Source organism: Athene noctua, chromosome 6 (genome assembly GCF_965140245.1).
Source record: "Athene noctua chromosome 6, bAthNoc1.hap1.1, whole genome shotgun sequence".
Lineage (NCBI taxonomy): Eukaryota > Metazoa > Chordata > Aves > Strigiformes > Strigidae > Athene > Athene noctua.
Window position 1 is genome coordinate 50,143,772 of NC_134042.1, and position 216,426 is coordinate 50,360,197.

General features: G+C 45.0%; 7 protein-coding genes across 17 annotated transcripts; 5 read left to right on the forward strand and 2 right to left on the reverse strand.

Annotated features, from left to right (window-relative positions):
- The first annotated feature begins 3,571 nt into the window (after positions 1–3,571).
- Positions 3,572–75,708, forward strand: MAP4K5 (mitogen-activated protein kinase kinase kinase kinase 5). The gene is made up of 33 exons (XM_074909013.1): positions 3,572–3,643; positions 4,015–4,215; positions 26,874–26,931; positions 40,794–40,884; positions 42,041–42,105; positions 43,215–43,270; positions 44,488–44,535; positions 44,630–44,672; positions 46,409–46,481; positions 47,418–47,549; positions 48,072–48,134; positions 49,445–49,526; positions 50,167–50,283; positions 50,619–50,697; positions 51,710–51,768; positions 52,814–52,878; positions 56,206–56,248; positions 56,725–56,878; positions 57,437–57,534; positions 57,628–57,669; positions 58,304–58,388; positions 58,479–58,558; positions 62,165–62,225; positions 63,181–63,183; positions 63,272–63,386; positions 63,537–63,595; positions 64,931–65,034; positions 65,417–65,594; positions 66,567–66,635; positions 67,340–67,432; positions 69,255–69,325; positions 70,038–70,093; positions 72,352–75,708. The coding sequence occupies exons 2-33, from the start codon at positions 4,108–4,110 to the stop codon at positions 72,437–72,439; spliced, it is 2,538 nt and encodes an 845-aa protein (XP_074765114.1). The 5' UTR covers positions 3,572–3,643; positions 4,015–4,107; the 3' UTR covers positions 72,440–75,708.
- Positions 75,709–77,778: 2,070 nt separating this feature from the next.
- Positions 77,779–96,920, forward strand: CDKL1 (cyclin dependent kinase like 1). Of its 7 annotated transcripts, none has more exons than XM_074909015.1 (9): positions 77,779–78,047; positions 84,011–84,132; positions 87,200–87,272; positions 89,516–89,606; positions 90,333–90,533; positions 93,449–93,531; positions 94,063–94,119; positions 94,720–94,875; positions 95,719–96,920. In XM_074909015.1, exons 1-9 carry the CDS (start codon positions 77,880–77,882, stop codon positions 95,818–95,820), a joined length of 1,053 nt encoding a protein of 350 aa, XP_074765116.1. In that variant the 5' UTR covers positions 77,779–77,879; the 3' UTR covers positions 95,821–96,920. The 7 variants fall into 7 exon arrangements, with proteins under 7 accessions (XP_074765116.1, XP_074765117.1, XP_074765115.1 ...); XM_074909016.1 differs by having other exon boundaries at positions 94,720–94,867; positions 95,705–96,920; XM_074909014.1 differs by having other exon boundaries at positions 94,720–94,866; positions 95,689–96,920.
- Positions 96,921–97,527: 607 nt separating this feature from the next.
- On the reverse strand, positions 97,528–102,321 carry DMAC2L (distal membrane arm assembly component 2 like). Of its 2 annotated transcripts, XR_012633830.1 has the most exons (5): positions 102,186–102,321; positions 100,957–101,165; positions 99,940–100,111; positions 97,887–98,073; positions 97,528–97,732 (listed from the first exon to the last, which is right to left on the reverse strand). XR_012633830.1 is itself a non-coding variant. In XM_074909024.1 (4 exons), the coding sequence occupies exons 1-4, from the start codon at positions 102,287–102,289 to the stop codon at positions 97,959–97,961; spliced, it is 600 nt and encodes a 199-aa protein (XP_074765125.1). In that variant the 5' UTR covers positions 102,290–102,321; the 3' UTR covers positions 97,528–97,958. The 2 variants fall into 2 exon arrangements, 1 of the variants encoding a protein (XP_074765125.1); XM_074909024.1 differs by having other exon boundaries at positions 97,528–98,073.
- Positions 102,322–102,576: 255 nt separating this feature from the next.
- On the forward strand, positions 102,577–119,461 carry L2HGDH (L-2-hydroxyglutarate dehydrogenase). 2 transcript variants are annotated; one of them, XM_074909023.1, is made up of 11 exons: positions 102,577–102,677; positions 102,862–102,977; positions 104,783–104,934; positions 107,901–108,032; positions 110,274–110,436; positions 110,989–111,023; positions 112,570–112,737; positions 114,611–114,768; positions 115,999–116,130; positions 117,111–117,317; positions 118,886–119,461. In XM_074909023.1, the coding sequence occupies exons 1-10, from the start codon at positions 102,595–102,597 to the stop codon at positions 117,304–117,306; spliced, it is 1,335 nt and encodes a 444-aa protein (XP_074765124.1). In that variant the 5' UTR covers positions 102,577–102,594; the 3' UTR covers positions 117,307–117,317; positions 118,886–119,461. The 2 variants fall into 2 exon arrangements, with proteins under 2 accessions (XP_074765124.1, XP_074765123.1); XM_074909022.1 differs by having other exon boundaries at positions 117,111–119,461.
- A 1,657-nt stretch (positions 119,462–121,118) lies between these two features.
- SOS2 (SOS Ras/Rho guanine nucleotide exchange factor 2) lies at positions 121,119–177,139 on the forward strand. 2 transcript variants are annotated; one of them, XM_074909025.1, is made up of 23 exons: positions 121,119–121,509; positions 134,408–134,533; positions 137,561–137,692; positions 139,518–139,682; positions 140,416–140,619; positions 142,066–142,209; positions 146,515–146,625; positions 148,722–148,820; positions 154,964–155,091; positions 155,434–156,089; positions 158,906–158,987; positions 159,687–159,809; positions 163,252–163,355; positions 164,572–164,791; positions 165,737–165,856; positions 166,562–166,724; positions 167,824–167,941; positions 168,571–168,743; positions 170,801–170,917; positions 172,427–172,688; positions 173,653–173,694; positions 174,881–174,990; positions 175,363–177,139. In XM_074909025.1, the coding sequence occupies exons 1-23, from the start codon at positions 121,423–121,425 to the stop codon at positions 175,870–175,872; spliced, it is 3,996 nt and encodes a 1,331-aa protein (XP_074765126.1). In that variant the 5' UTR covers positions 121,119–121,422; the 3' UTR covers positions 175,873–177,139. The 2 variants fall into 2 exon arrangements, with proteins under 2 accessions (XP_074765126.1, XP_074765127.1); XM_074909026.1 differs by lacking the exon at positions 148,722–148,820.
- A 3,363-nt stretch (positions 177,140–180,502) lies between these two features.
- Positions 180,503–185,186, forward strand: VCPKMT (valosin containing protein lysine methyltransferase). 2 transcript variants are annotated; one of them, XM_074909377.1, is made up of 6 exons: positions 180,503–180,714; positions 180,897–181,007; positions 181,215–181,287; positions 182,242–182,361; positions 183,768–183,872; positions 184,432–185,186. In XM_074909377.1, the coding sequence occupies exons 1-6, from the start codon at positions 180,503–180,505 to the stop codon at positions 184,453–184,455; spliced, it is 645 nt and encodes a 214-aa protein (XP_074765478.1). In that variant the 3' UTR covers positions 184,456–185,186. The 2 variants fall into 2 exon arrangements, with proteins under 2 accessions (XP_074765478.1, XP_074765477.1); XM_074909376.1 differs by having other exon boundaries at positions 184,479–185,186.
- A 19,277-nt stretch (positions 185,187–204,463) lies between these two features.
- Positions 204,464–209,702, reverse strand: ARF6 (ARF GTPase 6). The gene is made up of 2 exons (XM_074909028.1): positions 209,570–209,702; positions 204,464–209,492 (listed from the first exon to the last, which is right to left on the reverse strand). The coding sequence occupies exon 2, from the start codon at positions 209,085–209,087 to the stop codon at positions 208,560–208,562; it is 528 nt and encodes a 175-aa protein (XP_074765129.1). The 5' UTR covers positions 209,088–209,492; positions 209,570–209,702; the 3' UTR covers positions 204,464–208,559.
- Between the last annotated feature and the right edge of the window lie 6,724 nt (positions 209,703–216,426).

The window sequence follows — 216,426 nt, forward strand, 5'->3', positions numbered from 1 at the left end:
CGTCGGGGAAGAAAACCAGCCTGAAAAACCCGAACCACAAACTTAGGAAAAAAAAAAAGCTACATCTCAAATCATAGGGAAGACGCTGCAGCATTTTTCAGGAGCCTACTCGCTCTCCACAACAATGAAGTTTGACGTAAAATATAGTGTATTGCAGGAATCAATGAGTGGGAAAGGCTGCAGGCCCTCGTGTTGATTCATGAGTCTTCAGCCTCGGCATTGCTGTGCGGCTGATCTGTTTTACTATTCCAACACACCACAAACATGAAGCAATCTCACAGAATAGTTTTGAATACCTTCCGTGTGAGACTGTTAGACTGTGTGAAATTAAAGACATTTTAGCAGTCTGATAAAAACTAGGGCTGAAGTATTTTTTATTCATGCTGCTGTTTCATAGCTCAGAGTTTCTAATTTGACAGTGAACGTGCATTCACATGCACGGCACATTCTGCTGCTTTTAAAACCACCTTTATTACATTATTCAGTTAGAAATTTCTACAGTTTTGCATCTACCGTTACCAGATGAATCTTGATGTCTCACTAAAATAACCTTGGCTCTTCTTCCTCTTAAGACTACAATGCAAACAGATCACATTCTCTAATCCTACGTAATGCCTTATGTAAAACCACTTAACATTCCTTTTAAGGCTGGGACCCATCCAGACGAAAGATGCTGCATAAAAGCACATTCCTTAACAAGCTTGACCAGAAAAACAACATGGTCTAGAGTGGAAAATACAGAGTGGGAATCGGCGTGTGTTCAAAAGTACCTGCCTGGCAGTGTATAGCGACATGTCTTGCACAAAACACTTTGTACAACTCATTTATCTCCACTTTTCTAATCGTGAAACAGCAGTAGTAACACAGTCCTGGTGCTGCTATTATTTACGTACACTTCCCAGTAGTGCTTCCAGCAGGGACCAAGACCCAGCTGGGGAACGTGGACTGAAGCTCAGATCATCTTCACCAGCAGCACTATAGGATGGGAAACTACACCTCCAGGTGGGAAGTGAAATTTAACCCAACAAGGACAAAAAAAGTGGTCAGTGCAGGAGCCTTTGCGTTAAATTGCAGTCATCGGACAGCCCTTGGATCTGTAAGATGTTCTAGGAGGCCAAGTCTCAATGCACCATGGAAATGCTACTGGAAAATGAAATGGCCTCTTTCCTGTGCTGTCATCTGATGGATTGTCAAGAGCAACAAATCAGTAGAGTGAAAAGCAGCGTTTGAACCCTCAGCTGAGGAAGAGAAAATTAAAAGGATGCAAACAGCTCGCTATCAGGAGAGCAGGAAGCTAATTTATGGGGGGAGAGGTAATTGTTTTGTTAAAAATCGCTTGAGGAAATACAGCTCCCTAAATGGTAAATAGTTTCTTCTTTATTTTCTGGGTGTTCAGGAAAACTTGCGTATTTATGTTGGAGAGAATATACAGGATGTAGAAGGCTTTCAGAGTACGAGGGGAAATTAAATGCGAATCTCTTTAAGTTAGCAGTCCTGTGCTCCCCTGTCTCTCTGGAAGCAGGAGAGTTTACATTTTGGAGCCTGCTTCTGACAAACACGGTTTCAAATGAGCCCATAAATAAAACCCCAATAAAATCAAATGTCACTATGCAATTCCTGAGAGTCTGCATACGCTGTGTTTGAGTTTAACCTAAAGCAACACACCGATCCTAATGAGTTATGCTACAGAGCCAGTGTTTTGAAGCTTACGCAATCAGCACCGCTGCTTCAGGTACTTGCATGTGGGATTTCTAAATGTGCTGGAGTAAGCTTAAAACCCAGACTCCATTTTAAACTGAGAATCAGTACCCAGCCACTTTGTCGATAGACTATATTGGGTCTGCGTGGGCTGTCTGACTGCCAAAGAGGCAGAATCTGTTCTTAAAGAACCAATCCAGACTCCTGAACACCAAAGAGACTTGTACATCTGGCATCAATTTAATTTTTTTCTACCTAACTTTTGCCAATGTATTTCCTGCGTTGCGTATGTGGTATTTTTTGCGTCTAGAAAAATCACACCTCCTTTTAGGCCTTAATGATTTTACGTGCAGCAAATATTACTGCTAATTCCAGCATTCCTCGACTCTGTATCCCTGCCTTCGGGTTTCTTACATTGTTTAGCACTCATTTCAGAGACCAGAGGTTGGGTTTGCTCAGAATTTCATCTGTCTCGCTGAAAATAATCGTTCTCCAAAGAGGTAAAGGCAGATGCAGAATGCTTTCCATCTCACAGTTTCAAAGAAGCTTTTTTGACTTTAGGAGCCTGAGGAGACAAGTCCCAACAAGCCCGAGTTAATTCTTGTGTGACTATCATTACACTGGCTGCCCACAAAGCTAAATACCGTGGTGCTTGATTAGCCCACGAAAAGGATTATGTGATGCAGCTGTGAGGTTGCAATCCAGATTGCAAAGGATGAGACTCACTGACCCAGGGAGTCCTACCCAGTCTGCATCCCCATACCCCCCAGCTTCTCCTCCTTCTTGTAGCTCAGAGCCTCTCTGGAAGCAGGTCAGCCTTCGGTGCTCAGCTCAGTGGGGGGGTTTGTCATGGCAGCTGTGATAATCCCTGTCAGGATGTGCACAAAGGAACAGCTCTGGTGTCAGAAATGGAAATTTGGCATTTGGCACAAGCATAAATATAGATATAAATTATAATATATATGTGGTGTAGGCAAACTGGGGGCTTTCCTCCTGCCTCAAACCAAGGCCAAAAGCCATGCCTGCTCCCACAGCGAAGACACGGACCTGCTCGAGCGGGGCCAGAGGAGGCCACGAAGCTGCTTGGGGGGCTGGAGCACCCCCTGTGAGGACAGGCTGGGAGAGTTGGGGGGTTCAGCTGGAGAGGGCCTTAGAGTGGCTTTTCAATACTTAAAGGGGGGTTATAAGAAAGCTGGGGACAGGCAGGGGCCTGTTGTGATAGGACAGGGATAATGGTTTTACACTAAAAGAGGGTAGATTCAGGTTAGGTATAAGGCAAATATTTCCAGTGAGGGTGGTGAAACACTGGAGAGGTGGTAGATGCCCCCTCCCTGGAAGGGTTCAAGGCCAGGTTGGACGGGGCTTTGGGCAACCTGGGCTGGTGGAAGGTGGCCCTGCCCGTGGTGGTGGTGGTGGTGGTGGTGGGTGGAACTGGATGATCTTGCAGGTCCCTTCCAACCCAAACCCTTCCGTGATTCTACGAGCTCTGCGAAGTGACAGCCCTAAGCTCGCCCCTGTTAGCCACGGTGGCCACCGTGACCCTTCACGGTGATCCGCCCCGGGGCGAGCAGTCGGGCCTTCATCCCCCCCTCCGGCTCTGCCTCCCCCGGGGCACAGGCACCCGCAGCGCGGCGGGCCCGGCGGGGCAGAGCGGACCCGGCAGCAGCCTGGTGACAGACGCTCTCCTGAGGCCGAGGGGCGGCCCGGGGCGGGGAGGGAAGGAGAAGGAGGAGAAGGAGGAGAAGGAGGAGGAGGGAAGGGCCGGGCCGGGCCGCGGCGGTACCGGCGGCCGCGCCGTGGCGCTGCGGCCTCGCGGAGGCCCGTTGCCGTTTCGACCCGACCCGACCCGGCTAGGCTCGGCTCGGCCGGAGGAGGAGGAGGAGGAGGAGGAGGAGGCGGCGGCAGCGCTCCCTCTCCGCGGGACAAAGGGGCTGTGGGCGCGCAGGTAGGAGCCGGCCCGGCCTGGCGGCGGGGCCTGGCGGCGGGCGGTTGCCTCGGGCGGGCGGTTGTCCCGGGCGGCCGGGGGCGGGCGGGCCGCGGCTCCTCCTCAGAGCCGACGGGACGGGATCTCCTTCCCCACAGCGGCCGGGCTTCCTCGTTGTTCCTCCGGCCGGGCTTCCTCGTTGACCTCTGGGGGGCCGCCGCGGGCTCTGCCCCCACGGCCGGGCCGCCAACGGCCGCGGCAGCCGCCGGCTGCCTGCCTTTGTCTCGGCAGCCGCGGCCCAGAGCCCGCCCCGGGAGCCCCCCCCTCGCCCTCCTCCTCCTCCTCCTCCTCCCTCCCTCCCTCCCTCCCTCAGCAAGCGCTTTCCGCCGCAGGAGCCATGGGCCGGCTGCCGCGTTAAGGAGCATCCCCGGCCGGAGGGGCGAGGAGGAAAGCGGCCGCTGCCCTCCCTTCCCCGGGGGCTGGAGATGGAGCCGGCGGCGCGGCCGAGCGGGGATATCCTGAGGCGGAACCCGCAGCAGGACTACGAGCTGATCCAGCGGGTGGGGAGCGGCACCTACGGCGATGTCTATAAGGTGAGAGGACCGGGGGAAGGGGGGCCCGGCGGGGTCCCCTCCGGGGGTCCCGTCATGGCGGGGCCGGGCTGAGGGGCTGGAACCGAGCGGGTCCCGAAAAACCCGCGCACAAGGGGCATCCCTGACAAAGCGTGAGGTTTCTTTCCCCGCCTAACACTTATTTAAAAGGATTGACTTCTGCTTGGAGCACTGGAGAAGGGTCCGGGCTTACCCGTCGCCTCACTGATTTCTTAAGAGGTTTGAATTGGTGAATATTTCATCTGATGCTTTCCACGTTACTGCTGAAGAAGGTAGAGGGTATCTATTTCCCGTACCCATTTCCAGAACGCATCAGTTAAAGTACCCGATTAAAAGTGTGGAAGTTTATCCCTGGGGTTAATAATAACAGGCAAAAGGCAGAAGCAGCTTAAAGCTGCTCAGAAGCTGCAGCAGAGTTACGTGGAAGAGTTAGCGCCACAAATCCCAGCAGATGCTCTTGAAACAGTGAGTGTTCATCGCCGGAACCTTGGGAAACGAAGGTGTAGGCATGGCGTGTTCCTCTGGGAGCTACGAGCCCCTTACCCCAAACGGCAGGGATGCTCAGCAGCTTTAAGGGCTTGGGTTGCGTATAAAGAAAACCTTAAAATTCCCAGCCTGCATTTTCTCCTACATGGGAAGAGCGGCTGTGATGTTTTACTTTGTAACGCCGTTGAGTGTGTTTAAAATAGACCTGACACAACCAACCGTACAAGAAAAGGTGTGTTCCCTGCCACATAAAAGGCAGCCGTAATTGCTCATGCTGGGGGAGGGCTCTTCCCTAATGTTCAAATTGAACTTTTATAGATGGATCTTGTTCCCACCACCCCTTTGAAATGGTTACTTATGGCCTCGGGGAGTTAATTTTAAAAGTTTTCATGGTGCATATTTACCTTCCTTTTTACTTTTTTTTTTTTTCTTTCCTTCTAGAGTGCTGTGCACAGATCAGGCAATGTCTTTGCTAGGGAATCTAGCACTAAATCCTTTAAAAGGATATTTCAGGTTCATAAATCCAAAACTCAGCATATGTTGAGCGACTTTGGGTATGCCTGCATGGTACAGGGCAGCACGGTGACAAAAAACTAGTTGCATTGCAGAGAAGTCATCTCTTCATGGAAAAAGAAATATTCTGCTTCTCATTATCCTGGTAATTAGTGGAGAGCTGTGCTGACATGTCATACAGCTTCCGGTTCCGGAGCTGGTTTGAATGCATGGCTCTGCTCTGTGCCATGTAGACATATCCCCTTTAAAAAAAAAAAAAAAAACAACAAACAAACCCACAACCCTCCCCCCTGCCTTCATTCTTTGAGTTATGAAAAATGTGCCTTCTGTTCCTGAAGCAGTTTCAGATAGGAATAAACCCAAACCTTCTCATAGTGCAACCTGGCAAATTTAAACCAAATTCTTTGGCAGTCTTTTTAGATGTTGTTATGAGTCTAAAACAAGTATAAAGTTAATGAGTTTAAAGTAGTTTGAGAGCCTACATTTGTTTCTAGGTCATTGGTTTGCTCTTTGTTTTTATAAAGCCCTGCAAACAGGGAGGAACTGTATCAAGGGAATGCCGAGTTGGATGGCACTGGCTGTTATGACAAATATGCAAAGCAAACTTATTTTTAAAAGTCACTGATGTTATGTTAATTTTAAAAGTAACTAAGGTAAATCTCCTTTCCTGAAAGGACTTAATGTATAAACATTGCACTTTTATTTTTCTTAGTTCATGGTAAGTCTCTTAGCACAGATGGCACATCTTGTGCTTGCAGAGGGCTGTCAGTAGTGTTTCTAAAATGCATTTCTTGGTGAATATTGATTGTTGTTATGTTGCAGAGCTCGGTCAAGGTTTGCTAGAGAGCGCTCTTAAATTAAAATGGAATTTTCCTCTCACCTCTTCAAGTGGTTTCTCTGCTCCATCACAACTAATGAGTCACCAGCGTCTCCAGCACAGTTGTTTTTAGGATGTCTAAATGAGGCAGCCTTTCTGATTATGGGAGATCAGCCTCTTCCGAGGTTTTTTGGTGATGGTGGTTCATGCTTCAAATTCTTCTTGGGGCATTTGGTAGCTTTTAGAGTAATTGGTTCTTTTTTGGATGTTGGAGGCAGAGGTTAAGCAAATATTTGTGTTCACTATTAGGTTACAGAAGAATATTTAAGGCCTTTCTAAAAATCTCCTACCCACTTTGCTTTTCATTACTACTGTGGAAGCTTAAAACTGAAATGTGTTTTCTTAGTGTTTGTGGTTTTTTTTTTTCTCTTGTATGTCACATGGCACACAATAGTTGATTGTAGAGTTGCTTGTAAGTACTGGATTGTTGATCTTGTTTTAATGTTGTTTTTTTCCCCAAAATGCATTTCAGGGTGAGATAGAAACCATGAATAAATAAACTATTTTCTTATCTATTCACAGAGTGTGTGTCTACCAGTTTGGGTCTACCAGTCTTGGAAGTAAAATTTTCATTACAATTCTAATGTGTTAGTTATCTCATCTGGGTTGGGAAAGCTCTTTTTTTCTTTCTAGTAGAGGATGTTACTGTTAAACCCATTCTAATCCATTGGAATAATTTATCTCTCAAAGCATTGTATCAAACTATCTTGAATTGCTGACTTCTGAAAGAGGCTGTAATAACGAAGATTGGGTACTCACTGGAACTTATTAATATGCTGACAGTATTTTTTTTCTTTGTGCCCACTCTCTGTCAAATGGTTCACATCCTCAGTATCGTATCCCTTAACATTGCAAAGGTGAGGTTTTAATTTGGCTTTCCTGGCCAGATTTCTGTTTGCCCTCCTTGGTCATATACATGAAAGTCTCAAAGCAGTATTTAAAGATGATATAAGTCAGTTCATGCATCTGCATGGTCGTGCTGAATGAAACAGACTTTGTGTGTGTGTGGTTAATGCAGAAGCATCCAGTTGACTAGAGTGTTAGAGCAGAAGATTAAAAAAGCCACTAGAAACCATAAATGGAATTTAGACTCCAGCAGTAGGAAGTGGCCTGTCGGATCCCATCCCAGGTAAACTCCCCTAGCGTGGTTAGATGTTTCCCAGGATGGGTTTTCAGGCCAGCATGACCTGTCAGTGAACCTGCAGCTTTTCAGCAGGGCCTTGGAGTCTAATTTGTGTAAGGCTGGTTTTGATAACAAGTTCACATCAGCAGCTCTATAAGCATGTGTTTCTGCAGTCCATGATCCTTTCTTTAAGTACTTGGAATAAGGTAAGAGTGACCTGTTTTGGTTACCTTGTGGGATTTGGTTGCATCGGAACATCAAGTCATTATACATTGTACATGATGGTGTCCTGAAGGGACTTAGAAAACAAGCACTGTATTAGGGCAATAATTTACTTTAGCTGTATTTTACTGGGATTTCCTGCATGGAGTTTTTATTTGACTGTTTTTTAATTTTTATATCTGTTTTTATTTGACAGGGAACTGGGGTCTTTAGTCTGGAGAAGAGGAGGCTGAGGGGAGACCTCCTGGCCCTCTGCAACTCCCTGCCAGGAGGGTGCAGAGAGGGGGGATGAGTCTCTGGAGCCAAGGAGCCAGCGCCAGGCCCCGAGGGAATGGCCTCAAGCTGCCCAGGGCAGGGTCAGGCTGGCTCTGAGGAAGGATTTCTGTGCAGAAGGGGCTGTTGGGCGTTGGAATGGGCTGCCCAGGGCAGGGGGGAGTCCCCGGGATCCCTGGAGGGGTTGAAGAGTCGGGCTGAGCCAGCGCTGAGGGATCTGGGGGAGTTGGGAACGGTCAGGGTGAGGGTCATGGTTGGACTGGAGGAGCTTCAAGGGCTTTTCCAACTGAGATGATTCTGGGATTCTGTTTATGAATGACTTAGAATAGGTTTGGTGGAGGGTTTAGGGGAAAGAATATCCTGTGTCGTGGTGAGAGGTGCAGGGTCACCACCCCTTGTGTGTAAAAAGGAATTTAAAGTCTCCTATATGTGTGTGTGCCTTCACCAACAGCCTGTTGACTCTGCTGGGGAACAAAAGACTTCCACTCATTACTACCTCCTCTGTCTCCTCCTTCCCCAACTACACAGGGCTTGGCTTTTTGTCCTTTTTAATGCAAGTGCCCCAAACAAGAGTTTTAACTAATCTTTGATTTTGGAGAAGGGGAACAAAAGGATGGTTCATGCAGACTGTCTCTTTGAATGCTCTTGTTTGGCAGCTGAGCTGAAAGATCATGTATTTGCTCAGCCCAGCACCCTTTGCAGGCTGCTGTTGTGGGATGAATAGCTGGATATCTGTCCTCATGGAGCGGCGATGATCAAATATGATCTTATGGAGCACTTCTAAAGCTGTCTTGTTTTGATTTTTCCAAGCAGGATTGTGAACAGTGGTACGGTAGCTTTCTGTTAAAGTAAGCATGGGGGATGAGAAATATACCAAATTAATAGCACAAACTACCTGTAAACAAAAGATGCATTTTTATTGAATATCTCAGAAATTTCATTCCTTCTTGAGTCACCTGCTTGGCCTCCCTTCTTCTCCTGGGATTTTTTTTTTAAATCTCCTGCACCAGATAAAGGCATTAACTTAGAAGAAACTTTGTTGATTCTTCTAAGAAGAATCAGTGGTTTGCCACTGATCACTGCTGCAGGAAAATAGTGAGCAGTGAAATTGGATCAGGGCAGACAGAGACTCTTTTGCTCAAATAGAGTTTAAAAAAGATATTTTTTTTTTTTAAAGGTTGCTGTAAAAGTGGGACTCTGTCCAGTTTGAGTCAGGTTTCCGCCCTGCTTGTGTGGTCAGTGCCTTATTCTTAGAGCTCTGCAGTATGATTCCTGGTCATAGGAAAGTTTCAGGGCTGTTGAGAACCTATATTTGATATTTTGAAAATTATTCTTAATGTCAAGTAGTTTCACAGATCATGAGAACTTACTAGTTAAAGCATTCCGCTACTTAAAGTCAACAGGTTAAGAATGGAGTGTTAAGGCTTTGTTAATACCAGAGTACAGTTATGGCTGTGAGAGTTTTTAGTCACATATTCCCAACTTTACACTTTTTGGCAGCTGCAGACCAATTGGATTGGCCATCCCTGATTCAGCACTTCTGTCCCTGGTGAATATACATTGCTTACACATAGAAATTACCATAAAACATCTGTCACATCGGGGGATTCCACTCTTCTTCTCCAGATCAAAGCCTTCTGGTTAGCAGCGTTTGTGGTAACCATGCCTGAACTCTGCATACTCTTGTTTTTCCATATGAAGGGTGTTTAGAATGGCATCGAACCAGCGCTGTTGAGTTTCTTCTTGTTGCGGTGGAGTTTCTCTTCTGGGAAATTGCACGCTTTTCTTTCAGGGTGCAGTCAGTAGGATATAGATATATATTTCTAAGAACTAAGATGCTCAGTGGTGTATGTAGACACCCTCTGTTAGGTTATTCAGGAATTAGAGGGAAGCCCTTGCTTTTCCATTTATTATCTTTGTACGGTTTTTGTCTTATTAAGCATTTCATCTTTGTTGTGGAACATTCAAAGCTGTTTGGCTTTAAATATTACATCCTATTGCTAATGTTTTCTGTTGATGGTAGGTTATGTGGTGGGAATAGAGTATTTCTCCCTATGTCTGTTTCTCCCCATCTCTTACTTTCAGAAGCAGGTAGTCTCTGAAATCTTAAAAATAAGGTCTGATTTTTTTTCCAGCTCTTCTGAAGAGAGTTGTCCTCCCGGGTTAGGTCCTCAGAGGAACCAAAGGAGTGGAGGCAACTTTTTGGTGTGCTTCCATCAGCTCGTACCAAGGCTGTACCCAGCGTCTCTTAAGCCAAGGAGGAACTGAGAGTCTGTTCTGTTGAGTTTAATGCCCTGTTGGTACCAGCCTTGTCTCTGATGTAGTCTGCAGTTGCACTATTACTCAGTCTAGTACTCATCCTTCAGGAGACATTCTGCTGGGTAGATGATTTTGTTATTCCTCATTTATTCATGGTACAGTGAAGGAGACTGAGGCGTCCTGCAGACTTGCAGAGGAAGGAGTTAACCGGAGCAGGTTCTTTTGTTCCCTGCATGTTTTACACATCTTTGGAGACCAGTCTCAAACACCAGAGGTGTGCCTTTTCTGCCTTCCACCCCAGAGCTCTGTTTCAACGTGAGATATCCATACAGAGGAAGTGAATAGCATAGTTCATGCATCCCCTTTGAAACACACACACTACCCGCCCCCCCCAACAGCAGAGGAAATCTATGAGAAGGAAAAACATTTCAAAGATCAGAACATTTGCACACTAGTATCTGCTTCATCTTTGTTTCCGGAAGATGCAGCGGTCATTTTCATTACCAGTGCGTTTGGGTAACTTTGAACGTGTCTGAGTGATTCCCAATTCCATCAGCAGAGGTGTGTGGTAGAAGTACACGGATGATCCATGTCAGAGAAAATAGCTCTTCCTGTCAGCAAGGCCGAAATGGAGTTTGCCAACATATTTCGCTGACACCAGCAACTGTCTGTCCGCTCTGCAGCTGGGAAAACAAATATGCTTGCTACCTTTATTCATATTTGGCACCTGGCTTCTTGGTTACGGCTGTGAATGTAAAGAAGAGGCAGCATCAACCCAAGGTGATGCCGTTTGAGAACAATGCAAAATGAGTATATCTTCATAAAAGATGTTCTTCAACTCGAGGCAACCTCGATGCGTCGCATTTTAGATTGCCAAGGCTTTCTCGCACTTTGCCATTTTGTTAGGATTTCAGATTTTATATCTTAAAGAAGTTAGAATAGTTCTTTCCCAATTTCTGAGGATTCTTAGTAATAAAAGCACTTGGGAAGGTTTAGTGAATGCAGCAGCCTTTGATTTGTGGTTTATGGCAATTTTGGTGGTCCTGAGTGTGTTCTGGGATTCCAGTGAAAAGTCAATGAGAAGGGCAGGGTTTTTTGTTCAAGATTTTGCATTTGGATCTACATGCTACCTTGCTTTTAATGGGAGTAGGTAAGTAAGGCAGACCTGGCTCTGACAGTAGTTGAAAAATAGCAAAAGGCAATTTACTCCACCAGGCCTTCCCCAAACCTCCTCGCAGAGTGTACATATGGAAGAGGTTTTCAGAGATCATTTATCTGAACTTCCCATTTGGCCTCACCAAGTAGCATGATCTTTCTGACAGATTAACTCAGTCTGTCTAATTCTACAGAAGGGGTCTCTATATTATGTACCACCATGTTCTTCTCCACGCTGTTTTGCTAGGCTGGAGAGCATGTTTTACAGGCATCATACAGCGCTACTTGTACATCTCCCATCTCCTTTCCCTTTCCTTGTTTAGGGAATCTGTGCAAGAGTGGCTTGTCTGAAAAATTGCAGTCCTTTCTGTTTATCAAAATAGCAGAGTGGCTCCACTGAGAGTGAAACATCTTTTAACTCTGTTCCCACCTAACCAGCTCTGCAAAATCTGTATCTTCATCAGCTGGATAATATTTAGCCTGTTGGCATCGTTCTGAGATCCAAATCTGCCTGTTCATGCGTTCCCCTGGCCTGCGGGAAATGTCTCCATCACGTGAAGGTCTGAGCTGTCAGGAGCTCCTCACATACAGAGGCTGGATAAACTGCTTTTCCTTCCTAGATTGTTTAGGGGAAAATTTCAGCATTTGATACAGAGAGGTTTCCATTCTGCTCTTCAGCTTTCTAGATTCCTTCATTAGAGTGATTAATTTTCTCCAGCACGGTGGATAGTGTCTGCAAGGACTATCTCAGCTGCTCAAAGAGCCAAAGCTTAACCTTCCTCCGTGGTGGATGGAAAACGCTGTGCCGAGAAGCCGCAGCTTGACCACGTCTCTGGAGCTCTCCCACTCTTTTGGTGAAAAGAGCACATGGGAGGGTGAGCAAAGGAATCGCTTCTCAGCTTCTCCTTCAGTTGGGACCAGAGCTCAGGAGCAAATTTGTTTTGTGGGTGCCGTTTTCATCCTGCCCCTGTCAAATGCCAAGGAAAGGGTTTCAAGAGGGCACTGACTTACATGGAAACATTAGGAGGGAGTGGACGGAGGGCATTAGGGAAAGGGCTAACATCTCAGAGTCAGTGGCCACTGACAGAGCCGTCGGACACAGGACAGCAGAGGTATCGGATTATGGGACTAGTGCATCTAGCATCACAGATCTCTCAAAGTTGCTCACTTTTTAGGCTGTGGGATGCTGTGGTATGGTTTGAGCAGACACTGGTCAGTACACCATGAGCAGGCAGTTAAAAAATCTGAAATTTGTTGCAACAGAGAGAGAATAAGAAGTGCCAAGTCTATTGTTCCAAAGCCTTAGCCTCTTCCAGTACTTTTCCCTAGTCTATTATCCTTTGTGTTGCTATATGTGTTTCCACTGACTTCTCTACTCCTGAAGATACTAAAAAGATCATGCAAAATATAGTCAGGGATACCCCTCAGAGCTTTGAGCTCATCCACAGGCCTGGTGGCCAGAACTGCTGCATTTACTGAACTGATCCATCAAAACAGCATCTTTAATGCCATATTTGATATTTTGATGTGTTGGAATTACTCTTCTCAAAGTGTATTTTTGTGTCTTCCACATGAGTATAATGTATAGAAGGTTCATGTTTTCATAGAGATGAGGAAGATTTTGCTAGACGTTTCCAGAAAGCTGAATGAAACATGTTTTCAGGTTAGTGTGAACAGATGGATTTGTAGCCTGTTGAAATGTGAATTTTGAGACTATTTTAGAAAGGCAGGTGCTGTTTCTCTTCACAGAGCTAAGAGGTCATTGCAGGGGGACACTGTTGGCTTATTGGTAAGAAATTGTTCTTGAGCTTTCTTTATGTAGCTCATTGCTGTGCAGCATTGCAGGCATCATTTAATCTCATTTAATGTGATGATCCACCCCAAGAAGCTGTATTTTTGTTCTCTTCTGTGCTCCAAGTACAGCTGTTTGCTGATCATTGCTATTGAAGCAATACAGAGTTGTGTTACGTTTGTCTTAACTTGCTGTTTAAGGTACAGACATGCAAGTTAATCGTTGAATTATAATCATTAGACTCACAAAGATGTTTGGGAGATTTAGTCATTAATCTTAAGGGAAGATAAGTGGTAAAGTCTCTTGTACTGGCACAGAAATGTAAACATGGTAGGTAGAAAGAATAAAGGTGGGGCCATACCTTCTTTTATAGATGTACTTTATCTTGATAAAACTTAAAAGAATTAAAAAGGAAGCAATGCCTAGTGAGTGTTCGTTGCTCTCCAGTGATTAACAGCCTCAGGTATTTGTGTCGTATTTATAAGGGATTTGAAAACAACAGCAGCTGAAATTTTTCTTTCAATGCACTTGGTCTACAGAGGGGGTAAGGGAGAGTATGTGATGCATCACTTGCAGGTATTCACAGTTTTATTGTCTGTCAGAACAGGGTTAATTTAAATATAATGATAAATTCTCTTAAGCAGCTGAGATCTCTTTTCATTTAAAACTGTTTTTTTCTGAAAGAAGCGTTGCCATTTTCAATGCCCACTGCCTTGAGAGGACAATTCTGCTGTAGGGGAGGATAATGGGAAGATAGATGGAGGGAGGGAGGGAGGGAGGGATCTGAGCTGGCTCAGCTATGTGGGCATCGCTTTTGTAGCGTTTAGCAGCTCACGAGGGGTGAGGGTTTCTGAGGCTGGATGGCGTGTATCTGCATAGTCAAAATACCTTCACCAGCATGATATTTAGGAGGAGTTTGGGTCAGTAATTGGCTGGGATAAGCAGTTTCTGATAATGCTGTTTCATTTTGTCAGGCATGTCTGCGTTTAAATTTAGTTAAGTGTTTGAGTTCTGATCCTCTGCTTCTTGGTTAATTATGAGAGACATGACTAACTTTTTGATTAACATAGTGCCTTTAAAACTTCACCAAACAGTTCCCATCTAGAGAGTGTTTTAAAATTTGGCTGACAATATCAAACTGGTGATGAAGGGACTTACAAGGGTGGGTAGGTAGATCTTGAGAACCTTTTATGATTTGCCATCGCTTCAGCAGTCACAACTGACTGCCTGTTTAGGGTACAGGAACATAAAATTTTTGGTTTTTTCTCATTCCGTGGGTGTTGAGGTTTGTCTAAATCCTGCAGTAGGATGTCTTGAGTACGGACTGACTGTGCTGGCTCGAGCAGCGAAGTTAGCTCCTGTAGGGGTGGAGGAGGAGGACAGGCAGATTGTGGCTTTTCTCCATAAAAGCATGGTGCGATGAAATTCTCAAAGAGGTGAAGCAGTCGTTGCCTCTATTTCTCAGAGCCTCGGTGCTTCAGGCAGCATGTGGAAAGCGTGTGTGAGACACTGCCTGCCAACCAGGCTGGTTGTGCTTGGTTTGCCCTAGCAGAGGTGTGGTACCAGGCTGTTTCCTTATCAGCTTTATCTTCCCCGGGGATGCAGTCTCACTGGATGTCGAGTTCCTCTTGACGTTATGGCTTTGACCCTCCTACTCTCTCATGGTTTCTGCTTTCAATGCTTCATCCATGTGTATCACTTTATTTAGTTACAGGAAGCTTTCCGAAGCTTGAAGGGGAATTTGCATGTGATCCCTGTTGCCCTTTGATTACGTGAGTTCAGTCTCTGCTGTTTGTGTGCAGGGAAGGGCAGTAACAATAGCTTAAGCTTCCTGCAGGTGGAATATACTTGCAGGATGTATCATGTCTTGCAGAGACCTTATTGTACATGTTATATTACGTGTGACCAGCTTAGGGTTTCTACTTAAAGATGTGGCTATAATCTATTTTGATTTACAGGACTGCTTTTTCATTCATTCTCTGCATTTTGACTGCTGTCTTACTTAAGGAAAAAAAAAAACCCCACAGGTCAGTGTTTTATTTCTCAAAGGTCCCGTGGCTTGCTCCGTTCTGCTAAGCTGGTGTCTGGGTCATCAGACCTCCAATACAGCAGTTCTTAGGACAACAGGGATGCTGAGGACTGAATGCATGGGGCAGCTGAACTAGCCCTTAGGTTTTATAGCTTCACACCAAGAGGAAATCTTGTATATGTAAAAAATTAACCTTCCCAGTGCGCTGTGTCGTGTTTTCTAGAGCAGAGGGTGCTTGCAAGCTGAGGGGTAGTTTTGGGAGCAGGGAAGCAGCCAGACTGCACAGTCCCTATCGTGATTTCCTCCAGCTTTCTCAAACACATTCCTTAGTGGTGTCTGGCTCAGGGAGGCTGGTCCATGGAAAATCCACACAGCTGCTGAAGGGAGAGGATTACATTTATGGGGGGAGGGAACTGCAGGCTTTTGCAGAGTTGGAGAGCAGACGGTCAGGCTGAGCAGCTTCCTGGGATGAAGGGGCATTGCCTAAATAGCCTCTGGGACCCACTGGGGATCAAGCAAAGGCCAGTTCAAAAACATTTAGAAACAAAGAGGGATAAGGCAAGATGGAAGATGTTCTCTAGTATATTAAAATAGAAAAGAAAAAAATATTTCTTTAAAATTCCAGTTAAATCATCAAGCCTAATTTAATAATACAGTTTCTGTAGTATGCATATTATTTGAGCAGCATGCTTCTGGTCTATGTTTTAAAGAAAGTTGAACCAGTGAAGTGAGGAAGTCACTGGCCAAGTGCTTGAAACGAGGCTACTGAAGTGAAACCAATGCTTGACAACTATAGATTAAAAAAAAAAAGGTTTCTTATTTTCAAGTTACACCATTTAAATGAGTGCATCAGTCAAAATTTAAAAACCAAGGAAAATCAAAACAGTTTCTTTTCTCTCCTCCATTCTGGCTAAAAATAAGCTGTGAGAGGTTAAGATACCTGGAAAATAGTGAAAGGTATCATCTGTAATGAAATGGCAGCATATTTCCTCTCTTAATCAGCAAAACATACTTTATACTTAACCTTTTTCATATTTCTAGCACATTTTAAAGCTCTAATTTTCCTCCTTACAAAATTTACTAAAATGTCATTTCTGTTTATTTCAACAGAATCTCAGGCTGTGATTTTTGAATTGCCTGCTGAATTAGAAATATTGCTGATCCTTATTTCATCATCATAAGATATAAAGTTAAGAATGTAAAATAAATGTTGGGTTTTATTCTAGTAGAAACAGCTGAATAGTGGTACCGTCCCAGTAGTCAGAAAGGAGGAGGTACCTGTAGGAAGTATACACATGTACACAAATGAAATTGAGAGGAAATCATTATGTTTTACCCATTTTCCACCTCAAGAAGGTGGCAATTGATATGGTACAGGTGCAAACCAAAGCTTAATCTTGAGACAGAAAAATAATCTCCCTACTCCTAATTTTAGTTAATTTTCTTTAAACTTCTTTGATTTACACAGCTGCTTTTTTTAAAATTAATTTTTTCTGTTCTGGTCACTGTTTTATTTAACAATAATAACAACAAAGAACAAAACACCCAGACCTACTTTCTTCATAAAGACAACTTTATGGCTTGTTCCTTTTAGTTTTCTAACTGTGAGTTCATATCTGAGGAATTGAAATTTTAAGGAGGCAATTACTGAACAGCGTTGTTGGAGTTTGATTTTTTTTTTTCCTACTTAAATCTACATTTTTTTACCTGCACCTCTCTAGATTCTATCAAATAAATTACATTAAGGAAAGGGAGACGATGTAGATTTGTACCCTGGGTTTGGAAGGCTTGGTATTGCCAAAGAGCCTGTGTGTGACGTGAAAAGCTAGAGGGGTTTGTTTGCCCAAACACTCTGGAGTTCAAAACGAGCTCAATTACAGCATGGAGTACTGCAATTCTAGGCAAAATAGCTTCAATAAAACAAACAAAAAAACCCAGTAAAATGCATACACTTGGATATTTTATTCTGACTAATCTGAAAGTATTCCCAGAAGGGTTTCTGGTGTTTTAGGAAGTTGCATGCAGATAGTGATGGTATAAGAGCTGCCATCTCGGAATTGCAGTTTCTTCTCCTCTTTAAGATACCAGCAGTGGTTCCTCAGTTCTGCCTTTCTGAAGAAACACATCTTATTGTATGTTAGCTCATGGTTACAAAACAAGGCATTAAAAAATTTCTTTTTTTTTTTTTTTTTGTATCAAAAAAGTAAAACGATGGTCTTAAATTCTTTAATGCAACACAGGTGACTTCACTTTTTTTTTTTTTTTTTTTTTTTAAATAAGGCAATCCATTGCCTTTTCCTTCAGAAACTTGTTTTCTCCCTGCCTAGAAAGTGAGATTCTTTGTTGTGATGAGAAAGCACAGTCCTGTGCTTTGGATTTCCTGTAAGACTGTGACATGTTGCTTAGAGGTTCTATCCTTGTTATGTACAAATTATTGTAAGTTCTTCATAGCTTCCCTGAAATGAAAAATGTTAGTGTCTTCCTTTGCATGGAGTGGGGTTAGTAGTGCTGTCCTGATTTGGTGAGGATGTTTGGAGACTGTTATATCTGATCAATTCACTGATGGTTTGTTTTTTTTTTAGTGAAGAGATGTAGATACTTTTCTTCAAATACTCAGTTGACACATCTCTTAGTTCTTTCCTCTCTAAGGAATAAATAAATTCCCCTACAGCTGATAAAACAAGTAAACTTTCGATGTTACTTGAAATTTTTACTCCAAGATAGTGTGAGGATTTTTCCTGTGTCGTGGCCTATGCATTCAACATAGGAATAAAATAAAACTTTTGTACCTTTGTTTTTCCTAACTTCTGGTGAATAAATGCTTTTAAAATCCATCTTGGTTTGTAGTTTGATGGTATCTCTCTTTAATTTTTTTTTTTCTTTCCCTATTTTATATCCTGGCCAGTAAAGCTGTTAGACATCTGCACAGTTTTAGGTATATTAGAAGCTTCATGGGCCTTCTTTGATTTGTATGATCTCATGTTCAAAAAAAAAAAAATATATATTATCTGGAAAGTGAGCTATTTCTATCAACATTTCAAAACAATCTAATTCACATAGTTGTAACTTGAACAGATTCTTTTCTATTTTGGTTTTTGCCAGTGGTCTGCTCCAAGTGAGTTAAAATTGGGCCAAAATTTTTTTTTTTTTCTCTTTTTCCTTTTCCCCTCATGTGGTATTTGTTTGTATCTTTTGTGCTGCATTAGTTGCTAAATAGTACTTTTGTGGTCAGGGTCTGTTTCTAGCTTTAGCTTTTCAGTTTTGGAAGGGTCATGCCAAGTATTTTTCAAAGGCTGATCTGCCAAGAGAATTTCATAGGAGAATAACCAACCTCTACTTGGAAGCATATAGCTGACTTCTTTTGTTATTTTTTTTTTTTCCCCTAAATAAATGTTGTTAAGATGTGTACTGACCTTCGTTGTTGTTAGCCTTATTGCCATAGGTCTTTGTCCTTCAGTAGTTATTGCTAGGAATGAGAATTAAATGTTTTAGTGGCTGCTGAGATCTGTAAAGCCACTTTGCTTATACAAATCCTTGTCTGGTTTTCTGTGCTGGAATAAAAGCAGTTTGCCTAGCATCATTAATGAGCTTTTAATCCCTTATTACTTGAGTTAATTGGCCTTGAGTGAGAAAGTGTCTGAAGTCTGTGAGTGAAAGGTAGATTCCCCTCCTCCCAATTTTCTCTGCAAGAGATACACTATCTAAATTTCACCAACTGCCAGTAAAAGTAAATACATTTAAGCCTTATTTGCATTATAGCTGTGCTTTGGAGTGCCCGTTGCAGATCTTACTGCATTGGATTTCACGTTTTAATGTGGAATATATTTAAACCCTGGTACTTCTGTGTGTTCTGGGTTCTGCTCCTTCAATGAGGGAAACTGCAAGTGCTGTAAATGTGGAAATAGGGAGTGACAGCTGTAAAGTTTGCCTCCTGCCTTGTACTGATGCATGTTCCTTGTCTGAAGGACGAGGAGTGGCAGCGCCCATGTGGAGAGCACCCCCAGAATCAATATTTGTCTTCGTACGATATTTGGCTCTGATATCCAAAGTGGTGGCTCTTTTAGTAGTGCCACTGCAGTATATACTAGCTGACAGAAGAAATTCAAGAATACATATAAAAAGCAAAATTAGCACGTGAATCTTTATTTTTGGTTTATCCTGAAAAGTAGTTGGTTGTAAGAGTCTGTTCTCTTTTAGTGTATTGAATCCATAAAGTCTCTGTTAGAGAAATGGCTTCTGAAAGCTTCTGTGCCCTTCGCTATAAAGGAGCCTGGTACTGCTCTCCATCTCGGAAATCCAGCTGGAAGATTACGGGGTGAACAATCGCCTCTGTGGGTCTTTCTGCTTCCTAAAAGAGAAACAGCCCTGAAAATTAGAAATTGTTGTTAGCTATCTTTTTTTCAGCAGGAAAGACTAGCGAGACATCTGCTTCACATGTGAGCTGCCCTGGCACACTTCAGGTGATGAACTCAGAATGGGAGGGACAGTGGTTTCTGTCTTGCACAAACCTCAGCCCATTCAGATTTACATTAATATTTAACAGAGTCATCCAGTCATTCCACTTTTTTTTTTTTTTTTGTTAAGCTACCCTCTTTTGTTGTTTCTTCTACATTTTTAATCTGTCCCTAGACATTCTCGCATGAAGAAGAGTGTGTTCAGCATCTGTTATGGAGATGCTTTCAGCACCAAGCAAGGGGGCCTTTGTTCAGTCCAGTACTCTTGTTTAAATTTTCTTAGAATGAGGCTGTGGGGAATTTTGGCTTGGTTTTGCTTATTTTGTCTTATATTTAAAAAAAAAAAAAAGAGGCGGAGGGAAAACCCCACAGAACTGCAGTAACTGCACCTGTATGGGTTTGGTACATGGATCCATCTAGGTGGTAAGATACAGGGAAATGCGGGAAAAAAATTTCTGAGTTGTATATTGCTTCTGTGAGTCTTCTGAGGGTGCTTGTAGTGTGTGCTGCCTGGGTCAGGGACAGGAACCACAATGCTCTCTACTCAGTCTAAAACTGGAAAGCAGTAGTGGGAGCTACTGGTTTTGGCTGGAGCCCAGGCAGAGGAGCTCTGCAGCCACTCTGTGGCCTGGACAGGCAGTTGTGGTGCTTGTGCACCATCCTGGCACCAAGGTCTGGATCTGCTCTGAGCAAATGGCAGCCTTTTCCTCTCTTCCTCTGAGCAGGGGACTGATGAGATGAACGTTTCAGGAGGTCATGTTCAGCGATGAGCCGTCAGAACCGGCCTCTCTGCTTGGGTTAACCTGCAAATTTTCAAGGAATTTTTTTTCTCAGCTTTCAGAGAGTTTGGTTTCTTTTACAAAAGTGCTTTCCTAATGTACATGACTGCAAAAGGTTTGCAGTATCCTTCTCTTGTGAAGGATAGCACACCACAATTCTAGACTCACACAGTAGGGATTAACTCTTGCTGCTTTTAAGCTGGGTTGCCTGAGAAGCTGTCTGGCGACATACTAACTTATTATGAATCCCCAGCTCTACAGTGTTAAACTCGGCTTGGTAAAGAGAGACTGTTTTTTAAGAGTAAGTCCAGCATTGCTGTTCTTTGCTTTAGCTGCCTGATAGTCTTCCAGCTCTGTTTACAAAACATTTTTTAAAACTGACAGACTGATTTATGTAAATCCTAAGAGTAAGCAAAATTACATAGTTAATTATGATAAACACTAGGAACACTTATTTGAACTTTTATATTAGGACATAATTGAAATTCTGGTACAGACCAGCATCCACCAAGGTCAAATTCTTCTCTAACACGTTGCTTGCTGCTGGGATAAATGGTAAACTGGTCAGATGAGAAACCTAATCCAGTCTGGCAGTTTCTGTCAGAATTCTCAATTGCCTCTTGGGTACTGATTTTTAGGGATGTTTGTTTGCATGTTCACAAAAAACCCCAAGCAAAGGATGAAACCCACCAAACGTACTGTTCTGTTAGAGTCACCAAGGCCCCCTGAGGACTTGCTGTCCTTCATGGCAGGTCTCTGTCAAGGCTGTAGTGTAGCAGGAGACCTCAGGACCCCAGAGTTTGTCTTGAGGGTTTCTCCTTGTGTGCTGGGAACAACAGCGAGGAATTGGGGGCCTCATCTTGAGAAGTAAGTCCTTCCTTTGCAGAAATGTTTCATCTCTTATCTGTGACTAGTTCAAGCATAGGATAAAAAAAAAGAAGCGGGGTTACATGCAAGAATATGTCACATTCATTGGAGCCTTTGTATCATATGGGAGAGGGATACTACACCAGGAAGTGAAAAACCTGAATCCTCATGTATAAAAGTTCACAGCTGAAGTGCTGCTGAAGGGTCTGGTGGTTGTGCCAAGCTGTGGCAGCTGCTTGATGAAGTTTTACTCCACAGGTGGGCTGGTTGTGGTGGCATCTTCAAGAGCCATCAGCTGTTTCAAGGTCTCTGTGCCCCTGCCTTCTGGTACATATATGCAGTAGTGTTTGTTTGGGTGTCCCGTATCAGATCTTTTTTTATTCCTTTGATGCCTGTAATATTTTGGATTCTCTTTTCTAATCACAACTGAAATACCTCCTGTGCTTCCTGTGTGTAAGGAAGGAATCTGTTTTCATGGATTTAGAGACATTTCTTTGGATCCCCTTGGCTGTCAGTGGTAGATGTGAATTCAGAGATGTAGGTGAGGTCAAGGGTCTGTTTGATGATGCTGTGAGATACGGAAAGAACAACACGGCATAATGGGAATTGCAAAACTACAGAGAGCAGGTTAAGAGTTACAAAGTGTAAGAGGTCAGAAGTTTCTCATCTGCTTTCTAGTTTCTATTTCAGTCGCTGGGCAAGAGGTCAGGGCACCTTTTGAAGGTATACACAGTAACTGAGGAGAAGCAGGCAGCACTTGAGACAGCAAAACATCACGGTCACTGGTGAGTGGAGCTTGGCAAGGAATGAATAAGATGGGGATGCATGGGAGGGTTGCCACAGAAGCTGCAATTATGATTAGATTAAATGAAGACATGGTCGAACAAACGGCTCTTCTGGTGAATTGGGCTGTTGATCCAAGGCTAGAGATCAGATGACGACATTTGGGCGAGGAGGGGATTTCAATGGAATTTGAAAATACTAATTTGGAGTCTGTGAGAGTGATATTGCGGTCTGAATCTTCCCTTCTCTTCCTCAGTGCTGAAGGAGAAAGTGGCTGGACAAGGAGACTGAGCACAAAAGCTTGCATTCAGATGTCCAAATGAAATGATTCTCCAAATTTTGACCATCTCACATGGCTTAGTACTGTGGACTCCCTAGGGTGGAATTGTTTGGCTCGCACTCTTAAAAATAAATGAAACAAAACTGAAAAGTGCATAACTGGTTCTGAAACCGGTTTTCTGTGTTATTTCTGGTCATTAACTGCAGAAAGTGTCCTACCCAAAATGCGTTTTCTCCTGTGCAGTGTTTAGGTGTGAAGTGGGAAGCGTCATACACTGGCATTGCCACGGGTGACACACTGGGTTCCACTGCCCCCCCAACAGCTTTTTGATGCAGTTCTGAGAAGAAAATTAAGTCTTGGTGGGAAAACCCAGTGATTTTTTTACGTGTGTAATGTCATAAAACTCTCCCAACTCCCCCAAATCCTAGTTCTACTATTAGCACACCTCTCATTTTTGAGCCTGGCGTTGGGACACGCCACCGACGTTGTGCCTAGGTTGGAAGAACACGTGTTGCTCCTGGACCAAGAACCTAACACAGGTTCTCTCTGCAGCAAGTCCTGGTTGCAGCAGGCACCGTGCAGATCCCAATTCAGTTGCTGGGAGAGTGCCTCAGGAAAGTGCCACCATTTGCTTGTTCAGCTCTTAAGCACTTTCTGAAGCTGTTTGAGACAGGACTATGGGTTTAAAGGAAGCTTTACTCTGTGTGTAGGCTTGAGGGAATCTGGGCTGCGTTGGCTGGTGCTGACATATGCTGGGGAAAAAAGTGTAATGATTATTGTACTGTCACATTGAACTAGTGACATGTAGTCTCCTAGGTTGCTACAACTATGCAATGGGATGTTCAGAAAAAGAGGAATACTTGTGTTTTGTTTCATTTTGAATACAGACTGTGTGATGTTCTGTAGTATTAGTACTTAGCTGTTAAAATATTTTGGAAGAGCTGTGCTCAGTGGGATGCTGTCACTCACCCTAAATCAGGCTGTAGGACAGCTTAAGAAGAGGTGACCAAAAGACTACTACCTAGCTCTTCTTTCTCAGTAAATACACTCTGTATATGACATTGAGCAAAATAAATCTGACTGTGTGGCTCACCTCATTCAAATACACCCTTGTTCTGGTCCCATTCTTGTGTAGGTCAGGTTTTCTGTTGGAGCTTTGCAATCCTTCTACCAAAGTCCTATAGTTTTAATTTTCATTCTGAGTAATGTGGAACATAATTTTCAGTTTTGAGTCTCATTAAATAAAATTAAGATCAATACTAACAGATAGGAAAAGCTCTGTCTTCCTCTCGGGGAAAGTTGCAGCAGGTCCCCAGATCTGTCCGGGAAGTTGAGCTCCACTTCTGTCACGTGGGGACCAGACCACCTTGCTGGTGGGGTTGTGGGCTCCAGCACAGGGGGGAGCTGTGCAAATGCTGAGCTTTAGTCTTTTAGCCTTTAGTGTCAAGATGAGTTTTTAGGAGACTTCCTTATATACTGAAGGAGCAAAGGCCAGCAGAATTAAAGACAACAAGAAATCTATCAGGTTTCATCTTCCATTAGACTGAAATATTAGAAATGTCAGAATTCAGAAGAGATCATCAAAGTTCATGACATGTCATCTTTATGTGATAAATACGTATAAATGATAACTTGCTATGTCAATAATAGCTCATGAGATGCTGAACAGCAGCTACACTTGTTAATTGGCAGGTCTGGGTTACTTGGCGTGCAGGAGAGAACAGCTCCCCTGGCCTCTGGGTGGTTTCAGCTAATTCTGAATTAAGACTTGAAATACTGAGAAAATTTCAGGGGACAGGAAGGAGGCAGATATTTTGCTGGTGGGCTTTAAAAATGTAAATAAGATGACTAGCAGAACTATAATTCTTTATCTTTACTTCAATTTCCCCCTCTCCACTGAAGAAGTATATCAATAAGACAAACTGATAGATCATTAACTAATCCTTCACATCAGGGAAATTATGGAGAACTTACTTTTTTGTCAAATATAATTTGTAGTAAAGTTTCAGGTTTGAGTTACAAAGCCAACGGTGTTGTAGTGCATTCCTGCCTGTGACTTCCTTGATGCTGTGTAATCCTTTTTTAAAAAGTAGAATAGTGCAAACTGTAGTCACCCATGGGAAATTAGTTGAGAATTTCTTTAACTAACAGGTCTCAAAATGATTTGAAGAATCCTTATTTGACAGTTTTTATATCTAGGTGTGTACCATGGAGAACCAGACTTTAGCCCTCGCCTTCTTACATTTTTAATGATTTGCAAGATAACAGTAATTCATTATTGATCAAGTTTTCAGCTGACAGGTGTGGAAGAGAAAAGATTAAAAACCAAGAGTGACAGCAGAGAGATGTGTGTACCAGCGTAAAGCTGGTGCAATCCAAGATGAAGGAACAAAAGCCATCAGTCGCCTTTGTGGACAGGTGACGTCTCTTGGGAAGCAGTTTGGGTAATTTGCTACGTGCTTGCAGTACAACTGTCTAGACTGAAGATCTAATACAGTTCCTGTATCCGTGAGCATCCAAACAAGGCTACTGAGGATCAGGGAATACTCAGTGTTTTTGCCTTTGATGCTGGCACAATAGGAGATAAGTAGCATGTGTGGTCCTGGTGTCATCAGCTCAAGAATGTGTCTGGTTAGAAGATTAAACTGTAGGACCAGAAACTGGTCTTAGGGTGAGTGGCTCAGATAACTCGATGTGTTTAGTTCATAAATACCAACCCAGTGAAGAGCTTTCCATTCCAGCAGACAAAGTTTGATGGTTGAAACCCAAAATAGTCTATGTCCAGGCTATAGATTATATGGAAAAATTTAATGGTCATATTGGACAGCAGCAGGGCACAATTTGGTGAAGCTCTGTGGCCTGTCGTGTGTGAGAGCTGAGAGCCAGTAATTGCAGTGATCTCCTCTGGCCTGAACCTTTGCGTCCCTGCCAAGCAGTCTGCGTACCAAAGACCTTTGGCAGACTACATCCATTCCTTCAGGCTTCAGCACAACAGTAGCAGTGGCAGTTATGGCTTATATGGAAAAGCAATATCTGTAAGGAATACAATCTTTTTTGTACTTCAGAAACAAAGCTGATCTTCTGAAAACCGTGCAATCTCCTTTATCGGAGCAGCTTTTGCCGCTTGTGGGTACAAGCGCGGATATGGAGGTTCCCTGGCTTCACCAGGATGGAGTATGTGCGTGGTCTCTTATGGGAACATCTGTGTTTCATATTGTTAGGTGTCACAGTACCAGGGAGGTCCTAATCCTTTGCCCATGCTTGGATGTGTGCTCCTTCTGGATGTTGAAGGATAGCAATGATTTTGCTGTCGTCTTAAAAACACCTCTAGTAGGAAGGTACTTTAAGAAGTGGTAAAGGTTTCCTTTGTGGTTAACAGATCGCTATCTGTTTCTGTGTTCACTGATTTGGTCTGTTGGCTTCAGATGTTTGGTTCTGTTGTCCAGATTTACTTTGACTTCACTTGAGCCATATTTGTGTCCTTGGCATGCATTTTGACACCGAGCAGCACTACAGGACTTTGAAAGGCCAGTTACTACTATGCGTCCTTTTAGGTTTTTTCCTGGCTGGAAAGCCTTTCCTGCTTTGGAAGCTTGACTAAGTGTTGACAAAACTGAGGGGTTCATCTTTCAAGTTCTTGCTTTACACGTTGTTAAATTAAGATGACTTCTTGTCCACAGGCAAGAGAAGAGTGTTTTGTTCTGTAGTGGCTTCCTTCAGTTCAGTCCACAGAGGCAAATTTGCTTTGCATCCTCATCTTAAGTAACTGCCCAAATTGATTTCACCTAACCAAATTTTCTTTCAATTTTCTATAATTTACCTCTTAACCAGATTTCCTGTGTTCAGAAGACTCTGCATGTTTGTTAGCATAATGCAACACTTGGATTTAGACTCCTGTAACTTTTGGATGATCAGGAAAAGGGGAATGCCACAGTGCCTAACTGGATCAGGTTGTTTGTCAAAAAGAATATAGTTTAGCTCTGGTGGTGGTACCTGAGTGATTTAGAGCTCATTTTACTAGACTTAAAAGTGTTAATGAAATCTCCTCTTAAAACTTTCTACATCTGAGGTTCCTGTACCATTTTCCTCCAGCACTGAATTCTCATGTGTGAGGTTTACGATGTACCAGAGAGGACAGTTCTGTAAAGGCTTAACTGGAGCTCCCTACCCTTTCTTCTTCTCCAGGGTCATGGGGACCACTCGCCTCTGTCAGGGTCTGCAGGAGGGAGTTTGTTTTCAGTTAAGTTGTTCGAAGGGAGCTGTGACTCATCCGTGCTGCATCTGCAGTGCTTCTCCCTGCCCCTCCACCTCTCAGTTCCACTTTCCGAGCACACCGAGGTTTAGCACCAGGAGGGGGGTGGTTGAGCACTGCGAGCTCCATGCTCTGACAGTCCGCGCTGCAGCACAGTGCTTTTGTACCACCCCGGCAAGCACGGATGGCAGAAACTTCTCAGCTTCAACAACCCTTAAAAATGGTGTTTGAGAGGCACGAACTCTCATTTGCTGGCAGATAGCTGGGGGTTTTTTAAAGTCTTCGAAAGGAACTGCCAGTAATGCTTCACAGCTCCAACTAGGTTGATGCTGTGCTGATACCAAAACCAGATAATCCTCACCCAGGTTACTCTCAGCTAACTGCATTGTGCCATATCTGTAAGACAAGACAACATCACATATCTTTTCACAGTTTGCAAGACTGCGTGAGGTGCCTTTGCTGTATAATTAAATATGTCTTAACTCTCTTATTTCAGGCTAGAAATCTTCATACAGGAGAACTGGCTGCTGTAAAAATAATCAAGTTAGAGCCTGGTAAGTTTTACATTCTTTTCTGTATTTTTGAATTGCATTTTCATTTCTTCCATATGTTTATTTTCACACGGCTCTGAAGCTCAAGACAAAAGAAGTGTTGGGGGTTGTTGTAGTTAGAGTGGTTAGATGACAGGAAGCACTGCAGGATGTACCATTACTTTTGGCTATGTCCTGCTCGCTGTTTCCTTGTTTGTGCTTATCTGCCTTATTGATTGTTGCATAAAAAGGTGTTGCAGTTACAGTTCATTGTTAGTACAAAGATAAGATTAAGGACAGATAGTAAACTGTGAGCTCTGAGACAGTAGGGAGCTGGTAGGCAGTGTGAGTTGAAAGGGGGAAGGAACCAGGCAATGATGCTAATGCCCAACAAAGGTGAACTGGGAAAAACCAGATCCAGCTTTTTTAATGTGTTGTCTTCTTTCTAACCTGTGCTGAGGGAGGAGGATGGCTCCTACTATAATTTCTCCATGCATTTTCCACCACTCCTCCTTTTAAAAACAAGAAATGCAGGAGAAACTCACTTGTTCCCTGAGAGATTTGCTGAGCTGAAGCCTAATCTGAGTCCTGCATAGAGAGCTGAAATCAGAAGTTGTGTCCTGAGTGGAAATGAGGAGCTTTTTATCTCCTCAGGAATAACTCAGTCCCACCTGAGATTCTTGTATTTGTTTGAAGAAGGAATCTCTCATTACTTGGCGTACCTTTCAGGTCTCTCCTTAGCACAGTCCTCTTCTCATCTCTGCTGTGTTAGTCTCCCTGGGGTTGTGCCTGAACTGCTGTGCTGTGTCTGTTCAGAGCCCTGGCTCTCTGGGACAGGGGCTGAGGGAGGCTCCTCCTCTGAATGTGTGTTTGCCCAGTGCTCGTGGACTGACACCTGTAGCCTGTGGAACAATTAAGGGACGATTAAGGAAGCAGTAGGGTTTATGGAGGAGACATGGTGAGACAGGGTCCATGACTGGAGTGCTGCAGGGAATAAATACAGACTCCTCAGGCAGGAAAAATGGAGGAAAGACTGGAAATATATATGATATATATGTGGATTTTAGTCTGGGAACAAGAAGGCCGAAGAGAGATCTAACCACTGTCCTCCACGGCGGACTGGCAGCGGCGCTGGAGCCAGGCTCTCGTCAGGAGTGCCCCGCGAAGGGGTGAGAACCAGCTGGCACAGTCTGCACCAAGGGAGGGTCCAGCTGGATGTGGGGAAGAGTCTTCACAGGATGGTGTTTGTGCTCTGGGGCAGGGCCCAGGGAGGTGGTGGGATCTCCGTCCTTGAAGATTTTCTGAAGTTGGCTGGGCAAGTCCTTGAGCAGCGTGACCTGAGTGCAGTTAGCCCTGCTTGGAGCAGAAGGCTGGACCAGAGGCCTCTGGAGGTCCCTGCCAACCTGTCTTCTGGGATTCAAGGTTTTGATGACCAGCACTGAAATGTCTTCAGTCCCTCAACACCAGCACCAGTTCATGACTGTATGTGTTAAAAGACTGTAATTTTGATGGGAGCTCACAGTGTCAGTACATTGCTAGCAAGTGAGGTGGATGTGCTATCTTCTTCTTTCTGGTTTAGGAAAATACAACGTCTCATTTGCTTATTGTTGCTTCGTTCTGTTCAGGCACTTGGCTTGAGAGACATCATGGATTCTAAAACATAAAGGGCTTGCTAATGTCTGTAGGTCTTTGATGAGCAGAAAGGCTGCTCGCTCTCCTCCTGGTCTCTCCAGATGTACATCTTCGAGGAGCTGAGCCCTGAGAGATGGCTCTGCCCATCCTGCTGTTGTATTTTGTAGATCCTCCAGCTTTCTATTAAATCCGGCCTAGCAGAACTTTTCAAATTCTACGGTGCTTACACAAGACATCTGACCAGCTCCTCTGCCGCTGAGGACTCTGTGATCAGTGGTATATATAGTGATTGGAGAGCTGGTCTTAGAAACTGAATGTTTTAAAATTTTTATTTGAGTTCTATGAATAAAGATTCAGAGAAGAAAAATAACAGTAAGTATGTTCCTTTTTCATAATACTAGTGTCCACCTGACTTCTAGGACAGCTAAATTTTTCCACCATGTCTATTACCCTTGAATAATAATTTTCAACCTTTCGACAGGAGGATCAATGCTTAATGTCATGTGCTTCATCCCATATTTCTTGGTTGCGAAATCCCAGAGGAAAACTGAGGAAGGAGTGATAGTGTCTGTACAGTTGGGTATTTTGTCTTCCAAAAAATTCTTAATATTTGTTAAGATAATGATCTTGCATGGAATCTCTCGATTTTATTTTTTCTTATTTCAACCATTTTGAAATGGTCAAGCAACTATGCATGGTTTTGGGTTAACTCACCAAAGTAGTTTTTACCAAAATAAAAATGGGGTGCAGGGGAAAATGGTTGGGAACATTTCTAAAATTGAGTGCTTTGGTAGCTTCACCCCACCACTTGTTTTCTTCCTCTCCAGACAGATTATCAGGGAGACTGAAGTGCTGGTTATAAAGTGGGAGAGGAAGTCAGTGGGAGTCCCCACCTATCACATGGTTAGAGAATGGAGAGAAAGAGGAGTTCGGACCCATCTTTGTCTTATTTCCAGTGAAGACCAGGAGTTGCGTCTCCCTCCTCATGGGATGTTGGTTTTCATACTGACTTGTAAAGCATTGCAAAGTGGTTTCAAGGATTTCTGCTGAAACTGTTCATATACTTTTTGCATTTAGTATAAATGAAACATGAATTGATTTGGACAGCACACGAGAGTGACTCTGTTGCCTGGTGTTCAGGGTGATGGCTAGTCACTTTTGTAAAGTAATCACAGAAAAATTGGGGTTTCCCACGTGCAAGAAAAGTATGCTACCCTCCAGATTGCTTGATGGACGATTTCCCATGAGACTAACTGTTCATTTCCAAGTGTTTTTTTAATTTATTTTTTTTTTAACAGTTAAAGTTCCTGAAATCTAAACATCTTTTTCAGCTGAAAAAAATTCCAGTGAATAAATTAAAAGAAAGGCTCAGCTTGATTCTTTAGCTTTTCTTTTCCTTCTTTCCTGAAGTGTTCAGTGAAGTGTACCAGTGCAGATAAACAATCGAAGAGCTGCCAGGCCATGCTGGTGGTGCCACTGCTTCTCTTGCAGCTCTCATCTTCCAGAGTCAGCAAGGTCTTCTGCAAATCCAGCTTCATGCACACCACACAGTTCAGATGTCATTGGCTGTGGTTCAGTCCCTATTAGATAAATGTCTTGAATTTCTGAACCTGCCTACTCGCATCAGAATTAATGATTGTATGACCTACAGAGTGGTGGTTAGTGGGCAAAACCTCGGGCATGGCCTTAACTCCCACCAATGTGACCTCTGCAAGCCATTTTGACTCCTTCAGTGGTCCTTTCAGTCCTCAGCCCTTTGATCTCGTTAGGTGGTAATCTCTTTGGAGCAGAACTGCCTGTTGGCCTGTGATTATTTGATGCGGTGCACAGCATGGGTTTTCCTCTTGTTTGGGGACTGCTTTTCTGAACACAGAATGAACAGTACACAGCAATGGGCAGGATAGTTCTCTTGGCCCTGGGTGCTTCATCCCATCCCTGTGCTACTGCATCCCTCGCACCAGGGTGTGTATTTAGGTGAAAGCAGAGGAGGGGACTGAGCTGGCAGTGGGTGCAGCGAGTGGATGGCAGGCTCTGAGCAACAAGGAAATGTGGTTTTTTCTGCATGATCTGTGAAACTCCTCATTGTATTAAGTTGTGTTTACATAGGTGCGAAAAGTAACTGTACAGATTTATGTGAGAAAAAAAAGACATGAAGGACTGTTAGATACAAAGATCCTATCTATGACTGAGAGGTTTTTCTGAGCCATAAATTTCTCTGGAGGTGGGGAGGGTGTTTGGGGGAAGCTTCCCTGTGTGGTCTGTGTTAAATACTTCCTTGACATCCTCTGTTGGAGATGGGATGCAGGACTGAAGGGCCTCAAACCTGACTTGGTGCAGGGTTGATTTTTAATTCAGGTTGGTTCTGCGATCCACTCACTTCACTGTGCAGCCAAAGAGATGGTTTTAAAGGCTGAAGGTAGAAGAAGCACGGGGAGGCTCAGAGGAGAAGCTAAAACCACTGCCCTTGGGTGACTGTGACTATTAACCTTTCCCTAACAAACCAGGGCTGCTCTTACGTACATGAATTGCAGTGATCAGGCTAATTAGGCAATGTTAAACGCAGTGGAAACCACAGTGGGGATCCCTCAGCCCCCGCTCGGCAGCATGTGAAACTCTGTGAGCAGTGTTCTGGGCAGTGGTGCTGGGGAGAGCAAACCACCACTGGGTTTATCTTCCAGCAGGTCTACAACAGGGCAGAGCAATGCTTTAATGACAGAAAAAGAAGAATATTAAGTTATTGCTAATGTAGCGAGAGCCTTCCTCGAGCGCTCATGTCGCTGCACCTGATCCAGATGGAGTAGGTCTGTTTTAATTATGAATTTGAAGAATTCCTTTGAAAACTGAACTGAAGCAGAGGCCGAATCCTTTGCCTTTATAGCTGAGGGAAGAGTGGGAACCACCGGAGGCCGAGCAGCCCCTGCCCTTGCTTCGTGCTGCTTAAGCACTACAGTGAAAAGTGCAAGGCTCTGGCCCAAAGTCACCACTGCTGAGAACCCCATTTTAATGATGTCTTTTATATTTCATTATGTCGTTGGTCTGACTTGCCACAGGGAAGTGATTTCTTCTAGTCTGTTGTTTGTTGGTTGTCTTTTTTTTATGTATCTTCTTTTAAATGTTGCCAACGCGATCTCCATCCGTAACATGTACACCCACAGCCTCTTGACAGAGATCTTGTTGGGGGGTTGTTTTGTTTTAAAAGAGGGTTCAGCATTTGTTTACTTATTTATTTATTTTTAGTTCTCTGGGATGTCTGCTGCCTCTGCAGGGTGGCTGGACTGTGCAGCAGCTTACTGACTTTGCAGGAAGACACGACTGTTCAAAATCTTCCAGATCTAAAAAAAAAAAACCAAACCAAAAAAACACCAAAAAAATCAGCTGCTTCCTGCTTCAGTGTTCTGACTAATTTTAAAGGATTTTGAATAGCTTTGTAGGACTGTACTTGCAGAACACCATCAATTCCAGGACTGAGCCAGTGTCAGAAGCTGTTGCAGCTGGCTGTGGTGATCCCCTGAGGAGGACAGCCCCTCCGAGCACCAGTACGAGCTCCTGTCAGACCATAGGGCACACCTAGGAGACTGAGGATAAATTTTGTAAGTTAGTCACCAGAGAAATAGGCTTGCGAGTTATATACAACATCTTCTGGAGAGGGGGAGGAGGTGGCTTATAGGTGGGAGTTAATTAGCAGATGGAAAAATAAGAGCTCCAAACTCAGAACTTGATTATACATAGACAGGGGAATTGGAAGTGAGAGACAAAAGATGCTGAAGCAAAGAGTGCCCCAGAGAAGGTGAAGAATGTGTTGAGTTAAAGCTGCAAGAAGCTGCACAGAATAAGATGGCAGTGTTTTAGGAGATCTAGCAAAACTGCTGACATGGCGGGCAGGGGGGAATTGTGGTTTGCTCGTGTTACTCCCTCATCTACTGCAGGTAGCGAGTGAGTTGGTGGGCAAAGAGACTCCAACTTACAGCCGAGACCCCAGCATGAATATGTATTTTATTTTATTTCATCCACTATTACCTTCCTCTGTCTCTTCTCCAGACAAAGGAAATAAACTCTCTGCTTAGAAGGTTACTGTCATTAATTTCTTTGAATTTTTGGGCAGTATGCTAGATCTGCTACCACAGCTACTTAAGCTGTGCTGCTAGAATCAAAATAGACAGTGTTTTTCACTTTTTTTGGCATAGACTTTGGAGAGCATTAGGCAAAAGTATTATGGCACGCTAATGATATTTCCCAGCATTCACCGAGTACAAATGCTTCAAATAATTTGGGAGCCAATTCTATTTCAGAAACTAATCCAACTGTACTCAGCAGCATAGAAGCCAAAACCATCTGAAACACTAAAGCCACTTCCTTCTATGGGTTTAGCAGATGAATCGAGAGGGGACTCAATACAAAGAGGTAACTATTTGCCAGTGTAGTTTTCTGCCACAGAACTTTCTCCCTGGGAAGATGTAATAAACAAAATATTTTCAAATATAGTAATGTCCATTTTAAATACTGCTGTAATGATAAATAGTGCCCTTGGAGACCTTTGATGCTTGGAGGGCTGGCAGTAATCTGTCATGCTCTGTACCTTTTGCAAGGTTACAGAAGAATTTCATTGCTTGTTTTAGTTTGATCCAATGTTTGTGGTCTCCATCTGAGGTACTTCTGAAGGCCAGAAGTAGCCAGTTCCCTATTTCAGGTTGGATCTTGAACTTGAGGTGGAACTGTTCAAAGGGGTTTGGACGAAGACAAATAGTCATCCAAAGGTATATTGTGCTCAGTACGTTCAAAGCTGGGTCTGGTTCGTTACGTTTGGTTTGTGTCTCATGGTTTGGATGCAGAGGTTCATATTCCACACGGGAACACAGCTGCAGGGCTGAGCTGGGCTGCCGTGGAGGTCTGTCCCCTCTGGACTGGGGCTGCGCAGCCTGGCCAGGACGTTCTGGGGACTGAAGAAGGGTACTGCAGCAATGCAGCCTTATTCTCTTATAATGGATTCCCTGAGATGATATGAGCTGCGGAAAAGAACAAGCCTCAGGCTTATTTAAACTAAGCCTGCAGGGGTTCAACAGTTGTTGGCAGCATCTGGGGTTGAAGAAATATGAAAATAGCTTTTCAGTATTGCTTGTAACTTCACTGCCTTGTGGTGGGTATACTGGTCAGGTTTGGGATCCTGTCTGTTGTGCATGACAGTTTAAAGAGACACAGGCTTTATCCACTGAGCAGTGGCGGGTCAGGCACTACCAGAAGCCCTCACTTCTGATTCCTGGGCTCCTTTGCTGGCTGTCACCTCCTGCAGCACTGGACTGGCATCACTGTAAGCCCAGGGGACACCGACACCTTTTTTGTGGGAGAGGCAGGTGTGTAGCTCATTACACCACTGCTGCATCTGTCTCAGTGTTACCTAGGGCTGAAGGTCTGAGTTTCCAAGTGTGCCAAAGCTGTTGAAGCCTGGACATGGCCATCTCATGCTGTGCCATGTCCTGAGTGGTACTGCTACAGACTCACACAGCTGCTCAGCCCACCTCTGGAGCGTACACAAAGCAAAACACAGGCAGCGTGGTCTTCTAATGTAGAGTGCCCAGCATTTTAATTATATTTAACTTCTTGAAAGCTGATCTAATTTTACTTTGTGTACTTATAATGCATTTATAATCTGCTGTTCTTTCAGAAGTGTATGTATCCAGAACGGGTGAGCTCATGTTTCCGTGTAGCGTAAGTTTTCACTTACAACACAGAGTTTCTTGGATGAAGAAGGTCAGCAGAAGAGGTTGTGGTGGGGGAAGAAGGAGGAAAGAAGGTGAAACATCATACATTTTAGTTGGAAGGCAATGCAGAGTGTGACACTTGGGGTGAAAGCAGGTTGTGAATTAGGAGGATACATCACCAGACAAAATACACGACAAAAAATAGCAATAGTGAGATGGCAGTGGTGAGAAGGGAGAGTAAAGATGGGATCACGAAAGGCTGAGATGTACAACAGTAAGTAGATAAGGCAAGAAGGGAGGAAAAGAGATAAAAGTGTTAAGGAATAGGAATATAGATTATATGTTGACATGGCTGCTCATAAATAGGATCCAAGCGGGACAGAAGAGAACATACAGAGGGAAATTGTTTCTGGTGTTGGAGCAGTCACTTGTGTGCTACTTACTGCAGAGCTCGTGCTGCTGTGGCAGCGCGTCGCCATCAGTAATATTTTATATCGGTGGGGAGATAATCAGTACCATCGGTGGTTAGCAGTTTGCAGCTAGATGCCTGGCAGTAAAATTTGCTGGTGGAAACGTCATTGTTTCCAAATAGCTGTTTCCTGCTTGGAATCAAGTTTCTGAGCTTCAAGTTTGGGAAATTTAAATTCTTTCTGTCAGACTGCAGGTTTCCTTGAATCCTAAGAAAAGAGGTATGGATAAAACAGTTCAGATGCTTGAACGCGGTTTAAATTATTCCCCTTCTTAAAGATGCGAAGATTTAAAAGGATTGTTTTCAGTTTTCAAAGTGGTTGGTAAAGAGCAATGCAGGTCTGCAGGGTGGGGAAGAGAGCAGGAGTTTTGTATGGGACAGAGCTACAGGACAGGATGCTACAGTAACGCTTTGCCTCCTGTCAGTCATACCGTGTGTCCAGCTGTCTAAGGGGGGATTGGAAAATATCTTGGGAATTAAACTTAATGAGGGTAATGGGGAAAGACTGGCAGCAAAACTCCCAGTCTTAGCAAAGCCTGCATATTGGGAAAGCCATCCCTTTCATCAGCAGAGGTTGAACCCTCAGGAGGTTCAGGAAAGTGGTTTGGAGTGAGTGACTTTAACTTGGCCCTGGTGAGGCCGCCCCTTGGTGAGTGGGTTCAGTTTTGGGCCCCTCACCCCAAAAAGGCCATTGAATGACTCGAGCGTGGCCAGAGAAGGGCAACAGAGCTGGGGCAGGGTCTGGAGCACAGGTCTGCTGGGGAGCGGCTGGGGGCACTGGGGGGGTTCAGTCTGGAGAAGAGGAGGCTGAGGGGAGACCTCCTGGCCCTCTGCAACTCCCTGCCAGGAGGGGGCAGAGAGGGGGGATGAGTCTCTGGAGCCAAGGCCCCAGCGCCAGGCCCCGAGGGAATGGCCTCAAGCTGCCCAGGGCAGGGTCAGGCTGGCTCTGAGGAAGGATTTCTGTGCAGAAGGGGCTGTTGGGCGTTGGAATGGGCTGCCCAGGGCAGGGGGGAGTCCCTGGGATCCCTGGAGGGGTTGAAGAGTCGGGCTGAGCCAGCGCTGAGGGATCTGGGGGAGTTGGGAACGGTCAGGGTGAGGGTCATGGTTGGACTGGAGGAGCTTCAGGGGCTTTTCCAACTGAGATGATTCTGGGATTCTGTTCTGTGATTCTGTGACTGAGCACTGGTGAGCATGGGGATGGCTGGAAGTCAATGCAGAGGAGCTGATCACCTGTGGATATTGCTTGGCTGGGGAGTTTGCATGCTGAGGTGAATAGTTTCTGTAAGTTTGTCACTCCCATGGGCCTTTCTCTCCTTGTTCAGGTTGTTGAAATAAAAAGCATTTGAGGAATGGTTCCAGGAGAGGTAATAGTTGCTTCTGCTAACTCAGGAGGCGAGCGTCTTTCGGGCGAGTTGTAGGAATACAGTGAGAGCGTTTGGGCTCATCAGTGATGGTGTGACCCTGCTCTTCGTCCTTCGCTGTCCCGTACAGCAGCATCCACCTGGTCCTGTTGCTAATCAGCATCTTGCTTCTAAATAACAGATATTAATTGTAGTGTTAAAAATTCCAGGCCTGCAAATTATCTGCAGTCAGCAAGGCTTGGAGGATCAGCTTGGGAGTGCAGGTCACACCTCCTGCCAGGCAGCCTGACGTGCCCATCTAGCATGTTGGGGCCCGTGAGGACTGCGTGTTGAGGGCGCTAGCTCGGGGCAGGAGGGCTGGCAAGCTGGCTGGCACCTTGAAAATCTGGCCTCTTAGTAAGTGCTTCTGTCCCACCCTTTGGTGACACCGTTCATGTCTCCGAATGCCGTCAGTTCCCTCCTCCCAGTTGCGTGCAAGGCCTGGACGCTGCCTGCCCATCCCTCCCTCTGTTCCCACACCGCATCAACCCTGTGATGCAGCACTGAAGTAATGCAGAGTAAACCAGTTTAAAACAGGAACTATGAATTTCTTTCCTGAGAAGGGTTATAAAGGGATTCGCAGCTGACCCAGGAGGAGTTGTGAGAAGTGACCCTGCATCTTTTTACAGGATGGGACCACTCGAAGCAGTCAGCAGAGCACATGAAAATATGACCCGGGGTAAACTTGCTTAAAAACCATCAAGGTCAGGCATGCTCAGAAGACCTAACAGCACCATGGGATAGGCACTAGAGCCATCAGCTCCTTCCCACACTGCGAAGTGGGATATGTGAATCCAGCATCCACATCTAGGACAACTTGGCAGGACATCTATACGTGCCAGTTCCACGTAGGTGCGAAGCAGCGTCTGCAAATAGAATAATTCACTAGTGTTAATGGGCTGTCAGTTTTCTCGACGATATCCTGTTTAAATATAGATTTATTTTGAATTTACCAGGCCTTACTTTGCTTAGCTTCTGAAATCTGATCCGATCGCATCACACGATGATATGGCCGCAAGTTTCAGCAGTCTTGTCCCTGCCAGCTGTGCTGGAGAACAAGCAGCTGGTTGTGCCAACGAGAGCAGCCTCGACTGCGGGCTGTGATCGGAGGAGAATATTCCATTGTAACGCTCTGTTGTGTCCTGTGTGTCTCACTGCAGAGGTAAAATTACATAATAGTAGCAAGCTGCAGTGACTCACCACACTGCTCGTGTGATTTACAGCAGCTCCCTAAATGATGTTTTTGCTCAGCATGCCACATAACCCATAATTGCAAACATGTGAGTAGACAAAAAGTACATTTTTCCAATTCCGTGTTATTTAGTATCAAGCAATCTCTGATGACTAAAACAGATGGAAATCTCTTGGTATGGATATATTGTCACCTTTGATCTAATTCTTTTTATCTTGCTGTCTCCCTCTTGATGAAGTATTTTTCTACAAATTCTTTGTCTTAACAGTCTTCATTTTTCTTCATGCTATCCAAGGATATTTAATTTTTGCCCTATTCCAGCGTCTCTTGCCAAGATTAATACTCCAGCTGCCTGGAAACTCTGAATTCCTTTGTTTTGAATTCATTCCTGTCGTCTTTGAATGACTATACATCTCTCCTATCTCTGTATCTGATCTTTCAGAATCATTTTCTACATGTTTTAGCCAAACTTTTCTCATGGATACTTCTCCTTTCCATTTGTTTGCTGCTTTTCTATCAGCTCCCTGTCTGTATTCAGCCTACACCCCTCTTTACAAATCCTTTTATTTTTTTCACCTCTTTTTCTATAGGTGACCCTATTTCATGCATGGATTCTTCATTTATTAATTGCAGATCAAGAGGTCACCTCTTCTGTCTTCTTCTGCTACACGCAGGATCAGCCTAAGTCACTCCTGAGGGTATTTCAGTGTTTTTTTCATTTTCTTTCCCTGGAGGGAAATGTCACAGCTTCCCATCCCTCCGAGTTCAGGGCCGCAATGTTCCCCCTGTAGGAGAAGAACCAAAAAAGCTTTTCATTTGCACAGGGGATGTAGGTTAAGGCAATTTAAGACCATTGCTAATTGTCCTATCATAAAACTGGAGAACAGATTATCCCTTCCCCCGCCTTCCCTGATAGCTTTTATGTGAATGAAGGTAGTTACCTTTTCTACTGTCAGTCTTTTTCTAGCCCAAATCACCGTATTTCCTTCAATTTTCCCCCTGTTAGTCACGGTTCCTAGAACTGACATTGCTGTTGCTCCACTCCACGTGCTAGCGACGGGCAATTCTGGCTGCTGCCTGCAAGTTTTTGCTGTTACTGGGCTGCTTCTTGATCGTTATTTTCACACGTGAGAGTATTCAGCTGTTCTGAAATGCTGCTTCTTTGATTTGAAGATGTCAGTTTAAGAAGAGGACATGACTACTTGGCATTTGATGCTCTGAACTCATCGACAGCTCGTAAGATTAGAGACAGACAGTACCTTGTCTGGTGTGGGCTGGGAGGCTTTTGCCTTTAAACTTGCTTAGATCTGACTTTTAAAAAAAATTTTCTGTAGTTTTAAAATGCTCTAGTTCGTTATCACTGAGCATTCACCAATTTCCCTTTGGAAGTTTGTCAGAGAAGCGAATCCATCTGATTCAAACTCAAAAATACTTTGTTCATAGTAATCATTTATAGGCAGGGTGCATGAATTCAAGCAAAGTTGTAGTTGAAAGGTAACCCAAAGCAAGCACAGTGTGAAACTTGTGGTAAATTTATGGAAATCGTGTTGCCTTTTCTTTTTTTACATTATTAAAAAAAAAAAAATACTACTTGTGTTTAAAAAAAGACTCTTGACATTTGAAACTCTTCTACTAATGTTTTCCTGCCCCGGTGAAGTGTTTCTCTGTACAATTCAACTTCAGGAAGCCCTTGAGTATCTACTGAAATCAGTCAGGGATGTGTTCATAAAAGTGTGTTCCCTCCTACCTTTGTATTGCCTAGTTATTAAGTAAAAGTCAGGTAATCATCGAGATGTAAAGGTTGTGATCGTATGGAAATCGTTATACCAAATTGGCACTTCTTTTGCTTTATCTTTAAACATCTATGTACTGGTGTGTGTATGGAGAGCTGGGATTTCCAGTGTGTCCCGTGGGCACCAGTGACACCATCGCTCAGGGAAGTTGCTCCAAAGCACTGCAAGTGAAAACATCTATTTTTTAAGAGTTTATTAAAAATATTAGCTACACTGTGACTTTTTAAATTAACACGTGAAGAATCCAAAAAAAATTTACAGCAGTGCTTGAGACCTCTTGGACTTGTCAAAATCCTATGAATTAAGGAGAGCGGTACAAAGCAGTATGTTTTCTGGATTGCACATCCATGACTTTGATAGCAGGAGATAACTTTTGCTAGCAATAATTTAAACAAAAATAAACATACACGGCATTTTTTTTCTTTGAGAGAACATGGCAGCTACCATACTGTCTGGAGCAGCATTTTATCTAAAACCTTTATCTAAATTCTAGTCTTTCATGTCTTGGAAGCTGTTCCATTTCTGTTCATGCCAAAGAAAGAGTAAAGGTAGTAACATATAAAATATATCTGTGTGTGATCACAAAGCAGACACGTGTCTAGGATGGTCTAACAGGCTGATTTTTGCAGTGTTGCTCTTCAGAGGGAGGCTGTCCAGCCGTGCTGATGTTATATGATGTGTCACTGCTGGTGTTCCGGCTGATCCTCCGGAGCTGGCTGATCCCTGGGCTGGGTGTAAGGAGCTGCAGGGAGACAGAGCGGCCGTGTTTGAGCTCTAGATTCTGGGGAGAACATCCTCTGTTTGGAAATTCCCTTAGTGGGATTTAATACAAGTCTACCAGTTCTTTTCCTAGCTCTCAGATATTTCAGTTTGCTTCATTGCGTCTATACAGTTGTGATTTTTTTTTAAACTTATGACAGCTTTTAGCCTTTAAAGTGGCAGAAACACAGGCTATTGCTCTGGTCATAATATATTTGATATATATTTTCCAGCAGAATTTTTTTCTTTTTTGCAAAGGGTATTTAGGATGTGCAAATGTGCTTATGTAGCTGTCTTCATCCAAAAACGTACTTATGACAAGGCAGTCAGTCTGTGTTGAGGACTTTTGCTTCTCTTCTGAGTCAGCGGTGGCTGAGTGGGCGTGCAGGCCATATGCTCTACCAGAGTCGTTTTGAAATTAAATACTTCTAATAAAGAGCCTATGGTATGTGATCTCTTCTGGTCGCAGGCAAGGGACTCTGGAATTAGCTTGCAGCAATCTTTCCTTCGTTGCTGGGACCCTCGTGCTGTGAGCACCATGTCCCGGTAAAGCGACCTCAGCTCCAGGGGGGCTGCTCCCGAGTTCCCTCCTGCGCTCCCGTCCCTCCGTGGGATCCCTTGGCCGCTTTTTCAGAGCGCTCTGGGTGCACACTGAGCTGTCTTAACTGATGGATTGTGTTCAGGCCACCAGGTCAGCCCTTCTCTGTTGGCCTTTTAAGAAATATTTGTGTCTCATGCAAAGGATGTAATAAAGAATGCAAACTGAAAGGGTGATGTGTGTAGATAACTCCTGCTGAACAGGCTGGTGTGCTGGAAAGCCCTCATGGAGGGCTTAGCGATTACCCGGGCCTGTGGCTTGTTTTTATGAGTTACGTGCACACTTTCAGATCTCTTTGAATTGTTTAGTTTCGTGTGATGTAACTGTGGCTGCTTACTGTTTTTCAGGAGACGACTTTTCATTGATACAGCAAGAAATATATATGGTTAAAGAGTGCAAACATTGCAACATAGTCGCCTATTTTGGGAGCTATCTCAGGTAAACCCCACTCTTAGACCTGCATTTCTGCTGATTCTTTCCTAAGACAACGCCAAGTCTTGTTCAGTACTTATATCCTCTCAGTGTTCTTCTCTAGCTTGAATTCCCTTTGGTTCCCAGTTGGCTTTAAAAAAAAAAAAGGTGACTAATACTTTGTTTTCTCTGCTGGCCAAAAGGCTGGAATATTTTTATCACTAGGAACAGAAAGAAATTTTTCCCCTAGAGACTCTTGCAACATATCCAATCCTACTCACTTTTGGGGCAGATTTTAAAGGTTTACCACTTCTAACATAAAACAAGCTCGTTATTTATCTAAAAGCAATTCTGCTCAAGATACTTTATTTAATGGTAGTCTTGTGTGCTGTGGAAGTATAGCCAGCGAGTTGTAAGAGCAAAACACTAAAAGTGAGCTGCTGGTAATAATATTTTTCATAATTCTGGTGTAACAGATGCGACATACTGAGAGGCAGAAACAAGGTGATGCCAGCTGGCTGCATCTTCAGGTGCACACATTAAATGTTATACAGAAAGCTGGGGAATATTTTCCATTTCTGTGGAGCGCTGCCATTTATCAGTTGACTCTGTGGGAATATATATCACCACTTTGCCTGTTTGGTCTTTTTCTATGAGGCTTCATCTTTAGATTTCTTGGAGGGCTGCTTTTTTTAAGTAATCTGTCCAGCCCAAATGGACTTCAACTGGGACAAACTGGCTACATTTTTAAATCCCCAGTACCCCTTTTGGAGGCCATGAAGAGTTTTTTAGATATAATTAGGTAATTTCAATTTAAGATTGAACCTGTGAGTTTAGTGTGTTATCTAATCTTGCTGATAGCAGATAAACTGCATTGCTTCTGCACCTTCTTTATTGCAGTTAGGAGGGCAGAGTTAAAGTGAAACCTTTTAGGTCTGATAACATTTAAAGACTTCTCAGTGACTTTGGCATAAAATTTTCGTTTTGATAGGTGAGAATTTATACCGACGTTATTAATAAATAACATGTAAAATGGGTAACTGCTTGTCATGTGTCAAAATGTATATTTTTAACAACAAATGATCAAGACCAATAGACACTACTTTAAATAATCATTATTAACTCTGTTCTGTATACAGATCAATCAGCTTCTGATGCCTGTGTTTTAACTTTCTTTTGATAGCCGTGAGAAGCTGTGGATATGCATGGAATACTGCGGTGGGGGATCCCTCCAAGATATTTACCATGGTACTTTGAAACTTATTTTTTAACATTTGTACCTTTTGGAAGCTTTCTGCAAAGAAGAAAAATAAACAATAACAGGGAACGGTTGGTACTGGCCAGGCACCCACATGGGGTTTTTTTCTTAGGGCATGAACAGTGGTTTTTAGCTACAGTCAACCCATTTTGTTGAGAGCACTTTTCAAATATGGTGATTGTCACTTTGGGCTAATACCCTGTCATTCTAGGGCAGAACATGCTTTATTTTTTAAACATCACACTTTATTTTTCTCCACAATGCTTCAGGGGCTGACCCGACTAATTTGAGCTACTCCAGAGCTCTTCAGTAACTACAGTTGCTCTGCATCGGGAGCTCGCCTGCCTCTTGGCTTCTCCCAGCTCATGTCTCTGAGTACCATATGCAGAAGCAGGTTATCTGTTTTCTGGAAAAAGGGCCTCTAAAAAGTTCACAACCAGAAATCACTCTTAACTGGATACGGAGACTGTACATGGTGTGGGAAATCTCAAAATTTGATCTTTAAAGGGTAAAAATTACTCATTCCCACTCCTGTGCAAAACCGTACACTCTTTTATTATTATTTTCCTCTCTGAGGTTTCATCTAGAGTTGCTGATTCTGTAGAAGAATTTATTGGAAAACCAGTCTGGGGACTTGCTCTGCCTTTAAATGATAACATGGAGTTTTTGAATACTTTCTGCTTTATTTTTCAGCCAGTTAGAATTCTTTTAAAGCTATTTGTACTAAGCCCCATAGGCCTCTAGTATAGAACATTGCCATTCCTAATATTAAAAAATTAGCAGAAGACACTGTTTTTTATCTTCCTCAGAATACAACGTACTACATTACTACAAAGACACTTGTGAAATGATAATTAGGTTTCTGTCAAAGCAGGTTTTCTAGCTGCGGGTATTGTCTTCTGTTATTGTGCTGCTGCTTTTACAGAAAGCCTTTCTGTAAAACAAGCAAACAAACCCCTCTTCTCAGCTCAATGTAAAATACAGTTCATGTAAAATCAGTCTTTACGTTTTGCATGGAGATACTACTTTTTGGTGCTTCACAATGTTCTTTATGTGTCTTATATTGTAGACTTACATACTTTTTAATCTTTATTTTCAGTAACAGGACCTCTGTCAGAGTTACAAATTGCATATGTATGCAGAGAAACTTTACAGGTACTGTACTTCTGCAGGTATACAATAAAGTGTTTGCTGCATGTACAGAAAGTAGATACAGAAGATGATTTTACAAAGTGCTGCAGTATCATCACTTACATTTGTAAGCACTGGGAATCCAGCTGAAACCAATTAACCAGTGTTAATCTATTAGTTGCCATATTGTAAATAAAAATCAGCGAGAAACTCCAGTAATGCACTGCAAATATTTGCTTAAAATCATTGTCAGAGCAGTGCTGCTTTCGCAAAGGGGTTTACACAAGAGCAGGCATCGCTGTAGCTCTCACTACAGGACCAAAATGCTAAAACTCAGTCCTGCTCCTGTTTCTTTGGTGACCCTCTTGGTTTCAGGGAGACATGGAGGAAAAGTCTTTGCAGGCTGTGACCACAATGTTGTCTGGGCTATTTTCATCCATGTTCTAGCACAGTGATTCGGAGCAGCAGTTGTTTGGGACAAATTTTTGAATCTTGTTGCAGAAAACAGCTAATACCTAGTAAGTGAGGGTAAGTAGCTTAGTAATGAAAAAAAATTGCACATTTAAAACTGCCTGCTTGATCCGTGTCAGTAAATTCTAATAATTTGTAGAGGAAAAAGACTGCAACCACATGAGAAAAATTCTGTTTTGTGATTGCTAATAACTGTAGAAATGCAAGATAAGGGGATGCTGGCAGCTTGTTTTTTAAAAGAACTTTTCTTTCCCCCACTTTTTGTATCCACGAATAATTACGTGAGAGGATCAGGGGGATGCACACCTTTCCCTGAAGCGGTGGCTGAACGGGTCACTGCCAGAGGCAGGGGTGTAGACCCGAGAACTAATAATCTGCTTGGCAGTTCTGCTCCTCAGCTCTTCTTAGTGCAGGGACTTGTCTTGCTGGAAGCACAGCTTAAAGGGTAGACACCTGCTTGTTGAAACCTTCAAGACTTCAAAAATGTAGTAAATTTTAATAAAGGGAAAAGGTGATCTATCTTGAGGTTTGTTTTGAAAATACACGCAGATATATGTAAAACGTTACACCGTGACTGGTTTAAACAAGACTTCACATGTATTGGCTGGAGCTGGGAGAGATGAGGAACAGAATCCAGCATACCTCTTAAGTGCAAATCTCAAATTTCTCCACTCTCAAATAAAATACATTGAGTAATTTAAATGTATTAAATGGGACTGGCTTTGCAGCGTTAACAGCAAAATGATGCGTTGTGTCTCTCTTATTTCCAGGGTCTTGCTTATTTGCATATGAAGGGAAAAATGCATAGAGATATAAAGGTAACTTGGAACTTCGAAAAACTTATCTTAAACTTTCTAGTGCAGAAAAATATTGATGATAAAGATTTGTAACTTCCTCTTTATTACGTTTTAGGGTGCAAATATTCTACTAACAGACCACGGAGATGTTAAATTAGGTAAGTTGCCTGATTTTAATAATAAGACAGAAGGCAAATGGGAATAGTTTCATTTGATCAGCCAAAAGCTACAGTACCAGCTGGGATACTTGTGACTTCGCAAGTTGCTTTTTACTTTTATCATTCCATTAAGACAAAAATATAACTACAACGTAGAGACCATGCCTCCAAAGAAGAATATTCAGCTTCTGTAAGGCTTTGTTTTGTGTTGAACAGCACATGCACACCAAAGATTGAGCTTACTAGAGATGATAAAGCATAATACAGCAGATCTCCTGTATAGTTGCAGTCAGGTTTTTTGGATATAGTTCTTGGTGGCATCAACATTTTGGTGTTCCACTGTAGGATGTTCTTATTCTTATTTGGGGCAATAGTTGACGATAGAACGTGTGTATCCATGGGCTGGTGTACGTATGAGATGAGAAGTTTTGCATTCTATCAGGAAGTTGCAGATACTTTCTTTTTTCCAACCGCCAAGTCTTGAAGCCTCCCATTTGCCTGGAATTTGCCAGGTTGGGGTTACCTGGGTATCAACATGTTTGTTCCTAACCAGAATGGCAGTTGTCCCTCAGAGCCTCCAAGCATCCACGGTGTGAGGCAGCGTCTCCTGAGCCTGGCAGCCTGTGGGGTCTGATCCTGGCTGTGCCTCTAGCCCAGTGTTTGACGTTGGGCATTTCCACGCAGGTGTGGAAGTGGAAGCTCTCCTCCTCTGCAAGCACTGAGGTCTACAGATGAAAACTCAGAAGAGATCTGTCTGACTGGCTTCCTCCAGTGACACGTTGCACTGAGTGCAGCACAAACAGGCTGAATCTCTTGTGATCTGAGTGTGCTGCCTTCAAAACCCTTATCTGCTTGTCTGACACTTCACAGGAGTTTATGTGTGGTTAGAGCTCTGCAGGAAGCAGGGAGCTGACATCCCGGGCGAAGAAATGGGATGCTCATCATCTCACTGTGTCCAGTGTCAGAATCAGGGCGGTTATGCATTAGCTGCACTGCTGCTCTTCAGAAAATTTGTGTAGTTCAACATGTTTACTCCCCTGTGGTGAATCAGGAGTGCTGTGCTAGGAAAGTACAGCTTTTTAAAGAAGGGAAAAATTTAAGGAAAAAAAAAAAAAAGTCTTGAAACTGCTAGGAGATTCCACTAACTACATTAAACTCGGGTCATGCACTGATGCTTTCCTCTAGCCTGCTAAGCTAGTTAGATTTGCCCACAATTATCCTCCGGCTATCATACTACAAATGCAATAAAAATAAAAAGAACTTAAATGATTTTTGGCTCCGCAAGACCACCTGATTATCTGCAGCTCTGAGAGCAAAGGATTATTGTCCCCTAGACAGTCTCCAGAAATGAAAACAGATGGCCCCCCGCAGCTCCTCCATAAGTAACACAGAAATAGTACCGTTTCCAAAGCGTGATGCTTTTTTTCCTCTTGGATATTAAATTGAATATCCACTAAATTTTCTGAGGTTGCTTGGTTGCTGTATTGTGAGATGGAAAAATAGCTAGGAAAGGAACGGGCTCGTGAGTGAGCTGTGTGTAAAAACTGAACTTTGCAATTTGAAGTCATGTCTGAAGACATAAGCTGATCTCATTATTACTCTTTTAACTGTTGAAGCTTAATGAATTTTTAATTTGGATGACAGACATGATTGTTCTTTCATAATGTGCTACTTCCTAGAGTAGAATTGGGGTCTTAAAATGAGATTTCTAAGTCTATGATAATTTTATTTTCCAGCTGACTTCGGTGTAGCAGCAAAAATAACAGCCACCATTGCGAAGAGGAAATCGTTTATTGGTACCCCTTACTGGTAATAAACTGGTTTGATTGCTATGATTGTATGCAAAGATAAGTCTGTATTTATGCCAGGAATTCCAAAATACACACACTGAAGCATACACACACATTTTTAAATGTACATAACAATTGCATAAATTCCCTTTCTTCAAAGTAAAATGCCCAAAGGGTAAAAACCTGGGAAGCACTGATTGTAGCTGATGTGTTGCTGTAAGACAAGCTACCTGATACTTGAGGCAGGATTGCTGTTTCTCACAGTTTTATTAATGCAGAATATTCTGCCCTTTTTCTGGATGCCTAATGGTCATTTAGTTTCTCAGTAACTCCTTACACTTTTAGTGAATAAACTAAACAATGTCTTTTTGATTTCTGTGCAGAAAGAGTTGTGAAGGAAAATAGATGTGAAACTATTTTGTGAACATCTCTACTGGTTAATGTCTGTACAAGACAGCATTGAATATGCAAATATATCATTGTAAATCTTGAGCTGGATTATATATGCAAATGGAACTGCTGTTGGTTTCTGGCATTACTGTGATGCAGTTGAGATGCCCAGGGCAGTATTCTTGGTATAGGCTGAACACTTATGTACAGCTTAATCCAGACAATGGCTTTTAATTATTTGCTGCTCTCTTTATCCTGTTGGAGAAGGAGGACTGAGGGCAGGAAGATTATCGGGTCGTTAAAGCATTTCACCAGGAATCATGACACTGGTTCTATTCCTAGCACTGCTGTCCAGCCTGTGACCTTGGGTGAAACCCATCACCCCTGTGCTTCTGTGCTCCCCTACCGTCGGCCGAGGGAGGGGGGACATCAGGCTTTTCCCTGACTCACGCTCTTTGGGGGGGTTTCTGCTCTAGGGTTATATGAAGAGCTGTGTGCTCCCGCGTGCGGGCGCTGATTCGGAAACGGCTGGTGCTCTCATTGAACGATGCCTTTGCTTTTAAAGGATGGCTCCAGAAGTTGCAGCGGTGGAAAAGAACGGTGGATACAACCAGCTCTGCGATATCTGGGCGGTTGGCATCACAGCGATTGAACTTGCAGAGCTTCAGCCACCCATGTTTGATCTTCACCCGATGAGGTCTGCTGGCTGGGGAGCTTGCTCATCTCCAGGGTCCTCTTCAGTGCCAGTAGACACAGTTTAACCTTCTCCATAGCTCAGACCTAAGAAAATCACACTTGGATTCCTTCCTCAAACGTCAGCTTTCTGCATGAGCTGTGTCAGCTTTTAAGACATTAGTTTGAAGCTACAGGCTTAAATTTAGAATTGAAATGGTCATTGAAATTTTTAATTTAAAAAAAAAAAACACCCCAAACTTTGTAGTGTCAACAACAATGTGATAAAGAACAGGTGCAGTAGATCACTGGAGAAGCTGTAGCCTTGTATTTAACAGGATTATGCATGACGATAAGAAGATCTTATTTAAAGATAAGAAAATCAACAGCTTTACTGTGTCTGTCCTCTAACACAGTATAGACTATAATCCAGTTTCACCAGTATGACTCTTACCATACAGTAATAATTCAAAGTGTTTAGATATTAGAATGAAATTAATTTTTTTTTTTTTACCATATAAGAACATTATTCTTCCTTTACTTCTAGGGCCTTGTTTTTAATGTCGAAAAGTAATTTTCAACCACCAAAGCTAAAGGAAAAAGCAAAATGGTACGTTAAACTCCTTTCTTTGTTCAATATTTTGTAGATAAATAGGTGAAAAAACTATTTGTCATTATTGAAGAAGGGAGGCACTGAAAAGTAGTGTGTGCTAGTTTTAAACTTGGGAACCTGAGAGGTGATTTCACTTACAGGAAGTTCCACTGAGAAACTAGTTGTTTTCTGTAGGTGTCTGAAAGCAAACGAGAGGGTTCAGGTCCAGCAGCAGATGTTTTCTGACATGACAGAAAAGCAGGAGTATGGGACAGGATGAGCCCTACTTACATAAATTGATCCCTGCCAGTGATCCAGAGGGAAATGAGACCTCCCTTCTTCAGTCCTTGTATGTTCTAGGAAGAAAAATTACTTTATCCCTTTCCCTTAATTCCTATTATAGGGTATTTGCCACTCTTAAGGGGACAGGTAATTGTTCAATCCTTTCATGATTTCTTTAACCTGTGATACCATCCTAGTGCCTCCAGGATTTTGTACCACACTTACTAACATTTTATTTATGAGACTCAAAACAATTCTGGTATGCGGGATTTTTTGCTCATCATGCTGCTGTACAGTCTTTTTACCTTGAGGTGTTTGGGTGGCCAGATGGAGAGGAAGGGAGAAAACATTTCTAAGTGCATGTTTCCTGTATTGAAACTGCTCAGTGTAACCCCAGCCAATGCACTTTACTCCTCCAGTGCTGCCTTCTCAGATGTTGAGACTAGAAGAGGAAATGTCTTTTGTAACATGACTTGAAAGCGAGCAGACTTGGGCTAATATTGTCCCCAGAGAGGCATAGTAACACAAATGCAATTGTGAGAAAAATGCTTGAAAAAATTGTAGGTCTGGTCATAACTCAGATCTAAAAAGAGGTGATATGACACAGACGCCTAAGTTGTTCTGGAAATAGCAACAAAGCATTTTAAAGAGTAAGTTGAATCTCTGTCTAGAATTTTGTATTTTATTTTCCTACCTGTAGCCAAGAACAGTGACATTTGTAGGTTTGCCTAGATTTTGAGGGTTTACTGGGTATATCATTCATCATTTTTATTTCTGATACCTAATTCTGTAACAGCTGAAACTGGAAAAAGTTGAAATAACACCATTCAGGTTTGGTTTATTTTCTGTACCAAAATTTTTCCCTGCAAGTGCCATGAGTTGAATGGGATTTTTCCTACTTTGTTAACTTGGAACTGTAATTATTCAGTGAGGTACCTGGATGACATTCTAATTTAGCACATCCTTTTGTAATTTGTTGAGTAACTGTGTTAAAATAAAAAATATCTTCTTGGAAAATTAAACGTAAAACCTCATTTTTCTTTAAGGTCATCAACATTCCATAATTTTGTCAAAATAGCACTTACAAAAAATCCAAAGAAGAGACCGACAGCAGACAGACTCCTTTCTGTAAGTAACTTGGAACATTTAATGACATCAGTAAGAAATCTCTTGCTTCAAAGTAATCAACAGATCGATAGGAAAGCAAACTGGAACAATTTTCTTTCTCTGATTGTACAACACGGGTGGTGAAATCTGAAGGAAAGGCATTGGTCAATTGTAGGAAGTATCAAGAATTTGTGGAGTATCAAGATTTTTATACAATTTATGGTAGGAAGAATTACAGAAATTTGCTTCGTGTTCTGTCTTCAGCCTTGTCCTTTCTGCAGGTGGGGGTGTCAGCCTCTTAGATATAGCTGCATAGATGTTGACCCTTCCTATCACCCAAATAGAAAAAAAATGCCTTTAGCAGTTGTTTATGTATCTATTTCTGCCTTCTTAAACTTGACTGAACTACTACTGTAAAAAAAATGGAAGTTAATGTGTAATTGTTTGACTCAGTGTTTAATTTCCATTTTACAAGTGGCCAAAATGATAGTGTTTCCATGCTTATGGAGGGCTTAGAAAGTCTAGCCATTAGGGAGTCATTAAACAAATACCCAAGCCCCTAGTAAGCAGGCAAAATTCAGTGGCATTCTATATTGGATGTTTATTAATGGAAGTTACACATCAGTTCCATATTATAACTTGTTCTTTTCTGCGGTTCTAGCATAGCTTTGTAGGACAGCCTGGTCTTTCAAGATCTTTAGCAGTTGAGCTGTTGGACAAAGTTAATAATCCTGACAACCATACACACTACAGTGAAGTTGATGATGATGATTTTGAGGTGAGGACATCTTTTATTTTTTGTCTTTAGGTAAAACTAGGCTTTAAATATCCTGCTTTGCTTTGGAAATATTACAGCTTGACAATTTTAGAGCTCTGTTTGTAGAGTTACCATGCAGGAGAAGCCAGGAAATACTGCCACAGCACTTGTCACACTTACTTGTGGGTGCATAGAAGGATCCTGTGCGGGGCTGTGTGGGGCTTGGCCAAAGGCAGGGCGTGTTGCAGTACGTGACTGCAGCAGCCATTCTTTCTCCTTGTTGGTCTGTTTGTTGATTGAGATCCAACAGAAGGCCACGTGACTTTCCTCAGCTTTTCTGTTTCTAACCCTTGCAGCCTCACTCCGTTATCCGCCATACGATTCGTTCTACGAACAGGAACATTAGAGCAGAAAGAACAGCATCAGAGATAAACTGTAAGTTCCTGGTGTGCTTTGCCCATTTTGTGGTGGTGGTTCCATCCTCTCACCGATGGAGGATGTTGGTGTCATTCTTCTGTTGTGTTCCTTGGAAAGTCTCTTACGGTGTTAGTACATTTGAGAAACAAAACTAGAAGAAAAGAGCACATATGTGTGAATCTTCAGTCATACTTTTTCCAAAACCAAAGTGAAAACTTGCATATTTTTCTGTAGTTTCGTTCTGTCTCATTGCTGCATCATAATGTTTATGTGGAAACCTTGCATGACCAGCATGGCCTTTCAGCTCTGACTTCTGTCAGACCCTACAGTTTTAAACTAATAACACACAAACATCAGGAAACGAGAGCGAGTTGATAATTAGGAAGGCATCTTTTCACACGAGTACGTTGAATGTCATGGTGTGATGAGAAAATACAGAAAAAACATAGCATTTTGTGTTTCTCTGCACATTGTTTTAAGTTCCTAAATGAAACCTTTTCTTGACCCCGATGGAGCATTTGTGATTGCAATTGTCCTCACCAGGGTGCATGTTAACATAATGCCTTTGCTTTTATTCTAACCTTTTCTTTTAAAAACAATATTAATACACTACTCAGATCTAAGTTGAAATTTTGAGGGTAGAAATGATCCTTCTCCAGGTTTGGATCTTTTGTCGTGTAAACGCTCTCTGCTCCTCTGCATCATGTACATCACACTTTTAGGAAGCTTGCTCTTAAAAAGCCTCTTTCTTCTCTTTCACATGTATTGAAAGTAACATGTGGTTATGTAGTTACGTTTTAGTGTACTTTCATATAATGACTTGGTATTTATTTTTGGTCTGTTTCTTTCTTGTGGGTTTTATATTTGCAAATTTAAGCATTTACACAATAACACTGATACTTAAGTGATGGTCATATTTTATAGGCAAATAAGGGTTGTGTACATAATATTTAGATCTGTTACAACATGTGTTTCACTGTAGTAAGTATTGAAATGTATGTATTAAATTTGAAAATGTAATTTTTTGTAGTTGATAAGCTGCAGTTTGAGCCCCCTCTACGGAAAGAAACAGAAGCTCGGGATGAAATAGTAAGGACAGATTTATTTATTTTTTTCCTTCATTTATTAAAATCATAGTGTCTTCACTGTGTTGTGGTTCAACTCTTAAGTATTATGTCTCTGAAGTACAAAGTAATGGGAAGACAACTCTTTGTCCCCAGACAATTGCCACATTTTAAAGAAAATTAATTGCCCTCTGTGTGTTGTGTGGAGAGTCATGCTCAGATGAAAAAGAAAAAATGACATGTGCCAATTAATTTGATAAAGTGAAGAGGCCCTTCTGCATTTCAGTCCCTGATCTTCCCATCATCAGGGTTTATTTGCTGCTTGTTTCTTGGAAAGCTGCCAGCTTGCCTGCAGCCGGTTTTGCCCCCTGTGAGCTGCTGCTGTTTGTTCCAGCCCTCTGCAGTTTACTGCAGATCAGCTAATTAATGTTCTTTGGGCTTGCTGTGTGCCTGTGCACACAAGGGCTTCATTTTTTAATAAGTGTTGTGAATAGCAACAGCTGCTGTTAATTTGGATTTGGAGACGTTAGTGCTCAGCACTCTAGAGAAACCCCATTCCTATTTTTTACAGCTGTACTCCAGTTCACCAGGTAGGTACGAGTTCATCTTTTTTTGAATGTGACTGATTCAATTTATACGTGTTGTTACGGTGAGGTCCCCTCAGTGCCATGTCTAGTGACAGGAATGATCCCAGCCTCTGCTGGTGGCGTCTCAGATGAGTTTGGAGGTGGCTGCAGCATGTTCTCTTGCTGGAAGAGTGTCTTGGAAGTGCCTTCTGTGAAAAATCCTTACAGAGTTTTTACCATAAAACTTTCATTTTACTTATTGCCACTTGATACTGGCATTATATCATTTCCAGATGCTGCTTTCAAGTCTGAGTCTTAAGAAGACAGCTTTTCAATAGATGCTTTATAATTAGATTGGAAAGCATCATTCCACTTCGGAATTTTATTTTACTGCTTACGGGTCATTGTGCAGGGCTTGAGAATCTCTCAGGCCTCTTCACGTGCTGTGGATAAGGTACTTCAGTTTGACAGGGGGAAAAAAAATGAAAATTTCTGCATCTTCAGGTTGTGGCAGCTGGCGCTGACTTTGCTTCGCATTGGAATCCTTTTGTTGATGGTGGGAGCAGCAAGTAAGTACCAAGTTTAAAAACATATTTTATTTCTGTGATTTAATATGAAAATACACTCTGAAAGAAAAATTGAGCTATGGTGGAAAAAAATCAAACCATAAGCCTTAATCCACTTTAATATTCACAAAGTTAAAGGAGATTTTGCCCAGTATACAGTTCTTCTGCAGTTGGTTCATCATTCTCTTGTGGAATAGGTTTTAATCTCTTTTAACAGCAAACAGTAGTTTGTTTTAAATCTGTTGTAGCTCCCCAGCTGTAGATGGGGAGTGAAGTGTAAATGTATGGCCAGCACACTGAAATAACACAGCCAAAGTCAAATTTTCTGAAACAAAGCTGGTAACCTTGCAAGGGCTGAGCTCAGGATCCCGCGCTGGCCTTGCACTTCTCTTCTGAGCCGTGGCTGTGGTTGTGACATCCTGTGGCAAAGCATGTTTGCAGCCCTGAAGTCTGGTCCTTGCAAGAAAGGGAAGGAGAAACCAGTTCTGAAGATTTGGTTTTACCAAGTTCAGTACGACGGCGTGACTGCTTCTGCTGTGGGTGTGATGAGTGTGTTCTGTAATACAGTCAGGTAGTGCTCTGGGGCGAAATGTTTTAGGTAAAGAAATGCTTTAACTGATTTCTCCTGGGATAAAGCAGATACTGGATTCTGCCTTAAAAAGCAATCTTTGAATTTGCAGTGAAAAATATGGAAGTTCAGTAACACTGACTGATGCACATACGTAGTAGGGAAAGGTGGTATTGTGGTTAAAATAATTGCTCAGCTAAAAGAGCCTGTTTCCCATCTTTATTTGGAACTGAGTAGCAGACAGTGAATTTCTTTGGCTTTTTTGCAGATAAAGTCTTGCATAAGCTGTCAGGTGACCTTACAGCCCCCTGGAAAGCTGGCCATGTCACGGAGATTGCCAGTGGTTGGGTCTTTTTAAGTTTTCTGTCCTCACTCTCACCATAGTAAAACTTCGGGGTGGCTCTCTGGGCCCTGCCTCTCCTTGTCCAGTAATGACAGCTACTGCTTTCCTTCCTCTCTCGGTTTGTTTGTGTGACCCCGATGAGCTGCAGATTGAAAGCCTTTCTGTGAGTGCTGGTTTTTCTGCAGACAGCTGGAATCTGCAGGGTCGAGGAGCAGGGAGGGAGGGGACCTCCTCCAGGCAAAACAACTTATTGATTTGCCTCTGGTTCTGGAGCGTTATTGTTTGTAGCTGTAGCAAACGTGGCTAGGGCTATCAATTGGTAAATAGATAGAGATTTAGTATTGCAAGGAGGTCAGGCAGAAAGTTTCTGGATAGTGAATCTGTGCTGCTTACTTGGAAACCACTTCCAGTTTGAAAAGATAAACAGGAAATGCATAGCTCCTCTGTCCCAGCAATTCTGAGTAATACCAGGGATGTACAGAGAGGATGTGTGCTGGGGGGTCCTTGCTTTTCATGCCCTCTGGCTTTGGTCAGAGTGAGTGCTGATTGGTATCTTCAATTCAGGAATTACTTGACTGGAAAGATGAATACCACAATGTATACCTAGTGATTTGAACTTATTTCTTGTTTTTTCTCATCCTTATTGTAGCTTTTTTTTTTTTTTTTTAATTTTCTATAATGTGAAGGTGGTTTTTGTTGATGGTTAGACTTTTAAAAATTTTTCGTTAGTTCCAAATAGTTCAAGTTGGCAACTGTCCTGCTGCTTTCCCTTCAGAAGTAACTTGTGGGAAATTTCACATTCATCCAAATTTACTTTTTCTGTAATATGCTTTTGCTTTCCTGTTCGTTACCCCTGTGGCCATCCCTCAGTGGATGGAGTGTTGGGGAATGTGGAAGGAGGTGTGAGTTGCTGGGGTACGGGGGTGTCTGCTCTGCATGCAGAGACTTGGACTGCCCCAGGCTGCTGCAGCCTGAAGAAGCCTGAGACAGCAGCTTCTCTTCCACCTCACAATTCCTAAATGCAGAAGCCTAGACTTCACAACATCACAACAGCATACTAAGGAATGCTCTTTATTGGGTTTAGATTTATGGTTTAGATTTCTTTAGATTTAATGCAGTTTACGAGCTTTTTGAAGACAGAACTTGACAATTGCCATTTTGCAAAATTTTATCAGTTTTTGTTTGGATCCTCTAGTCACAATTTCTTTTTTGACCCCAGGGTAGCTTTGAAACAAAAAATCTCACTGTAATGGGAAAGTCTGTGTCTGTAGTTACAATACTAAAGGAGGAAACCTGCCTTTGCAAAGACTTTTCTCCGTTTGTCTCTCAGTAACTTCCTCTGTTCTCATCTTTTTCTTTTTTTTTTTTTTTTTCTTTTATACTGTTATTAGGCATTTCAACAATACTTAAAATACCAGGCAGGGAAGTGAAAGATGGTGATATCTGGTATGGAAGAGAGCTTCAATGATTACTGGGGGGGTGAGGGAAAGGAAGGGATCATACTAAATGAAAAAGGGCTTAATGCAGTGAATAAGAGAAATACTGTTTTGAAAAGGACTGGGAGAAGCTTGTTATGAAACTAAATGACGTCACCCATCGGTTTAATTGCATGTGTCGACCTTAGAGCAGAGCTCTTAATTTTATAAACATTTTACCTAGGGGACTGCTTACAAAATATGGCGATGGGAGTGAAGATGTTGAAGAGTGAGTGGACCTCCTTCACGTACAGTTGTGTTCACGCCGTGCGGCTCTCGCTAAAGCAGGCAGCGTTCTGGCAAAACCTCTTTCCTTTAAAATGCAACAGGCAGCTTTGCCCCTCACAAATAAGTGAGGGCTGGTTGCACTCAAAGGTCTAACCCACGCTTGACTGTTTATCTGATCGTCAGGAGAATGTCTGCAAAGCAATGCTTTCTTCCCTCGCTCTCCTTCCTCAGGTTACCTTAAGAGTGCCTATGGAAGTGCCTAATACTTTAAAGGAGATCTTGTGTTGATGAATCCGTCAATTGTGAGCCAGGCCTGGTAGTGACAGGACGTGCAGATATTCCTGCAGAGCTCTGGTGGGGTATGTGCAGCTCCTCTGGTGCCCACACATTTGTCTGATCCAGAGCAAAAGCTGCAAACTTCACCAAACTAGTCCCCGAATGAATATTTATTTGCTAATTTCAAATACCCTTCAGTGCAGAACGCTCTATAACATTGGCATTTATGAAAGAATGTGAGTTTATCAAAAAACAACACTTCTAACAAGATTAACGTGCTTTTTTCGCTCTCTTGGACTTCTAGTTTAACCTCGTTCATGCAGTGCTGTGATCCATCTTTTCTATGCATCTAGCTGGTCTGATTTCCAGTCTGTGTTCTCAAGTGATTCTGTTTATGTTGTTGGTTTAACTAAGACAACTACTGCACCTTTTCGTTGTAGATCAACACTAAAGCGAGCAGGGCCACCTCCGCTACCTCCTAAGGTAAGAGATGATGGTTTTTAAGAGTTTTAGGTGGCAAATGCCACTTGTGCAGCCTCTGCAGTGCTTCTGTCTGATGCTCTCAGGAGGTTATAAAGTCGTATCAAATACCATCTGCTAGCAGACTTCATGCAGCCTCCTATTTTATGCTGACTTGTAGTCTGTACGGTCTCGACCTCTGGCAACTCCTGGCCTTGATTGCTGCCCTAGGCAAAGTGACTTGTAGGTATTTTCCCTCCAAAGACAGCACGCTGCGTGGGATGTGTTCTTGTTCAGCACTCTGCTTGCTGCTGTGGTTCTTCCATCAGAGAAAGAATACCTCTTAGATTATTCTGCTGTCAAACACCTTTTTTGTTGTTGTTGTTTTTGTTTGTTTTTTTTTTTGTGTACAAGCTGTCTAACTTGAATTAAACTTGTCTGAAGTTTGTGCTTCCAGGTACCATTTCCCAGGTAACCTTCACCTCTTTGGTTCATTGCAGCCAAGAATAAACAGTTATCCTGAGGAAAACCTCCCAGATGATGAGAAATGTCAGACAATAAAACATTTCCCAGACTCGCAGAACAGAGCCCCACCAGCTCACAGGAGACAAAGTATCCCTGTGTGTGGGTCTCAGAATGATTCTTCCCCCGTTGGTATGACCAGCAGCATCAGCAGCCCTGGATTGCTCACGGCCAGATACAGCGACGTAGGTAAATGTGTTACATTTCCTAAAGGTGACTTGCATCCTGTAAAAAGAAATCAGTTCTAGAATCAGCTATTTAATTTTTTTAATACGAGGTGCAGCTTTCCTTTTTACAGCTGTGCTGGTTCTCATTAGACCCATGGTGGAAACGTTCTTCCCAAAACAAGGACACTCAGTCGGGCAGTACCATTCCTGTGGTGCCTGCAGGAATAACAAAAAAACCCATGAATGTGCAGGGAGGATCATCTGTGAGGACCTTCCCACAGCTTTATTCTCAACTGTGGCCCAGAAACTGTTTGGATAATGGGAAGCCTTTATGACTGTGTAGCTCAGCACGCAGAAGAGTGGCCAGCTGTCCTTGGAAGGGTTCAGCTACCTGAGATGTATATATGGGAGTTTCAGAGCTCACTTCTCCACTAGACACAAGGGAGAGGAGAGAATAAGGCACCAAAATATTCTCTATTTCACTCTCAAGTGAGATACAAAATGTGTCTGGGCTTCTTTTCAGGAAATGGGGATGGCATGCTGAAACTCATTGAAGAAAACGTGGAAGGGCCTGGACATATCCCTCAACTGCCACGTAAAAAAGAGAAAAGAGATTTTCCTGTAAGTATGGTGACTCTTTGATTTCACTATCATATTAGCTAGCCTTACATCAGTGCGTGGGAGGTATTTTATGGTCTTTCTTTCTTCCCACAGAAGCCAGCAATCAATGGTTTACCACCAACACCGAAGGTGCTGGTAAGAAATCTCATTTGCAGTAGGACTTATTGGAAGCCTGATGTCCTGGCATCTTTCTAGTTTCAGAGAGTTTATGCTAGAATAAGCCACCAGCTCCTCTGGGGTGATTTTCTGTATCTCATAGCCAGTTACTTTTCATGTACTGAATCCACAATATTTGTCTCCTTCCTTAAAAACTTCCTTTCACCATTCAATGTGGATGTGAAGAGTTGGAGATTTCACTGGCTCTGTGAGTTGTGATCCCTGCTGGCAGTTCCTGCTTAGTGAAAAGGGGAGAGGTGGTAGTGATGTGAGGAGGTGTTACTTCAACATTTCTGCTTGTTTTCCCCTCATTATGGCATTTATATAAGCACTCAATCTTGTTCTTACCCAGTAGGTACTTAAAATTGTTCATATCATTCTGATCCCACTTGGTGTTTCTTAATGTATACAAAGTCTATGCAAAGGTTTGGAAGGTAGCATTGTAGCTTTGGGGAAGATAGAAATGCTTTGCATCAAGGCATATTAGAGTAAGTTTGTGTCTGAAAAAAGAGAGCAGCAGTGTGCACAGGTGTGTACGAAGTGGCCAAATGCCAGAAGATAAACCACTTTCTGCTGTAAACTTGTTTCAGGTTTCAGTTTTGGTGTTTTTCAGATGGGAGCATGTTTTTCCAAAGTCTTTGATGGTTGTCCTTTGAAGATTAATTGTGCAACATCATGGATACATCCAGATACTAAAGGTAAAATTATTTTAGGTTTGTATTTTAAACCCACCTGTTGCCAAAGTGGTAATGAGTGTCTGAAATAATCAATTTGTCTTCAATTTTTAGATCAGTACATTATCTTTGGCACGGAAGAAGGTATCTATACTTTGAATTTGAATGAACTTCACGAAGCAACAATGGAACAGGTGATTTGGGGGGATATTATGAAGCAAGCAAGTTTGGTATTAGAGGGGATAGATGGGATAGCAGGCTTTGTGGCATAAACTGGTTCACATCAAAGCCAGCAATGGAAAAATTCATAGTTCCACTACCTCCCTGAATTTTCTGTTGCTGCTTATGTAACACTGCTTTCAAAGGAGTGCTCTACTAAAGCATTTCTTCTTCTTCGTGGAGACAACTGGTTACCTGCCCTTTCTCTCTCCATTTCATCTCCACTAGATGGCATATTGCTTCTCCACTACCAAAGCCCTCAGCCATTGAATTTAACTGACGTTGTTACCACCAACAAATAGGCATTTGCTTCTGTTTTCTTGGGCTCTCTAACCTTTTCAAAAGCCTCTTCATTTATGCAATCATGGTACTGTTGCATTTTCTTTTTAGAGTCAGGAGTAGCAGAGTATTCTGGAAGGGATTGATACTGATAGTAAGATTTATACCTGTAGGTTTCTAAAGCTGTTCACAAAGGCACCTCAGGCCTCTAAAGAGTGTTAAATTCAGTGAAAACATGGCACAGGTCAGCAAGCAGAGCTGGCAGAGTGGGTGTATCTATGAGTAATGGTGAGAGAAGGGTGATTTCACGGAAAGGGCACTGCATAGAGATCTGTGCTTAAGAGGAGAAAGTCTGCTGCTTCTGGGAACATCGTGCTAGAGGACAAAACTCGAGAGGGACAGAAGAAAAGGGGAGGAGGTTCAGCAGGTTCAGGGAGGGGGGTAGTTTCGCACAGACAAAAGCAAGAGAAGATTATAAAGGGCTTGATGGTGAGAATTAGAAATTTGAATTCAATACGATGAGAAAATCCTTTCAAGAGAACAGAGGGTGCACCTGAATGCAGTAGAACAGCACTGAATATGAAGTTGTTTATCTCTTTGTAGCCTCAGTAGACATGGGGAACAACTACTTACTTTTATAATAAATGTCTAAAAATTGTGGTGGCAGCAGTTGGAGACCCCCTGGCCTTTTTACCTCAATTTTCTCTTTACTCTGTTAGTCAAAGCAATCTCTTTCCTTGTACATTTTCTTCCACATGCTTTTTTATCCTATTGAAAGGTTAGATATGCCAGTGGTAGGTAGAGAGAACATTCAATGCACCCCGAAGCAAAAGTTTCCTTTTCTGTGAGAGCATTCTCTGTTGGCACAAGTTGGGTGGGATCCACTTCAAACCCCAGAGGCTTTCCTGCAACACTTCTGCTGTGCTGCTTGTTTCCTTATTCGCTTTTATTCATTTTATGATTTCTCCCCACCAAATGCACATTTTTAAATGTTTCTCCAACTTCTAATTCTGATCACATCTTCCAAAGTGCTCACTGCCTCCCCAAGGTTAATATGTCACAATTCAGAGCATACTTTTATTCCCTTGTTAGTTTTTCAGTAAAAACACTGAATAGAATCAGACCAGAGAAGACACTGTGTATCTACAGGCTGTTTTTCCCTTCTATTAAATAACAAATTACTGATAGATATTCTGCTTTTATGTCCAACCAGTTGTATTTTTTTTTTTTTTCAATTTCTTCTGCCCCGTATTTTCTTATTTTGCACATGGAAATGGCACACGGGGCAAGATCCTTCACCTATGTTTCACGTTGTACTGTTTCACTGCCCCCAGCAGGGCAGTTACTCTGTTAAAGAAGGAAATTCAGATGTTCAGATACAGCCTGTTCTGCACAAGTCTGCACTAGCTGCTCTTGTTATCCTTTGGTAATTAAAAAGTATGTGGCTTGTTCCAATGCTACTCTGGCTAGCCAGTCGGTCAGACTATTTTGCAATTCCCACCGCCCTTCTTATTTGGCATAGGTAGTGTGTTTGTCCTTCTTGAGGTCCTTGTTCATCTTCCATCAGATCTTGACGATAATCATTACTGAGACCTTGGGGTTTGAGCCAGTTCTTAAGTACTGTAAAGTAAACTTGATTGGGAGCTACCGACATGAGTGTATCTAGTTGAAATAAAATGTAATGTATTCTTTTTCTGCTTCTACCCCAAGTCTCTACCCTGTTGCTGTTAACTGTAAATCATGTAGTCTTTCTTTCCTGTCAAGCAGTGGGCTTAGCCTTTTTGTTTTCCCAGTCACCACGTTTATCAACTTCTCTTATATGGGTAATTTGATTTGGATCTTAACCTTTCTTATGTTTCTTCCTTCAGGCTTATCTTGTGATTGTCTCTTCATCCTTAGCATTGCATCCTTGCTTCCACTTTCTGTATGATGTACTTGGGACTCTTCAGGCATGGGGGGGAAATGAGAAATATTGACCCATCTTGAGGTGGCTTGGAGATAGTTCATAGGGAACAACTATTTCCTTTCTCTTCCGGTGGAGACATTAAGCGAATTAAAAATAAACAGTGAGTAACTGGCTTGGAACTTTTTGCTATGGGGAGCTGCAATCGCAAGGAGTTAATTGTGAGTTCAGAGGGGAGACTGGACAAATTTATGGAGGATTAAACCATTGAAGCTCACTAAATATGTAAAGCCCATATCTGATTAAGCAGGTTTATGAGATGAAGAACTTGGTACCTGGCAGAGTTTTAGGTGAAGTATTATATACATTTTTTTTCTATGTTTTCACCATTTTTAGGAGAATTTACATCACTTTATGGTGTCTGTTGGAAATAAATATTAGGTTAGATGGGCATTTACATGAACCAGTACAATCATTCTTTTGTAGAGCCTGGATTCAAGCATCTTCTGCTGTGTTTTGCAGCAGCTTCCCTCAGTGGACCTCAGTCTGCTGTTGTCTTTTTTTAATATTCTCCTTTAGAAACAGCTTAATACTTTGAACTCCTTTTTTTCTTATTGGAAATTTTTCCTTGAGGACGACCTTACCTATGAATACTGTTCAAGAAATATAGTCTTTTTTTAAAAAAAAAAAAAAGTCCCTGTCCTTATTCTGTTGTATTTATCCATAACTTCTTTTGTTGAGACTCCCGAATGCTGTCATTTGTCATCACTTTTACCAAATTACCCTTCAGGTTGTCAAAAGGTTCTTAACTTTAAAATCTTCTCAAATCTAGACTAGCTGCTCCACAAATAACTTCTTCCCTCTGAAACAAAAGTAAGTCCCAATGCCTTCCATGAACTGTCTCTTTACAAAACATCATGCTAACGCCAATAGCCAGGCAGGTATGTCCCACAAAATACAGGATTTTGTGGTAATTCAAGATGGTCATAAAATAATAATGCCTTTTTTCCCCCTCTATTCTGACTTTTGTGGGGTTTAGCAGGTTTCTGTAGTAATGTTATCTTTCTTTCTCTGGCTCATTCCTGAGCAAGTTGTATCTTTATACCTATGGTATTCCAGTCTTGCCAGTTGTCTCACTTTGGTTCTGTGCTGCTAATTAAAAAAGAAAGAAAAAATGAATTTTGAAAACTTCAAGAGGGAAGGAATGAAAACTTTCAGACAGAGAAAAGGGCTAAGCAAGGGTCCAGAAGAGCAAATTAAAGGGGAAACTGTAGTTGCAGCTGGGACCTTTTCCAGTGTCGATCCCTGCAGGAATAGTGGTGGAGGTGGAGCAGACAGAGGAGACCACGGTTGGAAATTCCTGTTTGTTTTTATTAATGGAAATATTTTCTTTCTTCAGTTATTTCCCCGAAAGTGCACCTGGCTGTATGTTATCAATAACACCTTAATGTCCTTGTCAGGTATGTATAAGTAGAGGGGAAAATTAATAAAATTATAAATAAAGAGAAACATTTAAAGTCATAATTCAGTAAAATGTATTTTGACTGTACTGAAGTAGAAAACTGCACGTTGTTTCTTGTGTTTGTACAGGAAGTTTTGCTTCAAGAGTCTTTTAATGTGAAAGACTTCCAGTGATAAAAGTGGATGTATACAAGTAGTGGAGCCAGTTGTCTGCAGTGTCCCACCGTATTCTTTTACTTATTTATTTATTTTTAGTTAGCTTGGAAAAACTCAGCACTTGGTATTTATTTGTCAAAAAAGAGTTGCCTCTGCCAAGGCTGCAATTTGACTGAAAGTGCAAGAGTGTCCTCTTCTTTGGTCCCTGAGCTAGGAGAGTCAGAATAAGGATGGCTTTCATGTGTCAGAACAAAATCAGGAGAGGATTAACATAGGCTCATTATCAAAACGTAGCTGATATCACTCTGTGTATTGTAGGCCTGGCAGCATCTTTGGTATGAACCAGATTCAGAAGATCAGTCTACCCTAAAACAACACCAGTTTCAATCTGAAGGAGATGGAGGTGGCTGTGAAATAATGCTAATCCAGGAGATTGGTTCTTGAAAAAATAATTATTGGGTTTTTTTAATCAGTTGTCCTGGAATAGGACATTCAAGATAGGAAACCAGAGGCAGTGTGCCATGCAGACAAATTGTAGGAATGTGCCTTTAAACACGCAGGGGTTTGTGTAACACCACTTCTAGAAAACATCCTGGTACAATTAATTGTTGTTGTATAATTACAGCCTTCTAAAAATGTTTACATAAAAGTAACTTTCAGAGCGCTGCTTTAGCATTACTGAAAGGAACTTTGAGTTGAATGCCATGTCTTTTTTATATGCATTATTATTGTTGTCTTCTTTTATTTTTCTTCATAACCGGACTTGAAATATCTGACACGCGTGGTCCATTTTTCTAGAAGGTAATTTTCTATGCATACAATTTCTAAAACGTGCAGTTCTCTGCTGGAGGCATGAGTGCGATGTCAATTGTGCTTTTCTCTCTCGCAGGGAAAACGTTCCAGCTCTACTCCCATAATTTAATAGCTTTGTTTGAACAAGCCAAAAAAACAGGATTAGCTGCTCATATTCAAACCCATAGGTTTCCTGACAAAATATTACCAAGGTACAAATCTTTCACTTATAGACAATTCTTAACAAGTGAAAATTCCCATAAAAACTGATTGTAAATTGGCACCGATATTAAATTGGTAGCATGAAGAGCCTTCAACATCTCTTGTTGATGCGTATTTTTTTTTCATAATTGTTATTCCAGGAAGTTTGCCTTAACGACAAAGATCCCTGATACGAAAGGATGCCACAAATGCTGTATAGGTGAGTAGCCATTCAGTTCTGCAGGTTTTTTTTCCTGGCCTTTGTCATTGGGCATGGCATGACTTAAACTCATTTCTTTGCCATAAACTTATAGTTAATTAATTGTTCAGAAAGCCGCATGACTGCATTATTTCTTAAGGCTGTGCCTAAGTGGTGTGTAGCTTTCCTTTTAACTAACATGGGGGTCTTTTCAGCGGAAAAACGTTTTTCATATCAGCTCTTCACTTAGAAATTAGACCTTGCTGTCTAGAGCAAGGTCCAAAAGGAAACTCAGGGGATTGCCAGCAGCATGCAGCTGAGGGGTGTTGCACACTCTGTGAGAGCTGCTGAAGCTCTCGGTGACAAAGTTGATGTTTGGGGTCACTGGCTCCAGGCTGCCACCTGAGCCAACTAGTCACTGTGCCATGCAGCCTGCCTGCGAGTGCAAGGCTGCTTACAGAATCCCAGACTTGTTGCATGTACACAAAGACCCTTTCTGCTTTGTTGACCTAGATCCAACTTTTAGCAAGGCTAACTTGAAAAGAATATTTTCCACAAAAAAAGGGCTGGGCGTGAATAAAAATGATGTCAGCCTGGGGAGGAGTGAAGCCATGGCTCAAGTTCTAAGTGCACGCAAAAGTCTTAAAGCTTGTGAAGTTACAGATTTCTCTTTGGCTTCACTGACTTCCAAAAAGGCTTGGGCTTTCTGCAGAATGCATGTCCTTTTGAGAACTGGCCCTAGTACTGTGTGAACTTGTACCTTTACACTTGTAAAAATGCTTAAGCAGAGCATAAAGTGCCTAGCTGCAAGCTTGGATATCCTGTTTGGCTCATATAAAGTGCCTACACCAGGCATATTTACAGATGATTCCTGAAGTCAGGCTGGTCTTGTATCCAACAGACCTTAAAAAACCACAAACCCTTTATCGTATTATTCCATTAGTTGTCAAAGCTCACAAGAAGTTATGGACCATCTTCGCTGCTTGGGATTTTTTTTTTTTAATTTAAATCACAACTTGACCCAGACCTTTCACTCCCCCTGCTCATACAGCCCCAGGAAAAAAGTGTTACAGCTTTTCTGGCCAGTCAGCATGTGGCCTCTTTACTGGGACTCAAAGAACACTAGTGGTTATTAATTAGAAGTATAATTTAATTTTTCTGGAATGTAGCACAATATTAATCACTGTGGGTATTTGACTGGCAAGCCAGAAGGCAATTAGTGTGAAACTGATGCTATTTCTTAAATTATTTGCAAAGATAGCTGTAGGGTTGTTTTTTTTTAAAGTATGCATTGAACTTGTAGAATTTTTAAAAAGGGTTTTTTTCTGAGTTGTTTTGTTTGTTTATTTTATACAGTACGAAATCCCTACACAGGACATAAATACCTGTGTGGTGCATTGCAGTCTGGAATTGTTCTACTACAGTGGTATGAGCCAATGCAGAAATTCATGTTAATAAAGGTAAGTATTTCATTTTCATTTAGAACATTTAATCTTTATCATTATACAGTTGTTGAAATAGCCTTTCCAGAATTTGTAATGGAAAGTACATCCCAGTCTAGTGCCGTTTGTGGGTTCTGAGCACTTGAAAATCTGTCTTGACACATTTTGACTAAGAAAGTCTTGTGGCTGAAGTCAGTCAAGCGTTGGCTCAAGCTCAGTCCTAGCAATAACAGAGTAGCCTGTACCTCTGCACGACATAATATTGCTCGCAGCTCATGCTGTCTTAAAAAAGCACTCTTAGTAGCAGTGAAAAATTCTTTCATACTTTGTGCATGTTATTTTAGGCTTCTTACTTCCAAAAGGGAACTTTACAAATGCCTAACTCTTGGTTTTTTTCCAGCACTTTGATTTTCCTTTGCCAAGCCCCTTGAATGTGTTTGAAATGCTAGTGATCCCAGAGCAGGAGTACCCCATGGTCTGCGTAGCTATCAGCAAGGGCACTGAACCCAATCAGGTAGTTCAGTTTGAGACAATCAACTTGAACTCTGCTTCTTCGTGGTTTACAGAAATCGGTGCAGGTAAGACTGTTGGTCCATCTCGTGACCTTTTTATTGTCTGGTAACATTTGGATATTTCTTCCTCAGAAGTCATTTGGAAACCCTTTAGGCTAGACAGAGTGATGCAGCTTCTTTCCCTAAAGCATAATTGAAGCTGATCCCAGGTTATTCTCCTGCCAACTGCAGTATAAACAATTTTTCTTAAACGACTTCAGTTTTAGACACATCTTTTATTTTATAAATTTCCTTAAGTACTAACGCAGCCCCTGCTGATTGGGTTCTCATTTGTGGTTGCATACTTCTTCCTGGGATCAGTCTTACTCCTCTTTCCCCTTCTTTCCCATGTAAAGACTCCCATAATTGCATTCTTGTCTGTCCTCCAGCCCTTGGGGGAGGCTTGTCATCTTCAGCTGGCTATTAATAACTAGAAGGTTTTGTTCTATCTTCAAAAGCAAGCTGATACCTTGCAGATGCTTTTCTCTGCTGCCTGCTTTGGATATCCTTCTTTGCATTTAAATACTGCTTTTTAGCAGCTTTACCAAGAACTTCATTAATAAAAACTAGAAAAACTATTAAATCTAGTTTTATATTGGCACAATAAACTTTCCAGATGTGGATTTATGGGAAAAGAGCAATTTTTTTAGGAGCGAAGATTCCCTTGATGATTCCTTTTGATCATTATCGTGCCTTTTCATGAAGGAAGCTGACTTGCTGTGCTGAACTGTAGCATAAAATGTATTTTCTGCCAATAAACAGTGGTGCTTTCAGATTAAATACCTGCTTTGAACTGATGGGTTTGTCCTGAGGCCCTGTACTCCCCCAGAACATTCTGGGATCATATAGCCTTAAAAATATATAAGACTAACAAATACTGTAAGTTGCAAAAGATTTGTAGCATACTGAAAATGCCGTAGCAAATTGTTAAGAGGTTGAGGGGAGACTGAAATCAGTCTTATGATGCGATATAAAATAATCTGTTTTCTTTTTCACAAGGCAATCAGCAGTTAGATGCCATTCATGTAACACAGCTGGAAAGAGACACTGTCCTAGTCTGCCTGGACAGTAAGTAACACATCTCTGTTGGGCAACTTCCTACATCTTGTGCAAAACTCGTTTTGCCACAGTTGTTGATTTTAACTCTACCACAAGTCAATATTTCTCCCTTTGTTACTCATTTGGCTTGTAATATTTCGGAAAAGATGCAGTTCAGATAAGCGGGTTTTCATTTTGACTCTTGTGATTCCACTTCTCATGTGTGAAGCATTCTTCTTTCTTTTGAAATGAAATGTCATGCAGCCTTACAGGGCAGAATTCAAATATATGCCAATCAGGAATTTTCAAAATTTACGTGGAAAAAGTGACATTTGCCTGTTGCATATCTAGCAGGACAGATAGCTGCCACTCCATCATACACAGTGATTATAGCCATATCTTTCATGCATTAGAGGTTAATACCTCAGTGGGAAGTTTGCAATGACTTAGTCTGCCTAAATTTCCTAAATTATGTTGAATCCACATTTCTGCACTGTGTGTTATTTGCAGGAAGGCTGTCAGCAGAGTCTGAACACATACGAAGTGACTAAGAAGGTTTTCTGTATTTATTTTGAGAGAAGGATGCTCCTGAATTCATTTCAGGCAAACACTGTAGATGTTAGGTTTGGGCATTTCTTTGTGCCTGAAAGATGAAATTAATACTTCATACTGAAAGGCATCAGTAATCCTTTTCAGCAGTGGGTTTTAATACTTGTTTTTCTGTTTTCCTTGAGAATTTGTGAAAATTGTGAATTTACAAGGGAAATTGAAGTCAAGCAAGAAATTGGCCTCCGAGCTGAGCTTTGATTTCTGCATTGAGTCAGTGGGTGAGTGATTTGCTTCTCTGTTGTCTCTCAAGGACTTAAGAACTTAGAGGGATGAGTGTTGAAGGGTTTTTAATAATCTAGACTGGTCTAGTGCACCCAGTGGAGCCTAACACTAAAAACTGCCTGTGTCAGGGTACTCTGTGCTGTCTCTTTGTCTCCACTGATGTGCTGAGGAAAGTAAAGCAGTTGCCAGATCGTGTGCTTGATTCCATCTGGTGTCATTTCTGTTTTATAAGATGTATCCTGATTTAGTTAAAAATAAGGCTGAATAATTTCTGGTCATTTCCCTGATACTGAGAAAAACCTTTGGGGAGGCAAAAATATTTTAGTAATACAAAAAGTTCTGTTGGTCTTCTAAAAGCTAGGATTTGATTTAAAGTGATAGCACATCCATTTTTTAACAGTCAGGGTAGTAGCAGTTTAGTCTAATTCTTAGAGGACAGGCTGCTGTCTTGAAACTACTAGAGCACAGTGGCCTTGCTTCTAAAATTTGAACTGCAATTGTCAAACAAGTATTTCTGATGTAATAAGCTCTCAGAAGTATCTAATTACCGTAAGTTTAAGAATTTTGTATCTTAGAAACTGAACTTGTTTCTGGAATCAAAAGCAGTAGAGACACAACTTGTTTTTGTGAGCAGTTCTGTCCAAGTTGCATTTCTGGGTTCTTCAGACATCTTCCCTTTAGAAGGAGATTCTTGACAAAGCTATTGTGTATTTTAATAGCGATGAGTAAAGCAGTGCACATTCTTTTATACGGCATCTCTATTTAGATACACCAGACCCGTCCTGAAGGAAGATATTTTTAATTAAGCCTGTGATTCTTCCCTGAATTCTGACACATTCTAATTAACTGCTGTACTTGTATCATACAATACCTCCTGCTGACACATGCGTAATGTGACTCGAGCATTGCCTTTTCCTTGAACTCTGGAGGTATTCAGAGACAGAAACATTTATCCTGAAGTCTTGCACTTACTAGCTGACATTGGGTAATGTGAGCAGTTCTCTACACTCCAAGCAGTCTCTTGGGAATTCAGGGTATTAACTCTTCATTCTCTGATTGCAGGGTGGAGTGAGGAGTAGCAGGTGAAGGTTAGTCTAAGGCTGTTGTGACAAAGATTGCTCTTAGGATTCTGCTGACTGCCTTTGTTCTGTGTGTTTAGGGCATGGCTAATACTGAGCAGATACAAACTGCAACCTGAAGGAACAGTAAAGGAAAACAAGTAGAATTTAGGAAATTAAAACTCAGTGTAAAATATATTGCGCCTAAAGAACACCAAGCTCTTCAGCCATTATTTTCAGCAGTCTGGTAATTAAATCACAGAGCTGGTAGCTTTCTGTGTTCTCTCTTTGTCCCTGGATGGAAGACTCCTCCTATTTTTCATGCTTGCATCTATTTTGAAGTAAATATAATAAGTCAAATGATCTGTAATTTCCAGCAACCCACAGTGTTTTGGTTGGCAGCATGTTTATACACTTCCTGGTGTTTTCTGCAGAATCATTAGGAAAACAAAGATCTAGAGAGTAGAATTGAAAAGGAGAAAAGGAAAAAACAGAGATGCCTAGCTTGGCTTGGCAAACAGGGAATGTCTGAGTGGTATCTTTTGAACTGCACTTTAAAAAGTTACGTGCGTCTCGGATCCAAACAGTCATTTCAGTCCAGTTTTTCTCCAATGATTTTGGAGTTTGGCTCTACCAGGAGTCCAAGTCTCACCACGTACTTTCTCCACCTGCTGCTTCTTATCACTGCTGGTGAGAAACCCAGGTTTCTGTGGTTCAGGTAAGCCATGCCCAGCTCTAATTTTGTGTTTCACCTTTGCAGTGTGCCTTCAAGACAGTGTGCTGGCCTTCTGGAAACACGGCATGCAGGGCAAAAGCTTTAAGTCAGATGAAGTAAGTCTCGGATCCAGGTTTAATTTCTTCCTGTTTCTTACTTACCACTTGATCCTTAGGCCCCTCTAGCTGCTTCCCTAGTGATAATGCTTGTGCTCCGCGTTGTCATTGCTTCAGCTTGCTGGTTGCTTGTTCTGACCTGCCTGCTTATGTTGCTCTTGGTAAAGCTCATGCACACTCTTTAGCCAATTCTGTTTCCAAGAATATCAGTCAGAGACTCCTGAACTGCTTCTGCACAGAGCCAATACAGATCTGGCATAAGCAGCATTTGGGTTTCTTGGATTAAAAGCTCAAGTTGGCAGCATCCTTTTTAAAAAAAAAAAAAAACAACACTTTTTTTTAAAGTCTCCCTTAAAAAAAAGTGTCCTTTTTTCAAAAAGAACACTGTCCTTTTTGATGGCATCCTCTGAATATACAGGCAAAACTAGTCAGTCTCTGCTGACAAAGATTGGATCAACATACTCCATCTGTGCCACCAAGTCATCTAGGCTGATAACAGTCTACAATACAAGTTATTTAAAATAAGTTTCATTTTATTAAATTTAAAACTCTTTTTTGCTTGGCGTTATCTGATTCAGTCCTGTAATTTTCACTAAATTGTATTTGAATTTTTGAAGAGACTGATATTATTTTTTTTTTCCCCCCCCAACTCAGCCCAATAAATTTAATTTTGCCACTGAAATGGACTTGAATGTCTCTTATTTTTCTACAGGTTACCCAAGAGATATCAGATGAAACCAGGGTTTTCCGCTTACTGGGATCAGACAGGTAATCACCTTGAAGAAACATAAACCTTTTATTTTATTTCAACCAGCTTTCTAGCTTCCAGCTGGAATCGTCTTCCAGCCCACCAGAGATCTATCTGTAGGCAGTCCTGGGGGAGGCACTTGACACTGTTTCTGCCTGTAATAGCCAGAAATTTAATTAGTGATTGAATCTGTATCCAAAATTATTGCTAAGAGCCCCTGTGACATCCCCCACTTTCCACTGCAGAGACAGAAATTTGAACACAAACATAAGTGCAAAGGTACAGTGTGAGGGAGAGATGAGAAGCTGCTTTTGGCCTGTGCTAAGCAGGGTGCCCAGTGAACTTCTGGCTTGGATTTTCCTGGTGAACTATTTTGGCAGATAGTTACTTAAAAATAATCTTTGCTGCTCTGGGCCTCGAGGTCTGGAAATAGCAGAGCAAAGTAGATCACGTACAGGTTTTAATGCACAGTGGTCTGAATTCAGCCATTACCCACGACATCTGGATGATTCCTTTCAGCTACAGAGGTTGGGGAGAGGTGCAGGTTTGAAACCTCAGCAGAAATGGCCCCGGTCTCTGGATTTGGACGTGTGTACTTGTGGCTTCTCAGATAGCCAGAGCACTAAATGTAGAAGGAGATAGTAAAGAGTCAAGAAACCAGTTCTAATCCCTGATCTTCTGCTCCCTCATTTGGCCTTTGGGAAACTCTTGACTCCCTCCCTGTAAGTAATCCATAATTTTGTGTACTTACGCTCTCGGATCCCCAGTCCAGAGAGCGACTGAGAGCGTGCTAGCTCGTTTGAAGAGGGGCAGCTCATCCAAGAGACAGCTGAAGTCTTTGCTTTGCACCTCACTCACCGAGGACCCACTGTATTTGATCACGGCAGTTGGAACTGAGGATCCCTGCCACTGCAGACCCTGAACTCTCAAAAACACAAACACCGTGTGAGCTCTGACAATGCCTACTCTGCCTGTTCTGTCTGTTATCCCCCTTGTGCGGACAGGCAGTGGTAATTCCCTTCCCTGCAACTCCCAGCAGAGCGAGGGGCATTTTATTGCAAGAAGGAGCTTGCGGGAATTTTTCTTGCTTGCTGGAATTGGTACCTTTCAGTGGCTCATATTTCTGTGTTGGGCTGGTGAACACAGGAGCATCCTAAACGCACAGAGGGATGGGGAGCAGCGTCTCATCTGGTTCAGCTTGCGCTTTTATAGAAGACGTGCATGTCTGAATAACAACTTGGTGCAAAGCTCTTTTGGGGGTTGGAGATAAGGTTGAAGTCCTGCTGCGTCCAGTTTTGCAGAGAAACCATTTTTCTTCCATTCTGATTTCACTGAACTGCCAAATCCTTTGTTTTGTATTTTGCCGTCTCTGTACAAATGGAGCAGGAATCTTTTCTACCACTCAGGTGAATGAGTTGTGGTAGCACCTGTTTGGTTTGGATCGCTTAAGAACTACCGAGTTGCAGAAGTGAAGAGCAGGGACAGAGGCTGTGAAGAGTGAGACTTCATTTGAAAACTTTGTGGAATGTGACATGGGAGGGGAGTGTGTGTGCAATGCCAACCCTGAGACAGACTCCCTTTGAGAAATCTAACTCGGAGTTGAAGCGACACATTTGGCTTATTTGATACTCAGGTAGAAAACAAGAAGCAGAGAAAAAAGTTTAATCTTAAAAATGACAGGAGAGGGACATGAAAAATGGCAGGGAGGGGCAGGTTTTCCAGAGGAGCCTACAGGAACATGATCCAGCAGGACAAAGGCTGAGATGGGGTTGAGTGTTCCCAATGAACCCATCGGCTGATAAATATTTAGAAGGGAGAAGAACTGTTTAGGTTAGTGGCTGATGCTTATCGCAAGATGTAGGAGGTACAAACGTAATTGGGGTGCAGATGCCGGGAGGGTTGTGTCTCCTCACAACCCTCTGGCTCTGAAATAACTTCCCGATAGAAGCAGAGGACATGGCTTATTTCAAGGTGGAGGATGTCTGTTTGGAAGAGGTTTGTAACACACTGCACGTGCCTTGTGGTTGAGAGGGGGCAGATTCGGGTTCAAGAAGCTGCTTCTAGTTCTCTGTTCCTTCTATATTCCACTTCAGTGTCTTTATCAGAAGTGATGCTGGAAAATGAGGGAACTGATGTAAAGAATAAAACACCCAAAGTATTTAAGAGAACCTAAATCCCTCCAATCTGTAGAAACCTGGGAGTTCCTTCTCGGCAGTTACACCGTGCGCTTCGTATTTTGCCACTAACCGTTTTGGATTGTGTTTGTGTTTGATTGCAGGGTGGTAGTGTTAGAAAGCAGGCCAACAGAAAACCCGACTGCACACAGCAATCTCTACATCTTGGCTGGACATGAAAATAGTTACTAAGCAACAGTAACCTAACGCAAATAACAGAGTGAATTTGCCACACGAGGAATAAAGAAGCATTATTAGGAAACTCAGCAAAAGCGGGACTGTGACTTACTGTTTCTTTTCTGGATGCCTAAATGATGTTTTAGGGTGGAAATCAATACATTTTTGCAGCTGGGAACAGCTGGTTCTGTCTCTTGCCACTGTGTGGTTGGTTGTATCGAGTTTGCTTAATAAAAGCTATGAGATAAATAGCCCTTTACTCATTAGTTAGAGGGAAACAGAGCCTTTAAAAAATGTTATGCAGTAAAGGTGCCATAAACTGTTAAATATTTTACTTCCCTTGGATTTTCCTTACATTCTGTAGATATATAGTGCTGGCTGTTTCCCTGTTTTATACTGAATCTTATTCTTAATAAAAAAGATTTGTGTAGGAAGTGGAAGTATCTGCAAAGCTTTTTGGTTTTAAATCTGCCATTCAGTATGGCTTTGTATAATAGACTATTTAATCCTTATTTATTAATCTGCTGCTAGAATGGTGTAATGTATCTAACTTTTAGCAAAGGAAGGTTGCAGAGCAGCTTACTTTTTTTTTTTTTTTACGATTGTATAAAGATTTGATTATTCTTTTTTTCTTGTAGGGATGTAGTGCGTTATTGAGGGGTATGTTACAATGTTGGTTGATCTTGTAAAAATGCAGTTTTGTACAACAAAGTATTTTGTATTGATTTTTTTTTTTTTTGCCTGCAGAATTGCTCTAAAAGGGATTTTCTTATTTACTACTAGATGTAGGGTGTGTACACAAAATATAATATTGATATCGGACATGTTGCTCCTGGGTGGGTGTGTACAATATACGTGTGTGTGAGTGCATGTGTGCATGTGTGTTAAGTTGACCGGCAGTGTGTATTTTTTATATATATATATATATATTTATATATATATAAAAATGTACAAAATATATATGCTTTATTTTCATAAATTAGGGATAAGCCTCATGACGTGAAATGGAAATTGTACCCGGTCATCATCCTTAATGAATGAAAGTATCATGTATCAAACTGCCCATGACGTATAGTTTATTTATACTATTCCAGAGGGGAGCTGAAAGGGACAACCCAGCTTAGGAGCTTTTTTGTTTGTACAGCCATCCAGCTGCTGCCATCAGACAGTCCTCTGGAAATGGTTATTTCCCCGGCTGTGTAGTATAAATAAATATGATAAGAACCAGTATTCTATGTTAAAGCTTTTGATCACTTTTTCCCTTCCCCTGTTTTGTCACCTGTGTTTTTCTTTCTCTTTTTATTTCTGCATTAAAGAGTCACATCGGTTCCTTTTGTCTTCCTCATTAATTAAAATTCTTGAGGTACATTAAATATAAATATAGACTGACTACAGGACAGCATCTGGTTTTACTACCTCACATTAACCTGCTAGCTTTGATGTAAGTAAACACAGTCCCTAGGCAGATACAGTAGCAGTTCATAAACATTTGAATTGAGGGTTTTTTTAATTAATTCCTGCAGCACACTGCAGTATTGTGTTTCTGTGATCTGCTACCGCAGGAAAAGCAGGTTAGAAGCTTCACACATCGTTTTAATAAAGCAGTAAAGGTAAGTGTGTTACGCTGACGGCTCGGCTGACGGCTCTGCTGACGCCACGGAGCCGAGGGGTTTGATCTTTTTAAGTCACCACCTGAGGAATGGGGCGCTGGGTTGTCTGCTTAGGCAGATTTATAATTTAGGTGACTTAGGTGATTCATAATTTAACGCTGATGGAATTAACTCAGCGCATGTGATGACTCAGTAATGGCTGTTTGTTACTAGGTAGAGCTGGAGCTTTATGTCGTTCTGAAGGTCTGGAAGGAAAAATAGACCCGTACACAATTTAGCATTTTATCCACTTAGCATTGTCATTCAAAACTAATTCTTGTTGTTGACTTGATAGTTAAGTCAAGCTTTTCAGTTCTGAAACTCTGTCAAAGTTTAATAAATAGTAAGTGTACAGCTAAAACTTAAAAATCCACGGACAAAGTATTGAAAATGTGGTCAGCTGTAATTGGAACAGCGGTATTGAAAGTAGGACATGTAATTCTTGTGTTTTAAAGAAATCGAGTTCTCTAGTGCTGAAATTACTTCTCCATAGGTAACCATGATTGGTGATTAACCCTCAAACAGCATAACTCCTGTCTACAAAGACTTTAAAATGAAAATTAAGACAAAGTGAAGCCACCAGCTGTAGATATAGTAGAGCAAATGCTTTCACTTAATTTACCTCATTCACTGCAAACATAATTTTGGCATCATCTTTGAAAACGCTTAAAGAAGATCTCTAAAAGACTAGAGAAATCTGTAAATAAAGTATGAATATTTATGGGGAGTAACTGGAGTAAATAACTATTAGGTCATGACACTGTCATGCGAAAGTAATCAACTGAAAGTGTTTGGATGACATGAATGGTGATTTGCTGAATCAAAAAATGAATCTAGAAAAGTCCTCATTTAATCAAACCTCCTTTTTTTAGCTGTTAAAGCATTTCTCATGGCATATTCTGAAATGCTTGGTCTGTTTTTATAGACAGTGGCATTTTTGGCATGATCTGCAAGATACTGTTCCCTAGTGTAAAACCTCACTCGTTACTCTTAGCGGAGTATAGCACAGCAGATTTGCATGTTTTATAGCTGAACCAGCCAGTCTCAGTGACTCCGACTGGTGTAATTTGTGTTTGTTAGACTGTTTAAGTTGTCTGTTATCTTTGTATGTTTTTGTGACATTTCAACCAGGGTTGAGAAAGCCTAGTGTGTGGTTTTGGAGTTTATAAAGCAAAAGCTTGCTCACCCCCTCGTTACTCTTTTTGACAGCTATCAAAGTATTAGTTATTTGATGCACAAGGTTCATGTATTCAACTTGAAAGCCTTAAAACAGGCTCCCAGTGCTCTTTGAAGTACAAACAGTATTTGAAGAGCAGCCTGTAGATTAGCCTCTTTTGATTTCCTAACCAAATTCTTTGTAACTGAAAAATGTAACTGAAAAATGCAACTGTAATGGTGATGACATCTCTCTAAAGGATGAAAGGTACAACGTATCAGCGAGCCACTCTCTCTCTCTCTGAAGGAAAAGGAGAAGACTGGGAGACTTTGAGATGTACTTTTTACCTTTAGTCATTAGATTGTAACTGAGACTCTAACTGCACTCGTTCCAGTTGGTGTAACTAGGCTTTGTTCCACATAAATTTCTGTTGCAGTCATTTCAGTCTATGCCAAATAAACTGCTTTATTGGATACCTACATGTGGTGTGGTAGACTTGCTGGCAACCTTATTGGATGTATCTGGAAAGAAGCTGGTCTCTGGGTTTCATGGCAGTCAGTGGGAAGGGCCTTGTCCAGGGCTGGCCACTCTTTGTCCTACAGACTGTCTGGGAACCCCACAACTATCTCCCACCTACGGCAGATCGACTGGAGGAGAGGGAGGGCTGGGGATGGCACAGAAATGAGAAATCAGAGCAGCAGTGGCAAACTCTCCCCAGCTTCGTACTAGCCAGCCCTCTGCTCCGGCAGAGCCCTGAGCACATGTAGGTTCACAGAATCATCTTGGTTGGAAAAGATCTTGAAGATCCTCCAGTCCAACTGCTGACCTAACACTGATAGTTCCCAACTACACCATATCCCTTAGCTCTAAGTCAACCTTACTCTTCAACCCCTCCAGGGATGGGGACTCCACCAACTCCCTGGGCAGCCCATTCCAACACCCAACAACCCCTTCTGTAAAGAAATCCTTCCTGAGTTGTTTGGCTTGAAAACCAGAGACTGGCTACCTTGTGCCCAGCTCATCGGGAAGAGAGCGGGGTGGCTGCTGGGCTCTGGAGCGTTGCTTAGAATAAGAAAACTGGAACATGAGCATTTGACAGTCTGCCCTGGACACGGCAGGATCTAGGGTGGTTTATAGAAGCCTCGCACGTTGGCCACCAGTGTAATGTGAGTGGTTCAGCCCTTGTCCATCTGTACCCCAGATCCTCAGGGACGTGCTGAAGTAGACAGAAAAGGGGGTTTGTGAATGTGCCTTTGGACAACACAGCCACCAGTTACTGGTAAATAAATAAATACAGATAAATACTCCTTGCTCTGCAGAAGATTGTTCCCACTGTGGGTGAATCTCAGCATCAGGCTCTGAGCGATCTGGGAAAGCAGTTTGGATTGTGGACTGACCTGCCTTTTGACTTCTCATCTGAGGACCTTCCTCAGTGGTGCAGTCCTTGGACCTCTCTGAGGCAGCTCTGCGGGTCGCGGGGTCAGACGCTGCAGCGGAAACTTCCTCAGAAACACTTCAGCGTGGAGCTGGCTCACGGTGTTGGTCAGGTACTTTCATTGCAAGTCTTGATAGAGATGGGAAAAATCTCAATGGCAAGATAGATCTGCCAAAAAACACATTAGTCGTAAGAATATTATTCAGCTTCTCGTTTTTAAAGTGTGCAGAGAAAGAGCCAAAAAGAGAGGGCATGTGTGGCAGCTGGGGCAGGAGGAAACTGCTCATCCCCACGGGTTGTGGCTTAGGAAGAAAAAGAACCGGTGGATCTTCGGTGCTGAGTAGAATTGGGAAGCACCCCAGGAAAGGATGGGGGAGGGAGGAGGCATGAGGTGGAGTAGAGTGTTCTACACAGATCTCCAAATCTACTACTGGGAGTAACTGCCACCATAAAAAGCCGTCTTTGTTAGGGTGTGAGGCGATGGCTACGGAGCCCAGGACCTAAACGGATGCACGAGGAAAGACACTGTGAGGGTAGGAAATGGAAACACTCACTGAAAGGGTCCAGCTCCTGGTGGAAGCTCATCAGGCGGCAGACAGACACTTGAGGTGCTTCAAGTGTAGGACGGGGAGATGTTTGAGGGAAACGCGCCACGCAGGAGGGGCTGGCTGTGGGTCAGCACCCCAGGCCCTGCCCGGGGTTCCCAAATCCGCCCCCCCTGGGGAACGGCCTCCCGTCTGCTGTGGGCCCCGGTTGGAGCTCGCAGGCTCTGGGGGAAATGTTCCCTCTTCCTCCCAGACCCCTGCAAGGAAATTTGAGTTTAAAAAAAAAGAACAGGAGCCCCCCCCCTGAGAAAAAGCAGAGCGCTGGGGGTAAAGACGAAACGGTGCCGTGGGACACAAAGCCCTGAGGCAGAGGCCATGCCCCCCCCTTCCCGCCCCGGCTGGTTCTGGGGTCCCCCGGGAACCCCTCGGGGAAGGCTCCCCTCGGCCTGGCTACGGCCCTGCCCCGCCGGGAGACCGCCCCGAGGGCCGGCCCCGGCCCCAGCCCCGGCCCCGGCCCCAGCCCCGGCCCCGGCCCCGGCCCCGGCCCCGGCGGACCTGCGGGGGGCGGGCGCGGTCGCTCCGCCGCCGCGGGGTAACGGCGGGCGCGGGGGGGCCGGGGCGCTGCGGCGGCGCTCGGAGGCGAGGGAGCTGCGCCGGGCGGCCCCGCGCCATGGAGCGGTACGAGAAGCTGGGAAAGGTCGGGGAGGGCTCCTATGGCGTCGTCTTCAAGTGCCGCAAGAAGGACACGGGGCAGATCGTGGCCGTTAAGAAGTTCCTGGAGTCCGAGGAGGACCCGGTGATCAGGAAGATCGCCCTGCGGGAGATCCGCATGCTGAAGGTGGGCGGCGGGCGGCGCCCGGCCCCGCTGGATCCTCGTCCGCCGCCTCCGGGGCGCCCGGGCCGGGGGGGCTCCGCCGCTCCCGGGACCGCTCCGGCGCGGCGGCTCTGGCGCCTGCGGGCTGTGGCCGCCATTGCGGTCCCGGCGCCGCGGGCAGAGAGCCCGGGGAGAGCTGCCGGGGGAGAGGGTGCGAGGGAAGGAATAAGGCGTCGTGAGGAGACGGGGCGTGAGGGCAGCCATGAGGGGATGGGTGACATGAGGAGATGGGGCCTGAGGGCAGCCATGAGGGGATGGGTGACATGAGGGGATGGGGCCTGAGGGCAGCCATGAGGAGATGGGTGACATGAGGAGATGGGTGACATGAGGAGATGGGTGTCATGAGGAGATGGGGCCTGAGGGCAGCCATGAGGAGATGCACTGTGGGAGCAGTGAAGAGAAGGGGCCTGAGGGAGCGGTGCATAAAATGCCCAAATGAGTCAGCTTCTGTGAGAGAAAGCCGGTGCCAGTGGCAGTCAGACTCGTTTGGCCAGGGATGGACATGCCGCGGGACGGAGGCGATCCTCCGCAGCCCAGGCTGTCGTGCATCAGAGGGCTGGTGCAGGTGGGAGCTGGGACCTCGCAAAGAGCAAGCTGCTGGGTGCCTGTAGACTCCTGCGTGGGTACTGCAGTAGCATCAACATCCTCACTGTGCCCTTTAGAGAGGGATTGACCCAGACTCTGTCCCCCATGGCGTCAGCGACGTCCTGGCCAGTACAGGCACAGCTCTGCCCTTAACCAGCACTGCCTGTAACAAGCCAGCTGGCAGCAGCCCTGTCTGTGTCCAGGAGATTCCCCCAGAGACAAGGGGTTTTGGAGCTGGTGTAAAGCTCATGAGCAGAAAGTGATCCCAGGTAACATGAGGTGGGGGACAGCTGTGGAGCGCAGCTCTCGTAGCTCTCTGCTTTATAAATCTGCCCCAGATCCTCCTTAAAACGCCCTTTCTGAGCCCCTGGTTGTGGGGGATCCCAGGGTCGGTGTGAGATGCAGGCAGGATTCAGCCATGTACTGGATGCTGGGGGCTGTGTAGGCTCAGAGGGATTCACGTGAAGCATCTGCATGGCACCTGTGACCATGGCAGCACCTTGGTTTTGCTGGTCCTTTCTGGACTACTGTGTGAGGGCTTATCCTCACATAGAAATGGGTCAGTCATTCAGCTTCTGTGTTTATTTTCCTGGTGAAATAAAAGCACGGGAACTTTTGAGGTGAGTCACACCCTGGGTCCATCAAGCATGCAGAAATGAGGAGAAAGCCAGCAGAAAGAGGGAGATGGGGTAAGGTTTTCTTTCACACACCCAACTTCTGGGCAAAATTTCTGGAGCCAGAGGTTGTACCCTTTGCTTCATGCTTAACAGATGTTCATAGACTGTTGGGAGTTTGTCCCATCTCTTTTTGAACTGGTGTATTCATCTGGTCTCCATAGTTTCCTGAGGCAGTGGGTGCCACGACTTTAGGAATGTGTTGTGTGAAAAAGTATTTCCCTTCATTTGTTATGAACTTGCTGCTGGGTGGTGGCATACCGTACCCTCAGGTGTGTGCTCTGAGAAGTGGAAGGCGTTGTTCCCTTTTCACTTTCTCTGAGGTACTCACGATCTCAGACACCTCCATCATCTCCCCATCTCCAGCTTTCTCTTTTCTGTGCAGAAGAGCCGTAGCTTTAAAACACTGAACTGATTAAAGAACCATGTGAACAGCATGTTTGTTGATTTATGATAAATTTTTAAATAATGACTTCCAATAGGACTCCTTTTTACAAGAAACATGCCGTTCAGATCAGACACAATGCATTCTTGTAGACAGTAAATGATTTGGGATTTGGGACAAAACCCTACAGAAATCCACAGAGAAAGATGTTCTGCTTTATTTAAAACTTCTTTCCCAAAACTCATAGCCCCTTGGTCTCTGATTTCTTCATGACGTTCCCAGACTTCACTGCCTGTGGGTATTTGCATAGCAGCAGTTGGTACTCATTGCACTCAATGTTCCCTTCCATTGAGTTAGCTTAATTTGCTTGCTGGGAATCAATTAACTTTCAGATTTGCAAATAAATGCAAAATTTCAGCAGGTTACAGTATTTCTGTTATTTCTTTTCCCCAAATCTCTTTGTGCTATTGACTTGTCTTCTATTGAGCATTTATATGTAAAGAAGTGGGTGCGTGTTGTCAAAGGAATATGAAGGCCTGATTCTCTACCTGCTGCAAAAAGAGGCAAGATAAGCCTGGATGCCATCCTGGAAGAGCCATCTTCTAGGAAAAAAGCATATTTATTTTTCAGTTAGATTTTTGGGAGAAGCAGCTTAAGTTCTTCACCTGTCTGAAGCGAATAGATGACATGTAGCTGTATCATTTTAGTAAACAATGCTGGAGATGCATTAAGATTTAAATGATATTAAAAATCTGAAAGGAAAATTACCATTGCAGAAGTCACTTGTAATGGAGATGGTAACTGCATTGTGTTTAAGGCTCCAAAGCTGACAGCACTGCAGCGAGCCATGGCAGGATCTGTGTCTGGGCACTGTTGATTTTAACAAGTGCAGACCTGCTTGGCTATCTTTTCAACTTTTTCTCTGTAAATAGCAACAGTTTGCTTGTTTGTTTGTTTGTTGAGGTATTTCCTGGCTTAGGCAACAACTACGTGTTTGTCAAAGATATAGTGCGATTGTGTTTCATCAGTGAAAAAATGTAGGGCCTGATAAATTATTATTCTGCACAGCAAATACCTTGTAGACAAAGGGCTTTTGATGGCCAGGAGCCATGGGAGGTGAGGTGGGAGAGCGGGGCGGTATGCAGAGCCTTCAAACACCCTGCATGATCCCGATTCTGTAGGGAAGGCTGGTAAGAGGTGAAAACAGAGTGAGTCTGGGCGTCAGCCCATCAGAGCCTGCTGTTTCCAGAAGGGTGCTGTCTCCCCAGCCTTCGCATGGAGGCTGAGACAGTTTTTAGCTCCGACATTGCAAAGAGGATGAGAGAAAATACAATGCAAATTTGGGTTCATATATGAAACAGAAAATAATCCCTCTCATTTTGGCACAGGAGCGTTTATAACTTTGGGGGAAGGCCCGTGCAGGACATCTGGCTTGTGCATAGAAGGCGACACACGGCCTTGTCACCCAAGCAGGGTGCAGGGAGGGGGAAGCCCATCCTGGTGCTGCCAGCAACCGGCCAGCTGGCAGCATTGGCAGCCTTAGAAACTGCTCTCTGAAATGCCGGACGGGGATGTTGTTAGGGACACTGGCAGATTTATGGTGACTTTGTGTGCATGTCTGCCTGCACAAGAGATGTTTCAAGTCAGCCCGGTGTCGCTGGCTGCCTGGAGAGGCCCAGGCATGGAGCAGGGCACGGGGAGATGCTCCCTGGTTAATCCTGTGCGTGCAAGAGCTTGTTCTTACAGCTGTGTCCCCTCACAGCATCCCCAGCTCAGCCAGAGCTCATCCTTCCAAGCCCAAGCTCTCCCCAGAAACCCCAACTCCACATGCACGTGAGGATGGTCAGGACAGAGTGTCCCCAGGCACAGCCTGCTCCTGTGAAAGGCTGACCCCTACAACCAGCCTGTAACTGCCGGAGGTTTTCCAAACAGTCTGTTATCATCGATTTAACTTTCTTCTTGCTGTACAATCCGTTGGCCATTATTTTGTCCTGAGCTGTCTCTAAAAGTGGAGTCTAAGCGCTGCAGAGATTGTTTCACCTGCCTCCTTCCCGCTGACAGGCTTGGCCCTGCCCAGCAGTTTGTCCATGCTGGTGGGCAGATCCTAGAGCAACAGAGGAATTGGGCATCCATTACCCAGCGTCGTTGTTGGAGGCCCAGCTTATCTCTGATATCTCAGATATCTCAGATACCTCTGTTATCACTGATCTCTGGGCAGATAACATGCCAACACACGGAGCGCATGCAAAGGGAGGGACCCACTTCAAACAGTCTGTCGGGAGCTGCTTGACTGGTGAAGGAAGGGGCGGTACCAGAGCCATGGCAGCTGCCTGACTTTTGTTCTGGGGTCTGAACTGGTAGACTGGGCTTTGTCTAATGTGCACGCGGCAAGCAGGTACTTTGCGCAATGTGGATATGCTTAACAGGATGGGTGGCACAGCACGCAGGCAGTTCCCGGGAGAATCGCGATCCCTGCTGGGATTGTCAGCAGCCTTGCAGGGCGTGCTCTGTATCTGATCATCTTTTACAGAGTGGATAAGGAAACGAGGAGAATGGAGATACCACTAGATAAATACCAAGCTCGAGAGGAGTTACAGGCCTCCTCCCTTGTGGTTTAATGCTTTCACTAGCAGCCCTGCCAGGAGGAACGTGAGGGTGTGCAGAGGTCAGGAGGCATGGCCAGGGCAGAGAAGGTTATGCTCACAGTCAGGCCCTGCTGACACTGTTGGGTACCTTGTGCTGGACAGGGATGGTGCTTGATGCACAAATACTTGCCATGGAGGACTGAGGAAGTGGGTCAATCTTGGTTTGACCCAGATGGGCGCACAGGTCTTTGATGCTGGCAGATGGCTTACACGGTGTGGGCAGGAGTGAAGGAACAGGCCCTGTGTGCAGTAAGAGATGCTGTTTAGAAACATCGGCTCCTTGCTGCCAGTTTGCAGGAGGGGAATAGGCACCTGCTGCACACTGACAGGGACCCTGTGCGTTGGCGTATGGGCTCAGTACAGTCTGGGTTCCGTACGATGTCCCCCAGAGGCAGTGAGCTCCCTGGAAGGTCTCTCCTTACAAGGAGCTTTTGCAGTGACACACCTGAATAAAATTAGGTTTTCACTGTGTGCTCATCAGAGCACTGAAACGGCCCCCGCCAGGTCCCTGCTGCTCGTGAGGTGTGGTGGGGGTCTTCTGCTGACCTGCTCTTTCACTCAATTCAAGTCATGGATTTTGGTGATCCTTCACCTCGGGGCTAAGTGGACACTTCCCCAAACAGCTGCATTCCTCAGTTGAGGCCCCTCACAGTTTTCTCTAGTCTTGACTCTGCTGCCTTCTCCTTTACAGGCTTTCCCAGACAACTCAGAGGCAGGTCAGGAGCTGGATTTGGCATAACTCCTTGGCAATGCCCTTTCCAGCCTGCTTGCTTAGAAATGTGTTTGCTGTAAAGCCTTGGCCAGGCAAAGCCTTGTGGCTACAGGTCCCTGCGAGCAGAAGGGATGGTGCCATGAGTCATCTGAAAAGAAATTACATTCCTGAGTTGGGGTTGGCTTTTCTTTGTTGCCATTTCCAAAGGCTGTGTTGTGCCCCATGGTTCAAGCCCTCTCCCCAGCCCTCCCCCAAAATGCTGGCAAAGGAATAGGAAGTGAAGAGCTCCAGTGGAGTCCACCCTCACCTCTTGAGGTGCATTTGAATAACCCTGCTGTGCTCAGGCTTTACGTGCGGTAAGAAGCTGAGCTCCCCAGGAGAGGACATTCCCCTTTGAGCACATGAAGTGAATTGAGAGGAAGAAGCAGCAATAAAAACGCTGCTAATTATCCTCTCCGCATTCTGACAAGAAATTGGTGAAGCTGAGACCACGTGCTTATCCGAGGAGCTCTTGGTTTCTCCTGAATGTGTGTTTGCCTGGTGCAGGCTCGTACCGTGTGGTAATTCCCAAGCTGTTCTCCAGGGCCAGCTGCTTTTCACTGTGGGGCAGTCAAAGACTGGATATCTACAGTGAAAAGTGCCACTGGGATAGCTGTGGGCACCGTGATGAATTCTTTATCTATGAGCATCTTTTCTAAGAGGCACTTGCTGAAGCCAAGCTGACTTGTTGCCCACAGTCAGTTCCTAAAATAACTACACCCTGGGCTGAGCTGTAGCTGAGCTGCTTCTTCGCGTCGTGCTGCGCTTGTGTAAAAGGTTTCAGCTCGAGGAATTGAGACCCTTGTGGGTAAAAGCACTGTGTGTCCCCCCCCTTTACCCTGCTCCCCCGTGCAGTAACTAACCAGCCCATCCACTGTGTGTTACAGCAACTCAAACACCCCAACCTGGTGAACCTGCTGGAAGTGTTCAGGAGGAAGCGGAGGCTGCATCTGGTCTTCGAATACTGCGACCACACAGTTCTCCATGAGCTGGACAAGCACCCCCGGGGGTGAGTGGCCTGTCTCTCATGGGGGAGCTTTTAGCAAAGGACTCGGGGGGTGTCTATGTTGTTGTTGCTCTGCAGAGTTTTCAGAGGAATTTAGTTACCAGAGAGGTTTCTCAGTCCAGTGCCCAGGACTTGCTCCGTTCCTGTGGTTTAGCAATGACATCCAAAGAATTGTCTCTGAGCCTGTGTGCGCTGCTGCCCGGCGCTGCTCACCAAGGAGACCGGGGCGCTGACCCTGCGTGGTTGGGTGACCTTGGGCTGGCTCGGCACCAGCAAACCCCAAGCCGGGGGGTTGGGGGGAGTCTCGTGTCTTGCTGCGAAGAGGTCAGGGCTGCTGGAGGAGTCAGGCTGGGGGCACACAGCCCTCCTTCCTCCTGCTCCCCAGATGCGGGTGCACGTCGCTGGGGGAGGCTGTGCACACCCGGGCTGTGAGCACCCAAACCATACACAGTCTGTTGTGATGCCTCTGATGACCCGTATGACAGAGTAGTGACTTTCAGCCCTCTGGCATGCTGTGGTGCTGAGGAGTAGGTGTTGGCTGGCAGGAGTTACCAGGAGCTCTGCCTGCACCTCTCTGCACACCCTCAGGTCAGATACCCTCTTCTTTAAACGGGCACTTCCAGAAGGAACATTCTCCAGGACAGGGTTTGTTCTTTTGACACATTCTAAATGCCACTCCCACTAAATACATTGTCCCTAATTATTCACAGTGACTTGGTGCTGTGGAAATGCTAAGCAGAAGTGCATAAATCATTTTACAGGCCTGGAGCTAAATGAATTGCCTGCAGGAGACTAATTGGGGGTTGAGTAAACAAGCCTGTTATTCTCTTTCTCCCTGATGTGGAACTCTAGAAGGGGAATGGAGCATGCTGATAGCAGATCACTTGGTGAGCAGCTTTCACCCCAGTTTGAACCTATTCCCCTAGAATCTGAAGAGAGGCTGGATAACCCTCTTTGAAAAAAACCCTTCACATTTGCCTTCTGCTCATCAGAACAGCTCCAGTGTGAACGAATGTGTAACGCCTGGTTGCATACGTCGCTTTTGATCTTTGCTACAGCAGATGGTCAAGTCCTTTGTGGTCAGGATGGAGATGGGTGGACACACGCCTCTTTGCACCATCTTTCCAGGTCATTTGACCAAGTTGATCCCCTTGTCGGGCTGCCAGTGCAGCACTCCCATGATCTAGGATGCTTCTGGGTCCCTTAAAGAAAAAGCCAGGCTTTCTGTGTGGGTTTTTTTTCTTTATGATGAATCAGAAGCTTTTCAGCACTAAAGACGTGAAATAAAATTGGATTTGAGCTTGAAAGTGTCAAGACTGTCACCTCTGCTTTCTCTGGGGTTGTTGAAGACTGTTAGACAGCCAAGGAGGTTTAAGAACTGTTGCACAGGAGAGGAGGCACAGAGCTTTTCTTTCTCTGAAGTGTTAGCCACTGGAGGGAAGGAGAGGAGATGCACACCCAAGCAGAGTTTTATGCTCTTGTAGGAACATCCTGCCCCATCCCATTTTGGTCACCTCTCTGCTCCAGACAGTCAGTGACCTGACAGCATTGGAACTCAGAGCGTTCCTGCGGGTACCCCACTACCTCCAGCACCCCCAGCAGTTGCAGAGTGTTTTGCTGATTAAGGATATCAATTAAACTCAGACACCAGAGTGAAAAGAATAGGTGTATTTTACTGGGGATAACTAAATAACGTAACAGAGTAATACAGAAACATGCAGTAAGACAGAATGATGCCCTTAAAGCAAACAAATAGGAAAATACAGGGCAATGCATCAAATCATTATACACGAGAGAGAGAGAATAGTGATTAAGAAAGATCCATCCCCACTTGCACCCATTCCCACCCCCCAGCCCCGCAGGCGCTGGGCAGCCCCGGGTGCAGCGAGGGTTTGTTGAGCCTTTCCCGGCGAGCGGGAAGTCCCACGCGGTGTGTCCACCCGTAGCCGAGGCATCCAGAGTCGCTGCAAGATGGTCCGGCCTTATAGACCAAGAATCAGCAAGGCAGAGTAACTGGCACCTTTGTTTTGAGTGGAAACATCTGGTTTCATCCTCCTGCTGGATTCCACCCAAAGCCTGGCCAGGGCTTGGCGGGGAGAACCAAGGGAGTTTCTAACAAGGCCAAACGCTTGGGTTCTCAGCCTTGAACAAGGCTGAGCAAGGGAAGTGGGATACATTCTCTCAGTATTTCACCCTCACTGCTGATTATATTCTGTCTAAGCTACATCTTTCATTAATGAGCATACATATTTCACTAATGACTACATACTAAGTTAGCAGCTTCAGCTCAGGGCCTGTTGTTCAGGCTTCAGTACTTCAACGCTTTAACACTCTGTACATCAGCACAGGTGGTTTGTTATAACCTGGCACAATACCTACTAGCACAGTGGTTATCAGGTATAAAATACACAGGATTCATCTATAGGTCAACTCTGGCTTGAGCCTGTTGTCCAAGCCTTAGCACTTCCCAGAGGCAGAAGTGCCTGCTGGAATTTCAGGAGTGTTGCCAGGAAGCCTGGATGCTAGGCACAGCCACGAGACGGGATCCAGCCCGGACTTGCAGACACTGAGGAGTAGTCACCAGTTGGCAGGCCTCGTGCTGGCTGTGACAGTGGTGCCACTCTGCTGTGCTCTTAGCTGCCATAAATCCTCAGAGATCCTTGCACCGACTGGATTTGGAAGCGGATTTGACGTTCCCTTTGATGCTTCTGCCACGCTTGGAGGATAACAAAGCATTGTTCCGTGCAGGGAGGTGCAGGCAGAGCTCAGCCTCAGCTCTGAAACTTGGGAGGAGGGACAAGAGCCTCCGCCATCAGCAGCCCAGCGTGGCTGGTTTCCTGCATTGATCGTCTGATCAATGCACTGAAGGTTATAATGTGTTTCTTGTAACTTATTTATAGCAAGAAAATGAGCTAGTGGGGGTTTTTTTCTGAGTTTTTTGGCTTGTCCCTGACCAGTTTTGCTCAGAGATCCCTGTACAATGTCAGCATTCAAAGGCCTCCCCTCCCTTTTCCTGTGATAGTGAAGTTATTTTTAATAGCCAATATAAAAATGTGCTTTTTTAAAACAGGGTGCCGGAGCATCTAGTGAAGAGCATAACCTGGCAGACCCTCCAAGCTGTGAACTTCTGCCATAAACACAATGTAAGTCCCCTAAACAGCACTAACGATAGCTGTAACATGGCTTTGGAGGGAAAGGAGATTCTGTTGCCATTTTCCTGATTACAGAATTTTCATGGGATGAAGTCAGGTGAAATTTGATGTTTTCAGCAGGAAACATTTATCTGAAATATTACTGAATACCCACAAGAGTTGCATTTACTATCACACAGGTCCCTTGGGTTTGCTCTCGAGGAATGATTTGCACTAATGACCCCTAAGGTCATTAGACAAGCTTTCAGGCTGAACATTAGAATTGATGTTTAGAAATCCGGCTTAACATCTCAGCAGCTGAGACCTGAGCAAGCTGCTACCGATTCCCCACAAAGTCCTTCTGTTGATAGTTGTAGGCATTGATTCATGTTACCAGTTAAAAGGTTTCAAAAATTAGATACAGTAAACCAGTTTTACACCTCCTCCTCTGCTTTCTGGAGGGCAATGTGCACGGCAAATATTTTGTAGAAAGCAGTGGGGATGCTTTCAAAAGCCAGGAAGGAAAGGGGCCTTTTGGAGAAGTTCTTTAGGCAAACTTAGCTGTAATTGTCTTTGGTTTTGTTTATCTGCCAATACTTGAGATTTAAGAGTCGGGCAGGAGATCACTGTGGAATGGATGCTTTGTCTTTGCTAGGAGAATTATGTCCAGTTGAGCCCCAGGAACTTGGCCATAGGTCTGTACTGCTTCCAGGATTTGTTGTTTTTCTTCTTTTTTCTGTCCCCCCCCTCAGTCTGAAAGATTTCATGGAGTTTTAAAGCCAGGGGAACAATGAGATGCGGCAGGCTGACCTGCTGTTGATCACAGGTAATGAGGTTTTATGCAGCTGCCCTTTTTGGAACTCTGTGACACTGGTTTAACAAGCAGCATTTCAGTCTGCAGGAGGAGACATGATAATTTACCACCAGCTTAGCTAGGAAAAGTCTGAGGTGTTTGTGCTGAGGTGATGGTAGGGGAGGGACAACATGAGCCAGACCCTGGTGATTACAGTAGAGCAGACCTTCCACATGTAGGCAGAAGAAATGAAGGGCTCTGCTAGTTTGTTCCACCCAAACTCTTTCCCAAGCCCAAATCCAATTGTTGTGGGCCTTCAGCAGGCAGGGTGACTTCTCAAGACTCGCAGAATTGCTGATGTTGGAAGGGACCTCTGGAGATCATTTGAGTCCAGCCCTCCCACTCAGGCTGGGTCAGCTAGACCAGGCCACTCAGAAACTTTGCCAGTCAGAGTTTGAATATCCCTAAGGATGGGAGGCTCCATAGGCTCTCTGGACAACCCGTTTGGGTGTTTGTCCACCCTTACAGTAAAAAAAAAACCTAAAAAATGCTTACATTTAAATGGAATGAAACGGAATGTATTCCATTTGTGCTCACTGCCTCTCGTCCTTTCTCTGGACACCACCGAGGAGAACCTGGCTCGGTCTTCTTCACCTCTTCCCACATTGATAAGATCCCCCTGAGCTTTCTCTTCTCCAGGTTGAATGATGGTCCCAGCTCCCTCATCCTCTCCTCAGATGTCAGATACCCCAATCCCATAATCATTTTATTGGCCCTTCACTGGGCTCACTCCAGTACGCCCACATCTTCCTTCTGCTGAGGATCCCAGGGCTGGACACAGAGCTCCGGGTGTGTCTCAGCTGCGCTGCACAGAGGGAATACCAGGCACTCTCTGGCATCTGCAGGGATAGATAAAGTCCCACAGCTAAACCAGAGCTTTTATCTCATCTGTGAGCTTTGCCAGCAAAATCATTTGCTTGTCTATCACTAAATACAGCTCACAGACTTCATCCAAGAACTGAGCCCAGAGGACCTACGCACCTCTCGTTAGGATCTCCCCACATAGCTGTGGATGGAGTCCCTGATTAGGAGTGTGTTACACAGAGCTGCCTCAGGTGAGCTGTGCTTGCAGAGAGCCAGGCTGACCACAACCCTCGCTCCTCCCACTAGCAGATTCCCAGCTGGTTCTGGGGAGCTGACGCGCTGTTGTCCAAGTGATACGGAGCTACACAGCTGACACAGGGAGCCTGCACGGTGTCTTATCCCGGAGGTGGGGTGTCGGCAAGGTAATTGTCCTGCTTAGCAGGATGTGGCTTTAGCTGCTGCAAAGAAATCCTTCCATCTTCTCTTGCAACAGGAAGCCTGGCACAATGTGCAAGGGGTATGTGGCCAAATTAAGAGGTTCTTTATCCGAGGGCCAGGTTAAATACTTGCTTCTAACCTTGTTTTTTTCTGTTTCCAGTGCATCCACCGAGATGTAAAGCCAGAAAACATCCTGATAACGAAACACTCGGTTATCAAACTTTGTGACTTTGGATTTGCTCGCATACTGAGTGAGTGCCCACTTGCTACTTACCCGGATTGTTAACATGTGAAAGCTCAAATTAAGTGTAGGATCAGGCTTTCAAAAACCAGCAAATACTGGTCTCTGACGCACATGTAAATCATCCTATATAAAGGCTGGCGTGTTTTCACAGAAAAAGGCTGGGTAGAGATCCCCAAAGCAGCTCAAAAGGAGCTAGGTCAGACACGGCAGTGCCAAGTGCCTCCGTAAACAAACTCTTTCTGAGCTCCCCGCTGCTGCTGCTGAACTGCTGGTGGTGCTGGCGCTGGTGGATAGAAGTTGGCCTTGGGCATCTCATTGCTGCCCAGCCCTTATGCAATGCTGGAGACACAGCTGGAGTTCCCTGGCAGGAGGAGCCCCTCTGGCAGAAGGCGCTGTCTCTGCAAACAATAGCTTCACATTTTCCATTGTAAATAAACCCCCTAATCTGTTTTTTTTTTTTTAGTTCTTGTTCGGACAAATCACGTGAGCTTTGAGAACTGGCCACTGGCTGGTGTGGGGCCCTGCTGTGGAGCTCTGCGTATTCGCCTTTGGAGAAAAACATGGTCTTGATTTTTGCCAAATCTGAAGCATTTCCAAAGTTGAGTTCTGCTAGTGGCCAGTGACTCACCCTGTTCCTGTAGCTATTGCCTGCCCAGGAGGTGCCCCAACAACTGATGGTGGCTCGTCTGCATCATCCTGATCCCCCATTCCTGTTTGTTTCTCTCCTTCCTAGCTGGTCCCAGTGATTATTACACTGACTACGTGGCTACCAGGTGGTACCGCTCTCCGGAGTTACTTGTGGGGGACACCCAGTACGGCCCTCCCGTGGACGTGTGGGCGATAGGCTGCGTCTTTGCGGAGCTGCTCTCCGGGGTCCCTCTCTGGCCTGGCAAGTCTGATGTCGACCAGCTGTACCTCATCCGGAGAACCCTGGGTAAGTGTCCTCACTGCTCTGGCCAGAGCCTGCGTCTTCCCGATGCCTCAGGCAGGACTGGAGCTTGCCCGCGAGGATTTGCCTCTGTGGTGGGATTTGGGATTAGCTGGCAGGTGAATTTACCCAGTGGATCTCTCCCTTTAGTAGGTGCTGGCTTATTTGAGGTGCTGTTTGAGGTTTTCCTAGCGTGACAAACACACGTCTCGTTAGGAGGTTGTTTAGTTGGAGGAACAGATGCTGCTCCAGGGCCTGGCAGGATCCTGGGAAGCAAAGTTGGCATCCACGTGGGTGGTGACTGTTCTCCAGAACAAGATCTGTGGGTTGGAATTGCTTTTGGCTTGTCCGAGCGTGCGGTGTCGGGCCAAGGGCTCGCCGTGGACAGGGCTGCGTAAGCAGCAAAACTGCCTGAAACCCTCCTTCCACTCTCTGCAGCACTCATGGCCTCTGGGAAGCTGGGTCTGGTGTTGGGCAGTTTCAGAAAGATGTGGGATGTGTTAGGTGGCCACCAGATGCCCCTCCTGGTCCTTTGGGCTGGCTCAGTGACTACCGGGGTGTTTGGGGAGCACAGGGCCAGCCCTGCAGGAGGCACAGAAACACCTGCCTCTGCTGCTGGCCCTTCCACATCCTCGGCTGTCTCCACACAGACAGAAAAAGGAGGTGCCTGTAGCAGACAGAACCTGGAATGTTCTGCATAAAGGTTTGAAAGATCCAGGTACTTTTTAGGGTTTGGTACCAAGCAAAGGGGTCCCTGCCTCTAGATAACAAGTTCATCAGTTTAGTTCATCACAGCTCTGGAGGCCCTGCAAACATTGCCAGTGCCTGGTGATGGCTTGGGAAAGGGTGTGAACGTTAAAGTTGTTTGTATGTTCCATTTCTTTGTCTTTATTCACCAAAGAATTGCAGGACCCGCTTCGGATTTGGAACAGAGGTTAAATCAAAGAGCCATTATCCCTGTAACACTTAAATTAATCCAGTCTCGTTGGTCCTGTTTGATCTTGGTGTGTAGCATCTGATTTCTGGGGTGGAAAGGAGCAATTCCCCACTTTTAATTGCAATTTGTTGGAATGAACTGAGAATTGGAATTTTTACTGAGCAGCTTATAAAACTGTAAAGGTGACTAATGGTTTTAAACAGATACACTCCTTAGCTAGAGAAATAGTTCAACGTCAACTGCATCATCCTCCAGAATACATTTATGCCAGTGTTAGGTGAGCTAGAATTTATTTTTAATGATAGGGTTTCGGCCAGAAGAAATTCCCTTTTGATGCAGGTGCTGGACTGAGGCAGCGTTTGCAGAGAAAAGCTCCTTGGTCGAAGCTGTGTAATTCTGGCAGTTTGGCTGCTGTCCTGGCTCTTCTGTTACGGGTTTGATTTTAACCTTTGTCTTGCTCTGAGCTGCTCTAAGTGTCAAAAAAGGGCCGTGAAGCTGCACTGGGGAAAAGCTACAGCACCTTCCTGTTGGTGCTGCATCTCAGCTCTTTTCTACACAGCATCCACAGGCGTGTACGAAAAGAATTTCACCCAATATGAGTTACATTTTAATAAAGCTGGAACGCTTGTGGTTTAGCCTGACCCAGCGGTCAGAGAAGACACGACTGTTTATGCAGACAGGCTGCCTCTTGGGAAGCCTTTTCCTTTGAAAATGCTGAAACATTCTGCAGCAGTGCGGAGGGCAGGCCAGGAGAGCCCACAAAGCCAACAAAGCGGGCCCATGCTGCCGTGCGGCCCCCTCCGAAACAGAGCGGCTCTGGCCGGTCACTCCTCAGAGCCCAGGGCCAGTCGGTGGTGTCTGATGTGAGCAGGAGACTTGGCTGCTGCCCTGATCTCCCTTAACAACCTGATCTCCCCTGTAGTCTGGAGAAGAGGAGGCTGAGGGGAGACCTCCTGGCCCTCTGCAACTCCCTGCCAGGAGGGGGCAGAGAGGGGGGATGAGTCTCTGGAGCCAAGGCCCCAGCGCCAGGCCCCGAGGGAATGGCCTCAAGCTGCCCAGGGCAGGGTCAGGCTGGCTCTGAGGAAGGATTTCTGTGCAGAAGGGGCTGTTGGGCGTTGGAATGGGCTGCCCAGGGCAGGGGGGAGTCCCCGGGATCCCTGGAGGGGTTGAAGAGTCGGGCTGAGCCAGCGCTGAGGGATCTGGGGGAGTTGGGAACGGTCAGGGGGAGGGTCATGGTTGGGCTGGAGGAGCTGCAAGGGCTTTTCCAATCAAGGTGATTCTGTTTCTAACACTGTGGGCAGGCTGTGGCTCTGGAGTGCCAGACCCCGGGGTGGGTGTTGGCCCAGCACCCCCCGGCTCTGATGCTGGGGTGTTCCCCCGCTCCTGACGCACAGACCTTCCCTTGGGCCAGGGCTCTGTGGTGCTGGCACAGAGCAGACATTTCTGTGAAACTTTGTGCCTTGCCCAGCTCATTCCCTGGTGTTCTACCGAGGGGCCTTGTTTGCTAGCGCAGAGCCAAATTCGCAGTTTCCCAAATAAGGCAGCGATAGGATCTAGGCACTTGGCATGAGGAGATATAGAGAAATACATATTTTTCAAGGTCTTCAGCTGTATTGGCTGCTCTGCTGCCTCTCTGCTGCTCTGCGCAGGAACTCAGAGCCTGGAAGATGCACCAAAACTGGGGACTCCTGCTCCAAAAACTGCTCCCACCAGCTGCGTTTCTTTGAGCTATTTACAGCTGGAGGCCCTGGGCAGTTGTGAACCTCCTGTGCACTCGCCCAGCCGTGTGGTCACTGATGTCCTTCCCAGGTGGACGTTAGTTTTCAAACAAGAACATTTTGTCGACTCGCTTGATGGTACAACATCTATTTAGATGTTCTCTTGGATGGTGTCAGCCTTGTTAGAGGATATAAACTTGTTCAGTGCTGTAAAACCAGCAAATTAATCTGACTTTGGGTTGGTTTTTTTTTATTCTTGGCGAAAGGGGATCTCATTCCCAGGCACCAGCAAGTGTTCAGCACCAACCAGTTCTTCAGCGGGGTACGAATTCCAGACCCGGAGAGCATGGTAAGAGCTCCCTCCAGACATGCTTCCCTTGAGCCTAGCCCTACCCAGCAATCTCCCTGCAGTGCTAAAGAGATGTGGTGTTCACACAGAGAAATGTTCCTGCTTCTTTTTACCCAGAGTGCCCATGCTGTCTGCTCGGGAAGCAGAGATGGAAGAGCCTCGCTTGCGCAGTTCAACCAGTCCTTTGCTGCGCAGCATTTTTTCCCATTTCTGAAAGTTTTGCCCTCTACTTTGCCAGTAAAATATTATTTGGGGGTGGCTGAACCGCTCTCATGACATTTTAACCGATACCCTGTGTAAAAGCAGTCAGACAAATGCTTAATCTCTGCTCCTTCTCGCCCCTGCTGCTGGCACAGCAGCCAACCTACCCAATCCTCAGCAACACCAGGCAGCTCCCCCCAAGGCACAGGCAGCAGCAGAGGCATTTTGCGAGGTACAGGTTGTGTTGCTATGGAAAACTGACTCTCTGTACCCTTGTGAATGAAGAGCTTGCTAATATGAGTACACTCACTCGTGGTTTTTTCCCTCCAGGAGCCGTTAGAAATGAAATTCCCTAATATTTCATATTCCGCTTTAACTCTCATGAAGGTAAGAAAACTACAGCTGGTGGAGCAGCTCTGCGCTGGGCCTTCGTAAATACACTTCTGGTTTGCTTCTCGGCTGGTGAATGGTTTGAGAGTTGGCTACTGAATTATCAGGAGATTCATTGTAATACGGAGCTGGAGGGCATTTGGAGAGGATTTTTAATCCACTCCTCTAATCCACTCCTTTTTGCCATGGAGGTGGAAAACATGATTCCCTCGTAAAGATGCAGTGAATGGAAACTGTGAGGATGGAGACATTAAAAACAAGGGGCAGCTGTGCCATAGAGCCACAGTGGACTCCCCTAAGAAAGTTGTTCTAGTTCAAATTAAAGTCGTGGGATTAACTGGTTTTTGAAGGCTACACCGTACAACTGTAACTGTCCTGCTGGCTGCAATTTCTCTTCCTGCCTCGTGGTAATTGTTCAGTATTAGCTGCTTTGCAAGCTTCATGCTGACTCTGAAAAGTCACTCTTAGGAAAAAAAAAAAAAAAAATATTAACACACATATCTGTGCAAATACTCGCTGGCTGTAGAGAGGAGCTGGAATTGGGCAGACCCCTTTAGCGAGGGGTTTGTGTTGATCCTTTATTTCATCCTTTCTAAGGGTTGCCTTCGTCTGGACCCTGCGGAGAGGCAGACGTGTGAGCAGCTGCTTCAGCATCCCTATTTTGACAGCATTAGGGAGGTGGCAGAAATGGGGAAAGAACATGAAAAAACGGCTCGGAAGCCAGCCAGGCTGGCTCGGAAGCACGTGCCAGAGGTAACATTTCATTGTATAATAGTATTTAACGGTCTGTGCCCGAGGAGGGGCTGGGTCTCTGGGGTTGGCTCGTGCTGGCAGTTAATGGTGAGCGAAAGCTCCTGTGTTGAACCGATCTTAATTTTAGCCTGAGGAGAAAAATGAACCTCCTGGCTAACGAGGAACTTGGTGCAAAGTGAATTCTGCATCGCAGCTCCACTGCAGCACCGGGGGAGATGGGGTTTACCCAGGGCCGGGCGTTCCTGACACAACAGGACGGGCTTGCACGGCTGGTTTCATTTGGAGTTCTCTGGGATCTTTTCAGTGCTTTTAAATCCCAAATTACAGAGGTGGCAGAAACACCCTGTTGCGTTTGTAAGCGCCGGCGGGATGGGATCCCTCACTCAGTTCCAGATGTCGCTGGGTGTTTCTGCCGCTGCAGTTGCCAAGCGAACATGTCCCTGCCCTGTCAGTCTTTCCAGACTCCGGCCCAAGTCTCCCAACCCGGCCTGAGGGTGAGAATCATTCAGCAGCTCCTTCCTCCCGTCAGCCACATTCCCCGCGGCAGCTCTCGGAGCTGGGAACGTGCAGGGAATTGGAGAACTGCTGCAGGATCAAACTGCCTTGCCTCTTCCGTTTCTGCAACCTAACTATTTTTCTTGTCCTGGATGACTGGAAGAAATACCATTATGAGCTGTTCTGGTTGCAGTCCAGTTGTAGAACACCAGATCCGTGACTCTTAGTTGGAACAATACAGGGTTACAGCACGAGTAGTTTTACAGCTTATGTTCCATTTGACGAGCAAAATGCTTTGTTCTGTTTTCAAACAAATAACATGCGCTCTGTAACTTCCTTTCCTTACAGCACCTGCCTCAGTTAACCAGCTGCAACGTTCTGCCAGCTCTGGACAGCAAGAAGTACTGCTGCAAAACAAGGAAACTGAGCTACCATTTCCCCAACATCTAACCGGTTGGCAGATTAAAAACTACTTATTGCTCAAAGTTCAAGTCACGCAGAATTTTTATAAAAGGAGGGTACAGGGTGGGAATCTAAATTAATACCTGTTGTGACTGATACAAAAGTGGTCTGTGAAGTAACGTACTTCAGGGATGGAAGCACAGTGATGCACTGAGAACTCCCCAGTTTGTGTTAGTGTTCTGTGTACAAAGGAAAATCCATTTGGTTTGCTTTAATTTGTGATTGTATATTGGTTCAGGATTAACCGCAACCCCATGTTGACAGTGTGAATTTAAAAACTCGCCCATCTCTCACCTGTATTTCAGACTTGGCAGAACTGCAACCTTGCCAAATCAATCAGGGGCCTGCTGGGTGCAGACAGGAGCAGTGCTTTAGGCTGGGGCTAAGTCACTGATCCTGCATGGTGCTGGTGCAAGCAGCAGGCAGACAGACGGACAGACGGCCGTGTGTGTTTGTGGAGCAGAGCCTGAGGAGAGGCCGCCCAACTGCTCCCGTTAGTTACAAACCTGCTGAAACGGCGCTGCCTTAAGGATCCGTCTGCCTTTATAGCTCACCCGGTATTAACAGTCCCAGCAGTGGCCTAACGGAAGGCTCAGCAGGCAATTACCAGGAGAACATTTTAATAATAAAACCTGGTATTGAGGCTTTTCAGCTCTCCTGCCTGTTTCTTCCTTGTATTGTGATTTTTATTTACTGTTTCTGTCGCTAGTGAAGTCACTTGACTGTGGTGTTACAAAACTTGGTTTTATCAAAAATAAGTCATTAATAGAATTTATAACATTGGCCAGACGCAGGCAGGAAATCTACCTAAGCATATGTATTAGACTGATTCTTGGGGTTTGTGTAATCTCAGGATATAATATTGTGTTGATTTGGAATAAAAGAAACGTAGCTTGTTTTTCCAATTTCCTGGATGTGTTTTAAAGTTTTCCTCCTGGGCAAGGAACATCCTCTTTCAACCTAAAACCTAGAGCAGAAACATTTTCTTTTCCCAGCGCTGTTGTGTGTTCAACAACAGCAATTTCAGCGGGACAGGTGCCGTATCCTCACATGTCTACCTTTTATTTCCCGTTATAATTGGATATATTTCATCCCCAGCATGGAGTCCGTAGGTAGTTTTGGTTTCTCTCAGACAGCTTTGGCATTTGCCCAAGGGCCATTTCAGGCCCCTAATGCTGTGTAGGTGCTGCAGCTCTGGACACAGGAGGGAGCCAGGCAGGGAATTCCATTTCTGGACACCATCCCTGCCACTCTCTGTGAGAAAATACCAAGAAGAATCAGCCCCATGCTGCAGCTACGTTATCGCTTCCTGCAGAGGATGAGCCAGCCACTGGGGACAGGAGAGGAGACTGTCACACAGCGGTAGCTGCATCCGAGGCATTACCCCCAAATCTGCTTTCAGGGAGCCGCTGCCTACTGCCTTCCTCTCCCCTGCGCCCTAAGCTAGGAACCTGACTAAAAATGCCATATTCTTCCTGAGGATGAATCACTCTTATTTAGGAGTGATACAGCCACACCCAGAGCGGTGCACGGAACTAATTCAGCCCGTGCCAGCGTACAGCAGAAACGCACGCAAGGGCCCATCTAAGAGACCGGCTGCTCCACCACCCGAGCGATGCTCAGCTCCTCGGCTCAGCACTTAGGGAGCTCAGGCTGCCTGCGGATGGCTCCACTGAAAGAAGAACAGAAACAAAGCCCACAAGTTATTTTATTAAATCCTCACCCACTGACTGGGCGAGATCCTCGGAGTGCGAACAGCTTTTGCTCCCGAAGCATCGATGACGTGTGACACAAGCGTACAGCACCGCTGGGTCACAGCCCCGGCTCCTCCCGCTGTCGTTTTGCACAAGCATTTCCGTGCTATAAGATATTTGAAAACTTCTGATGTATTAACAGCTTCCTATAAAAACAGGGAAAAAATGACTACGCACAGAAGCCAACCCTCTCTCTGTTGTTGATTCACCATATAGATGAAGCTTAATAAAACTTAATCGCATACGAGTTTGCATCCAGCTTTTAAGGCTGGACTGGGATATCTGGGCTTATTTCCATACCTGGAAATACAGTAGCGTCTGCAACTTAACTTGATATGAAATCAAATACATCTCAGTTACGTGCAGTTGTGTTTATTCTAGATCCAGCTCCAGCTCCAGGTTTGGCAGTGCCTGCTGAAGGACACGAACAGTGGTTTCCTTCTCTCTTATTCCGGGAAGGTCACTCAGATACAAATATTCAAGGTTCCTATAAATATTTAAAAAGGAAAAGTCAGCAACTCCTATTAAACTGTTGACACAGGAATTAGACAAAGGATTACTCTACCATAGTTATTTTATTTTAAAAGGTTACTGGTCCTAATGGAAGTTTTTTTCTGAAGTGGGCACTTAAAGCTTTTAGCTCACTGTAAGCTCAGTTCTACACAGCTCAAAGAGATCCTGGACCCCCCGCATCGTGCAGTTTCCTTTCTATTGAATAGTATGTAGTAACAGCAATTCAGCACAAGTTAGCATAGTGTAGATAACAGACTAATACAGAAAGTCCTGAGCAGTAACTTTCTGTGGGGTGAAACCTGCGTCACCCGTCTGCAGACATCGGTAACTCCGTGTGACACCCAACAGTTCATCAAAGCGCCTGTGGACGGTGCCCAGACCCGCCCCAAGAGCCTTCAGGCCACGGCGATGGGACAATAAAAGTTAAGGGGCTCCTGTCAGATCCTGTCCTGAGAAGCAGCTGTAGCGGGGCAGGAGCAGAAACCAAAGTGATCGTCGCTTGTTCTCAAGCAAAACCCTGTCGTGCGCCAGCGCGACAGGAGCTGCCCCCACTCACCCCTCTTGCAGTGGTTGTGCGTGGGCAGGGAGCACACGTCCTGCTCTGATCTGTGCAGCTGACGCTGCGGTGGTGCAATTCCTCCCCCCAACCCTCTCCTTGCTGGTGCTGGGTGAGGTACTAACCCTCACCCTGACCTGGGGAGAGAAGGACCGTTAACGGCAGCGAACGGAGCGCTGTGGCGCCCCTTGTTGGAGCTGGGCCAGAGTGAAAATTACCCGAGGAAAGTCAATTATCTTGGAACTTATAAACAGCAGCCCCAGGTTGGACCCTTGGAGCTCTCCTGGACCACAGCGGCCTGGGACCAGCATCTCCCCTAGGCTGGGACCCTCTCGGGTCCCAACTTCTCGAGGTACCGAGTGCTGACAGGGCCAACGGGAGCCTGGGGCCAAGCTGACCCCCTCGAGTCTCAGTTATTGCCCATGAGGAATGCTGAGGCGTTGTATTTAAACTCGGGGAGAGGGAAATTTTAACTTTGAGCTGGCTTCTCTTTCACCCCCTCTCTCCTTACCAATGTGTTTGGGCATACACAGTTACTTTCATGAGTGTGGGGACACACGTATTTCACTGGATCCAAATACTTTCATCTGTCTTTGAGTTTGTATGTCTTGTGTTTATGAATATACACATATATATTGATTTAGGGTACTTTATATCCTAATTCTTCACAGAATCACAGAATCATCTCAGTTGGAAAAGACCTTCAAGATCCTCCAGTCCAACCATGAACCTCATACGGACCGTTCTCAATCTTGTCATTTTCAAATCTGTAGTTAGGTTGCTACTTTAATTATAACATCTTTTACTGAATTATTTTGTAAATCTTTAAACTGATTAATGATCAAATACTGCTAGTCATTAATAGATCGTGATTTGTCACTAAACCATTACTGTGTTACTATTTTCACCCATGACAAACGCTGCACAAGTTCCTTGGGAGACGCTGTGCTGGGCGCTGCGGGCAGGAGCTCAGCCATGGATGCCCGTACCGCAGCGGATATTCCGGCCTTCTCAGCCCCCAGCCCCCTGACGCCAGCTTTAAAAGGTGTTAATCATCTTTTCAGAGCTACCCACAAGCGTCTTCAACCACACCTGAAGAAACATTTCCTGCAGCGGCAGTGCCACCCCTGCCAGGCTGCCATCCTGGTCAGCCCCCCCCAGCCAGCCATCCCACAGCCCCACGTGCCTCTGACAGGGCCCAGAAACATTCAGCCTTCGGCCCTTCCACTCAGCGTAACCCCAAAACTGTGGTGGGAAGCAAGGAGAGCTTAGCAGCTCACGTACGTCAGCCTGTGAAGCGCGATGATGCCTTTATCTGTGACGTTCCCACAGGAAATGATCCGCAGCTGGAGGAGACTCTTCTGCAGATTCTTCGTCTCGCTGAGCCTCTGCAGACACGCGTCCTGTATGTAAATACACTTCTGCAGCTTGATTTCTGTAACATGTTCGAGACCATCTGGAAAGACAAAAATTGAGTATTTGCTTCAGAATGCCAGAACAACCTGTACCGGTTGTCAAGTTCTCCATGTAGAAACTGCCTCCAAAACCACGCAGCAAGATGCTCCTTTAGACAGTGGGGCCACAAACACAATGAAGCTCCAAAGTCCCTTTGTGGTGCTTCACATCTATGCAAACCCCAGGGTTCAGATCCTTTTGGTAAGATTCCAAGAGCTTTGACAGGAGTAAGTAACAAAAAAACTCTACAAGTTTGGGTGATAAACAATGACTCTGATGTAGGCACATACCAATGCAGGAAATTCAAGGTCCCCTACCAATGAAAAAATAACATGGTCTGTTCCCCGTTTTGGTTTTTGCTACTTAAAGGAGATCTGAGACACTTTTATTCTCTTTTTTGGTCAGAAACTGACAGCTTACATTTTTTTGGTCTTTGAAGACATCATAAATGTTTGGAGAACAAGTAGCACTATGACTTCACAGACACTAAAACATGACTTGATGTAGAAGCAAAAAGAATATTTAAAGCTGTGCTTTTTGCTACCAACTACTTAACTATGAACTCAGTGAGACAGCAAATTTCTGTTGCACTTTCCTTAGTGCTACGGTCACTCCAGGTAAGGGCTGATGAAGTTCTCAATATCCTTCCACTTCACACCACACCTCCAGCAAAACCTTAAGAACTGCTGAATATTTGTAGAGCGATTTTAAGGGGAAAAAAGAAAATTTTTGATTTATCTGTATCTTACTAAGGAATGAGAAAACGACCTCGTTGTTTTTATTTTGATGCAAATGAAAGAACTAAGGCCATTCCGTATAATCTTTGCACAGCTGTGTCTACATTACCCAGATAGTCAAATCCTCTGTACATGATGCAGGATTCGGTGGCGTTAATCGCTTCAATCTTGTATTTCCCCAAGGGCCCCGTTGGGAGACCGTTGTAGTCCTGCTGCCATTTCTGATAGCCTCGGTAGCGCACCAGCGCGCCGCAGCGCAACAGCCACTCGGAGGCCGCCCTGTCAGGGCCAACGGCTTCTATACGTTCATAGTCCACTCTGCCAAGACAGAAAGAGCATTCACAGGGGTTCTGTAAGGTGGCAGATTTATGGTCTCAATGACAGTAGCACTGCGCAACAAATACCTGGTTATGTTCACAGTAAGATGTCAGAAATATGATTTACTGGAATTATTTGGATCGTGCTGGCTCTTAATCATTCTGGCATGAGGGGGTTTCTAACTTATTCTATATGGCAGATGCTTTTGCTAAAACAAGAATACAAATGCAGCTTGACATGTTTCCTTCCATGTCTGTAAAGAGAGATAAAATACGCCTTGCTCTACCCAGAATAAGCCTTTACAATAATTTGTCTCCCAAACATATTTTGCTTATATAGAAACCTCTTATTGCCTGTCACATTTATGTCATTCCTGAAGCCTTTTTTCCTCAGCAATTACAATTTTTCAAAAAGGCTCACTTCAGCAATTAGCTAAAATCCTCGGGTCCATTCAGGAAAAGGGTATCTTTCTTAGCCTGGTGCGGAATGCTGAAAACAGAAGCAGAGACTTGGAAGAGCCTCCTGGAAGAGTGTGGTTGAGCATCCTGCCCTGTTGCAGCTGCACCATGCAAGTGTTTCCCCAGAGCTAGAAGACATAAGTAAAACTATGAGTTACTGGCAAAATTATGGGCAGAGAAAGAGTTTCAGAAAAAGGCTTTATCCTTCTAAAAGTAGAAACACTCGTGCGGCTGGATCACATTGTAAACGATGGGTTGGTTAGATGCCTTTCTCAACGAAGGGGCATGGTTGTGCTAGCGGTTGAAATGCATTTGGGGGTCAAATTTAGGGACCAGTATTTAGGGAGAGAATCCACACAGCCGGCTTGGCTAGGCCACGGCTTTGTACCAGGGAACTGGTGAGGAACGACCCCAAGATGCAATCTGGGGGAAAAAAAAAAAAGTGCACTGATAATAGCAAATGTTCTCTCCAGCCCTGGGACTGAATGCTCCCCGCTTCCCAAACCGCGCAGGGGGTACGTGGGCCCCCTTAGTCGACTTGTGCCCACCCCACCCCTCTTACTTGTTGAACACGGCATTCAGCCATCCCCAGAAGGGTCTGCGGGCGCCCGGCGGCGGCAGCTTGCTTAGGCGGCACGCCGGCAGCACAACTTTTCCCAAAAGCATCGTGTTCTTGAAGAAAAGGAGAGAGGGGGAAGCGGAGCCGTTATTTGTTCCCGAGGCAGCAGGACGGGCGGCCCGGCCCAAGGCCTAACGCAGCCCTGTCAGGGAAACCGCGGGAATCGGCGCCCTCAGGGGAGGCCCCGCCGCCGCCTCAGGGCTCGGCCTCCCGGGATCCCCTCCCGCCGGGCTGTCTCCAAGGGCCAAGGGGACGAACCGTGCGCGGAGGCCGGCCCGGCCCGGCCCATCCCTCCCTCACCGCCGCCGCCGCCGAGGAGGAGCCCGGCGCGGTGGGTATCGCCGCCCCTAAGATGGCGGCGGCGGGGCTGCTGCGGCGGCCGCGGGCGGGCGGCGGGGCCGCGGCGCTGAGGTGGGCCCAGCGCCGCCAGCGCAGGTGAGGCCGCGGGGCGGGAGCGGGGGGAAGGCCCTGCCTGAGCCTCGCCGCCTCCTCCTCCTCCTCGGCGGGGCTGCCTCGGGCCCTGCCCGCGCTCCCCCTCATTGCTTCCCTCACGGCGGGCGGGCGGGCGGGCCAGGCGCTGCCCGGGCTGAGCTGACGGCCCCTGTCTGTCTCTGTGCAGCACTTTCGACGTGGCGGTGGTGGGCGCGGGAATCGTGGGGCTGGCCTCCGCCCGGGAGCTCGTCCGCCGGCACCCCTCGCTCGCCTTCGCCGTGCTGGAGAAGGAGAAGGAGCTAGGTATGGTGCCGGGGTGGCTTCCTCCCCCGTGTGTCTGCGGTTAAGCGGTGTCAGTCTGGCAGAAAGCTTTCCTCAAGCACACATTCGCCAAAACTTCAGTATTTCATGAACGCACACGTGAAGGGAAGCTCTGCTTTTGGGTGGGCGAGCAGCGAGAATCTGCCCTTGTCGCTGAAGTGGGTGATGGATTCCACCCCGGGGAGAGCATCTTCATTTCTAGGCACTGCTCACTTAGCCCTGAAGGGAATTTCTTCCTCCCTTCGCTCAAGAAAACATCCTTCAGTGGAGGAGCAGAGCTGTCATCAGTCTGTGCCTCTCTGCTGGCACTTCAGGTCAGGACTGAAGTGAGAAAGACTGAACGTTGCCGCTTCATCCTTTGAAAGCAGCAGATCCCGCTGACCCGGGGCTCCAGCAGCAGCAGGGATTTTGGGGAACGGGACAAGGAGGGTGCACGACTCCAGGGAGGAGCAGTGCGGGTTGCAGAGGGGCAAAGGGCAGGTCCTGTTCGGTGCTGCATGAGCGGGAGGCACAGAGGGTGAGCAGAGGAATGGCACCGGGACGGCGTTTTGGTGGGGCACAAAGAGGAGAGTGAAACTCAGTGAGGGTTGGTGGGGAGAGAGAGAAGGTCAGGAGGTAGAGTTGCTTAAAAATGTCTGGGTGCTGCTGGTTTGGGCAAAGGCTACATCTGCCTGTTAGCTGCCAGAACTGTAAACCACAGTCATTAGCCCCGTGTTTGGGGGTATCCCTGTACGTGCTGTGCAAGGTGGTCGAAAGCAAAGAGGGCTAACGGGGAAGGTGTCACTGGTTCCTGACCCAGCATTAGCTGGAGAGAAATGGCACAGCTCCCAGCGTGGCCTGCTTACACAGCAAATCTGGAGGCATGCTGCACCTGGGCATCTGTCCTGGCTTTGAAATAAGAAAGTGTGAGCCCTATTGCTTCACTGAAAGTTTTTCTGGCTCACCCGGGTACGAGTTCATCGTGAGCAGTCTTTTCACATCAAGTGCTTATGCAGATACAGTCACTCAGGGTAGGTGGGAGCAACCCCGAGGGATCAGGTCAGCGCTAACTCAGAATGAGACCTGTGAGCCCAAGCTCCTTCAGTTACTCCATGTGCCAGGCTATACATTGCTCTTGAGATGTTACATGTATGATACAAAATGGCTTTTTATCCCCAAGATGGGACATCATGAAGTCCTTAACAGTTATGTGAGTGCGAAGCAGGAATGACCTTTGGAGGTCAATGCCTTAAGAGAGAGAACCAGCCTAAATTGATTCAGTAAAAATGTTTGTAATATTTTTCACCTGTATTTTACTTAGTTACACAGAGGAAATAGCCACCTAATCCAGTTCACAAATACCCGAAAAGCCTACCAGGCCTGCCAGCACACCTAAAGAAACTGAAGATTGCACAGACATTGTGTTAGATGAGGCCTTTAAGGATGCATTTCATTTTAAAAACTGAATTTCTTAAAATTAGTTTTGACATGTAGAAAATTTGAATTGATTGACCTGCCTTTATAGCTCATGGAGGGAAAACTTGTGATTTTTTTTTTTATTGTGTTGATTGAGCACATTGCAAGCTGTGATGGTTTATTATTAACTAGGTCTTGCTGTGTCAGTATTTTTCTGGCCTTTTGAGACCAAGGGAGGAATCATGTTTGCTGTGCACTTATCTTATTTGAGCATCTCTTGTAATGCTGCTTTAGGGCAGGACCTCAAATTGCTCTTCTGACAGCTGAAGTAATGAAGGTATGAACCAATCATGGGAATGTGTATTTAATACTGTATTTTTCTTTCTGTTTAGCTCATCACCAGAGTGGACATAACAGTGGTGTGATTCACAGCGGAATTTACTACAAACCTGGTTCTCTGAAAGCTAAGCTGTGTGTGCAGGGTGCAGCCCTCTGCTACGAGTACTGTGACCAGAAGGGAATACCGTATAAACGGTGTGGGAAGGTAGAGGAACTGCTCTCTGGTCTTACTTTGCCTTTGGAAACAGACTGTATAATGTATGTTATAATGTATAGCGTAGGTCTGGTTGTGGTATTTCTCACAAAATCACAGAATCATCTCGGTTGGAAAAGCCCTTGCAGCTCCTCAAGCCCAACCATGAACCTCACCCTGACCGTTCCCAACTCCCCCAGATCCCTCAGCGCTGGCTCAGCCCGACTCTTCAACCCCTCCAGGGATCCCGGGGACTCCCCCCTGCCCTGGGCAGCCCATTCCAACGCCCAACAGCCCCTTCTGCACAGAAATCCTTCCTCAGAGCCAGCCTGACCCTGCCCTGGGCAGCTTGAGGCCATTCCCTCGGGGCCTGGCGCTGGCTCCTTGGCTCCAGAGACTCATCCCCCCTCTCTGCCCCCTCCTGGCAGGGAGTTGCAGAGGGCCAGGAGGTCTCCCCTCAGCCTCCTCTTCTCCAGACTGAACCCCCCCAGTTCCCCCAGCCGCTCCCCAGCAGACCTGTGCTCCAGACCCTGCCCCAGCTCCGTTGCCCTTCTCTGGCCACGCTCGAGTCATTCAATGGCCTTTTTGGGGTGAGGGGCCCAACACTGAACCCAGGAATCGAGGGGCGGCCTCCCCAGTGCCGAGTACAGGGCTCAGATCCCTTCCCTGTCCCTGCTGGAATCGCCTCATCCCAAGAGATGAGTTTCTGCAACTTTGCCTTCAGGATGAATGTGCCTTTTTGCCTTTATCTTTCCAGCAACTCAAATCAGTTTCTTTTCTGGGCCTAAATAATAATCCTCCTTAGCTGTGAGCTGAGCTGAAATATCTCAGGTAGTGGTGGGAGCCAGGCCAGTGGAGGGGCACCTGTGTAGCTCCAGGGAACACTCTCAGTACGTGCACACCATGCTTCTTGGCAGAGCAGGCTCTGAAGAGACACAGTAACTTGAAAACAGCTCCAGATGTGACCTGCTTACGTGGATTTATGCCCTGTTACCTCCACCTAACAGAACCTGAAACTCTGAGGACGGGGGGATTGGCTGTACTGATTCAGCCTGGGGTCTACCCAACCCTGTGTCTTGTTTCTGGAAGTGTCTTTAAACAGAGACCCAGGAAGGAATGAGAACAGGACAAGCAAATGATTAATTCTTCCAGCTTCCAACTGTTTTCAGCTCAGGTTGTTTTCTGAGCCTGATCTGTTTTGTCTGTGGTGACTCTCAGTGGATTTCTCTTCCAAATGTTTTTCAATTAAAAGCTTTTGCATCAGAGTATACTCTGATGGGCAGTTCCAGAGATCAACAACCCACTGCATGAAGTTACATCGTTTTGAAACTGGCTCCTACAAGCTTCATCCAGTGGCCCTTAGCCCCTGTCTTGGAAGAAGTGGTGACAGCTGATCTGTGCTCACGCTCTCCAAGTTGCACGTAATTGTATTCTATCCCCTCCTCCCCCAAAGTCATTCCATCCAGCTGGTGAGTCTTAAATTCTGCTCAGTCATTTCTCTTTGAGAAGCTTTTTCATGACTCTCTCCACCCTGACTTCTTTCTCTGCACTGTTTCTAGTTTAATGCGTCTTTGATACAAGGACCACGACTTCACCCAGCATTCAAGGTGTGGTCAGACCCTGGATTTCTGCAGTGAAATAGTAGAGTTCCCTCTGTTATCCCGCATCCTTTTCCGAGTTGTTCCTAACATGTATTTAGAGCTTTTCAGCTGTCACTAGGCATTGAGCCGATGTTTCCATAGGATCATCTATCCTAACCCCAAGATCTGGGTCCTGAGTGATAACTTTAGACTTGGATTCCATCATTTTGTCTGTGATCATCATTTCACATTCATCTGCACTGATTTTCACCTGACATTTTGTAGCTGCTCATTAACCCAAAGGTCCCTCTGCAGTTCTTTACGCTCAGCTCCTGTCTGAACCACTCTGGGTCACTTCATCACCCAGCTTTCTCGCCATCCCAGTGAGAAACACCTTGGACAGCACAACCCTTTCTCTTAAAAGCTGACCCGTTCTGATGTGAGAAGCGCCACTTCCCGGCCCGCTGGCAGCTGGGTGCGGGTCTGCACCACCTCGGGGTGCAGAACAGAGATCCCTGGCTGGGGCAGCGTTGGTGGGTGCTGCCCCAAGGTGGGTGCTGCTTGTCCTGGCCCGGCTGGGCTCCCTCCGCTGCAGCGCTGGTCACAAGATGGCACTGTGGATTTGTGCAGCAGTACACCTGCCGTGACCAGCCTCCTCTTGGCAAAAAGCACCGAGACACTCTGTAGGGGTCGGTTTTGAGCTTGACCCAGCAGCATCGCTAGTTCTTTGCTGACACTGAATTTGGCTACTTCTACATCATCTTCCCCAGCAGTGTTTACTCCAAGGGAAGATGATGATGAGGCTTTACAGCTCGTTTTACATAAAGCAGCCCTGGGCTTGGAGAACTCAGTGTCTTTTGTGTTGCCAGACCTGAGTTAGGCCTGGAAGTAGCATGGTCTGTGCCAACCTGGCACAGGTAATTCATAGCCTGGATAAATCTCTTGTGATAGTTGTGAGCTGACTACATGGTCAAGTGAAGCGAAGCTGGCGCAATTCGGTTTAGATACCACGTCAGAACTTACTGAGACGTTTGAGATTTGTACATCTTGGGTTCAGTTTTATTTTTGGAAGCATCCCAGAGGCTCTTTAAAATCATATTATTATTTTTTTTTACATTCAGATTTGTAGTCTCATGGTACTTTCAGCAAATTTTATCCATTGATAGTAAATTACACTACAGTATAACATTTGTTTTTCACTCTCCTTAGTATATTAGTGCTTTCTCAGTAGTAACAGGTATTTGTGGAACCTTGTGCAACTAATGGCACAAACCCCTTGAATTATAATTCGCTGTTCACTCGTTCACTATTGCTTGCTTGTTAACTTGGGCCTGATGCCAAACCTGAACTGGCTTTGTCTGCTTTGCTCACTGGTCTGCCTTGTTATCTTTTCTGAAGCTAATTGTAGCCGTTGAACAAGATGAAATTCCAAGACTCAAAGCTCTGTATGAGAGGGGGCTGCAGAACAACGTTCGAGATCTGAAACTGATTGGAGCAAAAGAAATAAAAGCTAAAGAACCCTTCTGCAGGGTAAGGGATTTGCTTATTTTTATTTGGCGTATAAGGTCTCAGGTGACATTATTTTTTCATTTAACATAAATATGTTTCTGGCCTTGAGGTAATTTGCATGGGTGACAAGTTTAAAAGAGCCTGAAAACCCAGAAGAAGTATAATTGTCAACAGAAATAAATGTGTCCACTTATGTCTGGAACTTTTTAACTCAGCCTGATCCTTCACAAGTTCAAAAGAGCCTGAAAACCCAGAAGTATAATTGTCAACAAAAATAAATGTAGCCATTTATTTCTGGAACTTCCTAGCTCAGCCCAATCCTTCACATGCATTTGCCATTACATACAGCTCAGACCAGGTGTAACACAACACAAGGTGATCCTGCAGAATCTTTCCTGGTGACGTTAACTTCACCCTAGGTTTCTCCCGCTGCCCCGTTCTCCTCCTCTTGCTCCTCAGTTCATCGTTCATCCATTCCCCGTGTGCTGAAGCTGTGAAGAGCTGCTGCTGCACTAATTGCACGGGCCGTGCTGGCTGTTCGTAAGGGCCAGCATTCGCTAATTAGAGAGCAGGTAATCCATTTCACTTGCAGCCTACGGAAGGGATCGGTTATTTGAGCTGAAGTAGGAGACGTTATAGTCCCTTAGTCCCTGTGCAGGACTGAATTTATAGGCAAATTGACAGAGCCTACAAATTGTCCAAACTTCAGCCTTTTCCCAGCTTTACACAGTCCTGTCCTCCCTGATGCTCAGAAATAAAAAAACCTCCAGTTCTCTCACCAATGACAATGAGTGATTTTTTTAAAAATCTTTAATTAGTTCCCCTTCTCCTTGCAGGTGCTTGTTTGTATGTTTTTGTGGTTGATGGGCAGATTTTCCTTTGCCCAGGTTAGGGCTGCTATATCTGAGTTTATGCTGAGATGATTCTGCTCCTGCCCACTAAAATTATTTAACTTACAGTAAAGCTTGATAGTGCAGCAATGAACATTCCTTCCCATCTGTAAGTGTGGATTTAGATCAAGCCAATTTTAATCTGCTTGCTTCCTACACATGTGATTGTTATGTAGCACTTCTCAGCTTGTTTATTTTCACAGCAGGAGAAATGTGAGTAGTTTATGGAATACAGATTTGTTGTTGTTTAGTGTATCTTTGGTTGAAAGGAAAAACTGGGTATAAATTTCCCAAACGGTTTCATCTGGCAGCTTGCTATTGCTGTGCTATGTGACTCGTTGCTTATGAGTTGTAGGTAGAGACAAAAATTTTTTGGAGAGGAATCTGTTTGATCTTTTTTTCCTCATAAACATTTTGTATCCACTCCTTCAAACATTCTTTGCCTGTTCAAGATCCAGCTGAGCATTTACTTCTGCAAATGAGTAGATGGGTTTTACTTCATTTGCTTTGGCTTCCTGAACTGAGTCCTCTCCTCGTAAGCACGGGGAACTTGAATGATGTTATCAACATTGCACTGTGTATCAGGTGGAGAGAAAGGGTTTGTGTAAAAAAAACAGTTTTACCGACCGTTCTGGCTGTCCTGGGCGTGTCAGTGGTCCCTGCTGTTGTGGTATCTGAGTGGCTGACAGTTTTTTAGTGTAGTTACACTTGCAGCATCTCTCTGAGATAAAGCAGTCCTACTATCCTTATTTTATAGCTGCAACAAGGAAAATGTTGTGATGCCATCTAGCATGATAAAAATTATGTGAGAAACTGAGACTTTTTGATATAAAGATAGTAAAAACATCTCTGAGAAAGATTAAAATTTCTAGCTATGCACTGGACTTGAACTTTGCTTTCTGCTGGGACAAGTATAGGCTGTTGTCTAATTCAGAAGAGACTTTTCTCTCTGCCGGGCCATGCAGTAGGTGTTGAGACGGTGCCTTTCGGCCTCGCAGGGGGCGTTGGCAGCAGTTGAAAGTGTGATAGTGACCACTGGCAGGTGGAATTGCAGAGTGAAAAATAAGGACAACTTAGCTACAGCCAAGGTTAGGTAACCTCTTCTATTGTTAAGCGCTCGGTCAGGAAGACTCATTTATGGTGTAGTTACACGATTACTTAATCCATCATAAGTAGTTTTTGCCATTTAGTCGTCAGCAAATGTGAAAGCTGGAGCTGACACGTGGAGAGGCGAGGAGCAAGCAGCCAGGGATGGGGAGACAGCACTACTCCCTTCTCAACAGCAAGGCACGTTATTCCAGATGGAATATTCTCTGTACTGAAGAGCAGAGCCCACAGACAGCCTTCACTGTTCTCCTGTATCTTAATACAGGGTCTGATGGCCCTTGATTCTCCACATACCGGCATTGTGAATTATAAACAAGTGGCCCAGTCCTACGCTGAAGACTTCCAGGAAGCAGGGGGGACCATCTTGACTGATTTTGAAGTGACAAACATGGAGATGGCTAAAGAAAGTTCTTCAGAAAGTGAAGATGGTAAGGCAGTTGTTTTATTCTCCATTTACTCCAGTCCTGCCAAAGATTTTGTTCAAAACACGTTCGCTTTAACTGAAATGACATTTCTGAACCTTTCTGTCTCAGAGGGATGAGACAAAACACAAAATTATGTTAGGGAGAGTATTGAGCAAGCTCACTTTTTTTTTTTTTTTTTTTTTCAGGAAGGTCACCCTTCAGCTGCAACATTTAAAGCTGATGGAAGAAAGTGATAGTAAAATTGAGGAAGAAGGTTGTTCTCTCCTGTTAAAGTCAGATTTAGCTGAATATTGTATGTGTATTCTTGTGCTAGTGCTTTTTCTTTATCCTGGAAGGCAGGTTGGATCTGTGCTGGTACACATATGGAAGAATAAACCCCCCTTGTTAATTCATAAATACAGTTATGTCTGGCAACATCAGTTCTGTCCAACAGTAGTTCCTCCACAGCTTGAAGAAATTCATGTGGAAAAATTCTTCATCATGACAAGCTGCTTGTTCTGTCAGTTTTCTGTTACATGTTCTATTAATTCCTTCTCTTGTCTAATTCTGTCACAGGACTAAAGTACCCGGTCATTGTTAGGAACTCAAAGGTAAGAACTAAGCTGAAGATTTAATTACTTAATAGGAAGCTGTTCCTCCTTTTGTTAAGAATTTTTGTGAAGGTCTGGTCGATTAATAAGCTCTCTAAAAAAAGTTTAAAAGCTGCTGTTTAGTAACATGGTCACTGTCATCTAGGACTGCTTTTATAAAACAACTGCAATCAATTTTAACAATGAGCATGTTCAGATTTTACTGTGTACTGGGAGTAATAATGAAAGGATAACTTTCTCTTTCTGCTGCCTAACTTAGGTTTAACTGTGTATGTCCCTTATCTTCTTTATTTGCACATTCTTATGCTTGTTTGTCCCAAGGACACCTTTAATGACTTACTCATTTGGTGAGAAACACCTATTTTCATGTTTGCGTTTGGTCTCTAGCATCTAGAAAAATGATAAGGAGGCATTTAAAATCATTTTGTCATCAGAAAGCCACAAGATAATTTAGGAAAATGGGTTCATATACTGGTGGTGTTCCTGCAAGTCAGTTAATGCTGGACAGGCCCTGTAGTTGTAATCTTTTCACCTTCAGGAGAGACTATCTGGACTTGTCTTTGGGAGGGGGAAAAAAAGACAAACAAAAAACTCCCACCTCACTCCCCCCCAATAGTTTTTAAAGTTAGTGCTGCCGCTTTCTTGTTCTGTTTCTGTTCTTTCATTAAAAAGTAGCTTCCAAAATCTGTTAGATTCTCTCACCAAATACTGATTTTTTTTTTTTAATTATTTTTATGGAAACACTTTTAGTTGAAGAAAAACCCCATAGTATTTGAAAAAAAATACTGTGAGCTATATAGTTCGCTAGATAATAGTTTGTGATTGTATTTATTTATTTAGATGGTAAAGATTTTTTTATTTAGATGGTAAGGTTTATTTATTTAGATGGTAAGGTTTATTTATTTAGATGGTAAGGTTTATTTATTTAGATGGTTAGGTGTTTTTTTAAGATGGTAAGGTGTTTAACAAGCTCTCTGTAACCGCGTGCTACGAACTTGGGTAGTGTTCAGGATAAACTACCGTTCAGTAGGATGACCGCTGCCAGTGCGTGGGGCGAAATCTCTGAACAGCTTTATTTAAGGGAACGTGTTGCAGTGCTGTTGCCCCCCCACGGAGCACACACCTACCACAGCCCTGGCCAGGGAGACGCTGGGTTTCCTTGGAGGGGCAGAGTCTTTGATGCTGATGCGTTGAGTCTCTGCCCTGGACAATAAGCTTAAAGGTAGTCTGAGAATCAATAACATAGGCGTTTTTAAATTATATTTTTTTTCTTCCCCTCCCCTCTCCCTTTTCTAGAAAGATTCTTCCGCTCCTACCTGCCCAATGAATTGTCATTTTCGGACAGTTCTCCTCCAGGCAACAAAGGAGAATAGTCTAAAGAATTAATGAAACGATTAAATGTTTCTGCCTCCTTTTGAAAATGTGGCTTTCTGGTATTGACTTTTTTTTTTTTTTTTTTTTCCCCTCAAGGCTTATAGGTGATGGGTGGTTTTTCAGTAGATCTGTTGACTTTTTGTGTCATTTTGGTTTGATTTTTCTTCTACAGGGTGAAGAAATCTACTGTCAGCACATTGTGACCTGTGCAGGACTTTACTCAGACCGCCTGTCCGAGATCAGTGGCTGCAGCCCTGAACCACGAATTGTACCCTTCCGTGGAGATTATTTGGTGTTAAAACCAGAAAAGTGCTATATGGTTAAAGGAAATATTTATCCGGTATGTACTCTTTTGTTTGTCTTTCGTAGTGTACTCTAAGAACTGCTGAAACTGCAGAAATAAGGGCAATATTACATGGTTATTTTTGTTAGCCTGCAGATAGTGATGCACAACATGTGGATGTAGATTCGGTTGCTTTCTGACAGGACAGCTTGTTTTTGTTATTTCTTGGGGAACAGGTAGAAGTACCATGTGGGAAGTTATTGCCAGTTGGGTTTTTTTGTTTGTGTTTTGGTTTTGGTTTCTTGGGGAATTTTTTAATAGGGAAGGAGTGAAACAGTTAGCATGATAGCCACATGCCCACAAAAGCCTGACTTCTTTCTTTATGTTATAAAATCTGTAGGCAGGATTCAGAGGTCAACGAGGGACAACAGTAAATTATTAATTGCTTAGGTGCAGGGTTTAATCTTGTGTGCTAACACCCAAAGCTCGGATTTAGATATTTGCCTCTCAACCTCATCTTTGAATTAGTTTTACTTTGTATGACAAAAAATAGACATGGGAGGAAAAGGACAAGGTTCCTACCATCTAATATAGACAAATAGTGTGATGAGGAGGAGCAATGCCAGACCAAAAGTGAAGCTAGCAAGCAAGGAGAGAGAATTCCTAGGCCAGCATAGGCCAGTTAATTAACAAAATTACCTGCCCTGAATGACAAATTCATTGAAATACTGCCTTTCTGAATAGGAACCTGGATTTGCCTGTGAGCAAGTTGCCCTCGGGAAACTGGAACCCTGGGCATTGAAGTGTTTGACCTCTTCCCACCTGGGAAGGATTCAGGATCCTGTCTTGGGATGGGAGGGAGGAACTGGCTGGGATGGGGGGACACCTTCCAGCCTTGTTTCATAGCTTTGTACCCTTTGAAATTTTTTGTAATAATATTAGAAAATTGTGCGACTCTTAGTGGTACATGACCAGAAATGTAATGTAGTTTGTGAACTGCTTGCACTAATCTTTGAAAGTATTAAAAGCATATTTTTCACGGGAAAAGCAGTGCACTCGATACAGAAAAGGAACATATCTTGAAGCAATTTTTAGTCAGAACAATACTTGTTGAGGAATGCCCAATACTTGCTTATTTTCAGACTAGAACAGTCGCCTCTGTAGTCACCTTTTGTAAATAGCTACAGATCTTGAAGTGGCAGCTCATGAAGAGGTTGTGCTTCTTTAGTACTTGTATCTGTGTATAGACAGCTTGTTTCTGTTGCAGCCTTGGCACACAATTACACTGTATCCCATTCGCAAATAAAAAAAGAAACTGCAGATATTTACTGTTAGCATTAATCAAGTTTCCTAACTAACTGCATGCTGTTTTGAGCAATACAGGAAATATGCGGCTTTCCTAATATTTTATAACCTATTTTATTGCTGTATAATTACTACTGGTGAATAGCATTAGTGTGTCGTTGGTTTTGCTGTGGGTTGATTTATATCCTGAGAAATCACGTGTACTTTTTTTTCCTGTTGTTTGTTTTGCTTTTACCTAAGATGCAGTTTTACTTGGCCCTGCTCTGTTCTTCCGTGTTTTAAATTAGTTACGTGCTTTAACTGCGCAATTAACAAGCAGAAAAAACAGTGCGGGAGCCAGTTGTATGTTTATATGACTCAAATTTTGTTGCGGTGATTGCAAATAAAACAGCAGATTTACTTCCTTTTTCACTTGTCTATTTAAAAATAGTTATTTCCATTCATTGGGAGGACATCTCCTTTACTGTGTTTTGGTTTTATTCCCTCTCAAAAAATAAACTGTGAATCTCTGTACTTTTCTCCTCACAGATGTTTTCCATGTTTCCTGGATTGACTTGAGTGGTTGCAGGGCTGTTTCTCTGACCTGGTTTGTAACAGTTGTAATAACTGTCATATCCCGTTTTAGGTTCCCAATCCTCGGTTCCCTTTTCTGGGATTTCATTTTACGCCCAGAATGGATGGCAGTGTCTGGCTTGGTCCTAATGCAGTACTGGCCTTTAAGCGAGAGGGCTACAGATTGTTTGACTTCAGCACTGGAGACTTTTTAGACGCTGTAACATACAGGTAATATCTTGCCTCTTTGTCTGCTGAACGCAGTTATTTAAATATCAACTTGTGACTCTGTGGAAGCAAGTTCTTGTCAAAAATCCTGCCTTTGCCAAGTTTTTGGTGTGTTTAAAGACAGCTGTGCTGATAAGGGTGGACTTCTCCAAGACATTTGACTTCATGTAATCTAATATTTGAATTTTCATAAACTACCAAGACATGTCTCAGCTGGTCTGAGAATGTGGCTGCTCGTCAGAAGGTTCTGGTGAGCCATGTTGCTACTAGTGGAGCTCTTCCAGAGTTGGTTCTGGTCCAGCACAGTGGAATATTTTAATCAACCTAGACAGTGTGATTAAAATACCTGCAGAGGATGCTTGGAAGAGAGAACATAGAGTGGTTTGAATTGCTGCGTTAAACTTTGTCACACCATCAGTACACATTTAGAAAATGTCCAAGTGCTAGGAAATACATTAAGGGCCATGAATGTAGGCTGGGAAACTGTCTGAAAAAGCATGAGAGGAACTGGGAATCATTGCTAAAATGGCAAACATAAATGAACAGAATATCTGTAGAAGTTGAGAGAAAGCTTGCTTCTCTGTGAGGGGCTGGACAGATCGGTACCAAGTGCTCAATTTTAGAAATTAGACTTGAAAAAGAATGCGACAATATTGGGGAGGATCCCAGGAAAGGCTAAAAGACAGATCAGCGAACTGGAAAATAGCTCTTTGGCAAGCAGCTCAACTTAATGCAGTTTATTAAAGTAAAGAGGTGAAAGCATCTTGGTCATTTATAGATTTTTATACTGGAAGACTTGAGGGAAGCAAAGCAAGCAAACAAGATTTGCAAAGACATAGCAAGATTCATTGATTGAAAGCTGAGGGATTTAGGAGTGTGGTGATTTTTTCAGAATGATTGTGGAAAAAAGTCTGTCTTCCCTCCTGCATGTGGGTTTTCATTGCCGTTTGACTGGACCAGAGAAAAGCCCTGGCCATAGGAAGGGCTGGAGTTCAGAGTTAATTCTCAGAGAAAGAACTAAGTGCAGCGCGACGGCTCTGTAAACAAGGTTTGTTGCAGCAGGGAAGGCTAAATGTATTCTCAAGTAGGAAGCATTAATCAGATCATTGATGCTGGGAATGGGAACTTTTGCCATGCAGTTGCATTTGCTGCCTTCTTAGCACTCGTTTGACATGGCTGCGTTTATCGTGCAAGCTGTGGTCTTAGTGCAGTTATTTTTTTTTCTCACTACAGTGGGTTATGGAAGCTGGTGCTGAGAAACTTGTCCTATGGACTGGGGGAAATGTACAGAGCCTGTTTCCTTAGCGCACAGGTGAAACAACTTCAGAAGTTCATCCCCGAGGTCACCATCAATGATGTACTCAGGTAAAGAAAACTTTTCTTGTTTGTAACATCAGGGGCTTGTTAAATCTCTTATTTTTAACAGAAGCAAATGTAGCTACTCCCTCTACCAAAACACGCTACCAAAGCATTGAAGCGTTTCGATACTTTCTGCAGGAAGGTCTTTTATATTGTGTTTGCTTGTGTATAGGCAAGTTTGATGAGTATTTGTGTGACTTTCTACACTCTCCATAGGCTGAAATTCACAGTTGTGACATATTCACAAAAAAGTCCCTTTATCCTAGTGACACGTACAGTAGCCTGAATTCTGAGCCAGTAATCTGAGTTCACAAAGCAAGAGAACCACTAATGAAATTCAGAGGAGAAGCCAGACTGTGAGTTGCTAGTGAATGAATATTGATTTAGTTTAATCCTCTCAATAAAATGTATTCATCTTTTTTACTCTATGGAGAGAGAAACTAATTCAAAGGAGTTCAGAAACACTAAGGAACTGAAGAGACTTGTGAGGAAAGATGAGGCATTTAGGTACATGTAGGTGGGTTTAACTGTCCAAACATTTGCAGGGAGGAAATCCAGAGTTAAGAAAAGCTTGAGCGTGGTAAAAGGGAGTTTACTGCCAGCTCAGGCAATAAGTATACCATTGGCATGAAATTCATGTTTGACAGGGCTTGCTATTTCAGAACAAAGGGTTTCCTTTTTGAAAAGAGAAGGCATGTTTGCATGTGTGGGGAGGAGAGTAACTTCACAACCAGGAAAGATGCAGGAGATCCTCTGCTTGGCCACCTGCCCTCGTTTTACCGTAACGACTGCGAGACATCTCCCACTCTGACTCACAAGTGCCAAACTTCCCTGTGCTCCCCCAAAAAAGCCTGTCTGGGCTTTGACTCCACAGCCTGCCTTCCCTACTGTTTCCCTGGGCAACTTCACAAGGTCAGAACAGAATCGGTTTTCTGATTTCAGAAAACATTTTGTTTCTAATGGTGAGTTCCTCCTTTATTTTGCAGGGGTCCCTCTGGAGTGAGAGCTCAAGCACTGGACACTGACGGAAATTTGGTAGATGACTTTGTATTTGATGGAGGCAGTGGAGATATTGGAAGCAGAGTTCTTCACGTCAGAAATGCTCCTTCTCCTGCCGCTACCTCCTCCCTTGCCATCGCAAAAATGATTGCAGATGAAGCGAAGCGAAGATTTGAATTGTGAACGACTGACAGGTGTGGTGTGGGTTTACCCCTCTCGTCTGTGTGGCAGCTTGTCTGCATTGAATGCATTGAATGTCTGCAGCCTTTAATGACAAAGATAAAACAGGCAACATGTTGCTTGCGAGATCTGCACTGGTAGAGCAGCACAGTGCAAAACCAGCGGTTGAAATGTTTGGCTTTGCCAGCCCACAACTTCCCAGCTTCAGGAATAGAGTTACGGTGCCAGGGAAGACCTGGGGTGGTACAGCTGTCTGCAAGAAAGAAGCAAACAGCCCTGTTGGCAGAAAAGGATTGTTCACCCGAGCAGGAGCAGCCGGCTGAGGGGCTGGTGCCCGGCACAACGGGAGGGTCTCTCTGACCGTAGCAGGCCTTTAGGTGGAGCAGGAAGAGCCTCTGTGGTGGGGCTGCCCACACGGGCTTCCCATGGCTCTGGGGGAAACACTGTCCCCTCCTCACCCTCTGGAAAGGCCGTGGGTCCTCTGAAAATCCACAAGCGTGGTTCTCTGTGTGCTTTCTGTCAGACTCCCTTGAAATCCGTTTGGAGTCTACAGCCCCCTAGCTTACATTAAAGTAATGGAGATAGAAGGATAAGCCTGGCTTAATGGTTCTGCTGATACGGAATTAAGGGCTTTGTCGGAGACTGAAAACAATATTCAGAGCCTTCTGCATGAATGTAGAGTATTTCACAGAAAAATAAGCCTAACAAGGGATTACCAACTCCAAGTCAATTTAGATATGCCGTTCAGATATGCTGTCTATCTGATCCCTGTCTCTATTTTTTTTTATACAACGGAAATTAAAATGTATACGTAACCAGTCATTTTTCATTTAGCTTAAATCTTGGAAGTCAGCACTGATCAGAAACGACTTCAGTGGTTCTGTGTTGGGTTTTTTTTTCCCTTTGAATACTGGTAATGCAATAGGAGCTTATCTCTGCACAGCATGTTGAGCAATCCAGTGGAAATGGTCTTTGTAAAAGCAAATGTGAAAGGAGGGAAGCTACAGAAACCTGTCTTAATTGAGTCATGTTGCACACTGCTTCCCTTGGAGCCCAAACAGCAATGAGTCAGGAAGGCTTCCCACTTCCCCCACGGCTGGCAAGAGGGGAGCTTAGAAAGTGCTGGTTACACTTCTAAACTCTTACTGACATTTGAAGTTTTTCATATTGGAAGAGAGTCCATGTGGAGAGCGTGCTTTAAACTAGAGAGAGATGTTAAATAAGTTTGGTACTGAGCTCACTGAGAATCTCGGTGTGTTCTGCATAATTGCTACAAAAAAAAAGAATTATGTGGCCCCAGGGAGAAAGTACTTGAGAATACTTTTAAAGCAGATGTTCACAGGATGTTGGGTAATACAGATAATTGTGGGTAGTTTGCTACCAGGCAATTTGCCATACTCATTTTGTTTTTAAAGTTACTTTCTCTGCTCTTGACATGCATGAAGGGAGTGCTTTAGCATAGGAGGTCAGGCGTGCTAGCTGATGTTTTTACTGTACAGAGCTGAGCTGCTTTTGAGAGAGAAAGGGCTTAACCTGTCTTTTTTTTTTTTTCTTTTTTCCCTGGTGACATCTACTTTACCAGAAGAGTGACTCCCGTATAAGTACAAACTGGAAATTCAAATAATAAGCCCTTCAGAGATAAGCTTTGGTCATTCTTACCCACAATAGACAGCGACTCAGATATTCCAAATGCTAAAATGCCATACGGCTGTGTACAAGTTGTATCTTCACAAGGCAACAATCATATCTTCACTCCCCACCAGAAGTGTTGCCTATCAACAGTAAATACTACAAAAGGATTGCAAAAGCAACTTCCTCCCACACGAGGTGTGGCCCTAACATGTATTAACAGAATAAAGAACATTAAAATGTAAAGCAGTCGTATAGTACGGTGAATCTTAAATCAGAACATTTAACTGTGCAGCCTGCTGTGCTTCTTACTCTCAGGAGATGATTATTTTGGGGTGGAGGTTAACTGAAGATTTTGAATTATGAATCTTTATGTAGCATTCTGTGAAATATTTATATTTTTAGAGATAAACTTATAAACCTTTTTCAAAGGAGTAACTTCAGAGAACTATGATAATGGGTTTCAAACATACATCTTGTCGCCCATGAAGTGTGAAAATGTATGAATAAATGTTCCAAAAGGGTCTCATTCACTTGGAGAGCTTAATAACTGTGTGTTCTCTATTATGATGATTATTATCTAAATGATTATTATCTAAAATGATTAAAATAGTGGGGTTTTCTAGTTGCTGTAAAGCCTGTGTATTTCTCCTGACTTACAGACAAGTTTCACTGGTATTTGCTAATTCTCATCTGAATTAGGCAGGATATAGCTCTGTGTAATAGGAATTACTTTATTTTGTGGAGGACGCACGTGACCAAATTTGTCTTCCTGAAGTACTTGTATTTTATCAGTGCTTATCACACTTCACAGCTTTTTCTCACACCGGTATGTGTGCAGTGGACAGAACCAGTCTTAATTAAGCCTGACCTGGACCTGTAATGGCAGGTGGAATGGTGATTCTTGACATTCTGAATAAATGCATTAGGACAGCTTTGGACAAACAGGCTTTATTTGCCCAAAGTGTCCCATAAATCCCAAATTATGTCAGCCCTAAACTCTGGGGAGAGTATGGCATATTATATATATATTTTTTTTACATGTTGTGAAGAAATGATAAGAGTGCCCCATGCCATGGACTTACTGGATGGTCACTCTTGGGAAAACCAGCTCCTTCGGGGCCCTTCATTGCATCTGGTCACCACTGCCACACCTTGGAGCAGTTGAGGCTGTCTGGAGAAGAGAGGGATGTGGCATCCTGGGGCTGTGAGGAGGGGGTAGAGAGCTGGCTGAGGAGCTCACCCAGCCTGGAACATCACAGCGGGCATCCTGGCTGTCCAAAATGCACGTTCGTGGATCTCACTACAGTTACTCTGAAGTTGCACTTGGGGTTTACCTTTTCCTTTTTGCTCGCAGTTTGGGTTTGAGGAACAAGTGTCTTCTCACAGAAATAAATACTTTGTTGGAAACTGCTCTGCTGCGGCTGGAGAGTTAAGGCCACAGAGCAGAAGCTGTCGCTGCCTTTGCAAGCGCTTGTCTCCTCTGGGAAACCTGTCATAAGATCACACTTGTGCTGACAGAAAGGCACTTTTTTTCCTGATTTATCCACTCCCTTTGCAGACAAGTCTTGAAAGGGATCGGAGGAATATATAAGGTGTGAGATTTGAATATGTTGCCATTGGAAGGGAAAGTTTGGCTGGAGCGGTTGTTCAGGGGGTGGACAGAACAGTGACAGCCAGCGTTTGCTGGGGGAGGGAGGAAAACTGCCTGTGAGGAGGAAAGAAAATGGCCTGTGGGGAGGGAGGAAAACGGCTTGTGGAGGAAAACAGCCTCTGGGGAGGGAAGAAATCTGCCTCTGGGGAGGGAGACAAACTGCCTGGAGGCAGGAAGGCCGCTGCTGGCAGGTTCCTGAGCACCTGAGCTGGTGCCTTCTCCCACACGGTGGTTCCGGTCGAGGCTGTTCGCGGGAAGGCGGGAAGGCATGAGGGAGCCGGAGGCCCCGCACAGCACCCGTCAGACGTGGCGGGGTGAGTCGCTCCACGCCTTGGCAGCCTCGCAGGCAGGAGAGGGCGATGCTACGGGCGGGCAGCGCCCATCCCCGAGCGGGGGGGGTCCCGCAGCCCTGCCGGCGGCGGCCCTGGGGGCTCTCCTCCCGCCGTGGCCGGCAGGGGGCGCCGCGGCAGCGGGCGGGGAGGGGCAGCATGGTGGCGGCCGCGCATGCGCACGGAGGGCGGCGGCGGCGGCAGCGGCCCGCAGCGAGCGGGGCCGAGGGCGCCTCACCCGCCGCCCCGTCAGCGCACGGCGGAGCGGCCCCGCAGCCCGGCCCCTCCCGCGCCGGATGTGATGGCCGCCCGGGCGGGGGGGTGAGGAGCGAGCCAGCGGCGGCCGACAGCCCCAGCGCGGCCCGGCCCTGACGAGCGCCGGCTTCTCCTTCCCCTCGGCGCCCCCTCCTCTTCCCCCTCCCCGCTGCTCCATGCCCCGGGCGCCGTAGCCGGGCGGGGAGCGGCGAAGCGGGCGGCCCCGATGCGGAGGAGCCGCCGGCGGGCGCCATGCAGCCGCCGCCGCAACCGTACGAGTTTTTCGGCGAGGAGACCGGCCCGAAATGGCGGGGGCTCTTCGTGCCCGCCCTGCGCAAGGTCAGTCCGCCGCCGGTGGGGGGGGGGCGAGGTGGGGGGCGCCGGGCGGCACCTGCGCCTCAGGCCGTTCCGCGGCCTCCGGCACCCCCGGCAGCGTTCCCGGGCGGGCCGGCCGCTGGCCCGCACGGTGCCCCTGCCCGCCTGGCTCCTGCGGGACCTCCTCCGCCCGTCCCGCCGGGGGGTGAGGTTGGAAGGGGCCTCCGGGGATCCTCTTGCCGACCCCCCCCCTCTTGCCCGGGCCCACGTCCAGACGGTGCCCGTGGTCCCGTCTTGCCCTCGGCGCTGCTCTGCGCGGAGATGCTGCCAGGTGACGGTGTGTGCTTAGCAGACTCCCCTCCTCCTGTCAGAGGCGGCTTCTCCTCCTCCACCCCATCACCACCACTCGCCAGAAAAGTCCCGTCTCTGCCGCCTTAACTGGGCCGCTCGCTTCGAGGCCGCTGATAATATTAACAGTTCCCCTCTGAGAGGGGCTCTGCGAAGGCAATTTTCCATCCCTTCCCCTCGGCATTTCTGCAGGCAGCTCCTCCTGGCCCCTTCCCCGGAGCAGATTCCCTTGCTGACCCCCCCCCCCCCCCCCCGAGGTGTTTCTGACACGCTGGCTGTTGTGTGTCGGTTTGATTTCTGCGAGAGAGTCAACAGCTGTGGCACAGGGCAAGTCAGCCTGTGTTTTCTTAAGAGAAAGAAACGACTGCCCGCTGCATAAACGAGATAAACTCTGTGGGAAACCTCTCAGCCTGTCATGGGAGAGGAATTTATCCTTTTATGATGTGTTTCGCATAGCAGGGTAGTCCCCAGCCCATCAGCACCCCTAATAGCGGAGGGAGCGGGTTAAATTGAGGCTGGTGGGGCATGGAGGGAGGAGTGATGTTGTCCTGCTGTGTGTTACCATGTCGAAGGTTGAGGACCGTTCTATACCACTATATAGTTGTTAACATAATGGCCTGGTCGGCATCTCTGGTGCTGGGCTGTGCTGTGGTACAAGTGATGCCAGCACTCGTGTGAGTGGTGTTCTGCCTTTTTTTTTTACCAATAATACATATAGTGATGGTGTGGGGTAATGATTTTCTCTCCTTTTTTTTAATTAAAAAAAAAAAAAGAGAATCAAAGATTTGAATTTGGTTTGGGTCCTGTGTCACTTGTATTAAAAGCCACTGAAGGCAGCTAAGTAGTCTTGTGGCTGGCATAAAAACCACTAATCGCCGTCTGAAGGATCCTGGATTTTCTATTCTTTACTCTTGAATCTCCTCCTCCTTATAGTAGTTGCTTTCTAGTGTGTCTCGGGAAGCTTAGAGAACACCAAGAGCTGCTCTTTTCCTGATCACTGGAGGGTGACATAAACAGCACCTTGACACCAACCAGCATCCACCCAAACATGAGGTGTAGCGGTATCAGTCTGACCAAAAGGATTTCTTTAAAACTTGAAAGGTGTTTTCATCATTCTAAGATACAAACAGAGTAAGAGTTGGTCGATTCATGCAGCTCTTACCAATTCTTACTGTCTGTGCATTTGGTTTTGGTGAAAAGAAATGGAGCAGGAACTTAGACTTTCTGAGCTAGAGGAAATAAAGTCCTGATATTAGTGACTGCTTGTAAAAATTTGTAGCTGCTTATAGACGGTTTTTTTTCTTCCTGGGAAAGTTCCTTGTCTGCAGTACCCACCCTTTAGCATGAAGCAATCCTACTGTAATGTGCATTTCTTTTATGAACACGCAGTATCAGTGAGTCAAAACAAAATTGTATCATTGTTCCAGTTATTGCAGTCAGGCTATTAGGGAGACGCTGTCAGTTTTAATATATTCTCTAAAAGATCACATGCCCTAATATGAATGCTGGGGATTTTTAGACCAGAACATTTTAGAAAATTTATGGGTTGTTTTGTTTACATCTTGCATTTTCACTTTGATAATGAGATGAGAGCATTTCCGTTATTTATAGGAGAGCTGAAAAGCGTGGCACTGAATCCAAAGTGTGCACCAAAGCATCAGATTTTGTGTTAGTTTCAGGATTTATAAAAAGTTGACACAGGTTTCAAATAGTTCTAATAGTTTTAAAGCTCTTTGTTCTGAAGAGGTTTAAAAGTCCACTGTCAGCCAGCTTTGACATGTTCTTTTCAAGCAGGTTGCTTTTGAGGTGAAAATTTAAAGATAAGTCTGAGCTTCAGAAACTTTTTGGTTAAATGGCTAGAACAGTGTTTTCTGAACTTCTAAACTGGGTTTTCATCACAGTAGCCTATGCTGCAAGTGCAGAGAGTGTATTGTTTCCCATTCTTGAAAGCTTTTCGCTTTAATGAATGCTTCTTGAAGAAGAGAAGAGTGTTCTTGGTTTTCCTGGTGTATGTTAAAGTGTGAGTAATCTTAATTCTGAAATAGAGAAAGATGTGGAGCTGGATATAATGAGCTGGTACAGGTCACTAACAACAGATGGTATTTCCTCGGTTCTTGAACTTTAAATTCGAAGAGCTCCAGTCTCTTTCATTATGCATTCAGCAAGTTTAAGGTCACTTCTTTTTACCAAGTCACTTTTAAACCCTTGCGTTTACTTTAATTCTCTGCAGTTGACACTTAACAAATCATGAGTGGGAAGAAAATGGTAAAATACATCAGTTCTTTAATATGTGAAAAAAAGATGAGAATCTGTCTTTTGAACAATATTCTGTGTGGATTTAAGTGGTCACACATCTTTAAGATGAATAGAGAGTGCTAAGTTGTACCTACCAGTGTGAGTATTTTTAGGAAAAAAACAAAGCTAAACAGCAAGACATCACACACCAGATTTTTTTAAATAGTTTTTCTATATATTTATATCACCATATCCACTGGCACCTTGGAATCTAGTAAGTTGAAAATATTTTAAAGCGGTTTCATGTATTGCCTCTCTTCCAGCTGGTAGATTTACCAGCGTGTCCTTACTGTAAAACATTTAACTTTCTTCTGTTGCTGTGCTGGAAGCCAAAGTAGGAAGTGAGTATAATGAAACTCGTTATAAAAGTCCTGTCAAAGTAAATCAGAAGAAAACTATTTTTATCTAGTCGCTGAGGTTATAGTTACTTGAACTGCTGTTTGTAGCAAGTAAATCACTTCAAACAGCCTAAGCTTTATAAAGGCTTTTAATCTGGGAGCTGACTTTATTAAAGGATCACAATGTCTCTTTGAATAATTCTCGAGGCACGCAGGCGGCCGTTCCAGCAGAAATCACATGCATTTCAAACGCCCCGCTGGCGCGGCTGGTTGCGTTTCAATCCTTGGGATGTTGATACTGGCAGCGTCATGAAAGCTGGTGCTCCACGGGGCAGTGCTGTCCTGGAGGGCTGCGAGAGAGGGGCTTTCCTGCTCCCCCTCCTCACGTCTGGCCAGACCCTTTTCCAGTGAAACCAGGACCCTCCCTGGAGGGAGATTTTTCTCCTGCAGCGGGTGGGTGGGTGCTGGAGGGGAAGGTGGTATTAGGGAGTTTGTTCTCTCCCCATTTTTCCATTTCTCCAGGTGTTTGTTGTTTGGGTTTGTTTCGGTTTGGTTGGTTTTGAGCTGTTTCTGGCCCGATCGTCTTTGTGGGGAAAGATGTCAAATTATGAAATCTGTTTCTAAAGCTGGCGTTTGAATTTTGTAACTAGGCTTCCTAGCACAGATCCCGTGCCGAAGCTTGTTCTTGCTGACTGGCAACTTTCTTCCAGATGAAACTGTCCAGAACTGAATTGATTCTGCAGGTTGATAGCAATCCTTTGAAGTTATATCTATTAATCTTAGACTGGCATTAGAGGGGAGCCTAAGAAAATCATGCATGAATCTCGGTGGTAGCAGCTGAGTGTGTAACTCTCAGCAACCCCCTGAAGGTCTCAATTTTAATGTACTGGGTAGGCATTGTATAAGAGCTTTTTTTTAGAATTGTAACTGAAAGGATCATGACTGCCAAACATCTTCCCTTTCTACCTGGAATGAACCTCTATCCCAATTATTTGGAATGGGTTTTCAAAATTAAATGGGTGACTCCATAGAACTTATGTATATTTTTGAAAATAATACATAATGTGTTGTTGGATATAACTATAGAAGGATTTATTTGCCCTAAAATATTCCTATGTGTCCATAGTGTGCGTTACCGTTTGTGTGTGCTCTTACAAATCCACCGGCAAGTTAAAAATATATTTCTGTAAACCGGAGCTGTGTATACAGTTGCTTTGTTCTTTGATTTTTCTAAATTAAATTCGCAAGCATCTCATAGGTATTATTTTGAATTTTGCCATCATCTACAAATAGAGACCATCAAACAGTTAATACTCCCCTTTCTGCAGGCGCTACACATGTCGGTGTAATCATAGCACTGTACACTATTTGCATTTTCTAAAACAATTCCCCTATTGCTCTGGACTACTCATCAAATTTCTAGAGCGTGACTAAAGGGTTTATTCTTAGCAAATGTTGCATACAGAAATATAAAAGACAGTTTTGAGGACATTTTTGACGTTTACGTTAATTCAGTGCTTCTCTGTAGTTTAAAATGTACAGGAGTTAATGTGTAATGACACAGCCCTTGCGTGGTTAGGCTTTGGATAATTAATAGGGTATGTGGAGGGGCTGCTTCATTTTTTTCACGACTCTGTCGGGGACAGTTTGCCTGCACATTTTCCATTGCAGGATCAGGCCCCCTTGGGTTAGAATTATTTGGTGCGTTAGTGTCATTATAACGGATTATTATTTAATGCATTCTAATTTCATTAGCATGCATTATTACTGAAAGCATTGTAACTTCAGCTGTAAAGTTGTTTGTTGTGATGTTTTAAAATAGTTATATTTAGTTTTGAAATCTATTAGGTCATTTAGCTTCAAATAAATACACTTATTTGAGCTCTGAAGACATTTGCAGATCTGCAGTTGCTGCAGATGCGAATGGCTTGGGAGAATGGGAAATAAGGGAAGTGCTGGTGATGCTTAATTACCTGTGAAATAGGTAGATCCAGACAAATTTGAAGCACAGATCTGGTTGTTGCCTCACAACACGGTGCTCATCATTGAGAGGTGACTGGAAGTGTGGAAGGGAACAGCAAGTCCCTGTGAAGTGGATGCAACCAAGCCTTCTGTAAACCATAGGCTAATTCCTCCAGACCTTTTTTATTCCCAGGTTGAGTTTAGTCCCTTACTAAAGGGGACTTGCTTTAGACCAGTAAGTAGACTGGCTTTTTTTGTTCTTCCATAAATATTCACTGTCATAAATAAAATTTGTACCCAAAGGGGACTGGTCCTTTTACTTAAATCCTATTTTTTTCATGCCACCACCCCCCCCACCCCCACCCCCCTTTTTTTTTTTTTTTTTACACTGTTTAGCTTAAGTACTGTCAGTGGAATCTTCAGTTGACAAATGGTAATAGAGCTTTCTCAGCCACTGTTGTGAAATGAAGGTAGTTTTTAGATCTGAGGTGTTTAAAAGTAGTAGGAACAGTGTAATTTAATTTGGCAGCAGTAGCAGAAGAAACACTTCCTACCTGTGTGGTGAAAAGGGAGCGTGGAAGTTAGCATTTGCGTTGGCCTAAAGGCTTGCCAGCGTAACTCGTCACAGGGAGAGAACAAACTGAGCCGATTCACCTCGCTCTTGGGCCTTTATCCCCCTCGCTGTGGTGGTCGTGCCTCTGTGTGTGCCACCTGAGCTGGGCACTCTGGGCTTCTCTCATTTTCTCATCCCATTTCCCACGTCTTTTCCCACCTGACCCACCTCACCTCGCGCAGTATTTCTTTGTCTCCTCTCCATCACCTCTCCTGCTCTCCCCTACTTTTTCACCTCTCTTTCCCTCTTCGCACAGTACAAGCGTTATCTGATCTCCTCCAGAGAAGCTGTTGAATCTGTTATTTGCTTTTATAATTACCTCACCTATTCCCTTTCTGCCAGGCTTTTCAGATGAGTGGTGTGCTACCATTCCTTGAGTCCTGAAAAAATCTGCTGAGGACATCTTTCTTTCCAGTATTTATGGCTTCTTTACGCTCCCTAATTTTTTGATGTCATTTCAGTGACCATCTGGTTCACAAAGAAATGACTCTGGCCGGCTTCACTGTCTCCAAATTTAAGGTTTGGCCTTTTTTTTTCTTTCAAGTAGTATGTATCTTTGCTTTTCGCCGTTTATTCTTATTGTATCTCTGCATCTGTTCACTTAAAATACAATCTCAAAACTTGCTCCGCTGGCCTGTGTTGCTCATGAATTAATTTTTATTTTTAAACCTTCTGAAGACCTAATTGAAAAATTACTGGCCTGTTTGAATCCTTCTGACGTCACGCCCTTTCCAAGAACCACTACTGGCTCAGGTAGGCTGAAGTGGGGCAAGGTAGCCTGTGGGTGCTGGGTTCAGAGCCCAGAGCAGCTCTCAGCTCTGCAAAGTGACGTGTTAAAGAGTTGGGGAAGAATTAGAAGCTGTTAGTGTTAAAATAAGACGTGTGCGCAGTGATCTCCCCACCAGCCGTGGTGTTTTCCTTCCATATCGTAGGGCAGAGGCTGTGCCTAGCTCATTTAGGGTTTATCTCAATTTAAACAGGGCATTTTATATGGATGGATAAAATCATAATACTTAATTTTCCATCCATTTTTAAGATTAAAATTTAGGTGTTTCTGTACCTGTGAACATACACACATTTGAGTTTCTTCTTGACTCTATAAAAGGAAGCAACTAACTGGAGAAAGGACATTTTGTCCGTTTGGGTAGAAAAGCAGAGACTGTGAAGATGTTGGAGAAACAAAATACGAAACGTAGGTGAGAGTAGATGCTGCAGAAGAGAGGCATGGTGGGGAAATGCCAGCAGGAGAAACCCCTCAGTGCAGTAATTAGCAGAAGCCAGCAATCAGTCCACCAGTCCCTTCTACCACGTGCCATTGAGGTGCGTTACATGCTACATACAGCTGATTGCAGAAAATGCTGGGAGGGATGGTGGTCTGCGTTTGGTCTGCGATTTATCGACCAACTGTGCATCAGCTCAGCAGCATTTGTGTCCATTATCGATGTGTTTTTTTCTGTCTGCGCCAAGCAGACTTGCCAGTAGATCTTAGGACTGTCTTCGATGCTGTTTCAGGATGCAGATCCCTGTCTGCACCGCCCATTGCCAATCTCCTTTAATTCCCCATCCCCTCAACTAGAATATACAAGAGGAGAATAGTAGTTAAATAGCTAAAGATGGGGAAAAAATTATATTTACACTAAAGTGATGGTGTAAAATGACTGTTTAACCACCCCCGTACACGGTCGGTGTTTCTGAGGTCAGACCAGCTGACGGATGATCTGCACCCGAAGATGCTTTTCACAGCTCAGTTACTGTGTTATGAGAATACTTTATTTTGCCAACCATGCATCAGAATGTTGAAAATTGCAGTGAAAAAGCTAAAGTGCTTTATGTAGGTAAATTGTGATGTTCCGTTTTGCTTAAGGGGTGACTTCATACTGTTCCTCTATGATCATTTATTAATTTAAGAAGGACAGGCCATCTAGAAATTGCTGTACTGGAAATAAAGTTAGATATTAGTTGCAGTTATTTTTAAAAATAAGTTGACAGTGCCTTTTTATTTGGGATATCTCTTCAAGTATCTAAATCTTTGTGGTTCTTTCTAAAGAATTATGCTGTAATTACACTCGAAAATTGGGAATATCAATGCTGTCATCTTTCACTGAATAAGAGCATCACAGGCCTTTAAGTTGCTACATCTGGTTTCCCTCTTCCCCTGGAGCATCATCCAAATTAGGGATTAAAAATGCGTTCGGAGCAGATATTTTATGTTTCTAATGGGTAGTGTTATCTTTAGAAAAGGTAAGAAGGAATAAAAACCCGATGTACAACCAGACATTTGTCAGATTAATTTTTTTTTTCTTCTTCCTGGCTTTCAGCATCTTGGTACTGGGCAAGCCTGGTGCTGCTTTCTTTGCCAGTGGTGTATTTTCATCACCTTGAACACAGTGTATGGAAATACTGACAAGTGTTGGCAAGAGTGTAACCAGTCCGCCATAGTAAATATTTAACTTCTATGTTCTAATTATTTTTCTTGCTCCCAAATTTATATGCTTTGTTCCTCAAGTAAACAAACAGCCTTGCAAAGATTTATTTGTCCGCTGATGTAGTATAACTGTATTTTTACGAGGCAAGTAAAATATAAATCATTTCTAAGTTGAAATCAGTCTCTGTGGGAAAGGGAGAATGGGTAGTTTCTGTTACAAACAGTTTACAAATTCAACATGCAATTTATTAAGCTATCCTGTTAGCAAAGTAAGCCTAGAAATGTTGTGTCCTCATGATAGCAGATTTTGTGGTGGCATTTTTTAAAATTGGAAACTTCTTGCTCTGAAATCTCAAGTAATATTGCAATTCTGTTTTCTGAAAATGTAGTTGCTTTGAAGGTAAGTAGAGAAATGGGATATTGTTGTCAAGTCTTTCAGGAACATGAGTTTATATGTTTGTAATGGTATATGCTGTCTGGAGATTGTATGTGTCATGGGTTTGGGTTTTTTTCTGTTGGTTGTGGGGTTTGTTTTGGGGTTTTTTTAATGAACAATCTCTTGTTTTGCACATGTGATTACCATGGAACAACTAGAGCCTTCTGAATGTGTTTTTACTACCAAAATACATGTATTATGTAAAAATATATTTAGGTGGTATAGCCCAGTTGCTGGTTTGTCTCATTAGAACAGGCTAGAAAGAAGTTATTTGCAGTTTTGACTCTAGTGATTTTTTTCCCTTAGCCTTTTGTTGGCCCTTTGGCCATTGCTTTTATACTCATGACTTCTGAATTTCCCCAAGTCCAGATATTATTAGACTTCATGCCAGGTCTCCTGTGGTTCAAAATTAATCTTGTCCTTATATTAGTTCCAAAAAATAAGATCAGTTTGTTTCTAGTGCTAATACTGTTTATGTTCTTGAAAAGTTTTCATCCTCATCTTGTCTTAACAGACTTCTTCCCAGGGGCCTGTAAGGACTATTAACCTCTTGCTGAGAAGGAATTTTGAGCTTGACTTCATCTCTGCAGCCGCCTGTTTTCTCTAGAAGCTTTTGTGGTGTGGTGCAGGACCTGCCTCTCTGAAGGGACTAGGGGGAGGGTGGGAGTTTTTTAACGTGTTTGTTTTTTTTTTTTTTAACTTGAAGGGGTTTTTCAGTCTCCTCTTAAGCAGTGGAGGTCTTGGAGGACCCTGTCAAATCTGCTGAAGGCTGCAGCCGTAGGAAGGAGAGGCTCCTATGAAGCTGCCACTGGATTTTCATCAAATATGCTCGTGTTGGAGGGGTGGAAGAGCAGGGAGAAGTAAAGAGGAGCAAGGGAAGGAGCAGCTTAGGAACTCCCATCTGAAATAAATGCACGTCCTTCAGAAGGGCCTTGAGGCTATGATTAAATGCCATGCTTATGGGACTCATACCTGGTAGTTCATTTCTGTTCCTTGGAATGGTTCCTGAAGGGATAATCCTATGTCATTGACAGTAAAAAAAAAAAATAGCCCTGCTAATCTTAATCTCCCTTGACTCAAAGGACTCCGCTTGGGTGGTTTTGGAGATAAAATAGGTTAAAAAAATCTGGTTTCTCTAATACCTTCTGCTCAGAGTACTTGCAGTGGAGCTCTTGCTGTTTAGTGTGACATGTTGTGGATTTAAGTATTTTAACCCTTAAAGGAAGTAGTTACAAGTCAGATCAAAATTTAGCCCTGTGTTAGTTACAGTTATTCCATGCCAGCTAATGCAACTGTGCTCAAATATTTCAGTCTGAACCTGGAATCAGCGAATGTACCTTCTGTAAGAAACATGTCCTCCGTAATTCCTCCTGCTTTTTTTTTTTCGGTACATGCAGTGTTTTATCAGTCTGTCCTTGTTTTTCCAGTCCTTTCAGTCAGGGTTTAGGTGAGTACTGTAGAGTCAGTATTCTGTTCTTGATACAGCGGTATCTGATTTGATCAGCCAGTGCGCAGCTTTTATAACTGTCCTTTTGTTTTGCTGTGAGAAACAGTGTCTTGCTAAGAAATTGGTTTTTCTCAGTAACGGCACTTATGTCAAAATACCTTCTCTTAAAACCAGGTTGTGCATGAGGTACCTCTGGGACCTTTCTGCAGTGCTTGCAGGCAGCATCGTTTCAAACGGAAGCCGATTTCTAAATCCTCTGGGATTGTCTCAACCAAGAAGTGTTGGGCTTTGTTGTCAGTTTTGCTTCTTTCGAAGCAAAATTGACCCCAGTGCTTATGTTTGTGTTCGTTGTGTGAAGCTGAGATTCTCCGCCAGTGTTTGAAGAGGGCTGTGTGCTCCTCAGCTTGCTTGCCCTCAACCTTGTTAGACAGCCACGTGCTCTTGAGAAAGCTGAGGAGGGGATGGCATGAGCTGTTTAGACCTCTGAACTGAAGTTAGTTACAAGTGGAGTAATTTTCTTTGTGGCACTGATGTCTGTGTTGAAAATGAGCGAGTGAACGGCTGTGGTCTGATACAGTAAACAGGAGTTCCCCATCTTGTCTTAAAGGGAGCACCACTTCCCTTTCTGATCTTCTTACAGCTCCTTGTCATTTCTGTGGAGCACCATTAGGGCTTCATTGGGAGGAAAATATAATTTCATTTTATTTCCTAGTTAGCTAGCTAGTGCTTTTGCTGTAGTAGCACTCGTAGAAGAGATACGTAGCGGGACCTTAATTTGACGCTTCCTGGTTTTCCATTGTTTTGTGAATTAAACTCATGTTCAGGAAGAACATGAAAAGCACTGACTGTTGTTGCAAACCTGCAGTCTTAAGTAAGTGTTTTCAAGGAGTGATTTTGGTTTTCTTGAGGATTTTTTGTTGTTGTTTTGTTCAGTAGTACACGGTCTTGTATATGTGTCGGCTGTGTTACATGAAGCAGAGATGTTCATGTTCGAGGTGCAGAAAACTAAATGATGCTATACAAAAACTCTGTGACAAAACTGGACAGCTGGATTAGAAGCAGAAGGTGTGTTCCCTTCTCTCTTAGTGTACAACAGCTTAATTAAGGTGTTTCTTCACCTGTGCTTTTTGAGGAAGGATGCCAGTGCAGAATTAAGCACTGGAAATGTGTGGGAGGGTGTCTCTCCTTGGGGATCTCATAGGAGCCCCCAGTCTCTCTTCACCACCACCTTAATTATCAACTCCAAACCAGTCATCACCAGTGTATATTTTCACATTTTCAGTGTGTGTGTCCCCCTCCTGCTTCCCTGAGACATTTGGATTCCCATTTGTTGGTCCGTGTGGTCCCTGTCCGTGACAGAAGTGGGGGGGGTGTCTTTGAGCAGTGCGTTGGTAGACTTCTCCATCCAAGTCATCACCTCTGCTTCTAGGATGTCGAAGATACACAGCAGCAGCCCCTTCTAGTGGTCCCCTCCCACGGATCTTCACTTTTTCTCCCTACCTGTTGGCCATCCTGGCTCTTCTCTCTCCTCATGTGGAGGTGTGGGGGCAGAGCACAGCCTTGTTCCCCCATTTCTGTCAGGCCATGGGGCAGCAGGAGGTGGAGCAGCGGTTCCTTGCGGTGGCTCCGGCTCCCGGGCAGCTCTGCCCACCTTCCTCTGCGGCCGGCGGGGAAGGAAGCCAGCCAGACACCTTACTTCCTTGTTGGGCTTGTTTTTGCACGACTTATAAAAGCCTGCAGGGCTGTAAATTGAGTGCCTCCGAGGTATTGCTATGAAATTATTAGTTACTGAATTCGGAGGAAGCCCCCCAGTGTTTGCGGACTCACCCGTCATCATTGGAGGGAGAACTGCCTGTACTTCAGAGGGTCAGAATTTGACCCAAAGATTTTATTGTCTTCCCTCAAGAAATTACTAATCCATTTGTCTTGTGTTTGAAACCACGTACAGAAGGCCAGTGTAAGTATGTAAGATTACTTTTTTTGAGATGATTAACATATAATTTGTATGGGGAGAGTAGGGAATTTCCCTGGATTGTACTACTTGTGAATCTTTTGGCTATAGTTTAAGATCTAGTTAGTGCTTTCCTGATTGAGAGGTTGCCAGGGAGAAACTGGGTGTATAGACTAGCTCCTTTTTTTTTTTCTTCTTTTTTTTAAGGTGGGGTGATTGTTTGGTTTGGGGGGATTTTTAGTATGAAAATAGCCACGTTGGACCAGGGCGAATTAGTTGTGGCCCTTTAGCTTGTGCGGGCACATGCTGAGGTTGCCTGTTTCAGGTTGTCTGGGCTAGTTTAGCCTTGGAAACAAAAGCTGTGATTAATCTCTCTGAAACGAGATAAAAGGTGTGATCCTGCCTTGCATTAGAGGGAGGTGGAAGTCAGCTTTTCTCACAGCGCGTTTCCTAGTCTTGACACTCCTGAATTTTGACTCATGTTTTTCGTTAGGTCTCCCTCTCTGTTGTGAGTACTCCACATCTCCCTTTCTCATGCCTCAGACAGCTTTTCATGTTCTAGTTAGTTTTCGGGTTCTGAGGCATCTCAAAGAGTTGTTCCTGCCCTTCCCCTGTGTCATGGCCGTGGGTTTTTATTGCTGCAGGTTTTGACAGCGCATTAATTCAGTTCCCTGCCAGACTGGTTAGTCCTTTTATCCTGATGTCCTTGCTTATTAAGTCTTTTCCTCTGGTGGGTCTGTGCTCCTTCTCTGTTCACGGTTGCCCACTACTCATTAGTAGCGTTAGTAACGTAACTGTATGTTACTCATTCTGTGGATGAATAACTGCAGAATTACCAACAGTGGTTGTTTTTGCTGCATCATTGGCAGAAATCTGCTTTGGCTTGAAATTTCTTCCCAGCCATAAAGGCTAAACAGTTTTTAATTGAACAGAGATGCCAACTTTGCAGGAGTAAGAACTGCTGTCGTAACGATGCAGGAAAATTTGTGGGAAATTACTGGAAGGGTGCAAATTTGCACTACAGTACAGAAGTACTCTGCTTTTTCCTGATTCTCTACAGCTTTAAATGGAAAAAAAAACCCTAATTATTTTAATTCTTTTGGACAGGTTCAGCAACAGGTTCACCCAAACCTTTCAGCAAAAGAAGATTCTCTCTATTACATTGAAGAGTTGATACTTCAGCTGCTAAACAAACTATGCATTGCTCAGCCACGGACTGTCCAAGATGTAGAGGTAAGCCTAGGTACTGGAAAACCAAGTGCTTGCTTACAGAATCGATAAGAGATTTTGAGAAGTGCAGGTTAAAGTTAAAGCAAGGAGAATCTGAAGAGCAGAGCCCGATAATGCTAAGAGATTATATGGTATTCTGGTTTCTCAGAGCAAGCTTAATTGGAAACTCATTTTCTTATACAGGGCCTCAGAATAGAAATGGTGGGAATTTCTTCTTTCGCCATTATTTTTATAAATGCAGAATACTTTGTTTTCTGCTGTTCACATACAGCTTGGACTTAAGAATATAAGGATGTTGCAAGTTTTCCTACTCTTTGACATAAATATGCAGGGGAAAAAAAGTAAATATTGGAATGAAAGGTTACTGTTGTTAGGCCTGGATTGTGCAGCTGAGGGAATAGAGTTGTATGTTCCTGGAACTTTATTGAACTCACTGAGGCTCTTGTATTATTGCAGCTGTCTGCTTTTGTGTCATCGGTTACAAAATGAGGGCTTTAATGGAGTGTGCTTCACTATAGAGTCTAGAGGGAGAAAGTGCTTTCGTGTAGCTGTGACCCGTTAGAGCGTTGTAGAATATTAATTTTACATCAATCTCTGTCTAGGATTTTCAGCCTAAAACAAAATGAAGTTCTTATCTAATATTCTATATGTGTGTCGTGGAAATTTAAAAAAAATAAATTTACAAACTAATTGCCTGTTTTAGATTCTTATTAGAGGCAGCAATCACCCTTTACTCAACATTGATTTAATTAATTATTAATTTTGGTTTATGATTAATGTATTTTGTAATACTGATGCATAAAGACTATAGTATGACTAAATAAAAGCAACGCTTAATAGTCCCTTAATAGCTCTCAGGATTGTTACTACCTTGAATCTGGATTTGAACTTTAGATGAGGAGCTGAGAACTCCCTGTTCTTTCTCCAGTTCCCAGCTGATCGAACCCTTCAGCACACAGGACAGTTTTTGAGATAACACTGATTGTTCTACACACCAACTCCGTGCTTTTCTGCCTGAGTCATGAGATGATAAAATCACCCAGTGTACATATGAATTAAAACTTTTCATTGGGTACGTGTATGCTCCACAAATTACTGTGTGCGAAACTGCACACACCACAGACATCCTGCTGGGATAACTGACAACTCCCTGAATCGTGGTTATGAATATCACAGCAAACACTAAATCCTGTGTATTGTATTTGAAATGTACCTGGCATTTTAAAGCTGTGAATAATAAAACAGTGTTGTACTTGGCAATATAACAGTTACTTTATTTAAAAACACAGGGCTAGGTCTAAATAGTGGTAATGGGTTCCTCAAAACGTTATTGTTCTGTAGGTCAGTAAGTTCAGACTCTTCCAGAGCAGGGAAAGTAGAATTCCGATTTGTGTTATGGGTTGTTGGTGAGATTGTGCTGCCAGCAGGCATCCGAGATCCAGGAATGAAGGCTTCTGGCTCTGCTCCTCAGCTGTTTTTAGCTGTTCAGAGAAAACATGAGAGCTCTGATCTCTTAAAGTTTATCGTGCAGATATTTACATAACAGCCTGGAGTTAATGGAGCTATTTGTGCATAATATTATACGTAAGTATTTGCAAGATCAAGGTCTAAAATCTCAAATTATAAAGGTTTTATAAATAGGAAAAGCCCTTCAAATTCTTCCCAAGAAAACACTGGGAACCAGTACAGTCCAAGCACGAAAGGCGTGCGTTACTCATGAAGCACACTGTTAAGTTGAAGGTCTCTGTTATGTCCATTTTGCAGGTGATCTCCTGGTAGAATCTCACAGAAAGTTCATTTTGGTTAAGCGGCGCAGAGCTCTCGGCTGCTGCCCAAGAGGAAAGGTCACCGGGTGTTTACCTGGCACAGACAGCTGACGCAGAAAGTTGAGCGTTAAACGGCCACGTGCAAATATTTAAAAGCTGCCTCTAAGACGACCTCAGGCCTCCTGTTAAATTTCAGACTGTGTGCCAAAATCTTTTTATCAAAGGGCTATATAGATTTCACCTTTTTTTTTTTTTTCAGCTCATCTATAAAATCTCTCCTCTAAGAGCTGCCATCCAGGCCTCGTCGGGGCCAGGTCACGGGTCCGGTGCAGAGGTCGGGTCCGGCACCGCGCTGGGCCTGCCTGGCAGCACCAACTGGAGTATGGGCAGGGTCGTGGGCCTTTTCCCCCCCTGGAGCTGTCCAGCCTAAAAAAATCTGTTTTTCCAGAGTTGCCAAAGCTGTCCTCAGCAGTCAGTTTAGACTCCTTCTTTCAGCATTTAATGCCCCAGGAGCTGTGGCAGGAAGCCGGGGTCTCGCCACGTGTGTAACTGGGGCATGCTGAAGTGTGGGACTGCTCCCCAAAAGCAGTTTGTTCTGGTGTGGGGCTCATCTCAACTGTTCCTATAGCAGCTGTTGAAATGTGAATTTATATAAAAGTAACCTGAAATTGCTTACAGTTTACCATGGCGGTGGGAGTTGTAAACTGTAGCCACTGTAACTGCCAGTGCAGCGGGAAAGATGCTCCTGTGTGGGCCCGAGGGGTCCCTAGTGTTATATCCAGCCTTTTTCATGAATCACAGCCCTCCTCCTAGTTAGATCACGCACTTCTTTCTCATTTCTGACAGAAACTTGATCTGATGTAGGGCAAGTTTACACTCTTTTACGAAACAGGAACAATACTGACTTTGCTTTTTACATTTAGACTGTAAACTGCTTAGTACTTCCTTATGTTGTTTATATTTTGGGCTCTTGGTCTCAGCTGAGGTTTCTTACTGCTCTTGTGATGTAAAGATCACAGAGCAGGAGTTGTTTTAGGAGATCTGAAGTTCTTGGTGCTTCAGGAAGGAAGGTTGTTTGGGATTACGGAAAAGAGTGAGGCTGAGTTGGGTAAGGAGGAGAGAACAGTTAGGAAAATGTGTTGCAAACACTGAGGAGGAGGATAATTGTCTATACTACAGGGGAAGTAATTTGCAGTTTTGGTTTTTTTTAAACTTCTCTTTGATTACTGCGGTTAAACTAAGTGTACTTTTTATGTTTGGACAGGAGCGTGTTCAAAAGACATTTCCTCATCCAATAGACAAGTGGGCGATTGCTGATGCGCAGTCTGCTATAGAGAAACGAAAAAGAAGAAACCCTCTCCTGCTACCTGTGGACAAAATACATCCTTTATTAAAGGTACTTTAAACCAACAACCTGATGACTGCAGCTTCTGCCCACCCGGCTCTACTACTGCCCTCCAGCATAACCTTTTAAGTATTTCTTTAATTTGTGTGAAATTAGGGAAGTTTCTCATACTGGTTGAGAGAGAGAGTCACCATAGAACAGGGTGTGAATATATTGTAGCGTGTAAGAAAAGTCGATCCCTAAATTCATCATGTTGTAGACGTTGGCGTCTTAATGTATTACTTTACTTTGAAATACGACTAGTTGGTTTTTAACATAAATAAAACCCAAACTCAAATACCTTACCTACTTCAGTAGCACTGTTTTGACACCTTTATTTGCTTCAAAATGCTGCAGGAGCCAAAATGGAAGAAGAGAGAACGAGTTGATCCTGTTCCTTGTATACTGTCAACTAAGATGTGTATCAGTGTCCTTTCAGTTGCTGCTGAATGTCACTGATGCCTTGGTTTTAAAATGAGTAGATCTGCAAAGGTGTAACGAGACCAAATGCTTTATTGTCAGTGGGTTTTGAGGAGGAGAGTGGCCCTCTCAGTTCTTAGATGTCATGTTACTTGTAACAGGTATGGAGCTCCTCGCTTACTGTCAGGAGTTAGCATCACACGGTAGGCATGTATGCATACTGTGCCCCTCGAGGGGTTTTTTTTAATGATAAAAAAGGATTTTTATCATTATTTTTTTTAGATTTAACTGATTTTTAGATAAATGTTAAATCACGTTTAGATCAGTGCTGAATCAGTAGATTTGGGCTGATTCAAACACTGCTCTTTTTTGGCATTTCTTTTTTCTATTGATTTTTCTTTTAGTTCGTAGCTTAAAAAATGCTTTTCTCCAGTGGTGGCATTGTTGCACCACAGTGTCCAGCTGCATTGAGAAAACATTATTCAAGCACAAGCAGAAGTTAAAGCACTTTTTCAGGTGTAATCACTGTGTGTTACATACAATGTCCCAGTTTGTGATTTAATGAGAGGGGAAGACATGTTAGGAAAGAAAACAGCATTAAATAAGATCTTCCTAGACAACACTGGCTTTCTTTTTATGAAGTCTTGGTTTAGAAATGTGTAGACATAGGCGGAGAGTCTGAGTTTTTTGGAAGATTCATCAAAATATGATCAGAACAATACTGCCTTATTCAAATGCATGAACTTACCCGTACTTACTCCTGATGGTGCTGTCACAAGTGAGAGCCCATGTGGTGTATGCTCTGGAGAACACAAAGCATATATCACAAGGAGAACATGCAATGATCATCCTGGGTTTTTTTCTACTCAGACTTTTAATTATTTAAAATTTTTAATTGTTATATGTAATGCAAAGATGCAGATAGCTTAGTTGTTCAGCCACATGTAAAGGATGGACTAAATTGGATCACAGTTTGTAACAGGTTGAACATACAGTCTGTAGTTTTTCCATGTAGAACAATTCAAAATGAAGCCTGCTCTTTTCTGAAAAGTCCAAATTAAGGCCAGAGTCCAGCAGTAAGCACAGATATAGACTAAAATTTAAGTACGAGTGGTTCCAATGAAGTCCCTTTGTTGAAGGAACTCTATTTTTAGAGGAAGGATTGTTGCAAGTTCTGTAGCTTTTCATCTGTCGGTATATAGCAAAATAGCACAAGGCAGTATTTGGAAGCATTTCTTTAGAGGCAGCTGATCAAATTTCCATTTGATGTCCTTTGCCCTGCCTATTACATTACTGTAAATGATTAACACAGACAAGATCACTTTCAGTAGAAAACTCAATGTGTTAGTTGTCATTCCGAAGGAATTTCTGGAATAAATAGTTGGTTTTTTTTTTTTCTCTTGTTTTCGATTTACAGGAGGTCCTAGGTTATAAAGTAGATTACCATGTCTCTCTGTATATTGTGGCTGTCTTAGAATACATCTCAGCTGACATTTTAAAGCTGGCTGGAAACTATGTTTTCAATATACGACACTTTGAGATCTCCCAGCAGGACATTAAAGTATCAATGTGCGCTGATAAGGTAAGAAGTTGGGATTAAAGTGGTCTTTTGGACAGATAGAAAGGTAGATACTAGAGGTGGTTTGTTGTTGTTTGGGGTTTTTTTTTGTTGGTTTTTTTGTTTGTTTGTTTGTTTGGGTTCTTTTGGTTTGTTTTTTTTTTTTTAGAAAATATATCCAAAGTAGGATAGGAGGGAGAGACTGGTTTTACTCAAATGCAGAGGCTTCTCTCCTTATTCGTGTGACAGTAAAGACTTAAGTTTAAGCTAAGCCTGTTAAGTTTTGGAACAGTAGTAGTAGTACTTAAAAAACAATGCAAGGACAGAAAATGTTGTCCTTTATTTCTCAGCTGTGTTACTGTCCTCCTGATGTCACTTTGTCATGACAGCTCTTTCCTTCTTTATGATACAGAAACGACATTTAGTTTTCATCCTCATAAAAAACATTTTTGTTTAATTTTATCTTTATCAGGAGGGTTTTGTCAAAGGCTTATGCAAGATGCCTTGTTTTCAAAGTTGGTTCTGCATGAATTGTAACTTGTTTTCTAGGTTGTACTAACGTATAAAGGGGAAAATGGCTTTGGCAACAGATCCAGCCTTCTGCTGCCAAAGTTTAAATATTACTCCCTTGTGAAAGTGATCACAGAAAGTATTGTATTAAAAACTCAAAGGATTTCTCTGGACACATTGAAATAGCTGAGCTTGAGCCAAGTGTAAAAGTCAGGCTTGCATGTAATTTTTAAAATTTCTTTGCTAGGTTTTGATGGATATGTTTGATCAGGATGACATTGGTTTGGTTTCTCTCTGTGAAGACGAGCCCTCTTCTTCTGGGGAACTCAACTACTATGACCTAGTGAGAAATGAAATTGCAGAAGAAAGGCAATATCTGCGGGAGCTGAATCTGATAATAAAAGTATTTCGGGAAGCTTTCCTATCAAACAGAAAATTGTTCACACCTAATGTAAGTCCTTTAATAGGTTATTGATGTGTAATGCTAGTCGCTCCATTAGCAGCCATAACATATCAATATTACATTCACTGCGTTGGAGGTAAAATTCAATTTGATTTATTGTATGTCAGTGCATAATGAGTGTTGACTGTATATGAAATAAAATGGAGGAATTGCCATTAATAGTATGAAGAGTGCTGCTCTCAGAGCGAACGAAGCTTAATGGACATGATTCCCTCTCAGATGTCAGCAATAGCTGGGAGTCCTTTGGTCATGGAGGTAATAGTTTTGCTTAACACAAAAATTAACAGGTATCTACCTGCCCCTGTCTGCAGAAACTACAAGTAAAACAGCCCTTGGCTCTGGGTTCTCTAACATATGACTGACTGTGAAGGGAATCTCTATTTGATAAATGATTGAAATATTTGATTGAAATTGTATGTGTGGCAAATTCTGGGTTCAGGATGCCAAGGTCTAAAAGGAACTCGGTTCTTGTGAGAGAAGTAATAACAAGAGATGAGTGAATCCTTCCTGTGGGAGGAAGAAGGGCAGCAGAACCTGAACTGGGATTTTTAGATACCAAGCAGGTTAAAAAGAGATGCAGCAGGAGACATTCCCATTACAGCTGGGTGTGGAGGTTCCTCGGTAGCTGATAGGATATCAGAGAATTGTGCAAATGTGGGGATAGAATTCAAACGAAGAAAACGATGGGAGGAGCAGGGAGTGATATTTTGGAGCTGAGGAATATTCTTTTGTTATACAGGAATGGGTATGAGAAATTTTGAGATTGCTTGTTCCCACGAAGAGCTTGCCATGGTCTTGGCTCTGGCAGGAGGTCAAGCAAGCTCCGCAGTGTTGGGTTGGGGCAGAGAGGGCTTCTGAGAAGCGTGTTTCAGAGGGGTCAGAGGAAGAATGTGGGTCACTGGAAGGGGCTGCCTAGTTGGGTGAGTTTGCGATGTGGGGATTTGAAAACTGTAAAAGTAGAATTTGGAAAAGGAAGCTGCCAGTTCCTCCTCTGTACCCGGGTAGTGTTCTGCTAAAGTAGCCAAGTTAACTGCTTTAGTTTTACCTGTGGTTTAGAGGGTCTGACCTTGGAGCCACTTTAAATAACTCCTGGTGTGTTCTGAGAGAATTGGCAGAGGGGAAAATAACAGCTGTGAATTGTGGCTGAAAGGGCCAGGCATTTCTGGCCAAAGCCCTGAACAGCCTGTACCAGGACTGCCGCTGCTCGGGCCTGGGAAGGATGGTGTTCTCGCTGGGCTGAGAATTGTGCAAGGCTGGATGTGCCCAGGCAAGCCTGCGGGGCTGGGAAGACCACGTAATTTAACTTTCTTCCTAGATTTTTGTTGGCTCTTCTCCATTTACCTCTTGGTTCAGGCTTCATGGAAAATGCTCCAATATTTACGTAAGCAAAATAAATTATTCTAAACACTACTAAGATATGTTTTATGTTTGCAGGATATCGATGTGATATTTAGCAACATTTCAGATATACATGAGTTGACAGTGAAACTTCTAGGATTGATTGAGGATACTGTTGAAATGACTGATGAAAGTAGTCCTCATCCTCTGGCTGGCAGCTGCTTTGAGGATCTTGCAGAGGTATGGTGTTTTGTTGGGGTTTTTTTGTTTGTTTTCTTAAAATCACTGATTGTTTTATTTACTTAGTAAACTTTTGGTCATGACTGATATCTCCAGTAAATTCGTTGTTGTAAAATGTCCTTTTAATAAGCTCTGAACAGAGATCTTCCCCACCTGTGCTTCAGTAGGTAAGCTAAAGTGTGTTTTCTACCTGTCACAGAAGTGGTATCAAGCAGGTAAGCACGAAACTAAAATCTTATTTTGGAGTGGGAATTAATTGCTACGATCCTGCAGGGATGTGGATTTGAAAAGTAACTGCCTGAGATTGCTTCCTGAAAGAAAGTGGGGCTTTGATTTTTGTAGGCATTGGTGTCAGGCCCAGGACAACCCCAAAAATCATAGCAGCTGGACATAGATCTGTGAGATGAGTGACTTGTATGACTCTGGACAGTGAGTTAACTCCAACAAAATGTGTTCTTCAGGCAAATGTGTTGTTATACATCCGGAATGGGAAACGTCTCTGCAAAGCAGTGGCTCTGGGAAGGAATGAAGTATCAAAACAGATGTGCAACTGAACAGAAGCTTACTGTTCAGTATCGTGGCAAAAGTGCTGTTGATACCCACTGACCTAGAAAATAGGAATATCAGAGTATAATAGGAATATTAAAGTAGGAATAAGGGAAGACACTGCACATGGATTTGGTGTGGCTCATACGGGAACGTTATTAACAATTATTTTGTCGGGTTGGGTTTTTTTTTAATGGTCATTGAAATACTGGAAAGACTAAAGAAGAGAGTCACAAAGCTAAAGTTTTCAAGAAAGTGCTTTACAGTGAGATAGAGTTCAGTTTAGACAAAAAAGGATGGGGGATACAGGTACTTTTATAACCTGAAAATAGAGTACAAAATGATTCTGGAATTCAGTAGAGAGGTGCACAGCAAAAAAAGCAGTATCTGAAAAACTTAGAAATACAGCACACCTTTTTAACTGTCAAGTAAGGTAACTCTTGGAACAAATTACCAAGGTAGGCCTTTGGACATTTTAAATGGAGTCTGCATTTTCTTGAGAGGTGCACGAAGTGCAGTTTTTTAAACCAAAATGTGAGAGTAATCATGTAAACCACATCGAATGTATTACAGAAAAAGTCAAATGAGGTGTTCTGGCCCAAGAGGGAAAGTCTCTTGGATGAACCACATGGTGAACGTGAAGTTTATGGGTTTTATCTTTATTATTATGTTTATAAGGAAACAGACAACCAATAAAAGTTCCATTTATACGTATATTCAGCTTTTAAAATCTGAGGACTGCATGAACTCAGCAGTACCATTTGGAAAATGATCACGTTTTTGTGGGTGTGAAGAATGCAGGTCCTTTAGCCCATGTGCCACTCAGTTATGATTATACCATGAGATGAAGTTTTCCTGACATCAATAAACCACTCATGTAGTGTATCAGTACAAAAGTCCAGCTGAGTAGGTCTTAGCTCTTCAGTTGATAGAGCATAATTGCTCATATAATGGTAAGGAGAAGCATTTGAATAATAAAGTAAGTAGCTATTATATTAAAATAGGAAAAAAAAACCTGGAATAGTACAGCACTATCCTGGAAAACGTACATATCTCAGTTTATTGCAATAGTTAATCTTAGGCATCCTGTGCTTTAAGGGAAACAAATCCTTTTCAGTTAGTAAAAATCTCACCTGATTTTCATTAACTGAAAAAACTTAATTAGGAAATGAAGAACATTGTTCTTCAAACCTTTTTATGCAGGTAGTAAGTTTGAATTTCATAATTCAGTTAATACAAAGCAAGACCTACTTAACTGGGCTGCTCGCTTGATCATCTCACATGTTGAAATCCTCTTTCTGTCAGTATTTGCAGAAGGGATCATTAAAGAGATATGAAAGTGAAGTGTTTATTTGCTCTGCCTATCTTACTGCCTGGCTTGTTCGTGTAGTGTTTCCATGATGAAGGTCCTTCAACTTATTTGGAAAGATAATTAAAAACAAACAACCCTGGCAAACTGGAATCTTCCTGCTTTGTGTGTTTTTCTGCATCAGTTCTCTGGAAGGTTGAAACATAAATATTGTAGTGTTTTTTGAAATAAGGAAGTATGGGGAAAATAAAACATTTTTTTTCCTGGTATGGAGGAAATTCAAAAACTTGACACCTGACACATCTGTGTGGGAGATGGATACTTGTTTATATGCGGGTTGAAAAAGATGTACTTGGTGTGGTACTTTTTACAGTTTTAACTACTACAGTGTGTTTTAATGATTGCCTGAGATAATCTCAGATGTTGAGCTGGTGGTGGGAGAGCCTCAGAACGGAGGGCAGAGGGTCTTTGTGCCTACTCTGAAGTGGGCTTCAGAAGGCAGCTAATAAAGCAAGGTTACCAGTAGGTTGTAAGTTTGTTATGCTGGTATTTGCGTTTCTGTAGGAGAAGTTTTAGGAAGCCACAAAGAAAAAAAAAAAAAAAAAAAGGATGGAAATCGGTGTACTGCAGCAAAAGGGGCAGAAACACCGATCCAGAACTATATGCTGCATTAATTTACATGGACATCAAGTTAATGTCTCCATATTGCAGTGACTTCTGCAACAGCACAAGTGTAAAACCCCCTCCCTTGTTTGGTTTTGGTTTTTTTTTTTTTTAATTAGTCTCTTGGAGATGATACCTAATGCAGCTTGTTTCAATCCTTGTGTTTGAAAAAAAGCAAAACCAAAAACTCGAAATACTGATTACAGGCTGAAAAAAATGAACACTTCTACAATGCAGTAAAAAAATTTTAAAAGTGCAGAATAAGTATATATTGGTCTGGCTCCCCCAGTAGATTTGCATGCAAGATTACTGCAGCCATCTGGCCATTCCTGCTTACTGCCTCTGGATCCAGGTGACCCCCGCACACCCCCAAGAGCTGATTTACTGCTTTTGCAGAGGTTTAAGTTCTTTTTTTCTTTGTTTTCTTTTGTGTTTGTTTTGTTTTGCTGGTATGGCGAAGAGAAACTGTATATTCAGTGTTACTGTCCCCTGTCTTTATCTTGGGTGTTATTTTCAGATAAGATCTCCATGTTGTAAGTAGTGGGCAGGCATGGAGTAAACAAAAAAAATCCCCACAAACCCGAATCCAGATTCTGCTTAAGAAAACCAGCCTGTTTGGTTAGAGAGTGTCTAATCTTTTCAGCTGCTGCTGCTGAAGTGCCAAACCTTCCCCCCCCCCCCCCCTTTCCTTCCACCTCCCAGATACAGTCTAATGCGAATGGACAGTGATGATTAGCACTTTGATGAGGAGAATTGCGAGCTATGATTATAATTTACACGTGAGAGTGCATTCTGTGCCTCTCCTCCCCACAAAGAGTTTAATTGCTGCTGCCCCATGAGTAAGGTAGGAAATCCCCTGAACCCTCTGCAAATGGAAAACTTGAGACTTTACCTGCATGTTCATATGAGCCTTGGAGGTGGTTGGTACTCCCGAATTCTGCAGCCTCTGTTCTGCCAAGCGGTGCTGCATTAAGGTGAAAAGAGGTATGTGCTTATTCTGGGCAGCGAGCCATCAGCACCGGATAACCCGGTGATTCAGGAGTGATGCCGCCCAGTGCATCTGCAGAGACTCGGCAGCAGCCTGCCAGGCTCTGGAGCAGGTGATCTGTGAGCAGGCATAAATCCTTCCTGCAGAGAGTCATGTACAGTCAGGTTTTCATCGCATCCTGCTGTAGTTCAGATCACAGAATCACAGCCAGATCCTCCATCCACAGTCATAATTTTTTACACCTGAAACTCCTGGTGTCATCACAGGACTTTCCTCAGAGACTCAGCCTAGCTGCTTTGTCCCAGAGTCAGATCTTTTCCCAGCCTTCCAACAGGGCCAGAAAAGTGTGCAGAAGTCCAGTGCTTATGGCTGAGCATTCTCATGTGATGCACCCTGAAGTGGTGGTGGTACAACAATCCCTTCTTGTGACAGTCTCCAAAGTTCATCTTTACCTGTGCTTCTTCCCCAAGTGTCATTCTTAACTGACAGGGAGGAGTTAAATTGCCATTTGTGTAAAATGTGGGTGGGCTGAAAGCCCAAAGTTTGTGTTAAGTGAACACAAAGTTTGTGTTAAGTGATAAATATGGTGAGATTGAGGAGCGCTGAGAAAATGTTGTGTGCGTTTAAAATTTTTGGAAGTGAAAAAGGGTTGTGGTTTACTGAAGATTTGTTTTGCAAAATCGGTCTTTGCTTGAAAAGTTCCACTTGTGTATCAGCGTGTTCAAGGAATTAGTTGTACCAGCTGGGACAAATATCTTGCATCCTTCATGTATGTATATAATTCTCTGTTTTTATTTAGGAGCAAGCCTTTGATCCATATGAAACCTTGTCCCAGGATATTCTCTCTCCACAATTTCATGAGCATTTTAATAACTTAATGGCAAAACCTGCTGTTGCTCTTCACTTTCAGGTGAGTGCAAATGAGAAATACTGAATTGCTGTAGTTCTCTTATTTCAAAGGTTTGAGTCTTGTCAGTAATTCTTTACTTCCTTCTGAGGAAAAAATCCTCTAGATTCTGGCCTTTCTTCAGTGTGCCATATTTGGACTCTGCCTCTTCCTGTAAAAACTGGACGTAGCTCTGACCCATCCACGAGTCTTTTGCAGGTTTTTTTTGTTCTCACATCAGACATTCTTGCTTGAGAATAGAGAGCAACTTCTCATACCTGCCACTTTGTTTCTCTTTTGCCTTTTAATGCCAAACACAGCCACCTAGGCACAATATTTTCATTTTCATCCATACATATCCCAGGCCACTTTGTTCAGCATTGAGATGAACCAGCAGTTTTTCTTGAACCATTTCTTTAATAGGACTATCCAGCAAGGTGATTTTTATTTTATTTTTATTACTTCCTTCTGCCAACGTGGCACATCTGTTAAAGACTACTGTTCAGAAGACTGAGCTTGTATTCAGAAATGCACTTAGAGAAGCTGCTGAGCAAGTGTTGGGTCAGTGGTGCTCCCAGCTAAACCCATTACAGTACTGCTTAGTCTGTACAGTTCACTGGGACCTGTGCCTCTGCAAGATGAGATTCCTCTGAGCCATTCCTTCAGGGTGAGTGTTTTCTCTTCAGCTCTGAGTGCTTGGTAAGATGGATCATCTCACTCTTAAATACTACTTGGTGAATGAAGTAAGGTCTTTTACCTGCTTCCTTGGCAAATTTAAAGCCCAAAGCTCTGTTCCAGATTAAACTGGTAATGGAGTCATTTGACAGTGAACCTGGTCTCCCTTCTGACTCCTCACCATGGAAAGGTTTGGGCTCTCCTAGGGATCTTCCTTGACATTTATTCTCCAAGCTCTGGGCCATGAGCTGTCTCTGGCAATTGCAGAGAGATGCAGCTAAAAGTCTTTAACTGGAGGGAGAGATCAGTTCCAAAAAGGAGCTCAGGTAATTCAGTTTCTGATCAGTAGTTACCGTGATATGGAAGGTGGCAGGAATTCCTCTGTCCTTTGGAAAACCTCTCCTCGTCTTACAACCTGAGTTACTGCATTGATTAACTGCTGGGAATGGGAAGAGATTTCTGACTCATTTTCTAAGTCATAAACTTGTGATTCTTAGTTTCTGAGGGAGAGGAGATACTAAGTTCTTCAGTACTTGATGAGACCTCCGTATTTCTGTGGTGTAAGTAAGCTGTAAGTTGAAGACAGCCTACATAAGTGGGAGGAGAGGACATTAGCAGGAAATTAGTGACAAGTTCAGTAGATTGTATGGGAGTCCTGGCTGGTCTTTAACATTCCAGTGTGTTCTTTAAATTCTGGGCAAACTGGCCAGGGATAAAACGTATTATTTTGGAAATGGGTGTAAGATTTTTTCAAAAGATACCCAAGCATGTTCTGTGTTCTGGGATGCGGCTGTTGACTGGGGAATAAGGCGTGCAGCTTAGCCATCAACAGTGCATCATTTTTAGGTGTTGTCATCTTGAACTAATGCTGTTAATTGAGTTCTGCAGACTGCTGAAATACAAAGGTCCAAGGATTGTGATACAAGCACCTCTACTTGAATTAGTGGATGCTTATAAAATGACATATGGGTAACTTGGTCCTCTATTTATTTTATATTTGATTTGCTACTTCTGGCAAAAATAGGGACTATCCAACTGGTTACCATTTTAAGGAGGCAGGTTGTGCCAACATTTGTTGTGGGGTTTAGGGGTGTTTTGAGAGTGATGGGTTCACTAGTGAGTATGCATCAAAGTCCACCTGAAGCTGTTGCTGCAAAAGGGTGCTTGCAGTGCCTGTTAAGGGGGTTTTACAGCTTCTGTTTATGGGTTGTCAGAGCATTTATGTGTCTCTGAATCTTAAAAAGAGTCTTATTTGACAAAAATGTTTTTGCAGACTTTGTCTTTCTTACTACTAGATGTAAGCACAGAGTAATGTAGATTGGAAGGGACACCCTGGATGTGTCTGGCACAACCATCTTGCTCAAAGCAGTGCTGACTTCAGGGCCTTGTCCAGTCCTGTTTTGAGTATTTCAGTGTAAATAATCCTCTTAATTTTTCCTTTTCAGTCTATTGCTGAGGGGTTTAAAGAAGCTGTACGATACGTCCTCCCACGACTCATGCTTATCCCAGTCTATCATTGTTTGCACTACTTTGAATTACTACAGGTAAATGAAACTACACTCTTGTTTCCTGCTAAAAGCATTTCTTAATGTGGAGAATCCGAGCTTTTAAATAGGTGATTAGATTTTATTTACTGCTTCTAAAATTTGAAACATATGAAGATATTAATTTGACACCAGTTAGTATATGTATGAAAAGTAAAATCATGTAAAAAAAAAAACCAACCAAACCAAAAAACCTCTGAAAAACCCACCTCAAAAGCATCTGTTGCTCTGATAGGAACATTTTAAATACCTATATTTTAATAAACCTCTATTGAACTTGAGTTCTAATATAGTTTAAAAATTAATATGCAAATCTAATTTATTCCTTTTCCAAGTTCTGAATTTTTTGCCTGTTCAGAAAAAGCTAAGCATAATTCAGATCAGTATTCTCAGTTTCAAGTCACTCTCCATTTGCAGCTCAGCTGATCTTAGTTTGGGGGTTAGGGAGTCATTTCCTTTCAGTGGAGTCAGAATAATCTGTTCTTAATGTTCAGCCATTAGTCTTGAGTCCTAAATGGAAGAGATACGGTAAAAAATACCATTTTTCGTAGCATGCCACACTTCCTCCAGCTTGAGGAGGAATGAAAATAAGCACTACTATTTTCTGCTTTTCTGTCCTCTAAGAAATGACATTGATGAAGTGTCAGGCTTTATGGAATTCTGATTCAGATGATTAAAAGTTATTCCTGTAGGACATATTTCAGGGATCTTACCATACAAGTTGTTTAGGTTGGCATCTAGTCCATATTTGTGAGCAATTCTGTCTGTTGAGGCATTGCTTATTTTAGAACAGCCTCGATTGGTTTGACCACAGATCACTTGCACATATTTTATTCTGATGTGCACTAGCAAGGTGGTTCACATCAGTAGATATTTCCCTTGGGTATAACTGCTAAAAGCCAAAAAGTAACTAAGCGTGTGTCTTTTTGCTTACAAGCAAATGTTCTTTGCTGTGAGTTATGAGAAGAGAGGGCAGCAGTCAGCAGAAATTTAACATCTGAGATCTATAATAATCATTCTTGAGTAAGGAAAAAAAAATCATATTGCTGTAGAAAATGCGTTATCTTGAAAAATACTTGGATCAGAGATTTTTTTAAGTAGTTGAGAGTAATGTTAAAGTCTCTCTTTGCTTGCCCTGTTGTGTTGGGAAAGTTTGTAAATGCTTCTAAGGGTAAGTGAATTATTAACTAATTGGGATATACTTAAATTAAACAGGTGAAATATCCTGTGGCTATGGCTGACATTTTGAAACAGCAGCAGAAATTACACTTTTTAAGTTCTTCAGTGTAAAAAGTGATACTAGTGGGGTATATACTAGTGTACAGATGTGTTATAGAGTCTTCCTTTGTATTTCAAAGGATTTACTTGTTTGAAGGAATAAAAGGAAACTTTGCAACACAGAACTTGTGTATAATACAATATACAATTTTCTAAGAAGAATCTCAAGCCAAAAAATAGGAATTGTTTTAAGACCAGTTAATATCTGGCAAGTAGTTCTTTCTTTCTTTCTTTCTTTCTTTCTTTCTTTCTTTCTTTCTTTCTTTCTTTCTTTCTTTCTTTCTTTCTTTCGTTCCTCCCTCCCTCCCTTCCTCCCTTCCTTTTCAGTCTTGTTTTCATTATGTCTGCTGTGATTTTTTTGCATAGCTTGATTTAGATAAGTAAAAATAAGGAGGATTTATTTTGACCCATGAACCACACATCTCCCAATATATGGGGTACTAATATTTTGTAGAAAGGTTTAAATGCAAGTGGTCTCAATAAATTTTAAGCCTTTAAGAATTTCTATTTCTATAGAAAACAGTTAGCAATGCCTAAAAAAACCCAAAACAACCCTAGGTCAGTGAACTTTTCTCTAGATTACTGCACTATCTCTACTGAGAACAGAAATTTTACGTTGCCATAGTTCTAATATTTGCCTTCATAAAGTTTATGTTTCTCTAAGGAGATCTTCCAAAAGAAAATAAACTGATGAAAGAACTCAAGGATGACTGCAGAAGCAGGGCATGGTTCTGCCAGCCTTGCTGTGAAGTGAGCACTGATAGCTTCAAAATAGTATAACCTCCCTTTCCCTAAGGGTCAGTTGAATACGATAATTCTCTGGAACTTCTTAAAATGTTCTTCTTTCACTTTTAGATTAGATTAGTGACCCGTATTATGCTGAAGGTCAGGCTAATTAATGACCTATTGTGTCTTAAAGCTGGGAAATGGAGTGCATCAGTATGAAATTAAAGAATGAAATAATAGGCCGCAGCTTTGGGGGAATCTAAACATTTAACTGATTTTTACAAGCTGCATAGTGTTTGTCTGCTTTTTAGGGAAATGCAAACATATATGCCTTACAGAGTTTTGTGTGTTTTCAGAGCTTAATCTTAAATGCTTTGCATGCAAATTTGGTAGTTTTGACTTCAGCCACAGGAAAGGGTGGTTGCTATTTATGTTTTAAACCATGGCACAGAGAAGACAATTTGGTTTTGACAGCGTGTCCTAAATCTGTAATGCTGCAGGAGTTTTCCTGGGGGCAATGAGTCTGCTCATAACTCCCGTTAATATTGATAGGATCAGGTTATACATGCACATTCTTAAACGTCCTCATATCTTCGAAGAATCAAGTCTGGCAGATAGTGCCAAAACTTGTTTTGTTTTATTTGTTTTTAACTTGGGCAATAACAGCAGGATGCTTCGTGGAAGATAATATTAGGCAATGCCTTTAACTAGGGAATTTTATCAGTGAAAAGGATTAAATTTGACCTTTATCCACAGTACGCAAGATTTCTGACTAGAATTAGAGTTCAGCTGCAGAGGCTGACACTTGGCTGTCTCTAATCTTTCTAACCTTGTAAGCGCAGAGCAGAAATCTTAAATACCATTCTGGAGTGAATAATGGTAAATACACAATCTTTTGTTGTGATCACTTTAGTTGGAGGCTTAAAATTTGAATTTTATGTTGTAGTTACAAAACATCCTAAATTTACAGCAGTGATTTCTAAAAAGCAGAGTGCTTTTAGGGATAAAGTACTTATTCAACAACATATGAATATATTATAAACTGTTGGTATTGTTTCTCTGTTACCATTGTATTTGTCTTTAGGAACCTTGGTTGAAAAAGACATAGCAAAAATGGAAGCAGAAAAGCAACAGAATATTCATATTTTCATGGCTTTAGCAGGGAGAGAAACTGAGATTGGGACTTAGTCCTAAATAAAGTTACCAAAAAAACCCCTACTGAATTGGGAGGTAAATAAAATAATGAATGATATACAGAAGTACAGGTCTCCATGTTTGCTCTTTTGCAAAACAGCAAAACCGAAATGAATAAAATTGAAATGTGAAAAGTTTGAAAATTCTTGTCAAAATTCTCTCCTTGTGCAAAAACTTGTTTGTGCAGCCTGTGATGCAAGATCTGCATCAGAGACTCCTCTTTCTTTGCCTAAGCAAGAGACATAAGGGTTGGATGTCGGTTGGAGACCCCCGTGTTGAATTTGTTTGGTTTGGCAGCTTTTGGTTAGCAGCCGTGTAGAGGTCACCAGCAAACAGCTGTCAGACACCGTGAGTCAGAGGGCAGGTCCTGATGACACTTGAATGTTGATTGCTTGTTCAAGTATTGACAGAAGATGAACCTGCCGTAGGTTGTGTCAGAATGAACGGTGATAGAGAAGGTTGGAGGAAGTTACACCAAAGAAATAAAACTGTCTTGAAGGAAAAAAGAGTGGGAGTGATCAAAAGTTGTTAGACCTTGTAAACAGGTAATGCAAATCTATTCTGACTGTCATATCCTTAATTGGTTCTTAGAGTGCTTGGGTTTAAAACGCTATGCTTGACGTATCCAAGCATGAACGCCTTAATGCTGGTAGTGTAGAGGAGAGCTTAATGTTTCCTCAGACTTCCAAGCTCCAGGTATGCTTTCCTAAATGTGTCTGTTGATACCAGAGTTCCAGGAAATATTATTTATTGAACGTGCTGCAAAGAACTCAAGGGGTCATAAAATCCATCCAAATCCTGAGCAAGATGCCAGTTAGGTTTATCGTTAAAATCCTGAAGGTAAGCAGAGGCCTGCTCAAGTCTCTTTTCAAGGCCAAGAAGGCTTTTCTCTGTTGAATAGAGAGTATGTCCTTCCTTCTCATGTGACTTGTGGGCAGAAGTTCATCTCTGGTTCTTGCATGTGACTCACTGTTTCGTTATCAAGCAGCCCAAAACATAGGAAATTCTGCCTTTTGATCTTTTCCGCTGTTACCTAATCATTGACTGGCAGAGAAGCCCCGGTCAGTATGCTACAGGATCACCCTGGTAGAATTTAAGTGAACAGTATTCTTCATTACTATTTTTCGACAATTTTATGTACAATAAATTGAATAGTTACTATTCTCAGTTTATCATCAGTTTATCACATACCATAGATGTATTTTAGATACATCTAGCATAGGCAGAACCCCCTTTTCCAAAGATATACGTATTTTCTCTGTCTAGCAAGCATGTTGTGGTTTTGCATTTGCTGTTTTAACCAGAAAGACACTTGTTAAGAACTGGAGTTTGGAAAAGCAGGTGTTAGTCCAGTGCTGACAGAGTGAGATATGCTTCGGGTGATCTGCCCGATCTTCAGGAGTCTGTGTGTTAAAGGTGTAGAAATGGAGTATATTACTTCCAAATGTGTAATTTTAATACAAAAAAGAAAAACATGCCATTTGATATCTGTTAACTGCCAAACTGCCATCCCCCTTTGGAAAGGGGATGCAAGAAATTCTGCTCAGCATATGTGAGGAGAAAAAGTATTTTACCAGACTTGGTAGCTTTTCCCACCTTTAGGATTTCACATTTGTCATCTTTTCACACCATTTTAATGTTCTTTGCATTTCCGTGGCTGATAGTAAGGAAAAGAAGGGTTTGCACAGAGGTAGACATCTTATTTTTCCCTTCCCTGTACTGTTCCTCAGCTCATAAACTTCCCAGAAATTTTTAGCCATGAGACTTTCATTTCTCTAATATGCAAGATGGAGGTTGTTTGGGCATGTTAAAAATAAAAATTTACATGAAGAGAGTGGACCAATCTGGTCAAATCCTGTTCTCTCAATTACTTTTAGAGGAAGCTACATATCCTTGCTGAGGGAAAATAGTGGGGAAAGGAAAAGAAGGCTTCTGCCATGCTGAGTGATTGTAAGTAAGATTTCTCTTAAAGTATGTAGGTAAAACAGAGTTTATCCCAAACTGCGTGGCATGTTGTCTTGATTTTGCCCAGCAATCTATTTGCTTGAATTTTCCTAAAAAAAATAATAGGATCTTGAACATGAAAGGGGTTAAAAAGAAAAATACTTTTCATTTGTATCACTAGTATTTTAGGAGTGATCACCTTAAAGAATCAAAAAGAGGAATTCTGTGAGTAGGCTTTGCCCAAAGCATATTACTACCAAGTGTATGGAGATGATATGAAAGCCTGTTGAATTTCCAAATTCAGAAGTTTCTGCCTAGTGGTGGAGATGGATCTAGTCTTTATAAAAATGAAATAAGGTGACTCTCACTTTCTTCATGTTTTGCTATTAGTAGCGAATCTTGGATTTCAGACTTTTTTTTTTTTTACTTTGTTAGTTTGCACCATGTAAAAGTGACATTTCTTCTTGAAATAGATGAGCTAGCTGAAGATGGCAGAATTTAGAATGGTAAGAAGCAGAGAGAAACAGAGTCATTCTGTCTTTTAAATTTGCTCTGAAATGTTGAGATTAACCGACTCACTGAAGGAATACTACACATAGTTACATAAAGCAGCATTTAATTCTGGCTATTTCAAACCTCCAAACTATTTAATAAAATCAATTTTATTAGGATCCTTATTCAAGGACATTGTTGAAAAGATAACAGGAAATCCAGTGTCTGACAATTAGCATTGCCTGGCAGTAAAAGGGTAAAGGGTTATCTTTCTAAACTCCCTCCTGCTCTCTCCTCTTGAGTATCAACTGACTTTTCCTGAATATCTGACAAATGTTTTTAGTGACATGCGTAGCTAGTTTGGAGTGTGCTTCTGGTAATAACTACCCCACTGACTTGAAGCCACTGGCTTTAGTGAGTACTGTAGCTAACACTAAGCACGTTTGTCAGTCTTCCTCCCCTTCTACAAACGAGACAAATCTGAAAGAAAAACGTTTATTATGTCACAGCAATTGCAGGAATGCAGTGAAGATGAAGAGGATCGGGAGTGCTTGAAACAAGCCATCACTGCTCTTCTGAATCTGCAGTGCAGCATGGAGCGCATCTACAGCAAACACTCCCCGAGACGTCGGCCTGGGTAATAATCCACAAAACAAAGGGGAATTGTGATATTTTTCTTGTTAGATAATCTGTATATTTCCTTTTCAAGGCATGTCTTTATGCAGGTTTTCATTGCAAAGGGAGTAGCAGCCCAAAACCTTCATGGTCCACTCCTATGAATAATGTCAGTATCTTACTCCTTCCCTGGCCAAAACCGTGCATGTGGCTTATTTGGAACTGTAAATTTGGCTAGGGCATATTTAGGGCAAAGAAATAATGATATAAACAGTTTATTTAGTTGATTTTTTTTTTTTTTTTTGGTCTCGGGATGGCAAATGTGGAATGTGCCCATCGTGACTTTTTCTTTTGTTCATTCAAGGGAGCCTGTCTGTCGCTTCTATAACCGACAAATAAGAAGCAAGCACTTGGCCATCAAGAAAATGAATGAAATCCAGAAAAATATTGATGGCTGGGAAGGCAAAGATATTGGGCAGTGCTGTAATGAATTCATAATGGAAGGTGGCTTGACGAAAATAGGAGCCAAACACGAACGCCACATCTTTCTCTTTGATGGTTTAATGATCAGCTGTAAAACTAATCACGGTCAGTCACGGCTTCCCGGTTACAGCAATGCAGAGTATAGGCTGAAGGAAAAAATTATCATGAGGAAAATACAGATTATTGATAAAGATGACACATCTGAATATAAACATGCTTTTGAACTGGTGTCTAAAGATGAAAACAGTATCTTGTTTGCTGCCAAGTCTGCTGAAGAGAAGAGTAATTGGATGGCCGCTCTCATTTCCCTCCAGTATCGCAGTACTCTGGATAGGATGCTTGATTCAGTGCTACTGCAAGAAGAAAATGAGCAGCCACTGAGGTTGCCCAGCCCAAACGTGTATCGTTTTGTAGTGGAGGACTCTGAAGATAACATTGTTTTTGAGGACAACTTGCAAAGCAGGAATGGCATTCCTATCATCAAAGGAGGAACGGTTGTGAAATTAATTGAAAGGTTAACGTACCATATGTATGCAGGTATCCTGTACATTTGTTATATTTATGTTTTTTAAGGTCGTGTTTGTATGGGTGATGAAATGAATCCTTTTATCTTTTGTTTGTTTGGGGTTTTTCCTGTGTATAGGTAAATGCAAAGCAAGATTTGCAGGAAAAAGAACCCCAGTATCTCTTATTAAATCAACTGGCTTTGCTGACAAAGCTGTATGAAAATTTGGATAGGCAAGCTTTTCTCCTCCCCACCAAAAAAAAAAATAGTATCAGTGATCTAATGGAAGCCACTAGTGTGTTTCCTGAGACCATATTGGCTAAAACAGTGGTGCTGTTACAGACTATGTGGCTGTGGAGGAAGAAAAGGGTCGGGGATTACATTTATTACACTTCAGCCTGCTACTTTGTGAAGTCCCTTGGTAGAAAAGGGTGCAGATCACAGGTGGCGTTACGCAGACTTTCCTGTGAAATACCGTCTTAAAGCCACAGAAATGAAACCTTGAAGTAGTTAGGTGAAGTGCTAATGTTGATGAAAATGTTAGTTCTTGGGGTTGGGGTGAAAAGCACGGACTGAAAAGGGACGTGGTGAAGCTGACACTGGTGTGCAATTTTTGTAAAACTTCTCAAATAGTAACGATCTTCTCTGCACTTTTTGCAAAAGTGCCTGGTATTTAAGTGAGTCCTTATGTAAAACTAAGGCTAGATAGTGTGGAGCTGTATATTTAAAAAAAGAAAGCTAGCATTTCCCCTATTGATGCAACTAAGTGGTATGCAAGTAATCCATAGTGGTGTTGTCTGTGAGCCCCAAGTCATCCATTTCTAAAATGTGATGGGTTTTGGTGGCTTGTAAGCTTAGCTCTTTTCCTGAATGAACTGTATTTGAGTCTTAGTTTGGTAGCGTAACTTCAGTTTTTATAGCACAAATACTTGCCACTTTGGCCTTGGGAACCTTCAATGAAAGCATTGCCTCTTGGGTTTCTGTGTGCTTTTTCCAAACAGTGTTTGGAGCCAAGACTAACAAAATCCTCTCCCTCAGCCTCCACGAGGGCATTTTGATGACTAACAGCATGTGGAGGGACTCTTAGCAGATCTCGGTGGTGCTTTTTGTTTGTACTTGTATCAAGATGTGATTTTTTTTTTTTTTTTTTTTTTTAAACTGTCAGTTTGTTGTAGGTTTGCATTAGTTTCAGATTTGTTTGAATCAGGCTTTGCTCCAGCACACAGGCTCTGCATTTGCAGCATAACCTCTGTCATGTCCCCACTTGAGACCAGGCTACCATAGGAGTTACCAGCTGCAGAGTTAATAAACTCTTTAATTTAAATTGTGACCCACTATTAGCACGTTTCTTGTATCTTCTAGCTTATTGAGAATGTCACAAAAATAAATCATTTCAAAACTAATATAAAGGAACGTACACAGGTTAGAGAGCAGAGTAGCAGCCCCCATTTTAAGAGAACTGCAGATCTTGTCTGCAGAGCAGAGATAACCACCTTCCTGCTCAGTTGTAGGAGGAAGATTTACTTTTAAAAAGTTGTAAATAGGACTGAAGAGTGAATGTAGGTGTGACGTGGAACAGAAGAGTCCAGGACTAGGGTGCAAACTCAGCAGCATTATCACAGAATGAGAGCGCTATTACTTTTAGCTTGCAAGCACGTTCCTATGTATGGATCCCTTAAAAATGTTGAGCAGTGCTCTGCAGAGAGGTTAAGCCTTCTTAAAAGCAGTTGTTTCTCTTAATCTTTTGTGGGCTTATTGGAAGACATTCACTGCCCACATGTTGAAGACTGCTGGTGTGAGCTACCTGCCCCTGATGCTGACAGATTGGAGACTACTGACAGAATAGCAAGAAAAAACCTCCCAACAACCCCAAATCCAGGCTTCTGAGAGAGCAGATATGCATGCACTTCTGTAGGCCTGGTTTCCCTATATTTCAGCATTGATTTGCTCCCAGGCAGCTCTGGAAGCTGCTGCATACCACCTTGTGAGGGGTCTGCTGCAGGGATGTCGGGGTTAGGACCAGATGCTGACCCTCCGTGGCTCGCAGTAAAGTGATTTATTTATCAGCTCGCTTATTCACAACCAGAGAAACTCTGTATGAGAGAGTGGAATTACAAGAGATTAAGGGAACAATATTTTTCCTTTAATACTTTTTAATATAGCAGAGTGGGTCCAATAAAACACGTGGTAGCTTGCGGACAGGCCCGGCTCGTGGTAACACACCTACCGCAGCGGTGAGCAGCAGCAGAAGGGAGGTGTGGTGGCTTGTGGAGATGGAAAGGGCTGGAGCTGCTGCAGGTATTTGCTTCGTCAGGCCTCTGCTGCTTGTCGTGTTTTCCCTGCTGGCTGCTCTGCAGAGGGTAGTTGTGTGCTGCAGTGCTGGGGCTGGAGATTTTTTAAGAACATTTTTAAGTGCAGTCCCCACTGCTGGAGATTTTTTAAGAACAGGTAAGACGAACATTTTGTCGAGGTGGTAATAGGTATTTTTGATGTCAAAAGAATAGACAGCCTAGTTCTGTCGTGTTTTCTTTGTCTTTATGAAACCATGGGATAGCTGCACATTTCAGGGAGTGCAAGCCATTCTGCATGCCAAGACCGAGACACAGTTTTTGAGAGAACAAAGTATGTGCAGTTGAATACTTTTACAGGGGAAATGCATCGAAGAACTAAATGAAAATTTCACAAGCAGTATAATTTCTGGTACTTTTCAAATTACAGTGCTTGACTTAAAACCTTAGTGTATTTTCTGCACTTTAAACTTTTTCTGTGAGTATATGTGTATTTTATATCTGATATTTTGCAACTGGGTTAAAAACTACTCCATCATTTTCTTGTTCTGTCTTTACAGATCCTAATTTTGTACGTACTTTCCTTACAACGTACCGCTCCTTTTGCAAGCCCCAGGAACTGCTGAGTTTACTGATAGAAAGGTAAGCAGCGGTCACCCTTTCTGAAGACATTGAAAGGCTTTGTGTATTTACCTGCTCCTTTTCTTCTCAGGTTCTCAGGGCCGTGTGGCACGTGTTTTAGTGAAATTCATAAAGCAGTAATTTCTAAAATGGGATACAGCGATGCAGGTTTTTAATGCAAGCTTCCTTTTCCCGGTTTGTTCAATTAGTTATGTAAATTAAGTGTTGGCTAGAGCGCTTGGTGTGCCTCAGCTTGGGGGTGGTACCGTTTTGAACTGCTTAACTTGATCGTGAGAGTGTATTTGAGTATGCCAAAGTCTCAATGCAAATAAGAACGGAAATGTTCTGAGCAGTTTGTGTGAAAGGCACAGACTCTTCATGTAAACAGCATTTTAATACGGTGTGATAACACCGCTCTTAAGCTTTCTTCTAATCTTCACTTAATCAAGCTAGCAGGTAGTTAAAAACATTCTATCCTTAGTCTAGACATCTTGTGATGACCAGAGAACTAGCGAATTACTGGGCAAGAGCTGGGTGTGTAGGCAGTACCTAGCCAGGGGAGGAGGGAATTCCAGGCAAACTGGATATTAGATGAGTGCTTGAGTTTCACTGCGCTGCATTTTTTTTTTTTTTTTTAAATGCAGTAGCTCTTCATGCCCTACGTAAAGGGTTTGTGTTTTATCTTAATTGTCATCGGTTTTTTGGTTCTTGTATTCATAGGTTTGAAATCCCAGAGCCTGAGCCGACTGAAGCAGACAGACTGGCAATCGAGAAAGGAGAGCAGCCTATCAGTGCAGACCTGAAACGATTTCGCAAGGAATATGTCCAGCCAGTACAACTCAGGTGGATTTGCTTTTAAATTTGTTCTTTTAAAGCCAGATTTTAGTCTACTGATTACATGGTGATCCCAGAGACGGTAATCTCTTTGGGAGACTGCTGTGCTCTCAAGTAGGGATTTATCACTGTCTGCAACCAGACTAATATCCCAAACTGTGTTCTGATTAGTCATACTGACTTCTGTTGTTGTTGCAACTGTACTTGGGTTCTCTGCCGCTCGCAGCTGTGATCACCACCCACAAGAACGTTGTACGGCCGCTATGGAAAGCGGGTGTGGGTGAGATGTATAACTGAAAATGCTTCTGACTGCATTTTGAATGGGTTCCTTGTTAACAGACCCTATGAAGATAGTTTCTCTGTTTCCATTTTTTTCAGCCCTGCTGGTATTTTACTCCCTTTCCCAGCCCCGTTGATATATTTGCCCACAGACAGGGAGACTCTTGTCTGTACTGCACATTGAAAGGGGCTGCAGTGAATCTTCAAGGTCTTGCTGACCAAGCTAACTTGGGGAATAATTAAGCATTTCTAGCATGAATGAGGCTAATTGTTTCCCTGAAAGGGGATCAAGTCAGGAGGAGACACAGATCACAACCAATATTTGCCAGAACAACTTTTATTCGTTAAACTGTTTTTATTAGTAGCATCCAGATGTTGCTATTAATGGGTGATAACCATATGCACGGAACCCTCAGTTTTTGCCTTACCACACACAGTTGTTCACAGTTGCCTATTTGGAGCAACAGCCCTTTACTCAAAATGAAAGGTCATACTGACATGCCTGTATCTTCAAGGTAGGTGTTCAGAAAGTCACTTAGCAGTCCCATTTTCATCAGGCCCCTGTGTGCATATATCTAAAAAATACAAGTGTGTGTGTAATACCGTAATGTTTGTCGAGAAATAGCTCCTACCACCTTTTGGATGTAGCCAAAGTTACACAACCTCAGCGTAACCTTCACACTTGTGTGTGCCCAGGGCCTTGTACGGATTTATCAGGCCCTTGGTGTTCTCAGTTTATCAGCTGCTGTGGGTTCAGCAGGACCGCTGGTCTCCAGAGTTACCAGGCCTTGGGGAGAGCTTCACACGCTGCCTCTCAGCACACACTTCTGATTTCAGCTTGCTGTTTTCTGGTAACTGCTTCTGCATCTATCCACATAGGTGCCTGTAGAGCCCTTCGTAGAAACTCACACAGAATGGGCTTTTGTGACATAACTGGCTCAAGAGTTTAAATATCGTTGTACTGCTTTTGTTGCCGTTTTTATAGCCTCCTCTCCTAGCTAGGCTGGAAGTCTCTTGGGGACCTCCTCACAGTGCCCCTTCGTGTGGTACAAATCCTGCAGCACTGCTGACTGCCACAGCTGAGCAGGTCGAGGGGTTACCAGTGAACTGGAACCTGTAGAAAAGTTTGAGGCACCAATTAACCATGTTTCTTGCTATTAATTTCCAAAATCAATTTAGTACTTTTTGTCTTCATGTGTTATGTTTGAGCTGTTGGAAACCTGTGCCCTGTTTCAGAGTTTCCAGGGTTTTTGGTTTTGGTTTCTGGTTTCTTTCCTTGTTGGAGAGATGAGGATACCTCTTATCATGACAGCTACTCTTTGCTGTCTAATTTTTTAAAATTATAAGTAGTATATATATATTATTTTACTCTTTGCTGTGGTTGGTGAGCTGAGTCTACTTACTGGTGCCTGCTTGATGAGACACGTGGTTTAAAGCTGCTAAGCACACACCCTTCTATGGCTTATAGCCACTCTTTGAATTTCAGTGATACTACATGTTTCTAGGAGACACCACATGTTTCTAGTAGCTTGAAACTCTGAACTGTCTTACAGCTGAAAATAAATGCCTGAATTTGAGCTGTTAGGTTGATAATGCGCAGAACTTTCTAAATGCCAGTATTGGTAATAACATTAACCTCTACTACAGAGAGATCTGAGCTTTGGGAAGAAGGTGGAGAATGTGAAGATGCTTATCCCTCCCTCCCTTCCTTTTTTCCCTCCCCAGTGCTTACTCTCTATCTCAGAAAATGCTGTAGACATGCTGTGCAGTGCACAGGTGTGGAAACAGTAATGGCTTTGACTAGGCAAAATGCATGTGAGGTGATGAGAAAGAGGAGGTGCTAAGCTGGAATTGCAGTCAAGCAGAAGCAGGCAATCCTTCTTGCTTTTTCGGTATTACTGCCATGATATCTCAAAGGCAAAGATTGATCAGATAAGATCCTGTATTACTGCTGTTGGCAATTTGTTTCAAAACATCATCCCTTTTGACGGTGTCATTAATTTCCAGCCTAAATGATCTGTTTGAGTAGCCATTCTTTCACGTTATTCTTTAACTTACACACTGGGGAGAACTATTTAATTCTCCGTGTGTTCACGTAGTGCACCTTTCATTTGACTAAGCTAAACCAGCCAACTTCTCCAGTGCTGTGACTCACAACAGACTGGCAGATTACCATCAGTTGTCTGCCCTGTCCCTCCCAGATGTTCCTGCCCGGACTCTACAGGGCTGAGCCACCCCAAACAGTGGTCTGGGACACAATTAGCACTAGCTTAATTTAACATCCTGAGCTGCAAAGAGTCGGGGAGTTCAGCAGCACTCTGCATACAGCTGAGCCTCTTCCACAAAGGCAATGGGGCAGGAGTGACCACGTCTCACTGTCACCATCTCTGGGTATGTGGGCTCTCTGTTAACCCCATCATCCCGTCCCATTGGCACAGGGAAAATACGTTGTACTAGTTGATGTAGGAGATGTTTGCTTGTCCTTCAGGTAAGGCAATACGGTGCACCCCGATAAATCAAAAGTGTTGAGGCACAAGCTCAACCTGTTTACCTGAAAAAGAGGCAAAACTATTTTTTTATTCTGTTACACCCAAAGAGCAGAAGGCAGAAGAGCAGTTGTAGTTCACTTTTAGAGGTGAGAAAGTTTAGTGTTATCCTTAAAGGAAGTACAGGATCTAGTACAGTCCTTTATGTAATTAAAAAGTTGTGGAAGTAGGGCAGTAGGGCATTTGCAACAACTTCTGAGCTGAAATTTGTGTATGTGAAAGAAACTGTTACAAATTTGTTTCTTATCAAATGGGGGATCCTAATTAGTTTTTCTAGTTAAAAATAAATGATCAGAAAATTAAATTAAAAATGCTAGTTTTATCTGATTTTGATAAGTTTTTTCCTCTTCTGAAATCACCTCAGTGCTAGCATTCTTTATATAAGATTTTAAAAAGCCACCAAACTATTTGCTAGGACTATAAAATTAAGTTTTAAACACCTGGGGACTTCTGTGGTCATTGGTGCCATGCTTAGTCTTTGTTCTGCCTCTCTGTCTGTATGTATTTGATAGTCATCACCACATGAATCTGTAACTCAGGTTTTGTAGAATCGTGTTTCACTCAGCATTTACATGGAAGTCCTTAAAGACAAAACATAATGATTTATTTCTTCTCTCCTTCCTCAGAATATTAAATGTTTTTCGTCACTGGGTAGAGCACCATTTTTACGATTTTGAAAGAGATCCGGAGTTACTAGAGAGATTGGAGACATTTATTTCCAGTGTAAGAGGTATGGCAACTGGTGGTCCTGTTGTTTTTCCACATTTTGGTACAACCTTCTGGTCTAATCCTGGCAGTTTTTAGGCATGAGAATATCTTTACACACATGAGTAATTTTAATGCCTTTAATTGCGCTGTTTGAGACTCTCCTTTACGTGAGCAAGCTTTGGCCTGGAGCCTAAACAACTACCAAAGATTACTTCAAGCTTTATGATATTTACCTTCAGTGTATTTACTTCTAGACAGTAATGTTCATCCTTGGCTGACTCTACAATAGAGCTGTTAGAATTCAGACTGTCACCTTCCTCCTCCCTGTGTTGTATTCGTAGAGAATTCCTTCCACATTGGTTACAGAGATTAGGTTTTTTTCCCATTATCTTCTTTTCCCATTTATTGAAAGTTCCAGCTGAAAATCATTATCCTTTTAGGAGAGGATACTTGACCCCCTGGGTATCGCTTCCTCTGGAGCAATCCCTTACAAACTAGCGCATTTTTTGGCAGCCTGTGTGGAGGGCAACAGCTATTTTAATCATTATCCTGGCAATTCTAGACTTTACTTTTCAGATTGCCAGACTATACGTTGGGCAATATAATTCTGAGAGAAACTTAGAGAACAGTAGTTTCTTTTGCAGAGGTCTTCATGCTAACTGTTGCTGACCAGAGAGGAATAATTCAATTTTGGTTAGTCCCTTGAAAGCTATTTGCTTGACCTGCTGAAGGTACTGTCCATCTTGTCCCCTATTTTGTGTACTGTAAATGTTGGACTGACATTGTAAACATGTATTTCTCTCATCTTTTTGTTCTGCAGTGCACTAGTACGGCATGGTGCAACGGTCTCACTTGAAGCTTGTTTAATTTTTAGTTTTCCTTTAAGTAGATGAAGCTAGCAGTCAAAGTAAAGATGGTTGCAACTGGGGGGAAAAAGTAAAATACAGTTTATACAGGGTCACTTTTCTTCTACTCAGAAACTGTCAGTAGATGTGGTTAAGCACAACTGGGCACCCAAAAATTTGTTTGCATCTGTCTATTTGTTGACTGATACAGGTGCGAGAACTCAGAAGAAGAAAAAAAAAAATAGGGAACTACAAACCTAATTAATTTGCATGCAGAAATGCAGAATTTTGAGTGTATGTACAATATTGGAGGGGATTGGTTTTATTAAATGATGAGAAGTCATTTAAGATGGTATTAAAAAAGGAGGGTTTTTTACGGTTTTTGTTTTGCAGGAAAATCCATGAAGAAGTGGGTGGAATCAATTGCTAAAATCATCAAGAGGAAGAAAGCTCAAGCAAATGGAATTAGTCACAACATCACCTTTGAGAGCCCGCCTCCCCCCATCGAGTGGCACATTTGGCGCGTTGGGCACAGCGAAATGCTGGACCTCATGACTCTGCATCCCATAGAAATTGCTCGACAGCTGACACTCCTTGAGTCTGACCTTTACAGGTAGGGATTGATTCTTTTTCAGATTATTTGAGGAAGAAAAAGTCCTAATTCGTAGAATCAGTCAACAGTATGTCCTCTTGACTTTTAGAGTTAATGGAAAAAGGTTTTCTTGCTTTCTGTTTGCTATCAAAATACGCAAGGCAAAAAAAAAAGAAGTTTTTTCATCTCTGTATCAGACTTCTGACAACGTAAGTACGGGAAGGACACTGAAATATTACGAGTAGATAATAACTGCATTGTCTCCTTGTTAAAAGCAAACCTAATGTTACATTAATAAGAAAGGCTTGTCACAGCATAAAAAGAGAACATGATTGTCTCTGCTCCTCTTTCATAGCTGCACAGCAGAGGCCTGGGTGTTCTGTGCAATACCCATAGCCCTGGTACGTCAGGGTCCTCTCATCTGATCCTGAAGAGCTTTTTTAGTCTGGTACCATACATACTCCCCTGTTTCCTACCTCTAATAAATAGAGCTAGCCTTGATGTGAGAGCTAGGTTTTGCTGGGTAGAAATTCTTTAAGGTCCTACAAAACTTGAAGGTGAAGCATCCTTTTGTGCTTCAGTGACAGCAGGGTTTCTGTTGAAATAGGCCACTTTTCCAGCAGGTTGCTGAAAGTACTTCAGCTTCCTATTTTAAAATTGTAACTGTCTTTAAGTTGCTTTCTCATGCTTTCAGGAAATTAAACTTACTCCTTTGTGACTTTCTTATCTGAAAATACTTATTCAAAAATGCCAGTTTCAATTAAGATAAAAATATATTTCTTTCTGTACTCAAATACTCGCCAAAAACTTATTTTAAGCAACTGTTTTGCAGCAGATTAGATTGGATTGTATTTGTGAAATATCAAGTCGTGATTAAGGGAAGAAATAATCTTTTAATGCAAACGCAGAACATACAATTATTGTTTGTATTGAGCATTCTTCTGCATCTTGTTTTGTCATTATCAGGGCAGTACAGCCTTCTGAACTCGTTGGTAGCGTGTGGACTAAAGAAGATAAGGAAATTAACTCCCCAAATCTATTGAAAATGATTCGTCATACTACAAACCTTACTCTTTGGTTTGAAAAGTAAGTACAGGTGGTGATAGTGTAGTGGCATTAACTCCTGCTGAACTTCAGAAAGAAGCATTTTTCTATTTGATTTCTGTTGCCTTGAATCTGGAGATTGCTGTAGAGTATCACAGTAATTTCAGGTTTTGGGTCAAGGGTGCGTGCCATGCTAATCGCATATGCTCCCTCTTCCTGGGACTGGAAGATAATTTTTTTTTTCCAGTTACATCCACTTGGTCAGCACAAACCTTGCTTGCATTTGTACAGTACATCAAAAGGTGCTGAAGGCAGTGCGGGACTCAGCACCGCTTTTCTGCATCTCTGGTGAAAGCAGTCGGGTCTGTCCCCTTGTCTCAGTCTCTCTCCCTTCTCGTGTGAGATGACCATGTACTTCTGAGGGCATGGCCAGTGCTGCAGATTGTGTGTCTGTACCTAGTGAGTTTAAAATGGAGAGACAGAGGCATGAGAGTCACCCTGCTTACCCTGGATCGTGCTTGAGGTTTGCTTTATTGGTTTACAGGATATGCCAAAACCTTTCTTGCTTTCCAACTTGAACATATGTAAGACATGTTTCAAGAATCTCAAGTACAAATTTATGTAAGAGAGCCAAAGTGTGCACACTGGATGTACTGTACAGCTTTTGCTTGGAAAATTTTGGGTTTGTAGCTAGCAAAATGTCAGATTTTATTTATCAGTGTTTCTCAAATTATGGCTTTTGATTAGGTGCATAGTGGAAACGGAGAACTTTGAAGAGCGAGTGGCTGTGCTGAGCAGGATTATAGAAATCCTGCAAGTTTTTCAAGATCTGAATAATTTCAATGGTGTTTTGGAGATCGTCAGTGCAATGAACTCTGTGTCCGTGTACAGACTAGATCACACGTTTGAGGTACGTTTTGGGCATTGCTCTTGGGGGAAAAAAAAAAATCAGAATACAGAAAAGTATCTCACGCCCTTCTGAGGTGAAATCTATAGTATTCCTATCACACTTGCTTTCAGTGAAGAAAAGTGTGAAATGTTCAAAGTTACTTATGAGAAAACGAGATGGGCTGGGTGTCCCAAAGGGTTTGTAAAGGCAAGTGGAGTTTTTCAGCAGATTTTTTCTTACGTGTATTCAGCCCAAAAAGTGGAAATGCTGTGGCCATTTGGTTGTTGTTCATTTACCTGTCTGAAATAACAGAATCATTCAGGTTGGAAAAGACCCTTGGGATCATCAAGCCCAACCATCAACCCTACTCTACAAGGTTTTCCCCTACACCACATCCCCCAACATCTCATCCAAATGACCCTTATGAAAAACCTGCCGCTTCAGTCCAGAGTTCTATGGGTATGAAGAGGAGGATCCCAGGGCTGAGAACCCTGGACTGGAACACTTGAACAGCATTTCCTACTAACGCAGGAAATGAGGGTAGAAGGGCATGGGGAGGGGATAGCTAAAACTTGGATTTTTGACTGATCACAAGAACTTCTCTTGGCTGAGTCTCAGAAAATTCAGACTGTCAGAGGCACAAACAAATAGCTGCTGAAATGGTTTAGGTGGACGGTAGGAAGAGAGGCTACTACACAAGTAGCGATTCCATTTTTCACTTGCCAAGGAAAGAATTGCCTAGGATTTGGCAGCAAAGGCTGCCTTGACTAAAACAGAAAAGGAAGTATGAATAAAATGTTTTGAGTTTTATATGTCTTTGAAAGGCAGTATGAAGATTTCAAGTTAAATTCCAAATTAAATGTTTAATTTTTATTAAAGACCAGCATGATACTTGTAAGTTGATAGACAAAATAATAGTCTGTTTACAGTAGCCTCATCATTCACATGACTAAAGTGGTCTGATAGTGCTGTGTCCAGAGCAAACCATTTACAAAAGAGGTTCTTTCAAATCTGAATTTCACTTCCTAAGTTTTGCTAAGAGAACTAGGGAATTGCCTTGGTTTTGCTAACTGTGCTATTGAGAAGATTTGCATCCCTATTTTTTTCTTTGATCACTTAGGCACTACAGGAAAGAAAAAAAAGAGTTTTGGATGAAGCAGTAGAATTAAGTCAAGATCATTTTAAAAAGTATCTAGCTAAGCTCAAGTCAATCAATCCACCCTGTGTGCCTTTCTTTGGTAAGTAACACCGGGGCCAGCTAATCCTGTGTGCATTGTCAGTCTTAAGCTGAGTTTGATGCAGATGTGTTACTATTGTTTAAAGTGTTCAAGGTTGTGTTTAACTCTAAAAAACTTAATATAACATGTGACTTTAGACCTCCTAGGTTTGTAATGTTTTTAGACTTCATAGAATGGTTTGGGTTGGAAGGGACCTTAAAGATCATCTAGTTCCAACCACTTGCCATGGGCAGGGACACCTTCCACTAGATAAGATAAAAGATGTAGTGTCTTTCATGTAAAATTTATTTTTCTAGTTTAGTATACAGATTACTGGTATTATACTGGTATGAATATTACCTTACTTTGTTTAGCACCGCCTCCACATCGGTGATCTGTTTATGGCAATGACCTGAAGATGGTTTTTGCCTAACTCAGAAACTCATGTGAAGGAGATAAAACATCTTAACTTCAGTGATAAATTGTTCCGATGTAAAATGCAAACTTGATTCATTCTTGGCAGTCAGTAAACTGTTGGAGTGAAAGGGAATGGTCTAAATGTGCTCAGACTTTTCCATCATTCATTAGAAAGCATGAAATCTGCCCTTGGAATGAAAATGAAATTCAATAAATACTTCTCTTTTTATCAGGAATATACCTAACAAATATTTTGAAGACAGAAGAAGGGAATCCTGACTTCCTTAAAAGACAAGGGAAAGAATTAATTAACTTCAGTAAGAGGAGAAAAGTGGCTGAAATTACAGGAGAAATTCAGCAGTATCAAAACCAGCCTTACTGTTTACGGATAGAGCCAGAAATTCGGGTAATCACATGTTAAGTTATTTGTTTTGAGGGTAGGAGAGGGAAAAGAATGTACACAACAAAAAAATGACAGTCTTCTAGTACTAGACCTAATCTTGCATGAAAGTGGCCATCAGAAGAGGGGGGAACAGCAGCTGGTAGACAACGAAGTACCACTGCAAAGGACTGGCCAGAAGTGGGGATTTACTTGTTTGGATTCCATGTCCCAGGTCTTGTTCATCCCTGATGGTTCTGCAGGCTGGTCTCAGAGAGAATTTTTAGCAATAAAACAGAATGAGTAAGACATACTGACTAAACAGCAGAACTTTTGGAAGAAAAAACAGTTGCCTTTCACCTAAAATGCTCTGTACATGCCTAGTGCACTTTGTCCTTCCGACATTCTGTAACAGCACCTCTGACAGAACCCTCCTGGCCCTGCAGACAGAATCACAGAATCATTCAGGTTGGAAAAGCCCCTCGGGATCACCGAGTCCAACCCTCAGCCCGACTCTACAAAGTTCTCCCCTACCCCACATCCCCCCACAGCTCATCCCAACGGCCCTGAAACCCCCCCAGGGATGGGGACTCCCCCCTCCCTGGGCAGCCTATTCCACTCTCGGACCACTCTTGCTGGGAAACATTTTCTCCTCCTGCCCAGCCTGACCCTCCCCTGTGGCAGTTTCCAGCCGTTCCCTCTTGTCCTGTCCCTGATCCCCTGGGAGCAGAGCCCAGCCCCAGCCTCTCTGCAATGTCCTGTCAGGAGCTGCAGAGAGGGATGAGGGCTCCCCTCAGCCTCCTCCTCCTCACACTGAACACTCCCAGCTCCTTCCCTGGCTCCTCACAGGATTGATTCTCCAGCCCTTCCCCAGCCTCGTTGCCCTCCTCTGCCCTCGCTCCAGCCCCTCGAGATCTCTTGTGTTGGGGTGCCCAAACCTGGACACAACCCTCCAGGTGTGGCCTCCCCAGTGCCGAGCACAGGGGGACTGTCACCTCCCTGCTCCTGCTGCTCACACTAGTTCTAATCCAAGCCAGGAGGCCGTTGGCTTTCTTGGCCACCCGGGCACGCTGCTGGTTCCTGTTCAGCTGCTTGTCAGTGAGAACCCCCAGACCCTTCTCCTCCAGACAGCTCCAGCCGCCCCTCCCCGAGCCTGTAGCCATGCAGGGGGGTGTTGTGGCCCAAGGGCAGGACCTGGCACTTGGCCTTCTTGAAGCTCATGTGTCGTTCAGCACAAACACCCACCACTGTTCAGCACGGCAGGCGCTAAGCAGATGTGGGGATGCACCAGTGTCCACCAGCGTTACCTTTAGAAACGAGAGGATGCTCAAGTAGTTACTTACCTAAGACAAAGGCTAGTGAATCCCGGATGATTTGAAGGTATTTAAATGCTGAAACAGCAATGAGCCGTGTAACTGTAGGTAGGTGTTTTTTTATGGAGGCAATAATGATGGACAAGCGTAGCTTTAAGTACCCAGCACTTCCCAATCGCAGGGCTAATTCCAGAAAACAGCAGCATGGACAGCTCTCCATCTCAGCAGCGGGCAGGAAGCAACAGAGAAGTGGGTTACGTGAAAAATTAAACAGGCAATAATACTGCTGTTTAACATGGTTTTTGTGTTGCCTGTTTAATTGCTGTGGCCATGTCTGGAAAGGCTTTAGATTTTCAGTGTTGATAAGCCAAGGAAGTACGTTCAGCTCAAGGGAGGGCAGGATTGGTGCTGCAGAAAGCAGGGGTGGAAACGCTGTGGCTCACCACGCAGAGACACCAGCTGCAGCAGGAGCAGCTAAGCGGGACCGCCGGGTGTTCAGGGAGCCCGGTCCTGTGCTCTGTCCCTGCCTCTGACCTCCTGCTTTTGTCCTCCATCCCATCCTGGGCTTCGTAGTCAACTCATCACCTCCAGAGCACCTCTGAGAGACAGCACTAGCACAGCCTTCGCTTCCGCCACCGTCTCAGGTTTTTCCTGGAAATAAGCTTCACAGTAGTGAAAAGCAAGGATTGAAATCAGCGGCTTATAAGCATTTCATTAAAATTCTGTGTATGTGCTTATTTTTTAAATATTATTGATTCTTGTTTCCTTTAGAAATTCTTTGAAAATCTCAATCCTATGGGGAAGATACCAGAAAAGGAGTTTACAGATTATTTGTTCAACAAGTCATTAGAAATTGAACCTCGAAACTGCAAGCAACCACCCAGATTTGTAAGTCTTGTCCTGCAGACTAAATAGCTGAAGTCCACTGTGAAAAAAAAATTAACTCAATATGCCATATATACTTCCTTCAGAATTATGTATCATCAGATTATTTTTCAGCAAAACTTGATTTAAAAATACTTTTATTTCAGATATTTTTTGCTACTCAAACATACTACCTTTGGCTTATTTTAGAATTAACATTTTTTTTCCCCAAAGCCTAAAATATTACTATTTAAATTTGAGTTTCTTACCATACAGCCATTTGATAGAATACGTAATAACATTTCTTATTTCACACTATCAAGAAACCTGATAAAATATTAATTGAAATATGGATTTTACACATAATTAATGTGTTACATTTTCTTTAAGTAAAGGTTAATTTCTGTTTGGCTCTAAATATTTTGCATTGTTGCAAAAATTGAAGAATTGACAAGGTGCGGCCTTCTTGTTGACAAAATATATTTCAATTCAAAGGAGCAGCAATTTTGTCTTTTTTAAAAAATAGCTACTGGAGCCCAGCATTCATTTTAAGCCAAAAGATTGCTCTGTACAGCACTGGGGTTTTATACATTGTAATTGTGCTTCTCAGTAGCTGGAGACATCTAATTTTTGGGAGAGCTCTAAATCATTTTAGCAATCACATGTTAGAGAAATGAGTGAGATGATACTACAAATACAGCAAGAAAACAACAGAAATTACTGTTGCAAAAACGCTGCTTACAGTAATTTCTCTAAAATGTTTTCTAAAAATAGATAATTCGTGCTGCCAGTCTTGGTCAACTGGGTATGAATTCTTTATGGTTCATGATTTCCAAACTAGACATTCTTCTTGGAGTTTCAGGAAAGTCCCGTTCCGGGTACTCTAATGTGGTAGAGTCATGCCTACCCCTGTAGGATTGGAACATAATTCATCTTCAAAGAACCAGCTTTGATCTGTGCTGTGTTACACCTGAGTCTAATGAGGCTTTTTTCATTCACACCAGTAATGTGTGTGTAAGAATTTTGTCCTGACTAACCCCGAGCACGTAGACAACGTGTGTCTGAGCGCGTCCTTGCCCTTGGACGCGTGTAGGGGCCTGGTGACCTTCTGTGGTGTAAGCACAGAGCCTCTCCTACGATGCTGTTACAAGGCTCTTTTGCAGGCCTGGAGGGGGGCACTTAAAATAACTTGCTTTTTCCCAAGGTTGTAACTTGTTCTTCCTGGTGTTTTGTCCTGGTTGGTGTGCATCTGAAACTTGATTCATCATAGCTGTGGGAAAAAAAAAAAAAAAAAAAAAAAAAATTATTAAGCTGGGGGGAAAAAAATGCATTAAGCTGCATCCGTAACTTTTCAGTAGGGTCCTGCTGTATAGATAACTACAGACTGTACCTCAAGCCAATTGTAGAAAGGCTGTACCATTTTTTAAGGTGTATTTGATATTTGATAAGTGCTTTTTAAAAAAGGTCTCATAGAGACTTGGCAGCTTTGCTATCTGAAATGTTAGCAGTACTAACCAGCTTTACTTTCTCCAGCCTAGAAAAACAACATACCCTCTGAAATCTCCTGGGATAAGGCCCAATACCGGCAGACACGGCTCCACCTCTGGCACCTTGAGAAGTCATCCACTGCCACTTGAAAAGGAACCAAGTAAGATAAGTTTCAGTAGAATCACTGAGGCAGAGCATGAATCAACAGTATCGGCACCAACTTCTCCGAACACACCGTCTACGCCACCAGTGTCTGCTTCTTCAGAGTTCAGTGTGTTTTTAGACATCGATCTCAACAGTTCTTATGGTAAAAATGTGCAGTATGATTTAATAATTGTTGCTGCTGTCCCTCAGGCTTCCAAAATGTATTGGGGTATACACCAGACTTTAAAAAAACAAACAAACAAAAAAAACCAAAACCAAAAAAAACCCACAACCAAACCAACCACTTAAGAATTTAGTTGTGGACTGTGAAGTTGTGTCAGTGTTAATGTGTACTGTGGTTTGGAAATCCCTGCTGTAAGTAGTTAAAGAACAAGTGACATTTCCAGTCTCTTTACCTGCTGGAGCTGAGGCAGTCTGTTATGGGAGACATCCCCATGAGGCACTCCTGCCTGCTTTACCACGTATGGCACGTCTGTAAGGAGAAATGGTGCCGAGGGGCCTGGCATCCGCACCAGTGGGTGTTTCTGGAGTGGGCTTGTGCACTGAACACCCCTCAGTGGTTCTGGTTTAATTTCCTTTGAAGGGAATCCACCAGTCTGTATGTGATCCGAAGCGCCAGAAGCAGGGATGGGCAGGACACTCGCTCCGAAACGCAGTCTTGATTAAAAAACCAACACTCTTAGTTCAGATGCGCTGATAACGCTCGTGAGCTCTGCCTGTAGCTGTGAGCAGCTCCTTAGGCTCAAAAGCAGCGCCTGGCAGGCCTTGGCTCTGCTCTAAGGGGGCTGCAGACTCAGCAGGTGGGTTAAGCCGGGGGGGGGCAAAAACGACAAAAAAATTTTATATGGTAAATTATGAGAGCGTTTGGGCTACAGAGGAAGCAAACAACAACATGGTAGTGTCAGGACAGAGTGGAATAATGAAGTTTAATTCCCAGCATAACTTAGAATCTCTGGTTCAGGAATGTTTTTACACAGGAAGGTTTTTAATTCATGTTAGTAATAGATAAACTTGGAGAGTATCGTGATCTTAGGGGCATTCACACACAGGCATGTTGCTGTAGTGCAGTTGTTTGGAAGGCCTTTAATTGATTTTTCATTTAACAGGTAACAATAGCATCTTCGCTCCCGTCAGTTTGCCACAGTCAAGTGAGTATCATAATTCTGTTAAGTGTTTCATTTAACTCTGCTTTTTCTGGCTTTGGGAGAGCTGAATGGGAATTAAAATCTGAAATCTGGGATGAAAACGGGGGCTGCGTTCATTAGGGTTTTTCATAGAGGATTTTTTGCACAGGTTTTAGATAAAAAAACTAAAGCAGTCTGTGAAGTGTAAAAACTGTATAGTTTGGTTTATTTTCCCTCCAGCCTCTGGCACGATTGTGCCTCTGTTTGGAATGTCCTTGGTGATTATTTTGTTTGACTAATGCTACAAATTAAGCCGTCTGATAATTTCACATTACCACTTAGTGAAAATACAATTTCACATTACCACTTAGTGAATATATTCTATTGCTAGGAAAGAAGAGGGGCTTTTTTGTACCACAGCTGTGAGTGATATCCTGTATTAATCTGTTTTCAACTTCTCTATTTACTCCGTTATTACACAGGCACATAGACTTTTTCATAATGTGTTTAAAATTTCAAACTGGAGAGCACAGGTACCTAATGCACTGATACAAAGTTCTGTGCATTTCTAAAAGGAAAAAAAGCGTGTGACAAAAGTCACAAATACAGGTTGGGGGGGTTGTGTTGTTTCTTAACTTTGAGGATTTCTTTTTTTGGTCTCTGTAAAAAGGAGGGATTAGAAATGTCCTAAAACGCTGTAAGAGTTAATCTCATCTGTTCAGTGTATAATTCCCCTGCTTTAGAAGTGTTGCAGACCTGTTAACAAAGCCTCTAAATTTCTGAATTTGAACGTGTACCCATATGGCAGAGAGAACAAACCTTCCATGTAACTGAGGCATGTGGGCAAACCGCAGGCACTGTGGTAAACGAGGGGTGTGTGTGCGTGTGTGAATTCTGCAATAGAGAGAGGATTGCAGAGGAAGTTATTTAAGTGCTCACTAGGAGTTCACTTTATTTTTCTGTCCTTTAGCATTGCCTGCTAACTGTTGATGTGTATCTTTGATACTGGGAACAGGAGACCACTTTGTGAGGCCTATATCTGATTAAAGAAATGAATGAGAATTTCATACGACTGAGGTTAAGGGTTCGTGTTGCTGTTGAGCACAAAGATCTGCTTATTTGAGTCGCTTCTAGTTTGGCTTAGTATTCTAGCATATGTTCCTCAGATATGGCACAAGCAGTAAAATTACCTGCATTTCTCTCTCTCCAGAGACTTTCTTCAGCTCATGGGGTAGCTTTCCTAAATTAAGTGATGAGCCTCAAAACCCTCCTCCACTTCCGCCACGAAAAAAGATGGATCAGGATGCTTCTAATGCTAAGGTATTTCTGTCCTATATTGAGTAACTTTGATTATAAATCAGGGAACATAAAGAATAATTAGGGTTGGAGAAGACTTCTAAGATCTTTTGGTTGGAAAAGACCTCTAAGATCATGGAGCTGAACCACCTAGCCACGCAGGTGTAAACGCAGTGCTCTCCTTGCCCTTTTGGAGTTTCGGGTTCCCAGCATCCAAACTTCTGCTAGCTAATTCAGAACCACAGTGGCACATTCGGATCAAAGGCACAGCTACACCAGTATTATGTTTCTGATCACACCAGCAGCAGAAATCAAGAGAATCTTCTGTCTGAAGATACATTATTTTATCTAAACATCTATGTTTCTTACAACGTTATCTTCTCTGTGATGTTGTAGGGAAGTTTAAAGGCGGATGACGATCCTCCAGCAATTCCACCGCGGCAGCCGCCACCTCCAAAGATACAACCTCGTGCTCCTGCTTACACCACCCCCTTCGAGCAGCCGCTGCACAGCCCTCCTCCTCCACCCCCCCGGGACCCTCTTCCCGATACTCCACCACCGGTACCGCTCCGGCCGCCCGAACACTTCATCAACTGCCCCCTAAACCTCCAGCCGCCGCCGGTGGGACGCTCGCACAGAGATCCCGAGTGGTTCCGGGAGGCGAGCACGGGCCCCAGCTCTCCCGGCACCCCTCCCAGCACACCCTCTCCCAGGGTGCTGCGCCGCTGCTGCGTCATCAGCACCAGTCACAACAACCTTGTCCACCCGCCGGCGCCCCCGGTCCCTCCCCGGCACAATTCGAGCCCTCAGTTACCAAAACTGCCACCAAAGACTTACAAAAGGGAGCTCTCCCACCCTCCTTTGCACAGACTGTCTTTGCTAGAAAATGCAGAAACTCCTCAATGACCTTAGCCATAGTAGTCATTGACACTGGAATAGTATTTGTAAAGTTCCTTTTTTTTTTTTTATTTATTCAAAAAAGGCAGTGTATTTTACTACTTTCACAAATTATGCTCTTAAAGTGCTGCTGATCGGAGAAAAAAAAAAAAAGTTTGAATTGGAAAAATAAGACTCCACACACTCTAGCCTGCGTCTGTTTGACAGCATTACCCTCAGGTGATCAGCAGCATTGCCTTGTTTCACCTCCTCAGTGCCGACAGTTATGCCAGTATACACACACACAAAAAAAAATCTATCTTTTGCACTGTAAACTACACTAAATGAATTTAAACTGACATCATTTAATTGCACTGAGCCAAAAAAAGGTGCGTCTGTGGAATTTTTTCAAATTTGAGCACTAGTGGCCTTTTTTAACTAAAAACCAAGAACAACGGGGTGATTACCCAACACGAGGATATACAGTGTTACTGATTTTAAACCTCTGGCCACTTGCCTTTTGAACTTCATGTAAGCTTGGAGGTTCGTGAGTGACAGCTACTGTTCTCAAATATTTTCATGCCATGTCTTAATTGCCATTGATTTGCTGCTGAAGACGAAAAAGAAAAACAGGTTTGAATCTAAATACCAAAATATTCAGTTGGTCTTGATTATTTTGAGAAAGGATCGACAAGGACATTGCCTTGGATATTGGAAAGGATCCCTAGTACTTAGCATGCATCTTGTTCAGATGTGCCTTTTTGTTTTGGTAGGCAAAGGTGTCTTAAGCTAAAGAGTTGTCTACTGTTCTGGAGAACAAAGCTATATGCCATGTATGTACAATTGTTTATATTGTATATTTACAGATAATGCTAATAACCTGTATAAATTTAAGTGACTTGAGGCCTATAATACAGTCTGCTACTCTTGCGATCTTATGCAGTCAGAAGTGTTTCCTCTGGCTTAGGAACAGTCTTGCCTTCCAAACCTAATAACTTTCTTTAGATCTCACTTAACTTAATCGTGAATCCATTTTGGAAATTGGTAGCATTTAAACCAGCAAACACTTAAAGCTTTATTAAACTTTTTAAACTGATAAGTGAATGGAACTTTTATTTGCCAGTTGAACTACTTGTTTGAACTGGTGTGAGAGTGAGTCTGTTTTACTGGTAGTACTGTAGCAGCATTTATAAAGTGGCCAGAAGCCACATTTTATTTACTGGTCTGTGGCCTTTTACTGTGCTTTGTATCAGAGTTCTTAACAAGATTAATAAATCACCCCAGTCTTAATTTTTAAGAGCTTGAGCAGTGCGTGTTCCTTGTAAGGACAAGGTTGGGAGTTGGATTTAAGTACAACTTTGGCAATACAAAATGCCACAATTTTCCATGCTGCTGGTCGTCCTTCGGTCTGCCGCTGGGCTGCGAAGCTTCAAGGCAGTTGAGCCCGATACACAACAGCTCCCCGGGAGTTTAACCTTTCCCTAACCCATCGGATGCCTTGGCCCCTCGGGATGGAGAAGTGGTTTCCATTTTTTCTGGCTCCTGGCCGGAGGAAGAGCACTGTGCTGGGATCTGCACCAGCTCAGGCTTCTAAGTCACACTCTGGCTTTTCATCAGCCTGTCTATACTGCTCCCACCATCTCCGGCATTCCCTCTGGAAAAGGAGAGGAGATAAGATTGTTCTCCTGGGAAGATGTATTTTGCCATCTGTCTCTTGGACATTCTCCTCCTACTGCCTGCCCCTTCATGCTCCTTCCTGAGGAAGAAGAGAGGGGTAGAATCTATTCGTGCAAGGGGCAGAAGACCCTTTATGAAGGAGAGCTGCTTCATTTTGCAAAAATAATGTTCAAGAAGTCCCAGATTTGCGTGAACTGGGAGTGCAGGAAATGAACAATGCCTTGATAATGGTTTTTCCTCTGCAGCTCGTAACTTTTCTGTACATTTGGGAAGAACTCTTCAATTTGTATCTGATGGTGAAATTCAGTTCAGTGAAGTACTCCCCCAATGCTCTCTACATAGAAAAGGCAGGCTGTCAGGTTTCACTGTTCCAATGATCTGCAGAATAAGCTGAACAAGTGAAATTTTTTATTTAGTTCCTTGTATTAAGTCTGAAGTCCTCACCAGCAGCTATTGTTAAACGAGATGAGTAATATTTTTTCAGACTTTTACATTTTTTGTGGTGTTGAAGGGGAAAAAAATCCTCTCCCAAATTTTAGAATATAGAGATGTTAGCTTTATACCTTCCTATACGAGTGCTTAGACCAGAAGCATTTTCAATATCCCATTTTAAACTATATCACAGCTTTATATTTTAGTCCTGACTTAGCAAAGCCTTTACTGGATCATTTTAAGCTGAGCATCTGCTGATCAGTAATGGCTTCCCTACATATCAAAGTACTTCCCTCCAGCGAGACCTTTGTGAGGTTCTGGCATGTGATAGACTTTAAGTTTAAACTTGTGGAAGCAGAAGTGTGTGTTTATTAGAGTTATTCCTGAAATGATGCTGCACAGGGATGTCAGTCTCAGAACAGCCCTTTTAAGTGCCAACTTACATTTTATGTTGACAGCCTACAGAAGTACCTGGGGGGCTGTGAAACGAATGCTTCCTCCTTTTAACTCAAACCTGATCGTGAAAGGGTGAGTTTGGGCAGCAGTTCTAAATTCCACACCAAAGCCAGAGGAAAAGAAATATTTAACTTTCAGCGGGGCCCAGAATGGTTTGATTAGAAAAAATAGTGATGCGGTTAACAAAATCTCAAGCCTTGGTTGTTGTTCTCCGTTAGATTAACACTGACATGGGTAGGTATTCCTGCAAGAGCCTCTCGCTGCTACCTGGGGATGTTCTGGGCAGCAAAGATGACTGGTTCCTGGTGGGCCTTCATGCCCCGTCCTCTGCCATGGACGAACAGGACAGACACAAGCCTGTGAGTCCACGTTGCTGTTTTGCCAGCGGCAGGTCCTGTGAAGCAAGTCCCCGACCTCACCACCTTCCTCAGCTGCTCACCTCTTCTCCCCTTCAACTGTGCCTCGTCGTGCTCTGAACCGGATGTGGAAAAGGATCCTGTGGGTTTTTTTCTTGCAGGCTGGGCTTAAAGCATAATCACCCACAGCTGCTCAACAGCAGCACTGGGACAGTGAAGCTCCAGGAGGATGAGGGGAGAGGAGAGCAGGGACCTCTCGTATTAAGTATCCCAACAAGGACAATAACGTGAAAATACAAGATACTTGTGCTAGCAGGCAGCAGCTAAACGCCAGCCCTAGCTGCATTTCCCGTGCATGAAGTGTGACTCTTACCTTTACAGAGCCAGTTCTGGAGTTAATCTAAAGTACATAAATCACAGCATGATCCAGAAAAAGGACCTTGCTTATGGATAACTTACCACACAATTAAACTGTCCTCCAAGCATAACAGGAGCTAGAAAATACAAAGAACTGTTCCAAGGCAGGGCGGCGATGCCAGCGGCATGAAGTACGGTGGGAACAGCAACACGTTCCCCAAGTAACTGTTTGGCTGTGGAAGTGGTTGAAGGCAGGCAGATTCCCAACCGTGCGGTTCCAGGGAATGCCAAGACAGTAATAAATAACATTTCAGTTACTTCAAAATTAGAGGGATACATAAAAAGAGAAGAAAAAAAAAATGCTAGAGGGGAAAAATATGAAATTGCTGGGTTTGAAGTTGGCTTGTGTGGGAAAAGGCAGTTCCCTCTGAAAAGTGCAGATAAACAGATGGAATGTGATGGCAGTTAACAGCAGAAGAAACATCTTTTCTAGTTGTTATCAGTGATCCTATTTTGAGTTACTGAGTTTTAGCGTTTCAACCTGCTCTGGAGGCAGAATAACTTCTTTGGGTGCTATGATATTGCTGTAGTAGATCAAAACCAAGAAGGGATGAAAGGAACCATCTTTTTTATTTCTTATTTTTTTCCAGATTTACTCCTTTCAGAAATACACCACAAGTCTGAATATACCATTTGGAATCCCTAGCAACTGCAGTAACATCTCCCTGGGCAAGGGAGCAAGCTACAAAATAAGTAATGAAAACTTTCTTCCCTGTGTCCAAGGAAAAAATCAAAAGCCTTTGCACTTAGAGGTGTTGATGCACAGTCAACCCCTACTTAGCTGCTTTTTGAAAGCCTTTTTATAAGCTTAAATGTGGAATGAGGGTCTGTAACACCTGTGATTTCTAGCAATCCCCTGGCTTTAGCGGGATGGAGTCCCTGTGCCGCGTACAGGCTGTACTGAGTAACTTGTGAAGTCGGTTTTTAATCACTGCGTGCTGTCGGCCAGTTCACACGTGGAAAGTTTTCTTCAGGGCTGGTGTTTAACACGATGGGGTAAATCGGGAAGGTTTGACTTTGCTGCCAGGTGAGCTCCTGCCTGCGGCCTCCAAACGGAGGTTTCTCGGCTCTGAGGGAAGGCGCGCAAGGCCGCCGCACCCGGCCGAGCGATGGCCGCCCGTGTTCTCTCCTGTGCTGCCAACTAAAAACATGTAAAAAGTACATTTTTTCTGTCAAGCAAGGGGAGCCCGGCACACTCTGTCGTGTAATGAACTTGCCGGAGAGCGGGTCAGGAGGGGAGAGGGTCGGCAGGGAACTGCCGGGGGGGGCGGCCGCCGCCATTTCCTCCCGGGGAGGGGCCGCGCCGCCTCAGTGCCGCGGCCATGGCGGGCTTCGTCAGGGAGCTGGAGCGGCGGGGCGGGCCGGCGCTGCGGCTGGAGCAGCGGGCGGCGGGCGGGGTGGGCTGCGTGGTGTGGGACGCGGCGCTGGTGCTCGCCAAGTTCCTGGAGACCGGAGCTTGTCCCCTCGCCCGCCGCCACGTCCTAGAGCTGGGCGCCGGCACCGGCGCTGTCGGCATCATGGCGGCCACGCTGGGGTGAGCGGCGGCGGCGGCCAGGGCAGAGCGGGGAGGGCCCGGGGAAGGGGCAGGTCCCTGCTGCCTCTTTCTCCACGTGTTATCTACGTGAAATCTTTTTAAATTCTCGAAAAAAAGGCGCGTTTTGTGTGCGCGCGCCGTGGCGAGGGGCTGGGCCGTGACGCTGTGTGTGTGTGTTACAGGGCAAACGTGACAGTCACCGACCTTGAGGAGCTGCAGGAGCTGCTGATGGTTAATATAGAGAACAACAAACACCTGGTCACAGGGTCAGTCCGAGCCAAGGTACTGAAATGGTTTGTATGATCCTTTAATGTTTCTGTTCGGCTCTAGCGGGGCTTCTCCCCTTGCTTTGTTAAATTGCTAAATATACTTGAAAACCCAGCTGTGAAAGGGAAGCTCGGTATAGGACCATAGTTAACTTTATGCTTGGTCCTTTAGTAGTACCTCTTGTGTGATTACTGAAGCTTGTTTTCACCTTTTTTTTTTTTGCCTCTTTTTAGGGGTGAAGATGTAACAGAATTTCAGCCTCCCCCCGATTACATACTAATGGCCGATTGCATTTACTATGAGGAGGTAAACAAGGATTTTTCAAAACCCCTATAGAAAACTTGTTTGGGAAGGGTGTGGGTTCAACGTGAGAAGTGTTCAAATAAATATACTTGCACCTTGGTCCCCGTGGTTTAGAGGAAGACATAGAGCAACACTGCAAAAGGCATTTTTAACAGATTCAAGGCCATTTGAAAGTCAACCAGAGACTTTTTTACTTTAAAAAAATCCCAAACTTAGTATTTGTGCCTCCCTCTTTATTTTTTTTCTTTACACTGGGAATGAAGTGTGAAGCAAAACATTGCGACTGATAGTTGTGAACTGTTTAATGCATTGGTAAATGAAATTTAATAGTGCCACATCAGCACCATTTGGGTTCTCCTCACGCTTCCCTTTGGAAGGCAGAAGGAAAAACCACGCTGCACCTAAGTGGTTGTTGTAGTCTGCCCCATCTTCCTCAGCTGGAGCTCTGTGGGATGTGTAGAGAGAGCTGACAGAAGTTGCAGGAAAAGAGAAATGACCTTGAAGAACCCCCTGTCCCAGTGCCCTTTCAGTGGTCTTACCAGCCTCTTGAACTGGCTCCCTGCACGCCAGTCCTCTTTCCATGCGCAGTGGTCTGGATCTGAGCCGTGTTCCAAGAATGGCTGAGAAAACTCTCACTTTTGAAACATGACAAAAAATAGTCATTGTTGTGTGCCTCAAGGAAATGCCCACTCAGCAGGATGGGATGTTTTTGGCTTTGATGCTGGTTCAGTTTTCTTGGTCGGTCTGTGGAACTCTACTATGCAGTCTTCCTTTCTCCTCTGCTTCCCAGCTTGCCCCCACGTTCTTTTTGTCCCAGTTAAAGTACTAAAAATAACACTCTGAAAAGCAAAACTGGAAAGTGCTCTCTTGGGTGAAGACTTTCTCTAGTTAGAGGGTATAGTACTAGTAAAATGAACTTGAAATCTAAGTAGGAAATACTTAACCTCTTTTGGGCAGTCATTAGAACCGTTACTGAAGACACTGAAAGACCTTACTGGCCCTGATACGTGTGTCTTGTGCTGTTACGAACAGAGGACTATGGGAAAGAATCCTGAAATTGAGAGAAAATACTTTGAGGTAAGTGTTTTTAACATGTGCTTTTTGAACACTAGGAAAATAACGGATGCAGGAGGGCTTTGGATTGGATCAGCTGAACATCAGTGACAGTTCCTACACTTATAAATTCAGGTTGACCACACAATGTAGAGTTTGTAGCCAGAGAAGCCCGTTTGTCTTTAGAAGGGGCAGAAAATTTGGATGGTGATGCTTGAAGTTAATTGTCCGACTTATCAGTAGAGACTTTCTGGATACTCAGTGAGCTTTCCTTCCCTCAAAAGGTCAAACTAAACTTTCTTGCCTTACTAATCTTGTGATACCTTCCAGATTTGTAAAAGGGCCGCCATACGTGAGGCAATACCTGTCAAAAGCAAAACGTTTTTGTAGGAGGAAGTGAATTAGCAGTTGGTTGCTGCCTTCTTTCAGCAGTGGTTGTCAGTGGTTGTGAAGATTAAAATTAGTCTGGTGAAAATTCATTTTCTTTTAGCATGTTCCATTGAAATCAGAGGGAAAACACAGGTAAAGTTTACCAGAGTAGCTCAGAGGCTGAAGACTCTCTGCTGAGTGATACAGCTGCTTTTGCAAAAATTTGCCCCCCTGTACTGAGAGACCATTAATAGGTGATGTAATTAAATAGTCTATCTGTATCTTCTGTGCGGGTAAAGAAAGGAACACGGGTAACAGCTGAATCCCTCCTGAGGTTGTGGGGATGATCAGTGCAGGATTTAACTCTGCACCCGTGAAGTCTGCTGAAAAGCATCCCTTGTGCAGGAGCACTGGATAACACGTAATAATAATAGTGTAAAAAGGGAAGGGCAAGAATTCTGGGGTGATTTGTACGTGTTAATAAAAGCACCTCTTTGATAATTAGCCCTGCCTCGAACTCTCGCAGGGACGAGGTGCTGCTCCCACAATAAATACAATAGGAGTAGGTGTTTCTGAATGATTTCTGCTTTCTTGTCGTTTATTTCCTTCCTTAACTTGCCAGGGTTCAGCTGAGTTAATCTTCTGAGCACACTGCAGAGTCAATGCTAGGGTTTTTTAGCCTTTTTTCTCCCCCCTCCCCTCCAGCTGAGAAGGTTGGCAGCCAGAGACAGGTGCTGTGGTTTGGCTTAGCACTTTGGAGACTGGAAGAAGCAAAATGTTTTATCACAAGCTTTTAGATTTTTCTTAAATATTGCAAAGTGTCTGTAACTTTGACTTGGCACTGGAGTAGTTAAAACGAGGGTAAACGTGCTGCATGGGGGGAAAAATATCTTGCATGTCTGTAGAGGCCTTTAGAGGAATGGTCTGAGCATGGTGGCTCCAGCCTCCTAAGGCTTCTTGCCCTCGTGCAGTATTTTGTGAGGCCTTTTTAACAGAAAATGCTTAGTTCAGAAGGGCACTTGGTGTCATTTCAGTTGTTTTGTGTGTTCTCTGCTAACCAGCTGCTTCAGATGGACTTTGAGCTGGAAAAAATTCCCCTGGATAAGCACGACGAGGAGTATCGCAGCGAAGACATTCATATCGTGAACATCCACAGGAAACAAACGGTAGGTTAATTTAACTGGCGCAGTAAACTCTGCCAGGAATTCCCAGGGCTGCTGCTGTTGACTTGGCACAGCGTGAGCGTTCCAGGGGTGAAGCTCTAAACTCACTGTGAAATACCATTAGGGACCCCGTGAAACCACGGAGCAGAACCCTGCGCGTACAGAGGAGCTGCTTTGTCCTGAAACCCAGAACTCTGCTCTTTGTCTTCAGCAGGACCATCTTTGAGCTGCGTGCTGACTTGCTCTTCTGCTTCCTCGCTGTAGTGCAGTGCGGTCTCAAAACGGGAGTTTTGAGGCACCAAAGAAATAAAAATAATACGCCCACTGCTGCTTTTAGTGCTGTCTGCTCTGCTGCACAGCCCTCTCCCCAAAACCAGTCTCAGGGTCCTACTTAGCACCTGTCTGGGTTGGTTAGATCATTCTTTGGTTAATTGATGGAGAAGACGGTTATGCATGAAGAAAATATTTTGCGTATTGTGCTGACACAACGTGTGGGTCCAGTGCTTCAACAAAACCGGGTCACTTAAAAATCTATACTTTGTATTTTTAAATCGCTTCACAGAATTTTCCATCGTGTGATCCCTGACCGCAGTGTCTGTCCTCTGGCAGAGCTCTGGAGAAGAGGGAGAGGGTGTAGAATAACACCACAAAGGGACTGTCTCCAGCGTGGTTTGTGACTCATCTGCAGAAAACGGCTTCTGGATGGTGGACTTGGCATGAGGCACCAGAAGAAGCGGGCTCGTTAGACGAGATCCACCGTTAGCGCCTTGCGAGAGGACAGATGTGAGCTGCTGGTGTCTGCAGGCTGAGGCAGGCAGAAAATGGAACCAGAGCAGTGCTGGATGCGTGTTCTGGTTACCTCTGCCTGGCAGAGCGGCGGGCGGTTTCCCGAGGGCTCGCGCAGCAGATCCGAGGACACCGCACCCCAGTCTCCGTGAGGAGAAAACTCTGCGAGCGGGCTCGATCGCACAGCCCCAGGTAGCCAGTCAATAAAACTTTGACACTTGAGATGGGTCTTGGATGGTGGGGTGGTTTGGGATTTTTTTTTTTTTTTTTTTTCCTCCCCAGCCTGTGATTTCTGTGTGGTTCCTGCATTGTTGGGCATCTCCAGGAGCAGGAGCTGTCGTGGTGGTAGGTCCTACACAGCTACGACACGCAGACGGTCCCTGCACCTGTGCAGAGTTGGTTTTCCTTTTGATTTCGCAAGCCCTTTCGTGGTGCAAGGATCTGTTAAAAGTTTGACACCTTCAAACGATTCTGGTGAGCGGGTTTGTTGTTGCTGTTGGTGTCCCTCACCAAGCTGCCTCTCCTTGCCGCGCAGCGATGGCTTTGAGATTTCATTTCAAAGGAAATCTCACTTCTGCTCTGCAGTGAAAGCGGCCACAGCTGCCTGCGCCATCCCCCAGCCCCGAGTGCGCCCTCCAAGAGCAGCTCTGTTGCCACAGCAAGAGCTGTACCAACCTCTTGTCTTTCCTCATTCACGCCACACACGGCGTGAGTGGGCCCTGCTTCCAAAATCTCAGTATTTAAGCTAAATCTGAATTTTCTCAAAACCTCAAGCTGGTGCTTTTAGGGGAGCCTCGTTTGTGGGTACTGGGACGCTTTCTGGACCTGGCCTGAGCTCAGGCTCCCTTTATCTCCAGTAAGCTCATTCCTTGCGAACTTCACACTTCATCAAACACTGTCCTGGCTTGCAGAGCAGAACAGCGGTGATTAGTGAACGCACGGCAAAGCGGGAGTGTAATTTGTCATAACCGCATGCATTATTTGTTAACTTGTTATGAAAAGAGCTCCTTAATTAACCGGTGGCCTGCAGGAAGATATTTACTGGCGTGTTTATGCCCGCGTGGCTTCCCTGGTGGAAACGAGAGCTGTGGAAGGTGTGCTGGAAGGACAGTGCGAGGGCTGCGCTGTTTTCTGGTGGGGTCTTCCTGCAGACGCAGCCTCTTCCCCGACTGCAGGTCTCTGGAAGGGAGGAGCAGCGTTTCCCAGGGGTTTGGTGCTGACAGAAGTAACTATTTTATCTACAGGGCATGCGATTTCTGCCCTTACTTTTATATGCGAGTTTGGGTCTCTCGTTCGGAAGGAAAAAGGGAGGAAGTTGCACTTTGCTTTTCCCTGCGAGCAGCCGCTGGCTGCTCCTCCGTGCCCTCAACTTCATGCTCGAGTTGTGAACGTCGTCAGGCAAGAGGGACCTTGGAGAGGCGGGGCAGGGGGGCTGGGTCCCGTCACTCCTCGTGCCGTCTCCCTGGCTGCACCCGCTGTGAGATGGGGATGTAAAACCCAACCGCTTCTGCTGCTGCTGCTCAGTCGCGGTGCAGAGGAAACCGCCGTGAACCGGGGCAGTGGGGAGAGGGGGGGTCATGTGTGCAGCGGCCACGCCCTCTGCGCCTTGGCCCTGCAGCCACCAGATGAAACGGTTGTGCTTTTTTGGGTGGGAAAAAATGGCTTTTTGGAAAGAGGGTCTGGATCCACCTGTTGGAGCTGAGCTCCACGGTGGCTGGGGAGGGGGTTACCGCTCTTAACCAGGAGTGGGCCCTTCTGGAAATCAGGGTGCAAGGGAGACGCTGGTCCTGCTTCTTGGCTGCCTCTCTGCTCCCTCACCTGTCCCATTTGTCTCCGCTGGCTTGTTGTCCTGGCCCTGTCCTCTCAGGGAGAGAGTTTGTGGGTGCCGCTCCCGTAAACACGGGGTCTCTTTGGCAAGGCTTGTATCTCTTTGGCGAGGTTTGGCTGTGGTGCCCGGCCATGCCAGCGTTCCGCTTTACTGGTGTCAGGCTCTGCCCAGCCCCTGGGGCCAGCTCAGCGCCAGCCATATAAATCACTGATCACTTCTTGTCGCAGTATTAGTCACGACACAGCTCAGAAACCTGCAGGACCTCTGGAGAGTCACCCTTGACACTCTGTGATTATTTTTTTGTTCCTTTCCTGCCAAGAGCATGGGACATGGGGCAGCTGTCGCGGGGTGCACCGACATCCAGATCTGGTCATCTGGGAGCGATTCCCGTGTGTGTTCCCCCAGCGCTGCGTGGGGCCAGGACCTGCGCCCACACATCCCGTGGGGCTGGTGGCTTCGCTTGGGAAAGTCTGTCCTTTGCAGCTGTATAATCATTTTCTGTGGCATGTAATCCTGGACAAATGGGTTTTCCTCTTAGAAAATGATACTCCTTGCCTGCGGCATTATGAGATAGTGTTAGAAAAGGCTTTTTATTACGGTGGAGCTGCTCCTGCTCCCACCGACTGCAGCGGGTCCTCGGTAAACAGGCAAATTGCTCAGTTAAACTGCGACTGTGCTTCATTTAGAGGGAGAAGATGCCCCCGAGCCTGCGGCTGATCGCTGCCCTTGTGCCGTTTCCTGAGCTGCAGCCGAGGAGCTGCTGCAAACAGCGCGGCACCAGTCAGTGGGTGACCAGGGAGGACACAGCAGCATTTCAGACCCCTGACCTGTTGCTGCTCCTCAGTGTGGGGACAGGGATGCTCCTCGGTGGTGCAGGGACAGGGATGGCACCGCTGAGTGGTGCTGATGTGGGTCCCTGACCCGACGCCCCGTGAGCCCACAGTCAGGGCAGGAGGGTTTTTTTCGTGCTGAGTGCTTTCGTGGGATGCGGGGAGAGGAATCACAGCCTTCATCTCCCCGCCGTCTCCCAAAATGGTGTCGGTTCAACCCATGGAGGGCTCGCAGCTGAGCAGGGAAGCTGTTGGGCTTCCATCTTTTAGTCCAGCAGTTAATGTCCTTTCGCATCCTGAAACAAAAAAAGAAAGTTTATTTTCTGATGCTGAGCAAACAGAGGGGTGGCTTTTTTTTGCAGCGAAGAGGGCAGTGAGTGCCTGCTCCTGTGCTGGTGGGCAGCCACAGCCGTGATTTGCAGCTGTGGGTACGAGTGTTTGGGTGCTCCCATCCCTGGGGAGTGACCTGGCACCTCGGCAGTGCACTGGTGCGGGTGGTCTGTGCTGGCACCCAAGTTCTTTGGCCTCTTTGGAGGATCTCTTCCCAGCCACCGTCCCGTGGGAAGCAGAAGGAAGAGCAGGGGAAGCAGTGGCTGCGATTCTGGCAAATGTTTTTTTGGCCCTGGGAGACATTTTTGGAGGATGGTTCCTTGGGATGGATGGCTGAGTCCGCCCCAGGTTTGCCGTGGGAGGTTTCTCCTGTCGCCGAGAGCTGTGAGACCCATGTGCCTGAGGCTGCGTGGCCCATGAGCAGTCTTCACCTCCATCTTCTTGCCTGTAATTAGCATGTGCTGATTATTTTTGCCCTCGCAAGCTCCCACGTGGGGTGTGGGGGCAGCCAAGGGCTTGTCGGGGTGACTCAGAACGTGTGGTGATGCCGGGCTCATGTTTTGGCTTGGTTATTTTTTTATTCCTCTTGCTCTTCTGGGTTTGCTTTTTTTTTTTTTTTTTTTTTCCATTAAAAAAAAAAAGAAAAAAGCTGCATAAGGGAGAAGACAGCAGTGGGCGGGCAGGAGGTGGGGACGCCTTGGGGAAGCAGGCGGGCTGGCGACTGCTCTTGCCGAGCTGGGCTGTGGTCCCTGGTACCCTGCCAGCGCCGGCTGGGAAGCGCAGGCAGCCCCGCGATGGAGGCCGGGGAAGCCACGTGGCGTGGCCCTCTCCACGTGGGCTGCCGTGAGTTCACCCATTTCCTTCCTCTTGCCGCAACCAGGCAGCCAAAAGCCACATTTTTTTCCCCGCTGCTGCCTGGTCCCGGAAAGGTTTTGCTCACGGTGATGCAGCACTCGGGGAGCCTTGAGGCCCCATCTCGGCACGTCCCCGTGGTGGCGTGTCCCCATCCCGGCGTGTCCCCGTCGCTGCTGAGCCCGCGCTTCCCATTGTGCCCAAAACCTCTGACTCATGTGTCTCGCGGCCGGGGCCGAGCTGCTCAGCTCCAGTGCAATCCCCGGCGTGTGGCAGGGGCAGCCGCCGCCTCCCCCGCCTTTCTGTTCCCCTCCGTGACGGCAGGAATCGGCCGCTTCTCCTCCCACCTCCGAAGCTTGGCCCTCCTCCGGCTCAACTTCAGCAGGATCCTGGCCCGAGGGCCTTGGTGTGAGGGTTAATTTGCCTCTGAGTGGGACTTGTGCTGTCCCAAGGGGAAATAAAGCGCCGTTGTGTCCCCTGAGGGGGCTGGCTGGCTGCTCCCCAGCTCACCTCACGCATCCCTGCCTGCATCCTGGGACCAGTTTTCATGCCCAGGGTGATGTGCGGACCCATTCCCAGCGCAGGCTCTGGGGATGTGGATTGAAACCGTGGCTGAAGACATTGGTGACAGTTTTCTGCACGTGCTTCAGCAGCAGCTGCACATTTTGCTCCCACCAGCAGCGCGGGCTCGACCCCACCGACATGTGGTGTCCTCTGAGGGCGGGCAAGGCCCCGTGGAGTCACATTGGCCACACGGTGGATTCCCAAGCTCTGGCCGCCCTCGGTGAGCACAGGATCCCATGTCGTGCCTTAAATAACAACAAAACGGAGAAATAACCTGGCACGTGCTGCGCTGAGCGTTGCCCTGAAAGGAAATTCCCCACGGCTGTGCCCGCTGGGGTGTTCTGGAAGGGCTCCGGGCTCTGCCTCCTCCACCGCGCCCACCCCAGCGCGGGGTAGGAGTGTGTGAGCAAGGCACCATCAGGCAGAGGTAAATCCGACAGCCAGGCGTGCAGCGGGGAGGAAGCGGCTCCAAAAAAGCCACGTTTGGGGAAGCAGCAGCTGCTGTCACTTCCATCCCCTTTCCTGTACTCCCAGATCCCGCCTTATGGTGCCATCCGTGGCAGAGAGCTCCCAGGGTGGTTTCCTACCCTCCGCCAGCCCAATTTCGGTGCCTAATTTTTCAATTTGAATGCAAAGAAAGAGTTAAGCAGCTCCAGGCTTGTGTGGATTTGGGCCAGATATTTAAAGATCCACGGCTGGGAAGGGAAAGGGGAGGTGTGATACTCTCTAAACGCTCTCTGCAAACACCTCGGAGGCTCCTGCTGCCGGCGCCATCCCTGTGCTCCCAGCAGCGGCTGGTGGGGGGGAGAGGCAGAAAATGCCTTTCTCCTATTTTTAGCTCTTCGGCAGTGTCATTAGAATAATCTGGGATTGGAAAATGTCGCTGCGCAAAATTGCTCGGCAAGGCAAAAAACTCAAAACATAAAGGTTTGGGATTCTGCAGGGTGAAAGTGATGGGGCTGGAGAGGAAAGACAGGGCCGTGGCCAAACGGCCCGGGGAGCGCGGGTAGCAGCGGGGATGAGCCACGCTGAAGGAACGCTGAGTAATTTAATAGACACGTCCTTAATAATGTCCCAGGAGAGGTGGGTTTAAATAGAGATGAGGCGCCTGCCAGGGCGGGTTATCCAGGCTAGTGGGACATGCTCAGCCCTGCTCCAGCGCTGGGGACACTTTTGCAGTTGTCAGTGATGCCACCAGGCTCCTCGCCCTTTCCGCAGCGATGTCCCCTTAGTGCAGGCCTTGCAAACACCCCTCTGGCACCCGGCGTGCTGGGAATAAAATAAATCAGGAAGGGCTGAATGTTCTCTAAATGGGGGAGCTCAGCAAGGCCTCATCAGCAAACGTTCCCCCCCCACTGAACAAGGACCAAAGAGGTAAAAATTATGCCCAGAAATCACACCCCTCTGAGCTGGAGCTCGTGCAGGAGCCCTGGCCCTGGGCACTGTGCCGGCTCGCAGCCACTCTCCGCCCCGCACGGTCCCCTGCCCTCGGCCTGCTTTGCTCCTTGGACAACTTGGCAAAGTCCAGAGCTAAACATTAGCTCAGGTCTTGGAGCAGGGGTCAGTGGCTGACGTGCTGCCCTCAGGCATCCCCTGGCCGGGTTGAACCTTGTCCCTTTGGATTCAGCCTCCACCTATTTCTCCGCTTGATTTAAGATACTGCCTGGCACTTCTGCGGCTGCCTGGGGCCAAACATCATTTATGCACCTTTTTCCCCCAGTCTGTGCCTGGAAAGGCAGCATCACCCCAGCGGCACATCCCTGGTATCTCCCACCAAAGCCCCTATCCTGGCACTGCTCCCCCTTTCTGTCCCACCAGCTTTGGCTGTCCCAGGAATATCTGATTTCACATCCCGGTCTTGCAGTTCAAGTTCATCCACGTCACTGCCCCAGCAGAGGCTACAGACACAAACATTTTGTTTATTTGGCTGCGCCCTGTTCCTGGTGGGGGTTCCTTGGGGTCGTCCTGCCTTTGTGGCACCTCCATCAGGAGCCTTTTCTTTTTTTTGCAAATCAGACCATGGGAAAAGCCATTGGTGGCCCAGGGAGCGCGGCTGGGTCAGAGAGCATCCTTCCCACCCGCAAGCATCCCCCGTGCCGGGTTGGAGGCAGACCAGAGCATCTTCCTCTGCAGCCAGACTTGTGAAATGAAGCTCGGAGGCTTGTGGCAAACCTTGTGTAAATCACTGTCGGGTCTTGGAGGCTGAGTCAGACCCACGTGGGTCCGTTTGGAGTGGCACCTTGGAAGCCAGTGCCACAGCCAAGCCAACTGGGAAAATGGGGGAAAAAATTAAAAAAAGTCCCCCCAAGCAGAGCAGCAGCCACGAGTCCCAGACCACCTCCCCTCCCTCACACCAGGGGCTATGCCTTGCTCAATCGCACCTCCCGGCTACCAGAAGGTCATTTTTTGGGGGGGGAATAAACCCCACCAAAGGGCAGGGATGCTCCTCTCCAACCCACAGCGCCTGTCGCCGCGGGACCCCGCGGAGGGTCCCCACGTGCCCACCGGCTGCCGGCTCTGTTTGAACACCCGCCGGGCCGGGCGGGTGGAGCATGATCGTTGCACGGTTAATTGGATTTGGCCGCTGCGACAGAAGGGCCGGGGATTAGGGCGCAGGGGAGGAATTACTGGCGTGGCCAGGAGCTGCCTTCAGAGTCTTTTGTCCACAAGGGGATTACTGATGGGGGGGTTGACAGACGGGGGTTCTGTGTCAGAACTCCCCAAACAGAGCAGCAGCTCCTGAAACCCACCCGATAGCTGCTGGCAAATGATGGCCTTGTCCTTTCCCAGTGATGTTGTGTGGTATTTGACAGCAGACAGATGTATCCTATGTGCAGCCCTTTTTTGGGCCGGTTTAGCTGCTGGTGTTGACTGCAGGGTTGGATCCTGCCCCTCCTGGGGTCAGGGGTGTCTAAAGAAAACAGGGACGCCGAGGTGAGGCAGAGTGGTGAGCAGCTCTTGGGAAGGGGCTGTGCTTTTTAGTTGTGTTTCTTACTTACCCAGAGCAGCTTGGAGCTTCCCAGAGCGAGCAAACACCAAAAATGCCCCATAAATGGGTTGTGGACGCGCTGGCTCTGGCCCCAGGTGGAGAGAGGGGTATCACGGGGGGCTCCTCTGACACTCCTGCCCCATTACAGGGTTCCTGCTCTGCCAGAGCAGCTGAAACACCCTGTTTCCATGGAAATGAGGGGCAAATGAGCTCTCTGAATCCTCTGGGCATTGCCCCTCATGCTACTGAGCTTGCAGGGACCCCATCAAGGCAACCTAACCCAGGGCAGGCATGCAGACCCTCAGACTCAGGATTTGCCCAATGTGCTGCACATGAACACATAATTAGTGTTAAAATAGCCAAAAACACCCCCCCAAACCCAAATGGCTGCTGCAGTTTTTTGGCAGATGGCATGGATAAGCCCTCCCAAAGCTGTGCCAAAGGTGGCCACAGGTTGAGCCACCAGATGAGATAAACTTGCCTGAGCAAACACCTTGAGCTGTGGTGTGGGGGGCCCAAGAGCCCCCTGGGGACCCTCTTGGGATTTGCCGTGGAGCAGGGAGCTGATGCACAGCCGCCTGTCCTGCCACCCAGGGCACACCCCTCAGCAGGAGCGTGGCAGTGCCAGCACTTGGGATTTTGGGCACTTGGGGAGGGCACTGGCTCTGCACCAAGAGCTGATAAACCAGCCGGAGCACGGCCGCTCCTCTGGAATAATCACAATTCAGGAGAAACCGGTGGAACCGATGTAGCGTGGTGACTGGAAGTCACCAAATCACCTCCCTGCTCCCAGGCGTCCCCTGAAAGGAAACATCAGGCAGGCAAATCCAAGGTGTTGTGGCAACGACGGGGAATCCCAGGGGCAAATCCCAGGGACTTGGCGGTGCCAGGTCAGACAGCGTCACCGGTCACCCCTTATCTCCGCAGGGCACTGCCGTCCGCTCCCACCGGGAAGATCATCCCGTATTTATTTTGAGAAGAGAGAACACAGCTCGTCCCTGCTGCCACCATCCCGCCGCCCGGGGTGGCAAAGCTGCTGCTGGCAGGAGAAGTGGCAGCCACCATGCTGGCTGTGCAAGACCCAGATTTGTCTTGGGGGGGGCCTGGGGGAGCTGCTTGGGACAGCTTGAGCCGTGCAGGGCATGTTGGAGCAGTCTGGGAACAGGTAATACCTGCCGTGCCTCATGGCGGGGATTACGGGCGTTGCCGCCGGGGCGTGAACACTGCAAGAGCAGCGGCCGGACAGGTAAAACCCAACGGCCGAGCCCTGGCCTCGCTCCCAGCTGGCTTCAGCTATAAAAAAAAGGAGGACGAGCAGCAGAAGGGGTGAGGGGGAAGCAGAGGTGCCCTTTGTAACCCACCGCCGGTTTGCTCCGGGTGTTCAGCAAAGCGAACACCACGGCATGGCCTTGCCCCGCTGCCGGCACAGCCTGGGAGCGGCAGCAGAGGGGACAGAGGGGCCAGCATGCTGAAGGGTGGCAGGAAAGATTCAAGAAACTTCATTTTACCCCCAAATCCCCAACTCGCAGCCGAACCCTGCCACCAGTAGGGTTTGGCAAAGCCAAGAATGTGGTTCACCAGGGGCAAACCTGGGTGTTTCCATAGGGACCAGGCTGCAGTGTCGCGTGCCAGCGTGCCCCGGGCATCAGTGTGGGGTCTGCTTTCGGCCTGACAAATGTCTTTTGTCACCAGGTTTTTGACTGTAGTGAAATGCAGGAGAGCGGCAGGGATTTACGCTGCGGAAAGCGGCGCTCAGCGTCCACCGTGCAGGAGTTAATTGGGTTTCTTTATGCTAATTGCGAGGGGAAGTGAAGAATGCCCTTAATTGGAGGGCAAATCAGCCGTGCAGAACGGGCTCGATTTACCAACCCATGCACAAAAATCCCGTCTCTCACCCTTGCCATAGCAACAGGGAAATGCAGGGTATTCTGCTCATCCAACCAAAAAAACACCCAGGATGCTCTCCTCAGGGACATGCCTTACCCTCACCAGTGAACGGGCCCGCCCCAGACATCCCTGCGGGGAAAATTAAGACTCAAAACAATATTTACTGGGGTTTAAAAGACTCCTGGGGAGGTCTCGTGGCAAGGGATGGTTGGTTTCTCCTTGTACTTAGGAGCCCTGACGAGGTCTGATGGGGCCTGTCTTGGCTGGAGGCATCTCGTGTAAGACCCAGCAAAGAGCCCTGGGAAGGGTGTTTGGTCCGGGGGGGACCTGGTTCACCCCAGTTTCTCCCATCCCTCTTCCCACTGTGCCCTAAATCCGGTTTGCAATCCATTACAGACTGCTACAACCACCAAAGTGATTTATTTTTCCATCTCTCACAGCCTGTGGTTGACCAGCTTTGGACCAAGCCCATCACCAGGCCAATGGTGAAAGTCAGAGTTGTATTTGGCATGGGGGTGCACAGAAGAAAAAAAAAAAACCTTTTCTAGCCCTAAGCACCAAAATTAGTGGAATAAGAAATAATAATTAAAAATCCCTATTGTGAAGCAAACATAAAGCACATACCAGCTGGTTTGGGGAAGAAAAGCACTTGCTGCCAGCCCCAGGAGTCCTCACCCACTGAGCCCATCTCCGGATGAGCTTTTTGAGGGTTGAGCTTTTGAGGACCCTGTGAGCCCATCTGCTTCATGATGGGGAATGGAATTTGGGGGCAGCGAGGGGATTTGAAGACACCCCAGGGTTTGCCTCTGCAGATGCTCTCAGGCGGAATTTAGATGTTTTCTCCTCTTCCAAGCCCGAAATATCCCTTCTGGGACGGCTGGTTACACAGGTCAAAAAAAGCAATGTGAGTATGAAAATCATATTGAAAAGAGCTGAAACTTAATTAGGTCACAACCAACTTGTGATCTGGTGATGCAAATCACAGCCTGTCTTCGTGCACACACCCGGACTGGTGAAACCCCGGGCCCGTCCTTGTGCCGAAATGGGGGTTTGCTCCTGGGTTAAACATCTTTCCAGCCCCGATCTCAGCCTGCCTCGGGTTCAGGGTGTTTGTAGAGCCACATCCTGCGGCGCTGCCAGCACGGCCTGACCTTCTTGCTTTCGTTTTAGCTTTATGATATGTGTAAGACACATTTGAGAGAGAAGGGAAGGTGTGGAGAGGGACACGAGTGGCAGTGGGGGACGGGGCATCCTGGTGCCTCTGCAGGCTCGGGGTGGGAAACAGGGGCTTGCTGACACCTTGTTAAATCAAAGCTCCATAAGCAACCTCAGCTGAGAAAGGAAAATAACTCTTCATTTACAGTGTTGTGCACTGAGACTCAGTCTGGAAAATATGACAGCAGTTAATGAGGAAAGCACGCTGGTGGGACTTCCCTCCGAAGCTGAACAGCTGGGGAAAATATCAGGAAAACTTGGTATCCCTCTGGTTTGCTGTGAGGTGAAACCCTCCTGCGGTTGTGTTTTGTGTTTTTGTGTTTTGGGGTGTGAGCCTGAAGCAAAAAAATGTGCTCCCACCCCCAGCACAGGGCTGCTCGTTGGCACCAGGGTCAAAGTCAATCAGAGGGCCAGTGTCGTTGTTCCCACCAGAGCTTCCCCAAGGAGGGAAAGGGTGGTGTCGGCCCCCCAAGTGTGGGATTTGGGTCAGTATTGACCCTCTCATTAATCAGCTTCCGAGGTTTGCTCTTCAGCTTTGCGGTGCTGAGATGTGCCCCCGCCCCTCTCCTCCCAATGACTCTGTGCCAGGACTGGTTCATGCACCACAGCATCTTCCTTTTGGGGGCAAACCCAATGTTTTTACACGATGTGCTGTCCCAGACTGTACGCATGGTGAGCGTAAAACCATGGGGAGAGCTCGGAGCTGCCCTCCCTGTGGGAACCCTTAGGGTTTCTCAGGGTGCTCCGTATCTCTTGGAGCCTCCAGGATCAAACAACTCTCCACTTGCAACTTAGCAGCTGCTGGAAAACGAAAGAGAAACCTTCTCCCAACTTCTCCAGCAGCTTTTCCACCAGATACCTGTGATCCAGCCTCCTGCCACCCTGCCTCAGATGTGTCAGGTATTTGCAGACGTACACGTGCTTTTAGGTCTTGGTTTGGGAGGAGAAAGCAGGGCTACAGTTATATTGCTTGGCAACAGACTTCCTTCCAAAAAAAAAAAAAAAAAGAAAACCCCAAACCCAAGTGTTATATATAATTCAGTGGAAAGGCCTGCAGGCAACGCCCTGCAAAGGCTGTCGGGGCAGTCTGAGCTGTAAGAGCTTTGTGGAGGGGATATTTTGGGAAGATGGGGGCTGGTGCCAGGAAGACAGGGCTGCTGAGATGGGGAGGGAGGTTGCCTCCAAGGCTTCACACTTGCGTAAAGAGAGGGCAAAAGAGCCCAGATCCAGTCCTTGAGTCTCCCACAAACCAAGTGAAGATGGTGTGTCTGCCCCAAAAAAATCACCTGACAGCACTAGGAGCCACATCAGAGCCTTTTCCTTGCCGTGACCTCCCCGCCCCCCCCCAGCCACCATCTAGCAGCATAAAGGGGCTTTAGCTTAGCAAAAAATGGGGTGCTGTGGCTTGAGTGTGAAGGTTTTACCCTGGAGTAAAACAGCGGGTCCAAACAGGTGTCATCGCCTCAGGTTTGGGAGGTCTGTGCAGGATCAGGTCGGGCTCTGCAGTCCTGGCTCATGAACGTCCCCATCTCCGGGGTTTGGGCAAGTACCAGCTTCCCTGCAGACACCAACGGTGGGTCAGCATCTCAAGAAGGGGATGCCTTGAGCTGGGGAGCCATCGAAGACCGATTTAGATAAACATTTGCTATTTATTAATATATTTATACACCTTTGGAAATGATTTATATATATATATATATATCTCAACCTTTGCAGTTTAAGCTAGCAGCAGTCACTGGGTTTGTTTGCTTTCACTTAGAGTGTGTGAAGGCATTTGGGCAGTTTTCATCTTCACGTGTTGTTGTCAGCGAGACATGAGGTTGGGAGATGTGAATATAAAAACCAGCCGGATGCCCATGGGCAGGAGTGGGTGCAGAAGGGGTTGTGTACCTCTTTTATGAAGTAACAAGCACCAGGCCCCGAGGGAATGGCCTCAAGCTGCCCAGGGCAGGGTCAGGCTGGCTCTGAGGAAGGATTTCTGTGCAGAAGGGGCTGTTGGGCGTTGGAATGGGCTGCCCAGGGCAGGGGGGAGTCCCCGGGATCCCTGGAGGGGTTGAAGAGTCGGGCTGAGCCAGTGCTGAGGGATCTGGGGGAGTTGGGAACGGTCAGGGGGAGGGTCATGGTTGGGCTGGAGGAGCTGCAAGGGCTTTTCCAACCGAGGTGATTCTGGGATTCTGTGTGTGTGTCGCCACTGGCTTTCCCAGCCACCAGTTCCATTTGTTGCTCAGGGACTGGGTCAGGGATGCAGGGAGACCCTCTGACATTATTTTTTTTAGCCAAAGCAACGCCGGTGCTGCTGTGCCAGGGTCCGGGGGCCATCTCCAGCAGCGTGACGTTTCGCCGCCAGCAGTGCGGGGCAGGGGGGCGGGTGAGGTCCCCCCAGCACGCAGAATTAGATTTAGGTCTAATTTAGATCTATGTTTAAAGGCATTTCGCATCCAGCGCCATGCCTGACCACGGCCCCACGCGCGGACCGCAGCCAAGTTGAGCGCGTTAGATGTTGGCTCTGCTACAGAAACATCATCCCGCTCTTTTTTTTTTTTCCAAGAGCTCCGAGCTGACAAAGCAGCTGGCGCAGAAGGATGCTCGGGGAGCTCGCGCCGCTGCACTGGATCACCCGGTCCTAGCAGTGGGGAAGAGCTGCAGGGCCTCCCGCTCCTCCAGCCCAGCTGGCATTTGCCAGCCACGGTTTGGTGGGAAGGGAGCGGGTGGTGCAAGATCCCACCAAAACTAACGGAGAGGTTTTGGACCCGCTGGGGGATGCTGAGCCCCTGATCCAGTGCTTCCCCCAGAATACGGACTGGGCGCCCGCAAACAAACGTGCCACATGCACCCCCCGTCCCAGCACAAGCTCTTTGCCAGGACAAGCAATGCCAGCGCAGCTGTAGTCTGGATTTCCTTGTGTCTTTGGGCGGCAGCTTCATGTCTAGCATTAATTGCTTTCTTAATTACAATCGTCACTCTCCGCACCCTCCCGCAGTGTCTCGCAGGGAGCGCTGAATGACATGCTTGTTCGCGACGCTGGATCACCCGGAGTGGGTTGTTTTGTTTTTTTTTTTCCAACCCCATTTATTTATTAGCCGCCATTACCTTCCAAGCCAACTGGATTTAATATTTACGTTCCAGTTGGCAAAGATTTTATCGACTGTGGAGAGGCAGAAATCGCTGCTGCGCACCCGTGACACAGGCGGAGACACCGAGGTTGGGATGGAGCAGCCCATCGCCTGCCGGCCCGACAGCCCGAACCCGAAGGGAACTGGGGAAACAGCAACTTGGGCATCTTTTTTTTTTTTTTTTTTTTTCCCTCTGTGCTGCTCGTGAAAGCCTTGCTGTTGGCACTTAACTTACTCCAGACACACACACTGTATATGAACATACATTCCTCGGCCATGCGATCAGACCGGAAAAGATTGCATTCAGCCTAAGAACCGCAGTGGGAAGGAGGCCGGGGAAAAGCTGCGCATTAACCGACGCGAGAGTGCTGCAGCCTCCAGAAAAGCTGCAGTCAACGCTTTTTTTTTTTTTTTTAGGAGACGTGGTGCTAAAAGAGGAACCGCTGAGGGACGTGCGGTTGGAAAGGCCTAGATGGGTGTGGGGAGGAAGCTCTTTTATTTTGGCAAAATCCTCCTCCCTCTTGCAAATGTCTCTGCAGACGGACTCTGCAGCCCCTCCTGGGATCCCACTCCAAGAGCACGATGCCACCCAGCTGGCTTCTCCCATGAGCTTCAACTTTATTATTCCCCCCTCCCGCCACCGACCATCGTGGCACAGCTTTGCAGGGTGGCCGAGAGCACTCACCCAGCCGGGCCTCGCCGCCTCCCGGGGCTGGGTCAGCAGGGCAGTGCCCCAACCATCTCCCGTAACCGGAGCCAGGCACTGGTCCCATGCTCGTACCCCACCATGTTTTGGGGCAAAGTGGGGTTTCTGGAAGGCAGTAGGGTTGCAATACAAAGAGCAGCCTCACGAGGAGAGTTTTGCTCCGCTCCCTCTCGCATCGTGCTCCAGCTTCCACCCTCTGGTCTCACCAAAGAGCCCCCCGTGAGCTTGGCCACCCTGCACGCCCCCCAGCCCCAAACCCCAACCACGGCAGCTTTTGGCAACACCAGAGTGGCTGAGCAACAAGTGTCACCACTCCAAGCGTTGGGTAATATAATTTGATATTTGACTTTGAGCAACCTGGGCTAGTGGAAGGTGTCCCTGCCCATGGCAGGGGGATTGGAACTAGATGATCTTTAAGGTCCTTTCCAACCCAAACCGTTCCACGATTCTAAGATTTTTCCTTTTCTAGCACACTCCAGCAGACATGTGAATCAAATAAAGTCTCCTCTTAAACTTTTCCACAAGAAGGTGATGACAGAGAAGCAAAGGAACCTGAGAATCTGGAGCTATGAAATTAATTCTTGCCCCAAAGGCTGCTTCCAGTCAGCCCAGCCGTGCATGAATGCGGTGAGCTCTACGCTTTGCGCAGCATCGGAGCAGGATCAGCCGCTCGGTACAGGCAGGACCAGGAGCTGTGGCAGGAGCAGGGCTGAGCCCCCCCACCTCTCCCCCCCCTGCCGACCAGCATAAGGCTTTCGGGCTAAAACAGCTTCACGGTGGAGCGGTAAACGCATCAGTCACTTGCTGGTGCTGCACCAGCATTTGCATAATTTCAATTATGTTTCCAAAACGGGGAACAGGGCTTTGACAACAACAAACTCTGCAGTACCTTGAAAAATCAAAGATGGAAAATGGTTGTCTTGGACCTGATGGCCCTGCCAATGCCTTCCCTTGGCATAAACTCAGCAGTGTCACTGCAGGATGGGGAAAGGTGCGGCCATCTAGATTTTGCCATAGAAACCAATGGAAATAAACGTGTTTGAGGAAGAAAGAGCCTCCCCCCAGGCACTGTTCTGCCTCTTTGCCTGGTACTTATGACCCTCCCGACCCCACCACCCGTCCCCTGCCTCCCCCAGAAGCATCCCAGCTACCACAGCTTCTGCCTTTCCCCATTTTCTCCTACACCTGGAGGCAAAAGAAAACCAGGGCCGACTGAGCTGGCTGTGCCCCCCTCCCACCTCTCTGTATCTGCCATCGGGGTGTTGAGACATTGCTGCCTACGAGGAGGGTGCAACAGGATATTTATTCTTCATTAGTCCCCTCACCCCTCCCTATCTGTCATCTGCAAGCGCCCCGGCTTGAACTGCAGGTTTGTAAGCAGGCTGGTTCGTACCCACGCACCTGCGGCGCGGCTGTCCCGGAGCCTGCCTTGGTGCCGCGACGCACATTTTTGGCAACCAGGGGATGCTGGGGAGTTGGCAGATGTTAAACACGGCTACAGATCTGATGCCATAAATAGCACCTTCTTTTTTAAAGGCTGGGCGCTGGGAGGTGGGTTAAGGCTCAGGAGTAAGCCTGCTCGCTGTAAACCTCCTCTCCAGTCTACAGGACCGGGCAGCAAAAGATTCTGGATCTCGGCATCAAGCCTGTGGTTCATTAGCGATCCAAGAGAGGAGGAAGCTGTGAGTTTCGGAGGAGAGACGTCAATTCATAAACCCCTCAAGCCTCGGGAAGCTCCAGTTTTGTTTTTTTTCCAAAGGCCTGAAAGCAGCCCGGCCGCTGAATAATGCATCAGGCTGCTGAGGAGTTGGCAAACACCGGGTGGAACAAGTTAATCCCCAGACCCTGCCGGGATGCCAGCACTCCTTCAGCGTCAACGTGATTAACCAGTTTCACTACTTGGAGCGTTTCCGGGAGGACTGGGAGCCACAGGAGCTGGTGAAAGAGGGGAAGGAAAAGCTGGGGAGCCCCCACGGTACAGCAGGGCTGGGGGGACACCAGCACGGCAATAGAGGCAACCGTGAGTAAAAGCAAGCGGAGCGCTGGAGCAGGAGGTTTTCAGGCTGTGACCTGGAGGCCTTGGTTGAAGGAAACCCACATGCAACTTTAAACAAGGTGAAAAGCTGTAGCTCGTCCTCATGGGAAGATGCATCCCCCTTTGTAAATCGTTAATAAAAGTCCACGATGGAAACAAAAGCTGTGAAGCTTTGGCACCGTGTTTAATAGCATGACTTCATATCACGGGGAAAACGTAGATCATTTCTTTATGAGGTATCAGCCAAACAGGTAAGGCAGGAGCCGAGATCCTGAGATTGCAGCTGCAAGGCTGCAGGCAGCATTACTTAAGGGAGAACGTGTCACCACCCTGGTCTGAAATACTCCCATCCCGCCCTAAAGAGGGCCAGAAAGCTGCAGCCAACGTGGCCAGGAGCAGGCCCGAGGCAGAAAGCGCCTTTGCAGCTGCAGGAGTCTGGCAGGAGCAGCCCAGCACCATCACCGGGCAGCAGCGGCCCAGCCTGGCCGACTGTGACCCCGGCTCACACACGCCACATCCTCAAGATGCTCAGAGGCCTCTGACTTCATTAATTAGTCCAAGGTTGTAAGATGAGCCGGAGCAAGATCCAGGGACAACTCGTTGGCCGTGATTCAACACCTTCCACCACGCAGCGCCGGACGCCAGTGCCTTTCCCATTGGCCCTTGCTGAGCTTGGCTCGTTTTCCAGCGAGCAGGTGAGGGGAGGTTTGTCCCAAACCTCTGTATCGCGGAGCAAGAAGAAATTAAACACAGCAGCAGCGTCGGTCCTGCTGCTGCCCCTCACCTCCCCCTTGAAGTGCTTTTACTTTCAGTGTCCACGTGAAACCCAGTCCAGTGCAGGTGATCTCAGCTGACACAGCCATTTAGATGGAAAACACGACTATCTACACGATATATAGGATGCAATTTGAATGCTCAGACTGACTTGTTTTGGAGGGAAATGTCGAGCCAAAATCACTGCCTTTGCTTGCAGAAGCTTCCCGCGAGAGCCTGGCTTTGGTTACGGTTAGGACAGCAGATTGAAAGCCACAAGTACGTGATAGGAAAAGCTTCCCGGAGAGCTGGGTCAGTTCCAGACTAATCCAGCCCCTGTGGGGAAAGGGCGTTCTGGCAGATGTGGAGCTAATGGGATAACTGCACCCGCGCGCCTCGGCCCGCTGCTGGGCGGCAGCTGGGAGCCAACAGCCACGGGGTCAGTGCCTGCTCCACGACAGCCCCCTCTTTCCAAAAAGAAAATGTAAAAAGCTCCTCAGGGCAAAAATAGCAAAATATTAACAGCATGAGGGAGTGCGCAATCCCACGTTCCACGCTCGGAAAGTGCAAAGTCTCCTTCTGAGAAAGTATGCCAAGCAAACCTTACTTCCAAGTTGGAAGCTGTCAGCACCAGGCACCGGTTCCATCTCGCAGCCTTACCCCAGCGGGGCAAACCCACAGAACTCCCGCCCTCCTTCTAATGAGTTTGTTCTTCGAATACCAGCTTCCGATAAATGCCAGAGGTATTTCGGGGCTGGTGTCAGCCCTGGATGCTTTTCCTCCACTCCTCTCCGTCCCCAGCGGCGACGATGCAGGCGGGAGGCTGGCAGCCTGCCCCTGTCCCCACCATGTACCTTCCTCCAACGGGGACAAGCATGGCTGCAGCTCAGGCACGCGAGGAGCAATATCGCCTTCACAAACAGTCCCGAGCTAAGCCTGGGAAAAGGTTTCTCTCACCGGCTGAGGTCTGCCAGCCAGCCCACCCCGTCTGTCCCACCCTCCTGGAAGCGCAGAGGCCGAGGGCTGCGTTGAGCTTTGTCCCCCTCCCAAAATGGGAATGAAGAGCAAACCCCCCTAACACAGCCAAACCGTCGGCAGGCGACGCAGCGTTTTGCTGCAGCTTTCCACAAGTTTTTATCCCTTGCAGCGATGAGAGAGAAAACCTCCCCTCCTGCTCCATCAGAAACTTCGGCCCCAGGCAGCGTTGCCCCCATTGTATTTCAAACAAGGAATCCATTCTGAGCACAGACACAGAAAAAAGTTCAGGCTGTTATCTACACCTTGGCTTCCTCCTTTTTCTAAGCACTGAGTGAGTTTTCACCACGTCTGAAGGGCAGTTGGGGCACAAGGGGTACCTACACCCAGCCAGGAGCTGCTGGTGGTTCGCCCTCGAGGTTGCACTCATCTGAGTACTCCTGAAGAAGAATAAAGCGTTCCAAGTGTTCCCAATTTTCAAGCGTTATCAACTTCCATCTCTCACCAAACAGACACCCATTAAATCCTGCTTAAATACACTTTCTAACTCATGCTGTCCTAAAAGATACAACGAAAGAAACCAGTAACAGAGGAGGGAAGTGCATCCTCTGGAAGGCAAAACATTTCTCTTGAGGCAAAGCAAGGGCCTGAGCCTGTTAAACCGCTGCAAGACTCTGAGGCTGGAGAACTCAACAGATGACTCACTTTTTTTTTTCCTCTCCCTCCCTCCCTCCCCCCCCTCCTCTCTTTTTTTTTTTAAGGAGGCCAGAGATACCTGTTTTTAAGAGAAGAGCAACTTCCTGGACAATACGGTGCGTCCCCAGTTTATCACCTTCCACACGAGCTCCCAGCGCTTGGCGGGGACGCGCCCCTCGCTGCCGAGCACCACGGGGCTCTGACTCACCCGCTTCACCCCTTCAGAACTTTACAGCAGGGCTAAAATTACAGCGCTCCAAATTTTGAAAGTGAGAGGGATTGTGGTGCTCAAGTCCTGCGCCTCAGCCTCAAGTCCTGAAAGCCTCTGCTCAGACTTAATTCTGAAACACAGACTAGAGCAGCATCAAAGCCAGACTCGCGCTTCGGACGTCAGAAGGGGAATGAAGTTACTAAGTGGAGATGTCACCAACAGCCCCCGAAAGCTGATGCTTCCCCCCAAGGTGAGGAGAAAGGTTTTTTTTTTAATTTCCAGCTGATGCTTCCCCCCAAGGTGAGGAGAAAGTTTTTTTTTTTAATTTCCAGCTGATGCTTCCCCCCAAGGTGAGGAGAAAGCTTTTTTTTTTTTTTTAATTTCCAGAAAGTACCAAAGTCAAGGTGATTCCAGATTCCACCCAGCGAATCCCTTCAGGCTGGACAGATATTAGAAACAAATCCAAGATAAAAAACGCAACCAGGGGGTTAAGCGAGAAGCCCAAGTCACGGTGCCCACACCAAGGCTGCTTCCACGCTCCAGAACAAGTTCCACTTCCACGTGCTCCAGAGCGAGTTCTCCGCTCCCGGCGCTCGCTCCTCCCGTTCCCAGTGACAAGGAAAATAACGCTCGGGTCCAGCAGCGAAGCCACCAGCTCCTACAGATCTTGCAGCTGGATTTTTTGACGATGCGACACCAAGATGCGTTCCTTTGGGACGACTATCGTATTAGCAGGGTTAATTTCCAATTAGGGAAAGGAGGCACATTTTTTCCAAACCTTGTCTGTGAGGACCACGGCCCTGTGACTGAGGGGAAAAAAAAAAAACCAACAAACCCAAGTCCTGCTGAAGTGAGTCACGGGAAGGCTGCTCTTGGGAGTCACACTCACTGCTGCTCTAACAAAGGTCCGATTTAAAACGATAAGTGCTGACATTTTGAAAAATGACTACTACAGTGAAAGAGACATGAGTTTACTCTTCCAGAGCCTTGTCTCCAAACTCCAAGTAGTTTAATTAAGTCAGAGTAAGTTCATTTACACAGCCACACCCTTAACTGACATTCAGGTAGACAGAGCCTAGCCTAAACACCCTGGAAGGGCAAAGCTTTGCAGAGGATCGTAGCCGCGGTGGACTCACAGCCCTGCACCCAGGTACTCCCACCTGCCTGAAAAACATTTCCCAGCCATTCCCGAAAGTGCCCTGGCTGACACCCGGCCTCACACCTGTGGTGGGGCTGGGAGCTCCCTCCAAACCTCTGCCATCCCCTGGGCCACGCAGCCCCTGTGTCCCAGCAGCCCGGTTGGGGCCGGGACCCCGGGAGTGGTGGCCAGGACCCCAGGGGTGGTGGCCAGGATGTCGCTGCCTGCCCTCGGGCCAGCAGCTGTCGCAGTAACCACAGCCCTCCACGTGCACCCTGGCCTGCTGCTGGGGGCCCGGCCCCCCCACAGTCCCCACTGCACCTGCCCAGGGCCTTTCATCGCCTCGCTCGTGTCCTATTCAGACACCAAAGACGTCCCACCTCCGCATCTGTCGCACCACAAGCACCCCTATTCACTCCTCGACCCTTTTGTCCATCGTCGCCTTTTCTACACCAGTCCAACATCTTCCCTTCCCGAGCGAGGGGTTTCTGCCTCGTCCCGCTCAGCGACGGGCCCTCTGTGCCCTCTCACGGAGCTGGGTGGGCATTGAGGCTCTATAAATTTGACACTAAAGTTTGCTCAAGATCATTAACTGCCAGGGGGAGTATTAAAGGAATATCATCCTTTCCACTTATAAAAATAGTCACTAATCTAAGTCTCAAAGGAATTACAGACAGGCTTTCAAAACTGGGAGATACAGAACAGAGGCCTCTTTATGTCGGCAGAATGCTCTACTCCAGCACCATGTTGCCCCTTTCTGTTTCTCTCATAATTAAATATAAGTAACATACCAGGAGAGCTCCGCTGTATAATTGCTTTATTTTCTGCTTATTAGTTCTTTACCAACACTACAGCCATATTGAGAACACAAAATTCCTGTTTACTTTAGTCAGGGAGATCACAGTCTACAAACTCATTCACTTATCAGACACGATTAACGCCATTCAAAACTTACTCCATAAATTCACATGAACACAAATTGATGCACTTAAAACTCCAGATTAGTTTTTAAATCATAGGATTTCTTACAGATTGCCACTTTATCCTACAGGCTCTGTTTACTGCCTGATAGCCACTAGTTCGTGGTGAGGTTCAGCTACAACCTATAAAGGACATGTGGAAAGTGAAACCTTTGTCTTTTGTTCAGTAGCAATGGCCATTTATTTTTGACGTCTCTGCCACATGTTTCAGTAACTTTTTCTCCCCCCCCTCCCCATCCCAAAAAGACATTAAAAAAATTCAGAAGCATAACCAGTTTCCTTTCACCTACAAAAACAGAATAACAAAGTTACTAAGGAAATACAAAACTGTGAATTCAACTTAATGCAAAGTCTAGCAAAGAAGTCTGCCCCAGCACTTGAAAACACAGTAAATCAACTTAGACGAAAAATGAAGTTATTGAAGTTTTCATGTTGACTGAAAATAGATTTAAGAAAGTTCAAGAACCATTAATAGAGCTTCAAGTTTTCCAGTTTAGGCATTTACTTTGTGCTTGGCTATTTTATTTATGCTCCAGAAGAAAACAGTAACCATATTCTTGTATTTTTAGTCTTGATATACCACCACACTATTTGTTAAGTTACATCAACAGGAAAAAAAAAAAAAAAAAAAAGCAGCTAGAAAATAGAGCAATGATATTCCAATGGCAAAAAGCCTTGAGGGGAAAAAAAAATAATAATCATCTCACCTCCTCTTCTTTAGAGCTGAGATTTAAGAGTTATTCTACATTAAGCTTTTGTAGACTCTCTTTAACTTACAAAGGCTTATATTATAGTCCATCAGTGCTCTATCTTCTAGCACCAAGAACCCATTCAGTCCCATTTGCAACCCACATCAAGATAAGTCTTTTGGAACCATATTCTGAAGGAACTTTTAAGTGGTCCAAAGCATTCAATTTCCAAAGTGAATTCAGTATTTTTATCTTCCCATACATCTTTGGTAAGAGCTCCATATACAATGTACTTAGCATGCAGAGTCAACACTGCAGAAATGTAGTGTAATGCCCCCAATTTAATGTAAAACTCATATCCTTGGAAAAAAAAAAAAAAGCCAAAAAAAAAAGCCATTTTCTTCTGGTTTTGTAGCATACATTCCTAGAATTCCCCAATCGAGTTCGACTCCTTGAGGAAATCTGAAGTTAATCCTTAAGGCTGAATAAGAACCAGCTGCTTTAAGATTTTTTTGCACCCAGCATTAATACTTGATGGAGTTTTTAATACTTATACATGTTCTGGGTGGGGCTTTTTTTTTTTTTTGCCAGTCACATCTGCAAACTGTGCTCTGGCAAATGAGCTGCTTGCCCTTTAAGAACTAATTATGGAAGTTTACATTCATAGTCGTATACTCTCTCTCTCTCCTCCCCGCTCTCATTAGTAGTTACTCAATGGGCTTCAGACATCCAACATAGTTCCCTTCCTACAGGACTACAGCAACAACCGGCTACCGAGACAGATGGCGAAGGCTGCAACTACCTGCACGAGTTCAGTCAAGTCTTGGAAAAACTAAACCATTAAGCGATTGCCTCAAAATGGCTATTACTCAGACGTCAGAATCACCGAGCTCAATTAAAGCTTAGCACGGAACTTGCCCCTTCAGAAGTCTACAAAAATGGAAAAGAAAAAAAAAAATAGAAATTTCTCTCTCTACTACACACGTGCCAGAAAGGATCCGAAATCCTTTTAAGGTTTAGGTGTCTTCAACTGTCTTGAGACGAAAGCAATCTGTCTCTATCACAAGACAGGCAAGTCAGCGCTAGATTTTTGCCTAAAGATCTGCGATTTAAACTCAAACTTGTCGCGATGCTTACACGTTATTGCTGCATTTTCTGGAAGGAACCTATCTTGCACTGAATCGGAGACTGACACGAGTCATAAAAACTGCAGCTAAACACCCTTTTAAGTTTGCAATGCAAGACGAAAACTGAACAGTATCTACCCTGGAACTATTACATCATTCATCTCTTATTTGCTATATGGTTGCTATGTAGTATGGGGAACTTATTTGCATCCCTTCTCATGCATGATGTATGGTTCAGAACTTCACAGCTGACATTTCAAAGCAGTTCTTACATTACCTAGTTAACATTACGCCTGATATGCACTTTGAACATGTTACAATGGAATTCTCACTATCTGCCACTGTAGGCAAGAATTCGTTTCATTATTAGTCTGAGATATGAAGACAGACTGAGAGTCACTATTTAGTTACAGATTAACAGAACTTTAAAAAAAGTCCTTAATATAAAAAGACAGACTGCAGTTTGATTTTAAGCAATAATTTTCAGTTTACTAGATGAAGTAGACCTATCAACATATTCTGCATGAATGCAAAAAAGTAGCAATCTACAGCAAGTGATAGAAGAAAAAAAAAAAGTATAATCAAAAAAGTAGAACCAGAAAGCATACACTGAAAATGGTTCCCCTCCCCCAACCATCCCCCAAAATAATCAAACCATCTTAAGGGCTATCAAGAGGGAAAAAAAAAAAAGTTACTTAGCAAGTCTACAATGTGTCTTTCCCCTGTTTGCTGGAAGTCTGCCATAGCATCTAGTGCTTGTGTTCGTGTCACATTCGGAGATTAGAGCATCCTAACGCCAAGCAAGAAGAGTTAAAACAGGAATCCAGTCAAGTGTGCAGAAGGAAAGGGTGGTAACTGGAGAAAGGTGATCATAATCCTACGGATGCTTTTGTTTTACTTTTCAGTAGAGAATCATTCTTCCGGAAAGCCATGTGGGTTATTTTTTTTTTCTTTAATTCTTTGTAGACTAAATAGTTATTCTCTCATTAGGATTTATAATTGGATGTTAACCATGTCAGCCCTTCATAGAGTCCATCCCCTGTAGTAGCACAGGAGGGCTGCACGTACCAATTCCTATCCCTGATTCGGGTCAGGCCCAGTTTCTCCTGGATTTCATGGGGTTTCATGGCATCAGGCAGGTCCTGCTTGTTGGCGAAGATGAGGATGATGGCGTCCCGCATCTCCCTGTCGTTGATAATGCGGTGGAGCTCCTGGCGGGCCTCGTCGATGCGGTCGCGATCGGCGCAGTCCACCACAAAGATCAACCCTTGCGTGCCCGTGTAGTAGTGCCTCCAGAGGGGACGGATCTTGTCCTGGCCCCCGACATCCCACACGTTGAACTTGACGTTTTTGTAAGTAACCGTCTCCACGTTGAAGCCCACGGTGGGGATGGTGGTGACGGACTGGCCCAGCTTCAGTTTGTACAGGATGGTGGTTTTACCGGCCGCGTCCAGACCCAGCATCAGGATCCGCATCTCCTTGTTGCCGAAGATCTTGGACAGCACCTTGCCCATCTCGGCGGCATCCAAGGGGCCCGGCGCCTCCGGGGTGGGGGGGGAAGCGGAGGGCGAGAGCCGACCCACCCGAGCAGCCCGCGCGGAGCGGGGCCGGCCCGGCCGGGGCTTGGGGCGGGAGGGGGGGGGAAGGGGAAGGGGGGGGTGTCAGGGCAGGGGCAGGCGGGGCTCAGCGCCGGCCGCGCATGGGGCGGCGGCGGCGGAAGAAGAAGCGGCAGCGGGGCGGGGAAGGGGAGGATGTGCGGGGAGGCCGCGCGGCCCGGGCGCCGCGGGAAGAGGGGCCGCGCTCCGCTCCGCTCCCCCACCGGGCCTGAGGCGGCGGCTCCGCCCGGCTCCTGCCTCGGCTCCCGCCCCGGCGCCTCAGCTCATGGATGCCGGCTCAGGGGCGGCGGCTCCGCGTCCTGCCTGCAAAGGGACGGAGAGAGCGTGAGACGGGGCCGGCGCGGCCCGGCGGGAAGGGAGAGGAGCCGCCGGCAAGTTACCTCAGGGCCGCCCGCGGGCTCGGGCGGACTCGGGCCGGCTCCGCTCCGCGCCGCTCCCTCAGCCAGCACCGCCGGAAAAGGCGCCGCGCGAGCCCGCCTCACTTCCCCTCCGCCGCCACCGCGCCTGCGCGCAGCGCCCCCGCCCCGCCCGCCCCGCGGCGCCCTCCGCCGCCGCCGCCGCCCGCGCATGCGCCGCCGCCGCCGCCACCGCCCGCGGGGTGGGCGGGGCCGAGCGCGCCGAGCACCGCCCACCCGCCCCCTTCTTCCGCCCCAGGGCGGCGCGCGCCATCCCGCTTCCCGCGCGGCTTCGGGGCGGGGACTGCGCCTGCGCGGAAGCGGTGGGTGTAGCCCCGCCCCTTCCCGCGCGTGCACAGGAACGTGCGCAGAGAGCGCGGCCCGGCCCGGAAGGGCGTGGGGGAGGGCGGGGCTGCGCGTGCGCGCGTCGGGAGGGGCGGGGCCGCCATGGGGAGAGGCGCCACGCGATCACACGTCAGCGGCTGCGCGCGCCGAGCGCCCGGGGCGCGTCTTAAAGGGCCAGGCAGCGCCTCGGGGGGGGCTCCGGGCGGAGAGCGCTGACGGGGGCTGTGGGGGCAGTCTGAGCTCTGGGGGTTTACACCGCGGTGCTTTGGGGCGTGGAAACTGTGACCTGCTAGGGTGAGCCCTCTGAAAAGAGCCCAGTGTAAAACTGAAATCACCTCGGTTGGAAAAGCCCTTGCAGCTCCTCCAGTCCAACCATGACCCTCACCCTGACCGTTCCCAACTCCCCCAGATCCCTCAGCGCTGGCTCAGCCCGACTCTTCAACCCCTCCAGGGATCCCGGGGACTCCCCCCTGCCCTGGGCAGCCCATTCCAACGCCCAACAGCCCCTTCTGCACAGAAATCCTTCCTCAGAGCCAGCCTGACCCTGCCCTGGGCAGCTTGAGGCCATTCCCTCGGGGCCTGGCGCTGGCTCCTTGGCTCCAGAGACTCATCCCCCCTCTCTGCCCCCTCCTGGCAGGGAGTTGCAGAGGGCCAGGAGGTCTCCCCTCAGCCTCCTCTTCTCCAGACTGAACCCCCCCAGTTCCCCCAGCCGCTCCCCAGCAGACCTGTGCTCCAGACCCTGCCCCAGCTCCGTTGCCCTTCTCTGGCCACGCTCGAGTCATTCAATGGCCTTTTTGGGGTGAGGGGCCCAAAACTGAACCCAGGAATCGAGGGGCGGCCTCACCAGTGCCGAGTACAGGGGTAAGATCCCTTCCCTGTCTCTGCTGGCCACGCTATTGCTGATACATTTTGCTCCCTATAATTCAGATCGGTGAAATTCAAGCTGTGTCCAACCACTTGGGAAAGGCAGCACTCATGTATCTGGCCACGGTTCTCACCTGCCTTCCCCGGGAGCAGTGCCCCGGCACGCCCTGCGTGACGCAGAGCAGCACCCTCCGCACATACATGACAGACACACGTTTGGCTGGTTTCACAGGCGCAACATGTCTCGGCCCCGCGCTCCTGGCGACGCGCCAGCGAGGCCAGTACACATTAGCAGGACGAGGCTGGTCCTCCAGGCCACCCGATTCCTGCGGGCAGGGCCTGTGGGGAGGAGGGCAAGAGGAAAACAAGCCTGTGTTGGTAGTTGCTTCTGAGCTGATGGAGCGGACGTGGGAAGCGGCATCCGGAACACAAAACCAGCAAATGTGCTGTGGTCACTTTGGGGACAGCCTTCGGGGAGGCCCAGTGATGTGGTCCCCTTCTGGACTGCATGGCTCTCAGAGACCACAGGCGTGCTTTCACTTGGGATTGGGTGTATAAGCCTGACTTCATTTCTACCCCTTCAAAAATTCCAAATTTTGAGTTAAGTTTTATGGCAGACATTTTTGTGCTTATGTGGCACATGCAAAGCAATCCCCCTTGGAATGGGAAAACGGAAATTATTTGATGTCTTTAAAGTCTAGAAGAATGGTAGATTTCCTAGACTACAAGAGTATTAAGTGGATGACAAGAAGAGTTTCCAAGGAAGCCTTGCTCTTTCATGCAGCGAGCAAAGAGGGAGGGTGCCAAGGAAAACATACCATCCGTGGCCTCTCCTAATGAGCACGTGCGGGCTGTGCCGGGGGCACAGGCTCTGACACCAGAGTGTCCCTGCATGCATCAGGCTCTGCCAGAGTTCATACTCTCGTGTTTAAAGCAGCAGATAATACTGCTAAGTACTATACTGGTGTGGGATTTACAGCAAGCTGTGGCGATCCTGCTGGATACAGCCAGTTCAGTCTCCTCTCACTGGCATGGGAAATGTATCTAAATAGAGTTTACTGCAGAGCAGGGCTAAAATTAACATCAGGATGTGGATGTTAGTGGGTTTTGACTTGGCTCTGTTGTGTGTGACCATTTCCATGCTGGTGAACACGAGTGGCAGTTTATTAAATTAGGCAGCAGTAGTACGAGACCGTGGGTCTTGACCATAATGGTTGGGAAAGGAGATGTCAAGAGCTTTAAAGAACTCCCTTTGTCCCTGTGCAGGCATCGATTGCTCTGCCCGCTGGCCTCAGAGCAGCATATTCTGCTAAAGGAAATGACTGTCTTTTTAGCCTTTTTGTTCTGTGTAAAGCATTAGGGCATTGTTGGGGGGGGGGGGGGGGGGGGGGCGTGTGACTGTGAGGTTTTTTTCTGCTTTTCTTTTTAATAGCCAAGAGTTTGGTGCTTTCTCCGGGGATGCACCAGCAGAGGAGCATGGGTCTCAAGCATTAACTGTGTCCACGCCCAGCACAGCCAGTGAAACACCAAATGGCGTTTGGGACACTGGTCTGTGGAGGCTGTGGGAGGGGATGGCTGTGCTGTGCCACCCGCCGGGGGGTCCCACAAACCGAAACGAGTAACCGCAGAGCGGGGAAGGGCCTTTTCCATCATCTTCTCCCTCTGCTTTGGACCTAGATGTACTGTTCCTTGGGTCTCTCCCCTTGAATCACGGAATTTTTGGGTTTGTCAGTGGCCGCGTTGTCCCTCATCCTTGGGGACTGTCTGCAGATGGGGCTTGGCCAGCTTTGGCTTTGCCCATTTCACCTGGCAAACAGCTGGAGGCTTTTCTATTTTTCCTGAGCAACTTCTCTCTGTTCCCTGCTGCTAAACTGGAAGCGATGGGGCCCGTGCAACACCCGCACGCGTGCTGAGGCGGGGAGTTGCTTTCAGGGCGACGGCGGCTGCTCTTGCACTGGAGCCGTTGAGGAGCCGATCCCCAGCAGCGGGGCCTTCCGCTGACTAAGCGGCCACTTCCTGAGCTGCTCCTCTCCCCGCGGGGTTCCTGCGTGCCCGTGCTTGGTGTCGGCGACCCAGAGGGTGCTCCAAGCTGTATTATCCCTTTGCCAGCGTGGGCCTGCTCCTTCCCTGGTGCGTGTCCTGCCCTGCGTGGGCTGAGATGAGCCATGCTGCTCCAGGCTACGGTCTGCAGCTTCTGCTCAACTGCCTTTGCCCCACAGGTCCCTGAGCCTTTGGCAGCTGCGTGTCCTGTCCCTTGGCAGCCAGAGTGGGGACAAGCTGGGCACCCCAGTAGCTCCCTGAGCTCTCCTGCCACTGCCTCTGCTGCTGATCAGCCTTTTTCACCTTGGACCATGGTGCTGTATTCTTCAGCTGCCGCTGTGTGACCTGCCGGAAGCATCCAAAGCTCATCTTGCCATCATCCAAGTCTAAAAACGTGACAAAGAGAAGTGATACGCTTCACTACTTCACACAGGAAATCCAAAACTTAATTGAGGATGTGGGGATGTGGCTACATGCTGTAGAAATTAGATCCACTCAGGCAGATGCTTTTTCCCCCTGTGCTGGGCTTTATTTGTGAGGATCCTCCCTGCCCTTTCAGGAAAACCTTCTGTCCATACGATCTGTGCACCAGAAGAAGATTTTATATGGATTGGCCTGTGTTTTTAAAGTAATTATTACCATGCTTTAGGATGATATATAGCAAAAAGACATTTGAGAACTCAGCACTTTCAGTAGTTAAGAGCTCAAATTAGTCACTAATAAACTCTGTGCACGTCAATCCTTGTAGCTCACATATACCAGTGCTGCAGGGAATGGTGAGAAGCTGGTGAGAGAGCACCACCTACTTTTGAAACATTTTTATGTAGAGTCATATTAGTTTCCGTAAACGAACAAATTGGGCGGTAAACAGGAAGCAGAATGTAAATGGCATAATTTAGTAAAGCAAATAAAGGCTTCCTTGTCCGAGGAACCCCACTGCTGTGTCCCCGCAGTTACTGCATCTTACCTTGGAGAGCCAGGAGATAATGTAGCTTGTGTTACAAGCCTTTAAAATGTGAATATGTCCCAGAGCGAGATGTTTGGAAAGGCAGGTTCTTCTTTTTAAGGTAGTGACTTAAGTACTGCGGGATGGAAAGGTGTCGCCAAAGATGAAGTGTGATGGTCTGACTCTTAATCTCAGTGCTCAGCCTGCAGAGTGTCGATACAAATCGACACCCTGTAACCACCCCTCGGGGAAAGAGGTATAGGTTAGGCACTAAATATGCTTGATATAGTGTAGGTTCTTATGTTGCTGGTTGATTTTCAAGGTCAAATCCCCAACGAAAGCATTGACAATACCTGAATATGCTCTAGGTTACATGAAAAACATGACCTCTTAGAAGGGGTTCAGTTTCACAGACCTGCTTAAGAATTAAAAACCTTCTCGGGTCTTCAGCAACACCCAGCGAGTTACTGGGTAGCCGGCTCAAGTTAAATATTTTAAAAGTAAGCACTGGCTGACAATGTGTCACTGGATGGAGTGCCTGTTGTATGGCGGTATGGATTTACAGCCCAGAGGGTAAAAAGCAATTACGGTTATAAAGTGATTACGGGTTAAAACCTGGGGAAAAAGGTAGCAAATATCTGTAGGACCTTTTGGTAACTCATCTGGGCCTGGCTGCAGGGCTGCCTCTTCCCTAGCTGTCCTTTCTCCATAAGGAATTTACAGGCGGTGCAGGTACCAAGGTTTGCATCTATTGTTTTTCACGGTTTTGTATGTTCTGTCCTCCACCAGTGATCCAAGTGCTGTCACAACAAAGCAGTGAACGAATACGGTACACCTTCAACTTTACGTAACAGCAAACCTCAAGGAAATGGATTGATACGCCCCTTTGGTTTTATCTCTGTGAACATAACTACCTTCCCAATCAGTCTGGATGATCAGAGCAAACTTATTTTAATATGATGTAGCTCATCTTGGTTACTTTTCTGTCTTTTGGCAGAGGGAGATGGGAACAGACTCCGTTGCACTGACCCTTCCAAGACCTTTGTGGCTTTCCACGGAAGGAAAGGGGACTATGATAACGCTTTGGCTTTAGTATCTATGTTAGATAAATTCTTGTGTTGTGAAAGCAAATTATATCCTTGATATTACAGTTGCATTCCACCAGTAGATTTCTTATCGAGATATCTGCTACAACGGGCCAAGTGTCCTCTGTTGGGGTGAGTCAGGTTAGAGGAGCACTTTCCAGGAGTGGTTGTGGTCACTCCTGCCTTAGGGAGCGGCCGAGATGGTCCCCCATGGGCGTCTCTGCCTTATTTCCTGCGATTCTGCCACGTTTGTGTCTGTGCAACCGCAGCTGGGCTGGGCCAGGAAACGAAAACCTGCAGTCTCCGGTGCTGTGGGCTTTCCTGGCAGTGTGGCCCTAAACAGATCCTCGGGCGGTTAACGTGACAGCGTTAGGGAAGGAGTAGAGGCGGGAAGGGGCTGTTGTGTTCTGATTGCAGCAGGTTTCTGTTAGCCCGCGTGTCTGCTGAAATGGTGTAGTCAGGACCCTGAAGAATCGCTAGAAATCCCACATTTCTCCTCGGGACAAAGCCCTCTCCTGATCTCCCTGGTATCCCGCCGGCCTCCTGTGGAAGCAGAGAAGAACTTTTCCAAAGTGGCCTCCCAGCAGGAAAAACAGTTTGGGCTCTAGGCTGTTTGGGTTTGGTTTATATCTTAAGTACATCGAAATGTCTTTGCAGTTTCTGTTGGCAAACAAGGCGGCTTCTCCTTTCACAGGTTATTTTCAGGAGCAGGCAAGAGGAAATGTAGGTGGGGGATAGTGCCTGACCAAATTTCTATAGGCCAAAAACCTGAATCACTACGACAATATCAGCCTGAAAAATCATGAAGCCTTAGCAAGAGTAAAAATAATTTGTGAGGCTTTCCTCCCCCCCTCTCTGATTTTTGCATTTTCATAGTCCCTATTTACCAGCAGCAGAGCAGGAGATACACCAAGGACCTTCAGGCCTCGGCTGGCTGTAGTGCTTGACCCCACAGAGACCTGCACCCCAAGGTTTTTGGCCCCCAAGCTGTTGCTGGTGCCCAGATATCCTGAGCCACTCTGGTTTCTTGCTAAGCATCCCAGTGATAAGGGGGTGCCTGAGAAGCTCAGGGTGCTGGTACTTTGCAGTCGGTGCTGCGGGCCAGCGATCTGCTGTATTCTGCATCCATGCTCTAATACAGGGGTGTTTCTGCAGGTAGTTTCCAAGGGCTTTTTTGCCCCCAGAAATCTGGTTCTTCAGGAGGCTGGGGCCCAGCTCACCCGTAACGCTTCGCACAAAGCCGTGCCTCCTGGAGCGGCTGCTCCTGCTGAGCGAGACGCAGCAACCGGCTGTCAGATGAGCACCCCGGAGCAGAGCTCCTCCTGAGCTCTGAGCTGAGCAGATGAGGTTTCCTCAGCTCTGAGCGGCCTCACTTTTTATTTCAGGTGTTGCTTTGGTGGTCAGGAGCCGAACCAGGACACACCTCAGTGCTAGTGGGCCAGCACCAGTCAGGACTCTATGTCCTGGCTGTGCCTTGTCCCTCTTGTCTGTTCCTATCAGATTTTCTCAGGCAAAACAGGTAGTTTCATGCTCCTATCTTGATTCACTCCTGCTATATTTTT

Bases quoted from the DNA above. Each gene is read 5' to 3' on its own strand.
- ARF6 (XM_074909028.1), bottom strand. From the start codon at position 209,087: ATGGGCAAGGTGCTGTCCAAGATCTTCGGCAACAAGGAGATGCGGATC.
- CDKL1 (XM_074909014.1), top strand. From the start codon at position 77,880: ATGGAGCGGTACGAGAAGCTGGGAAAGGTCGGGGAGGGCTCCTATGGC. The intron at 78,048-84,010 runs GTGGGCGGCGGG...TGTGTGTTACAG, and splicing joins GGGAGATCCGCATGCTGAAG to CAACTCAAACACCCCAACCT. The intron at 94,867-95,688 runs GTGCCAGAGGTA...TCAAACAAATAA, and splicing joins CCAGGCTGGCTCGGAAGCAC to CATGCGCTCTGTAACTTCCT.
- SOS2 (XM_074909025.1), top strand. From the start codon at position 121,423: ATGCAGCCGCCGCCGCAACCGTACGAGTTTTTCGGCGAGGAGACCGGC. The intron at 146,626-148,721 runs GTGAGTGCAAAT...TTTCCTTTTCAG, and splicing joins CTGTTGCTCTTCACTTTCAG to TCTATTGCTGAGGGGTTTAA. The intron at 164,792-165,736 runs GTAGGGATTGAT...TGTCATTATCAG, and splicing joins CTTGAGTCTGACCTTTACAG to GGCAGTACAGCCTTCTGAAC.
- MAP4K5 (XM_074909013.1), top strand. From the start codon at position 4,108: ATGGAGCCGGCGGCGCGGCCGAGCGGGGATATCCTGAGGCGGAACCCG. The intron at 4,216-26,873 runs GTGAGAGGACCG...CTCTTATTTCAG, and splicing joins CCTACGGCGATGTCTATAAG to GCTAGAAATCTTCATACAGG. The intron at 42,106-43,214 runs GTACTTTGAAAC...CTTTATTTTCAG, and splicing joins CCTCCAAGATATTTACCATG to TAACAGGACCTCTGTCAGAG.
- L2HGDH (XM_074909022.1), top strand. From the start codon at position 102,595: ATGGCGGCGGCGGGGCTGCTGCGGCGGCCGCGGGCGGGCGGCGGGGCC. The intron at 102,678-102,861 runs GTGAGGCCGCGG...GTCTCTGTGCAG, and splicing joins GCCCAGCGCCGCCAGCGCAG to CACTTTCGACGTGGCGGTGG. The intron at 111,024-112,569 runs GTAAGAACTAAG...TTTCTTCTACAG, and splicing joins TCATTGTTAGGAACTCAAAG to GGTGAAGAAATCTACTGTCA.
- DMAC2L (XM_074909024.1), bottom strand. From the start codon at position 102,289: ATGCTTTTGGGAAAAGTTGTGCTGCCGGCGTGCCGCCTAAGCAAGCTG. The intron at 101,166-102,185 runs GTAAGAGGGGTG...CTGTCTTGGCAG, and splicing joins CTGAATGCCGTGTTCAACAA to AGTGGACTATGAACGTATAG. The intron at 98,074-99,939 runs GTACGTGAGCTG...AAATATTTATAG, and splicing joins ATCGCGCTTCACAGGCTGAC to GAACCTTGAATATTTGTATC.
- VCPKMT (XM_074909376.1), top strand. From the start codon at position 180,503: ATGGCGGGCTTCGTCAGGGAGCTGGAGCGGCGGGGCGGGCCGGCGCTG. The intron at 180,715-180,896 runs GTGAGCGGCGGC...TGTGTGTTACAG, and splicing joins ATCATGGCGGCCACGCTGGG to GGCAAACGTGACAGTCACCG. The intron at 181,008-181,214 runs GTTTGTATGATC...GCCTCTTTTTAG, and splicing joins CGAGCCAAGGTACTGAAATG to GGGTGAAGATGTAACAGAAT.